General features: G+C 38.0%; 1 protein-coding gene, 2 long non-coding RNA genes and 1 pseudogene across 4 annotated transcripts; 2 read left to right on the forward strand and 2 right to left on the reverse strand.

The window, feature by feature from the left end:
• Positions 1-85,280: 85,280 nt before the first annotated feature.
• Positions 85,281-233,314, reverse strand: LRFN2 (leucine rich repeat and fibronectin type III domain containing 2). 2 transcript variants are annotated; one of them, XR_012478519.1, is made up of 4 exons: positions 232,574-233,314; positions 146,294-147,735; positions 141,526-141,653; positions 86,426-86,513 (listed from the first exon to the last, which is right to left on the reverse strand). XR_012478519.1 is itself a non-coding variant. In XM_074236863.1 (3 exons), exons 2-3 carry the CDS (start codon positions 147,709-147,711, stop codon positions 85,475-85,477), a joined length of 2,457 nt encoding a protein of 818 aa, XP_074092964.1. In that variant the 5' UTR covers positions 147,712-147,735; positions 232,574-233,314; the 3' UTR covers positions 85,281-85,474. The 2 variants fall into 2 exon arrangements, 1 of the variants encoding a protein (XP_074092964.1); XM_074236863.1 differs by lacking the exon at positions 141,526-141,653 and having other exon boundaries at positions 85,281-86,513.
• LOC141523582 (eIF5-mimic protein 2 pseudogene) lies at positions 100,136-101,938 on the reverse strand (annotated as a pseudogene).
• On the forward strand, positions 108,781-116,520 carry LOC141523583 (uncharacterized). The gene is made up of 3 exons (XR_012478520.1): positions 108,781-108,882; positions 113,844-113,964; positions 114,280-116,520. It is a non-coding gene; the product is annotated as an uncharacterized LOC141523583 (long non-coding RNA).
• LOC141523580 (uncharacterized) lies at positions 191,846-211,302 on the forward strand. The gene is made up of 3 exons (XR_012478518.1): positions 191,846-192,128; positions 209,808-209,962; positions 210,768-211,302. It is a non-coding gene; the product is annotated as an uncharacterized LOC141523580 (long non-coding RNA).
• Positions 233,315-288,358: the final 55,044 nt, after the last annotated feature.

Consider the following 288,358-nt stretch of genomic DNA (forward strand, 5'->3'; position numbering starts at 1 on the left):
ACAAAACCCTTCCAGGGCCTAATTCCATGATGGATCATATTTGCTCTCTAAGGACCAGCCTAGCTAAGTGTAGAAAGGTTCATTGAGAAATACTTAGTCATTAGGTAAGACTACAAACAGCTAGGTAGCACCAGAGTGCAGAGGGTCAAAACTGGAGCAATGAAAACTCATCATCCTGAGTTCAAATCTGGTCCCAGACTCTTAGTAGCTGTGTGATCCTGGTGAAGTTACTTGACCCTATTTGCCTCAGTTTTCTCATAAAACAAGTTGGAGAGGAAATGATAAACAACCCCTGTATTTTTGCTAAGAAAATCCCAAGATACTGGAGTGATTTGCTATTTCCTTCTCCAGTGAATCAAGAAAAATAAAAGTTAAGTGACTTGCTCAGGTTTATCCAGTTAGTAAGTGCCTAAGTTAGAATTTGAACTCAGGTCTTCTTGATTCTAGTTTGAACACAGGTCTTCCTGTTCAGATCCAGTGCTCTACTCAATTGAACCACTTAGCTACTTCCGATAATAACACCTGTTCCCCAGGGTTATTGTGAGGAGCAAATATCTCTAAACTGCTTTGCAAACCTTAAAATTCTGTGTAAATATTAGCTGTTATTAATTCTCAGTTAAAGTCTTTGAAGGGATTATTATGTGGGATATTTTCTCATTTGAAATAAAAACGATTGGGAATGGGATACAGTTAGATTTCCTGAGTTAGAGGCAGAGGGCAGCATGTCATGGTGATGAGGCTACCAACATTTTGATCTGTCTTGAGTCTCCTTGCTAAAACCTGGAATTCTAGTTAGAACTTAATTTCAGGCTCTGCTACCTCTGCCCCTGCCCAAGGTCCCTTTGACTTCTGATTACCCTTATCAGTGCCATTTGCCCAGGTCCATTGAAGACCTGACCTGTTTAAAAGCTATCTTTGCTCTTTACTTTTACTCCTTTTACTTGAGCCCCTCCCCCTAGTCTGCCAATTAGTTGTTCTGCCTGCCACTTTATCAAAGCTTAGCCTGCCTGGGGTTCCCTTTGACATCCAAAGTCCACCTCAACATACACATTTTTAACTTAATTACAAGTATTGCCCTTTCTATCTTTCCCTTGAAGGTGACATCTGTCTCCAGGACCATTTCCAGTATCCAGAGTACTTGACATATTTAATCATCTATTAAGAACAATTTTTGTCTTTCTTTTAAAGAATATATTTAAGACCTCTCTTTGCTGGATCATCTCCTAGCTTTAGGACCCATAGTACCATTGCAGTGTCCAATAAAGTCTGTGAGACAGCCTGCATTAGAATGTGCTTTCTCAGGCTGCATCAAAACTCTACAATGGTGGGCCACAAGAAAAAGAACATTAGATTTACAATAATAAGACCCGGATTCCATTCTCTCTTTCTATGTTTCCTAGCAATGTGACTTTGAGCAATTAATAGGACCATAGGACTTAAAATTGAAAGAGACATATTGTATTTTCCATTCCATTTTGCAGGTGAAAAAAAATTTAGGACCAAGGACTTAAGATCCAATTATGAGAAAACAGCCAGGTTGGATTTGAATTCAGATTCTCTAACTATTCTCATTTGCCTCTCAGAGCATGTATTTCTTTACCCATAAGCAGGTTATAAGAAAATTGCTTTATAAACCTTAAAGATGACCTTATTGGAATATTTTGAAAATTTATAATTCTTATCAGACTTCAAGCAGTAACAAAAGGCATAAAAATATCTATAGGGACAGACCAGAATCAAGAGTCAAAGGGGACCTGGTTTAAGAATAGAGTTTGGTCCAGGTGGAGAAAATATCATTTGTATAGTCAGGACAAGCTTAGAGTGAAGGACAAATAATTAAAAAATCAACAAGCATTTCTTAAGCACAATGTTTTAGATATCATACAAGAAGCTAGAGTACAAAAGTAAAAATGTAATAGGCCCTGGTTTTAAGGAGCATAAACTCCTTTCTTTCCTTGTGCTTCAGATAAAGTACAGGTGATTTCAGTAGCATTTAGAAGTCAGTTAGATTAAGGGGACACTATGTTGGGGAGGCCATTTGAAAACAAAAATGAAGAAATGGATGAAGGAAGACATAGGGAAGGTTTATGAACATTGTCTGATAAAATGAAATAGAGACCAAGAGAGAAACATAGCATCAGGTGCATTTTGAACTTGAGAGATGGAGAAACTTTTTGTTTCTGGTCTGGACTCTAATATCTTTGCTGCTTAAGAAAGAGTCAAGGGAGACCATGAAAGAATGGAATTTTGACAGCAGTTCTAGAGTCAAATGTCAATAATATTTCTTGACTAGGTGATAGAAGGATAGAATTAGGGAGTAACTATAGGGCGTTCCTTCAGTAATGGTAAAAGGTGGGATGGGTGATTGGGAGGATTAAAAATTACCAAAGATCCATTAACATAGTGTCACAATTTTGTTGAGGACTTGCCCTGGCTATAGGAATCTGAGTAGGAGTGAACAAAACTCAATGACTTAGCCCAGGCTGCTCCATATACCTAGAATGTATTCCATTCTTACTTTTGGCTTGTATAATCCCTTACTTTATTCTAGACTCAGTTCAAGAACTATTCTCTATCTAAAGCATTTCCCAATCCACCTCACCCCAAAAGTACCTTGAATTTATTGTTATATGATTATATATGGGCATATTCTCTTTCCCTATCAAAAATAAGCTCGAGAGCTCCTGTTTCTATAAAACTACTACAATACCTAGTACATTAAGCATTTCATAAATTCTTGTTTGTCAGTTGAATTATTGAAAGTTATGGCCCTTATTATTTTTCTTTTATGGTATCTTCATTTGCAAAACATCAAATTTAACTTTTCCCAAAGGTAAAATGGGGTGAGTTATGTATCATATGAGGAATGAAGGAAATTTTCGATGCTGGAAAGGGTACCCTAGTCTTATTTCTTTTCTCTTCCTATGGAACAAATCTTGCTAGTCTTTTCCATTCATCCACTCCCAGCTTCCTCATCTCAGATCTCCAATCTAAGTGACAATATGACATATAGTTGAAACAATATCAGCCTGAGGGTCAAGAGGCCTGGGTTGTACTCTTATCTCTTCCAGTAAGCATCTGAATGACTTTGTGCAAATTTCCTTTTTCTAAGTATTGGTTTATTCACATATAAAATAAGGACTATCTATGAAGCCCAATCACAGATTTTCAGATAGCACAAATTTAATAGCAATAGTATAACATTAAGACATTAAGCCAAATCTAATCAGAACAAATTTAATAGGATTAAATGCAAAGTCTTACACTTTGGTTTAAAAATCAACTTCCCAAGTATAAGATAGTCTGGCATGGTTGGGGAGCAGTTTGAAAAATATTGTGCATTTTAGTGAATTATAAACTCAATAAAGTATAATGAGAAAGACACAGCAGTCAAGAAATCTAATAAATTCTCTGACTCTATTATGAGATTTATAGTTTTCAGGATTAAGGATGAGATAATTTCATTATGTTATTCCCTGATCATATATCTAGTATTATATTCAGTTCTGTGTGTCACACATTAGGGAGAATATTGGTAAGTTATTATGTTTGACAAGCATCCAGAAAAGGCTGATTGCAATGGTGAAGAATCTTGAAATGATACCATATAAGGATAAGTTGTGGTAAAAGAGAAAACTCAGAGGATATGATCTCTTTCATCTATGTGAAGAATCATATGAAAGTGGGATTAAACTTATTTTGCTTAGCTCCAGAGAGAGAGAACAAAGAGTGTAAGGTGTAAAAAGTCTAACTTAAATTTCAATGTAAAGAAAAACAAAATACAATTTCCTAATGATTTGAGCTCCCTAACAGTAGAACAGGATGTCTAAGATTGCTCTTAGGAAACTTCTTTGAAAAAGATGAATTGAGCAGAACTTTGAATGTGGGATATAAACAAAATTTTGTGAAAAGGAAATCAGGGCAAAGAGCTTGTGGATTGATTCAGAGAGCGGAGGAGGTATATATCATGCATAGACAATTTGGGCTAGAAAGACACCAATCCTCAGGACACCAAGATTTAATATAAATCTTCATCACAAGCATCTTTAAAGATTGTGTTGTCAAATTATCTAATTTTCTAGAGAAAAAAACCATAGGTATAGAGAGAAAAAGGACATCTATCTCATAGCAAATCCAGGATTCAAAACTTTAATTTCAAATCTATACTTCTGACTTTGATAAGCAATAAGGGAATGCTGAAAAGCTAATCTGTTCAGAACAAATATAAATCATCTTAATTTAAGAGTTAATACAATCCATGAGGACTCATGTAAACCACATGCAAAGACTTCTATCACTAGGAATTTTTTTTTAAGTGAAAGCCAAATGACCACTTCTTAGAGATCACAGAATCTGGAAGTTGGAAGGAACTTCAAAGACCATATGCTTCAGCTTGTCTCTAAACAGGAATCTGCTCTACAGTAATACCACTAAATGATCATTCAGTCTTAATTGACGATCTCTGGGAAGGATTCTGTTATTTTCTAAAGTAGTTCATTTCATACTTCAATGGCCTTAGATTTTTTTTTGAGTTTTTCTTTGCATTGAGGCTTATTTCTCTATACCTTCCCAGTGTTATTCCAAGTATTGCCCTCTGAGGCTAAGGAAAATAAGCCATGGTGTCTCTGCAATCAGATTGAGCACTGATTCCTTGAAGACTGGGAATATGCACACACCATCAGAATAGGCATTCCTTGAATTCAGTCTCCATGATATATCTCCCTCTGCTTTATTTATTTAATCCCTGCTATGGGGGATCAAATGAACAAAATGTATAGGTTATCTATTCTGTACATTGGTAACCTTTCCATCCTCCTTAGTCTCTCTTCAAGCCAAAACAAAAACTACAGTCTCCTCATGGAGGACTTCTATCAATGGAGGACTGATGGTTATCAAGTTCAATATGAATATTTCTGGTTATAAGGAGTTCCTTGCACTTCAAGGTGTGGCATTTCACTTTTAAGCAACTCTAAATGTTAGGAAGTTGTCTCTTAAATGGAGCCCAAATTTCTGCCCTTTTAGTTTCCACCCCATGATTTGAATTTTACTCTTTGAAGCTATCTAGAACAAGTCTAATCTCTTTTCCAGATGACAATCCTACAGATATTGAAAGATAGTTATCATTTCCCTATAGGCAAAGAAAGAGTGTCGCATTAGAATCTATGAAATGTTGATGTAAGCTAGAAATTGAGAGGACACAGAGCAAGATGACAGCAGACAAATTGAATAAGAGGATAGGGAGCATGAAAAAAGAGGGAAATGAAGACATGGGAAAAGTGTGACCATAGGAACAAATGAAAAGTGAAGGAGTAAAGTACTGGGAGAAAAATGAATGATGTGGGATTTGGAGGAGGCAGTCAAAATGGTGGAGTAAAGGTAAGGACTTACCTGAGCTTTCCCTCAAACACTTTAAATAATAACTCTAAACAAAATTCTATATTAACAGAACTCACAAAAAGACTGAGTGAAATACTTTTCCAGCCCAAAACAACTTGGAAGATTGGCAGGAAGGGTCTCTTGCACCAGGATAAGAGAGAAGCACAGAGCAGTGCAGGTCAAACTGGAGTGAACTGGCCCAAGCAATCTAGGAATAGGAAGCTAAGTGACTGGGTCAGTGACAGCAGTGGTTGTTGCCAGACCTATCAGTCCAGAGACTGACAAAGACAACTTGGAAGATCAGCAGAAAAAGTCTGCCACACTGGGGTGAGAATGGAGTACAGTCCAGTGCAGGTCTTAGCACTGCAGACCTGACCACAGCAGACCAGGATCAGTCTTTGAGAGTCACTGAATCAGCAGGGGAAGCTGCATCAGAGCTTTTGGTCCACTAATGCTAAGGGGGGGGGCAGAAGAATCTTACAGGTATCTCTTTGTTATCACTGATGCAAGACCCTGTTGCTTTGCCCATATTCTGATCTGGATCTCAGTCCTGGGTCACAGTCCCACGAAGAGAAGGAGCAAGAGCACAATAGTCCTTGCTACCCAGAGATGTAGGGGTCATTCTCACAGTTCCAGAGCAGAAAGGAGTGCTTGTGGTTACCCACACACCAGAGCATAGGCCAGGAGAAACTTTTTCTTTGAACATCACTTTAGAAGAACTGAAAACTTGCAGGTCCATGGAAGTATCTTTGAAAACAGATGCCAAAAAAATCCAAAAGCTTGGGACTGTGTGTCTTCTACCCTGGAAGAAGAACCCTACCATAACAAAGAGTTAAACTTAATTCATAGTCTTGGGAAATGAGCAAATAACAGAAGGTAAAAATTGAACCATAGACAGTTTCTATGGTGATAGGGAAGATAAAAATATATGCTTAGAAGAAGATTACGAAGTCAAAGTTTCTATATCTGAAGTCTCTAAGAAAAATGGAAATTGGTCTCAGGCTATGGAAGAGCTCAACAAATTTTCAAAATTAAATAAAGAAGATAGAGGAAAATTTGAGTAAAGAGAGTAATGCTGTAAAATTATGAAAACTGAGTCATCAGCTTAGTAAAGGAGACAAAAAAAATTACTGAAGGAAATAGCATCTTAAAAGCCACACTGGCCCAAAATAGGAAAGAAGCATCACAAAACCAAAGAGGAGAAGAATAACTCAAAAAGTAGAATTGACAAAATGGATAAGGAGATACAAAAGCTCACTGAAGAAAATAATTCCTTAACATATAGAATTGAATAAAGGGAAGGTGATGACTTGCTGAAAAATCAAGAAACAATAAAATGAAACAAAAAAATGAAAAAACTAGAAGAAAATGTAAAAATTTTCATTGGAAAAACAATGAACTTGAGAAATAGATCCAGAAGAGATAATTTAAAAATTATTGGACTATCTGAATGCTATGATCAACAAAAGATCATAGACATCATCTACTCTAAAGTTCTAGAAGTAGAAAGTAGAAAGAATACACTGTTTGCCTCTGGAAAGAGATCCCAAAATGAAAACTGCCAGGAATATTATAGTCAAATTTTAGAGTACTCAGGTCAAGGAGAAAGTATTATAAGCAGGCAGACAGAAATTGCAAACAGAATAACACAATATTTAGCAGCCTCTACATTAAGGGATCAAAAAGTTTGGAATATGATATTCTGGAAGGCAAAAGAATTTGGATTACAATCAAGATTCAACTACCCAGCAAAACTGAGCATTCTCTTTTAGGGGAAAAGATGATATTCAATGAAATAGGAGACTTTCAATCAGCAATTAGAAAAAATAGATAGACAGACAGATAGATGATAGATAGATAGATAAGGCACATGGGGAAGTGAATATTAAAGAATAATATATTAAAAAGATGGATTTAAGGAGTGAGAGGAATATATTAGGAGAAATGGAAAGGGAGAGACAGACACATAAAAGATATAAGAAAAAGTTTTTGTAGTAGAGTGAGGAAAGGGGGGAGTTGAGGGGGCATGAGTGAGTCTTATTGTCTTTGAAACTGGCTGAGAAAGAGATTAACATTTATACTTAATTAGGCATAGAAATCTATCTTACCCTAGAGGAAAGTTGGAAGTGAAGAGGATAGGCAAAAGGCAAGAGGGAGGTGATAGAAGGGAGAGGGTAACCATATGCAAAGCACTTTTGCAGAGAGACAGTGAAATGATAGAGAGAATAGAATAAATGGGGCTGAGGGGAATAAGATGGAGGGAAATACAGTTAGCAATAATAATTGTGGGAAAACATTGAAACAAATTTCTCTGATAAATACCTCATTTCTGAAATATAGAGAACTGCATCAACTTTATTAAAAATAGAAACCATTCTCCATTTGATAAATGAGAAATATATGAACAGTTTTCAGATAAGGTAATCAATGCTTTCTATGGACTTGGGGGGCAGAGCCAAGATGACAGCATGAAGGCAGGAATTCCTGGAAAGTCATTCCCCCCAAAATTCCAAGTCATCAAATTATGACTCTAGCCAAAATTTAGAGGGGCAGAACCCATATAAAGACTGAGGGATACAATTTATCAGTCCAAGACAACTTAGAAGTTCTGTGGAGGGGGGCAGAGCCAAGATGGAAACAAGAAAGGATCAAGTCTTAGGCATTCTCTGATAAAACTTCTAAACTAAGGACTCTAACTAAACTTTTGAGAGACAGAACCCACAAAGGGACCCAGCAAGGCAGTTCTCCTACTCAAGGTAACCTGGAAAAGAGCAGAAAGGCTCTGCTCCCTGGAGTCAGAGGGGAGGCCCGCCAGAGGGGCAGCATGGTTTTTCAGCAGCCCAGATCTGGAAACAGAAGCAGGCAGAGCCAGTAAGCAGGAGCCCCCAGGGCATGAGCTCATTGAGCTGAGGGAGGGGAGTGAAGAGAGAGCCTGCAGAGCTCTGTCCTCTGCCTCTGGAACAGGACTCTGGGGCTCTGACCACATTCAGACCCTAATCGCAGTCTAGCCCCCCCAATAGAACATCAGGGCCCCCCCATCTCAGCCCCATGGCAGAGGGGAGCGCATATGGTCATTCACAGACCAGGAGGGAGGACAGAGCCTCACACACTGAGACCCTTGTGGGAGTGCCCAAAAAGCTCAGGAAGCACCCCAAAACCAGGCCCAAGCTGGGACAATGAGCAAGCAGAGAAATAAGAGGAACACCATTGAGAAATATTTTGCAAATGAGCCCAAGAAGGATCAAAATACTCAGTCTGAAGATGAGGAAGCACAAGCTCCTGCATCTAAAGACTCCAAGAAAAACAGAAATTGGGCTCAGGCTATGACAGAGCTCAAAAAAGACTTTGAAAATCAAATGAGGGAGTTAGAAGAAAAACTGGGAAAAGAAAGGAGAGAGATGCAGGAAAAACATGAAAATTAATTCAGCAGCTTAGTCAAGGAAATTCAAAAAAGTGCTGAAGAAAATAGAATGCTAAAAACCAGTTTAGGTCAAATGGATCAAACAGTTCAAAAATTTATTGAGGAGAAGAATGCTTTAAAAAGCAAAATTTGCCAGATAGAAAAAGAGATAAGAAAACTCTCTGAGGAGAACAAATCCTTTAAATCATTTACTTTTAAACAAGAATATTTTATTAATGTAAAAAAAACATTTGTACAAAATGAGAATAAAAAAAATTTAAAAAAAATTAAAAACGAACGCTATCATATTCTTAATTTTACAAATGAGAAAACCTGATGATGGCAGAGGAATCTTGGTGACACAGTAGCAAAATAAACTTATTGTCAAAAACTTTCAAACCTTATTCTAACTATATAATCAATAAACAATAAACTTTAAAGCTATATGTCAAAGAGATTATAAATAAATAATAAAATTTACAAATATATAAAAAAAAGTTCTGTGGAAAAGATCTGTTTCCTGGGACCTAGGGTTAGGAAAAAAGCTGCAGCCACAGCACAGCCCAGCCCAGGGATCACCAGGAACAGCTTGAAGGGGTAGTGAGAGAACTTTGCCATACAGGAATGAATGCAGAGAGCAGAACAGCTGTGCAGTGAGAACCTGCAGCTGGAATTGGGGAAGCCAGCCTGCACCTCCAGAATGTATCCCACAGACATTAAGTTGGTCAGTGGAGACTGCAGAAATCTCTCTGCTCTCTCTAAGGAAGGATTCTGCTGCTTGCCCACACTCAGATCCAGGCCTTCCATACTAGATGAGCAGGGATACTTCTCACAGCTCCAGGGCAGAAGGGAGGGCCTGTGGTCATCTACATATCAAAAGCACAGGCAAGAAAGCAGTCAGAGCCTCTCATAATATCTTGAAGGGATTAAGGTTTCAGTGGGGTGTCCCAAACTCCCCCAAAAGCCTTGGAAGTTCATCATAGGCTGAGGAAATGAGCAAACAAAAGAAAAAATGGGTGATAAAGGAAAGTACTGAGAGGAATCTAACCACAGAAACTTACTTTGGTCTCATGGAAGACTCAGAAGATGACAAACTCAAAGCTTCTGTATCCAAAGCCTCCAATAGAAATAGAAAATTATTTCAGGCTATGGATGAGCTCAAAAAAGACTTTGAAAAGCAATTAAGAGAGGTAGAGGGAAAAAACTATTAGGAGAAATTGAACCAAATCAGCTTGGTGAAAGAAATACAAAAAAATAATGAAGAAAAGATATGTTAAAAACTAGTTTTGGTCAAATGGAAAAGGAAGCACAAAAGGCAAATGAGAAGAAGAATGCCTTAAAAAGCAGAATTGGCCATCTGGAAAAGGAGTCTAAAAAAAGCTCTCTGAATGAAATAACTCTTTCAAATACAGAATGGAAATAAAGGAAACTGATGACTTCGCAAGAAATTAGGAAGAAATAAAACTATTCCAAAAAGCCAAAAATTAGAAGAAAATATGAAATATCTCATTAGAAAAACAAGCAACCTCAAAAACAGATCTAGAAGAGATAATTTAAAAAGCATTGGGCTACCTGAAAGTCATACCAGGAAAAGAGCCTAGGCTTCATTTTCAAGAAATACTACAGCAAAATTGCCCTAAGATCCTGGAAGCAGAAGGTAAAATAGAAATTGAGGGAATTTATCATTCACCTCCTAAAAGAGATCCCAAAAGAAAAACTTCCAGGAATATTATAGCCAAATTCCAAAACTCTGAAGTCAAAGAGAAAATCCGAAAAGTTGCCCAAAACAAGCAATTCAACTACTGTGGCTCTTTAGTCAGGATCTGGCAGCTAGTAGGGTTTGTAGGGCATAGAATATGATATTTTAGAAGGCAAAAGATTTTGATTTACAATTGAGAATCAACTACCCAGCAAAACTGAACATCCTCTTTCACAGGAAAAGTTGGACTTTCAATGAAACAGAGGACTTTCAGACTTTCCTATTGAGACAACCAGAGCTGAATAGAAAGTTTGATATTCAAGTACAGGACTCAGGTGAATCATAGAGGGGGTAGATGAGAAGGAGGAACTTAATGATGTTGAAATGTTTGTATTCCTATATGGAAAGAAGATACGGATAACTCATATGAACTTTCTCATTTATAAGAGCAGTTAGAAGGAGCATATATAGACAAGGTAAAGGAAGGCGCTTTATATAATGGTATAGTATAGTAAAAAATGGGTGATAAAGGAAAGTACTGAGAGGAAGAAAAAGGAGAGGAAAAAGGGGCTAAGATATTTCACATAAGAATCAAGAAAAAAGCTTTTGCAATGGAGCGGAAGGGGAAGGTGAGGGGGAATGAGTAAGCCTTCATTCTCATCAGAAATGGCTCAGAAAGGAAATAACATACACACTTATTAAAGTATAGAAATCTATCTTACCCTAGAGAAAAATGAGAAGAAAGGGATGAGATAAGGGGGGAAGGGGGAAGGGAAGGGGGGATAGGTGATAGAAGAGAGGGAAAATCGTGGGAAAGGGTACTCAGATACAACACACTTTTGACCAGGGGCAGGGTAAAATAAGAGAGAGAGAGAGAGAGAGAGAGAGAGAGAGAGAGAGAGAGAGAGAGAGAGAGAGAGAGAGAGAGAGAGTAGACTAAATGAGAGTGGGAAGGAATAGAGTGTCAGAAATACAGCTAGTAATAGCAACTGTAGGAAAATAATGAAGCAATTTCTTTGGTGATTTATGATAAAGAAGGCAACTCATCCCAGAGAGCCATTGGAATCTGAACACAGACTGACTGGAGTACATTTTTTTCCTTTCTCACTATTCTTGAGGTTTCTCATCTAATTTGGAGGGAAGGGGCTTTATGTTTACTCTCATAACACGATTATTGTACAAATATAAAATAAACCAATATTTCTAAAACAAATCTTAAATCACTATTGATTGGAGAAAAGCAAATTAGATCATGTTTGAGAAACTATATTACTCCTATTGAATTGACCAGTAGGGCAGAAAGAGAAAATGACAAATGTTGGAAGGAATGTACAGAAAATGAGATATTAATGCACTCTTGGAAGAGCAGTGAAATGATTCAAACATTCTGTAGAGTCATGTGGAATTGTATCCAAAGAGCTTTAAAATCATGCCAACTCTTTGACCTAGCAATGGCACTATTGAAACTATATTCCATAAGAGATGAAAAATAAAAAGAAAAATGATCTTTATTTATAAGAATATTTATAGCACCTTTTTTCTGGGGATAAGGAATTGGAAATTGTGGGGATGCCCATCAGGTAAGAATGACTGAACAAATTATGTTATATGATTATGATGTGATGCTATTCTTTTATAAGAAATGATGAACAGAAAGCTCTCAGTAAAACCTGGAAAGTCTTTCACGAGCAGATTCCATAGGAAATGTACTATATACAAAGTAACAGAAATATTGACATACCTTTTCTCAGCAATGCTGAGACAACTCTGAAGGACTTATGTTAAATGATACCATCCTCAAAGAAAGATGATGGTGTCTGAATATAAATTAATATATTCCTTTCATTTACTTTAACCTCTATCAAATAACTTGCTTTCTCAGTGAGGGGTACAGGGGTAGGAAGAAGAGACATACATTGTAATTCAAAGGTTTAAAAATTAATGTTAAAACTTATTTTTATATTTACCTGGAGAAAAACAAAATAAAATAAAATGCAAGAAAAAAATTAATGGTAAGACCCTGAGAGAGCAATTCACTTAAACTGACCCTGACCAGATATTTAGAGAAGAAAGTTAATTGGATATATTCTAAGGTATGAGAATTGGAAGGATAGAATAAGCAAGTTGGAGTATTGTGAGTAGAAAATGAGGCCATGACAGGAGGAGAAGTGGTTTGAATTTCCTGGAACAAAGGTCAGAAGGGGTCTTATGTCCTCTTGAACCTCAGAAACTTCGGTGACCTAGTATAACCAAGAGAAGGAAAAACAGAGTAGAGATGAGAATAAAATTCAAATACCTTTTTACCCACACCAAAGTAGACCCTATAACTATACTATCTACCTGTAATTTTCTGACTTTCTGCCTTCTAGAAAATATAATTTTAATAGTTTTTCTTTGATATATTTTGGGTTTTTAAAAATCTAATAGATTTCTTCTGCATTTCTCCCTCCCTCCCAGTGAGTCATCTTTTATAACAAAGAACTAGATAGAAAAGAAAAAAGCAAAAAGAAGGGGAAAAAAATCACCAATTAATGTGTTGATAAATACCTGATATTATTTGCATCATTCCTTATTTGTGGAACCACTCACTCTACAAAAGAGTTAGGGGGAGAGAGATATTTCCTCTCATATTTATTATTTGGAGTCATGTATGTTCTATGTAATTTCAAAATACATTTCTTCAATTGTTTATGGGAACTTCATCTGTTTTCAAGCCCCCTCGAAGTCCAGATCTTGCTCCCATCTTGCCCTATTTTTTGAAAAGAAGAATCAGCTTTCCAAGAACTAGAAGAGTTTTCTGATCCCTCAAATTATTAGAGCTCTCTAATGTTTCCCTTAAAGATAAAGGGGGCCATAACTGATCCCCAGAAGTCAAATCAAATTAGCATACTCCTAGAAGGTGATGCTGTCTTAAAGTTACCAGGTAAAATGACTACAACATCACTGGAAAGAACAGCCATAAACAGTGGAAGATGTATGTTGTGAAATTATAAAGCATGTGCTTGCCTTCAAATAAAAAACATGAGAGGAGGAAATATTCTCCTCCACTAAACTCTTTTGTAGATTAGGATCAGGAGGAGAGGTAAGGTGGTTCATGGAGATGAAATGATACAATGTTGTTGTTTTTTTAGGGTTTTTTCCAAGGCAATGGGGTTAAGTGGCTTGTCCAAGGTCATACAGCTAGGTAATTATTAAGTGTCTGAGGCTGGATTTTAATTCACGTACTCCTGATTCCAGGACCAGTGCTCTATCCACTGTGTCACCTAGCTGCCCCTACAATGTTGTTCTTGGTCAAACATTTTGAGTCATGAGGCCCCCTTTGGTATTTTCTTGGAAAAATATTTCAGGGTTTTGCCATTTTCTTGTCCAGTTCATTTTACAGATGAGGAAATTGAAGAACACCAGATTAAGCAAATCCAGCATCAGGCAGGAAATAAGTGTCTGAGGAAGATTTGAACTCATGAAGATGAGACTTCCTGATACACCCAACTGCCTTTATTCACTGTGCCACCTAACTGCCTCAAGTATTTATTAAGTACTTCATGTGCTTGGCATTGTACTAAGTGTTTTATAAAAGTTTTTATTTCATTTGATCCTTACAACAACCCTGGGAGATAAGTGCTGACATTATTCCTATTTTCCCTTGGGTCCACAGACTCTGGCTGTTTAATCATTGTACCTATGTACCTTCTGGCTTGGAGGAGAAGCTGTTCTTTTCCCAGCATATGCCTACACATCCATTGTCACTGGGATAAGGGTGGGGGGTAGGATGACATTTGTACATTCAAATCCCAAGGCTCTTTGTAAGAAATCACCTATTCAATCCTTGTCTCCATGGATCCCTATTATCCTGGAACATTCTGTCCTGCCTTTCTTTGCTTGTTCCACTATATACATACAGAAACTCTGAGGACAGGACCACACTAGATGAAATCATTTGGTAGGTTCTTTCCCATTTATTGATTTTATAAAAGCCTAAATCCATCCCTGGCTCCTGTGATTCACAGAGGATCTGGGATTATCATCCTGAAAGCATCCCCTTCTAGGATCATGATAATTTCATTTGACTTCTAAGGATCAGTCATTGTTCCCTATACCTTTATGGAAACTGCTACCCAGACTCCTGGCCCCCTGGAGATGCCTAGACCCTGCTCCCCTCCTGCCCTATTGAGTATCTCTTGAAGAAAAGTATCAGCTCACCAGAAACTTGGAGAGTTTCCTGTTTCCTCAGATCATTCTTGTTTGACTGTTCTTGTCTTAATTCCATCCCCTGCAATTGGAGCCTGAGTAATGAGTTATTTCACACCAAGATTGATCTTGGTATTAGTGCATTGTTTAGCTTGTGATTACAATAGCCAGTTCTAGTTACCACTTCCAAAATGTGAAGGGAAAATTAGTCTTAGGCACTGCTTTGTCAGTATTTCCCAAGTTGGGGCTCCATACCCAAGCTGAGGAGGGCAGAGATGGAAATTCTTGGTCTGAGGGAGTAGGTCTGAAGCAAAGGGGAGTAAAGAGAAGAAATAGTAGGAAAGGGTGACTTGGGGGGACTTATAGGGCTGAGATTGAAAAAAAATATCTTGTCAAGTCTGTAGAACTGAATAGAGGATAGTCAGAGCAAGGAAAGGGGTAGACCAAGGGCAAAAAGAAGGAAAGACTTATGGTCTGAAGAGGAAAAGACCAAAAATGGAATGACCATTGACAGTAGGAAAGCAGTTTTCAATAAATCTATTTTCAGAAATCAAGCCAGAACTCCTGGATGCTTCAATAAAACTTCTTCTTCCACATAATCATTGGCCTTGTATAAGCACATCTAAGCACCTGGAGATTAATTGAATAAATTGATGGATGGAAAAAAACATTTAAGTCCCAAGCAGTAGGCTAGGTAATGAGGATATAAATACTGACATGATTCAGTTCCTGCCCTCATGGAGCTTGCATTCTAATGAGGAGATAGAAGATTGCCTATAATTATGAACAAGGAAAGGAATTGTTATCAGGGAAGTCATAAGTAGTGAAAGGGGAAATAAGTGGTAGAAGATAACAAAAAGGAGACATGCTTCCTGACCTCACACATGCTCCAGTCTTATGGGAGAATGAGAGCACAAAGGCAAGTAATCCAGTTTAGAATACTATTGAGTAACATGCCAGATGGACTATTTGTCTAGATCTCCTCAAATGTAACTGGGTCACACAGGGTAAGCCTTGATTTATTTTACTCTTAAGGTAAACTTAATAGTGGAGTTCAAGCTTGTACACTGAAAATTGAGTTCACACTTATTAAAAGAAGAAAAAGAGGAAGTGCTATGAAGGAGTCAACTAACTAACCTTGGAACCATCAGCAGACAGTCATTGCATGGAGAATCACCGTCTCATTCACTGAGGACAGTTCACATAGAAAGCAAATGGTGGCCAAGAGAAACCTCAATGAATCCTTCCTTAGAAACAATACTGTGCCTCTCAGCAGTCCAGAGAGTCGGGACAACTGTATTAGACTGGCTATGGACTATTTTATCCCCATCCAGGAAGAAAAATAAAACAAAACAAAACACACAAGAAACCCCAACCCTTCTGAATCTGATGAACACTTTATAAAAATTATGTCATATATCTCTTTCCTGTAATGTACATTTCTAACCTGACTGTTCACACTGAGAGGAGGGGGTGGGGTGGGAAGGGACAGCAGAACGAAATTTTGTAACTTAAAAATATGCATGTGCATATTGATGAAAATAAATAAATGAATTTTTAAAAGAGAAATATTAAACATTTCTCTAATATTCATGTCTCATTTTTTTGATCAATGATATATGCTATTCATACCTGGGGAGACCTGAACTATTAAAAATGCTTCTGATTCAACTCAAAAAGAAGAAACAATACTGTGGGTCACAGAGTAAGTTCGCATCATAGACCATGCTCTTATCACAGATTTTCTCTGATCTGGAAAATATTACTGGGCATTTTGTAACTGTTATAAGTGAGTATTCCTAGAAGCATCCAACAGCAATGAGAGAAGAGAATAATGAATAAGACACAGGAAAGGAGGGTAAGAGGGGGAAAAAAGAATCACTGTCACAGAGAAGCTCATTGTTAGACAATGGCTTATAGCTGAGGACAGGAGATATGTCAGTGTGTGGTGAAGATATCTAAGGAAAACAGATATGATAACCATATGAAGAGGAAGAATCTTTAAATATGTGAAGAAAATCTTACCATAACATCTAAAAAGCAGGACTGGTGAGGGTGCCACAGACACCAGGCTTTGCAAACAATGACAGGCTTATAAAATAGCATTTGGCTTTGAAATCAGGAAGGTGACTTTGCCAAATTGTTTCAGGACCTAGTAGTGAACAGCACCAGGCTGTACAAATGAGAGCCAAATCACTATTCACCTTATAAATAGTACCAAACTGAAAAATACTCTTAAAACAATGACAGTTTTTTTTTTTTTGTTTGTTTAACCTTTGGGTTTTCCCATCTGCACGAGAAAAGCTATTGGCATAATGTGGTACAAAGAACTATTCAGAAAATTATAGAATTTAAGAGATAAGTAGAAAAGAAAAAGTAGGAGACTTTAGTTAAAATCCTGGCCCTGTATAATCTTGAACAAATCTCTTAGCCTTCTTAGGTCTCAATTTCTTCATCTGTAAGGGCAGAGGTTGTTTTTTTTTTGTTATCTTTCTTTGTATCTTCAGTGCTTACCACACTGAACCTGGCGGATAATTTTTGATTCTTACTCTACATCTATGATCCTAATATCGAGGCTTTGGGGCAGCTAGGTGGTGCAGTGGGTAAAGTGCTGTGCCTAAAGTCTAGAAGGGCCACTTTCCTGAATTCAAGAATGGCCTCAGACACTTCCTAGATATGTGACCATCCATATACCTGGTTTTTCTCAGGTCATCAACTGTAAAATGAACTGAAGAAAAAAAAAATCGCAAACCACTCCAGTATCTTTGCCACAAAAAAAAAAAATTGAAATGAGGTTATAAAGAATCAGACATGACTGAACACTAACAAAATATTTAGGGAGACTGTCTGTACTAATCCTAGAACCTGCAAAGGATCATTTAATCTAATTATTTTCTTATAGAATATATTTTTATTTCTTTCAATTATCAAAGATTTATTTTTTCTCCCTCCTACATCCCTCCATCTATGGATTTCTTTATTTTATTTTACTTTGTTTTCCATTGGAAGGAAGAAAGAAAGGAGAGAAAGAAGAAAGGAATAAGGGACCGAAGGAAGCGAGGAAGGAGGAAAGAATAAGCAAAGGAAGAAGGAAAGGCACAGAGAAAGGAAGGAGGGGAGGAAGGGTTGTTGTTATTCTCAAAGAAAACCAAAAACATTAGGGAAGTACTGTCTTGATTTACATGAATTGGATTTAGGTGAAGCAGCATTGTGCAAAGTAATCAACCTCACTCTCTTCTCCAGTCATCAGGGTCCAGTGGCAAGACATAGGTCAAAATGACTAGCAATAGCCCTGGATGCAGTGGGAGACATTGACCTTTTTAAGCTAAGATCTTTTTTTAAAATTTATTTTTATTAAAGATATTATTTGAGTTTTACAATTTTCCCCCCAATCTTGCTTCCCTCCCCCCTCCCCCCCCACAGAAAGCACTCTGTCAGTCTTTACTTTGTTTCCATGTTGTACCTTGATCCAAATTGGGTGTGATGAGAGAGAAATCATATCCTTAAAGAAGAGAAGTCTAAGAGGTAACAAGATCAGACAATAAGATATCTGTTTTTTTCTAAATTAAAGGGAATAGTCCTTGTACTTTGTTCAAACTCCACAGCTCCTTATCTGGATACAGATGGCGCTCTCCTTTGAAGAAAGCCCAATATTGTTCCCGATTGTTGCACTGATGGAATGAGCAAGTCCTTCAAGGTTGAACATCACTCCCATGTTGCTGTTACAGTGTACAGTGTTTTTCTGGTTCTGCTCATCTCACTCAGCATCAGTTCATGCAAATCCCTCCAGGCTTCCCTGAAGTCCCATCCCTTGGGTTTCTAATAGAACAATAGTGTTCCATGACATACATATACCACAGTTTGCTAAGCCATTCCCCAATTGAAGGACATTTACTTGATTTCGAATTCTTTGCCACCACAAACAGGGCTGCTATAAATATTTTTGTACAAGTAATGTTTTTACCCTTTTTCATCATCTCTTCAGGGTATAGACCCAGTAGTGGTATTGCTGGTTCAAAGGGTATGCACATTTTTGTTGCCCTTTGGGAATAGTTCCAAATAGCTCTCCAGAAGGGTTGGATGAGTTCACAGCTCCACCAACAGTGTAGTAGTGTCCCAGATTTCCCACAACCCTTCCAACAATGATCATTATCCTTCCTGGTCATATTAGCCAATCTGAGAGGTGTGAGGTGATACCTCAGAGATTAAACTAAGATCTTTACCGGGTCTCAGTTTGCCTGAGGTAATAATGCCCAGACAATTTTCATATAAAGACAGGCAAGGCAAAAATTGTGGCATAGGATAGCGAAATTTACCTTTATCAAAGAATCACTCTGGAAGAGGAAGACTCTCAGAGTTTCTGGTCAAAACAGAAACAATCAGAAAGGAGAGAAGGAAGGAAACAAGGAGGGAAGAAAGAAAAGAATGAAGCAAAGAAAGAGAGAAGGAGGGGAGGGAGGAAGGAAAGGAGGAAGTAGAAAAGGGAGAAAAAAGAGAAAGGAAGAAACAATGGAGAAAGGAGAGAGGAAGGTAAAGAGAAAAAGGAAGGAGGACGTTTGTATGGTTGATTATAAATGAGGAAACCAAAGCACTGAAAAGTTAAAGTGACTCCTTGTCAGTTTTTGAGAACTTTACATCTCTCCAGAGAAGGGAATTGGACATCAAACTCATCTGGTTAATAAACTAGCAAAGTTAACAGCCTTGGACAGAATGAGAGAGGGCTACTAATTCCTAATCTGTAAATTAAGCACGCAGCTGCTCTGAGGATTATGAGAGAGGAAGGAGGCACAGGGAGAGGAAGGTAATTGATTGATAGTATAGAAGCAAAAGAAATGAAAGAAGAAACTACATAGGCAAAGGATAGGGAAGGAGAGAAAAGGAAATAGATGGAGGACAAATACAGAAGTTATATGGAGAGGCAAAAGAGGGCAAATATAGGGAGGGGAGGAAAGGAAAGAGCATAGGAGAAAGGGGAGGTGGAAGGGAGACTGATATAAGGAGGTAAATGAAAAGATAAATGATAGCTATCTAAATAGTCAGTCTATAGAATATGTTAAGCACATACAATCTGTCAGGCATTTGCTGAAATATACAAACAAGACATTTCCTGTCCTCAAGGAACTTACATTCTAAAGGTGGAATATAAATATGCAAAGAAGAACTAGAGAGGAGGGTGGGGGTGGGGTAGGAGCACTGCAACATAGAGATGGCCAGAAAATGTGTGGAAACTTGAATCGGGCAAGATAAGGCAGGGCAGTCTCAGGGATAGAGATCAGCTTTCAGAACTGGAGAGAAGCAATAGGAACATTACTGAAAGGTAAAAGAAGTAGTGAATCTTATGAAAGAGAGATGGGAGACAGACAAAATGGGGATGAGGAAAGTGGGCTGTGGGGTGGATACTGAAAGAGAAGAAAAAGTGGCAGTGTAGAGATGAGGGAAAGAGTGGTTAGTTTGGAGTGAACAGAGTGAGGAATATGGGAGAGTAGAAGAGGTGGATGAGAGGTTGGCATAGCGATGGGGGAAAAGAGGGGGGAGTAGAGTGGGAAAGAAAGAAACAAAGAAGCCAGGGAGAGGAAGGGAGTGGTGCAGGGAAGGAGATGTCAAGTGGAGAGTTGACAAATTGTGGTGAGAAGTGCAGGAGGAAGGGAAGAGGGAGGTGCTGGGAGGAGAGAGAAAGAGGCAGATGGGAGGCAAAAACAAGAGAGGAAGGAAATCAGAATAGTGGGAGGAGAAGGTAAAGGATGGAGGAAGAGCCCGTTCCACTATAAGAGAATGCAGAGGTAGATGTATGCCTGTGAATGTTTGTGTGTAAGTTGGAGGCAGTGATAAATTTTAGGGAAGTAGAAACCCCTATTAGTAATTACAGTGCTTAAGTGAGAGGTAATTTGAGGGGCATTGCTGGGCAGTGGCAGGAGCACTTAATGAAACGAGAAGGAACCACAAATACCGACTCTGCAGAGGAAAGAGAAACTAAGTTCCCTTAAAGTGCCTGGGACCCATAACCTAGACTCTTTGGTCAGGAAGCAGACCCATTAGCTCCTGATCAGACTCCCTGGTTTCCTGCTTTAACCAGTTTAGAAGCACCTCCTCTCCTTTTCTATGCACCACTCATACCAGACAAGAAGGGTCCAGTATCCCACATTCATGCTAAATTTTTACAGACAGAGTATCTCTGTCTGCTCCCCTTTTCCCTCTCATTTTCTTTTTTTAACCTTTGCTTTAATTTTGGAAGGTGACCATTTTGTTTTAAGTGGCAAAGTTGCCGAGTTCTGTCCAGTCTCCTGTTCATGGAGTCATAGAACTTTGTTTCTAGTCTCAACTCTGTCCTTAATTTACTGGGTGACCTTGAGCAAGTCACTCCTCCTTGAAAGGCCTCAGTTTCCTCATTTGCAAAATAAGGAAATTAAGCTAGTTTGTCCCTAAGGGCCCTTTAAATTCTACCATTCTACCCTACCCTAGCCTATCCCAGCCTACCCTATCCTGTCCCGTCCTATCCTGTCCCTATTCTATGCCTGTTCTATTCTAGTCTAGTCTAGTCTATTTATTCTATTCTATTCCATTCCATTCCATTCTATTCTATGCCATTCTATTCTATCTATTCTATTCTTTCTTCTTTGGGTAGTTAATCGACATCCTCTTTTTCTCCTTACCTTCTTGTCTTCTTTCTTTTTTCATTCATCTAGTTTGTTCCTTTCTTCCCTTTTTCCTATTTCCCCTCATTCCTCTTCTCTCCCTTTCTTTTCTGTCCTCCATTATGTCCATCCTCCCTTCCTTCCTTTGTCATTCCTTCCTTCTTTCCTTCCTATCTTCTTTCTTCTTTTTAGAATTTGATAATTTATAATTTCATAGAATTTGAGCACTAGAATGGATATTAGAGGTCATCTAGTCCTAATCTTTCATTTTATACTTGGGAAAATTGAAGTCCAGAGATAGAAAGTGATTTATTCAAGCTACCAGAGAGACTTCATGGTAGAACCCAGGTATTTTAACTTCCCATAAAGTTCTCTTTTCATTACATTTCACTATCTTGCTTCTTCTTAATCATAAGAAGCCTACTGACTATATTTTATTCATTTTTTTATTCCTCCTGCACAATGTCTTACACAGAGAAGGTGTTCAGAATGTATGCAAGAAAGGTGGTAATACATTTTATCTTTCTGAAGCCAGAGTGGACCTGAGGGTTCCTACCAGGAAAATAGAGTAGCTTTGCAACAGGACAACCAAAGTAAACTGTTGGGGCAATTATGAAACCACCAAAAAATGCTGAGGAATGGGTAAAATTTTGTGAGCAGAAAGATAAGTGGCAAGATATTACCTTTCTCTTCAGCCTTTGTGTACCATTTTGTCGAAATGTGCATGTTTTTCTTCTTCCTTTTGCTCCAACAAGGATTTCTGGTTTGCCATTCCAGTTTGATGAAAGGATGCCATTTCATTTACTGGGCAATGATCAGTAGCAAATAGACTCAGGCTGTTCATCAGTTTATACTTTGACTTCTACATGTGGACCAGGAGCAATTCAAGTAGGAAAACAGAAATCTAGACAACAGAAGAGAATGAAACTGCTGTCGGGAACTTTGGACAGCAATGTTGCTATCTTATATATCACAGGGTCTGTGAGTTTCAATGGAACCCAGAGAAGGAGTGGTGAGTGGAGTATGAGCCAGATACTCTTCTCTTCCTTTTTAAACTCTGAAGTTCTAGATATGAAATGTCTTTCTCTGATCCTTCTTCATACTTGGAAAACTGGGAGGAAATCAGTTGGAAAGGTTTTGGCTTAAAAGAAGATTGGATGTAATACTCCATAAAAAGGACACAAGTGACAGTTCCTTTCACAACATTATTGTATAAGGAGTGTGTGTGTGCTGCATTTTTGCCTATGTAGGTTATAAATCTGCTAGATGTGCCTCCCAAGGAGGTATTAATAGATATTTCCAGGGTTTCCTCTATCAACCCTTCTTCCAGGGAGACTTTGATACCTGTCAGGAGAGAAAGCAGGAAGTTGGGGCCAGAAGCTGGCCACTATGATCTTCTCACAGAAAGGGTACAGCTTAGAATTACATTCATATGCCCTTATCTAAATATAGTTAGTCCAAGGAAAACAATTTTACATTCAGCTGAACTCCTAACTACCATCCCTTAAAAGGAATGTTGTACCCCAAATTATATATCCAAAGTTTGATTTGCTTCCTAAAAAGGACCAGTACTACAATGAACACAAATGAAGAATAGTTAAATGAATCCATTTATCTAAGCTAATAACAAACATAATTCAGAGAATATATATAGATGAAACTTTTCAGATTTCTTTCACCTAGTCAAAAAATATATCAATCTGGGGAGGAGAAGACCCTCAGGCTTTCTGGTCAAAACAGAAAATACCTGGCAAGATATCTGGTACTCATTGATTAGTCAACAATTGGCCCCAGGTCACACTCTACTTGGTCATTGACTAACTCAAAGTGAGCATTAACAGAATCTTCTGTATAGTCACATAAGGAGAGGTTATATTCCTGACTGATTTATTTAATTAAATGACCTCCTATTTTTCTGAGTTCTCCTGAGTTAACAAAACTCAGCCAAGAAAAAAATGTTCCAGATATTCAAAGGGGAAATTCCTCAAAGTCTCTCCTGAAGTAAGCTGGGTAAAGGGACATGATCAAGGTTCCTCTACATGTTAATTTCTTCTCAGAATCTTTCTATCCCTTCCAGATCTCTCTCTGAAGAGAATCTGTAATTATACATCTTTTTTTGAAGCTGGAAACAAGAACACTCAGAATTTTTCTTCAATCTTGAGTTCTGGTTTACTTCACCCTTCATATTGGCATGGAGAATTGAGTAATCAGTTCCACCAATGAGAATAGTATATGAAAATGAGCTTTGAGCTGGGGTTTACAATTATATTTAATAAAATTCACAAATTAAACATAAATAAAATACATAAACTAAAGAGGTCACTATTTGCCAGAGTTTTATAGACTATAGTCTCAACTTAGTTAACAGAGAGTAAGATATATAGTTAGGGTGGGGAGGGTGGAGGTGACAAAAAATGTTCTTTATTTTAATAATCATCAGCCATACTTCATATCTTATTACGCCTATATCAACACTGAACCCTGGTCAGTGAGGGTCTCCATTTTAACTAAGTATCTGATGCAGTATAGCTTAGTTAGTTAGTTAGTTAATTCAGGTACAATTGAAAAGTTCTTCCTATTGTTGCTCTGGTTGTCCTTTGTTCCTGAAGAGGACCATGTCATCAGGGAGGTGGTGCTGTGATGTGCAAGTGAGAGAGGGCTGTGCAAAGTCACTACTAGCCTTACCCTCTCTTCCAGAGCTATCTGGGTCCAGTGGCTGGACATGGATCAAATCATCCTGGAGATGGCCCAGGATGCAGTGAAAGATCTTGTTCTTTTTAAGTTAAGGTTTTTTAACAGGTCTGAGAAGAACTTCTGGTCTGCCATTCCATTTAGAGGGCAATGAACAGTGACAGATAGGCTCAGCCTTTTTTGTCAGACTTGTGTGAATCAGGAGCAAGCAAGCAGGAAAACAGAAATTTGACTGAGGCAATGACCATTCAGTAATTAAGACTAAATAAGAAAAAAATTAAGCAAGAAAGGCCTCTTTCACCTCATCAAAAATATATATCAATCTGAGAAGGGAAGACCTTCAGGCTTTCTGGTCAAAACAGAAAATACCTGGAAAGATATCTGGTACTCATTGTTTGGTCAACAATATGTCCCAGATCATGCTCTTCTTGGTCATTGACTAACTCAAAGTGAAGTAAACAGAATCTTCTATATAGTCGCATAAGCAGAGGTTATATTCCTGACTTATTTATTTAATTAAATGACCTATTTTACTGTAGGCTTACCAAAAGAAAGAGAATGAGATTGCATGCAAGACTTCAGGGATGATCTGAGATACTCATCAACCCTGCACCAAGTTTGTCCCAAATTTTTGGTCACAATTGTGTCTGGTTCTGTAAACTGACCAAGGATGAGTTGTCCTTGGGATAAGGGGAGAAGAATCAATCTACTTTTAGAAGCTCTCTCAGTTTGAGTTGGACATGAACTTTAAAATCCACAAGATGTAAAATTGAAACTTTAAACAGAGAAATGAATCAAACAACATAATTTCTTTTTTTAAGTTAACATCAATATTTATTGATATTGCTCTAAGATGCAGATTATACAGACCCACATGGGAAGGGGGTTGAGCTAAAGAGTTAGATTCTCCGAATGTAATTTCTTGAGTTCCTATCTACTATGTCCATCTTCCTGGGCTACAACCTATAGATCAAAAACATAGTCTTTGCTCTCAAGGAAATTTTGTAATTTAGTCATGTTTAGTCATTTTTGACACTTCATGATCTTATTTGAGATTTTCCTGGCAGAGATATTGGAATGGTTTGACATTTCCTTCACCAGTGCATTTTACAGATGAGGAAACTGAGGCAAAGAACATTAAGTGATTTGCCTAAAGTCAAAGAACTATTAAGTGTCCAGGGACAGATTTGAACTCATGGGTGGGGACAGGATAGGGAATGGACTTTTAGAAGGGTGTATAGACTAATAATTAGGACAGTGGGGAAGAAGATAAAGGAGAAACTCTTAGATGGGTGAGTAAAATAAGGAATGGGTAGGGAAGAAGAAAGATAATAGAGATAGGGTAAAAAGATTCTGAAAAGATAAATATTAAGTAAAAAATAAGATGGAGGGAAATTCGCAAATAGTTATTATAACTGAGTTTGAATGGGATGTTTATAGCAATTCTCTTTGTGGTGGCAAAGAACTGAAATTGACAGGGATTCTTATCAGTTAGGGAATGCCTGAAAAAATTATGGCATATGGTTGTATGGAATATTACTGTGCTATAAGAAATGATGAACTCATTCATCTTACAAAAAATTTAGAAAGACTTGAATGAAGTGATGAAGAATGAAATGAGCAGAACCAAGAGAATATTGTATACAGTAACAACAATAATATTATCTTTAAGAATAAAAACTTCATTGGAGTCTTGAAGGTCAACTTGGAAGATTGTTTCAAATATTGATCAAAAGCTGGAAGGTGTTGAGAAAAATTGCAAATGGCTGGAGAATGCAGAGAGAAAAATTGAAACTGAACTAAGAGACAGATCTACAATGAGCATTCTCTCTATTGGAAATGATCTTGATTCCTAATGCTTCACAAGTAGAAAGCAAAGTTTTCTATTTGAAAATGAAAGGAGACTACCACTATTATCTGACTGAAATTTGAAGTGAGCAAAAAATGAGATGCAGCCCACATAACCTATAAGATTGGGTATGGCATTGAAATTCTCATTGTTCTACTGTGAGATCCTGAACTCTCCAAAAAATCTACTCCCTTTCAAAGACAACTTTTGATGAAGCCATTGCTGAACTTAATACATTAAGTGAAGAATCATATAAAAATAGTACAATACTAGTGCAATTACTGAGAGATAGCTTGATATTATGGATATAAGACACCCAAGGAGATGCAACTGAAGCAGGAGAAGGAGGGAAGAAATAAATAGTCTTCCACTTATGTTTATCACATTTTAAAATTTACACTGTAGACCCCTTGTCATTCATGCTATCCCACAAATAATTTTTGTTTTCAATTTTTGACAAATTTATGTTACCTCCATTTGGATTTTTGTATTTCCTTTGTGGTTCTTATTCTTTATTAGGAGAGTAGGGCCAATTAGCATTTGGGAAGCTATTTATTTTCATCTGGAGTAGCCAATTTGGGCATATGGATTTTTTATATGTGTTTTATGTGTTTTGCACAGTACTTTTGGTACATTGTGATTTCACAAGACCAGTGTTAAAACAGCTTCCAAGTCTAAGCAAAACAACACAAAACAAAATAAAAACCTATCTACATATTGGTCTTTCATGTGGGGGCAATAAAAGGATAATTGGTTCCAGATGTAGGTATAGTTATTATTGCTATTTTAGGGTTGAAACACTCATGATTGTGGTAGAAACAGATGTCCTACAGATATTACATGTTATTCCATGTTTATCTGTGGAATACATGATCTCATCATGAACACCTTTATGATAACAGTTGCAAAAGTGTTTAAGACAACATTTTAATAAAGTCAAGTTATGCTGGAGAAGAACAGAAATGGTTTACATTCCATTATTTGTAAAGTTACCTGTTGTTCACTTTCATTATTTTTGCTACATTCATTTTATTTGTATTTAAATGATTTTGGCAATGTAAAAACAAATTCACAAGTAAGGATACAATAAAAATGAATAGCTTGATATTATAAAGTCTATATATCAAGCATACAATAAAACAAAAAATGTATTTAACATATTTTAAGTTTTTGCTTTTGTGATTTTTTTTTGATACTTGTCTAATATGCATGTGCTGTAAACATAGTTAACAGGGAAATAACATGAGATGGTAGCTAGCTTTGTTTAATGCATTTTGAAATTTTCATAAACAATCAAGCATACTTGCTATAAACATGTGTATTAAGTTGATGTAAGTGGAATAAAAGCTTTATGGATGAACAAAAAGAATGACTTTGAGCAATTAAGTCATTTTGACTATTTTAAATAAACAAATTAAAAATAAAGAACATATGAAGAAAAGAAGATTCCTTCCTGACTTTGCACCTGGCAGTCTGCAGGAATCAATAATTTTACCCACTAGCAGTCCTACATGGTCAAGGAATATTTTTGTAATTGAGATGGAGGTGTTTATATTGAACATTTGGGGAGGAAAGTTGGAGGGAGAGAAGCAGAAGAATTTATTAAGGTCAGTAGTTAGAAGAAGAAATGGTGTGCGTGGGGAGAGAGAGAGAGTTGTCTTTTAGTTAGGTAGTTAGGAATGTGTAGCAGAGAGGGACAAGGATTAAAGCCTGGTCTGGTAGTGGTCTACCTGGCCAGCTCTAAACAAAACTGAAAAGCAGATTGATTTTGACTTCAGTACTTCCCACTCTAATTTGTTCATAGCTGATTGATAATCTTCTGAAAGATAGCGAGTCAATGATCATACATGAAATGGCTCATAACTTAAGGCGAAAGGGACAGTATGGTCCACAGTTCTACAGTCAGAAGACTTAGGCTAAAATCCCATCTCCACTCCTTATAAACTACTTACAAGGCATGTCACTCCTCCATCCTGGGCTTCTCTTGTAAAGTGAACAGATTGGAGTAAAGAGTTTTTGTAAGATCCCTTGTAGATCTAATCTTAGGGATTTTTTTTTCCTTTTGTGATTCCTTAAGAAATTGATGGATTAAAAGTGTCTTGAAGACCTGAAGAACTGAAGTTTTAATGATGGCATTTGGAGCATGTACCAGATGCATATGTATATATACATATATGTGTGTGCTTGTGTATTTATATGAAAAAGGGATTTCATTTACACTGCCCCCTTCTCACATCATAGCTCATGTAAGGGGGCCCTCAATCGTGCCCTCTTCTGGATCCCTCTGCTTGGAGATTTCACAACATGTCACAAAGTAACTTCTCAGAATAGATACTTACCGATTTCCATTTATCTCACACCTTTCAACTAAATAGATCCGCCAGAACCAGACAGGTTTTCCTGCCTAATCGTGCTCAACGCATCTCTAACCAGACAGGGAGTGTGAATTTGGATTTGTCGCTCGACAGATACAGATGTCTGAGGCTCTCATCCATGAGACGGCATCATTCCCAGGGATCTAGGGGACTCTGGTGCCAAGTGCTGTCAATCAGAAGTAAGCTGCACATTTCAGATCTGAGACCAAAGCCCCTCTCTCCTCTGACACATTGGGGTCACTTGGTCAATCACTTTGGAAAATAATGTTTGTGAATATTTTCATAGAACTCACTTTCTGAGCTTCCTTCCCATGCTTCCCCAGAGCTAAGATAGGAAGAATACTTTATTTGTAGTTAGAGGCCTAGGTTCAAATTCTCACTTTGTTATTTAGTAGCTGTGGGACTGGGCAAGTATCTTTTACTGCTCTGAGCCCTGTTTTATTCATCTTAGACATTAGACTTTGTGGTGAAGAAGATATTTGTTTGGGGGCAGCTAGGTTGCTCAGTGGATAGAGCACCAGCCCTGGAGTCAGGATGACCTGAGTTCAAATTTGACCTTAGAGACTCAATAATTACCGAGTTGTGTGGCCTTGGGCAAGTCACTTAACCCCATCATCTTGCAAAAACCAAGGAAGAAGAAGAAGAAGAAATGTGTTCAGATACTAAATTTGATAGCTTTAAAAGTCTCATCTAACTTTAAATCTATGATCCAATGATCATTAACTACCCACTAGCATTCTTTTTACTTTTCCATCAGATCTCTAGGAACCTCATCATCCTGCAAGATCTCATCAGCTTTGGTACTCACACCTCACACCTTTGCTCCTAGAAGCCCTCCTTTTGGAGAGTAGAACCAAGAGCTCCTCTCAGAACCTCTCTCTAAGGAAGAAGCCCAGGATTTTCATATCTTTCTTTTCCATTCAGTTACATACATTTGGGTATATGGTGTGTTAAGGGTGGACTAGACTCTGATATGGGGACTTGCACTTTTGTTATCCACCTACCACTTGACTCACACCTTGGCTCCAAAAAACTGTAGTATATGCAGAGGACATGGCCTGGTAAAACCATTTTGACAGTAAGTTTAAAACCAGTTGATGAGTTAGGAGAATGTCTACCTCATCACTTGAAGGCTTCCCCTGGAGGAATGGGCAGTTGAGAACAATTTGTTCCAGTGGTAATGAAGGCAGCTGAAGCAGACTGTGTGGAGCACTTAGAGTTTAGTCAGACACTGAAGAAGTCAAAGTCATCCAGTGCATCCTGGACCATCACCCATCTTCCTAACTTTTGTCCTGATACTGGACTCTGAAGACTCTGGAATAGAGACTGACAACTCTTTGACTGCGCCTCACTTAAATCCAATTCACAGAAAAATCAAGATATCACTCTGTGATATCAATGATTCTCTTTGGAAAAAGGACAAACAGCAACAAAAATTTCTTTGAATTTTCCCAACCTATCATCACTAGTAAGGTGTCTTCCCTCCCCACCCCACCCCCGCTTTTCGAGTTTCAGATTAGAAACTCCTTGAGAACAAGGACTGTCTTTCTTGTTCAGATTTGTATCCCCAGTACCATGTGGCAATGTCTTACACATAGTAGATGCTTAATAAATATTTATTGATTGACTATTAAATGAAGGGACCAGATTAGGAGATCTCTTAAGGAATCTTTCTGTCTTTAAATCCAATGATTTCTTCCTGTATCATAATTCTCCTTGGTATTAATTGTCTTCTTCCTATCCTGTTGCTAATCGAACTTAACTTGAAAAAGATGTGGTTGGTCTGTGACAGGGATTAAATATTAGGTCCAAATTTTTGATTTTCCTAAAATAAAGCTTTGATGCCCTCTCACCTTCTGTCTTCTTCCTTGACACTCACCTCACACTTCTCTACATTCCTATAACTATTTTTCCCAGTCCTCCATCATTATTTCAGTGCACTGCCCTACCCTGAGCTTTCCTATTCTCCATGCTTAAGACATGGTGAATATCTAAGAAATATTTTTTTCATTACTTAATTAATTTTTTTCCATTTCCTTTAAAGAGTTCTTGCTAAATTATGATTAAAAAAGGAATTGAAAATCATGCTACTGTTTTTGGACAAGTCACTTGTCCCTGGGTTTCAATTTTTACTTTTACAAAATGAACAGGCCTACTAAAGTCTCTAAGGTCTCTTCCAAACCTGTCACTCTGCATTCCCTGAATAGAACAGTTCAATGGTTTAACCATTCCAGGTTGATAATTAATATTTGTCCTTTGTTCTCAAAGAAGACCATGACATCACAGAGATGATGCTAAAGCAAGAATGTGAATTGTATTTGAATGAGGATGTGCTGTTCTAAGCCACTAGCCTCACTTTTTCCTTCAGAGCCAACTGGGTCCAGTGTCCAGATATGAATCGGGATGTCCAGAGATGACCAGATATGAGACAATTAGGGTTAAGTGACTTGTTCAAAGTCACACAGCTAGTAAATGTTTGATGCCAGAATTGAACTCCTGACTTCAGGGTTGATGCTCTAACCACTGAACCATCTAACTGCCTAACTATTCTAGGACTTGCATTTTACAATTTCTTTTAAGCTTGGTTATAGTTGTAGTTGTGGAGGAAATATTGCAAAAGTAAGGATGGGAGAAAAGATTTTCATATCACAGGATATAAGGGGTGAGGGAACAGTTTTGTATTAATTACCTACTGGCACAGTGGGTAGAGCACTGATCTTGGGAGACTAAAGAATAGGAGTTCAAATCCACCTGCAAACCCTTGACATTTACTCACTGTGTGACCTTGTGCAAGAAACTTAAACCTGGTTGTCTCATATCCAGTGTCATCTGTTTCTGGTCATCCCGATTCATATCTGACCACTGGACCCAGATGGTTCTGGAGGATAAAGTGAGATTGGTGATTTAGCACCACTCAAATCCAATTCATGTGCTTGTCATGGCATCACTTCCATGTTGGCATGATCTTCAAGGAATGAAAGACAGACATCATCATCATCATCATCATCATCATCATCATCTGCTAGACACTATGCTTAGATGCTTTACAAATATTATCTCATTTGATCCTCACAACAATTCTGGGAAGTAGGTATTATTATTGTTATCACATCCATTTTACAAATGAGGAAACCAACATAGACAGAATTTAAGTGACTTGCTCAGACAGATATCAAATACCAGAAGCTGGATTTGAACAAAGGTCTTCCTCTCTCTAGCCCCAGCTCTCTAGAATGACTTCCCATTTAATCTTTAAGACCAGATTCATAGGGCAGCTATGTGGCACAGTGGATAGAACACTGGCCCTGGAGTCAGGAGTACCTGAGTTCAAATCTGACTTCAGACATTTAGTAATTACCTAGCTTTGTGGTCTTGGGCAAGCCACTTAACCCCACTTAACTAAAAAACAAAACAAAAACAAACCCCAGATTCACTCTAGTTCAAGGCATAAATATGTACTTTGTTCAAGGAATTAATACAGGACAAAATTTAAACATTAGTTAAAACTAAACTAGGAGCTTGGGTTCTCCTAAATGCTATTGTACTAACGCGATTTGCCTCACTTGCCTCAGTTTCTTCTTCTTCCTCTCCTCCCCCCAGTGGTCATCACACATGAACACTTCCTTTTTCTTACCAATAGGGGGAATCAATTGTGCAGTCAGTGAGAGGCTCAGGATACCACCACTTGTGGCCCATCCTCCTAATTTTCCATATTTAGAAAGTCTTAGTATTTAAATGTCAGCATATGATATCAGAACAACATGACACTTACAAGCTTAAACTGGAATCAGGGTGGGAAAGTGGGGAACCCAAAAAGTCAACCTGAGCCAGAGAAACTGCAAGTTTCATTTCCTTCAGAGATATTAATTCCTGAACTGCTCCTCACACAATGGAGATGTTACAGAAGGCTGGTGGTATAAGGAGTGTCTGGTCTCAAACAGGGTAAATGGTTTGTTCTGGCATCAAAGGATCAAAGAAATTTAGATTCACAAATTCAGAAATCATAAAGTTGAGCCTTTTCATTTAACATTCAAAGGAACTGAGGTCACAAGAAAGGGAAATGATTTACTTTATATGGGACTCACATGGTAGCAAGCAAGCAGCAGGGTTGGAATTCACTTTGGTAGATTTATATAATAAGCACAGCCTTGGAGGTAGTGAAAGGAACATTGTGTTTGGAGTTGGAGAACCTGAATGTGATATGGTTCTGACATTCTGGCTTTGTGATACGGAGCAAGTCACTTAAGTCCTGTCTGTCTCAGTTTCCCTATCTGTCAAATGAAAGTATTGGACTGAAAGACCTCTGAAATTTCTAAAAGCTCTAAATTGATAGTGTTACTGCTGAGTCCTATCTCTTAAAACCAATTCATGTACAAGTCAAGACATCACCTTGTTCTGTCATTGGTCCTCTTCGAGAGAATGAAGGATGAATAACAATAAATTGATTATTGTAAGATCTCAGGGCAGGAAGATACAATCATCCTTCTAATGCTAACTTTTCTGTACTAACTTCATACAAGTTGTCATCTAGCCGGTTCTCAAACTAGTAATAGACCACTGCTTTGAGAGGTAGCCTGTTCTATTGTTGGACAATTCTAATTTTCTTCCCTAGAATTTTTCTACTTAGAATGTGGTCTATAGTGAAGAGAAAAACAAAGAAGATTGTACACTGTCGGACAGAATATGAAGCTTTGTAAATTAAAAACAGTAATTTACTTTGGGGGAGGAGACCATGAGGACTTGGCTCTGGTCAAAGTTGTCATTTATACCTTTGTCCCTAATCAATTAATTATTCACCTGTCTACCTCAGTTCACCAATGTAGATAGCTTTTGTGGACAAATTTGGGTCAGGGAGTGACTTTGTTTTATCATTTAATCAAAAACTGGAAGGAAAACTCCTTTCTAGTATAAAGACATCAAGGTTCAGAGAGGTTAAATGACTTTGCCCAAGATGATACAACTAAATGATAAACTAGGGACATGAACCCAGAAATCTATGTTATACTGGACTTGGAGTGAAGACCTGAATTTAAATCCTGTCTCAAATTCTTACTAGCTATATGACACTTGTCAGATCATTCAACCTCTCATCCTCAGTTTCCCTATCTGTAAAGTGGAGATGATTAAAAGTATACACCTCAAAGAGTTCTCGTGAAGTTTAAATGAGAAAAAAATTATCAAGCGCTTTGTCAATCTGAAAACTCTACACAAATGCTAGTTCTTATTATTGTTCTAACTTGTAGTCATAATCATCCCATTGATGGACTCTGCTTCCTCTCAATCCTCAAGTCAATCTCAAACCCTCTAGAGAGGCTGAGAAGGTCCCACAATAAGACTAGAAAATGTTTTTTATCAAGTCTAGTTATTCTGTATCCTGTTTGTTTCAGCTTTCCTGAGTTAAGTTAGGAGTCACGCTTTTGGAAAGCAGGAGTATGGGAGATCCCTAAGGCTTCTTGGAGCCCTTGGGCTCCCTTGCCATTGATGTCTCCAGTCAGTTGTCCCTAAGGGAAGTCAGCTCCTTAGAGTTTTACTTCTGAAATTTTCTGTGAGAAAGATGTGCCTAATGGAGCATGAAATCTCCTGGTTTGAATTAAAGACACTGTAATAGAATTTAGGTTCTAGAAGATACTATTCATTTCTGTCCTTGTATCTCCCATACCTAGTACATGGTAGATATGGAATAAATGTGTGTTGATTCATTAATTAATTTCTTTTTCCATTTCTATCTATAGCTAAGGGAGAAGGGAAGAAGAGGTTATAGACTCTCTCCTTGATCTCAATACAAAGCTGTACTAAAACTAGCTTTGAGAAGAGACTTGTTTTATGATATAATCTCCCATAGTCTAAAGATAAGGGCATTTGTTACCATTAGGTAATCATATAGCTTATAATCCTTACATCCTCTTTTATATGTTCCTATAAACTAATAACCACCATTCAACTCTCCCATGTTCTGCCAATCTCCAAGTCTACTTTCTCTGAGTATGACTCCCCCAGATTGTCCAACAGCTGTTTGCTTTTGCTCTTGCCTTCTGGACAAATTTTTAAATCTTATCTGGTCTCATTCTGTAACCTCAGACTTTAATCCAAATCCCTGCTCCATCCCAACCCTTGCTCTAGCTTCATCCAGAATGTTAGTGTCTCTAGCCTAGTACTGGTACGTACTGAGAGAAGCAAGGTAGAAGAGGTATCCTGGGATAACAGAAATATTACTCTGTTGAGAGCCAGATGTCTTAGAATTTGAGTCATGGACTTTTTGCTATTTGTCTTTGTAATCCTAAATATATTCCTCACATAGAAAATGAAGCACATTGTTCTCTAAGACCCTTCCCAGTTCTGTGATTCAGTGTTCTCTTGTAACTCTCTTAGAAGTGTAATGACAGTTTGTGTGTGTCTATGGGGAGAACTGGTGAATGAGGGCAAAGACTTGGGATGATTAATGGGGACCATTCAACTGAGTCCCTAGGTAAGACTGTAGAGGCATGCATATGTCAGAGTACATGCTGACAGATGCTCTCCCACAAGTGCCTGGCTCAGCTTTGGTGGGTCAGTTCAGGATTTTAAGGAAACTATTCACACAATTCTCATTCTGGATAGTAGGGAAAAGTGATGGTCACTCAGGATAGGGTCTGTCTGACTTGCACTCTTTTCCCTCCCCCAGCCCTACTGAAGGGAAAAGGGGCATAGGGGAATGTTGAAAATTTGAGATTTGAGCTAGGAAATTGCTATCCTCTCAATTATTCCCTGGATCCAAATTTCCTCAGAGATCTCCCTTCCTCCTTTCAACCCTACCCTCCAATGGGCTCAGCTCCCCAAAGAACAGATAAAACCCTTGTGACCTTGAAACCACACATCCAGCTTAATCCGCATCAGCGTCAGATTGAAGGCTCTCTCTGTCACTTGGGGATATTTATAACCTGCCTGCTGGGCTCTGGGTACTGCAGCTGCGAAGAAAGTAGGCCACAGGAGCGTTGGGAGATAAAGGCCTTGCCACAAAGCCCAAGACAGTCCACTAGAGGAAGGCTATCTGGAGTCAGAAACCTATTCTGTGGCAAGAATTGAGAGGCAACATAGGGGGGAATCTTTGGGCTCAAAACTGGGAAAAAAGTCTCCCTTTTCTCTACCTCCCATACCAGCATAAATGGGATTTCTATGAAAAGCAACAAATCCTATAAAAAGAATTCCCCCCCTTTCTTCTGCCCATTCATTAGATCGGGTTTGTTGATTTTGGCATACACAGCAGGAGGTCATTTCTTTGAATGAGGAGTACTTTGCAATACAGTGGAAAGAGGTGGATATAATGTAGTAAAATATATAAGATATAATTTAGTAAAAAGATCATTAACCTTAGATATTCATTGAATTGGAATGGACTTCCAGTCCAACTGCATCCTTTTTCAGATGAGGAAACTGAGTTTCAGATGGGTTATCTTTGACCTGCCAAGGTCAAATCAGCATTTTAGGCAATATCTGAAGCATTTCCACTGACCTATTCCCCTGCCTGGAATGCTCTCCCTCCACATCCTGCCTCCTGGTTTCCCTGGTTTTCTTCAAGCCTAGGTAAAATCCGGCTTTCACCAATCCTCTTAAATCCTTTTACTTTTCCTCTGTTGATTATCTCCAAATTTTCCTGGATGTATCTTGTTTGTACAAAGTTGTCTCCCTCATTAGTTGGTGAGCTCCAAGAGGGAGCAGGGATTAACTCTGGACTATCTTTTTATAGCCTCACTGCTTAGCACAGGAACTGGCACATGGTAGGAATTTAATAAATATTTATTAATAAACTGCCTGGCTGACTCCTAGTCTAGTGATCAGTCCACTCAGTCACATTGCCTTTTATTTAAAAGGTCTGCTTTCAAATTCTGCCTCTGTGATTTACTGAGTGACCTTGGAAATCTGACAGCTTATCTGTGATTTGGTTTCCTTATTTAACAAAGAAGTTAGCTAGATGACCTTTCAAATCCTTTTTAGCCCTGTTCTTATGATCAGAGGATCAGAGTTCTGAATCTGACACCTACTCATTGTGTGACCTTGAAGAGAGGTCATTTTACCTCTCGAATGCTCAGTTTTTTAATCTGGAAAATAGGAATAATAATACTTAAATAATTTATCTTATCCTCCTTTCTCCAAACTCAAGTCCTTATTTTGGAATGAAAAGATTTCTGAGTTCTTCTGAGTGGAATACTGGACAATTGATCCCCAGGGAAGCAGGTTTTAATTATCTAAACACTAGCCTAGCTAAATTTTGAGCTGATGGATTTTTTTTTGTTTTTTTGCCATAGCAATTCATGAGGAATTATATACTAAGGCATATGACAGTGAGATCTACCTCAGTGGAAAGACTACCAAAAAGATCATGGGTGCTTGGAACATTAAAATACCAATCTAACTAGGTTATTGTGGTGACAAAATTGGATGTTATATATAAAAGCACTTTATAACATCTAAAATATATATGAATTATTGTTGTCCAACACTGGTTTTCCTAATATATTTGGCCTGGAATTCAGAGTCTATACAGAAAGCCCTCTAGACATACCCATTACTCAGCAATATGTATCCTCCACTACAACCTGACTGATCTCACTGTTCCCTGAACTCACCAAGCCAATACCCTTGATTTGAGCAATTTATCCTGAATGAAATCATCGTGAGTTGATATTGAAAGAGTGCTTTAAGGTTTACAAAGTTGTCTAAATGCATTGTTATCTTGAAATAATTATTTTGTGAGGTAATTACTATCTCATCCCCATTTTACAGGTGAAAAAATTGAAAGAGATTAAATGACTTGTCTGTGGTCACACCGATCAGGTCTTTCCTGATCATCAAAATCCATCAACATCAAGTCTGTCCACTACATCATACTGTCTCTCCATGTCCTCTGTCTTCTGGTATAGCAAGTCCAATTCATGCCATCCTTCAAAACATAGATCAAGTCCCCAACTCTCCCATATTTACCTTCCCTGACCACTTCAAAGGTGATATTATGTAGTGGTTAGGATCTAGAAGACATGGGATCAAATCCACTTTAGATAGTAGTCAAATTTAACCTCACTGTGCCTCAGTTTCCACATCAGCCAAATGAGGAGTTGAATGCAGTGAACTCTGAGGTCCCTTCTAGCTCTGTATCTCAGATTATATTAAGAGTAAATAGATCTTCACCAACTATGGTGATATTGGGAAGGCTTAGGTTAGTGGATCCTATGAATTCAGGAGTTCTGAGATATAGTAGGGTTAAAGCCAATTGGGTGTTCTCATTAAGTCTGTCATCAATTTGGTGAGCCCTAGACAAAGATGGGACTAGGCTGCCAAAGGAGGGCAAACCAGTTCACATCATCTGTTAACAACTAGTAGTGGGATCAGATTATTGAGTGACCACTGTACTTCCAGCTAGAAAGAAATAAGGTCTAATCTCAAAAGAAATTTAAAATTTTTTTTCAAAAATTCAATCTTATTTACATTGCACTTCTCAGTTGCAAAGAAAACCTATTTACAGCTATAAATTCATACTATTTTTCTTATCAAGTCCTCACAATGACCCTTCAAGGTAGATTCTGCATGTCTTTTTAATTCAATTTTATAGATGAGGATATTGAGACTGCACTAAAATTCTGTTCTGATGCTTCATCCTGGTAGGCAGCTGACCTGAGTGAGCTTCATAAAGACTTTCTCAGGGGAGAATAAATTTTGCTAAGTCCTAGCAGGCTGGAAAAATTTTGAACATGAAACTAAAAACTGACTTTTGGTTTGCTATCTGCAAAGCAGTGGCACAAATTCCATCAGCAGAGGAATACACAGGTTTTATTTCAAATTTGCAACTGCCAGTAACAAATTTGCATAGCTGCCACATAAATTGTGTGACTTTGGTCAAGTCATTTCGTTTCCCCTTGTCTGTATTCTCCTTCTCTGTAAATAAGACCAAATAAGCTCTCTTCCAATTCTAAATGCTGCAATTCTGTCCCATGACCCATCTATTTGCAAAATGAAAACCCAAACTGAAGAGTAAGTTCTGTGTTAAAGCCTGACTGATGGAATGACTGCCTTCCTGAACCCAGCTGCTGTTAACATACACCATTTCCAATGGGAGTTAAGCCCCTGGTTTCCTTTGATGTTCTGTCACCTCCCTTTGCTTCGTCTCCCTTCCTCCCTCTGCTCACACTCCCCTCCCACAGGCTTGTCTCTTCCCTTGGAAAGGGATGACTTATTTCTCCCATGTACCTGCCACTCTCTGGGCTCCTTCCCCTGTCTCTTTTTATTTTCCTCCCACATCACTTGTCTGTCCCTCAGAGGATTTTCTCTGTCTAAACCACTACCTCCCACCCTACCTTCAGAGGATTCAAAGGAAGGAGGACTTCAGACAGGATAACAACTCTTGATTTTTTTCTCTCCTCTTTCCCATGTTCTCTGGCTTCTTCTACTCTTTCCCATCCCTATTCCCCACTTTTTTTTTCTTGCCTGAAGCTAGGTCTGACAAGATTGGTGAAGGGGATGGGGGAGTTGGTGGGGTGGGAAGTCTAGAAATAGCCTTTGAAGTCAAATTGGATTTGGAGTCAAAATACTCCCTCATTCTAAGTTGAATTGTATTCATTCAATACTCCAGATCAATTCAGCAGTCCATTCAGCCTAGTCTCCTTTCTTCTATTCCTACCCCCTCCTACCAATTTCTTATCTCTCTTACCTCTTAAGAGTACAGTGGGGAAAATACTGCCATGACTGGCATAAGAAGACCTGACAATGAGTCCTATTTCCAACACTTACCACCTGTGTGAGCCACTAAGAACAGTGAAATGTTTAGTACCTCAGTTTCTATAAAATGCAGATAATAATATTCTTACCATACATCTCACAACAATGCTGGCCTTCTCCAGATCCCTAAACATGAAACTCCATCTGCTTATCTTTACCTTTGAACCAGTATCTGGAATACTCTGCCTCCCTCAAAATTTTAGCTTTTCTAATTTCCTTTAAGATTCATTTCAAATCTTATCTTCTATAGGAGAGCTTTCCTAGTTCTTTAAATTGCTAATTTCTTTTTATTTTCAAATTGCTTCACTAGATCCCTAATTCTTTATATGTTGTCTCTCTCATTCCTTAAGCACAGGGAAAGGTAATCAAGATGGTGAATTAGGGAATGAACTCTGCTGAACTCTCTCAATATTCCCCTCCAAACAACTTTAAAACAATACCTCAAATAAAATTTTGGAGCAGCAGAGCCAAAAAAAAAAAAAAAGTTAAGATGAGACATTTTTCTGACCTAAGGAAACTTAAAAGGTTGTCAGATGTCTGTGACATCAGAGTGGAGGCTTGTCCAGAGCCCATACAAACATTGGCAGCAACAGCTGAAACAATAGAAGCAGCTTTTGGAGCTCTTAGTCTAGAAATAGTATGGGAGGGTTTGGACAACTGGAAAGAAAGAAATAAATAGGACATTTTGTGGGCAGTAGGTACAGCTGACACTGATTGTCAACTCTAATGCCCATATATAGTTCTGAGTTGCATTTCAAGGGCACATAGAAATTCAGGCACATGGAGTCAGGGACCTTTTCTGGTTAAAGAAGGGAGACAGACCAGGAGAGTACTGTTGACACCTTTCCCAGAACCACTCCTCCTTGAAAAGCATAAAAAAACTTGAACACTACCAGAATTAGCTCTGAAGGTAAAGGCACAAAAAAAACCTGAAGACTACATTGCCTCCCCACCTTTGGAAGAGCAGAGTTCAGTTTTAAGATAAAGTTCAAAGATTACTTGACATAAAAAGCTAGTATGGTGGCAGAGAAAATCAAGAAATAAACTCAAAAGAAAACAACAATGTGCAAACAGCTACCATAAAAGCCTTAAAGAAAAATTCTTATTGGATCCAATCCAACTACTATTCCTGGAAAAGTTAAAAAAAGAGATAATGATCAAGGAAAAATTGGGAAAAGAAATGAGAATGATGCAAGAAAATTATGAAAAGTAAATTAGCAACTTGGTAAAAGAGCCACAAAAATATTGAAGAAAATAACATCTTAAAAAACAGAATGGAACAAACAGAAAAAGAGATGCAGAACTTCACTGAAGAAAATAATTTTGTTAAAAATTAGAATGGAATAAGTGGAAGTTTATGACTCCATGAGACATCAAGACATAATAAAAATAAATTCAAAAGAATGAAAAGAGAATAAAAACATGAAAATGTGAAATATCTTAAAAACAACTGACCTGCAAAATAAATCAAGGAGAGATCATCTAAAATTAATGACAGCTAAATGCTTTGTTCATAGAAAGAACCCAGACATCAAGTTTCAAGAGATTATTTTAAAAAATTACTCTAATTTCTTGGATGCAGAGGATAAAATGGAAATTCAAAAAAACTATCAATCACTCTCTGAAAGGAGAAATATTATATACAAATTCTAGAACTCCGAGGTCAAAGAGAAAATATTTCAAGCAGCCAGAAAGAAACAATTTCAAATATAATAGAGTCATAGTCAAGATCACACAAGATTGATCAACTTATACTTTAAAGAACAGAGGGTTTGGAATACCATATTTTAGAGGCAAAGGAGCAAGGATGACAGCCAAAAATAATCTGCCCAGCAAGATTGAACATAATCCTTCAATGGGAAAAACTTGTCATCTAATGAAATAGAAAACTTTTAGGTATTTCTGATGAAAAAATTAGTGCTTAATAGAAAATTTGACAGTCAAGAGAATCATGAAAAGATAAATATGAAGGAGTAATCCTAAGGGACTCTATAATAAAGTTAAACTGCTTACATTCCTATAAAGAAAGATGACACATAACTCTTAAGAACTTTATCATTATTAGGCAGTTAAAAAGAGTTTACATAAGCAAAGGGCATAGGTGTAAATTGATTAAGTTGGAATGATCTCTCAAAAAATGAATATGTGAGAAAGAGAGATGTACTGGGAAAAGTGGGAAGAGAGCTAGAATAGGGCAATTTTTCTAAAATAAAATAGGCATGCAAGGAATAGCTTTAACAGTGAAGGAGAAAATGGGGGAGACGATGTTTGAACCTCACTACTATCAGAATTGATTCAAAGAAGGAAGAACATGCACCCTCTGTTGTATATAGCAATTTAACTAATATAATAGGGAAAAGGGAAGGGAAGGGATAAGAAAAAGAGGAAAAGAGGATGACAAAAAGGAGGGCAGATTATTGTGAGGAGGGAGAGTTTAAAAAGATAGAGAAAGTAAAAAGAAAATGAGACAGAGGAAAATACATATTAGTCATAACTGAATGGGAATGGAATGAGCTCACCCATAAAACAGAAGCAAATGGATTAGAAACTAGAATTTACCAATACATTATTCATTAGATACTTGAAAGAGAAATACACACACTAAGTTAAAATAAAGGATTAGATCAGAATCTAATATGTTTCAACTGAAGTAAAAAAGGCAAGAGTAACAACCAAGGCAAAAGCAAAAATAGAACTAATTAATCAATGAAACTACATTATGCTAAAATATAGCATTGACAATTAAATAGTACCAAAAATTTTTACAAGTTTCTCTGATAAATGCTTCATTTCTCAAATCAAGTATAGAATTGAGTCAAAGTTATAAGAGTTAGAACCATTCCCCAATTGATAAATCATCAAAGTATATAAATTGGCAGTTTTCAGAGTGTGAAAGCAAAGCTACTATATTTAGGAAAAAAAGTTCTAAATCACTATTGATTAGAGGAAAGGCATATCAAAACATCTCTGAGGTCCCACTCCATTCTTATCAGAAATTACAAATTCCAAAGAAACTGAGGGAAAATTAGGTACACTAATGAACTGCTAGTTGAGTATTGAACTAGTCCAACCATTCTGGAGAACAATTAGAAACCATGTCCAAATAGTTAAAAAAAATAAACTATGAATACCCTTTGAGCCAGCATTGACACTACTAGGTCTATTATCCCAAAGAAATCAAAAAGACATATATGTATAAAATTATTTATAACAGCTCTTTTTGTGGTGACAAAGAACTGTAAATTGAGGGGATACTCATCTATTGAGGAATGCTGAACAAGTTGTATCTTATAATTGTGATAGAAGATTATGCTGTTATAAGAAATGATGATGGGGCTTTGGTTTTAGGGGGGGGAAAACCAATCACATGAAGACCCATATGAGCTGATGCAAAGTGAAATGAGAAGAGTTTAGGAGATCAGTGTGCCACAGTATCAGCATGATTGTAATAATGATGAAAGACTTGTCTACTCTGATCAATAGAATGATCTAAAACAATTCCAAAGGACTCGTGATGAAAAAAATACTATTCACCTGCAGAGAGACAATTAAAGAATTCAGTGCAAATTGAAATATAACTTTTTAACATTGTAAAAAAAGTTATTATGGAAATATTTTGCATGATTTCACATGTATAATTGATATCATATTTCTTGCCTTCTCAATGGGTGGTATAGGGAATTGGATGAAGAGAATTGCAACTCAAAATTTAAAAGGAAAAGAAAGTCAAAAAATAAATAACAAATTAATCTGTTAATAAAAACTAAAAGAAAAATAAATTGGACAACTTTTTTATTATCATCCAAGTCTTTAAGTGCTTAGCATTTAAACACAAAATAATTTTTGTTGATTGACTTAATTGATTTATTGTTGGGGAAAGTGCTTTGTAAATCTTAAAGGACTATAAAAAGCAAGACTTACTACTATTAATTTTTTCTAGAAACTCTAGTCTTAGATTTGAAGTGAGAAGACTGAATTTAAATCCCTACTCAACCACTTATAACTTATATTACAGGCAGTAAGGTGGTAATTAGGTGGTACACTAAGTAGAGTGCTAGGCATAGGTTCAAGAAGATTTGAGTCCACATCCAGACTCAGATACTTATTAACCATGGGATACTGGGTGGGTGACGTACCCTCTTTTGTATTTCAGTTTCTTCAGCTGTAAAAATGAGGTTGGTGATGATGATGATGATAATAACAACAATAATAATGATGATGATGATGATAATAATAATAATACTCTCCAGGATTGTTATCAGGATCAAATGAGATAATATTTAAAAAGTATTTAGCACACTGCCTGGCTGTCAGGAACCAGAATTCTGGAGACACACCCCAGGTCACCATGCCCCAGGTGCCGGAACATTGTGTGCAAACAAACAGACTGCACTAGTTCCAGGAAGGACCCTACCCTACAGAATAACAGGAAACTGCCACCCACAGAATGTTCCTTCTCACAGGAACTTCCTCATTCCTGCTCTTGAATATAAGCCTGCACTCAACTCAATAAACTCAGAACTTGCTTGCCACCATGTCGGTCTCACTCTTCTTATTTCTTACCCATTCCTATTCAGGCTGGGTCCTCCTCGACCCCCACTTAATTACTGACCCGCGGGTCGGATCAAGTGGCGCCCAACGTGGGGCTCGAGGTTAGGATCCCCCCGCCCGGCAGATTAAAAGTGAGCAGATCGTCCGGACCAGTTAATCGCTCCACGGAGAGCCCTTCAGAAACGTGAGTAGCCATCTGCCGCATTTTTCTCATGGGTACTAAGTTATCTAAAGAACAGGTCTTTATACAGGACCTTAAAAGCAATCTTAGAGAAAGGGGAGTTAAAGTCAAGAAGAAAGATCTTGTGAAATTTTTTCTCTTTGTTGATGAAGTCTGTCCATGGTTTCTTGTTAATGGCCCTGACATACACCCGGCCAAATGGCAGAAAGTAGGGAGAGACCTCAATAGAAAGCTACAGACAGAAGGACCTGATGCCGTTCCCCCTGCCGCTTTTTCCTATTGGGGGCTCATAAGAGACATAGTAGAAAGTGCTTCTGGAGACCCTGTCAAGCCCACCCCACTTTCAAAAGCCAAAGCCCAAAGTGAGGGAGGAGATGCCTTAAGCCCAGAGGAAGAAGCTGACCTTGAGGATGAGGCAGCCAGATACAATAACCTTGATTGGCCGCCTTTACTGGCACCCCCCCATACCTTACTGCACCCACCTTTTTACCCCCAGAACAAGAAACGGCCAGCTTTACTGAGGCAAAGAGATGACTAACCACACAGGTCAAAAACCTACGGGAAGTTTTAGAGCTCCAGACCCAGTACGCCCAACTTTCAGGAGAGATCGCGGCGCTACAAAAAACCTTACAAAAATCCCTCCAAATCACAGCCCCCATCTATGATAGACAGAGAAAAAATGTCAGAAACAAGACCAAGATAAAGACCCGACAAAATATGCAATTTACCTTCCCTATTTTTGCCCCCTCTACTGGAGGACAGAGAGGGGCCCCCAATTCCTCCCAAGCTGAGGGAGGAGATGAAATAGAGGTTGAGCTCAGTGGGGATGAAGAAGGGAGCGGCAGAGAAGAAGAGGAGGTTACAGAAACGGGGAGGGCAGGGCGAAAAGGAGGAAATGCAGAACAAAGAGGGGAAAACTATAGAAACACTGATTTTAAAACTATTAAAGACCTACATTCAGCTGTCAAGAATTATGGCCCCAATGCCCCCTTTATGCTCTCAGCCCTAGATTCCATTAGCCAAGGAGGCTACCTATTGCCATCAGAGTGGCTTAGAGTCGTCCAGGCGGTCCTTACCAGAGGACAATTTCTGACCTCGAAGGCTGACTTCCTTGATCGCTGCCAGACTCTCGCAACGGCAAATCTTAAGGCTCCATCCACCCACAAATGGTCCTATGAAAAATTGGCAGGACAAGGGGAATTTGCCAATGAGACTAAGCAGCGCTCTTTCCCATTAGGGCTTCTGGCACAGACGGCCAATGCGGCCACTGCCGCATGGAGAGCCTTGCCAGCTTCAGGCTCCCCCCTGGCGCCCCTTAATAAAATTATACAAGGGAACCAGGAGGATTTTTCCGAATATGTTAGTCGCTTTTTAGAGACTACAGAGAGGACCCTTGGTCAAGAGGCCGCTAGTGATCAATTGGTGAGAAGGCTAGCCTACGAAAACGCAAATTCCGCTTGCCGCTCCATTCTTCGCCGCCACTGGAGGGAAAAAACCTTAGATGAGATGATTAAACTCTGTCGGGATGTCGACTCAATTTCCTCAAAAATGTTTCGGGCAGTCCACCTGGCCATTGGGGCCGCTTTTCAGAACTCGGCCCAAGCCAGGACATGTTTTAGGTGCGGCCAGGAAGGACATTTCGCCCGACAATGCCCCAATACAGAGTTCTCCTCTAGGGAATCGGGCCACCGCTCTATCCTGCCCTTAACCCCCTGCCCCAGATGAAAGACAGGTAGACACTGGGCCAATACTTGCAGGTCGGCCACTGACATTAATGGTAAGTCCCTGATTCCGGTTCCGGGAAACAGCCGGCGGGGTCAGCCCCGGACCCCTCTGAACAACACTCAGCAGGCCACGGGGAACAGCCTGCCCAAAAACAGTTATGCAGAGCAACCACAGGGAGCGCAGGGGTGGACCTGTGTTCCGCCACCTCCACAACTTCAACTCCTGAAGAGGGCCCCACACCCATACCCACAGGCGTGTATGGCCCCCCCCCTCCCGGTTTCTTCTTTCTTATCATTGGCCGCGCCTCCTCTACTCTCCGGGGCTTGGTAATCCACCCCACCCTGGTAGACAATGATGACACGGGGGAAATTAGACTCATTGCCGCTGCCCCCCAACGGAGCGTCCACATACATTCTGGACGTTTGGCTCAGGCCTTACCGCTCCCCCTGCATACATCATATCCCGCTCTTCAGGATAAACGGGGCTCTTCCGCCCCGGGATCCTCTGACATCTATTGGGTTCAGGCCATTTCCCAAGAACGCCCTACGCTTACACTCAAAATCCAAGGGCGCACTTTGACGGGCATTCTAGATTCTGGGGCCGATTCCACTGTCTTGTCAGCGGAACACTGGCCTTCATCCTGGCCCCTCCAACCCACAATCACTCACCTACAGGGGATTGGTCAATCCAAAAACACCATGCAAAGTTCCCAATGGCTTGTTTGGGAGGACATGGAGGGCAATAAAGGAACAACGCGTCCTTTTGTAGTCCCCAACCTGCCTGTTAATTTATGGGGAAGGGATATCCTGGCTCAAATGGGAGTGATTATGTGCAGCCCCAATACCACTGTCACTAAGCAGATGCTTGCTCAAGGATTTCTCCCTAATCAAGGATTAGGAAGAAACAGCCAGGGCAGTCCTCAACCTATCCAGATGCACTTGAAGACTGGGCGCACAGGCCTTGGATTCCCGAGCCATTTTTCTTAAGGGCCGCTGGTCCCCCTGCCCTCCAGGCAGAAAAAATTTCTTGGGAAAATGACCAACCTGTCTGGATCGACCAGTGGCCCCTCCCCAAGGCTAAGTTAGACGCAGCCTTGGAACTGGTGCAGGACCAACTTACAGCTGGGCACATTGAACCCTCCTCTTCCCCTTGGAACACCCCAATCTTTGTCATTAAAAAAACGATCGGGGAAATGGAGGCTTCTTCAAGACCTAAGGGCGATAAATAAAACCATGATACCTATGGGTGCTCTACAACCAGGGCTCCCCTCCCCTATTGCCATCCCAGCGCACTTTTCTAGAATTGTCATAGATCTTAAAGATTGCTTCTTTTCCATTCCCCTTCATCCTGAAGATTCTAAACGCTTTGCATTTAGTGTCCCTATCACTAATTGTGTAGGTCCCTCTCCCCGATTTCAATGGAAAGTGCTTCCTCAAGGCATGGGAAATAGCCCTACCCTTTGCCAAAAATATGTTGCTCAGACCATAGACCCCTTTAGATTACAGTATCCCCACCTCTATATCATCCATTACATGGATGACATCCTGCTCGCCGGTCCTCAAGACACAGAACTCGGCAAAATCACAGGTGATATGGTTGCGGCTTTAGAGCAGAGAGGTCTCAAAATTTCCCCGGATAAAATTCAGGCAAAGCCACCCCAGCTTTTTTTGGGGTTTGAACTCCTCCCAAACAAGATAGTGACCCAGAAAACTCAAATTCGTTTAGACAACCTGCACACCCTTAATGATTTCCAGAAGCTTTTGGGAGATATTAATTGGCTAAGACACTATCTCAAACTTACTACTGGGGAATTGAAACCTCTTTTCGATATTTTGAAGGGGGATCCTAACCCGACCTCCCCCAGAACACTGACCCTTGAGGGACGGCAGGCATTAAGTCTAGTTGAAAAAGCCATCAGAAATCAAGAAATAGGATATTACAAACCACAAGAAGAGCTTTGGCTCCTTCTCTTCCCTACAAACCTCTCTCCCACTGGATTACTCTGGCAAAAATATCCCCTTTATTGGATACATAGTCCCGCTACGCCCAGTAAAATTCTTCCCACATACCCTCAATTGACAGCCACCTTAGGGAGGGCAGAACCACAGCAGTCAGACTCCTGGGAAGAGAACCTGACCACATTGTATGCCCATACACTACCTCCCAGGTACAGTGGCTCCTTCAAAATAATGATGATTGGACTATAGTTTGCGTCTCGTTTACGGGGACAATTGCTAACCACTACCCCCCAGACAAGCTTATTCAGTTTCTAAAACGCACACCTGTGGTCTTTCCACGAGTTACTAGTCAAACCCCCCTCAAGAGAGCCCATTTAATTTTCACGGACGGCTCCTCCTCAGGGAAAGCCGCTGTTAGTATTGATGGGCATGTTACCTCCTTCTTCCCAGGCCTTTCTGCACAACTAGTTGAACTCTCAGCCATTGCTTGGGTCTTTGAGAACGTCTCTAACCCTATGAATATTTATACAGATAGTGCTTATGTAGCTCACTCTATCCCCTTGTTGGAAACTGTCCCTTAACATTCGGCCCTCTACAAATGCTTCTCCCCTGTTTGCTAAACTACAAGTGCTCATTCTTGCTAGGGACCACCCCTTTTTTATAGAACACGTTCGGGCTCACTCCGATCTTCCAGGCCCGCTTGCTGAGGGAAATAGTCTAGTAGATCAAGAAACCAGGGAAGCTTTCCTGGCAGCCCCAATCACCCCGGTAGAGGCTGCCACCCAGGCCCATAAGCTACACCACCTTAATGCTCAAACCCTCCGCTTGAAATTCAGGATTACACGGGAACAAGCCAGACAAATAGTTAAGCAATGCCCCGGATGTCTTGTGCTTCTCCCAGAGCCCCATCTGGGGGTCAATCCCCGAGGTCTGATCCCTAGCGAACTTTGGCAGATGGATGTTACTTATGTCTACTCTTTGGCAATCTCAAATATGTCCACGTTACGGTAGACACATTTAGTGGCTTCATTTTTGCCTCCCCACAACCAGGTGAGGCTACAAGACATGTCATCAACCACGTCTTGGCCGCCCTGGTTACCCTGCCTTTACCGAAAATCATTAAGACGGATAATGGCCAGGATATTCTAGCTCCACCTTCAAGGATTTTTGCCATAGAATGGGAATAAAGCATATCACCGGAATTCCGTACAATCCCCAAGGACAAGGCATAGTCGAAAGAGCTCACCAAACACTCAAAAATATGTTGGCCAAATTACAAGGAGAAGCGAGCCTGCTTTACCCCAAACGCAACAATGCCCGGACATTGCTTAATCATGCTCTCTTTATTCTCAATTATTTGACCCTTGATAATGATAAACGATCTGCAGCGGATCGCCTCTGGCACTCCACCACCGCTCAGGCGTATGCACAAGCCATGTGGAAAGATCCTTTATTGAACAAATGGGAGGGACCCGACCCAGTCCTTATCTGGGGAAAAGGGCATGCTTGCATCTATGATTCCAAAGCACAGAATGCCAGATGGCTACCTGAACGGTTGGTTAAGATAATAAATCACACCACCGGCAGTGATTAAGTTCAGGGCCTTGACCTATCCTGAAACAGGGTCATCTTTTTCTCGCTTTTCAGAATATGACATCTACCCTGCTGATTCCCCTGCTTCTGTCCACCGGGGTCTGGGCCGGCTTTGACCCCCCACCTGGGAAGGATTTACTGCACACCCTATATGGGAGCCCCTGTGACTGTGTGTGGGGGGTACTGTTGTCGGTCGCACAACAGGTTGATTGCACCGACAAGGTAGCCTACCTCGCATATCGCGTAAACCTCCACAGGGGTCTCCAGACAATCATGGAAATGTGTAACAAAACCCCGAATAATCCCTCCAAATGGTGATCACCCCGGCCTCTGTCCCTCTGACTGCATTTATCTCCAGGCCTTACACTCCACGTGCTATTCCTCTACCCAGCAATGTACAGGACTAGAGCAGAAAGTCTATCTCACTACCATACAGGAAAAGGAGTACGCAGGAACCTTTGGAGGGGACGCTGTCCTCATCATTTCAGGTAAAACTAATAAGTATGCTCAGGCCTCCTGCAGCAGAGAGAACATTGGAAAGAAGGTCTGCTGGTCGCCCCATGCGCCCGTCCATATCTCTGACGGGGGTGGTCCCACTGATCAGATCCGGGAAGCTGAGGTAAGAGAACGCATAGATGACTTGATCAAATCCCTGTTACCCCCCCTTTAAAATACCACCCACTAGCACTACCTAAAGGACGGGGTGTAGAGCTTGATGTTCAGACCTCGGACATCCTCGAGGCTACCCACAAGGCGCTTAATACTACTGACCCTGATCTCGCTAGGGATTGCTGGTTATGCATGTCCCTGGGCATTTAACCGAATAACTTCTTTCATTAAAACGCAGATAGAGGCTGCTCTCAAGATGCCTGTCGCTATACATTATCACCGCCTCCAGGAGAACCCTAAGGAACCCGAGGAGGGCATGGTCGAAGGCCTGCAATTCTCCAGACTCAGACAACCAGAATCCTGGTGCCTGAGGCCGTGGAAGCGCCTACGGGCAAAATGTCGACCTAAGCTGTAAGAGAGCCAATGACGGGAATAGTGGGGCCCCCATGTGTCAGAAGTCCGGTGTGGCTGCAGTTGGACCCCATGACGGGAGTAGAGTGGGGCCGTTCTGAAGAAATCGGTTCAGTGTCCCCCCACTTAGGCTAAGACAGGGCCGCTGCCCAAATACACCCTGACCTGGGAAGCCGACCCCATAGCCTAAGACAGGCCTCTTACCAACCCTTTCTTTAAAAAGAGAAAAGGGGGACATGTCAGGAACCAGAATTCTGGAGACACACCCCAGGTCACCATGCCCCAGGTGCTGGAACATTGTGTGCAAACAAACAGACTGCACTAGTTCCAGGAAGGGCCCTACCCTACAGAATAACAGGAAACTGCCACCCACAGAATGTTCCTTCTCACAGGAACTTCCTCATTCCTGCTCTTGAATATAAGCCTGCACTCAACTCAATAAACTCAGACCTTGCTTGCCACCATCTCGGTCTCACTCTCCTTATTTCATACCCATTCCTATTCAGGCTGGGTCCTCCTCGACCCCCACTTAATTACTGACCCGCGGGTCGGGTCACCTGGCAAATAGTAAGCATTATATAAATGTTAATAAGCATTATCACCATCATCATCATCATCATTATATAAAAGAAATCAACCTCTCTGAACCTCATATTTTTCATTTATGAAATGAGGCGTGTGTATTTGTGTGGGGCCCTTTTAGCTCCAAATCCATGATCCTATTCCTTCTAATGTACTTAAATTTTAATAGTAACCTGTCTAGTATAATTATTTAATTGTTCTAGGTGTTTCTCCTTCCCAATTGGAACTTTTGGAGGCAGTAAGTATGGCACTTTCTTCTCTGTATTTCCCACAGTTCATCTGAACATTGAAATACACAAATGTATATAAATATATTAGCTACTATGTATAAATGACTATAACATAGTTCTTATCTTCTTGGACCTTAGATCTTAAATAGATGGAGAATATAGGTCTTCTAAATTCTTATGCCTTCTTCTCTGTGATGCTTTTCCTGTTCCATTTCACCTCATTTACTATCTTCACCCTCAGATCTCACTAAGCACTTTCTATTGCAGTTAGTAAATGGATTTATCTGCTATATAGTTTATATGTGCATGTCTCATCTTCCAATAAAATTATAAGTTTCACAAGAATAGGGACTGTATCTTACCTCAATGTTGTAGCTTCTCTTGTGTCTAACACAGTATTCTGCATTAAGCACTAAATAAATATCTTTCAAATTGAATTGAATGTATGCAAATTGTGCAAATAAATATAGTTTTTGATGGTTTTTAGCAAAATATTGTTCATTTTTTTATCTCAGCATCTTCCTCTTCCAAAAAGAAAGGATTGAACCACATGGACATCAATGGTTTTCCATCTGTAATTTCTATGTCCTTTGCAGTAATAAGTGGAATTTATTTGTAATAATAAAACGAAATAAAAATAAATACCTCTGACATCCTTGATATGGAAATTTCCAGGTGAGGAAACTCCTTCCACTTCAAATTTGCATGTTCTTTGAAATTTGCTGTCTTAGAGAATTGCCTAGAAAAATTCCTTTTATTATCTCTGATATTCTGTGATTCCGCCAAGTTGCCTTTTATTGGTTCCACATGTTCAACTTTATTTTTTTTTATTAAAGGTATTATTTGAGTTTTACAATTTTCTCCCAATCTTGCTTCCCTCCCCCCACCCCCACCCCACAGATAGCTGTCTTTACTTTGTTCCCATGATGTACCAAACTGGGTGTGATGAGAGAGAAATCATAAACTTAAAGAGAACAGAATTCTCAGAGGTAACAAGATCAAACAGTAAGATATCTGGTTTGTTTGTTTTTCCAAATTAAAGGGAATAGTCCTTGTACTTTGTTCAAACTCCACAGCTCCTTATCTGGATACAGATTGGTACTCTCCTTTGCAGACAGCCCAAAATTGTTCCCAATTGTTGCACTGATGGAATGAGCAAGTCCTTCAAGGTTGAACATCACTCCCATGTTGCTGTTAGGGTGTACAGTGTTTTTCTGGTTCTGCTCATCTCACTCAGCATCAGTTCATGTAAATCCCTCCAGGTTTCCCTGAAATCTTGTCCCTCCTGGTTTCTAACAGAACAATAGTGTTGCATGACATACATATACCACAGTTTGCTAAGCCATTCCCCAATTGAAGGACATTTACTTGATTTTGAATTCTTTGCCACCACAAACAGGGCTGCTATAAATATTTTTGTACAAGTAATGTTTTTACCCTTTTTCCTCATCTCTTCAGGGTAAAGACCCAGTAGTGGTACTGCTGGGTCAAAGGGTATGTTGTTGCCCTTTGGGCATAGTTCCAAATACCTCTCCAGAAGGGTTGGATGAGTTCACAGCTCCACCAACAGTGTAATAGTGTCCCAGATTTCCCACATCCCTTCCAACAATGATCATTATCCTTCCTGGTCATGCTGGCCAATCTGAGAGGTATCAGGTGGTACCTCAGAGAAGCTTCAATTTGCATTTCCCTAATAATTAATGATTTAGAGCATTTTTTCATATGTCTATGGATTGCTTTGATCTCCTCATCTGAACATTGCCTTTGCATATCCTTTGAACATTTGTCAATTGGGGAATGGCTTTTTGTTTTAAAAATATGACTCAGTTCTCTGTGTATTTTAGAAATGAGTCCTTTGTCAGAATCATTAATTGTAAAGATTGTTTACCAATTTACTACTTTTCTTTTGATCTTGATTACATTGGTTTTATCTGTGCAAAAGCTTTTTAATTTAATGTAATTGAAATCATCTAATTGGTTTTTAGTGATGTTATCCAACTCTTCCTTAGTCATAAACTGTTCCCCTTTCCATAGATCTGACAGGTAGACTAGTCCTTGATCTTCTAATTTGGTTATAGTATTGTTTTTTATGTCTATGTCCTGTAACCATTTGGATCTTATCTTGGTAAAGGGTGTGAGGTGTTGGTCTAATCTAAGTTTCTTCCATACTAACTTCCAATTTTCCCAGCAGTTTTTCTCAAAGAGGGAGTTTTTATCCCAGTGGCCGGACTCTTTGGGTTTATCAAACAGCAGATTACTATACTCCTCTCCTGCTTTTACACCTAGTCTATTCCACTGGCCCACCACTCTATTTCTTAGCCAATACCAAACAGTTTTGATGACTGATGCTTTATAATATAATTTTAGATTAGGCAGTGCTAAGCCACCTTCATTTGCATTTTTTTCATTAAGCTCCTGGCAATTCTTGACTTTTTATTTCTCCATATGAATTTACTTACAATTTTTTCTACCTCATTAAAGCAATTTTTTGGAATTTTGATTGGTAGGGCACTAAACAGATAGTTTAGTTTTGGTAGAAATGTCATTTTTATTATATTAGCTCTACCTATCCATGAGCAGTTGATATTTGCCCAGTTATTTAAATCTGATTTAATTTGTGTGAGACGTGTTTTATAAATGTTTTCAAAAAGATTCTGAGTCTGTTCTTGGCAAATAGACTCCCAAATATTTTACACTGTCTGAGGTTACTTTGAATGGGATTTCTCTTTCTAGCTCTTCCTGCTGTTTCTTGCTAGACATATATAGAAAAGTTGAGGATTTATGGGGGTTTATTTTATAACCTGCAACTTTGCTAAAATTGCTAATTGTTTCCAGTAGTTTTATAGATGATTTCTTGGGATTTTCTAGGTAGACCATCATGTCATCTGCGAAGAGTTAGAGTTTTGTCTCTTCCTTCCCAATTCTAATTCCTTCAATTTCTTTTTCTTCTCTAATTGCTGATGCTAACATTTCTAATACAATATTGAATAGTAGTGGTGATAATGAGCACCCTTGTTTGACCCCTGATCTTATTGGGAATGCCTCTAGCCTCTCCCCATTGAATATAATGCTTGTTGATGGTTTCAGATAGATACTGCTAATTATTTTAAGGAACAGTCCATTTATTCCTACACTCTCTAGTGTTTTTAATAGGAATGGATGCTGTATTTTGTCAAAAGCTTTATCAGCATCTATTGATATGATCATATGATTTCTGATAGGTTTGTTATTGATAAAATTGAGTATACTAACAGTTTTCCTAATATTGAACCAACCCTGCATTCCTGGAATAAATCCTACTTGATCATAATGTATTATCCTAGTGATGACTTGTTGTAGTCATTTTGCTAAGATTTTATTTAGGATTTTTGCATCTATATTCATCAGGGAAATAGGTCTATAATTTACTTTCTCTGTTTTAACTCTTCCTGGTTTAGGTAACAGTACCATATTGGTTTCATAGAAAGAGTTAGGCAGAGCTCCACCTTTCCCTATTTTTCCAAAGAGTTTATATAGGATTGGAACCAATTGTTCCTTGAATGTTTGGTAGAATTCACTTGTGAATCCATCAGGCCCTGGAGATTTTTTTTAGGGAATTCAATAATGGCTTGTTGAATTTCTTTTTCTGAGATAGTGTTGTTTAGGTATGTAATCTCTTCTTCATTTAACCTGGGCAACTTATATTTTTGTAAATATTCATCCATTTCACTTAGATTATCGAATTTATTGGCATAGAGTTGGGCAAAATAATTTCGAATTATTACTTTAATTTCCTCCTCATTGGTGGTGAGATCACCTTTTTCATTTATAATACTAGCAATTTGGTTTTCTTCTTTTTTTTAAGCAAATTGCCCAGAGGTTTATCAATTTTATTGGTTTTTTCATAATACCAACTTTTGGTTTTATTTATTAATTCAATAGTTTTTTTTTGCTTTTGATTTTATTAATTTCTCCTTTAATTTTTAAAATTTCTAATTTGGTATTTGATTGGGGATTTTTGATTTGTTCTTTCTCTATTTTTTTAGTTGCATGTTTAGTTCATTGATTTCCTCTTTCTCCAATTTATTGATATAAGCATTTAGAGCTATAATATATCCCCTGAGAGTTGCTTTGAATGAATCCCATAGGTTTGGGTATGTTGTTTCATTATTATCATTATCTAGGATAAAATAGTTAATTATTTCTATAATTTGTTTTTTGGCCCACTCATTTTTTAAAATGAGGTTATTCAGTTTCCAATTTGCTCTGGGTCTATATCTCCTTGGCCCAGTATTGCATATGACTTTTATTGCATTGTGATCTGAGAAAGATGTATTCACTATTTCTTCCTTTCTGCAGTTGATCATTAGGTTTTATGTCCTAGTACATGGTCAATTTTTGTATAAGTTCCATGTACTGCAGAGAAAAAGGTATATTCCTTCCTATACCCATTCAGTTTCCTCCATAAGTCTACCATATCTAATTTTTCTAACAATCTATTTACCTCCCTAATTTCTTTCTTGTTTGTTTTATGATTGATTTATCTAGATCTGATAGTGGGAGGTTGAGGTCTCCTACTAGTAGAGTTTTGCTGTCTATGTCTTCCTGTAATTCTTTCAGCTTCTCCTCTAAAAATTTGGGTGCTGTCCCACTGGGTGCATATACATTCAATATTGAAATGACTTTATTGTCTATGGTACCTTTTAGGAGGATAAAGTTTCCTTCCTTATCTCTTTTAATGCTATCTATTTTTGCTGCTGCTTGGTCTGAGATAAGGATTACTACCCCTGCTTTTTTTACTTCAGCTGAAGCAAAATATATTTTGCTCCAACCTTTTACCTTTACTCTATATGTATCTCTCTGCTTCAAATGAGTTTCTTGTAAGCAGCATATTGTAGAATTCTGGTTTTTAATCCACTCTGCTATTTGCTTATGGTTTAAGGGAGAGTTCATCCCATTCACATTCAAGGTTATGATTACTAATTCTTTATTGCCCTCTGTACTATCTTCCCTCTGTTTGTATTTTTCCCCTTTCCCCCCTTTATTTATATTTCCCAGTATTTTGTTTTTGAATACCACCCCCTTCGGTATGTTTGCCCTCCTATATCACCCCCTCCCCTTTCTTTCCCCTTTCCCTTTTTCCCTTTTCCCTTCCCTTCCTTTTGTTATTTCCCCTTATTTCCTCCATTCCCCTTCCCTTTCTCCATCCCCCCTCCCCTTTCCCCTTTTAATACTTGAAAGGTCAGATGTTTTATAAGTTAACTGAGTAGTGTAGGTTGACTTTAAGCCAAGTCTGATGAGAAGAAGATTCAGGTATTTCTCCTCTACTTCCTTCTTCCCCTCTATTACCATAGGTTTTTTGTACCTCTTAGTGTAATGAGATTTGTCCCATTCAATCCCCTCCCTCCTCCCATCTCTTTCCTGTCCCCCTTTTTAGGGAGGTAGTGTATTTTTTTAGATCATTCTATCTAGGTCATAGAAAATTCTGAGTGTTTGTCCCTTCTAGTTCAGTATATTCTATTGGATAAAGTCAAAATTCCTGAGAGTTATTAGAGTCTTTCTCCCAAGTGAGGTTAAAGCCAGTTACATCCCATTAGATAGCAGTCTGATGTATAGGTCATGGATGTCCACCATTTCTGGCTAGGTGTATTCTCTCTGTTAGAGTTACATTTCTCAGGATTTATGAGAGTCTCTTCTCCCCCTCCCCCCATGCTGCAATATAGCCAGTTTCAACTTACTGGATTCCATTTTTTTCCTTTTACCACCACCCCCTTTTTTTTACCTTTTCATGTGTCTCTTGAACCTCCTGTTTGATATCCAAATTTTCTGTTTAGCTCTGGTCTTTTCATCAGAAATGTTAGGAATTATTCCATTTTGTTAAAAGTCCATCTTTTTCCCCTGGAAGAGAAGGCTCAGCCTTGCAGGAAAGTAGATTCTTGGCTGCATTCCAAGCTCCCATGCTCTTCAAAATATCTCGTTCCAGGCCCTTCAATCCCTTAAAGTTGATGCAGCCAGGTCCTGCGTGATCCTTACTGTGGCTCCTTGATATTTAAATTGCTTCTTTCTGGCTGCTTGCGGGATTTTCTCTTTTATTTCATAGTTCTGCAGTTTGGCCACAATATTCCTTGGTGTTTTCATTTTAGGATCTTTTTCTGGTGGGGATCAATGTACTCTTTCAATAATTACTTTGCCCTCCGATTCCATGATATCAGGGCAGTTTTCCATCACTAGATCCTGTAATATTAAGTCCAGGCTTTTTTTTTCTCTTCAATGTTTTCAGGAAGTCCTATAATTTTCTGGTTGCCCCTCCTTGATCTATTCTCGAGGTCAGTAGTTTTGTTGATGAGGTATTTTACAATTGCTTTTATTTTTTCTGTTTTTTGATTTTGTTTAACTGACTTGCTGTCTCGTGGAGTCATTAGTTTCTGTAGACTCCATTCTTTTTTGGGGGGAGGAGTTTTCTTCATTAACCTTTTGCAACTCCTTTTCCAATTGGCCAATTCTACTTTTGAAAGAGCTTTCCATTTGACCAATTGAGGTTTTGAGAGAATTAATTTCTTTTTGCATTTGCTCATTTGAGGATCTGAGAGATTTATTCTCCTTTTGTGTTTGTCCAATTGTACTTTCTAAGGTTTTGTTTTCTTGTTGCAAGGTATTAATTGTCTCTCCCAAATTTTTAAGCTCCTTATTTCTTCAAGGAAGTCTTTCTGTGCTGGAGACCAGATTGTATTCTCCTCAGAGGTTCCAGATCTCTTTGAGTTGGGGTCTCTCCCTTCAGGAATTTTTCTATGGATACACCTTTCCGCTGACCCTTCTTCATTATGCTAAGACCTTGAGTTGGGGGGGGCTTGGTCACCTGGGCTTGGGATCCCTGAAAGCTTTACTGAGTGCAGTTTCTCTGGATGGCCACTAGGAGGTACTGGTTGCCCTCTCTGGAGTGTCTGTGACTTTGGTTGGGAGGCCTTCTCCCTTTGCCTGAAGGGAGGAGTTGGAACTATTGAATTCTTTTGCCTTCAAGCAGTGGGCTTTACCCTGGCCTGAGGTCATTCCTCAGCTGGGCTGGTTCTTCTGCTCACACACCTGGGCCTGAGGCAGAAGTAGTTTGCATTTGTTTGGGAGGAGGCCTCTGTGCAATGTAGGCATGGACTCAGAGTTTCTCAGACCTGAGGAGCCCAGGGATGGTGTCCGCAGCTCTCCTGAACCAGACCTCTCCCTGCAGCCCCATCCCCAAGCTCCAGGGAGACAGCACCAACACCAGCGCCTCTGCTTCCCTGCGGACCCAAGCCCCCTTCGTACAGCCCTACCACTGATCCAGCAGGTCAGGCTCTTGGGCCCTCAGACTCCTGGTTGCAATTCAGCTGTTAATCTGGCTGATCCCGGGCTGATCTTCCCTCAGAGCCCAGACTCACCTGCCGGTACTCAGCCAAGGCTGCTGCAGTAGACAAATCCTGAGGTAGATTTTCCTCTCCTGGCTTTTCTTTCTGGGTTTCCTGGTTTGGAATTCTTTTAGAAGGTTTGTTTCATGTGATAGATGGGAAAGAGATCAGGAGACTTTAGAACTGTGCCTGTCTTCTCTCCGCCATCTTGGCCGGAAGTTTCCTCTACATCTCAACTTTATTTTTGAAGCCACTAGGATCACAGAGGTTCATTCTCCAATAGGGCTGCAAGAGATCTGAGAAGTTTTCTAATTTAATGTCTACATTTTTCAGAGGAGGAAACTGAGATCCAGAAAGTACAATTAGATCTTCCAGATAGACAAATTAGACTTCTGCCTAAAGCAGAACATGGAAGTTGTATATATGGAGGGGAGAGGGGAAGACATTCTGAGACATATATTTAAATGTCAAATTTCACATTTCTTAGTCTAGAAAATGCCATGGAACAGAGGTGGTTTATTTAGTGGTAAATCAAATAGTTCTGTCATTTACTATCTTTAATTCAAATTAAATTAAGTTCAATAAATATTTATTGAGTTTCCACTCTGTACTGGACACTATGATAAGGACTGGGGACGCAAATAAAAAAAAGATTGTCCCTGCTTACAAGAAATTTATAATCTAATGGGAAAAGACAATACTTAAAAGGAAGTTAAAGCAAGGAGGCACTAGAAGGCATCAAATATGATAGCAGAATGTTCTGTGGAGGTGAAACCAAGTAGAATTGCTTACAGAAAATGGAGAGTTATCTGAAAAGTCTTGAACTGATTCTCTGAAGAAGGCATTTGGAGGAGTCTAATGCTCAACTTCTGAAGTGGAAATCAGAGGGAAAAGGCAACTGATGGAGTTGAAAACGTGTAGAACATCAAAAATTAATAAGCATTGAGATGAGATTTCAGGTGATTTGATTACCTGACTGAGACATAATGGTCTAAAGTTGGTTTCATATTCTAATTACTTTATATTCTTCCTTTATAAACATTCCCCAGTGATGGACCATAGATCTTTTGTCTGAGATCCAACTTTGTTGGTTTCATTTGTATCTGATTCTCCATGAATAATTAGCCATTTCCTTCTCCAGCTCATTTTACAAAGGAGAAAATTGAAACTTGCAAGTTAAAGTGACTTGCCCATGGTCAAACAGCTAATAAGTGTCTGAAGTCAGATTGGAATTCATGAAGATGTTTCTTCTTGTCTCCAGTCCAAGACTGGTATAATCCTTGCACTAAATATAGATATATATATCAGTCTGGTTTTAGAGTCAGGAAGGTTTAGTTTTAAGTTTTGCCTCTGAACAATATTTTCTAAATATAACCCTAGACAAGTCTACATACTTACTCAATACTTACTCATAAATAATACTCATTTTCATAATGTATACTACATACTTAACTATATATGTATTACTTCCCACCAATAAAATATAATACTCTTGAGAGAGTTCTTTCATTTTTGTCTTTATCATTTAGTAGAAAACTAGTCTCATAGTAAATGCTATAAATGCTTGTTAACAAAAACAATAATAAACTAAAATAGGGAGAGGGATAGGAACTGAATCTTTGATATTCTCAGTAGGGGAATTTCCCAAACGAGGAAAGTTCCTCTTTCAAAGCTAAATACCCATGCTTTGAAACTTATGGTACTTATAAAGTGTTCCTTAGACTATTAAGAGGTTAAGTGACTTGAGAAATAAAATAATAAAATAAAATAAAATAAAATTAGCATCTTGGATTAAATTATTCCCATAAGCTCTATGCTTCTACCTAAGAACCACATTGTAAACCTTCAATAATTGTTGAATTAAAATGATCTATAATTAACTAACCATGAACTCATAATGGAGTTTTTTTTTTTTAGGATTCTTGCAAGGCAAACGGGGTTAAGTGGCTTGCCCAAGGCCACACAGCTAGGTAATTATTTTAGTGTCTGAGACCGGATTTGAACCCAAGTACTCCTGACTCCAGGGCCGGTGCTTTATCCACTGCACCACCTAGCCGCCCCTCATAATGGAGTTCTACTAGAGGCATTTCCCTCCATCTCTTGAAAATCTAATTATTACCATGAACCTATCGGTTTTTCCTTATATGTCCTCATTCTTTCCCAGAATTTGTACAGTGTTTTATATAGGTTTTCTTCTAGCCTTTTCTTCAACTATTTCCCCCCTTTTTCCTCTTTTATCTGTATCCCTTTCTTATGGGGATATATGGATATGGGTCCCTTCAAAAATGTTTCTAATGGAGGAGGTTAGATGACACAGTGGATAGAGCACTGTCCCTGGAGTCAGGTGTACCTGAGTTCAAATCCGGTCTCAGACACTTAATAATTGTCTAGATGTATGACCTTGGGCAAGTCACTTAACCCCATTGTCTTGCCAAAAAAATAAAAATAAATAAAATAAAATAAAAATGTTTCTAAAGACATTCTCATGATAAACAGATGATGCTAGGGAAACACTCCTGCTATCTTTGACCATCCAAGGTGTTTAGATCTAGAAAATAGTTCTATATAATGCAAATCTGTAGAGTTTGGACCTGTCTAGTTTACCCTCTATGCCCCTCCTCATTCCTAAACATTTTATTCTGATCCAGTGTTCCATGGGACTATGGTAGTACAAGTTAAAGGCTACAAGGCCAATATGCTTTAGTGGAAACATCAGTGGTCTTAACAATTACAAAATCTGGATTAGAGTGTGTGCTCTTACAATTACTTAATGGGTGAATCTGAGAAAATTGTTTTGCTTCCTTAAGCCTCTGTTTCTCCATTTGTAAATTGAGGATAATAATAGGCTAACTACATCCCGGGGTGAGAAAAGGACATGGCAAATCTTACATAGATATAGAAATGTAAACTTTTAAGATGGTGAATCACAATTATCCAGTTCAAATTTTGTTCAAATTTTTTATTTTACAGAAAAGAAAACTGGCTAAATGAACTTACCCAAATCATAGAAAGACTGGGGATCCATCCTAAAGCAATGGGCTCTTTCTTATCCACATCAGGTCCTGAGAGGAGAATGTATGTGTGGAATAGATACTGTTCCTGGTGCTAACCCACCTTTCTAGACACTTACTAGAAAGAGCTTCAAAGGATGGGCTAAACACTTCAGAGGGTGCCTCAGAAAAATTATATGATATATTCATTAGTCTTGTTGCCTAGTGACATCACTTTTTGTACTATCCCCTCCTGCTACTGTTTTTTTACAAGATAGAATTCTTACTTGGATAGAATTTTTATTCTTTTTTTCCAGATAACACTAATCTCCCTGGATACTCTTGAAAATAGAAAACTCTTCCCTATGGAAACTCAATACGCACTTGGATTCCAGTATTAGACTCAACCCACTAGAAATACCTTCTACTCCTGCAATCTCTCCCTATAATTGGCTATTACTTCTTGACTTGGCCTACAATCTATCTAAAGTTGGTTCTTTCTCTGATTTTGGTTAAGTTGACTTAGGTAAAATTCTGGGCCTCAATTTTTCTTTGCCATAAAATATAAAGTTTGAACTAACTGATCTCTGAAGGTTCTTCCATCTCTAATATTTATTGTCATTTGGCTACCATTTCACTTTATTAATCCTGTCATCAGTTTGTTCTTAAAAGATGACTGAGGAAAATCCTTTTGGGTTTTGAAGAATACTTTTCCAGTTTCCCCAACATATAATGTATCTGTTTCAAAAATATGTTTCATTTTGTTTTGTTTTGCATATCCAGGTCTATTTATTTGGGAAAGTGTTATATGTATGCTTAACCCTGAGTAATAAGTATTTTATGCTTATTAAAAGGTTCTGTTGTTGATGAGCTTATTCTCATTAAGGTATATAACTAACAATGACTAACAATGACTTCATTTACATTTTGGCAAAAAAATGGGATTCTATATAAGCAACCATTTTTTTCTAAAAGTGAAAATACAGACACCATGAAAGGCCAATAAGAAAAAGACTTTTGGATTGTGAGGAGCCATATTCTTTTTTCTCCTCCCCATCAAGTGCCATATAAGTGGCTATGCCTCTGTGTCACTCTGATTCCACTCAGATCCTCTGTCAATTGGCATGGAAGATCTCCTTTTGGTGGATAGCATCAGTATCTGGGTTCAGAGTTGAGAGTAATTACAAATAATTGGAGGGGGAAAAATAGATTTATGATTCTCCACCTAAGGTCCTCCTTATCTTTACTTTCTATATCTATTCAATTTTTAAACTCTTGAATGACAGGAAATTTATCCTGAGTAGTTCTAGAAAGTAGAAGTTACTGAGTGGTAGATTCTGGCATAATATAAGGAGAATTTTAAAAAAGTAAAACTCTGAAAATGGAACAGGTAGTAATGAGTCTCTTTTTACTGAATGCGTACAAGAAGAGACTGAAGAAAACCATTTGTTCTAGTATGTTTCAGAATGTAATTCTTCTTCAAAAAGTGGTTAACTATGATGACCTTTGAGGTCCCTTTAATCTCTAAAAGTCAGTGACTTTAAGAATCTACAATTATCTCAATTTTTTTTCCTTGGAAACAAAGGATGAAGTTTCCTTAGTATCCCTGGAGCTCCCCACTTCCATCTTGACATGATTCCCCACCCAAGCTCATAACATTCTCTGCTAACCTGTAGCAGTCAGTACTGTGATTCATATTTCATCTTCACAGCCATCTCCATCTCTCCACCACTTTGTCCCATGGCCTGACTTGTTAAATAGTGTAGATGGTAATAAACTACATGATATAAAAATATTGTAGCCTAATTATTTCAGGGGAGAGTTTGGGAACCATTAATCAATTATAAAAAGGATGCCTTTCCAAAGGCAACTTGTATAGAATACATTATATATGTAAGGAGAGGGGGTGGTTGAGTAAAAGGGATCTCCTACGTCATAAATGGTTCAGATCAGTGAGATGATAAAATGAGACTCTGCAGGAGGAATCCAAAGGGTTTGGTGACTTTTATCGGGCTGGAACGTTGCAGCCTTGATTCAGAATGCTTAAGGACTGCTGTTAGTTTCCAAGTCCTTCCCCTTCATACAAAGCAGAAGAAAAACAAAGGTTGTTACCTGCTAATCCCTCAGATTAATAATTAATGATAGAATAGAGATTTCTTGTGGAATTCTAAATCAACTCACTACTATTCTCCTTCCTGTATCTATCCTTCCTTACCTCCACCCTAGTCGCCAGTCTCCTTTTGCTGAGTCATGATACAAGATGGAAAGATTGTTTTATTTTCCAAATAAAGAATTTCCCTTCCCTCACTTTCCTTGGCACTATCAAGTTCCCACCTGACTCTAGGGAGTGGGAAAATATGATGGACAAGAGGAATAATATATAAAATGTGTAATGAATTGTTGGATCTAGAACAGACTTCTTAAACTGAAAGTCTGAAAATTTCAATAGAAAAAAATAGTTTTATTTTCTTTCACTAGTCTTGAAATAAAATATTTCATTTCATTTAATTACTTAAAAACATGATTGTCAGAAGGATCCCATGGGTTTAACCAAACTGTTAAAGGGACATAAAATATAAGAAAGGTTTAAAAACTACTGACCTAGATGGATGAAGGTCTGAGCCTTCTACATCTCAGTCAGGCAGCTGTTTGTCCTCAAAATCACAATATTTAAGATTTGGAATGTCATTTAGTTGAACCTATATTTGAATTGAAATCCCCTTTATAACATCAGTAAGAAGTGACCATCCAAGCTCCACTCGAGCACCTGGAGGGTTGGAGGGGGTGGAGACCAATCAACTCCTCCGGCATCCATCTGATTCCACTTTTTGATAGCACTAATCAGGGGTATACTGAAGCCAGCTCTTACAGGCCCTCTAGAATCTACTGACAAAATGTCAGTGTGAGCATTTACACCTTGGAAATCAGCAAATAATACAAGTCAGGACTTGATTTAATATTTTGTTGATTTTCTTGACTTAAGAAAATGAGAGATAAAATGTTAATAAAATAGATTAAACTTAAAAGTATGATATTTGTGGGGTGGGAGGATAGTCTATTGTTAAACATTTATTAGAACATACCTGGTTCTAATTATATCTTTTTTCTTCTGTCAAAACTGTAATTGCCTCTTAGTAACTCTCACCTGTGGCTCCCAGTTTTGCCCTGTGTAATAGGTCTGAGAAAAATCTAGTTCCTCTTTCCAATACTTGAAGACAGTAATCATATCCCCCCCAACTCCCATTATTTTCTTTTTTCAGGCTATAAACATCCCCATTCCTTTAAACTTCACACAACATGGGTTTCCAACCCCTTCATAATCCTAGCAGTTCTTTTTTGACCTAGGTACTCTTTCCTAAAATGTGACATCTAGAACTAAGAAAATACTCTGTGATCTGATCAAAATCAGAGTAAGCAGGACCATTACTTTCCTTGTTGTGGCTGCTTTGCCTCTTGAAACAGCATAAGATAAAGGAAGAAAGGTGGGAAAGAAAGAAGGGAGAGAGGAAGGAATTAAGGGGAAAAGGGAGAGAGGAAGAAAGAACAGAAAGAATGGAGGAAGGAAGAAGGAAGGATGAAAGAAAGGGAGTGAAAAATAAATGAACTTATTAAGTTTCCATTACTTGCAAGGCATTGTACTAAGAACTTTATAAATGTTCTCTCAGTGACCCTACAACTGAGGAAACAGACAAACAGAGGATCACATATCTATTAAATATATGCTTAGGAAGAATTTGAACTCTGATCTTCCTGACTTCAGATCCAGTGACACCATTTGCTGCATCATCTTGCTGCCTCTAATAACATTATATTGGTTTGGTGGTGGTGGTGGTGGTTGTTTTCATAGTATTTTTGACTCAGTTTTAGTTAACAGGCCATCAAGCTCCTCTGATCTTTTTCATAGGAACTATTGTCTTGCCTCTCCCATTTTGTACTTGTGAAGTTGATTTTTGAGCCCAAATGTCGAATTTTGCATCTATCCCGATGAATAAATATAACTTTATTAGTTTGACTCATTTTTCTAGCTTGTGGTTCATTTATTCATTCCGTAAGTTTTTAGAATTTGCCTATAATGTGCTAGGTACTTTTCTGGGAATTAAATATTGAAATCCTGACTGACAGTCATTTATCTTGTTAGCTCTCCCTCATGGCTTTGATAATCTGACAAGTATACAAATCATTGATAAAAATATTATACTCCACTAAAATATAATAGAAGCTTCCTTTCTGGTTGGCACTGATCAAGGATCTAGTCAATCAATCAATTAGTTCCAAAGCCACCTAAATTGTATATTTGTGTAAACCATCTAACTGCAGTGATGATGAAAAACATTTGATCCTTAGCCATATGACAAATCTGTACAAAATACTAAAACACAGAGACAGTAACAATTATGACTGTGAGAGTTGGATTATAAGGAAAGTGAGTACCACAAAAATCAACATTTTAAAATTATATTCTAGAGAAAACTTTAAGAGTCCTTTGGACAGTAAGGAGATCAAATCAATCAATACTTAAATTAATTCAGACTACTCATTGGAAGGACAAGTACTGAAACCAAAGCTTAAATACTTTGGTCACATAATGAGAAGAAAGGACTCAATAGGAAAAAAAATGATGTCATGAAAGATTGCAAGAGAAGGGGATGGCAGAGGATAAGGTGGAAAGATAGTGTCATGGAAGGAATGAAATAAGTCTGGACAGACTTTGGGAGATAGTGAAGGATAGAAGGATCTAGTGTGCTGAATTCCATGCTTTCACAAAGAGTCAGATATGACTAAATGAAAGAAAAAAAGCAGCAACATACTATTTGTCCTAGAGACCTGAATTTATAGACAGATAGTTTTATATTCTTCAATGACCATGACCTCTGGAAAAAAATTTTCTTGGTTTTTTGTATTATTCCTCTTTTTCTCTAGCAACCTTTTATGTCAGATGATGAGAAAGAAATGGTTTAGTAGACTATGTCTGTATGAGAAGTGCACACACACACACACACACACACACATACACACATATGCATACACGGACACATGAATATATGTTATACTTTATAAGTTCTTCATATATAAAATTATATTTATAAAACAGATACATGCCTCAAAGGGTGGAACTCACAAAATATTTTAGTTGCAAGGCACCTTAGGAACTATATAACTTAACCTCATTTTAGAGATGCAGAAACTGAGGATCAAGAATGGAAAGGGTTTTTAGGCTTTTGTTTTTTTTTAAGAATCCCAAAGCTTATTCTCTCTGAAGGAACTCCTTGAAATTATATAAACTCCTTTGTCAATGAAAAAAAGTCTCAGTTTCCACACACACACACAAAAATGTATCCTTTCACAAAGTCTCAATGCCCATGTGTATTGGAAATGGAGATAATTACTCTGATCAGTGATAAAATACCCTGTAGAACTGGCTGGTAATATTGTCAGGATCAGGGAATTCTCTGATTCTAAATGAATTACAATTCACTTAGATTTTAAATGACTTGTCTTAAGTGACTATGGTTGGAAGCAACAGTATAATTGGAGCAACAAGATGATGATTACTGGACCTGGAGTAAGAAAGACTCATTTTCTTGAGTTCAAATCTGCCCTCAAGCATTATGTTATTCTGGGCAAGTAACATAACTGTTTGCCTCAGTTTCCTCTTCTGTAAAATGAGCTGTGGAAGGAAACGGCAAACCATTTCATTACCTTTACTAAGAAAACACAAAATGGAGTCACAAAGAGTTGGGCATGACAATTGAATAACAATATAGTTCATTAAGAAAGCATTGAAGGGGGTGGCTAGGTGGCGCAGTGGATAGAGCACTGGCCCTGGAGTCAGGAGTACCTGAGTTCAAATCTGACCTCAGACACTTAATGATGGCCTATCTGTGTGGTCTTGGGCAAAACACTTAACCCCATTGCCCTGAAAAATCAAAAAAAAAAAACCAAATAAGAGGGCATTGAAATTGGAGTTAATAGACCTAGCTATTACACTGTTCTGTCATTTGCTATCAGAACTTAAGTAGGTCATTTTTATCATCTTGCTACAATATACAATGAAGGCTTTGTACTATACAATCTATAAAGTCCCTTCCAGTTTTTATTACTATGATGATCCTATTTAACTACCAGTCTTCTTTTATATTCCAGCAGGTCATTTGGCAGCAATCATATTAGAACTCAAATGTCTTTAATTTTAGTCCAGGTTTCTTCTCATTTGATTTTCATGCCTGATTCCTTTCATATACCAGCACATAAATTGTGCACAAATGCATATGTGTATATGTGTGATCCTATTATTTATATATATATATAAATTATGTATTATTTACAATAGGAATATCATAGGATTTAGATAAAGAATGAATCTTAGAGATCATCTAAGCGAACTCCATTTTCAGATGAGGAAGCTAAAGGTTCAAAAAAGGGAAGTGATTTGACCAAAGACACAGACTTATGCAATAGACACATTTATACATATATACATGCATACATACACGTACATACATTGGGGTAGATGCATAATTTTACTACTATAGAGAATTTCCAGTGGAGAAATACCCTTCATTGAGGCAGATTCTCTCTCTCTCTCTCTGGATCTTTCTGTTTCTTCATCCATTCTTTCCTTCTTTTCATCAGTATAGAGCATGCTTTTATGTGGAAACTCCTTCCAATTTTTTGATAGTCATCAAGAAGACACAGAAAAATCCAGTGACTTGCTTGTGGTTCTAATCAATGTATATCAAAGGTAATACTTGAACCTAGGCCTTTGACTCTGAAACCTGGTCTTCTATCTATTACACCAAACTGCCTCTCTTATCATACAACACACCTATGATAAATGTTTTTTTATGGCTTATTTATATATCTATGTTGTATATAAATATATTATATATACTATATATGCATATACATGCTAGTTAACATTTATATAGAATTTAAGGTTTTTGGGGTTTTTTTTTAGATTTTTGCAAGGCAAATGGGGTTAAGTGACTTGCCCAAGGCCACACAGCTAGGTAATTATTAAGTGTTTGAGACTGGATTTGAACCCAGGTACTCCTGACTCCAGGGCTGGTGCATTATCCACTGCACCACCTAGCTGCCCCTAAGGTTTTTTAAAAAAAAATTCTTGAATTATCTCACATGCTAGACTTAAAATCTATAGCCTCACCCCAGAAATGAGTGTTTGGACCTTGGGTGAGATAAATGGGTCTTCTAAATTGGCTGATTCTAAAGACTAGGGTTCTCTTGGTGGACTAATTGGTAATTACCCAACTTGGTAGAAATGCAGTACAGAAAATAGAACCTTAATGCTGAAACTAAAAATCTCTAGTGCCAGGATCTGTTTCTTTGACAGGTTCTTTGTGTAGGTTGCCTGGAGAAATGAAAGATTTGATTTAAAAAAAAAAGACTTGAGTACCCAGCCCTTGCAGGACTCTCCAGAAGGTGGTTGGATTGATCTTATATTTTCTGGTTAGTGGCTTGCTTGGACTTACTAAATATAACTGTCCATCCCTAACAGGCTGCTTCAGTTCTGAGACTGGAAAAGGTAGGATGATTATCTGCTTTGGAGGTGGGGATTGGACCAAGAGATTCCTCTAGGAGTAATGGGGTAATTGTCTTTTGGGGTAGGGAGCAGGAGGGAGCAGAAGCAGGGGCTTAAGTCCTAATTTATTCTGTCTTCCTCCCTACTGGAATCTTTGGAATATGCCTGGTGGCTAGATACTAAACATTAATTTGAAGGTGACTTAGACCATGGGACAATTGGGGTGTAGAAGAAACAGTAATGAATCTAAAATCAGGAGACCTAAATTTGAATCCCTGCCAAGTTCAGTTTAATCACCTTCTCTGATTCTCAGTTTCTTCATCTGAAAAGTGGGCATGATCATGCTTGTACTCTTAACCTAACAGGATGAAGAAAACCTTAAAAATTTTTAAATGTTTGATTATTTTGTATAAACCTCTAATTATAAGAGGGAAGAAACTAATGCCCAGAGTGGGGTAAGAGACTTGGTTAAGTTAATGAAATGAACTAACAGAAGAACTGGACCTGGAAACCACAACTCCTGACTTACTGATGCCAGGCAGGGTGTCTTCCACATTGGTATGGGAGTATTCCATCTTGTGTATTGGGTAAAATAATGGGACACAAAAGCAACAGTAACTTGAAGAGGCCTTAGAGACTCTTTAGTCTGATCACTCCTTTGAATCCTTGCAGAAAATGAAGCCTAGAAAGGGAAGATTACTCATCCAAGGTCACACAGCTCAAAAGGGCAGAAACAGAATTTGAATGCAGGCTATCTCTAAATATAATGCTCTTTTGATTAAGCATGGGTTCAAGTACCTTGTGGTATATGTGCAAGTGTGTGTATGTGCATGTGTTCCCTTTTCCTTCTCTCCATGCCAGGGAAACTGGTATAAATTTTTCTGAGAAATGACTAGAATGTTATGGGCACTATCACTTCCTCCAGGAAGATCAGAAGAGTCACTCTCCATTTTCTATCCCATTTTCATGGTTTTTCTCATATGGAAGAACCTGATATGAGAAAAGCTAGCTCTCTATTCTTTTTTTCTTCTAGGGTGAATCTTTCTCTTCTCCTTTCCAAAGCAGTGCAAACAAGGGTGATGGGTTCAACATCCATGACTTCATAGATTGTTAAAGACATTGACTTTGGTAGCTTGACTCTGAATCCAGAGACACTTGAGCTCCCATGGTGGTACGAACACTGGATATGATCATGCTTTTCCTCACCATCATTGTCCTTGGCTTGAAAACACCTGTTGTGTTCTTGTTCCCTTGGACACTGAAAAGAACATTCCTCCATAGAATGAGAAAAACCTTCCAACAAGCCCAGACTTACATAATGTGCTTCTTCCTCCTCTCCATTCTAAAACATTTCTCCTTCCAGTGTCATCTCCTCCAAGCTGTCCCCCTGAATGCCCTTCCATTCAAATTTTCTAGAGCACTTCACATTTCTCCTTTGTCTCAATCACACTCAACTTTGCATCATATTTGATCATCCCTACCCCATAGTTGTTACAGTCCAGATTGTAAACTTCTGGAGGGTAGAGATTATTTTGTTCATTAATTCCATTTTTGTATCTCTGATATATGGTGCCTTGTCTTTAATATTGCAGGTAGGTAGAAGGTGATTTAGTAGATAGCATATAGAGATTTAGAATTTAATTGAGCTATTGAGATAAGTAGGTGATTTAATGGATAGAGTACAGGAGCTGAAGGCAGAAAACCTGAGTCCAAATCCTGCCTCAGGTACTTATTAGATGTGTGACCCGGAGTAAATCATTTAACCATTATTTGTCTTAGTTTCCTCATCTCTAAAATGAGTATTATAATAATAGCACCTACCTTGAAGGGTTGCTGTGAGGATCAAAAGAGATGGTATTTTTCTAGTACTTTGCATACATAGTAAGCACTCTAAACATGTTATTTATCATTATTGATGTGGTTGCCATTATTAGAGTCTAGAAAGTATAACTTCAAATCCTACCCCAATCACATTCTACCTGTATAACACTAAGCAAATCATTTAATCTCTCTTAGCATCAGCTACTTCTTATATAAAAATGAGAATAATATTCTCATAGGATTATTATGAGGATTAAATGAGATAACATATAAGTATAATATATATGTCACTTTGCCCATAGAAAGCACATGTAAATGTTGCTGTTGTGGTGATGGCTGTTGTTTTCGAAGAGATGACTGGGGGACAGTTCTTCCTTAACACCTGTCATATTGAACATGCTTAAGTGATTTCTGTATTCTGAACAATGAAGTCAGATCATTTCATGTTCCTGTTCAGTAAACTCATATGGCTCCCTATCACTCCTAGGATCAAAGATAAAATCCCTTATTTGACATTCAAAGGCCTTCCTAACCCAACCCCTTTCTACATTTCTAGTCTTCTTATACCTTATACTTTCCTCTTATTGACTCTGGCCTCCTTGCTTTTCTGTGAACAGAACCCTCCATCTGTAGACTCTGGTCATTTTCACTACTTGTCTCCTAGTCTGGAATGGTCTCCTTCCTTAACCCTACTTCTGGATTCCTCTGACTTCATTCAATTCCCAACTAAAAATCTCATATTCTCTAGGAAGCCCTTCTTGGTTGCTGTTAATTCTAGTACCTCCCCTTTATCCTATCTATCACTTATTTGTACAAAGTAGCTTACATGTTATCTCCTCCCTGAGACTATGGACTTCTTGAGAAGGGGGAGGATGTTTTACCTTTCTTTGCACCCCTAGAGTTTGGTGAAGTATCTGGTGTAAAGCTGTATTTAGCAAATGTTCATTGACTGATCGACTGAATAAGACTAAGAGTTGAGGACAAAGAATAATTCTGCTGCTGATATGACCCTGGACAAATCATTTAACTTCTTTTAGTCTTTTTTCTTATTTGTAAAATAAGGATAATAACAGCACTTACCTCATGAAGTTGTTGAATCAGATGAGATAATAAATGGAAAATGCTTTTAGAAAACATATATATATACATATATATGTATGTGGACACACATATGTGCATGCTATTGCTAATAATGATCTATATTTTCATCTCCATGTATGCTCCACTGCAGCTCAGAATTACTTTATGTAATCTTGGACAAATCACTTCATCTATCTGGATCTTGGTTCCCCTATCTGTGAAATGAGAGGACAGATGGCTGAATTGTATATCTATAAGCCAACAATGATCATAAAATATATACATATATATATATATATATATGTAGAGAGAGAGAGAGAGAGAGAGAGAGAGAGAGAGTGAAAATGGATCTTAGAAGTCATTTGGCCTAAATCCCTCACTTTAGAGATGAAAGAAGTTGAAGTTCAAAGAAAAATGAAATGATTGTTCAAAGGTGCACTGAAATGTGACTAAAATGAAGTTCAAACTTGAGTTTTCTACTTCTAGATCCAGTATTATTTAAGATGGATCAAATATTTACATTGTGCTTAACACAAGTGCCTGGAACAGAGTTATAATATAATAAATACTTGTTCCCTTTCCTCCTTCTCTGTCAACTCTAAGATCCCTTCCAGTCCTACTTCCTATAATCCCTCCATGAATTTTCATGATGTTCATAGGTTGCAATATTCCTTCCCCCTCCCCCCTCCCCCCCAAAAAGTCTCACTATCTGTTGGCTGCCTCTCTAAGTGATAATGAATCTTATAGAATTTCAGTAGACTGCTTCCAGTGACATTGGCCTCCTGGCTGTTCCAAGAATGAGACACTTCAATTCTTGACTCTAGGCATTTTTCTCTGTCTGTCCTCCATGCCTGGAATATTTTTCATCCTCAACCACACCTATTGCCTTCTTGGGCTTTCTTTAAGACTCAATTAAAATCTCCTCTTTTATATTAAAAGAGGTCTTTCCCAATTCCCCTTAAGTCAAACACTTTCACTCTGCTAATTATTTCCTATTTATTCTGAATGTAGCTTGCTTTGTATATATTTGTTTCCATATTGACCCCTAGAGGGCATGGATAACCTTTTTGCTTCTTTTTTGTATCACCAGAACTTAGCACAGTAGCTGGCTTCTATTAGGTATTTAATGAATATTTATTGATTGATGAGACCAAACAAATACTTGATCCACTGACAGAACTGGACCTCAGCAAAAGGGAGTCTTAGGGGCTGACAGTCCTCATTGATTAGATGGTAAGTGACACTCCCAAGAGATAGACATATGTGTGGCTATAGCCCTAAAGATGGAGAAGGAACCAGATCACTTCCATTTATCCAGCAAACCTGGGGACCCTGATATATACTCCTTCAAAGTATCAGACACAGAGTTGGGAACAGTGGACCACTCACTTCAAATTTGTAATTCACAATCCATTAATGCTAGATCACTGCTCAGTTTCTCTTATAAAAATGAAGAAATTTCACTATGTGATCTTTTAGTCTTTTCTAGTTGTGACATTTAATATTCTGGGTTCTATCAGTACATGCTCTAAAGACCTTTTCCTCTGCTGCCATTTTGTGTTTTATGTTCTATCTGTATATTTTTAAGTCTCTTCCAGCTATGACATTCTATGTTTTGTGTTCTAACTATATATTCTTAAGTCTCTTCCAACTCTGACATTCTATGATTCTGTCATTCCCCACCTGGCTTATTCCGTTCACTTGTCATCTCTGACTAATTTGAAGATCTGGCTGGAGTCCCTCTTTCCTTGTTTTTTGGTCACAGCCCACAGTGCTCTTAAAGCTCAGTAGCTATTAATCATTTCTAGGTGATTAGTCATAACTGTGCCATCTCACAGTCTGGCTGTCCTTCACAACAATTAACTTAAGACAATCCACATATAGACAGAGGGATGAACTAAATGATCATCTTGATTTCTTCTAGCCTTATTTTACATCCTATTCCCTTTCTTAACCAGCAGTGTGATGTTGGGTAAGTCATTTATTTTGCTTTGAGACTTGCCTGTAAAGTGAGGGAGTTGGAGTAGATTATCTGTAAGGTCCCTCACAGTTTTACAATTTATAACATATGACCCAAGCACAATTTGTCTAATTACATCATTATCATGAGATGCAGAGTGGATCATACATAAAACAGGCCTCAAAGTCATGATAATGTGAATTTAATTCTTGCCTTTGATGCACATTGATTGTGATGCTGGGTAGATCAATGTTCCAAATGTATCTCAAAAAGGTTTAAATTTCAGTGAGAGTACTGATCCAATGAGTTTCCTCACCTGTAAGATCCCTACACAAGTGAAATTATCAGACTCAAATCAAATCATCCTCATTGTCATCATCATCATCAATTTTTCTTCTCCAAGAAAAATAATATAGGAGAAAAGACATTGAATTGAGAATCCAAGGCAGAGATTCTGGTCCTACTTTTACCACTGAATCACAGTATGTCATTGACAAATCATTTCCTCCCTCTAGATACTAGTTTCCTTCCCAGAAACTTGAATCAGATTCAATCTTCTTTATGACTTGATCACAGAATCCAACCTGGTTAATTACAGAACAGTTGTGTGCCTCAGTAGATAGAGCAGTGGGCCTGAAATCAAGAACTCCTGAGTTCAAATACTGCCCCTAGATACTTATTACGTATGACCTGAAGCAAGTCACTTTACCACTGTTTGCCTCAGTTTCTTCATCTATAAAATAATAATAATAATAATAATAATAATACCTCCCAGGGTTGTTGTATCAAATAAGCTAATGAGTGCAAAGCACTTAGCACAGTGTCATATATATGTGTATATACACATATATGCACATATAATAAGTACTATATAAGTATTAGCTATAATGATGATGATGATGATAATTCCTCTCTGATATTTTCCCAGGAGAGGAGTATGTTGATAAAAAACTATTGCCATTAGCTTCTGCCCTACCAAAAATATCATCAACTTAGGAGGAGAAAGCCACTTTACTTCCCCATTAGTTCTATCAGTTGCCCACAGGCATTTCAAGTTCACTGATTAACTTGATCATTGGTAATCAACCCCCCATCCCTAAGTCTACTTTATGCCTTCTCCTCCCACAACACTTTCTTAATGCATAAAGACAAGATTATTGATTGATATTGATCTTAATCTAAATTCAAAAATAACCCTCTGTTCCAGGCACTTGTGTTAAGCACATTGTAAATATTTGATCCATCTTAAATAATACTGGATCTAGAAGGATGGAGGACAGTGAGAAAAAGAGATAAGAAACAAGGACTCTGCAGTTATGAATCTAGATGACTAGAAGGACTTTGCCAGAAGCATGATAGTTTCCCTCCAGGATTTGGGAAAAAGGCATATGGATTTCAGAAGATTTTTTTTTCAGAAATTGATTGAACTATATGATTGCAAATGTCTTTTTCAACTCTGATTCTCTTTCCTTATGGTTGGGGTTGATTAGTAGGCACAAGGACAAAAGCCACACAATTCATAAACACACATACACACACACCCCTTAGAAAGATGTTAGGGTGGAGAGGATCTGCATCTTAGAAGTCATCTGTTCCAATTTCCTATGAAATACAAGAGTCTCTGTATCATCCCATCTTGCTTCAGGACTTCCTTAGGTAGATAGCTCATTACTTTTTAAAAGGCAGCTTGATCTGTTGTTGAATAGCTCCACCCTTTAGACTATGTTTCATTACATTGTATAAAAATCGACTTCTCTGGAATTCCCACCAGTTACTGATCCTAGTACTTCCTTCTGGAACTGAACAGAAAATATCTATTACTTCTTCCACACAACAGCTTTTGCAAGATATTAAAGATAACTATTAGCCCACTCCCCTCCCTTAAAACTTTTATTCATTTTGTAGTCTAAACGACCCTAACTCATATAAGCTTCTAAGCTTCCACTTCTCTGTAAGATAAAACTTTTAAATTGCCAATGATCACAATCTCTGTCCATTCCAGTTCTGACATCCTGTCAAGTGTGTGACAAAAAAAGCTGCAGCATCCTAAGGGCAGTAAGATGTAGTAGGAAAAAAGCAGGGGTGGGGGGGAGGGGGAAGTGGAGGAATAGAATAGATCAAGTTTTTATTTATTCTTCCATAGATTGATGTGTGATTTTTGGGGGTGTCAGTTTATCTATCTGTTAAATGGGATAGTTGGACTAGATAATATCTTAGGTCTAGTCTAATATTTTAAATTTCAGTCTCTAAATATTTTCCTTTACTTAAATCTGATCAACTCTGTTCTCTGGACCTTTACTACAAAACTAGCTGGTTCAGAAGAGAGAACTGGTATCTTTACTCTTCACTAAATCTTATGAATTAAGTAATTTTAGGACTGCATGGTTGAATGTATTGTTGGGTTCTTTTTTTTCAGTCTTGAAGATAAACACTACTCATTTCAGAAAGCATCTAGTTTCCTTTTCTGTAAAGCATGGGGATTACATTGTATAATTTCTCAAGCCTTTATTCTTGAACTCACTCCAGATCTTCCTATGGACTTACATATATTCAGGGCTGTATTAGACAGCATACAAGATTTCATCATAGAATGTCTGACAGGAAGGAACTATAAATTCAGAAGATATGTTGAGCTACTCAGCTCCATTAAGTCAAAAGCTAGCAATAAGTTTACCAGAATGATTAAGAGTAATCAACAATAAATTAGATATTTGCTACTTTGGAGTCAGGAAGACCTGAGCTTAATTCCAACTCCAGACGCTTACTAGCTTTATAACTGTTTGTCTCAGTTTCCAGAACTGCAAAATGTTGTGAAGATCAAATGATTTATTTATAAAGTACTTAATATGGTGCCTGGAATATTTGTTTAGTCATTTTCAGTCATGTCTGATTCTTTGTGATCCCTTTTGGGGTTTTCTTGGGAAAAAAACTGGAGTGGTTTGCCATTTCCTTCTCCAGTGTATTTTAACAGATAAGGAAAATAAAGCAAATTGGATTTAATTACAGAACTAGTAAGTGCAATGAGTCTTCCTGACTTCAGACCTAGCACTCTTATCTATCTGCTGCACCACCTAGCTGCCCAAATTCAAAGTAAGTAGCCCTTAATAAATGTTTGTTGAATTGTACAAGGCCTTCTAGAATGCATATAAAGACTCAAAACATAGCCCAACCTATCTCTGACCCTTGGTAGGACTGTGGTCACTGAAAAGTAATTACAGCTTTGAAACTTTCAATCATCTGCTGCTTCCCTGCTGTGACTTCACCTACATCAGTCCAGATGTGGGCAGAATCCCACTGGATGACTGAAATGCCTAAAATTATTCTGAGAGAACCTGGGAAATTGGGAATGAAGGATTGAGTTATCATCTTCTCTTTCTGTTTCTCTTATTGTCTTTCTGCCTTCTCTTCCTACCCAAGCTTCCAGTCCAACTTTTCAATTCTTTTGTAAAGGTGATCTTCTGCTATTAGAATTTAATCTCCTTGAGGACAAGGAAGACATTTCTTTTACTTCTATATATGCCCAGCACTTTGCACATTGTTGATATATAAGTGCCTAATAAATATTTGCTGATTTGATTACTTGATTCCCTATTTGCATTTTCTTTGCTTTTTTCTATCTATTCTCTTTGCCTCTACCTTCTCTTTGTCTATTTTATCTTTTTGTTCTTCTTCATATTTTTGCCTACTCAGAGTTTATATCCTTTGTCAAAGGAATCACTTGATACAGTGTGGTAGACCTGGCTTTGAATCCTGGCTCTGACATTTACCACCTTGGAAAATTAGACTCACTGTTCTAAGCTTCAGAGTTCTGTGTGTGTGTGTGTATACATATATATGTAAAATGATGCTTTCATTATACAACCCCTCAAGTTCTTTCAACTCTAAAATCTTCTCTTATTCTCCATTTCTATTTCTCACTATTTCTTTTACTGGATTAATTCCTATCTCACTGTCTTTATCCTCTGACCCTATTATTTATCTCTCAGGGACCCTTCTCTATAATTGTTCTTGAATGGCTTCCCCTAGTGATGTTTACAAGCCTACATTATGACTAGGTCCTGCTGGTGCCCATTTTGAGGCTAGACAAAAAGTTCAGATGCTTGGTACAGTGCTTCTCATTAAATGTCCTATGGTATTAGATATTTGGAAAATCTCTCTGGGTAGCATCTTCCTCAAGGAGATTTTTCTTCTTGGTTTCCCTATTACTGAAGGACTTTTCCACCTTTTAACATTTTTAAATCACCCCATCTTCCCTGTCTTGGGCTAATACCTCCCATCTTTTTTTTTTAGGTTTTTGCAAGGCAAATGTGGTTAAGTGGCTTGCCCAAGGCCACACAGCTAGGTAATTATTAAGTGTCTGAGACCAGATTTGAACCCAGGTACTCCTGACTCCAAGGCCTGCGCTTTATCTACTATGCCACCTAGCCACCCCTAATACTTCCCATCTTGTTAAGGGGTGGGGGGTGTTCTTTCCTTGAGGAAAAAAATTAGGGATTTTTTTCTACCCTTAAGTTAGTTTGGTGTTATAAACTGCAAAAAGGATAGTGATGTAATGATAGTGAATCAGTTTTGGAATAAGGAAGACATGCATTCAGTGATTCAAGTAATTGCTTAAGACTAAAAGTTGCAGAATAGTTTGCCTTTTTTTGTTGTTTTTTTTGCAAGGCAATAGGGTTAAGTGACTTGCCTAAGGTCACACAGGAAGGCAATTATTACATGTCTGAGGTCACATTTGAACTCAGGTACTTCTGACTCCAGGGCTGATGCTCTGTCCACTGCACCATCTCGCTGCCCCACAGAATAGTTTCTGATCTGCGTTAGTAGAATTTCCTTAATAGAGTCAAGGCAATGAAAGTACAGGTCAAAATCTCCCCCTCCCCCAAAAAAGAACATAAAATTTAAAAAGGATTTTGGGAGGAATTAGAACATCTATTTAAATGGAGCCCATTGAGGTTAGCTACCTCTTAATATCTTAACAGGTTGTACGTTTGGACCTCTTCACCATACCCTAGAAAACTCTGTATCTTGAAAGATTATTTCAGTCCTAGAATTCATACCACTGAAGTATCTTCGGCCTCAACAGTCCCCTCCTTCAGGATTGGATAGTTCCTCCCAGAATCTCCATTTAAGGACAATACCCTTGTCACATTCTTCTGGAGACTTTCTCTAGCCTGCCCCTGAGATGGGTATATTTATCTTGTCCCTCTTCCATCTCCCCTTTCAATTTCTTTTCATTTGTTACTTTCTCTATTAGAATGTAAACTCTTTTGGGGCAAGGATTGTCTTTCTTTTTTGACTCATTTCTATGCACTTATTTAACAAAAATAATCACCTGCTTTAGTTCAGAGGTTTTCTTGGCAAAGATACTGGAGGGGTTGGCATTTTCTTCTCCAGTTCATTTTACTAACAAGGAAACTGAGGAAAACACTGTCTGGGGCCAGCTTTGAACTCAGGTTTTCCTGATTGAAGACTCAGGCAAACACCTTATCCACTGTGCCACCCACCTACTTTTAGCACATAGGTAATACTTAAAAATGCTTGTTGACTGATTAAGTGACTTTTCTCAGGAGCAAGATATAGTTCTAATCGTTTGGTGATTGGTAGGTGAGGTATTAGACCAACCATCATCTTGGAAGATTGAGGTTATCTGAATAGTGGAGGAGCTAATTCAGGCAAGATCTTTCCACTTCAGAGGAGGAAGTGAAGGGTATCGTTCCACTGACTTTGTCAGGGTTGTAGCAGGTGCCTACTAGACATTAATGGTAATTCTTCTCTAGCTTAGATGACAAGGGAGAGGCATAAGAAGTTGTTAGATGTTCATACTGAGGGCTTCTGACTATACACCCTCACTATCCTCAGTTTCTGTCTTACAAGAAGCACTTTATAAAGTGCTACTATGTCTCAGGCATTATACTAAGCAATTTAGAGACTTTATTTCATTTGTTATAACTAGTCTAGGAGGTTGCTATTAGTATTCTCATTTTACAGTTGAGTAAACCAAGGTAAACAATAGTTGAGTGATTTGTCCAGGGTCAGCAGCTATAAGTGCCTGAAACAGGATTTAACTTTAGGTCTTTCTGACTCTAGATCTACCTCTCTATCCACTGAGCTACCTAGTAGAGGAAAAGAAAGATGAGGAAGGTAGCAACTGGGTCTCTGTGGGATGAGGGCTGCTCCCCAAAAAGTCCAGGACTTTGTCTGTTCTAGGAAAACCAGGGACTCTAGGGAAGGGAGACTGAAAAGTGGGGGGGGTGAGCAAATTTTCTTTTGCCCAAGGCAACGAAAGACATGGAGCCACCAAGGGTAACATGGAGGAGGAAGGTTGTAGCAATGTTTCCAGAAACCAAGCTGCCTCTCTTTGAGAATGAAAATCATTTTAGGCATAAAAATCCTTTTTTCTCATTCTGATTCCAGGATAAGCCACCCCTTCTCTGCAAGAGTGATTTGAAGTTGGGAAGTAAATGGGGCAGTTGTTTGATATTGGTAAGAGCACTGGTTTGAGGTGTAAAGGGAAAAGAATCAAATCTTGATTCTCCTTCAAATTCTTGATTTTTCAATGTGACTCTAACATTTCAGAGCCATGATTTCCTCATCATTAAAATGATTGGGGATAGGGTGTGGTAGAGGGAAGACTAGATTGTTTCTAAGGTCCCTTCAAGCATGATGAAATAGGAGCCCTGTTGGAAGCATTGATCAGTTCAGAAATCTGGGAACTAATTATAACCACGTTAGCTGAGAAGCTGGAAGCTTGATTTTAAAAGTAAGAAGCAGTTTTAAAACCATGAAATGGAGAAAATTCATTTGTTGTTGTTGCTGCTGTTGTTTTATAATACTCCTCCTGGTTCTTTGCAGAAGCAGTTTGCCTGGAACTGATGTTGCTATGTAGATGGTAGAGACTTTAAGTGTTTCCTTGTAAGAAAGAAGGGCCTCTCCTCCTAGCCTTTGCTTCTTAGTAGAACTCCGTAATCCTGAATGACTGGTACTCATCCCCCATGTGTGATGTTGTAAACTGCTTATGTTGCCTTTGAGTATGTCTCTGCAGAGCTGTTGTCTGTAAACTGGCTTTTCCTTTGGAAAAAATGTTTTTGTTTGGCTTTGTTGCTTTTCATAGCAGCTGTTTGCAGAAGCCAGAGCCAAAATTCCAGTTCATGCAGGGATGACCAGAACCATACCTAACTGGCTGGGCATCACGGGCATAGATAGATAAAGGGTAACTTGGACCTGTGATCCCTAAAAGCTAGATCTGGAACTAGAGGACTTGAATTATAATTTTTCCTCTATTGTTTTGTACCCTGGATGTCTTTTGACCTTGAACAAACTGTTGCCTCTTTCTGGACTTCACATTCCTCCTCGATCAAAGAAAGGTTCAGCTAAATATAAGTACTGGAAAGGTCTAACTTGGTCATGTCTTTTTATCCCTAACACAGTAGTTGATACATAGTAGGCATATAATAGATTTTTCTTGAGAGTAATTGAACTGATCTCTAACATTCCTTTCACTTCTATATCTAGGGTCTTTTTTCCACCTCCACAGAAAATGGAAGACAAAAAAGTACAAAACAATTGTGTCACCTTGAAATTATATCACCTCTTAAGTTTGGGGATAGATAAAAATGAAAAGAGTCAGTCATTTAGAAATAATTTCTTAGTGGAAATTATGTCAAAGGAAAACAAAAGAACTCTACAGTACTTAAGAACCTCTACTATGAATTTACATCATCCTGTCTCAATCTTTCAGTCACTTGACTCAATCTTCAACTATACCCCCTAGACAATTAGGACAATTCTGTCCCCAGGCTGGGAGAGTAAGCAGACACCTAAATTCACAGCTCAGAAACATCAAGCCATCATTGTCGTTCATTGTTTCTGACCTGTATCTGCTCCTGGTGTCTTCCCTCATCCCTTGTCACCAAACTCCCTCATTGTAAATAGGAACTTCTTTTACTCCTTTACCCCAGCAATGGGGAAAGATTTAGAGAGAGAGGGGTACAATGCAAAAGGATCCTGCAAGGAATGCCCTCAGTCCTATCCTTTGAGGGACATGGCATAGCTGCATGCTAGCAGAGGACCATGAAGTCAACTAAGTGCTACTGGGGATGCCTTCCCTTCAACAGATGCTGACATCCTGGAACAAAATACTGGTCTACCTACCCTAGTCAGGGTTCTGTTCTCCTAAACCTATCAGTCCATCATTTTATTGTTATTCAGACCTATCCAACTCTTTGTGAACCCATTTAGAATTGTTTTTGGAAAAGATACATGTCATTTTCTTCTCCAGCTCATTTTACTGAGACAGTTTTAAGAGACTTGTCCAAGGTCACACAGCTATGAAATGTCTGAAAGGAAGATGAGTCTTCCTTACTCCAGGGGCTGTACTTCATCTATTGTTCCATCTAGCCTCTAACTTAAAAAATCAAACAATTATTAAGTATCAGTTCTGTGCTGTGTACTTTAATCTACTGACTATAGCCCTTCTTTTCCCTCATGTATCTTTCACTCTTTTTTAACACTAAACTGTTCCTACTGCTCCATGACATAGAGTATATTTGGTTGAACCCTCATTGCCTGCCCTTAGAGCCCCTTGTTGCCTAACTCTTGGAACATTTTCTAACTGGCCCTTTTCAATATACTCAGTGACCCACTTGTCAGCCTCCAACTTCTGCCTGCTACCTGCTGTCAGATGCCCCTGACCTTGCATAGCATTAACAAAATGAATATTGATTCTAAAGGCAGGGGACTTAGGGGTTCTTATTCCAGCTTGGTTATTTACTGTGTGACCTTGAACACTCTTTTTTGTGACCTCAATTTCTTCTCTACAATAAAGGGATTGGACAAGATGACATCCAAGGTCATTTTTAACCCTAAATCCTATAAGCCTGTGATTCTATTACTGGTATCTTTCTAGGTCACTTGCTCCCCTCAGACAGATTTGCTTAGGTGTGACCATATGTAACCATACCCAACTAAGCCATCCCATAACTACTCGGGTTCTCATACTAGTAAAAAAACACAATGTGAGTGGTGTCTCATAAAAAAAAATCTTTAACTAGGCATTATTAAATTAGAATGAAAAATTCTTGGCTTATACTTTGGTGAGTTTTGTTTGTGCTTTCTCTTAGTTTCCATATAAAGGTGAGAGTGAAGAAGTCAGGTGAACTAAAGGGAAAAGGGTTCCCCTTGGTCAGGATACCTTTTAGTGTTTGAGAGCCATAGACTGCAGATCCACCAAAATTGTGGAAGAACTTGAACTCATACAAGTGGAAAGCCCTGAAGAGAATGATATGAGAATGTATAGAACACTGATCACTCCAGATTCGAATTGTTCATTCATAAATTCTTCCTTAGGTCCCCTAATAGTTTATAGGTATTGGGCAGGAGGCTTTATGAAGAGGAGAATATCTAAACATAGCTGCCCAAAATGTTATTCTAAATCATTGCCTGTAGCATCATAGAACATTTAGAGGAGATTATGATGATCTCAGAAACAGGAGAAATATCCTTTTTTCTTCTCCCCCAAGAATTGTGGTTGCTATTTTCTATTTGTTTCACTGTACACTACTATAGATTTTGTATCAAAAAGAAAAGAATGTAATAATATGATCACAGGGATAATCATTTTTCCTAAACTCCAATTAAGAAACATAAAAATACATGAGCTAGTACATACCTATGCCAGACCACTCTGAACCTGGCAAGAGAATATATGGTGAGCTCACTGGGGGATGAACTCAGCCTTCTCTGGTCTCTTACCTTGTGCCCAAACCAATGAAAATAGGAAAAAGTACAATTTGGGGACAGCTTCTTCTATGCAACAGAAGAAATGTTTGAATAAGGGAGAGTAAATGGGAGAGGAAAAATATGAGCCCCAAACTTAGTCATAAATCACACAAAGCTGACGAAGTTTGAGTGATGAGGAGTTGACTCTAGAACTTCCACTATTTTGACACTGGGGAAGTTAATTGACCTATCAGAGGAAACTGGTTTTTGCTGGAGGTAACCATATAACAATTGGAGAAAGGAGGAGAGTGAGGAAAGATTAAGGGAAGGGAAAAAAGAGGAGAGAAGAAGGAAGAGGGAATTGGGATACTATTATAAATTCAGCAGGGGAATTTCATTTAGAAGCCAACATTGGATCCACATGGCAACTTTTCATAAATTTCCTCCATTCTCAGACCACCCAAGAAACCTAACCAACCCTCCATGGGTTTCACTAGGGTGACTGGAATATTTCATCATACCTCAGTAATAACTAATAACTTTTGTTAACAAAAAATAGCCTTTAGGTTTTCTGATGATCTCAGTTCAACCAATAGGAAGAAAGGAGGAAAATGAGGACTGCTGGAAGAAAGAATTATAGAGGGTAAAAAAAAAGAAAAGTGTTAAAGGTGGAAGAGACTGGAGAGAGGAGGAGAGAGGAAAGGGGAGGAGATGGAAAGGAAGATAGATAAGAGGTACATAAAAGAAAAGTCAAAAAAAGTGTAGAAAAGTCTTTCCCCCCCAAAGCTCAGTCATATTAAATCAGTTTCCTGAAGGTGTATCTTTCTCTGTCCCCCTTCTTTGTCTATGTGGATTGTCTATCACTTCCTAGGAATATGGGAAGAAAAACATGAATTTCATCAAGCCCCAGAATTTCTTTTCTTTTTTCCACCCTAAGTTCCTTAATAGAGGTCCTTTCTGGGAAAGACAGTGAGTAGAACCTAGTCTGCATTTCTCAGTGAGTTCCAGCCTAGGTCACCTAATACATAATCAAATGTTCAACTCTGCAAAAAAGTTCCAGCAAAATTTGGTGGGAGGATTAGGAAGGGCAGAAACAACCACAGAAACTTTCCTCTGAAGAATCGGGAAATCTGACTTCTAGATCTAACTTCCATTTTGTGATTTTTACCTGTGACTCCATTTCCCCAACTGATAGATTAATCTCTTAGGTGATTTATTAGGTCTCTTCCAGGATGGTTCTGTGATTCTAAAAAGGCTCAGATTTTCCCCAAAATTCTTTAATCATCCCCCATCCATGGTCTTTTATCTCAATACCCCCTCTCCAATCATTCTCAGATTATTTAGGTGTAATCCATATAGTTGTTTTGGGGACTCTGTCTCTTATTTTGGGGAGCTCTCTCTGCCCCACCTAATTGGAAAAAGGAAAAAACCTTAATCCCAAATGGAGTTATCTTCCCTCTATTCCCTAAAAAAAATCCCCAATTAACTGTGAAACTGGGTTTTACTTGATATGATATTTGAGAGTAGCGTGCCTGGAAAAAGTTGCTGAAGTTAGGTAGCAGGAGGTACCTCAGCACTTGGTGAGAGGAGGGGGAAGTTAGTGGGTTTATTTTAATTCCCTCTCCAAATCATGGAGCAACTTTCAGCCATCCTTCCTTTCTGGCCTTTCTGGGGCTCTCTGGTTTAGCCCCGTGGGCATAAACTTTCTTTTTATATGGTGATCTCTCCATTATCTGCATGGTTGGATCTTTAGGGGATAGCTTTGTTTTTAAAAAAAGTGACTTCACAAACAACAGTTTGTCCCACAACTTCCTATACTTGACATTTAGGATTGATTAGAAAGCTCTTCCTTCCTAATCACAGTGCATTCCTTGCTAGTACACCAGCAGAATAGTGGGGAAAGAAGGCCTGAATTTGAGATGGAGATGGTGGTGAGGGGAATAGGATAGCATGGGGATGATGGTCCCATGTGTAAACGCCGCCCTCGGATAACCCACAAAGTGCACGCAGATAATCGAGAGTTGACTTGAGATATATATATATATATATATATAAAAAAGGATTTCTTCCACCTTGTTACCAGCATCCACCGACTGGCGGAGTAGGGTGGCAGTTGGGGTTGGGGTGGGGTGGGGTGTTCTGAATTGACATAAGGGAGAGGAAGACGGGAGAGGGAGGTAGAAGGGGGTACGGGGCGCTCTCTGGCCGCCGCCGTCTACACCGTGCTCTCCATCACCCACTCGGAGCTGCCATAAGCGCCCCTGGGCCCCGCGAGGTCACTGTCTTCAAACTGCAGGAGCATGCCGTTGACCGAGAGGCTGCGCCTAGTCCAGATGTTCGTCACTCTCCGCGGGGGGCTGTGGCCTCCCCGGGCCGCGGCCCCCCCGGGCGCCCCGGAGCTTGCCCCCGCCGCCGCGAAGTCCCCCATGTCGAAGGAGTGGCTGCGCCGCGCCTTGCACTCCAGCGGCAGAGGCAGGAGGCTCCGGGCCCGCGCCGCCGGGGGCCCCAGAAGTGGCTCGCGGTCCGAGTGACGCCCCGTGGCCCCGGCCCCCGCCGGAGTCCTGGAATCCAGGGGCTCCTCCTTCCTCTGGCACTTGAGGTCCAGCGAGGCGAAAGCCCCCATGAGGCGGTCGAGGTTGGGCTTGGGGCGAGCGCCTGGCGGCGGGAGCCTCCAGGGACCCCGGCCCCCTGCTCCGTCCGTGCTACCCAAGGAACTGGAGGACGAGGAGGAGCCGCTGCTGCGCCCCAAGCCGCCGCCGCCGCTGCCTCTGGCCCCCAGCCCCCCAGCCCCGGACGTCCCGCTGCCGCTTCCAAAGCGCTCATTCCTCGTGGACGCCTTGGGGTGCACTTGCGGCAGCGCCCCGTTTTGTACCGCGTTGGGTGGCGGTGGCGGAGGCGCTGGTTGAGCCCCATTGGTCTGGGAGTAGACGTTGCTGACAGCCGCGGCATTCATCTTGCCAGGGCCCTGGTGATTGCACACCTTGTAGCGGACCATGAGGATGACGATGAAGACCAGCAGCGTGGCCACGATGATGCCCCCGATGACCAGGATCATTGTGCCTCCCAGGATCTGGCTGTGCATGGACTGGCACTGCGCATAGTCAGCCTTGGTGGAGAACTGGGCACAGCCCACGATGTTGGTGGCCGTGAGCGTGGTGGCCGTGTCATCCCACATCGCCAAAACGCACAGGTCGTAGCCGGTCCCCGATACCAGATTGTTCACAACGAAGGCCTTGTTGGACGCTGGGATCATCCTAGGGGTGCGTGGGGTGGGGGGAGACAGAGAGGGTAGGTTGGGTGAAGGCCAGAGACAAAGATAGTAAGGGAGAGAAAGAGAAGAGAGAAAGGGAGGGAGTGGGAGAGAAGCAGGAGGCAATCAGCGAGGTTCAGTGACAGAGAGAGAGACAAAGACAGAGCCAGAGCAGAAAGAGAAAATGAATGGAAAGAGCAAGAGACAGGAGAACAGAAGATGAGGGAGTGAGTGTAAGGACATAAGACCAGGGAGAAGGGCCAGAGATCAAGAATTGGGAAAGAGAGAACAAAAGACAGAAAGATATGATTACAAGAAAGAAAAAGCCACAGAGACGAACAGAGTGGGCAGAAGATACAGAAGGATAGAGAAAAAGTGACAGGAAGAGAGGAAACAGAAACAGGAAGGTAAAGAGGGAGAGGAGAGAGGCCACAAGACATATAGAAACGAAAACAGGAGGCAAGGAGAGAGACAGATAAATTAAAAAAAGAAAAAGGGAGAGACATAGAGAGGATGTAACAGAAAGGGAAAGGGGTGAGACAAAGAAGAGAGAGGTTAAAGAGGTATTCTAGTCCATACATGTTCCAACCCATTGTTCTTCCCCTCAGGGTGCTGGAGAAAAGCATCAATAAATGTGAAGCTTTCCCACTTATCTGAGACAAATCCTCTTTCACCCTGGATGAGAAGACAGAGGTAGGAAAGTTAAGCTCAGCTGATAAGAAAGGTTCTGCCTCTTGCAGACAGCTGCCCTCACTGTGGAAAGAAGGACAAGGAGTGAAGGTGGAGAGAGAAGCCCCCAGGGACCTGCAACTTCTAGCTTTAGTGTAAACTCAGTCTATCCATTGTTCACCCCCTAATCCTACATGCCATCTTGTAGAAGGGACACTGAAGAAAGATGGGTAGATCAGATATGTTTTAGCTTAATGTAGGGCTGCCCACTAGTCTGCATTTTTATTATTGTTTGTAATAATGATAGTTAGCATTTACATAGTACATTATAGTTTGCAACATGTTTTACACTATATCATTTTATCTGAATAATGGTCCTAGGAATTAGGTACTATCATTAACCCTATTTTTTTTATAGTTGAGGAAATTGAGTCTGATGGAGATTAAAATGACTTTCCCAGGGTCACCCAGCAAGTCACTATCTGAAGATGGATTTGAACTCAGGTTTTATCTGAAATCCAGGTCCAACATTCTGGCCACATACTACTTCACTGTTTAACTGTAGTATTACAGGGACTCAAGCTCCATCTCTGATCTCAGTGTCCCAAAGCAGGATTGTAGATTTATGGAGCTGAGATGGACCAAATAATCTTCCCATCACTTCCTCTGCCTCTAATTGATCAAGTTCCTCCAAGACTCCAATGTACTTTCCATCTGCTACAGTTGTACAGAAATTTATTAAGACCCTTCTATGCTACTGGTACCATGTTTGTCTCTGTAAGGGGATATCGGAAAAAACCTCCAAGTCCTTGGGCAGGAGATGCTTCTGTTCTTATCTCTCAAAGTGATGAAATGGTATCATGAATGAGCTGTTCAAGATGAATGTTACATATAGACTAGTTAGTCCCCCAGTTTTACAGATGTAGAAACTAAGTCATAGAAAAGTGAAGTGATCCCAAGTATCAGAGCCAAGATATATCCCACGTCTCTTGACCTATTAGTCAATCACTCTTCTTCCATCATCAAACTAACTGTTAATAGATAAACCTGATCCTCTAGCCTTTTAAATACTCAAAAGATCCTATTATCTCCTGAGAGATCCCTAATGCCTAGTTAGGCTCTTTAGGTGATCCTGATATCTGCTTACAGAAATGCAGGTGTTGCTTATCACTTTCCATGTTTTTGTTTTTTTCTCCTTAGGACTGGGTTTTCCCTATCTCACTCAAGCTGCTGGTGCATAAACCAGTCAACTATTAATTAAGGCAAGACCTTCTCTACTTTTGAACCAGGAGGTTTTCCCCCTCTATAGGTAACCTGGTGTTCTACTCACTACAATAATGCTGAACTTGATTTGGCCTCATGAGCTACTTAGCAGCTTGAAGCTTCTCTTGAACTAAAGAGCTCTGGAAACCTTCCTATTAACTGGGATTGCACTTGTGCTCCACTATACTAGTCCTTACCCAAGTCAATCCCTTTACTACAACTTTGGGATTATCTCAAAAGGTCCCACTCTTTTGTAATTGCTCCTAAATTCTGTCTAGGGAAACCTACTGAAAAACTCTACTCTCCCAGTGATGAAATCAGAGATGAGGACCAAATACTTATTGGTCCCTGTAAATGTCTCCATATCTAAAGCCTGAAGGGGGAAGTGAGAATGACTCTGTAAAGACAAAACGAGATCACATCCAGGGGCTGAGGAGCTCTGTTTTATGGGAAAGAAAAAAACCAAGTGTCTGCCACTTACAAGGGGCAGAGGGGAAAGAGCTCCATGGAATCCACAATGGTTCACAACTAGCTTCACTTCCTCTTCCTGTTGCATCCTGCACATCTAAGGTTCTTCTGACTTGATACCTCAGGCAACTCAAACCCAGCTGTAACCTTTGTGCTAAAGCTGTCTCTATTTCCCTCCCTTTGTTCAAAGAACATCTTTGACACTCACTGTGTGGACAACCTTGGACACAATCAATCTCTCCGAACTTGGAAACATAGAGGGAATAGGACAAGTGACTTGATGCTAAATCTATGATCACAACGCCTTGAGGATATAGAAACTAAAAATGTTATGACCTATCTTTCCTACCCCCACTTCTTGTACCTTATTTTAAGTTGTAGGACTTCTTTTATTTGAAGTCAGTTCAGGATAATCAAACTGAGCATTTCTAGCCTGTCTGGTTCTTGCTCAAAACCTCTTAGTCTCTATTGAAATTGTGTTCCAGAGTTGGGAATACCAACCTTCCACATCTGAATTTGACTATCTGGTGAATTTTATCATCAAAGCAGTGGCCAGCATATGGAAACATATCCCTTTCTGTGGTGCTCTAAGAAAAGAAAGGGCCCCATCAACTCTTGTCAACGCATTCTTCCTCCAAACACAGAATCAAACGGCATAATTGAGATATCAAATATGAAATTCTGAAGTCTGAAAAGTTCCACCTGGGAACTGGAGTAGAGGTTTGTAGTTGACAGGCAGCTATTGACAACCCATCAGTCTTGGCTGCTGCAGCCCAGAACTCTGAGCACAAATCTTGCTTACTTCTTCTCCTTCCCAGGCTAGGTCTGTGGCTAGAGGAGGGCACATAAGAGACTTGACCTCTGTGCTCCATGTTGCCTGTGAAGGAGAGGTTTGAGGTGGTTGAGAGAAGACAAAATGTGGGAAAATAAAGCGGAGTGATTGTGTAACTGACATGAGATAGTTTTGTCATTTTACTAAAAAGCCTGCATGATTGCTGCTGTTTTTTCAAGGGATCTGGCATAAAATGGCACTTAATAAATGCATGCTCATTCATTCATTAATTTATTCATCCATCCATTCACTCATCCATTCATTCCGATGTACAACATTTCTATCCATGGACTTGTGGGAGCATATGCTTAATAACCACATGTGTAGCTTATGGAAGATACCCTGGTTTCATTCACATGATAGATCTGTCATATGGTTAGTCTCTTGAGACCTTACGTGTGTTAGGAACCTTGTGGACTGGGTGTAGTATAGTGTACTACAGATTACAGATGCCGTAAGGTTTCCTAGAAGATCTACAATGATCACAGATATCTTCATTAAGGAAGTGGGATTTGAACAGAGTTCTACAGGATGGGTAAGTACAGTTGGGAGGGGATCCCAAGCAAAAGGAAACCATGGATCTAGGGGATAAAGGCACCAAGCTAAAGAGGCCAAGCCTGTAAGTTCAAGGTCTGTCTCCAATATTTAGAATGTGTGATGTTAAGTGACTTCTTAGACTCTGAATCTCAGTCCTTTATCTTTAAATGGGGGTAATAATACTTGCAACCTAGTGGTATAATGGATAAAACTGACCTTGAAAGGACCTAAGGAAGACTTAGGTCTTAGTACTTTCTGAATGATCTTAGTTTTGTCATCTATCCTTGAATACTGATAGAGGAAGTATTTTCACTTGGAATTGCCTACACAGGTGAAATAAGAAGTTGGGTTAAAATACCCCTCAAAACTAGCAGCTATTGCCTTACAGAATGTTTTCAAAGAAAGAGGTTTGTAAATCTTTTGGACAGAATCTGTGATTCTGAGATTTTGTCAGTAAAGGGCAGGTCTCCAAACTTTTTTTGATCACAAACCGTATTAGTAAAACTATAGAGAAATGCACCAATATACATGTCTTTACTTATTTGAACAATATTTATATGCATTATAAAACTTGTATATAAAGTAGAAATTAAAAAGATTGAGATCAAGCTATATTTATTCCTAGAATCAGTCTGGAGTCACTAGAGTTTATTGAGTAGAGGAGGAAAAAAACCACTTTGGCAGGTGTAAGGGAGGATTAGAATAAGGAAAAGCCTCGAGGTATAGAGACCTATTAAATAGTTCAGGTGAGAGGTGATGAGATCCTGCACTTGTAACTATATAAGTAGAGAGAAGGGAGCAAGTATGGGAGAAGTTATAGCAGAAACAAGATTTGGCAAGCATATGAGTATGTCAAATGCTTGAAGTTGAGGAATTGAAGATGAAACTGTTTGTAAACCAGTTGTACCTAAGGTAACACAGCTTGCGAATGTTATATTAATATTCAAGTCATACCTTCCACTTGGAAGTAGAAATAAGAAAAGCTGGAAGAAAAGTGAGAAGATAGGGTTTCAACCTAGCTGTACCTGCTCAATCAGTGGGACATATTCTGTATCATCAAAAACAAAATGGAATGAGCAGGTGAGGATGTGATGGGGCTCTTATCACTACTAACACTGAGAGCAGAGCCAACCAATGAATGTAAAACCAGCTAAGGGGTGTCGATTGCAAGTATAAAAATGACCTGGGGGACAGATGTGAGAATACTGGGTGAAGGTCTTTTTTTTTAATCTCATCTTGGTGCAATTGCTGATATAGACTCGTGAGTTTGGTTTATGTTATAATTGCCCTGAGGAGCCTTCCCTGGGACAGAAATGGATAGTTTGAGAACTTACATAGTCATTACAGCCAATGGAGTGGGAAAGTAATGTATGGGTAATGACTGAAGGTCTTTAGACATACTGTTATAGTACAAACAATTGACAGATCAGAAAGTTTGGGCTGGTTTATCTTCTTACCATCTGATTGGTTGATCATAGAACTCTTGAGGTCATGACATCTCTTGTCCAACTCCTACTCCCACTACCCCTTCAGCCCCCACTTTCAACCTTCCTTTTGCAGACAAGTTGTACAAAGTACCTCTATAACAATGTAGATAGATTACTTTCTCTGAAACTTATAGTCCTAGAGATTTATACAGGCTCACAGAGCCAATATATGTCAGAGGTGGGATTTGAACTCAGGACTTCTTGGGTGAAATTTTGACTAGAACACTGTGTTTAGAGTCAAAAAGTGTTGAGTTCAAATTCAGCTTCAGACACCTGTTGTATTATCCCAGGGAAGTCACTAAACCTCTGCTTGTCTCAATTTCCTCATTCAGAAAATGGGGATAATAATATGGAATTGTTGTAAGAATTAAATGAAATAATAATTGTAAAATGCTTAAGATAGCACATAATCACTATTATTATTTTTAAAATAATGCTTAATTTTTTAAAGGTTTTGAGGGACAAAAACCCAGGAAAGGGGGGGCAGCTAGGTTGTACAGTGGATAGAGTACCTCAGTCCTGGAGTCAGGAGGACCTGAGTTCAAATCTAACCTCAGACACTTATTAATTACCTAGCTGTGTGGCCTTGGGCCAATCACTTAACACCATTGCCTTGCAAAACCCTAAAAAAAAACCCAAAACAGGAAAGAGCTTAGGAGATGTAGTTAGCTTCATCTTGGGAAATCATTCCATCAACTGGAATCTTAATAGATTTCTCCTAATAAGTTACCTCAGGGAACCACATGGGAGATCAGGATGGGGGCTTACCTGGCCCACTTGAGGTACATCTATCTTAATCAGATTGGGAACTGCATATCACTCTAATTCTGCCTCTCTCTCACTCTCTCCAGCTCACCCAAGTTCAGGAAAGAGGCTAATAAGATCAAGACATAATTGTGCTGAATTGCTAATAGGAGGTGTGATTTGCTGCAGTCAATTCTCCATGGTGTGGCTGGGCATGCAAGTGATAAGGGATCAGGCCCTGAAAGGCAGAATTCAGATTCCAATGATAATTGGCCTATCAAAAGAGAACCTGGAAAAGGAGTTGCCATTCAGGAAACAATGGGGAAAAAACAAATTACATTGGTGGCCTTGTGTAAAGATTGTTATGTGTTTATATACATGGTTATCCTAGGCTGGGCTGTCCTTTTGTAAAGTGGTGACACTGGCAAGGGGTCATGTTTCCTTCTCAGTCACCTCCATTTTTCATTTACTGGGGGCTGCTAGAATTCTCATAATGATCAGTTCCTTACCTCACCAGACTTCCCTTTCTAGGAAAGGCCTGCGATCAAGTTATATATATAGGCCACAGTAAGATATAAATATCACATCTTTCATTACATCGGCTTGGCCATGTCATTTTCCTAGCTCAAGAGTCTTCAATTGGTTCCCTATTTGCCTAAAATGCAAATTTCTCTGTCTTGTATATGAGTCTCCAAAAGTTGGTTCCAACTTGCTTTTATCACCCATTTCATACTATTGCCTTGTACAAATATATATATATATATATATATATATATTTATATATGTATATATCCACTATATCCTTTCCCTCTAAAATATTACTTGTTCTGTGATCTCCCCTGACTTTTTCTCTTTCCTTAAATTTTCATGTGTCACCCACCATGTCCAGACTGCACCCAGTGCAGGCACCACATCTTAAATTAAGCTTTTTAGGATCTCCCTAGGTAAAAGTGTTCTCTCCCCACTCAAATTTTCCAATAGCACTTTTCCTGGGTAATTTTTTTTGCCCACTACTCTAGTTTATTTTGTACTTATATGCAGAAATACAATATCCCATTCTAGGTGACCATCAAATTAAATTTTTGAAAGGTCTTTGTTTCAGGGAAAAGTTTAGGAACATTATTAGGACTGTCATTGATATCATTGTGTCAAAATTAAACAAGATTACTTGAAAGACAGGCAATTTAGCTCACTCTTCTGTTGCAGAGTGACTCAGAGATATCTATTGATGAACTAACTCTATAATCAGTTCATTTAACTGCATATCCAAATCTGGATAATTGACATTCAGCTTCCACCCGGTTTTTACTATAAGGATAGTAAGGATTCCAGACAAATTCCTACTTAGATACCTTATTGTAAGTTGGAGGAGGATGTCTAGATTGTTGAAGAACCTAGTACCTTCTGGAAGTTTCTAAAATGCTAAAAGGACTTCAAATATGATTTGAAATAAATAAATATATATATAGATATAGATATAGATATAGATATAGATATAGATATAGATATAGATATAATATGTATGTATTTTCTGCTTTCTCAGTACCAATCTAGTAGAGAACAGTCAATACACTGACTACTTGGTGAAAAATTCTTTGGCAAATCATTAAACAAAGGAAAATATAATATGGTTCCTGGGTCTGTACCTCAGCAGTAATGGTGACAGTGTTAAAAAAGGGGGCAGAAGGTTCCAAGAATCAAAGTTATTAGACCATCTATAAACATTAACTTGACTGTTGACATTCTAAATGTCAGATCCTTGGCCAAAGACCAAGGGAACATATTACTGAAGGAAGTCAGTTGTGTCAGTTTTGACATGCTTTCTATAAATGAAACCAAGAGACAAAAGGGATTTACTGGTAAATAGAAGGATGGCTTATAGGCTCTTCTTGGTGGGAAAAAAAACAAAGATTGGGCATTTTTTTAGTCAGGTCTAACTCTATGACCCATTTTGATGGGTTTTCTTGGCAAAGAGACTAGAGAGTAGATTTCCATTTCCTTCTCCAACTCATTTTATAGTTGAGTAAAGTGAAACAAACAGGGTGAAGTGACTTGTCCAGGATTACACACTTGGACATTCAATCAATGAGGCCCAATTTAAACTCACAAAGTTGAGTTTTCCTGACTCAAGGTCTGGCACCTCCTAGCTACCCATTCATCAGAAACATCATTTCCTGGAACATTTGGTCATCTCATACTAAAGCACTCATGATAACTCTTTGCAAAAAGAAAATCATGAAGATAATTTCAGCTTTTGTTCCAAGACTTGTTACAGAGATTGAAGAAATAAAACAAATTTCTGTGAAGAACTTGATAAAACCTTCCACATCAAATCAATCTATACTTTAACACTTTTCAATGCAAAGGGGAGGACAACAAAAATGGTTAGGAAATATGATTCAAGAATGAGCAATAAGAGGTCAAAGATTTATTGAGTACACAGAAGACTCACTCATTATATATTATTAATATTTCCTGCAAAAATAATTGGAAGGCACAAGATATGGTACGTGCCAAATAAAATCATAGAAATTAAGCAATTATATTTTAATAGTCAGGATTTTTGCCTAAATCATTTATTTTTTAAAAGTCATTCATGAAAGTTATCTATATGTAGTCAAATCCCTAATTTGTTAAAGCAAAGATATGGTTTAATACATAGCTAGAAGAACAAATAAATATGAGGACAGATGTGATATATATTTAAAATAACTTCAACTTAACCTATTTAAATAAGATATTGATGCCTCCCTCAGATGGAAAATGGATGTAAGAAAAGACATTGACAACATTTTTGACAAGTTCATATAGAAATTTAATCAATGAAAATTATCATAATGAAACCAAAAAAAAAAAAGCTAAAAACCACCTTAGTCAACAAACTCGTGACCTATTTCCCAAGCAGAGATAAATATGGCAGTGAAGGAAACTGAAAAATTAAGAGTAAAATCTCCAGACAAAATATTAAGAAGTAGTAAGGGAAAAAAAAAAACAAATAAAGTTTGAGAAATCCAACCAGGTAAAGTCATCCAGGGGCCATTTAAGAATAATACTAGAAGAACAAAATTCAAATGAAAGATGGGAAAGCTCTTCAAATATTTGCCAATGAACTTTTCACCACCAAATACTGAAGTCAAAACACTCAGACTCAATGCTTATAGAGAAAACAAACATTCTAATGAAGAGAATAAAGAAGGGAAAGTAGGTAGACTCAACCAAATATTCAGAGGAGATCTTTTGTTATAGGTGTCACAATTTTGAGGACATTGACAGATTTTCAAAGTATCTGAAAGGAAAAAAAAATATTGGAGGAATGGGGAAAATATGTTGGATCTCATTATAATTCAAAAAAGTGACCATATGCCTATTCTATATGTCTAAAAGAAATGATTCTGAGAATTATGTGTACCTACCCTGAGGGCACTCTTGGTGAGTATTAAAAGGGAATAGGTGGGTTCTCATGAACAATATTCCATAATTGATCACATTTTTTTCCACATCACAAAATTAATTGATATAGATGAGTTAGGCATCCTGTGCACTCCCATAATAAATACCAGCTAGCAGAAAGGCTAAGACTGGTGAATCTCTTGAACTCAGGAGTTCTTGAGTTTAGTAGGCTAAGCTTTAGGTGTTTGCACTAAGCCAATGTGGCAAGCCCAGGGAGCAGAGGGCCACTAGCCTGTCTAAGGGAGGAGGAACCAACAGAATTGGAAATGGAGCAAGTCAATGTTTATGCACCAATCAGAGTGGAGTGGGCTTGTGAGTAGCCATTGCACTTTCCAATTTTAAGAAAGATATAGAGATACAAAATCCCACCTGTTTGTGAACTAGAAAAAAAGCATTTGGTTTCATAGAATAAACTATGCTCTTAAAGACTTTCCTCTAGCAGTACATTTGTCAGAATTATACAAAATTACTTGAGAGATATGAACAGCAGAGATAACCTTGTTCAATGACTTTCTGATCACTTTGAGAGGTAAAAACCAAGAAAAATAAGCTTGCCAAAGGCTGACCATTGATATGGAGAAGATACAGCATTGAATTCAAGCAAAATACATGTTACTGAATATATCAGGTCTAAGATTATTGCATTAGATAAGTAATCACTCTAAAGAGTTCAACCTAACAATACACATGGGAAGAAAAGAGTGAATAAAGAATACCTTTTATTATCCACAATACTGGGCATTTGGATAGACAACTTATAGAGCTTATGGATCAATATTCATCTTGGATAGAAGACAGGGCACAAAATTAAACTGGAAATGGTAAGAGAGCTGGCTCATCTTGGGGAAATTGTAAAGTTCTGCCTGAAACAAAGATGTACCTTTTTAAGATCAATATTCTCTCCCATGCTATTATATAGATGTAAGTCATAGAACACTACAGTAACCAAAGAATAGAAGTTGAGAATCTTTCAAAGGGAAGGGAAGGAAGAAAACAAGCAAGCAAACATTTATCAAGTGCTTACTGTATTCAAAACACTGTATAGAATGCATAGCAATTATCATTTCATTTGTTTTTCACAACAGCTATGGGAGGTAGGTACTTTTTAATCTGTTTTAAGGAAACCAGATAGGTGAATATGGAGGTATAGGCTGATATGAATGTGATTATGTTTTTAGACAGAATGAGACCACAGGGAAACAAAAAGAAAAGATAAAATATCAATGAGCAAAAGAGAAGGTCTTGGTGAGGCATACTTGGCTGCAACTTGTCACAAAGAAAGAATTATGCAGAAATAAAGGATGTTAACAAAGAAATGCATACTCGTAAATGAAGATAAACTGACCAAGAATGAGGAATAGCAAATTGACTAATAATGAGGAATAGCTGATAGATAATCATTTATGGGCTTCACTGGTATCTTTGAGATGGTAGGAGAACTTGAGGAATCATATTGGGTGATCTTAGAATAAACTAAGTAGTAGAGGAGGGACCTAACATAGATGGATTGAGATGCATAGTGATGTCAAGAATAACTGCATTGATGAAATCCCAGAACCATCCAAGAATCAAAATCTTAAAAAAAAGATATTATATTGGATTTTAGAGTTCATCCCTCCTTAGGCAGGCTAATAACCCTCTGCTCCTTGCTACATTGGTGCCAAACAGAGTAGACACCTGAAGGCTTAGCCTACTAAATTTCAGATCTCTAGAGCTCAAGAGATCCATCAGCCTTAGCCTCTCTGGTAGTTGGTATTTATTGTTAAGAGTGAACCATGGGGGCAGCTAGGTGGCACAGTGGATAAAGCACTGGCCCTGGAGTCAGGAGTACCTGGGTTCAAATTCTGTCTCAGACACTTAATAATTACCTAGTCGTATGGTCTTGGGCAAGCCACTTAACCCCATTTGCCTTGCAAAAAAAAAAACCTAAAAAAAAAAAAAGAGTGAACCATGGGGCAGCTAGGCAGCATAGTGGATAAAGATGAAAAATAAAATATTCCTGCCTTCAAGAAAATTAGTTTAATGATTCAGTTTTGAATGTGCTTATAGAGAAAGCAGAAGCTTCAATTTAAAGAACAAAGGGAAGCAGCCAGATTCAATCAAATCTTCAAGGATGAGGTCCTTGTTAGAGTTTATGCACAATTTTAAGGGCATTGACATATTTTCAAAGTATCTGAAGGAGGGGAAAAATATTAGAGGAATGGGAAAAATATGTTGGATCTCATTATTACTCAAAAAAGTAACCATGGATTTTATGCCTACTTTGTCTTCTATTCAAAATTATTATGAAAATGATATTAACCTTCATTGAAGGCATCCTTGATGACAGTATTATTATAATATTTCATAACTGACCACATTTTTTCCATCACACAGTTAACTGAGGTATATAGATGAACCAGGTTCACTTTTTTATTTTTTGGTTTTTGCAAGGCAATGAGGTTGTGACTTGTACAACGTCACACAGTTGAGTAATTTTAAGTGTCTGAGGATGGATTTGAACTCAGGTTCTCCTGACTCTGGAGCCAGTGCTCTATCCACTATGCTGCCCTATGGTTCAGTCTTACAATAAATAACAACTACCAGAGAGAGACTAAAGCTGATGGATCTCTTGAGCTCTGGAGATCTGAAATTTAGTAGGCTAAGCCTTCAGGTGTCTACACTGTTTGGCAACAATGCAGCAAGGAGCAGAGAGTTATTAGCCTGCCTAAGGAGGGGTGAACCAGTAGAGGTTGGAAGTGTAGCAGGTCAAAGTTTCTGCACCAGTCAGAGTGGGCCTGGCCTGAGGAGCCATTGTGCACTTTATGACTACAAATTACAAGGAAATGAATCACTGCAGTAGAAACCTATTAGATAGATGCATTACATCTTACATATGAAACTTAACATAAATTTCATTCACAAGACTATCAGTTATAATCCTCTTCCTTATAAGGCTATTATAGCTTCTAATTATATTACACTTCATTTCCTCAAAGCATATGTCTAATTTTAAATCCAAAGTCTTATCTCTTAAGGGCATATGCTAAGATAGGGCATTTTTTTTCTGAGGTCCTGCTGACACTATTTCTATCTTAGGTGAAGAGATAAGGACACTTTATTTCAAAATTTTGAAATTCCAATATTGTTTCCCTTCCATCAAATTTAGTCAAAAATGAGGCAACAATCACCTTTAATGGTTATGCTATGTTTGTAGAAAATTATCACCAAAAATAAAGTAAAAAGGGCAAGGGAATGTTTCTCTTTTAAATTTGTAACTCTGGGTTTAGGATATTTGTCATTTCCTGACATGTACTCCCTTTAATGATTCCTATTCTATGAATGAGGGTTCTCTGAAGTGCAAGATACCATAAATGACAGTCTATTTTAATAATACATTTGTAAATAGACCTGGAGATGTATGCATAACAGATGCTCACCTACTTTTATTTTGTTTTTCATTTTGTTTGTTTTACAAGGCAATGGGGTTACATGACTTGCCCAAGGTCACACAGCTAGGTTAATTCTTAAATGTCTGAGGTCAGCTTTGAACCCAAGCCCTCCTGACTCCAGGGCTGTGCTCACCTACTTTTACTGGTTAAAACAATGAATGAAGAAAAGTATGTAATGGAGAGAAAATTTTTTAAGTTACTTGGAAACTTTTTGCTTAAACTTTTAAAAAAATTTTTAATTTTTTACTTTAAGGCAATGGGGTTAAGAATAATTTGCCCAAGGTCACACAGCTAGGCAATTAAGTGCCTGAGGTCATATTTGAACTTAGGTCCTTCCCAACTCCAGGGCTGGTGCTCTATCCACTGCACTACCTTGCTGCCCCCTTACTTAAACTTTTAGTAATGCCAAAAAAAATAAAATAAGTGCTAACAGAAATAAACTTTAGTAATATCAACAAAAAAAGCAAACTAATTACTTTAAAATCAAAGTTCAGAACCTAACCTTTGAGGTCTTCTATAGAAGATTATTATCTGATGAGTTAGGCTCTGAACACCATTTAATGCTGCCTTTTCATTTCATACCAAATGATCACACAAGTCATTTGCCTTTTGACTTGGATACTTTTATAGTTTAATTTGAAAACAAAATTTCCAGAACAAATTGTTTTTAACCAAATCATGTCTTGTAAGCTGTATATTGAAAACCAAGGGATAAAATGAACTATTCATTGTGAAAGGCTTTAAATTACATTATTACAGTAGAAAACACAGGAGGTAGAAGATAACTGAAAAGACTAATACAACATTAGATTCAAATTTATAGCTCCTGTAGCTACTTAAAAATGTGGTTTTAAAGTCTAAACCCAACATTTTTCAGTAACCATAGAAAACAGTTAAAATAAATTTGCCATGAAAGCTTTATATCATGCTTGATACAAGGAGGTAGGAAGATGTAAGAACCAGGAGAGCACATGAGACATGACATTTTATTTACAACTCCTGTTTGCATTACTGAGCCTGTAGTTTTATAATGCAGGTGCCTTTTTCTGTTTCAAACTGATTCTTTTTCTGGATTCTTGAGCCACTTTACCATTTTTTTATTTGCTCAAGAAAGACAATTTCCCCCTTTGTAACATGTGCATCTTTATATGACTTCAAAATGGGCTCTTCACTCAGGGACTTCAGTTTTATAAAGAAAGTACCACGATTTTTTAGAAGGCTTTCTTGAAGTGAATGTTGTCATAACACTACTTCTAAATCTTCCATAACAGTCATTTCACTGGCCTTGAGTAGTAAAGGCAGCAAGTATAGGGCTATATTCCTTCAACCTTGCCAGCTTGATTGGATACCAGCTCCTCCTTTTTTGCTCTGTTACACAGTTCCATTGCACTTAGCCAGACTATGCCTATTATGATCTGTTCTGAGATTTTTGCTTTTCTCCATCTCTTCCTTGACATATAAAATTATATCCTTAAATGGATCATCATGTGACATTTGTTCTTGAAGTTCATTCTCTAATTCTTTCCCAGATACTATGGTTTTCTGGCTCTAGACATACTCAGAAAGTTCTTTTATACCATTTTGGTAAAGTATTTTGTAAAGTGCTCAATGTTGTGTTTGTTACAGGAAAAACTTCCATCAGTCTCTTGTCCATGCTGATTTTTTGAAGACTAGTAGCTACTTCATTAATATCTTTTTCATTTATCCATGATTTAAATAGCTTTTCAGCAAAAGTTACTGAAATGCTTTCTTTAACGAAATTCTCATTATAAAAACTGTTAAGATCAGATGCATTAAGTGTCCCATTGGACCAGAAGAATCCCAGTCAATATGACCAATTTGTTCCTTTCAGACTCTGATACACCCTTTAAGAGTAGCTGCAGCTTTTAAACTTCAGCCTCAAAACCCTTTTGAGAGCATTTGTACCACCTGATTAACTTTTTTTGAATGACCTAAACAAAGGCTTTCTTGGTCTCTAGGTTTTCTTGTCCTGAAAAAACAGACATCTGTACTCATCATGTCAACTGTCAGTATACCAATACAACATCTTGCCCATTTATTTGTGTTAAGTCATTTTTTCAGTTGTGTCTGGTTCTTTGTGACTCCATTTGAATGGTTTTCTTGGCAAGGATACCAGAGTGGTTTGCCATTTCTTTCTGTAGCTCATCTTACACATAAGGAAATTGAGGCAAATAAATTGACTTGTCAAAAAACCTTGTAATTTTGTGAAGTTAAATTTGAACTCAGGAAGATGAATTTTCCTGAGTCCAAGTCCTATATCCTAGCCATTCTATTCACTCAATTCACTCGTTGCTTTGAATATTTAATATATACTGAATTGAAGTGAAAGAATAACTTTCTAATAAGGATACTTGCTTTTTAAAAGAAACATCATGTAGAGTCAGTGCTTTAAATACGAATGACTACCTAATAGAATAATTTTGGAAAACAGGGCCAAAAGTAGGAGGGCAATTTGGGAGAAGCCACTTTTCCCAGAGTCCCTCTTGCCCTACGTTCTATCTGCCTTTCTTTGTTACCCCAGCATTTAGCATAGTGTTCAGAACACACATAGTAGGCATTTAACAAATGTTTATTGACTGACTTACAAAACAGGAGCATAAGGACATGTAAAGTGCATGAATATTAGACCTTATGTGGAAGAATAATTGTACTGCATTTTTAGGGTTGTGTGTAATTTTATCAATGTAGTTTTGTGAGTAGGGGATAGTGTGTGTGTATGTGTGTGTCTGTGTGTGTGTGTGTGTGTATTGTAGGATGTAAAATATAGATATAAATACAAGGTGGTGAAGGAGTCAGAATGCCAGACTTGGAGTTAGGAAGACTGATCTTCCTTAGTTCAAATCTGACCTCAGGCACATAATAGTTGTGTGACCCTGGGGGAAGTCACTTCACCGTATTTGTCTCAGTTTCCTTATCTGTAAAATGAACTGAGAAGAAAATGTCAAACCATTCTGGTATCTTTGCTGAAAAAATTCCAACTGGGGTCATGGAGAGTCAGACACGACTGAAATTAAAAAAACAACAACAAACAGTCCATACATACATGAAATGTATATATACATTTCATGTACAGGGGAAAAAATGTCAAGTAGAATAAACTTCTCTTCAGTGCCCTCAGTCTCTATTTTCTTAGCTTCTAGAAGCCTTCCTCTTCCTCCCACCTGTTTAGAACCTTCTTGCTCCAAGAGATCCCATATCCTGAAATTTGCTCTCAGGAGATAGTTGGTCATTACTTAAAAGTTCTAAACCTGGAAGGAACCTTATCTTATGGGACTACATTGTCCAGTCTCCTCATTCTACAGATGAGGAAACTGAGGCCAGTGGGCTAAGTGACTTGCCTAAAGTCCTACCTTTGCAAAGTATCAGAACCAAAGTTTTAACCCCACCGTCTTGACTCAAAGGTAGTTAAATCCATTGTCTCTCAGGTTGAAAGTAAAAGCCCATCAATGCCTCCTCTCAGACATAGTGGTAATAGAAACTGGATCATTAAACTTCTGATAAGAAGAAAGTTTTGCTCTTACATAAAGCATTGTAGTCATCCAGCAGTCTGAGATGGCAAGTATTATTTCTGAATCCCCTCATCCTTCTGAAATCTCAACACCTACTCCACCCCTACCCATAACTGGCCCTTGTGTGGAGGTTTGTATGTATTTGTCAGTGTGTAGGAGGTAAGAGTGTTGTGAATTCATTTGTGTGAGTATCTGTAGGGTTGTGGAGTGTATATATTGTGTCACTGTGTGTATAAGTGATATAGTGTCTTGTTTTCTACAAGTTTCCAGTAGAGAGAAAGAACTAACAAATCTCTTGTCTCTATGTTCTTGCTTCTCTGCAGTCATGAGAACCTACCCTTCCCATCAAGGCTGTGAAATCTATTCCCCTGTCTGTGATATTGATGAGTGTTTGAGTGTGCCAGCACTAGCCATGCTGAGACTTTCCAAGCTTTACCTCTCAGCTGGACTTTACTAGCTGCTCTTGTACAGTTATCAGGCTAATAGAGAAAACTCCTGGTTCACCAGTTGGCAGTTGGGGCTCAGAACCTGGTTAAAACAAATACCTCAAATACCTCGTCAGGCTGTATGTCACTCAATCTTCCCCTCCCCTTTCTTATCCCTTATCTTCCCAGTCAAATGAATTTGACTCCGAACAGAGCTGAGAGGGTTTTATAGGATGCTTCAGAGGACAAGGTTCCTGATCTATAGAAGCTCACAGAGCAACTAGTATGGAAAAGCATGATGAGTAATAAATCAGTTCACAAATACCCTTAAAAGCTATTTGTTCTTAGGGAAAGAAATAGTTTAAACCATCATTTAATTTGTTTTTCAGGGCAATCATATGATATTGGTAGGGGAGGCCATTAATTCTTTTCTACAGATGAGGCAAACTGAGACTCAGAGAGATGAGCTTATTTTCCCAAAGTCACCAGGAAATTATTGGTAGAGTTGTGACCCTAAATCACCATGTCTGACTCCCAGTAATGGTTCTTTCCAAGAGATAAGAAGATATATAATATATGTGTGTGTGTGTGTATATACACACACACACACACACACACACACACACACACACACACACATATATATATATCACAGCATCTAATTTTCTCCCAATACCAAAGCAGGGAAATTCTTAAAGTTGAATCAAACTTCTTTTTGGAAAAATTAAAGGACACTGGGGGTGTCCTTTACTTGTAGAGGAAGAACAGTGCTTATTATCCTAATTAAACTAAATAAAAATATGGGACTTATTTTAATTTTTTTAAATAAAGGGGGGTAAATCTAAAACTAGGAGCTAGCCAGATGACTCAGTGGATAAAGCACTAGGTCAATAAGTCCTGAATTTAAATTTGTCCTCAAACACTTATTAGTTGTGTGACTCTGGACAAGTCATTTATCTCCGCCTTAATTCACTAGAGAAGGAAATGGCAAACCACTCTAATATCTTTGCCAAGAAAACCCTATAGAAGTATTAGCTATAGTCCATGGGCTATATAACTGAACAAGAAAACAATAATAATCTGAAAATAAGATGCTTGTTACCACAGAACTTTCCCAAGGATATTAGACAATGCTGTATGCTTTCTGTTTGCTCTGGGTTGTGGAATTTCATCTCTAGGTCAAGTCAAGCATAGCCCACTTTCCATCTTTTCTCAGAACAATCATAGTCATAGATGTAATTTTCATTACTGGACTATTTTTGTACCACAATCTACTATCTTTTAACTGTATTAAAGAGTTACTTGTACTGTAAATGAATCCTTAAATATTGAGAGGTCTAATTTATTGGTATTTGCTTATTATACTAATAAATGGATCATGCTCAGATTTTTATCTTGACAAATTACAGCACTTCTCCCTCAATTTTCCTCAACAAGAGAAGGAACCTCTTTGGGTCTAAAAAGCTCCCTAAATAGTTGAGACTAGAGGCAGGATGAAGGGAAGAAAAACTGGGATAGAATGAAAGAGAGGGAAATGACTGTAAAAGGGAAAGGAGGAAGACAGAAGACAGATGAAGGAGCATATAAAAGAAAGGAATTTAAGGAAGAAATAAAAGAAATAAAAGGAAGGAGAGTAGGGAAAACAAAAAAAGATAGGATAGAAAAGAGAGAAAGGAAAAAGAAAAGAAAGAAATGTTCATGTTAGAGGTGGTGGAGGCTGAGGATATTACCTATATTTGTTTTAGTGGTTCTTCAATGCCAAAGTCATGGGCTGCTACAATCTGGCTTTTAACAATCACCTTTTCCAATTCCCTATTGTTTGCAGAGCAAGAGGAGCTGAGTAATTGGAGTTAGGAAGATTTTATTCTGTGCTTGTCAAAAAAGTAAGCTCTTCTGTCTTGCCTGGGGGAGGTCTGCTAAAAACCATAGATGACTGTGGTAGCCCAATGAGAATTCCAAGGCTTTTCAGACAAATTATTGATTACAGGACTATATTAGAGCACCATGGTATCCTGCCATTATTGCCTATTTGCTTTTCACTAATGGAAAACTTGTGGACTTCCTGAGGCTTTGTAACTATCCTCTCTTCGGTTTATGTCTTATATTCTAGCCTCCATGTAAGACACTGAGAGCAGCATGTTTTGAATATATATAAATAAATACATTTATATCATGGGAGTAAAACATCATAGTATTTAAATCAAGATTTGGTAGGAACATGAGACTTTATAAATTACAATTCCTTCATTTTACAATTAAAGAAACTGAGGCTCAGAGAGAGGAAATGAATTGTTCCTAGTTCTTGACACTAGTCAAAAACCTATGCAAAGTAGGTTTTCTGATTTCAGATTTTATGATCTTTCTACTATACTGACTCCAAATCCAGTGTTTTAGAGAAAAAAAGACTAAAAGAGCATGAGGATTGAGTTTGTCTTACCTAAAATTTCTGTTTCCTTCAGTTTCTACCACAATACACTGTAAATGAATGAATAAATAAAATCAATAAAACCAGCATTGTAATTGTTCTAAGTCTTTTACAAAAATCATTTCATTTGATTCTCACAACAACCTTGTGAAATAGATGGTATTATTAACCTAATTTCCAGTTGAGGAAAGTGAACAAGAAAGATGTTAAGCGACTTGTTCAGGGTCACACAATCAATTATTAATCACCTACTATGTATGATCTGGAGGTACAAAAAGAGAGAAAAGATAGTTCCTGCTTTCAAGGAGCTTACAATCTAATGGAGGAATTAGCAATTATCTGGAGTCAGCATTTGTACTCCAAACCCTAGCTCACTCTCCATTAGGCCACCACAGGCATGGAAAAGGTTGGAAATGCGGGAGCAAGGAAGGTTAGGGTTAAGACCTAAGATCTTTGAGCAGGATTTGAATTTAGAAATCACCTAATCCACTCTCCTATTTTAAAGAGGTAAATACTGAGGCTATAGCCTTAACTTTGAAGTCATATAGGGACAGAGTCAGGATTAGAATTTATGTCTTCAGATTCCTAGTCTTTTGCTCCTCTCTGTACAATTTGAGACCTTTGATGTTGCTGAGTTGTTTCAGACTCTTCATGATCCCATTTTGACATTTTCTTGGCAGATATTGGAGTGGTTTCTCATTCCCTTCTCCGGCTCATTTTACAGATAAGAAAAGTGAGGCCAACAGAGTAAAATGACTTGCCCAAAGTCATACAGTTAGTAAATGTCTTCCTGATTCCAAACTCAGCACTTTTCACCACACCACCTAGCCTATTTTGAAGCCTATGAATTGACAAAATAGGTTCAGAAACTAACAACAAACAAAGAGAGGAAATAAGGTGTAATAGAAAGCTTGTTGCATCAGGGGTGGGGGTGTTGGGATGGGGTAAAAGATCTGAGTTATAGTTACTGACCTACTTCTTATCCTGTGACCCTGAGCAAGTCTTTTCCCTTCCAAGATTGTTTCCTTTCAGTAAATGGAAAAAGTTGGAACCAAATGATTTCCAGTGCTTTTTATAGTTTTAACAGCCTAGGGCCCGACCAAAAATTCATGCCAGTAACCATAGACGATATTAGTCCCTCCATCCTTTATTAAGTCCTAGTCTCAATGCTTAGAAGAATGTTTGGCATGGAACAGCCTTAACTGAATAAAACATCAGTCTGTATTCTTGTGTCAGAAAAGGGAGGGGTTTAAAACTTTCTCTTGTTTTACATACATACATACATACACACATACACCCATATACACAGATATATACATACATATTTATAAATATATATATATATATATATATATCTACACACACACACACACACACACACACACACACACACACACACACACACACATGCATACTTCTTTGTGTCTAGTGGGAATTTTCTCCAGGGCAGTGTGGGAAGATGGTGGGGTGGGGGGGGGGGGGAGTGTAGAAGAGATCAAAAGAAAACTTGGAAGGAAGCACAGAAAAGCATATGTGTAGTATTTATTCCATAGTTGTTTTTTTTAAGTAAATGGTGTGAAATGAAAATTCATGATTTTATTTGGAATTCTCTTTTTATATTGTGCTGTGTACATGTGCTGTGAATTTTTTTTGTCATTTTGTATTTAAGTTCAAAATGAATAAATAATTAAAAATAAAATAAAACTTTCTCTTTAGGTCCTGACCCATACCCACCTTTCTCCATACTATCAACCCTTGCATTCATCCTTCTCATTATTTTCTACTTACAGCTATCAAATCCTTAATAAGGCTTCAAGGATATTTGACAGGTAGGAAATAAGACTAGGGCTACTTAGGGATCACTTCAGGATACCCATTTCTAAGACAGGGATGTTGATCATAAAAGGGAAAATGTAGTTGCATTCATGCAACTATGACAGGTAATTTATCAGTTGATGCATCAGCAATTTGACAGCAGGGAGCTAGTGAAGCCTGAGGTCATGTTGATGACTTGTTTTGATGCTTACTTTTTTTTTTTGTTTTTTGTTTTTCAAGGCAATGGGGGTTAAGTGGCTTGCCCAAGGCCACACAGCTAGGTAATTATTAAGTGTCTGAGGCTGGATTTGAACCCAGGTACTCCTGACTCCAGGGCTGGTGCTCTATCCACTGCGCCACCTAGCCGCCCTGTGATGCTTACTTTTTGCTTTAGCAGGTAAGGTTATTGTTGGATTCAATATGTTATGCTCCACAACTGAGATGATTTCAGAGAGCTCCTCATTTGCTGCCCTGAAATACCAATCCCTTATGCCCATTTATATGAATCAAAGTGTGTCTCCCTTTGAACCCACTCATTCAGGTTTGGGTCTGTACATTCCTATGAGGATGGGGATATCTTGTATGGATATTCATCACTCTCTGTGAGTAGTGTTAGGGACCTGGGAAACTGATCTGAGCCTAAGAAAATACAAGGGGAAGTTGATTAGGCCAAGTTGACCCAGTTCTGAGTAGCTCTGAGGCATCTTCTATTTTTACTCCTTATTTATGACAACAAGGGAAGAAGTAAGAAAACTCCCACTCCTCCCACAGCTCTCCTACTACCCAGTATCCTCTGAGAAAATGATCCAGATAAAATTCATTCACAGGAAGATGTTAAGGACTTAGTGGGTTACTTTGCTGTGATCTTCCCTTCCTTTTTTCTTTTTTTTTTTCTATCTTTCCTTCCTCCTTTTCTCCTTCCTTCCTTTCTTTCTTCCTCCTCCTTTTCTTCCTCTTCCCTCCCCTCCTCCTTCTTTCCTTCTTCTTCTTCTTCTTCTTCTTCTTCTTCTTCTTCTTCTTCTTCTTCTTCTTCTTCTCTATCTCTGACTGTCTCTTCCCCCCCCCCCCCAGCAGAAGCCTGACACCCTTCCCTCTCCTCCCATTTTAATACAGAAATTTTGATCTGTTCTACTTTTGTCTTGGGCCACTTTTCCCCTTCTCACACAATCTGGTGTCCTCCTTTCCTTAGGGACTCATCATATTGCTGCAGGACTTGGCATGGACATCAAGTTAACCTACTGCAGCTCAGAACTCTAGAACTCAGCAACTTCAGCTTTCCTGGTTGCAAAGACTACAGGTATGTACCACCATGCATTAATGATTTGACTCTTTAAAAGAATCAAATCATGAATTTGGAACTGGAAAGGGCTTCAAGGATCACTAAAGGTGAGGAACCTGAGGTTCAGAGGTATTAATTACCTTTTCCACTGTCACTCAATTAGGAAATATTGGAGCTGGGATTAAAACCCAAGTCTTCTGATTGGCACTTTACATTCACCCACATTGCAATATTCACCTCAGTGAGATGAGGGAAAGGGGACCTGGTGAAATTTCAGTAATCATTTGAAGAGATATTTTAGATCAGGTATTTAATTTAGAATTTATGGTACCCCAAAGAAGCTATGGATAGATTTCAGAGAATCTGTGAACCTGGATTGAAGTAGAATGATAACATCTTTATTTTCATTCATCTTTTCTTTTTTATATTCTTGTATATTTTATTTCAGATATTCTGAGAAAGACTTCATAGGCTTCATCAGAGACAGGAGAATCCACAAGGTTCATCCTGTTCAGAGATATGTTCTTGGACAGAATCCTAGTCAGAAAGGGAATAGATAAATAGTTTGGGAGAGTGCTCATAATCCTAGCACTGAAATATTGTATGGCAATGATGGGCAACTTCAGTTATCCAGACAACTGCCAAAAGCAGAGTCTTCCATATCTTCTTGACTTAGCTTGATGCAAATTTCATCCTTCAAAAGGTGATGAAAGCAGTTGGGGGAATGCTATTTTGCATATGATTAATAGTAAGAAGGGTAAAATTGGTTACTGAAGTGGAAATGACAGTAACATTATGGAGGGCATGACCATTCCCTCCAAAAATTTATGGGAAATTTTGTTATACTCTGTCTTAGTCAACAGTTAATAAACATTTGTTAATCCTTTACTTTTACCAGACACTAGGGATTTAATGAAAGGCAAAAGAGAGTCCATTACCTCAAGGAATTTACAATTTAATAGGGGGAGACAACATACAAAAGAAAGCTGCTAAGAGTAGGGGAAGGAGCTATGGTGGAGAAGTCAAAGAAATCCAAAGTCATTGAAACATTAAAATGAAAAGTTCTTGGGACCCTTCCAGATTCAGAACCCTTCAAGTACTAAGGAAAACAATTCTATTGAAGAAAGGGAAAACAATTGTCAATCAATAAACATTTATTAAATATCTAATATTTGCCTTGAACTAACTAAATGCTGGAAATACAAATGCAGATTAAAAGATAGTTGCATCCCTTCAGAAGATAATAATCTAATGAGGAAAGCCAGTACAGAAAAGGAAACTTGAAATGTGGGAACGGGGAGGAAGGTACCCATACTGGACCTGAACCTATCCTTAAATGAAAGTTTTGAAGTTCACTGCTCCATTTTCCAATTAGACAGGTCTTGAATGAACTATGATTATTAAAACTGATTGGATCTTGTAAGATCCTAAGAGACTAAAATAGATACATAGAGATCTTCCAAATAACTTAAAGATTTTTTAAACTTAAGTGTGAAAGATTAACAAAACAGAAAAAAACCCCAGCATGAAACAGAGGATGAATATAAAGGAGTCCTATATACAAACATAGTTTCAGGAATGACAAAAATCAGAATGAGTGGAGGCTATCAAGGGAAGTCATGGAAAAAATCCAAATTGAGGAAAAGATGATCAAAGAATGACTGATGTTCTTTTTTTGGAGTAGATGGTATCATAACAACTGATGGTATCATAACAACTGAGAGAAGGCAGAGTGGCTCAGTTTTTATTTTGCTTCTATTTTCTCTGCTGAGGAGAAAGATGAGCATATTGGAAGTGAGAAAATCAAATTAATTAACATGGTAATTGATGTCCAAGATATGTAAAAAGAAAAGAAGAGTGTACCTAGCTGCCCTGGCTAAATTCAAATCACTTTGCCCACATAAGCCACTCTCTGAAATAATTGGTTGATGTGATTAATGGAGTCATGGTCGATGATATCTGAAAGATAATGGACAGTGGGAGAGGTCTGCAGTACAGGAGAAAGGCAAACATTGTCCTTTTTTTTTTTAGAGAAGCTGAAAATTAGAGATGAGCTTGATTTACATTTGTGGGTAAAGTCTTGGCAGGAGGTCTCTAGGGGAGTGCCTCAACTATCTCTGCTTTATCTTATGCTTTTTCACGTTTTTATCAATTACTTGGTTAAAAGTATAGCTAATTTGTTTGTCAGATCTACAAATAGCATGAACTTGGGTGGGGAATTAACATACTGGATGACAGTAAAAATCTAAAAGATCCTTAGAGATTAAAGCACAGTGTCTGGCATATAATAAGTACTTAATGAATATTTGCTGATTGACTGAGATGAATAGGGAAGAAAATAAAATCTAACAATTAGGTACAAAAACAATTTCATAAGTATAGGATGGGTAGACATACTTAGATTGTATTTCATTTAAAAAAAGAAAATCTGGGATTTTTACTGGATTGCATGCTTAATATGAGTCACTAATATCCATAGGTATGCTGGTGAAGGTTTAACAAAAATGGCTCTCTGGGGGGGAGGTGTTTGTACATATGTGTGTATGTATATATATAATATATATATATATATACATATATATATATATGTATATATATATACCTACCTATAGATATATAACACATGTGTGTATATGTGTGCATGTATTTTATATGTACCTGTACATATATGTGCCTGTATAAGTATATATAACATTGAAGACATATTTTTAAGTTTAAGATACATTATTAATATTTTTCCAACACTTTCTTAAGGCTAGATATTTAACAAAATACTAGATAAAGCCCTGATTTGTAATGTTTGCTTATTTTCCAAGGTGTAAATACTCACACTGAAAAATTAACAGTTGGTATTCTCAAAGTGGTTCAATCCAGCATATTCCTAGATAGCATGAGCAAAAGTTAATTCAATCTTGGGCTGTATTGAGAGAGACACAATTTCCAGGGAACAAAAGGGAAGTCCCTTATGTATGCTGATCTGACCCAGACCTCATCTGAAGTATTATCTTCTGGGTTGTTCTTATTCAGTCATTTCAGTCATGATTCCGACTTTTTTGTGACCCCTTTTATGATTTTCTGCCATTTCCTTCTCCAACTCACTTTCCAATAAGGAAATTGAGGCAAATAGGATTAAGTGACTTGTCCAGGGTCACACAATTAGCAAATGGCTGAGGTTGGATTTGAACTGAATCCAGGTTTGGCACTCCATCCATTGTGCCAACTAGTGACCCATTATTTTCTGTACTTGACTCTAAAGTTTAGGGAGGTCATTGATAAACCGGATGGTATCCAAAGGGAGTCACACAGAGTGATAAAGGGCTTCAAGTCCACATCACATAAGTTAAAGACATTGGGGAAAGAGATGACTAGGTGGGGTGGAACATGATAGTTTTTTCTAAGTTTTTGGTAGGCTGTCATGGAGCAGAGACTGGACCTTGGTTTGGTCCATCAGGTAGAGGATTGAGGTTTTGTATAAGCAAAACAATTCTCTAACAACTACATCCATCCCAAGATATGGGCTGCCTCAGAATGCATGGTGCTTTCTCCTCCCCTGAAGTCTTCAGGTACAGCTAGATGACCCTTGTTAGGTACTTTCCAGTGGGGGATCCCCACACTCTGCAATTCTGTGATACTCCTTCCCTCTTAGTATTATGGTTGGGAGGTAGAGAATTCCAATGTCCAGGCCATGGAGTGAGAGCCTCTCTCCTTTCCTTTGCCCATTTCACTTTCTCTTTTGCAAGAATCTTTTTTAAGAATCTTTACAAGACAAATGACAAGAATGTTAGTTAACATCCAGCTGAGCAATCATGGAGATTATTGGAAATTATGCCAGAATGAGTCCAGCAACAGCAGGGAGCTCTTGTTAGCATCTCGGTAGAGTCAGCTTTAGTTGAGCAAAGAGGGCTATGCCTGCCCACAGGGACACAGACCTTTGGTCCTGCAGTCTCTATCAATTAATCAACATTTATTAGGTGCTTACCATGTGGCAAGCACTGACTAAGTGCTGCAATACAAAAAGAGGCAAAAATAGTCCCTGCCCTCATGGATCTTATAATCTAATGGAAGAGATCACAAATAATACACAAATCAAACTGTATGTAGGATAAATAGGAAATAATTAACTGAGAAGTTCTAGAATTAAGAAGGACCAGGGAAGACTTCCAAGTAAAAGATGGCATTTTAACGGAAGCCAGAGAGATCAGGAGGCCTGGGGAGTCAGAAGAGAGAACATTCTAGCTATAGGGCACAATCAGAGAAAATGCCTGAAGCCAAGAGATGCAGTGTTCTTGTTCATGGAGCAGTCAGCTATAGAGTCAGTAATTCGTCAAAGTGATGAATTTCCTTGGGATAAAAGAGTATGAGAAACTGGTCCTATTTTAATGGTGTGGAAAAAAATTTCTCTCCTCCTAATTCTTGGGTGCCAGGGCTTGTAGACATTTTGTGTGATCATCAGTTGTAGACTGACCTTAAGCTATGTCAGAAAAGGAAAAAAATAACAAACTCCCCAACAATAAACTCCCTCTTTCTTCTGATTTTTATGTGAAAACTACAGGTAAATCCAGCTTGAGAGGGATGTCTTTATCAAAGCTATTGGTATACCCTGCTACTTTGCCATCTCCATAGTACAATTGCCCTAGCTTTATATGGCAATAATATCTTCTGATTATCTAGGAATATGAATATTATTTGCTTTAGGCTCTTAAGTCCATGAAAGTTAGAGACAGCACATTTTATAGAATACAGTTCCAGATCAAGCACGTATATAAGCCTTTAGTTTAAAGTCTTTTGTATCATTTGAGATGGCCTTGAGTCTTTCCTGGCTCCTTCCACCCCAAGTCCAACTGCTAGTTCTCTACCTTCTCCAAATACCTACTTAAGGTGTTTGTTAGACTATGTGTGTTGTTGTTGTTTGTCTTTTGTTTTCAAAGGGTTGATGTCTTGATTTCAATGTGAATTGAATTTAAGTCTTTCTCTTCCAGAGTCATCAAAGTCTATTGGCAAGAACAAAGAAGACTCATTGACCCAGGATACACTAAATGACCTCTACACAGGATACAAGCTCATGGTTGAGATGAGTTCAGTCTTATAGCATAGAACCTGGTACATAGTGGGCACTTGTTTTTGATTGATTGACTAATGAAGTAGGGGAAGATTGAGGTGGGGGGTGATGAACAGGGTGAAGTTAAACTCTCTTGGATTATGTCAGATTCAAACTCTATTCCTCTGATCTTGATAACACTGAAGGTGCTTTTTAGTCACTTTGTATGTATGTATGTATGTATGTATGTATATGTGTATGTGTGGGATGGGGATGGGGGGGTGGGTATGGATATCCTGTCTCCACCACCAGTTGTCATAACTCAGATCAGTCTGGAAGCTCCTGGAGGGCATAAAATATATCTCTCATCATTATAGGTATTCATGAGGAGAGGATCTGAGCCCTTCCTATCAGCCTGGGACTCCCTGAGGAGGAATATAAGACTGTTCCAATTCTCTCACTTCTGGAACTTCACCAAAACATGGTCTATGTTCTCCATCACAATGGGGGCATCACTAAGTGATCAGAATTTGGTGCATAGTAGGTACACACTTTGTTCATGAAATGATAGATTGCCTGCCTTTTCCTTGGATAGCCTTTCCACTATGTTCACACTATGTGTTAAATTTAAAACTAACCATCCTTTATTAAAGATCCTCTGACTGAGTTTCAAATAGATCAGATTCCAAAAAAGAAAATTAAAAAGAGCTGCATATTCAATTTCCAGAGATGCTGACTTGGTCTTGGACTGCCATTCTTGCCCCCAAAGTAGCCACCTTCCCACCCCTATACACACGCACCTTTCTTCTTGGTGGACAGGAGGAAAACACTCAGCACTTCTCTGCTCTCTATATCTACTTATCATCTCTCTGACACTCTAAGGAAGCCAGACAGTCAGGGAAAGGAATTCATTAAGCATGAGAACAAAATGTATATCTGAAGCAAGTTTCTCAAGTCCAAAGGGGTGGGGATATTCTGTCCATAACAACAAACTTAGTGGGGGCATTGGAAGAGGATGGGGGAAGTAAAAGGAAAACCTCTAACTAAGAAGAGTTCCAATATCTGTTTTATATCACTCACATGACCATGGGCAAGTCACTGCCTTTTTTGAAGTGTCAGCTTCCCATTTCTAAAAAAAGAAGTAGTGTCAGCCACCAATGGTGTCAAACTCATGTACAAAAGGAGGCCACTCAGCTATATGTAAAGATCCCTGTGGGCTGCATATCAACTTAGAAAACCACATATTAATATGATCTGTGCTTTATTATATTTTTATTTATTTTGTTAAGTATTTCCCAGTTTCATTTTAACCTGATTTGGGGTCACTTGAGAATATTGTCTGCCACACACAGCCTGTGTGTTTGACATATTTAGTTTAGAAAGAAGTATTTGATATTGCATAGTACCTTAAAAATGGGAAAGGCTATATTACCAGGAACAAATCACTTAATATGTGTTCTAGACAGTACTTGTAAGTCTGCATCCTTCCTAAATCACCGAAAGAATAGGTCTACTCTTTGTCACCATTCTATCATATTTGAGACTTCCAACAACCCTGTGAGGAAGGTGCTACCTCCCTTGCCTACCTATTTAAGGATTTTACAGCTGAGGAACCTGAGATTTCAAGAGTTGAATGGCCAAGGTCACATAGCCTGACTCTATTCAGCATACCATTCATTAGCCCTATAAGTGACTATTAATATTCTTTGGAATTGCCACTCTGTGATTCAAGGATTCCGAGAATGTTGGGTAAAGACCATCTGTCTCAGAAGGCAACCAAGTAATGAGAAAAACAAAACAAAAAAAAAGGGCAGGAAAGGGTGACCAGGGCAATGAGATAATGAGATTATTTAGATCTGGTAGGACTCTGGGAAACAGGGTCTCTGGTTGCTTATTTTCAGAGCTTTGTTGAAAATCCTTAAAATGGGAGTCAAACAGGTAGAGGTTCCCTGTATATTTAAATTACTGAGCCAGCTAGGTGGTATAATGAATCAAGAGTTAGACGTGTAGTGAGGAAATCTAGGTTGTCCAATGGACAGAGTGTGGGCTTGAAATCAAGAAGGAATGAGTTCAAATTCTGCTTAAGACATTTGCTTAGCTGCATGGCTCTGAGCAAATCACTTTAAACTCTCAATGCCTCACTTTCTCATTCTGTAAAATGAGAGATTTGGATTTGCTGAACTCTAAAGTCCTGGAAGGAACTCTCAATATATGATGATCTGATTCTTACCTTAGACACTTAATAGATGAGCTATACAGTGTATTTTGCAACCCCCTAAAAAGTTGTATAAGTTTTAGTTATTAATAATATTAATTCCCAGCTATTCCCAACTATTATTCTCTACTCCTCAATCCTTCCCCCCACCTTGCCTCAGATCTCCCAGTTTGAGGAATGTGTGATTTCAGGGTTGACTCTGGTTGCTTGGGGAGATAGCAAGGAAGACAGGATACCACGTTCATTAAATGACTTTGCTGCTTATTTAGTTCTTTGATATTGGGGCCTAGTACTTGACTGTTGTGTTCTAATTGTGATTAGGAATAAATAATCTTTCCTTTCCACTACTATGCTCTCCCTATGTCTAGGAGCTGACTAGCCAGTCTCTAAGGAACAATTAGCAATGAAGAGATCCAGTTAAATGCATTTCAATGTCTCTGGGCTACAAATATGTGATCGTATTAGATCTTCTTAAATGTCAATGTCTGTCATTTCCTAGGAGCCAATTCAGCACTGTTCATCAATATGAATTGGTCTTAGATGGCATCAGCTAATTGGTCTGGCTCTTCTCTGATCACTGGGTACACCAGCTAGGAGACCACCATTGGATGTCAGAATGAAACCAGGTTCATTGAGATGAGGAAATCAAGCCCTTCCAAGTATTTGTGCTTTGTTTATTTTCTCTTTGAAGTCTCCTTTTGTGAAAGTCCATATCTGCGTCATCAGCAGAAAAGAAGAGCTTGGTGGGAAGCCTGGGAGGAAGCAGGAAGGACTTAATAGGGACAGATAACCTAAGAGATATCTTGAAATGGGATAAGGATGAATGGATATCAGTTGGATGTCCATGGATCATTTGGAGGATAATGGAAGGAATGCTGGGGTTAGAAGACCTGAGTTAGAATCTCAGTTCTGATGACAGTATGCTTGTGTGAGTCCAAGGAAGTCACTTATGTTACAGGATGATAGATAGAGAATTAGGTACTATAAGCTAGGTACTACACTAAGTTTATATCATATTTATTATTATATGTTATCTCATTTGATCCTTGTGAGATAGGTGTTATTGTCCCCAGGTTATGTATGAGGAAACTGAGACTGAGGGAGATTAAGTAACTTAGGGGACACACAACTAGTAAGTGGCTGAGGCTAGATATGAACCCAGGTCTTCCTGACTTCAGACCTGGCACTCTATCCACTGAACAACCACTTGGGGAAATAAGACTGCAAGGTCAGAGTCACCTGATACTCAGGGACTTAGATGGAAGGTATTTTCTTCAATTGGGGCATCAAAGACTAGAATAAGGACTAATGGGTACAAGGCAGTTGTAATATGTTCAGGAGCAGAAAAGGGAAACCCCCCCTCTTATTTTTTGTTGTTGTTGGGGTTTGGGGGGTAGGGCAGACCTATGATTTCATTGATATAGAATTTCATTGGTGTTCAGATGAGGAAACTGAATCACAGAGAAGTTTATTGACTTACCTAGAGTCTCCAGGTACAGAGGAGAGGAAAGTATCTGTGCCTGTTCTTTGACTTATTCTTATAAAGTTGCCTTAATGTACATGAGGACATGAGGGTGGGGAGGGAAGGAAGAGTGGGGAGATGCATCAAAGTGACATGCCCTGGGTCACATGAATAATCTGTATCAGAAATGGTATTTGAATTGACTATGAGACCAACTCTAGGCACTATGCTAGTGCATTTTATCCATAGATAAGAGTGAAAAGAAATTTCTAGGTGGCATAGAGAGGCTCCTACCAAATCTAGAAGAGATACTTAATACAATATAATAATAATAATAATAATAATAATAGTAATAATAATAATAATAATAATATCATCAACAACAATAACAATAGTTAGTATTTATATTGTACTTTAAGAGTGGCACAATTACTTTACATGTTAATTCATTTGATCCTCACAACAACTTGGTGAGGTAGGCAAAATTGTTATCCCCGTTTTACAGATGAGGAAACTGAGCCACAGAGAGGTTAAGCAACTTGCCTATGAGTAAGCATGTCTAAGTTTCAAATTCAGGTCTTCATTACTAAGTCCCATGTTGTATTTATTAATATTACTTAGCTATCTAGGTATCAAAATCTATTTATGTAGTACCTGAGTTTATTTATGTAGTACTTGAGATTATTTAAATAGTATTTAATCCAAACAGGTTTGGTATATATGGAGAAAGAAACTAAGGATTTGGACTACTGACAAACTGGGCCAGTCTAGATGATTCTCAGTTGTGGAATAAATATGCGTTCTTGCTTTAATGTGTTGGTCTTGTCATTTCACTGTTTGCCTCAGTTTCCTCATCGGTAATATGAACTGGAAAAAGAAATGGCAAGTCACTGTAGAAGTTTTGCCAAGGAAACCTCAAAATGACACTATGGAGAATCTGACATGACTGAAAAGACTGTACAATAACAACAACAATGGAAGTCTTACATTCTATCTTTCCTTACTTTCCTTGTGAAAGTTCCTTTTGAAAACTTGTTTTATAAACTTGTTTTATAGACTAGGTGTGAGCACTATAAGATAAAGGGCAGAAATAGGAACCAGTACCTAACCTATCTCTGTTTGGTACCCTTGCTGCATTAGGGGAAAAAGTGGGCAACTGGAAGCTTATGGTAGGTTAACTAAGGCTATGTTGTTTTGAAATCATAGGATAGAGGTGGTATCTAGTCCTGAAGTATTGAAAATGTATCCTGAAGGTTCTTGCATTCTGCAATACTTCTGAATGTGACCTGAACCAGATTAGAATGTAATTGAGAAATACCTAACAAAATAAATACAATAAAGCACAGACAATGTGAATATGTGGTTTTTCTAAGTCCATATGTGGCCTATAGGCATCCTTGGGTGTGATCTGGTGGCCCCCATTTCTATTTGAGTGTGACACCATTGATTTAGTCCAATAACTTCATTTTATAGATGAGCAAAAACTGAGCACATAGAAGGGACGTGACTTTCTCAAATCGTGAGTGTGGAGAGGAAACAAGTATCTAATGATGTTTTGTTTGTCTACTCATAAACCCAAAGCAAGGGGCACCATGTAACAAAGCCAAGGAATCTTCAGCATGATGTTTTTTCTTTGAAATTCAGTGTGTGGGATGAAGTCCTGGGCTCCTTGCCAGTCTTCCCCTTTCCAGTCTTATATCCCACCTCATGATAGCCACCAGATAATGGATTCCAGACTAACCCAGCAGACCCAGAACCCTAGTTACAGATCAGCTAAGTTCTGAGTAGTGGAGGAAGATGTATTGATTACCTTTCTCCACACTCCAATATTTCATGACTCCCATGGCTCTGACGGAATAACTATGACCTTCTATTTCCTACTTTGCTTAAGACTCAAGGTCAGTAGATGAGCTACGATCTATTGGCAGCTCCCTACTACCTTCAATGACTTGCAGAGCTGTGGAGGTCCCAGAGTTGTCAGTGATCCACACAGCTCCATTCTCTATTCCGATTTTCCTGCCCACTCCTTGACAACTCTGCCCCTGATCATTGATTCGATTCAGTCTCAGGCAACAGCACTAATGCCTAGTAGCATTAGGTGAAATGTTTGGTTATATCAAGAGACAGAACCATGAACTTATACCCATAGGTATATATCTCCAACTTCTATCTCCCTGTACAGGACATTGTCTGAAGCTTTCACTTCTGCAAAAAACACAAGTTATCACTTGGAAGACCAGTAGTGGGGTGATCAGCATTCCTTAACTCTAGCAACTCCAAGTATTTTCCTCTTATGGAAAGTAGTCTAAACAAGGTTGAAAAATGTTTGAAGGATTGCGTAAGCTCTTTGAATGGGACGTGCTGAAGAGGAAAGAAGAGTTATTCTGCCTGTTTATACTTTTAGATGTGAGTCCCTTGCATTTCTGATAGGATTAAAGAAATGATTTGGGCAGCTAGGTGATGCAGTGGATAGAATGCCAGGTCTAAAATCAGGAAGACTCATCTTCCAGAGTTCAAAACTAGCCTCAAATATTTACCAGCTATGTGACTCTAGGCAGTCATTTAGACCTGTTTGCCTCAGTCTCCTCATTTATAAAATGAATTGGAGAAGGAAATGGAAACCACTTCAGTGTCTTTACCATGAAAACTTTAAATAAGGTCATGGAAAGTCAGATATGAATGAAGGGATTGGACAACAACAGCTAAAATAAATGATTCATACAGCTAAGTGATACAATGGATAGAATGCCAGGTCTAGAGTTAGAAAGACTCATCTTCTGCAGTTCAAATTTGGCCTCAGATACTTATTAGCTGTGTGATCCTGGGCAACTTATTTATCCCTGTTTTCCTCAGGCTCCTCATCTGTAAAATGAGCTGGAGGAGGAAATGGCAAACTACTCCAGTATCCCTGCCAAGAAAATCCAAAATGTGGTCAGATATGCCTGAAGTGACTACAACAACCACCAAAATAAATGATTTACTAGCTAAATGCTTTCATGAGAACCAAAGGCCCTTTTCTTTTTGTGGATGCCTAAACATGAACCACATACTGATGTCCCCAAGAGAAGTCATGTATGCAGACATGAATTGGAGACATTCTTATAGATTCAACCCAGTCCATGTAAATATTTTATGGCAACAGATTACATTTATGAGAGAGAAAATGAGACCTGGAAGCATCCAAGAGGAGGGAAACCTAAATTTAAATCTTACCTTTGTCAGTAATTTATTGGATCATGCTTGAATAAGTCATTTTTCTTCTGACTCTGTCTTCCCACTTGTTAAAAGTTTGGAGAAGGGTGAAAGCATAAGAACGAATTTCTAAGATCCCTTCCATCTCTGTAATTCTAGGAACTCTATCTAAAATCAATGTAGCATTGCCAATTACCTGCTAAACTTCTCATCTATTAAGTCCCATCAGCATTTCAAAATAATCATGGCCAACTCATATTTTTCCTTAAATCCATGCCTCTCCCCAATTTCCCCATTTCTGCCAAAGGCATCACAATCCTTCTAATCACCTAGAGTCACAAACTCAGAGTCATACTTCATTCTGCACCTTTCTTCTCATCTCATGTCCAGTAGCACTCAAATTTTGGTGAGTCTGTCTCTACAGCTCTTGAACTTATCTGCTTCTCTCCATCACAGATACATATTCCTATTTCAGAATGTCATCACCTTCTTGCAGGAATATTGCAGTAAATTCCAAATTGATCTCCCTGCACTCAGCCATTGCTACCTCCCGTGAGTCCTCCACACACCTGCCAAACTGGCATTCTTAATACATAGCTCTGTGTCATTCTTTTGCTCAAAGAAATTCAGTTTCCCTGTGACTTCTAGCAAAAAATACAAACTAGTCTGGCAAAATAGCCCTTCCTAGCCTGGATTCAACCTATCTTTTTAAGATTGATTGCTGGGGTGGCTAGGTGGTACAGTGGATAGAGCACTGGCCTTGGAATCAGGAGGATCTGAGTTCAAATGCAACCTCAGAGACTTAATAATTACCTAGCTGTGTGGTCTTGGGCAAGTCCCTAACCCCATTGCCTTGCAATTAAAAAACCTAAAAAAAATAGTTGATTACACATTATTCCTTACACAATTTACATTGTAGCCAAATTTTCCTATTTGCTTTTTGTTGAATATGGCATTGTTTCCCAACTCTGGACACAGGCAGACATGTCTGGAATGGTATCCAACAATTGGGTTCTTCTTTTCCCTTCAAGGCTCAGCTCAAGTTATACATCCTACAAGCAGCATTTCCTTATCTTCTCAGTTGTTAGTACTTCATTACCACCCACATTAACTTATATTTTTCTTTGTGTTTATGTTGACATAGCTGTTTGTCTCAGTTTCTTCATCTGTAAAATGGGGATAATAATAGGCCTGAACTCCCAGCTGTCATGAAGGTAAAAAGAGACAATATTTAAACACACCAGGTAGTCACTTAATAAATACCTTAAATTGTTTTTGGCAGTATCAAAAAAAATGGAATCAAAGTAGATGCTCATTTGATTGCATAATGGCTAAAATTTGGTGATAGATGACAAATATGGGAATACTGAAAAGCATGGACTTAGATGATCTGATGTAAAGTAAGCAGAATCAAGAAAACAATATGTACGACTACAATAGTGTAAATGAAAAGAAAAGCAACTACTCAAAAGTTTGAAAAAAATGAATGTTGAAAAATTATAAAGAAAAAACCTGGCCCTAAAGAAAAGATGATAAGAAATCTCCCCTGACACTTTGCAGAGGTGTATGGGGTGAAGGTAGCATAGGATGGTAGAACAAGTACATAAATATATCGCATACGGTGTCAGAATTGTTTCATGTATTGTCCAGTTTTGCTGAATATTTTTTCTCTTCTTGTTTTTCTTCCTTTAATTTTTTTTTTCTAATGAAGGTTCTCTGATTGGGGAGATGGGGAATGATACCAAGGGAAATCTAGGCAGCATGAAAACGAAAACTATCAATAAACATCTATTTAAAATGCTTACTAAATTGAATTGGCAAGAACTTGGAGAGATCCTTATAGTTCTCCCTAGGGGATCCTTGCCTTCTGGGAGGAGCACAGTTAAATTATCCCAGGAGACTAAAAATGCCTCTGATTTTCAAAGATCTCTAGGAAAGATTTCATGGTTTCTCTCCATACCTAGTATCTCATATCTCTCATTGTCTAGAAGTAATTCCTCATAAGAAGTCTAAATCTCTTCTGGTTTAGTAGCAATCCATTTCTTGTTTGATAATTTTCCAACAGTAGCATTAGCTTCCTCAGTATCATTATCCTCAGACATATTTTTGTAATCCTTCAATGTTTACAACTTTCCTCCCAATAAGCATCTGAAGTTTGGTAATATATATATTATTATCTCAATCCTCCTCCTCATTTTCCACTTTATAGCTCAGGAAACTGAGGCCTAGAGAAGAAAGTTGATCATCAAAATTCCATAAAGATGCTAAATAACAACACCAACATACTTTTTTTTTAAATGATGATTTAAAGTTTTTAAATGATTTAGTAGGAATGTAACCCAAGATCCTGGAAGTTCAAACAGTGCTGGCCCACTATACCATACCTTTTCTCCTTTTTAAAGTTATTTTTGTCTTCACTTCTGAATTTCTACTTCCATCTGGGGCCCATCCTCCCAGTGGGAAGTCAAGAAAAATAAAACCTGTTACAAATATGCATTGTCAAGCAAAACAAATTCCCATATTAACCATGTCCAAAAAGAATGCTTAACTCTTCACTGAGTCCATTAGTTTTCAGTCTTCTAGAATTGTAGTTGTTTCCATTGTGTTTATCAGAATTCTCAAATCTTTCAAAGATTTCTATCTTTACAATACTATTATGTTTGTATCAATTGTTCCCCTGGTTCTGCTCACTTCACTTTACAGCAGTTCATATAAGTTGTTCCAGGTTTTTCTAGAATCATTCCCTTAAATATTTCTTGCAAGACAGTGACATCTCATTGCATATTTAGTAGTGGTAAGGATCACATGAATCATCCCTCAAATGAGTTTCTAGTTCTTTGCCATTAAAAAAAGGAGCTACTATAAATACTTTTATACACATGAGCCCCTTTCATCATTTTTTGATCTCTCTGGGATAAAGTCCTAGCAGTATCATATCCTTTCTTTAGGGTATAGAGGAGACTAAAAGAAAAAAAAAAAGACAGGAAGCCATGGTCCATATTTGTTAGTAGCACTGAGAGAAATGAAGAGGGTTGAGAAATGGGCCTTAATTGGAAACTAATGCAAAGTAACTCATACCATTATCCCTCAGTATCACTTCACTGTCACTATCCCTTAGTATTAGTCCTAAACCTTGAAGAAAAATATCTTATATTCATGATGCCAGCTTTTGCTTCATGCATTCCATGTCATTTCTTTCTCTTAGATGCCTTGAGAGATGGGTAGTATAAGAAGATTATTTTATAGGTAAATGGAGGTTCATAGTGATGCCTTGATTGACCCAAAATCATACTGAAAGTCAGTGACAGAACTGCAACCTAGGTCTTCAGACTATGGCTTGTGCAACCATCTAAGGCTTCTCTGATCATTCTTGCTCCACTTTGTGCATCCTGAAGAGCATTTCCCTGGACCCCTACAAATAGGGAATCAACCCCTAGTAGCTTTAGCTGGCATTCAGTTCAATTGAATTCCGTGTGTGTGTGTGTGTGTGTGTGTGTGTGTGTGTGTGTGATATGTATATGTAGATATGGAATATGCATATATATTACATGCATATACATATAAATATATATATATATATATATATATATATATATGCTATTCTCTTTCTGAACCTTTTCCTCATGAAGCTGTAAAAGAGGTTGGAGGCAGGGTGGGAATAGAGATGTAGTAAAATTGCAAGAATGGTAAAATTAGTCTTCTGCCTTTTGACAATTTCTTTCTGAGTTCTATTTCTCATCCATAGTGTCCATAGTTCAATCACACAATGGTCTCTGTTCTCCTTCAAGACCCCTTATGATCCAAAAATCTCCCATTTAGTCCCTAAACATACCCCATTTATTCCAGCATCTGCTTATGGTATTAACAACACACATATTTTATATAGCCTATAAGATTCTATTCACCATTTTCCTTACAACAATCCCATGAGGGAAGGAGCAATTCTAATATGTGGAATTTATATAGTACGTTTTCCTTTACAGAATACATTCTAGAGCCCAATGTAAGTAGTAAGAGTACTGTATTCAAAGCTAGAGGAGTACTAGTTTCAAATTCTGTCTCTTACACTTACAAGATGAATGCCCAAAGGCAGATAACTTAGATTGCCCAAACCTTAGTTTCCTCATCTGTTAAAAAGAGCAATAATAATTGGTGGTCTAGAGGATCAAATACAACCATACTTATGACCTTAAAGTGCTCTATCAGCTAACATCAAGACTCATAGCCTCATAACTGGAATAGACCTTAAAGTCCCCAAATTTTACTGCTAGGGAACTGCCCAAGAATTTAGGGAAGTTTTTCAGAGACATCCAAGTAAAAGAGGCAGAGCTGAGATTTAAATAGTATATTTAAATATTCAATATTTATATTCCCAGTCTACAGACAAAAGAAATGAGACTTGGGAGGTTAAGGAATTTCCAGAGATTTGCACAGAGAGAAAAGGGGCTGAAACAGGGAATACCCTAGTCAACTGACAAATAGATCAATACTTTTTCTACCATAGCAGAAAGTAATTTCAGACATATATGAACAGCCTTGAGTCTGGGGCACATTCTAGTCAGTCTGAGGTAGAGATAGGATCTTGTCCTCCATGCTTTTTTTATATCATTCCTTGGGGAAACAACTTGGCATAGAAAATATTGTGTTCATACTTATGAAGATCTGAATTTGAAATTTGAATTCTACCTCCAGACATTATACGACCCTGGGTAAATAAATCTCAGCTTTAGTTTCCTCATGTGTAAAATAGGGTTAATTACAGTCTCTAACATCATAGAGTAGTGGTGAGGATCACATGAATCAAAATATTTAAAATGATTTATAAATCCAAAAGCATCATGGGAAACCACAACCCATGAATTCAATTCCTGCTTCTGAGACATTCTGGCTAATGCCTGGAGTCCTAGGCAGGCTACTTATCCTTTGCTCTAGGAGAGATTTCAAAAACCATGAGCTAAGAGACAATTAGTCTGCTGTGTTAGTAGAGGGTATTTCAGAGATAAAGCTGATCTGTATTGGTAGAGGGAGTATCCTCTTCTAAGATTTTCCTAGACCAACAAAATCATATGTCCACAACAATCTTTATCTTGATTATTTTTGCATCCATTTTTCATTTTCAATTTCTCACTGAACCATGTAGCTGGTTCTACCCCAAATCTTGTATGTAAATGCCAATCAAGCTGATTCAGGGCATATTAGAGTCATCTAGCCCATGCAAGCCTACTTATAAGTGTAAATCAAACTGGTGTTTGGGGAAAGGAAAAAAGCCAGCCCTTGGCTTGGTTTCTCACACAGCACAGCTTGGCTTGATGGCGATTACATCTGGTGGGTTGTCCCTAGGATCTTAGCTTTGTGTCCAATGCCTCAGTGGTGTCCCCAATTCACCCCTACCTGCCTGCCCACACAAGTCCAGGGAGAATAAACACAAATTGCTGAAAACCATAAACATTTCATGCTCCCCTACCTACCTCCAATAACTCCTTATAAATCTTCACATCCATACATAAACAAAAATCCACTTAAGAGGAACTAAATAAAGTGATTTATTTTCAGAAATACTGTGGTACATGCATAATTAGTTAATTAAACAACAACATAAATCATTATATAATATCAGGGTAAGAAGTTGGGGACAAGATGGGAAGGTGAGTAATAACTATGCTGGTGAAAAGATGCTGCCTGTAGACCCAGCATTTTTCTTGAGAAAGGGAATTAAGAAATATTTTTCCACTTGTCTCTCATAGATGCCACCTGCATGATAACTAAGAAGGGTTTTTTTTTTTTACTAGACTTTGAGGACCTGAGAAAGTTATAATTGAAAAGGATCTTAGTAGCAATCAAATCTAACCTCATTTTACCAATGAGGAAACTGATGATTAGAGATGTCAAGTGACTTGTCCAAGCTCAAATGACATAGCCAGGGTCTGACTCCTAGGAAGAAATTTTCCAGGCATTTCACAGATGAAGCATCAGAAAACCCAACTCTTTAAATTAACTTTCTAAACCTATGTCACACTCCTACTCTAGAATCTCCATTAGCTCTCCATTACCCACAGACTCAAGTTTAAGTTCTTGTTTGACATTCAAGACTCCCCACAATCTAATCTTAAATTACCAGTCCATTCTCCACCAAATCCCTCTGGTGAACTCTGAATATTGTTATTCTGTTGTTTCAGTCATGTCCAATTCTTTGTGATCCCATGGACCTCTGTCTCCTCTGGGCAAAAATACTGGAGTGGTTTGTCTTTTCCTTAAGGGATTTGCCCAAGATCACATAGTTAGGAAATTTCTAAGTCTGGATCTGAATGCAGGTCTTCCTGACTCCAATCCCAGCACTCTATCTACTGGACCTCTTAGTTGTCCCCTGAACTCTGAATATATGGTCCTTAGTCCTATGGGATCTTTGTTCATACCACTTTTTAGAATGCCCTCACAGTCCAACCAATCTAATCCAAGTCACTGAATGCTTCTCAATTGCTTCTTTTAAGACATACTATGTGAGGGGCTGGGCATTCATATACAAATTAGAAAAAAATATTAGTCCTGCCCACAGGGAGTTTACATTCCACTTGGGTGATAACAGTATTTAAAAATGATGTTTATACATGATAATTTAGAGGCAGTAATGGATTGATTTAAGCATTAATAACTAAGGGAATGAGGGAAGTAATGAGCAATAAGCTTGCAAAGTTCAATTGGAACCAGATAATGAAGGAATTAAATGCCAGAACAGTTTATATTTTATCCTAGAGGCAATAGGAAGTCAGTGACAGCTGTATGGAAGATGAATTGGAAAAGCAAACTGAGATTCTTTATTAGGAAATTGCTTCAAGAATCCAGGGCAGAAGTAAGGAGGGTCTGAACTAAGAAGGTGGCTATGAGAGAGAAAAGAAAGGATGGATGTGAATTATGTTTTGAAGCTAGAATAAATGAGTCTTAGGAATTGATTGAGCATACCAGGGGGTGCTAGGGAGGGGGTAGGGTGGAGAGACAGGAAAGACTAGAGGATGATTTTTAAATCTATGAACGTGACTAAATGCATGGTGCTATCCTCAAAAGAAATACAGAATTATATATGAGAGGGGGAGCTCAGGGAGGAAGACAATTGGAAATATTAAATTGAAGATGCCTAGGGGATATATAGATATAAATAGCCAACAGGTGAAGGTATTTGGTGGTGTAGAAATTGAGCTATGGAAGCTAGGCACCAAAGTGGATCAACTGCTTGGTTTGGAGTCAAGAAGATTCCTCTTTCTGAGGACAAATTCCAACCTCAGATTCTCACTAGCTTTGTGATCCTTGGCAAGTCACTTAACCTTGTTTTCCTCAATTTCCTCTTCTATAAAATGAGCTGGAGAAGCAAATGGAAAACCATTATCTCTGCCAAGAAACATCAAATGGGGTATCAATCACAACTGAAAAGTGACTTATAACCACAGAAGTTGAGCCCCAATAGAGAGATGAAGCCTCTCAAGTCAAGAAGGTTTAGAACTTGATGAGTCCTTAGAGTTCATTTTGTCCAACCTCTTTATGCATAGTGAAGTCCAGAAAAAGAAAACTTGTCCAAGATTAATCAGGGAATTCAAAGGCATAGTTGTGATTCTAACCCAGGTCATGGGATTTCAAATCTGGTTCTACTACATCATAGATAGAGATGATAACAAAACCCACTGAAACTGAGAAAAACAGAGAGAAGAGGCCTAAAGGGATATTCATGGATGAGAACTAGGACATAGATTTTGAACTAACAAAGACTATAGAGAAGTCAGATAGGTATAGGAGACTAAAGAGACAAAACTCTGGGAGGAGAAAATCCCTAGTAGTTAGGGGATGGGGGTTAACAGCATCAGAAGCCATAGAGAGGTCAGAGAAAAGGTCATTGGATTTCCTTTTTCTCTTTAATTATGCCAAGTAGATTGTAAAAACTAGTCTCAGCACTAAGAAAACTTGGGTTTACTTTCTACCTTGGTCAAATAATGGCTGCATGATTAAGTCACTTATCCTCTCAGTTATCTAGGTCAGTAGTGTCAGACTCAAAGAGAAAAAACTGTATGACAGCATATTGATTTAGAAAGTCACAAATTAACATGAACTATGTTATATTGCAGGGCAGTTATGTGGCACAGCAGATAGAATGCTGGACCTGGAATCAGGAAGACTCATCTTCCTCAGTTCAAATCTAGCCTCAGATGCTTATTTAGCTATGTGACCCTGCAAATCATTTCACTCTGCTTGTCTCAGTTTCCTCATTTTAAAAATGATCTGGAGAAGTAAATGGCAACCATTCCAGTATCTCTGCCAAGAAAATCCCCAAAGGGGTCACAAAGTCAGTTACAATTAAAAAAATGACTAAGCAATAACAGAAATTAAACCAGAGAGATGAGACCTAGACATATAGATAGACAAGAATAATATGTCATATCGCTTTATGGATTTTGTTAGTTATTTCCCAATTATATTTTAATCTGGTTAGGTCCAACGTGACTACAGGAACTTTATTTTGATACTTCTGATCTAGGTAGCTCTCTAAGATTATAAAGTGAATTGGTAGAAAGAGTTTCCTAATATATCAATAAATATATCAAAGGGCTAGTCTCTTTGCATGTTTCTTTATTTCTTCAAGTCTATCTATTTTCAAAGCCCAATATAAATCACAAGTCCTCCTGGATGCCATCTTTGACTGCATCAGTCCACCCTCACCTTTCCTTCCTGAATGCAGCCCCTAGGATAACAGGATTAATTAACAGTTAAAAGTTAAGGCAAGAAGATTCCTTTCACATTTTACTTCTTGACTAATCAGTTACCTAGAAATTTTTCTTAGCTTGCAACTTTAATTATTAGTTCAATTAGGAGTTCAATTTAATTCAGCAATGATTAAGTTTCAAGTTATGTATCTGAAAGTGCACTGAACCTGGACTTCAGTTCAAATCATTCCTCTCACATATGCTAACTGTGTAAAGATCAGCATGTCATTAAATCTCAATTTCTTCATTTTTAAGATGAGATTAAATATATTTGCATTACCTAACTCTTGGGACTGTTGTGAAGAAAGTGCTATAAACCATAAAGTGTGATAAAACATGATTTGTCATTATTAGATGGAATCATTTAAGAACCAACTGGATCTTGAAGGGAAAAAAATTTGAGAGGTGAAAATATGATCAAAGTCAGGGAGGAGATGGAAGTACCTTTCAGGAATACTGGAAATGTACATGAATGAACAAATAGGAGAAGAGATTGGGGAATATCAAGTAATTCAATTTGGTTGAAGACTTGTAGATTGGAAGCAGCTTTGAAGAACCTTACTAGAAGATACCTTCTAACACTGAAAGTCAAGGGATTCCTAATTGGAATGTCTGGAAAATAATTTCATAATGTGCTTCCTATAGAGAAGCCATGGGAAATGGAAAATAAGTTGAATATAGATATAGAACACTTTAGTTTGAATTTCAGTTCAATCACTTAGTAGCTATCTGATTGGAATAAGAAATGAAATGTGAATTTTTGGGGTAGTTTTGCATAAGACACAGATGACACAGTTGCCAAGATCTTTAATTTTAGGCCCCTAACATTCCTCCAACCTTTATACTAACTTGACCATCATTCTAGTCCAGGTCCTAATTACCTCATTTGGACCACTGTAACAACTTCCTCACTGATCTTCCTGCCTCTTCTCTATCTACTGCCATCTCCAATCTACCTAGATACTTAAATAATATTCTTAAGGTATAATTATCACCCTTGCTCAAAAGCCTTCAATGCTTCCCTCTACGCTCTAGAATGAAATATAAACTGAATTGGACATTTCAGGTTCTTCAAATTCAAGGCAAGTCAAGTTACATAGCATTGTATTAGCTGTCTACTATGGGCCAAGAATTATGCACTATGTTTAAAGGAGAAAGCACTGGGAAATAAAAGGAAGAAAGAGAGGGGCAGGGAAGGAAGGAAAGAAGGAAGGAAGGAGGGAAGCAAATAAGGAAAGAAGGAAGGAATGGAGTGCTTGCCCTAAGAAAGCTCCTTGTCTAATGGGAAACATGGCATACACACAAAAAAAAGTAAAAAATCAGGTGTCGTCTCTGGTATGAAGAGAGGGTCAAAATTTTTTAAATAGGGGGGCAGAACCAAGCTGACAGTGTAAAGGTTGGGACTTGCCAGAGTTCTCCTGAAAACCACTCCAAACACCTTTAAAAAATGACTCCAATCAAATTCTAGAGTGGCAGAATGTACAAAAACTAATGAAACAATTTTCCATCCCAAAATAACTTGAATGATTTGAGAGAAGTGTCTCTTAAAAAGGGCCCACAGCACAGCTCCAGTCATGCAGAAATAGATCCTGGGGCACCTGGGTCTATGGCAGTGGTTTCTAGACCTCTCAGCCTTTGGATTGCCAAGGACAATTGGGAAGTTCAGCAGGAAAACTCTAAAACATCAGAGTGAGAGCAGAGCCCGGGCCAGCACAGTCCTCAGCACAGATCCAGTACAAAAGAATCAGGAATAGACCTAGGGAGCCATGAGGCAGCTACTTCCAGAGTGCTTAGTACATAAATAGTGAGGAGGTTGGGGGAGCAGAGGCACAATGCAGTTTATTTCCTAAAGTGGAGCTGGGACTATCCTCACCAATCCAGGGCAGAAAGGAGTGCTTGTGGTCACCCATAGACAAGAGCACAGGCCAGGAAAACAGACAGAGTCTCTCATAAGGCCTTGGAGGAATTGAGATCTTTAAGGTCCCTGGGTAGGGGGGTTCCCCTGAAAACAGCTGCAAAACCTTCAAAAAAAAACTTGGGACAGCCTGGAAGCAGAAACCAACCTTAACAGAGAGCCAAACTCAAGTCATAATTTGGGAAAATGAACAAATAATAGAAGAAAAAAAATGAACCATAGATAATTACTTTGGTCCTATGCAGGATCAAGATACACACTCAGAACATAACAAAATCAAAGCTCCCACATCCAAAGCCTCCAAGAAAAATATGAATTGGTCTTAGGCTATGGAAGAATTCAAAATAAGATACTGAAAATCAAGTAAGGGAGTTAGAGGAAAAATTGGGAATAGAAATGGGAGCAATGTGGGAAAATCATGAAAACCAAGTCAGCAGATTGATGAAGGAGATACAAAATGGAAAAAGTAGTCCAAAAGGCCAATTAGGAGAAGAATGCCTTAAAAAGCAGAATTGTCCAGATGTAAAGGAGATATAAAAGTTCTCTGAAGGAAATAATTCCTTCAAATGTAGAATGGAACTAAGGGAAACTGATGACTTTGTGACAAATCAAGAAACCATAAGACGAAACCAAAAGAATGAAAAACTAGAAGAAATATCTTATTGGAAAAAACAACTGACCTGGAAAACAGATTCAGGAAAGATAATTAAAAAATTATTGGATTGCCTGAAATTCATGACCAAAAAAACCCAGCCTAGATGTCAAATTTCAAGAAATTCTCCAAGAAATCTGCCCTTATATACTAGAAACAGAGAGTAAAATAGAAATAGAGAGAATTAACTGATCACTTCCTGAAAGAGATCCCAAAATGAAAACTTCCAGAAATATTATAGTCAAATTTCAGAACTCCCAAGGCAAGGATAAAATATGACAGGCATCCAGAAAGAAACAATTCAAATACCATAGAGCTATAGTCAGCATAACATAAGATTTAGCTGTTTCTACATTAAAGACTCATAGGGCTTGGAATATGACATTCCAGAAGGCAAAAGAGCCTGGATTACAACCCAGAATCAACTACTCAGCAAAATCAAACATCTTCTTTCAAGGGAAAAGATGGACATTCAATGAAATAGGAGACTTTCAAGCTTTCTGGATGAAACAACCAGACTGAACAGAAATTTGATCTTCAAGTATTGAACCCAAGTGAAACATTGAAAGAGTGGATGGGAAGGACAAATCATAAGGGATTTAATGATATTGAACTGCTTGTATTTCTACATGGGAAGATGATACTGATAAATCATAGAAATCTTCTTATCTATTAGGGCAGTTAGAAGAAGCATATCTAGACAATGCCCAGGTGAGTGTTGAATTTGAAGTTATAATGTATTAAAAGATGAAGTTAATGTGGTCAAAAGGAACATACAGGGAGGTAGGGAAAGGAGAGATAGAATGGGATAATTTCATGTAAAAGAGGCAAGAAAAAGTTTTTCCATAGGAGTAGAAGAAGGGGAAATTGAGGGAGAGTGAGTGAACTTTACTCTCATCAGACGTGGCTCATATCTCCTATGGGTATTCTATCTTACCCTAAGGAAAATAGGAGAGGAAAGGAATAGGAGAAAGGGGACAAGAGAAGGGAAGGGGGGAGTAGGTGAAAGAAGAGTGGAAGAGGGTATAGTCAAATTTCAGATGCAACAAACTTTTGAGGAGGGATAGGGTGAAAGGCAGGAGAGAAAAGAATAAATGTGGGTGGGGAATATGATGAGGGAAATATAGCTAGCAAGAGCAAATGCAGGGAAAAAATATTGAAGTAATTTCTCTGATGGACTTACAATAAAGATAGAATGGATAGTGTCTGAATTTAGACTGAAACATAACTTTCTTCCCTCACTTTATTTTTCTTGAGATGTTTTGCTTTGTGTATGTGGGGAGTTATGTTTACTTTTACAACATGATTATTGTACTAATGTTTTTTCATGGCTATAATTGTTAACTAACACCCAGTAACTTGCTTTCTCTATGGAGGGAATGCGGTGGGAGGGAGAGAGAATTTGGAGCTCAAGGTTTTGGAAGTAAATGTTGAAACTTGATTTTGCATGTAGCTGAGGGAAACAATTTTAAAAATAAAATAAATTTAAAAAGAATTTTAAAAATTTACATGAATTTTCCAGATCATTGAAAGTAATGTATCCTTAATGCTTGTGATATGAAAGGGATAACTGTATCTGTCATGAAACCACAAAGAAGGGAACAGAGAGAGAAAGAATCAGAGATCATAGAATCTTATAATTGGAAGTGACCTTAGAGATTACCTCTTTCACGTCCCTCATTTCAGAAAAGGAGTTTATTAAATCTTAGACTATTTGGGTTGGAATGGATCTTCTTCTATTATTTGTTTCTTCTTCCTTCCTTTTTTTCCCTTTCCATTCTTTCTTTCCCTTTCTGTCTTACTTTAATCCCTAATCCTTCCCTCTGTCCTTTCTTCCCTCCTTTTCTTCCTTCTTTTAAAATTTATTTTTTTTCTTTTCTTCTTCCTTCCTCTTTTTATTTCTTTTTTCCTATCTTCCTTATGTCCTTCCTTGCCTTTCTTTTTTCCATCTTTCCTTTCTTTTTTCTCATATTATTCCCATATTATTCTCACAGGTGTTTGATAGACTGATCCCTGCTATGATGTTAGCTGATATTGAATCAAGAAATCTGAGATCTAGTATGCTACTAACTTCCATTTATCACTTTGATCAAGTAATTTTTGTCCATCTGGGCCTACATTTCTTCTTCTCTAAAATGAAGAGCTTGAATTGATGATAATTCAAATATCCTTTGTCTGCAAAATTTCTTTGGATCCATTGTAAGGATTTAAGGTATCCATAAGATTTAGAGTTAGAAAACACCTGAGAGTCTATATTGCCTAATCCCATCTCTTTACAGATAAGGAAAAGATGCTAACCAAGAATACACAAGTAAGTGACAGAACTAGGCCTCCTGAATTCAAATTTCATTTAATGCTCTTAGAACATTCCCTGGAACATTTCCATTTCCATGGAGAACCCTAGAAGCCCCCAGTGGTCAGAGACTCTTTGAAAACCCCAAAGAAACAAATTGTTAATAGTGAAATTTCAGGTACTGTGACTCAATTCAGGTATTGTGACATAATTAGGAGAGAAATATTTTTGTAAAGAGGTTCTCCTTACAACAAATAATAGATATACCTTTCTATTCTTCCTGATAAGGCCAATGTTACCACTCACCATTCATCAGCCAGAAGAAGAGGGAACATCATTCAATCATATATGACCTCAGTATCACTAAGGATAGTTTCATTTCCTCTGCTTTTTCCCAAAAAATTCTAACTGGAGGAATTGTTGAAGATCAAAATAATTAGCAAGTGCAAAGATACTACAGAATGACTGAAGTCTTTTTCTTTTGAAAATATTCCCCTCCCCCTCCTATCCCCAGGAAGCAAGCACCAACCTCTCATTAATTTCAAAATGTGTTTGATTAATTTTGGGGTTTTGTTGTTATTATTTATTTTACACTGGGAAAGTACCAAAGGAGTGTTTTCTGGCAGGAGAAGATTAGAACCAAAGGAATCTTTGAAGGCAGGATGGGTTAGAACACAAGGAATGTTTGAAGACAAAGGTGGGACTGAATCCTAAGAAATTTTGCAGATAGAATATCCTTGGAACTCTAGGTGTGTTTACAAACTTGAGAGGTCAGTGACTGAGGGAAGGTGGTGGGGAAAAGCAAGGGTTTGGATTAGAATGATTATTCAGGTTTAGCATGATATAATGGAAAGGGGAAAAAGCTTCTTATCTTAGCTCTGCCATTAACTCATTGAATGGTTCTGGGCAAGTCTCTACTCCCCTGAACTCAGTTTTCTTCTCGATAAAATGAATGAGGAGGATTAGATGATCTCTAAGGTCCTTTAACCCAAATGGTTTATGATTTAATAGCCTCTTTCTCTGAAATGAGGGACATTAAATAGATAATCTCTAAGGGCCCTTGCAAGTATAAGATTCTATGATCTCTGATTCTTTCTCTCTCTGTTCCCTTCTTTGTGGTTCCATGACAGAAACAGTTATACCTTCCTACAGGAAAGAAAAGAACGGAAGAATTTTGTAGATAAAGATCTTAATATCCAGAAACCAGCCTCAGAAAGGGAGGGAGGAGATTACCAAATACAAATTCACTAATTTACCAATGTATTGATGAAAGACATTCCTTTATTCCCTCAGGTCAGGGTAGGGTTTTGAGATCCTCTGTGTGCTCATCTGTCCTCTTTGCTGGGAGCATGAAATAGTATTCTCATGGGAAGGCAGCTACATGACCTATTGCTGAGCCCTATTTGCAAAAAAAAAATCCTGGTTTTATGACTTGTTTTCTCTTTATGTTTTAGTGCTAAAGGAAAAGACTGAATCAAAGAGGGGGAGAAAGCTGTAAAATCTCCCTGAGATTCTCCCAAAAGGAGAATCGCTGCTCAGAATATACTAGCTTATAATCCACCTGTTTCATGCCCCAATGCCAGCTAGGAAGCTCATTAGTTATACTAATGGTATAATAGAATAGGGTCATGGAAAGAGCACTCATTCTAACTCTGTTAGCTAATTGTGTGATCTTAGGACAGTTATCCTACCTTTCTTAGCCTCAGTTTTCTAACCTATAAAATGGGCACAATATCTACTTTGAATGGTAAGTGATTATGGTGGGGGGGGCATAGAGTTCAACCTCTTCATTTTACAGATAAAGAAACCCCCTCCTAGAGAGGTCAAGTAATATGTTTTTGAAATAGAATTACATTCCAGATCTTCTTGACTATAGGATCATGGGCCAATGGACTCAAAGGGATATTAATGAAGATCATATTATGTTATAGGGGTGAAAGCCATACTTTGAAAAGCTTATATATGGGTGGTGTATGCCTATAATTGCAGCTGCTATGGCTCACTTGAATTTGGGTATTCTAAGTTATGGTTGAAGTAAAATCAACCAAGTATTGGCATCAAATGTGGCATCAATATTGTGATCCCTGATGGGATGGCTAGGTGGCACAGAGGATAGAGCACCGGCCCTAGAGTCAGAAATACCAGAGTTCAAATCTGACCTCAGACACTTAATAATTACCTAGCTGTGTGGCCTTGGGAAAGCCACTTAACCCTATTGCCTTGCCAAAAAAACCCTAAAAAAATTGTGATCCCTGGAGATAAGAAGTGGTAGAGAAAAGACTATTGAGCTAAGGAGGGTCAGACTGGCCCACGCAATAGTGAGCATCCATTGTATTACCATCCTAGGTGAGGTAAGGAGAACCAACCTCAAAGAAAAGAAACCTAAACCTAGATGCATATTTAATTGTAAGGTAGAATTACTACTATTGTTTTCAATAGAATGTTTATTTTGTGTATGTGGAAATGCCCATACATATCTGTGATTTCATCCATGTAGGGAATCTGCAGTGATAAAACTCCCTGCATGGAGGTGGATAAGTGTTTAGAGAACTATGGAGGTAATTGAGAGTTTAAGTGCTTTTTTTCTAGGGTAACATGCTCAACAAGTCTTAAGAGAGAGGACTTGAACCTAGAGCTTCTTGATTATGAAACCAATTCTGCATCTAATGAAGTAGAGCTGAAGGTTAACTAATCTCTTTGTGATGATGCCATTCTCAGCCTTCTGGAAACAGGACACCACAATTCCCTTCACTGACTTCACCTGTTGCAAATACTGAGTTCCAGCACCTAACAAGCTACCTTGTATCCAGTGGATATTTACTACTTTGGGGTTGAATTAAATTGTATTTTTGCTCTCTAAACACTTGCTCCAATACCCCACTTCCCCCAAAGAAAGCTAAAATTACCAAGATGCAAGGTCCCGGGGGCTGAGCTCTACCAGAAGGAAATAAGACATTGGCTAGGAGCAAATCTTCCCCATTTGCCCTTTTCCAGGGAGATTAAGAATAACAGTGACCTGATTTCCTGCCAAAATTGAAATGGGACATATTTCAGGGTCATTTCTCACAGAAACTGGAGTGGTGATCTGGTGTTACCTTCTAGCATGGGAGGCAGAGTCGGGGTGGATAAGCCAGCATCATCCCCGACCCTCCACTTCTTTCCCAGGATAATAGCCCAATAAACAATGTTGATGACAACAAAGGCTGAGCCCTGCTAATGCCAAAGTGCACTTTTTAAAATGAGCTTGCTGTTCGTTCTTCCTGCTCTCCTGGGGACTGTTCCAGTAACGTGCTTGGTGACAGATGTTCTTGATGGCTCTCACAGACAAGTGTTTGTGAACATCACTTGGGCTGATAATGACATGCCGGGCATTTCACTTGACTTTCTCTTTCACTGTGTATCAGGGATGGAGCCCCTCCTCCCTGGTCTCTCTGCCCCCCCCCCATCTTTCTGTCTCTGTCTCTCTCTCTGTCTCTCTCTCTCTGTCTCTCTCTCTCTCTGTCTCTCTGTCTCTCTCTGTCTCTCTCTCTGTCTCTCTGTCTCTCTGTCTCTCTCTCTCTCTCCTCTGCTCTGTCTCTCTCTGCCTCTCTATTTATCTCTGTCTCTGTTGCTGACTATCTCTGTCTCTCTCTAAAAGATTGGAGAGGGCTCCCTTCCCATCCAACCTAACACTACTTTCTTTCCAAATATTGTTGTCAACACAGCATGATCTTTAGCATCAAAGGTCCAAGCCCTAACACTTCCTTATTATGTGACCAACTCCCAATTACCTACTTTGTAGATTATCTTCAGCAAGTGTTCAGACACAGAACGAAATCTTTACTGCCCTACTTTAAACCACTCCCCTCAGTCCTACCCTTTCTGTTTACTGATCTGGCGAACCATGCTCATTATAATATCATTCAAAAACAAGGCATAACTATGGATAAATAAGGAGTTAAAGTTGCCAAAAGGCAAAAACAAAATAAGAAGGAAAAGAAATCATGTGATACAATTCCAAAGGCAAACATAAATGACTTATATTCTCTGTGATTTGAGTGGGAATTTTTTTGTGTCGCTCCTTTCCTTTTTTAGCTGAAAACATCAAAGGATCATAACATATTCAGATCATAGCTAAAGCAAGACCCAATTCTGGATTGGGAGAATGTTTCAGGGATGGCCAAGTCAATCAAAATTAATTGCCTATACTCTTCCCCCCCACATTGTGCCAAATGCTGCAGATACAAAGAAGGGCAAAAAAAAAAAATCCCTGCTCTCAGGAAATTTCCAGTCTAATGTAGGAGAGAATACCAAGAAGTATGTACAAACAAGTGATAAACAGGAAAAATTGGACATAGTCTCAGAGAGAAGGCAATAAGATAAAATAACTAGGGAAAAGACCTTTTGAAGAATAGATATCCAAGCCTGAGGAAATTCTCTGACTACTCACTACCTGGGTTATCATCAAGCAAATAACTAAGCAAATAACACTAAAATAACATTAAATGCCTTCTATTTGTTGAGAGTAGGGGATACAAGTACAAAAGAAAAACAATTCTTGTCCTCAAAGAACTCACAGCTTACTGGGAGAACACATGTTTAGAGGTGAAACTAAGACATGCAAAATAAATTTAAAATAAGGGCCTGAGCAAGGGTGGTGGTCATATAGATAGAAAGTATGAGAGATGTTGTGAAGATAGAACTGAACAGTCTTGGCAACAGACTAGTTCTGGTGTTAGAGAGAGGAAAATCTCAAATAAGGAAAGGCTGTGGAGTAATAGTGGGAGCAGCACAGTACCAGGCCTGGAGTAAAAAGACCCAAGTTCAAATCTGACTTCAGACAATACTACTCGCAAGTAAAACCCTGCCCATCACTTAACTGCTATTCTCAGTTTCTTCATCTATAGCATTGGGATAAAAATAACACCTATCTCCTAGTGTTTTTGTGGAGATCAAAGGAGATAATAATTATAAAACACTTAGTCCCTGGCTGGTATTTGTTGTATAAATATTGGTTGTTGTTATAGTGGTGGCATAGTGGGTCAAAAAGAGCTGAGTTTGAATCTTGCCTCAAATATTTACTATTGACCCTGAGTATGTCATTTAACCTCTATCTGCTCAGTTTTCTCTACTGTAAAATGAGTGTAATAATACTATCTACATCCCAGGACAATAACATTTGCAAAGTACTTTGTAAACCTTTAAGTATATATAAATGCTAGTTGTTAATAATAACAATATTATTATTATTAATGAGGGAGTCTGAAAATGGTGGTGAGGAGCAAGCAGCTTGCCTATTTTTCCAGACCTGGCAAGAAGAAAATCACGACGATTTACATAAAGGATCAGGGAAGGTAGCCAGGGATGCAGCTAGGATGTAGCTAAAAGGCACAATGAATAGAACACTGAACTAAACATCAGGAATATTTGAATATAAATCTGAACTCAGATACTTGCTTACTGTGTGTTACCATTGGAAAATCACTTTAACTTCCGTCAGCCTCATTTTCCTCATTTATTACATGATGATAACCATAGCACATGTTCTCTAGGATTGTTGGGAAGATCAAATGAGATATTTGCCAACTTTACAATGTATGTAAATGCCACCTTATTTTTATTATTATATAGTGCCTTATGGGAGAAGTCAGGTTTCTAGGAGTTTGAGAAAATAGATGGACACCTAGGTAAACTCAAGAATGACTATGGATGCTACAAAATCCCCAAAATATGTGGCAGTAGAGTGAAAATATTTGTAGTAATGGTGAAATTCTCTTGAAACCATAGAAAGGAGAGTAATGAATGAGTTATTAATAGTAATCTGTATTTCCATAGCCCTTCAAAGTTCACATAGCATTTTTCTCTCAATAGTTCTATGATATAGACAGGGCATTATTATCTGTGATTTTCAATGGCCCAGGGAACTCCCTCTACCAATGGTACCTTCTCTGCAATGAAAAACCTTGGAGATATGCTTAAAGCACTGAAGGATTAAATAACTTGCTCAGAGTCAAAAAGACAGGATGTGTCAAAGAAGATCAAATCTTCCTGGATTCAAAGCTATGTGTCTTCCATAGTCCCATGATATAGATGAGGCAATTGAGGTTAGAGAGCTCAAGTGATCAGTCCATAGAAACTTGTTGAGTAAATGTTGGAACTAGGATTTGAATCCATGTCTCTCCCCATCTCTTCATGCAACCTATTTTCCATAGCAAGGCACTGTCTCTCATAAACTCACAGAAGAATAACTTCTGTGGTTCGCATTGTTCTACCTCAGGCTGGAGCCTTGGAGTGATTCAGGAAAGCAACTGAGTTAAAGGATGGGGACTGGAGAAAAAATCATATAATTATAGAACTCAGAGATGGAAAGAGCCTTGAGAGGTCATGTAGTTCCATCTTTTACCCAGGGTAGGAATCCCCTTGGCAACATCTCTGACAAACGATCCAGTCTCTGTCTGCATATACCCAGTGACAGGGACCTACTCCCTGATGAATCAGCTACATGTTACATTGCTGAGGCACTCTGACTGTGAGAAAGAACAGTCTTTGGTGCAGGAAATGTCTGCTGCCCTGCTGCTCTGTTCCCTTTACTCATTAAATTACATAGAATCTACCACTTTTCCAATGTGTCAGATATGCATATATGTGTATATACCCATGTACACAATGCAACCATACATATCCATTACACACGTGTATGAATCTATACACAGATCCATGCCAGGTCATGTATGCATTGACATGTGTATATGCAGGAGAGCAAAACAAAAGTCACTAGATATATGTATATATTCACACATGGGTGTGTATATATACACACCCATGTGTATATACATGTGATTTTGGATTTATATGTATGTATATATGTATTAAGAGGGGGACACATTCTGGACTCATAAGATCTGGGGATGGATTCTGCCTTACTTTCTTTATGACCTAAGTAAGTCATTTAGCTTCTCTGGAATCTTGTCTGAAAATAAAAGGGTTGGACTAGATGGCCCTCAAAAATCCCTTTTGACTAGAAATCTATGAACCATCCCCTGCTACCCCCCATCACTCACCTCAAGTCTTCTCTTTTCTAGGTTAAAAAAAGTCTAATTAACAGGAAGATAATAAGTAAGTTTTAAGATTTTAAAGGTAGAAAGGGATTCCTTAATCTTTTCATACAAACCCTTCATCTTATGTGTTCCAGGATCACAGAGGGTCAAACTCTTCATAGAATCACAGGTTTAGAGCTGGAAGGGACTTTGGAGACCATCTAGTCCAACCCCCTCCTTTTACAGATAAGGAAACCGAGGCCTGGAAAGATAGATAAAGATATATAAATAAAGCATTGATTAAATACTATGTGCCAGGGACTTGCTAGATGCTGGGAATATAAATAAAAGCAGATAGTAAAAAAGTCCTGTCTTCAAAGAGTTTATTTTGTAATGGAGGAAAATAACACATAAAAAGGAGCTCCAGATAAAGGAAGAAATGCTGCCAGGAGAGAAGTGAGCATGCCTGGCCAGGGCATTTTCTCAAATGGAGATTCTGGGAAGGAACTTATCAATTAGAGGAAGGGGTCATGGAAGCATCTCCCAAGGGAAATGGTGACAGAAAAGCCCAGAAAGTCAGGAGCAGTTTCAAAAGAGAAGAGCATAAAGTGACTTGATCAGGATCACACAGCCAATATGTAATAGAAGCAGGATACATAGTGGCCCAATATCAGGCAGATAGTAAATGATAGAGGCAACAGTTGAACCCAGGTCTTCTGAGTTCAAAGATTCATTCTTTCCACTGCATAACACTGACTCCCTGAGGCTAAGGAGTCTGAATTTCAGAGATGTGTGATCATTTGCTCAAGCTTGCATGGATAATAAGTGCAATGATGGCTATCAAACCCAGATTTTCAGACCCCAAATCAGTGGTCCACCTTCTGTGTATGGTTTTATGTTTCTGCACCCTGATAATTGTCTTCTTCTGGACACTTTCTAGACAGTCAATTCTCTCTTAAAATATGCAACTCAGAACTGAACATGATATTGCAGATGTCATCTGATGACAGAAGAGCTAAATGGGATATCATCTCTTACTCTGGTTGTTCTATTTTTATTAATGAAGCTTTAGATAACATTAACTTTACTGGCTACCCATCATTGATTCATTTTGAGTTCACAGTCAATTAAAAATACCTAGTCTTATTCACTACTGTACTCAAGCCCCATCTGTGTAGCTAGCTAGGTAACACAAAATCGTGGAGACAAGAATTTCTAAGTGTAAATGCAGCCCCAGATATTTACTAGATGTAATCACTTAACCTCTATTTGCCTTGTTTTCCTTATAAGTAAAATGAGGATAAGAGTAACACCTACCCACTGAGGTTGTTGTGATATAATATTTGGAAACTGCTTAACAAACATTAAAGGATAAAAGAAATATATCAAATAAAGCACAATTAAATAGTTAAATAAAATTAATTATAGCTATTAATATTATTATTATCTTCATTCTTATGTAATTCTTTTTCCAAATGAAATGGAACACTTTACACAAATCTTTGTTGAAATTCATCTTGTTTGAATCATGAGATCATATATTAAGAATTGAAGCAGTTAGGCTTGTTTTTACAGATAAGAAAACTGAAGCTCAGAAAGGTTAGGTGCTTGCATAGGATTACATAGCTTCTATATGCCAGAGATAGGGTTTGAACCTACATTCTCCTGACTCCATGTCCACCAATCTATCCATTATACAATGGTAACTCCAAACTACATCATGCTTCCTACAATTCTACCTATCACTTAACCCTGATGAAATCTTCTTGGCTCTTGATTTTGTCAATGAGTATGCTAACCTTTCCTTTCAAACTGTGTCATCTCTGAATCTGATAAACATATTCTATCTTTATTTAACTGACAAAAAAAATTTTGGTAAAATCAAGGCCAAAGACAGCACATCCCATCAGATATTTCCTCTTAAAAATCATTTTAATTCACCTAAGTGCATTATTTTAATATTTGACCCATGTCCCTCCATATTATTGGATATTATGAGACTTTGTCAAATGCTTTGCTCAGTTTGGAATACACTCAGGCTATAATATTGCTTTGATCAAGAAATGAAAATTTATTTTTGTCATGTCTTATTCTGAGTGAATCCATTTTGACCCACATTGATCATCACGTTCTTTTCTAAATGGTTGCCAATCACCTGTATGTTAACATTTACCTATTTAATGAATGTTTATGTATTGATTGATTTCTCATCTTTCCTAAAGAATATTTAGTACCCATATCACTGTCAAAAAAGTATCTAAAGAGGCTGTATTGCAGGAATTATCCCAACTATTCTCCAATTTTTTTTAATATTAAATGCTGCATTTTATATACTTAAAAAGAAAAGCCAGCTGTACAAATAGAAATTTGAAGTTTCATGTTTCATGTTTCATGCTGCAGTTTTTTCTGCTCTACTATGTGTATAAAAATGCTCATTCTACTCAGTAATGAAATTCAGCATAAACAAACAAAATAAAGAGAAAATGAAAGGAAGAGAATGAAAGAAACAAAGAAAGGAAGATGGAAAGACAATAAATACCATCCTCTTCTTCTGCTCTACTATGTGTGTGAAAAATACTCATTCTCTTCAGTAATGAAGTTCAGCATAAAACAAAATATAAAGAGAGGCAGAAAGAAAGACAGAAAGAAGGAAAGGAAGATAGAAAGGAAGGAAGGAAAGAAGGGAGAGAGAAAATAAAGAAGGAAAAAGGGTGGAAGGAAAGGAGAGTGAAAAGGAAGAAAGAAGTAAAGAATGAAAGAATAGAAGAGAAAAAGAAGGAAGGATGAAGCAAGGGTAAAAAGAAAAAAGAAGAAAGGATGAAAGGAAGGAAACAAAGAAAGAAGGGAAGTAGGGCCTCACTAGATTAGGTAATCTCTAAAGTTCCTTCTAAATCCAAGTTCTAATATGCCAGTTTGGTCCATTCTGAATTTCTAGAAATCAGTCAATCAATAAATATTTGTAAACTGCCTACTGTATTCTAGGAATTGTTCACATATAAAAAAGTAAAAAGTCCTTACTTGCAATAAATTTACAACTTTAATAATCTATGACCTAAGTAAGGCCTGTACTTTCTATAACCACCATACCTCCTTCCCAATCTCCAGTCCATCTATTCTTACCTATTAGTTCATAGACCCTGAGTTCCAGCTCTATACCATTATATAGTTATATTTATATCTTTCTATATTTCTTTTCCCTATAGATGATATTGATGCATACATATATATGCATGCATATTTATATATACACATACATACATATATGTGTGTAGATATGTTACATATATACACAAACACATATATGCTTAAGTCATGCTTTTCACTGTAGTGAAATATCATTGTTTCCTGGTCAAGTCATCTCTTTAATCAGAGACTCATGATCAGATTCTTCCTTTTCATAAGAGAATAAGAGGAAAGAACACACTTTACTTCAATGACTAGGAAACTAGTTGGCAGGTAACTGAATATGGTGTGGGGGGAGGGGAGGGGCAAACAATGTAAGATCTGGGCAGCAAAGTCCTATCCTATAGTTGTAGCAAATATCTGTGTGTGTGTGTGTGTGTGTGTGTGTGTGTGTGTGTGTGTGTGTCTGTCTTTGTGTCTTTGTCTGTGTGTCTACATGTGTGCAGGATGTGCAGCAAATGGGAATAGGGATGAGGTAGCAAGGGTTGGTTTCTTCTCTCAAGGTCCATTATTGTTCATTTCTTTCAGTTCAGTTTCTTTGTGACCCCATTAGAGGTTTTCTTGACAAAGATCCTGGAGTGGTTGTCCATTTCCTTCTCTAGTTCATTTTTAGATGAAGAAACTGAGGCAAATGGGGTTAAGTGATTTGTCCAGGGTTACATATCTGAGACTGGATTTGAACTCAGAAAGATGAATCATTTTGACTCCAAAAACAGTACTCTATTCAATCTAACTGCTCTAGGTCAAGGTCCTCCTTACCTCCACAAAAAGAGGTATTAATTTGCTCACTTCAAATCCACTTCAAAGGGGTGAGGGGGAGAGTGAAGGAAATAGAAGGGAACAAGCAATTATTGAATGCCTATGTCCCAGGTATTTTATAAATACCTCATTTGATCCTGGAGAGGGAAGGGAGTTGTTGGAGGGGACTAGATTATATGACTGGATTTTTTTTGCTTTACTAAACATTAACTATGACTTAGGAATGTGCCTTCTACCTAAAATTATAAAGAGATTAGTAACTGTCTCTCTCTCTCTCTCTCTATATATATATATATATGTGTGTGTGTGTGTGTGTGTGTGTGTGTGTGTGTGTGTATAATTTTTTTCTTTTTATTGCAATCACTTTCCAATGACACCAGAACAAATCTAATCCCTTTTCTCTATGAGAGATAATCTTTCAGATATCTAAACATATTTGTCACACCCTGCTCCATGTCTTCTATGGGATGAGCCTCCCAAGTTCCTTGATTGATGCTTACATGGCAGGGTCTCCAACCCTTTCACCTTCTTGATTACCTACCTGCCTCTATACACAGATTACAGTCTGTCAATGTCTGTCCAAAAAATGGGAAGATTTGAGTTGAATACAGGGAGGAGATAGGAATTAGTAAGGGCCTGAAGTTTCCATTAACCTACTCAGCCTATTTCTTTTCTCACATAGTAATCTTTTCTTTTTCTTTCGACACAAATCACATCAACAACATGATGGGGCTACCTCTCCCTCCCACTTTTCCTTTGGTGCCCTTTGAAGATTTCTTTTGCTCTTGGAAGCTGCTTTTGGTTCCCTTTTCCATCTGATTTTAGTATAAAAACTGTGGATGAAGACAAGGGGAACAAATTATATGACTTGTCCTGGTACATAAACCTCCCATTAAATTCCTGCCTGGTCTTCCCCCTTTGCCCTTCCTCTTGCCATTCTCTTTCCAGCCCCTTGCTCACCTGTAGATTAAAACCTCGTCATCTGAGCAATTGTACTGCAGCTGATACATCTTCACTCGGGGAGCTGATTTACTCACTGACCACTTGACCAGAGCTGAAGTAGTGGTCACATCAGACACAAGCACAGCTCTCTCTGGTGGCCCCTTGGAGGCCTCCCCACCCCCTGCTCCTCCACCACCACCTCCAGTTCCGCCCCCTCTGCCAGCCTTGCTGGAACCAGTAATGTCAGAGAGGCGAGATTTGGGGGATGTGGTACGGCTGGTGCCATTGCTTAAGTGAGGCAACTGGACAATGGATACCTCCACAGTGGCTGTAGCCTCACCAGCTGCATTGGCAGCAATACAGGTGAAGGCACCATAATCCTGTGAGGTGGTAATGAGGATGTCCAGGGTACCATTGTCATAGGCAGCAGTTCGAGATGTGTTTCCAATGAGGCGGTCATCTGGGGCCACCCAATGAATTAGAGGACTGGGGTCTCCAATGGCCTTGCATTTGAGTGTAGCAGCTTGGCCTTCCAGTACCAACAGTTTGTGTGTGTGCTGTGTGATGAGGGGAGGTTCACACATAAACTCCTCTTCTCGCACATGCCAGAAATATCGGCCCTTCAGGCTGGCTGGAGAGCCACATGTCTCCAGGTCATCATCCCTATCTAGACGTCTCAGCCATAACAACTCACAGTTGCAGTGCAGTGGGTTACCCCCAAAACTGAGAGACAAGGGTGGAGTGAAAGGTGTGGCAGCCAGAATGGATGACTGGGAGCGGGCAAAGATGGCATCTGGAGGCAACTTCTGTAGTCGATTGGAGGTGAGATCCAGGCGAGCTAGCTTCTGGAGGTCAGCAAATGTGCCCTCAGCAATGTGATCCAGGAGGTTATGGTCCAGACTGAGCTGATGAAGGTTGACCATGCGTCGGACAGAGTCCCAGGGCAACCCACGAAGATTGTTGTAGGAGAGATCCAGATCCTCTAGGGTGAGCAAGAAGTCCTCAAAGGCGTCATCGGCGATGTTATCTAGCTGGTTATTGTTGACAATGAGGTGCTGGAGGTTGACCAGGCCACGGAGGGTATCCTCACTGATACTTGGCAAGCGGTTACTGTCCAAATGCAGTGACCGGAGACTCTCCAAGTCCAAGAAGGAGAAGGGCTGGATGTAGCTGATGGTGTTCCTAGACAGTGTCAGGTCCACCAGCCCTGTCATGTTGGCAAAGTCCTGGCGGCTTATGTGGATAATGAAGTTGCCACCCAGGCGCAACTCTACTGTCCGACGGTCAATGTCTGGTGGCACAAAAAGCAGCCCCTTGGAGGGACACAGTGTCCCTAGGGATTCAGAGAGATTCTGGCAGACGCAGTACTTGGGGCAGGCATCAACAACAGCAAAAGCCATGCCAAATGCCAGGAGGCTGCTGAGCAGGGTCTCCATGGTCCAGTCACTTGAGCAGGGTGCCTGGAAAGAAAAAAAAGTAATTAGAGCTAGTCGACTGCTTTCTTGACTCCACCCTTGGAACTTGGGAGTCTCATAATTCCTAAGAACATATTGAAATTTATTACACAGGTAGAATAGGAATGCTGGATATAGAGCCCTGGCCCTGGAGCAAGGAAAACCTAAATCAAAATCCATCCTCAGACATTTACTGGGTAATCCTAAGGAAGTCACTTATCCTCTGTCTATCTCAGTTTTCTCAATAAATAGGGATAATAATATTACCTACCTTCCAAAGTTGTGAGGATCAATTAGGTGGTTATAAATCATTTGGCATAGTGCCTGATACATAGTAGTCACTTCATAAATTTTGGTTTCTTCCTTTCTTCCTTCGTTACTTCCTTCTTTCCTTTCTTCCTTTTTTCCTTTCTCTCCATTTCATGTGGACTGGAGGTTACTCATTAAATTTTTGCATTGGAAAGAGCACTGGCTTTCAATGCAGAATACTTGGATTCAAATTTCATTTCAGTGACAAATAAACAAGTCATTTAATGTCCCTGAACCTCAGTTTCCTCATGTGTAAAACAAGGGGATCTGACTAGATGGTCTCTGAGATCACATCAAACTGTTCATCTATGATCTTATGGTCCTCCAGAAGACAGTTACCAGCACAGAAAATCTACAGTCACAGAATAGTCCAAAATTCATTTCTGTTTAGAGCTAGAATAGGCTTGACAGATTCTTTAAGGGGTTTTATGCATTTGTTTGCATTTAAAGAACAACAGAATTACCTTTCTAACAAGATTAGGCTCAGGCTGATATTAAAATGAGTTTGCATTCCCTTGGCTCACACTAATGACAGACAATGAGGAAAAGTGTCTCAGAAAAGAAAAGAGGTGGAGAAAGATAGCTTTGACAAAGCAGACAACCCAAATAAAGATAATGGAGAATGGGCTTTTGTGTACAAGGTTGCTAGTGCAGTGAATAGGTCAGTGGATTTGCAATCAGGAAAAACTGGGTTTGAATTCTGCCTAGGACACAGTCAGATGATGAGAAGCAAACCTCAGTTTTTTCATCTGAAAAATGGAGAATATACTACCAGCAACACCTGCCACCTTACAGGCTTTTTGAAGGGCTCAAGTGAAGAAAAGGCTACAAAATCCTTTGCAAACAATGAAGTAGGGTAGCTAGTGGATAGAGCACCAGGACTGGAGTTAGGAAGATGAGCTCAAAATTAACCTCAGATATTTACTAGTTGTGTGATACTGGGCTTATACTTATACCTATTTGCCTCAGTTCCTCATCTGTAAAATGGGCATACACTAGAAAAGGAAATGGCAAGCTCCTCTAGTATTTTTACCAAGAAAAAAAGTGGCTAGACCAGAGTTTATAAGGCCAGACATGACTAAACAACTGAACAATAACAGCAAATGTTAAATGTTAGCTATGCCAATTATCTGGTGATAAGACCCTCTGCCTTAATAAGGCTCATTTTCAGACATTGTACCTACAGTTCTTCATTGGGTCTGTATGTGATGTGAGCATGCTTCCTCTTTGATCGTCTCCTATTTATCCTGTATATATCTTGCTTGCACATATGATTTCCTCATTAGACTGTTAGCTCCTTGAACGTAGGTGTTTTTTCATCTTTCTTTGTATCATCCACACTTGGTACAGTTTCTGGGACATAGAATGTGCTTAATTAGTGCATGTTGACATGCATGACTTGATGTGTTTAGGTTGTTAAGATTTTCCAGGGCTTGGTCACATTGGTATATACTTCAAGACTTGGATCTTCTTGCCCCTTTTCATGATACCATAGAATCATCATACTTTACAAACTAAAGAAGCTTGAGAGATCATTTTAGTTCAGCTCTCTCCAAAGCATGAAACCACTCTACAATATCCTCAGGTGGTATTCTATCCAGCCTTCCCTTAAAAACTTTCTGTGACGGGGAACTCACTACCTTACAAGGCAGCTGATTTCACTTGAGACAATTCTAAATGTTAGGAAGCGTTCTTCCTGTTGAGCTTCTTGCCTATAACTTCATTCAAAACTCATCTAGATTCACTTCTGCCAAGGAGACTTCCCTGATTGACACCATCCTATCATAGACTTTCCCTTACTTTGAATCCGTCAGTAATTTATTCATGTGTATAGTTCATCACCTGCCCTATAGTTATACATGAGCATCATGGACAAATTTCAAAAATTTTACTTGATGTGAGTGCTAAGGTCATTGCTTATCAGAGTTGAGATGTTAGGGATAATCCTGGCAGTCAAACAGCACAATTAGAGAGGGCAGGGCCTGGAGTCAGGAAGATTTGAGTTCAAATCCAGTCTCAGACACTTAATAGATTTATGACTCTGGGTGAGTCACTTAACCTCTGTCTGTTGCAGTTTCTTCAACTTTTAAATGGGAAGAAATACCTCAGAGGGTTGTTGTGGGAACAAAATGGAATGTGACTTGCCCAGAGCCATACAATTGGAGCATATATGAGCACTATGCGTATAACCTTAATAAATATTTCTTCCTTTCCTCCCTCCCTTCCCTCCCTTCCCTCCTCTCTTTCCTTCCTTCCTTCCTTCCTCCCTCCCTCCCTCCCTCCCTCCCTCCCTTCCTTCCTTCCTTCCTTCCTTCCTTCCTTCCTTCCTTCCTTCCTTCCTTCCTGTTTGGAAAGAGCTCTCTCAGATCTTAAAATCAAATGAATTTGAGTCCTATCTCTTCCATTTGCCAGTCTGAGGTCCCTGTTATGATGCTTCTCTGAGCTCTGATTACTTCATCATTCAACTTAGACTAAAATTTAGAGATGGAAGGAATTGTAGACTACTGTCTCCTAAACATTTAAATAATGGGAAACACCAACAAACAAATGCCAAAACACTTTTAAGCTTAATTTGTTTTATTAACATTTTCTCCATCATATTCTTAAGTCTAGGGAAACAAAAAATCAAATCCTGATTTGTAGTAATTATCCATTTCTAAGGTATAAATATGCTCACACTGAAAATTTAACAATTGACTCTGAGAGTTAAAATAGCGCAATCTCATCTTTTGTATATAGCCAAGGAAAATAAGATCCAGAGAAGGGATTCTACCACCTAAGGTCAAAGATGGTACAATGGAGAGAGTGTGGGACCTGAAGTCAGGTAGACTCATCTTCCTGAGTTCAAATACTTTGTCAAATGTTTATTAGAGGTGTGACCCATAGCTAGTAACTTATCCTTTTTTAGTCTCAATTTCCTCATCTGTAAAATGAGTTGGAGAAGGTAAAAAAGATACTCCAATACTTCTGCCAAGAAGACACCAATTAGGGGCGGCTAGGTGGCATAGTGGATAAAGCACCTGCTTTGAAGTCAGGAGTACATGGGTTCAAATCCGGTCTCAGACACTTACTAATTACCTAGCTGTGTGGTCTTGGGCAAGCCACTTAACCCCATTTGCCTTGCAAAAATCTAAAAAAAAAAAAGACACCAATTGGGCCCAGGAAGAATCAGATACAACTGAGCCCCAACTACAACAACAAAAAGACAACACAACTAGTATGTAACAAGATCAAGGTCAGGTTTTAAATCTAGATCTGATGACTTTCCACTATTATTATCCTACTTCTGTTGTAATTACTGATAACTTTTCTAACTCCCAATCCCATTTTCAAATGAATAAATTGAGTTCTAAAGAAGAAAATTAAATACCTAACAAGTCTTTATGAAGTGCTTAATATAAATTAGATATCATGCTGAATACTGAAAATACAAATAAAATGAAAAAATAGTCAAAGTTTCCTAGAAGCTTACATTTTAATAGGGGAGAAAAGCCATATATAAATGGACACTTCCAAGATGCATATAAAGTAGATCCAAGTTAACTTTATAGAATAAGACATTAGCACCTGAGAAGACTGAAAGAGACCTCTTCCATAAGGTAGTGCTTGAGCTGAGTTTTAAAGGAAACCAGAGATTTTAAGAGATGTCAAAGAAGAGGGAAAACAGCTCCTGAGCACAAACTTATGCCTTACAGTATCAGTAAAAAGCAGATGAGGACTTGACCTTGGATCTTTGGATGCTAGATCCATAAGTAGTCTCCACATTTCCTCTTGTATGACAGAAGCTGCTGTTGTTGCTGCTGTCACTTCTGCCCAAGCCCTTTTCCCTGTCTCTCCCATTCTTGGCCTCCCTCCCAATCCTTTCCAGTTAGGGAGTAGAGGGGAACTGGTAACCCTGAAGGGCTTTGGGAAGTACACTCTGCATCCTGCAAAGACACCCATCACATTGTTCAAAACAGTTTTGTCCTTGTAAATTATGCTAAATAAACCACATTTAAAAAATAAGTTTATAGAGGATTAGCAAGTATCTAATGAATGCAAATCTGTGACATAATAGAGCTGGGTAAATATATTTTAAGTAATCAGCATGGAAGATTACTGACAGAGAGCTGACTATTGAATCTTAATTAAAATTGTATTCTGAGAACCGTCACTTAATACATTACCCTAACATTCAAAATGATAAACAAAAGGCAGCTTAAAAAATAATTTGGGTGGGGAAAGAAGGAGAGAGAAGAGATGGATACAAGTAATTAACCCAAATCCTGGGATGGCTCCCCTTTACTGAGGCAAGATTTGTCACAAACTAGAGATGGGGAAGGGGGGGGGAGAGGAAGGGAGGAAGGGAGGGAGAGAGAGAGAGAGAGAGAGAGAGAGAGAGAGAGAGAGAGAGAGAGAGAGAGAGAGAGAGACCCTAATCTTCTCCTGTCCTCTCTGAGTATCATCCAAATGAGGCCCTGGGGAGAAAAAAAAAGTGGAGGGAGAGATTTGAAAAGGGGAAGAGGGTAGGATTATAGATGAAGTTGTGATCATAGTAAAAAAAAAAACAGCATCAGACTCAAGAGAGGGAGACCCTGTAAAATGAGAATTGGTGTCAAATATCAAAATCAACTACAATGGAGGAAGTCATCTGAAGAAGAAGGGAAAGTTACTCTGGGTAGAATATGCAGGAGGGACAATGTGGGAGGGCAGCAGCCATGAAAAAAAAGAGAAAGAAACTGAAAAAAGAATTCATTTAGGACGAATGGAGTTTCCCTGGGGTCTCTGACTATTCTTTCATATCAGACTGGGAGCTCCCCAAGTGCAGATACCAATAATATTTCCTATTAGAGTGGTACCTCTCTGAGAGAAGGGACTGTGTCCCCTGTGTCCAGGAGCTCCTTAGGGCAGGGAAATAACATTCTGGGAACTCCCTCTTCTTCACCTGTATCTATAAAGAATAAATCAGTTTGTTTCTGCTAGCAAGTTAAGATTGAATTAAGCCCTTTGTTGTTTTAAATTGGACTCTCTATAATAATCATAATCATAATAGCATAATTCTGCAGCATTTCTTCTTAAACCTTAAAAATTTTTTAAAGTGTTTTCCACACAATAACTCCATTGAGGTTCATTAAAAGAAATTATGTCTTTAATTAATTGTGAGCCCTCCCCAGGGTAAGAGTTGGAAGAGAGATAGCGTCCTTGTATTTTGCCTTCCTGGGGGTAGTTCCAAATCAGCATGTAGCAGACTAATAGCTAAAAAGTGTCGAAATTTTCCTTCCTCCTCCAAATTTTCTTTAATCACTTTGTCTGGTCTTTTTTTGCCCTTGTCCCATTCTATCTTTATTGTTTATTTGTACGATTTTGAGAGTAACTTTCTGCTAGATAATCAGCTGCCTGAAGGTAAGGGTTTTTTTTTTTAACCTCTGTAAAAATTCCCTAGCACCCAGTCTCTTTTATAATTAATTGATCAATATTAATTGCTTAATTGATTGGGTATAATTTTGTGGTTATCATTTTTACCATTTTTCAGATGACAGAACTGATACTCCAAGGAGAAAATTACACATGGTAGTCATACTGCTACTTTCAAAGATGAGATTCAAATTCAAACCCAAGTTCATAACAACCACTAGCCTTTTCATAGTACCTTGTTGCCTCTTACACCTTTTTTTTTTTTTTTTTTTTGGTTACTGAGATAGTAACATTTGAAGGGAAAGAAGTGACTCTTCAGGTCCCTAGTTGCTGTAGCTTCTCTGTGAAGCTGCAGGGGACCAGCTTATGGTAATAAGTTAAGAAAAATATTGTGGTGAGCAGCGAGCAGTGAGAGAAGAAAGCCATTTCAGTGAAGCGGATGGTTTATTACAGAAAAGACCATTCCTTAAAAGCAAAGAGGAGAAAGAGGAAATGAGAGACAGGCAGAGATAGAAAGGGGAGGATGAAGGAGGAATGGATAGAAAGGACACAGAGGAGGAGAAAGGAGGAGAGGGTAATGGAGAAAGGAAAAGGGAAGGGAAGGAAAGAAAAGGAAGTAAGAGAAAGAAAATGGATGGACATAGAGCAAGGAAGCATAGAAAATGAAGAAAAGAAGAGGGGAAGGAAGGGTGAGGATACTGGGGAAGAGGGAAGAGAAAAAGGAAAGAAGAAAGGTTATTGAAGAACGGAGAAAAGATAAAGGAAAAGGGGAAGTTAAGGAAGAGGAGTTAAGGGGGAAGGGACAAGAATGTGAAAGGAGAATAAGAGAAAGAAAAAGAACTTCCTTGGGAACAGTACAAGCTAAGGTGGTTTTACATTTAGAGCCAGCCTTTCTCCATACCTCTGTACCTCTCTGCCCCTTCTCCATTGTCCTCTCACCCCAGCCTTTCACATCCCAGTCTGTACTATCACCACATTACTCCACACTGAAGAGACAACACTGAGCAGATGGCTGGCTAGATATTTCTGATATCTCACCACCCTGATTTCCATTTAAAAGATACCTTAGCAACCAAAGAAGGCACCACCCCCCTCTCAAGCCAGTAAATCAAACAAGATGCCTGATTCTGTTTAAGGAAAAAGGAAATGGTTTCTGCAGAGTGTTCCAGGTCTGGGGAGTGTGAATTAATAAGAAGAAAGGAGGGGGATTCAAATCTGCTTTACAAAGAGCCAACTCTGCAGGTGCATGGCATCAGGTACTCATTTGATACCTCCCTGAATGGAGATTTGGGTTTCCATAAATCACACTAACCTTTCCCATGGAGACAGGGTGTGATCTCTGTCTCTTCCAGGAGGCAGAGGCAAGAGATATTGGTTCTCCTGACCTCTGTGGCAGCGATGAAAAGGACACAGAATTGGTCACCCTGACATGTCAGGAAGCTCTCATCCCATCACTACCCTGTCATTCTAATCTGTTATTTCACAACAGACCTCCTTGGGGAAGATATGAGACTGGACCATAGCCTGGAGCTCTCATATTTTGAGAGCGACTGTAGAAAGAAGATGTAAGGATTAGCTCCCACCGACCTCTCTCAAAGCTTATATTGAGTTACCCTCTCTGCCCACCTATTGGAAACTTGAGAAAGAGTAAGAGATGGGGATCTCTGTTTTTAGTAAACTCCTAGTCTCATAAATGAAGCTGATAAAGTTTTTCTACCTTTGCAAAGCACTTTGAGAGGATTAATTTGTGATTTCCTTGGAGAAGGAACCTCCCTATGAAGAAACTCCATTCACCAATACAAAATGTGAAATTATTGTGCAAATTTTATAGTATTAGGAAGTTTACTGGTAGCATTGTTTTAGAGGTGGAAATTGAAACCAGGTTTTCAATGACTTCCAGAGCTCTTAACCATTCTACTTTCCTTAAAACACTTTATCTCCTTTCAGCTTCATAATAAGCATATAAGATAAATACAACCATCTAAAATAGATAACTACTAAAGCTAAAGTTAGATGGTACAATGGGTAGAGTGTTGGCCAGGGGGTGAAGAACTCATTTTCCTGAGTTCAAATCTAGCCTCACACACTAACTAGCTGTGTGATCCTGGGCAAGTCACTTACCTCTGCCTCAACTTCCCTCATCTGTTAAATAAGCTGGAAAAGGAAATGTCAAACAATTCCAATATTTTTACCAAAGAAAAAAGAAAAACCAAATGGGGTCATGAAAAATCAGACACAGTTGAAAAATGACTGAACAACAGAGAAAATAACAAAACTATGTTATGCTATTTTACAAATGAAACTGAGAATCAAATAAAATAGAAAGTCATACATCCTGATACAGAAAAATCAGCTTATAGGATAGAAGAGTCCAAGGTATGAGTTCTAGAAAATAGAGTTCTAGTTCTGGAACTTTTAGTCCTAGAGAACTAGTCCTGAATTGATTTTCAGTTTTCTCATTTGGAAATTGATGGGGTTGGATTATAAGATATTGAAGGTCCCTTCCAGGTTTCACATTCTATGAGGACAGTCAACCCATATCCTCCAGAAGCTCCAGGTCTGATAACTCCAGGATATCTACTTCACTCAGGAGACAAGAGAATTTCCTAAATAACAGTGGCAGCCTCCAATTTAAAGCCATAGTATCATGGGCTTCTCCACAAGTCCTAGGCATATCCCCTTAATCTAACACAATCCCTAGGCAGACACAGACAACAAGGAAAGGGAAGGGAATGATGACATAAACTATATCCGAAGATTCCAAAGAGTAGAAGGATAGGAGAAAAGATACATCCATCAATCATAATCCTAGTTACTATTATGAAAGATGGTAATTTGTTATCTAGAATATATATGTCTATGCTTTGATTGTAATAGTAATGTGAAAATATTGACTGATCCTGGGATCCTACTGAAATGCTTATGACTGTATAAAAATCAGACCCAATTCTGAAATTCAAGCACATTGGAATGATTCATTGACAGACTGCAAAGACTGATGAAGAAAAGTCGCCAAAGTGCAAAATCCAGGAGGGCTGAATTTACAGTCAGAAGTTAATGGGTTTGATTCAATGTGACCTTGGACAAGTTACTTCCTCACTCTGGGCCTCAGTTTCTGCTCTTGCAAATTATGGGGGGTTGGACTAGATGAACTCCAAGGTCATTTTCAACTCATAATCTATGAGCCTAAGGCAGAAAAGCTAAAATAATGTACATTAATGATATGAATGCAAAAAGAATCCTAATCAATGCATGAGCTATGCTGAGGGAAGCTGTCTCTTTTCCATCTTTGGTCTAGACTTGTGCCTGAAGGTGGAGGGGAGAGAGGCTCTATTGTTTGATAGATCCTTCGGATACATGAAGTGAAGTGTGTATGTAAGGGGGAGCATTCTGCTGGATATGGGCAAGTGGGTCTCTGGATGAACCATGACACAGGTGTGTGTCCTTGTGAATAAAGCATGGGGGGGGGAGCATGTGTTTCTGAATGCAGGTGTATTTTTGTTTCTCTTTGAATAGATGGGTATTTGCATTCAGTGGAATGAATGATGAATTTGAATTCGAGGGGCTTGGACAAATATGCCCACTCTTAAGCCATTTAACTTTACTGAATCTTACTTTCCTTCGTAATATAAGAAAAAAATGGACTAGACACCTCTAAAGTCAGTTCCAGCTCAAAATCTATAATCTTGAAATAATAATAATGCTACCTCATATTTATATGATGCCTTAGAAGCAGCAAAGGGGCAGCTAGGTGGCCCTGAAGTCAGGAGGGCCTGAGTTCAAATCTGGCCTCAGACACTGGCTGTGTGCCTGTGGGCAAGTCATGTAACCCCATTGCCTTGCAAGAAACTAAAAAAAAAGAAAAGAAAAGCAGCTAGGTAGTGAGGTAGATATAGCACTAGGCCTGAAGTCAGGAAGTTCTGAATTCAAATCTAGCCTTAGATACTTACTGGCTATATAACCCTGGTCAAGTTACTTAATTCTATTTACCTCAGTTTCCTCAACTGTAACATGAGCTGGAGAAGAAAATGTCAAACCACTCTAGTACCTTGACCAAGAAAACCCCAAAAGGGGTAATGAAGAGTTGGACTTGACTGAACAACAACTAAAAAAAATTTATAAAGACTTTCTTTTTGTTACTGAGTCTCCATATCTCTCCCAATCTGGAAGTGCTGTGGTCATTCATGTGCTCATCTCCACCACTGATCTGCCTAGAAGCTTTGACCTGTTTTGGTTCTTCTAGTGATGTTGCCAATATGGCCTTTAGACACCTAGTTTCCTTTAGTTTTACTGTATTTCAGAATTCCCCATCATAAGCCTCAGCCTCCTCAGTAACAGACTACAAACATGGGATCACCATATCAGCTTATAAACATCCTTAATAATAATCATAGCTAATACTTATATAGTGCCAGGCACTGTTAACTATTTTACAAAGTACTTGAGGCTCTTAAGCTACATCTGCTTCTCTGCCACAAAACAAGCTGACTCCTAGGTTAAGCTCATCATCTCTAATTTTATTACCATGCCACTAACTCACACCTTGACTGATATCACCTCCCTCAGCCTCTGATAGGAGGACTGGAGAGTCTGAGCTCCAAACTCCTCCCAATATCTTCCTTTATAAGGGCCAGAAAAAAATGGACTTTTTGTACTCACTTTTGCTGCTCTGCCTGGTTCCATCTACCCAAAACAAGATGGCCCCATGCCAGGAGTTCCTGGTGTCATTCCTGCTTATCTCTCCCTACCTACATGCCTCCTGCCTTCCTTCTTCCTTTTGTGTATAATTTTCTTTTTTTAGGCTGTAAGCTTTTTGAGGACAGGGATATTTTTGTTAATTAAACCCCTGAAGCTTAGTACAGAAGCTTAGTGAAAATTGTAGGCACTTAATAAATATTTATTGAATTGGATTAGACCACAAATAATATCTCATTTGATCCTTATAACAACCCTGGGAGGTAGGTGTTATTATTATCATTCTCATTTTATAGAAAAAATAAAACAGCTGAATCAACAAGTTCAGTGGCTTTTTATACAACTATTGTCTGAGGCCACATTTGAACCTGGGTCTTTCTGACTGAAGGCCTGCCACTCTAAATAGACAGCTTGGTTCAGATCTCAATTTCAGCTCATACATGTCTCACTTAGCTCTGGGAAAGGTTAGCTTCTTCAAATCTCAGTTTCTAAATTTGTAAAATGGTAGAAAGAATGTATAAAGAACTGGTCTTGAAGTCAGGAAGACCTATCACCTCTGATAACAAATGGTTCTATGATTCTGAGATCATCACTTAATTCCTCATTGTGACAGGCAGCCTTCTAAGACAGGGGTGGGAACATCAGGCTTGTGGACCATATAAGGCCCTCTGGTGCTTCCATAGCAACTGCAGGTGGGTCTTGAAATTCAATAAATCTAGGAGACTTTTAGGCATGATTAATTGTTTGACTAAATATAGCAGGGTAATTTTTAAGCTGATAATTCTGTATGGCCCACAAATGATACTATAAATATCCAAAAGGCCCTTGACAGAAAAAAAAAGTTCCCCACCCCTGCTCTAAGACTATATATGAGTAGCCTAATAGAAGTTGACCAGTAGCTCTCTTTTGGTGAAGGGAGTTTCCTTACAAGAAGTACCTTTTCCTTTCATCCAACCTATGATTTTATTGGCCTAAGGAACTCCCTATGAGGAATGACCTCTATGCCCATTCAATCCTTCTCCAAAATGTAGTCTCAGTTGCCTTGGGCAATTAAAGATTAAGAGATTTGTTCAAGACCAGTCTGTAACACAGGTCAAACCTGAACCACGTCCCTGTACCAAGGACACAAATGAGATACCAAAAAAAAAAAAAAAAAAAAAAAAGTTGATTCCATCTTTAAAAGTCTATTGTGAAGAAAATATGGTTATGATGCAGTGTTCCAGAAATCTTGATGCAATTTAAAGTTTTGATAGCTTAGTCTAAAAATAGATTGATTGATTGATTATTGGATTGATTTAGTAGCTGATTTGAATATCACAGCTCCTTTGTGAACAGGCATTTTTTCTTATTCTTTTAGAGATGAAATTAAGACCCACAGAGGTTCGTTAGAGACTTGTACTCAAGGTTTTTGCCAAGGTCACAGAGCTTGTGGGAAGTAGAATATCAGTTTATTCCTTCTGAATAGGTTGCCTCATAGAAGATGGGTATGATGAAGAAGTTTGTGAGAGAATGAGTGTATTTATAAAATAAAGGTGTGTGAGAGAAGGGAACTATTTGTGTGAATTGAAGATATGTTTGAGTGTGAATGGGATGTGAGGGTATGTTTGAATGAGGGTGTGTTTACATGAATTAGGGCTCCTGTCAATGAGATGTTGTAATGTGTATGAGAGAGAAGGGGTCACTGTTTGTTTGCTCAGGATTAGTGAATCAAAATACCATTTGCAGCCCTGTTTTCATATTCAAACACACTAATCTTCTTGCTTGTGATCCATCCCTGAACTATAGGCTATGACTAGATTCAGGTTGGGTATACTGAAAGCTCAGCCCAGAACCTCACAGCTTCCAGCTTACCATCTTCCCATTCTTGTCACCTAGAAGCCTCCCATCTAGACCCAATGGTAATAAAAGAGATCATTCTGAAAAGAACACTTTGCTTTGAAAGTCTCTTTATCTTCAAAGCCTGAGATTGTTCAGCTCCTTTTACTACCTCCCCTTTTCTCAAAGCCTCTTTTGCATATTACCAGCATTTCCTCTCTCAAACCATTATTTCCCCACTCTGGTCCACTGCCCACTTCCTATGCCATTCTCAAACACAATTTCATTCAAACACCCCCCTTACATAGGCCTTTCAAACTCATCCTTCCCCAGCTTCCTTCCCACACTCATTCCTTGTATTCAACCCCATTCACAAATACTATCCACCTCATTCCAACAATCTGCCTAATTTATTTGCTTATTGCCCCATACGTGTAACTTGTCTCCACTGACCCCTCCCATTGTTCCTACCCCCTCCCTCTCAACCATATACATATATACAACTTCATTCACAAAGGCAATTTGATTTGGACTGCTCTAGAAGAGGTGACATTTAAAATAAGCAGGATTATGGAGCCAGTTCATGAACTTTGGTCTTCCTTTTTCCTTTCTACCTAAACTGCCGCCCCATTTCTCCTCTCTTTCAACATTAAACCTTTTGAAAAAGCTGTCTATATAATCCTGTGCCTCTAAATTAACAAGCATTTTTGAAAGAACTTACTATGGTCCAGGTCCTGTGTTAAGTGCTAAGCAAACCAAAAAAAAAAAAAAAGAGAGGAGAAAAAAAAACAGTCCCTACTCTCAAGGAACTCATGGCGTAGTGGATAAAGCACCGGCCCTGGAGTCAGGAGTACCTGGGTTCAAATCCGGTCTCAGACACTTAATAATTACCTAGCTGTGTGGCCTTGGGCAAGCCACTTAACCCCGTTTGCCTTGCAAAAAAAACAAACAAACCTAAAAATAAAAAAAATTTAAAAAAAGGAACTCACAATCGGTATATTTTTGTTTCTGTTTTGCCATTTTCAGTCATGTCTGACTCTTTCTCACCCATTCCCTTTCAGAGATTTTGGGCAAAGATGTTAAATGATTTGCTTTTTCCTTCTCCATCTCATTTGACAGATGAAAAAACTGAGACAGAAAAGGTTAAATGACTTGTCCAGAGTAAACATTTAGTAAATGAGGCCAATTTCAAACTCAGGTCTTCCAGACTCTAGACTTGGCACTTTATCTACTGTGACACTTCCATATACATACATGTGCAATATAGCTAGATAGATAGATAGGTAGATAGATAGATAGATAGATAGATAGATAGATAGATATAGACATATATATGTATTAATATATACATCCATATATACATATTTGCATGTTGTATATATACATTATTGACTGCCCTTCTCACTAGATAACCTCTTGAATTCAGAGACACTGTTCTCCTGGTCCTTCTCCTCCTATCTTCCTTTTATCTTCTTTATAGATCTTTAATTGTGTCCTATCTCTCTTTTACTAGCTTCTGCCCTCTTAAGTGAGCAACTTCTATACTTGACTCTGTTGCCTCCTCAGCCTATGCTTCCTTCCTTGGCAATCTTCATGACACAATCAAAATTGCCCCATCTCTGCAGATTATTTTCACATTTGTATTTCAAATCTGATCTCTCTGCTTAGCTCTGAATCCAGAGGTTCATAGAACATCTAGAACTTGAAATTTCAAGGGCATCTTGACCATGCCTAGATAGAACTTATCATCATTTCTCCTTCTGATCTCACCATTTTTATCAGTGGCATGACTGAGGCACTTATATCCGATCAGTTTCCAGAATCCTATTGATTCCATTTCCCTCTTTCAAATCTATCTTCCCACAGCCATCACTCAGCTGCAGTCTCATTATCATCTGCTAAAGAAAGCTTCCTCACTTTCAATTTCTCTTTCTCCCATTCATTCATTATGCCTTTGCTAATCATTTCTCCTTTATTCACAGATCGAGTAAAATTATCATGTTCAGACTTCTTCTGTGGCTTCCTATTGTTAACTAAGTAAAGATTGTATTCCTTTGCCTGGTGATCAAGATCTTCTCATTCATAATCATACCAATCCCAAGCCTACTAGTTTCACCTCATACTTTTTCTCTCCATATACTCTAGTCATATCCTGGACAAATGACTTCATTGAACTCTTATCTATCTATCTATCTATCTATCTATCTATCTATCTAATTATTATTATATTGTTTTATTATGATGATAGAACACACACTGTTTTCCATGCCTAAAACATACTCTCTCTCCTGCTTTTTCATCCTGGAAATTCTAATCATTAGAGTCCAACTCAAATGGCACCTCTTCCAGGAAGCTACTTCATCATGTTGATAAAACATTCCCCTTCTCTGACCCTTGACCCTGATATTAATATAATACTTTGATTTGCTTTTCAGAATTGATGCATTCATCACACATATCCCAGTTATGTATGTGGCTGTCATTCCCATGTCAGATTTTAAGTTTAATGAAGGATCATTGGATTAGGAAACCATAAAACTAGAGATGAAAGGAAGCACAAAGACCATTCAATACAGCTTCCTCATTTTACAGGTCTCTAGGATGTGGTACTATGTCTTCTCTAAATCTTTATCTCTTCCAGCACCTCCATGATAAATGGATAATAATAAAAGTTACTCTTGAATGACTGGTCTGGTAGAGTCAAACAGAGAGTTCTTCTAGGACCTTCAAGACTGACCCCACTGGCCCTGGATCTAATTAATCACTTGTGGTTTCAGTAAAAGTAAGTTCCTTGAGAAATTCTCCAGATTCTACGTGTCCCTCTGTAGTTTGATTGTACCATCTGAGCCAAGATGCTCACTCCCCATTGTTCCAATTTTACCTTCATGTTCTAAGTCTTTTTACAAGTAGACTTCTGTTCAAGATATAAACTTTCCTAAGTATGCCATCCTGTATCTGTCATTTAAATTACAACCAATATAGCATGAGTGAAACATGGTGGGGGGAGAGGAGGGAAGGGGGGAGGGGGGGAGGAGGAGAGGAGGGAAGGGAGACTGAGATTGAGATGGAAAGAATGTAGATTTGAAGTCAAAGGATTGGGATTCCAATTCTTTTGCTCTTCACTATCTGTATAATTTTAGGGAAATCACTTAGTTTCCTTATCTTTCAAATAAAGGGAATAAACCAGATAATCTTTAAGATTCCTTCCAACTCTATTTTTGTGAAGCTGCAATCTGAATTTATGAATATTTTGCTGTTCAGTCCTTTCAGTTGTACCTTATTCCATTTGGGGTTTTTTGGCAGAGATGCAAGAATGGTTTTTCATGTTCTTCTCCAGCTTATTTTATAGATGAGAAAAGTGAGGTAAACAGAATGAAATGACTTTCCCAGGATCACACAGCTAGTAAGTGATTCAGATGAGTCTTGCACTTTATACACTGAGTCACCTAGCTGCCAATTCTGTAACCTAGACTCCTCAGAAAACCTAGGCCTGTAATTGGAACTCTGCTACTTATCATCTGTATGGCCCCCCTCCCCCCAGTTTCCTTATCTATAAAATGTGGTGATGAACTAAATGGTCTCTAAGGATCTTGTTTTAATGCTTAGAATTTCCCTATAAGTATTTTCTTTTGAGTTCATCCACCAATAATTATCATTGTTACAAGACCACTCCCATTTTCTTTTCTCAATTCCAATATTCACTGTACACAAATGAATAAACTGCATGCCCCTATCAAAGATTTGGGCAAACAGAAGGGAGCAGTGGTGTGGATAATTCAAAACAGTAGATAATCCAAAAAACATTTCAATTTTGGCTTGGGAATGCATTCGATGATTTACCTTCCTCATTATGTCTTTCTCAGGCTAAAAATGAAAATTGGCTTCCCTTCCTGAGCATATTTGAGCTGGATGGTGGACAAAACTAGGCCTAGCATTAGATATTCTTTGTGGGAAATCCACAGACAAAGCAGATACATATTTATAAAATAGTACCAAGGTCTCCCAACAGAACAAGAATTTTCTTTTGGTCAGAGAATGAGAGTTTTCATTGGAGTTAGAATGTTTCTTCCTCATTAGACTCATTTCTTCTTGAGAGTAAGGACTACAGCTCTGATCAGACTGGAGTTGGAGATTCCTTTAGTTGAAGAATTCCCTAAATTTGGGGATTGTATCTCACAGATAAGAAAGATAGATCCATCAGGATTTGGAATTTATCTCTATCAACTTGAGAGCTGCTATGATTTCTCATACTGGGTTTTTCTCTCCCTCATCTGACTGGGAATTTTCTCTTTGGATTCTAACTGACCATTAACAGTACCTGTCTTTTGTACCTCAAATTCAGGTCCTAATTCTACTTCCTTAAATTCAGCTCAGACTTTCTGAATACTTCCAAACCCCTCCAACTCTCCTCCCCTATTCTTTTGTCTTTGAGTTCAGTCTTTCATACTCTGACCCAGGCCCTGGGCCAGGTGGACCCTGACAACTACCACCAGCAAAAATGTTCTGTAAGATAGCTTAAGAACAGTATGAGGCTGAATGCTATTAAGGCCTGAAGACTCAAGGAAGGACATGTACTATTACAAGACCTTGTTGTTATTATTACCCTGCCCAGTTATTATGCATTTGGTAATAGACCAAGCATGGTGTATTTAATCTTGTGTTCCTAATAACACCTCTGATTATTAAAACGGAAAGAATTTAGAAAATCAAATTTGCTTCTTGACATGAAGCATATTCATTCAACTCAGTGGGGGTGGGGGTGGGGGCGGGAGTGTGGGCAGTTGGGGCAGAGGCAGCCTGAGCACTTCTATACCTGAAACTGTAGGTCCTGCTGGGCTTATGAATTGATCTGTTTCCCTTCTTATTTAAACAAACACACACACACACACACACACACACACACACACACACACACACACAATTGAGTCACTAGCCACAGCTTCCAAGGACCTTGCTTCTGAAGCTCACTACCTGTGATCTTAATCAAATTCACTTTGTCTTGCTTGGCCTCGATTACATGACCTCTGAGGTCTCTTTCAGCTTCAAATCTAAGATTCCTTAAGTCTCTTCATTTTCAAAATTAGCTTAAACTTTTCATTAAGGAGAGTCACATTCATTAGACTTTTCATTCCCTTAAGCAAGAGTCTGTTCCATTCTCTCAGATCCTGGTTTTCTCTGGATTTATTTACTGCATAATCTGATGTTATGCTTTTTTTAAAAAAATTTTCTTGATTTAGATAAACTTAAATGAAGATTGTTATCTTCCTACTTGTAAAGCTAGCTATCTTTATATCCTAGATTACAGAGACAGATAGGTGAAATGGAAAGATCTCCCTCACCCCTACACTCTTTCCCTGCCTTCTCTGAACAATCATAAGACCAAAGATTTGAAGCTGGAAAGGACCTTAAAGATTATCTAGTTCAACTCTGACACTTCACAGCTATGGAAATGGATCTGGAGAGAAATGACTTGCCCAAAGACATGTAGATAGGAAGTAGGATTTCTATTCAGGTGCCCAGGACTAAAACCAACATTCATTTCACTGTTCCAGCTTCACATCCTGGCTTTGTCATGTAACCTATGAGACTTTAGGAGAATCAGCCAATCTCCCTTGGGACTCAGTTTCCTTATTAGATAAATGAGGATTGTAGTACTGCTTCACAGACTAGTCAGGAGAATCAAATGAAACAAGAAAATATTTTGTAAACTGTTAATTTACATAATTTACATGAGCTATTATGGAAAGCAGCTTGGCAACCATCTTCTGGAAGATTAGGAGATCTGATTTCACATTCTAATTACCAGCTCTGGGCAAGTTACTTAACTTTCTGGAACTTCTGTCACCTCACCTGAGAAATGGAGCTAATTTGTATATGGCACATACCTGCTGAAAGGTTTGCTGAGGGGAAAGCATTCTTAACATGCTAAATATAGAATATTCCAAAAATATTTACTGCAAAACTGTGCTAAGATCTTTAGGGTACCCTGAAAATGTTATTTGTTATAATTTCTCAGTATCTCTTCCCCTAGTCCTCCCCACCATTCATGCAGAGAATGAACTTAGACCCATGTTGTGCTCTCCCTGAGGTCACTAGGAAGACTCTTTTCCTCAGGTCCATTTCTCGGATTATCCTTGGCAGAAAGGTGTTATTGTAGGAAGAGGGGGCAGATGCAAAGGGAGTGAGCCCCATCAGTTATTAGATGAAAACATAACATCTCTTACCCAACCACCTCCAAGAAAAGAAAATTAAAAAAAAAAAGATTATCACTAGAAACAACACCCTACAGACTCAAGTGATGTAAATATGAATTCAGTTGGGCTTTTCCAGCTTGGAATCCAAACTTTGCATGGACTGACAAGCTGATCAGATAAAAGCATCCTTTACTATCAGGATGGCACATTTAAATTTTTATTGCAAACACCAGGCTCCATTACCCAAGGCTTTTTGCTCTGAATTCCTAATATTGTCTTTCTACATGCTAGAGTGTTCATTCTCTAACTCCCCACTCTACTGATTTGGTATTCAAAGGTCCTCCAGATCGAACTGAGTTTTGGAAAGATCCCTTGTCTCTAATCCTCATTAGGAGCTCACTAGACTTCTCTATTCTCTTCTTTTTCCTCTTCATTCATTCATCCCTCTGGCTTTCCTTCCTCTTATTCTTCCTTATTTTCTACTTTTTTTTTCCTTTCTCTTCTTCTTTCTTCCATCCTCTATGTGGTAGATTCTGACTCAGTATCACATTTAAGACAGTCTGCCTCAGACATTTTTAATGGTTTCTCAATGACTACAGGATAAAGTCCGAATTCTTCAGTCTGGTTTTTAAGTTCATTCACAGTCTAAATGCATCCAGGCTTTCAAGTGTCACACAACAACAACAACTATCTTGATGAAGTTTTTCCTTTGTTCACAAAAAAAGACATCAGCATCAGGGAGGTGATGCCATTACAAGCCCATGAATTGGATTTGAGTGAGGGGGTACTGTGCTAATTACCAGCCTCATTTTCTCTCTAGAATCAGCTGGGTCCAGTGGCCAAATATGGATCAGGATGATTGGGGATGGCCCTGGACTTGAGGCAATCAGGATTAAGAAATTTGCCCAAGGTCAGACAGCTAGTAAGTGTCAAATGTCTGAAGTCACATTTGAACTCAGGTCTTCCTGACTTCACAGGTTGGTGCTCTATCCACTGCAACATCCAGCTGCCCAATAATAATAATATCAACAATAGTTAATGTTTATATAGCACTTTTCTTCCGCACAAATGCCAAATGTATTTACAATTATTATCTCACTTGATCCTCACAACAACCCAGGGAGGTAGGTGTTATTATTTATAGAAGATGAAACTGGGGCAAGCAGATCATAAGTGACTTGCCCAAGGTTATATAGGTAGAAATGTCTGAGGCCAAATTTGAAATCAGGTCTTTCTGACTCCAAGGCTGATGCTCTATCTAGTATAACACCTAGCCTAGGTACATCCCCCCTATCATTCTCTCATCAGTGTTGCACACTAGACCAGGACAATTTATTTGCTCATATAAATGTGAGTTAGTAGAATTACTGTTATTATTATTATTATTATTATTATTATTATTATTATTATTATTATTATTATTACTATAATCATCCAAATTAAATATTTTTTCTTTTAAGAATTATTTTCTTATTTATTTCATTAGATATTTCCCAATCACATGTAAAACAGTTAATAATCATTCAAACAATTTTTGAGTTCCAAATCCTCTCCTTTCCTCCTACATCTCCCCCATTCTTTAGAAGGCAGACAATTTGATTTTAATTGTACATATAAGGTCATACAAACATATTCTCATATTAGATATGTTGCAGAAGAAAAGCCTAAAACAATAAAAATATAGAAAGTAAGAAGAAGTATGGTTCAATATGCATTCAAAATTCATTGTTCTCATTTAGAAGGTGAATAGAATTTTTCATCAGGGATCCTTTGGAATTGTGTTAGATGTCTTGTTCAGAGGTCATTCACCATTAATTATCCTTATATGTGACTATGTTCTCCTTGCTCTGCCCACTTCACTTTGCATAAATTCATATGACTCTTCCCAGGATTTTCTGAAATCATCCTATTCATCATTTCTTATAGCACAATAGCATTCCATCACAATCATGTAATACAACTTGCTCATCCATTTCCCACATGATGGATATCCCCTCAATTTCCAATTATTAGTCAATTCATTGACATAAAAGAGCTGCTATAAAGATTGTTTTTCCTTTCCTTTATTCTCTTTAGGATATAGATCTAGTAGTGATTTTGCTAGGTCAAAGGCTATGCGATTTTATAATCCTTTGGGCATGGTTCCAAATTGTTCTCTAGAATAGTTGAACTAATTCACAACTCCATCTACAATGCATTACTGTTTCCACATTCCATAATTCCCTCCAGCATTTGTCATTTTCCTTTTCTGTCATGTTAGCCAATCTGCTATGTGTGAGATAATATTTAAAAATTGTTTTAATTTGTATTTCTTTAATTCAGTAGTGATTTAAAGCATTTTTGTGACTACTGTTAGCTTTGATTTTTTCCTCCTGAAAATACTTGTTTATATCCTTTGACCATTATCAATTGAGGAATGGTTCTTATTTCTATAAATTTAGATTATTTCCTTATAGTTTTGAGAGAGATGAAATCTTTATCATAGAAACTAGTTGCAAAATCCCCCTCCTTTCCAGCTTCACATTTTCTTCTAATTTTAGCTTCATGAGTTTCGTTTTGTGCAAAATTATTTTAATTTCATGTAACCCAAATTATCTATTTTACTTTCCATAATCCTCTCTATAAACTTTCCTTTATCCATATATCTGACAGGTACACATTTCCATGCTACCCTAATTTATTTATGATAGTACTCTTTATGTTAAATAATTTATCCTATTGCTTAAAGTATTTTCTTTTAGACTTGGGAGCTCTAAAATTTGATTATAATATTCCTCTGTGTTGGTCAGGAATTGAACCTGAATCAACTGCATGGAAGACAATTATGCTTACTACTATACCACCAAAGTCAGCTAGACAGTGCAGGGTCAAGAGGAGGGGAGTTAGAATCCAGCTTCAGACACTTGAAACTTACTAGCTATGTGACCTTGAGCAAGTCATGTAACCCTGATTGCCTTGTATCTAGGGCATCTCCAGTCATCTTGATTCACTGGCCCCAGATGGCCCTGGGGGAGAAAGTGAGGCCAGTGACTTAGCACAGCACCTCCTCACTCAAATCTATTTCATGTGAATGTCATATCATCACCTCCCCTGATGTCATGGTCTTCTTTGAGAACAAAAGACAAACATCATCATCATATCATCATCATCATCATCATCATCATCATCATCATCATCATATAATCATCGTCACCATCATCATCATCATCATCATATTCCTGGAAGCTTTCATTTTAGAATACCAGGCAGTGATCAGTGGATTCTTTCAATTTCTATTGAAATAGGACATTTTAGTTCTTTCTTTAATCATGGATTTCAGGTACTACAAAAATTCTCACATAATCTCTCTTCATTGCATTTTCCAGGTCAGTTATTTTTCAGTATTTCATTTTTTCTTCTATTTTTTTCAATTCCTTTGACTTTGTTTTATTTTCTTGAAAGTCATTAGCTTCCTCTTCCCCAACTCAGTTTTTTAAGGAATTACTTTTTGGTCAATTCTGCTTTTTCTTCAGTTATTTTCTTTCTTTCTTTTTTTGATTTGCATTTTTATTAAACTGTTGATTATCTTCATATTTTTCTTTGTTTTCATTTCTTGACATACTTTTTCTCTATGATTCTTATTTGATTTTGAAAATTACTTTTTAACTCTTGCAAGAATTCTAATAGTCAAGTCTAATTCTCATTTTTCATTGAAAGTTTTCTTGAAACTATTTTTTTACCTTATTATCTTTTGAATTTATATCTTTATCTTCCCTGTTACTATAGTAGGTTTTAATGGTTAGATTCTTTGTGTGTGTGTGTGTGTGTGTGTGTGTGTGTGTTTTCTCATTTCCCCATCTTATCTTTTGATTGGGAACTGTATGTTAATGTCAGATTTTGTTCCAATATTATTATTGTTTGGGGGGGGAGGCACTCTTTCTCAGTTTTCAGACTTTTCTGTACTGCTGTTTTCAGAACTAATTATTATAATTTGGACATTTTCTGTGCTTCCAAGGTGATGCAATCTGGGGAAGAGGTGTGGTCACTGCTCTTTTGACCTATACTGTGGTCCTTATTCAGGAACTATTCCTGATTCCTTAGAATTGCAAATGATACTGCTTCTCAGGGCTCCTACTCCCTAGGGTCTGGAAGCTGTAATGTTCCTCAGGGTCTGTGATCCCTTGGGGCCAGATATGATCTTGCCTCTTGATATTCCCTCTTAAATGAAAATGCTCTTCTTTGCCCTTAACCTATGACCCAGAATTAGGCATAGGCAATAAAGTTGCCAAACATTTGGTCCTGTTTCTAGTACTAACACAGGAATACCCTGTAATTTTTTTGCTAACCAGTTGTCAGATCTTTTTATATCTTTGACTTGAGAGCTTCCAAAGCTGTTTCTGTTTTGCCCCCACCACATAGTGCCACCATTGCTGTTTTTAACCATGTGGGCTCTGGATCAGTCTCTTTCCCTATGTCACAGATCTCTTTTTCTGACTTCCTTTGTTGTCTTTGACTGAAAGAATGTCTCACTCTGATATTTTGTTGGTTTTCCACTCCAGAATTCAATTTGAGGCATTATTTTGAGTTATTTGGAAGAAAATGTTGGGAGAGTTTGGCCAAATATTTTCCCCATTTTGCCATCTTGGTTCTGCTCCGGTTATTACTCCAACTAAAACATAAGGGCAGCAATTTCATTTTCTCAGGAAGGCTATTCTGGGGAGCCCTCCATCATCCCCTTGGTTTATAACTTTCTCTCTCAGTTCCCAAATAGTATCTTATTTTTTCTCTCAGTTCTCAAATAGTATTTTATTTTCTAACTCCCTAATTCCTTAAACTACAATACTGTCTATTATGCCTATGTATCATGCTATATCCCTCTGATGTAATGCATGTTTCTCAAGGGGACTCTGTTATCTAAACTGTATATCTCCCCCAGGACACAGAAGTAGATTGTTCACACAGTACATACTCAAATTTATGTTCTAGTTTACACTATGCTAGGTCAGGGAATCCTATCCCATCATTTCCTATTTCCTTATCCTTCACTAGACAAAACACAGGACATGTGAAAGATGCTTATATGGCTTATTCTGGTCACAAATTATCCTCATTGTCCCATGAACCCTTCAAGGTTGGAGGTATACACAATCATTCTGTTCTTCCATACCACCTGTTTGTATAACAATGAAAAAATTGAACGGGAAGAGAATCTGCAACTCCAAGGGCTTTTTGTAAACAATTGTGAAAAGGAACAGCTACTCTTGCTGGTTATGAGAAAACTCAAATAAGAACCACTTGCTTCCAAGGAGTTGTGGAGAATGAATTTGAGAAATAAATACTGCTGCTATCATTTTAGCTCCTTTGTGCACAAAAATGTATACCTATCAATTAGTTAAATCTCTACTTCCTTAGGGAGAAGAACTAGGGGAAATAAATCTGTTCTTCCCATTTCATGGGAAGAGACCCAAGAAGACATAAACCCCTTTGAGGTTACAAAATGAATCAATTTCAGTTAGAACCTAGAGATAAGAAGATAGGGTTATAGTGGTGATTTATAGTGGTGATTTCTTTGGTTATTAATATTCATTTATCTGAGGGCTCCCTATTGCTTGACTGAATCAAAATATTTTCTTTTGCTCCCAACATATCTTATCTTATTCCTGATTAGACTGGGCTGGACAACCATGTTGAGAGCTGGCCATCCTCAGACAACAGCTGGCAGCCCAGTCAAGTGGCACTAACCACCTGGCTGCTGTTGCCTGATGAAGAAGCCATATTGGGCCAGCACCTGGCAAGACTCTAGTCCCTTTTCCTCTCTTGCCTGGAGGGAGTTCATCAGTTCTGATGATTAGTTCTGCCCAATTTGTCCTTCCCGTCCTACTTTCTTATCACCTCCACCTCAATTCATCTTTCTGACTTTTTGTCCTTGCAGCATTGTCACTAGGAAGGTCAATGCTAATCTTAAATCCAGGAAGAGACTAAAAAATAGGCCTTCAAAGTCAGTGTTCCTGTTCACAGTCCATGGAAATTTAATAAGCAAGGAGATGCTTAATTACAAGACAAATCAAAGTTATTCATTGGTAATTCTCATTGACCAAAAAACAACAGGGATGCCATTGGCAACCTATGAAGTTGGGATTAAAAAAAATGAGAATGTGTGTGTGTGTGTATGTATATATCTATATCTATATCTATCTATCTATATACATCTATATGCATATACACATACATATATGTTTGTCATATAAATACATATGTGTGTGCACACATATCACATATATATCATGTGTGTTGAATATATACAAATACATACATCTATCCATATAAACAAAATACCACACACCTATGTGTATGTGTGTATATATATATATATATATACACACACACACACACACACACACACACACACACATGATTGATTTGCAAGTGGTGAAATCCTTTAATAAAAAAGTCCCCATTAAACTAGTTTTGCTCCATCCTAGGGAACAGAGGCAAAAAAGGAGATATTGTGATGCTTCTCTCCATGGTACTCATTGGCATAGGGAGAGTTCATACAATTTACAGTGAAGAGAAAGGCCAGGGAGGGGGAAGAAGGGTTTAGAGGGTCATAAGATTTAAAGCTGAGAGGACCAAAGAGACCATCTAGACCAATTCATTCATTTTCAGAAAGAGGGAATTGAGACCTTGAAAAGAGAAATGATCTGTCTAAAGTCACACAAGTGGAGTTTATAGAGAAGAGCAAATAGCCTACATTTTCATCCTAAAAATGGTAGAAAGAAGGTTTTGACAAAAATGTGAAGGTCAGCTCTTCTACACTATTCCACTTCTTTCTGGTGGTCCTTGTCCCTTAGGTGCCTAGTGCCCTTATGTTGACACCTGGGTGACCATTTCCTTCTCCACATTCACAAATGTTCTTCCTGGCAACTTCCCTGAGTTCTGTTAATCATTCCTTCTCCTTCCTGTCTACTCAGAATCTGTGGAAAGAATATTATTCTGTGGCATAAAGAAACTGGGTTTCAATACTGACCCTTCCAAAAGCTACCTATATGACCTTAATCAAGTTGTGTTATCTTTTGAGGCCTCAGTTTTCTTATCCATAAAATGAAGTTGCACTTGTCCATGATGCCACCTACTATTTATAGTATCTTCTAAGATTCACAAAGTGCATTACATATGTTACTTTCTTTGATACTTACAACCACCAAATGAAGGAAATATATGTATGACCTGCCCATGAGATTAAAAATCAGCAGGACAGCACTCTAACCACTTTGCAAACTCTACTTCTTCCTTAGATGCTATCAATACTCCTTCTAGGAGTATTAATGAAAACATTTCAGGTGGTAACCAGGTGTCTGAGGAGATATTTTGGAAATGATGGGTTTGCCTTTGTAATCATATTAGATAGATTGATTGTCAAAATAAGGATAAAGAACTCTCAGGTCCCATTTATTGTTCTGAACAAAGGAACTAGGTGCATGTCCATGAACTTAATGGACTACTTGAAGATCAATATGGTTAAGTCATAAACACCCCCAAGACACTGGGGTAGCCACAGACAGACAGTCCCTTCAACCTGTGACCCAGTACTTTAAGTCCTGGCATTTTATGAATAGGTTCAGGGATGATTCCTAAATTTATTCTCTGTCACTCATTTTGTTCCCATGCTCTGAGAAATCACAGAAAATAGTTTCAATATATTTCAAATCCATATCTCCATAGATTTGGGTAAAGGAATCCTCAAATCTCATCCAAGTACTCAAGGCAGCAATGTACACATTAGCTACAAAACACTCTACCCCATGGAAAATGTTAAAAATACAAAAAAGATTCACAATAGCCCATAAACAAATAGTGCATTTTTTTTTATCTCTCTGGTGATGCCTTTTTTTCCCCTGGGGTCTTCTGATACTCCGGATTCATAATGCCACCATGTGACTGAGGCTCCCCTTAGAAAGGAAGTAGAGAGGGGGTGGCTGGGTGGCATAATGGATAAAGCACCGGCCCTGGAGTCAGGAGTACCTGGGTTCAAATCCGGTCTCAGACACTTAATAATTACCTAGCTGTGTGGCCTTAGGCAAGCCACTTAACCCCAATTGCCTTGCAAAAACCTTTAAAATAAAATAAAATAAAAATAGAAAGGAAGTATAGGTTGATAGAGAAACAACCTTTTTATATTCTAGTGAATTCTGCTTTTCTCCGGGGAGGTTTCTAATCACATAGCACTATTCTGAGGGACTGAACTCCTCTGGAAGGGAAAAAAAAATGAGGTTTCTATAGAGATAATAGATCTGTGCTGTTTAAATAGTTAAGGACAACAGCAAAAGGCAAGGCTCATGTCTTTTGGTCCCTCATATGAAGACTTAAGTCCCTAGTTGCTCCTCTATCTTCAGGGACCATTTTTTTGATTTTCTGTTCCTTCCAATTGACTCATACTTAGTGATGCCCCTTTGTCTTACTAAGTGATTGGATTCAGTACCTCTTATAAAGAAGCTAGCAGTAGTAAGAAAATTCTTTTCTTTCTCTTCTCTTTAAGAAGTCAACACTTTCTAGGAAATCTTCCCTCTTATAGTGAGGAGACTGAAATTCTGGAACCCTCATCCTTTGACCATGTTGTTTTACTGTACACAGCTATCATCTCTTGACCTGAGAGACTGATACTGCATTTGCAATGTTGAGGTCATGAATTTAGGGGTACAGAACTCCTTTTTCAGGATGCCAACTCTCCATGTGAATGAGAGTGCAAGGAATTCTCATATGATCCTTCTTCAAGGGCTTGGTCTTGATTTGAGTTTGGCAGCTATCTAGCCTGATCTCTAAAAATAAAAGCAATCAAGGGCAAAATTTAAAATGCGAGGTCTCTGATAAGATTTTATTCTTATAATTCAACACAAAATAGATGTTCCTTATCTGCATAGTTTGAGCCAATTAGGTCATCTCCTTTCAGTGTTGATATTGACTTTGGCCATTTCCAATAGATAACTCTCAACCCCTTCAATGAGCTTTATAACAGACATAAAATAAGGACCTTCACCCTTCATAGGAAGATGCAATAAAAAATCTCCTATTTTTGATATCTTGTCAACTCTTTAAATGAATCAGGGAACCACCTATAGATAGGATGGCCTTCAGTTCTACAATAGAAATGTTGAGGTGGGGCTGTTAAATACAATAAGAATGTGTCTTGGAGTTTGCAGTCTTTTTAGTTTGTCTTTTTTTCTTAATTTATGAATTCTTGCAACTAATATTTCATTTTCTATATTCAGAAATTCTGTGTAGTTTTCTTTCATTATTTCTCCTTTGTGATATTAATTTTTTTTTGTTTTTCTCCTGTCATGTTCTTCTGAAAGATCTATGATTCTTAGGTTGTCTCTTTGCATTCATCCTATTTTCTTTTTTTAGAAAGATTTTATTTATTTTGAATTTAAAAATTTTTTCCCTCATTCTTGCTTCCCTCCCCCCACTCCCCACAGAAGACATTCTATTAGTTTTTACATTGTTTCCATGGTATACGTTAATCTCAGTTGAATATGATGAGAGAGAAATCATATCCTTAAGAAAGAAAAATAAAGTATAAGAGATAGCAAAATTACATAGTAAGATAACTTTTTTCTTCTAAATCAAAGGTAATAGTCTTGAGTCTTTGTTCAAACTCCACAATTCTTTCTCTAGATACTGATGGTATTCTCCATTGCAGATAGCCCAAAATTGTCCCTTGTTATTGTACTGATGGAATCAGCAAGTTCATCAAGGTTGATCATTACCCCCATGTTGCTGTTAGGGTGTACAATGTTTTTTTGGTTCTGCTCATCTCGCTCAGCATCAGTTCATGCTAATCCTTCCAGGCTTCCGTGAATTCCCATCCCTCCTGGTTTCGAATAGAACAATGACACATATACCACAGTTTGTTAAGCCATTACCCAATTGAAGGATATTCACTTAATTTCCAATTCTTTGCCACCACAAACAGGGCTTCTAGCATTCATCCTATTTTCAAGGTCAATATATTTAAACTGATTGCTGGATGAACACATTTTTCCTTTCTTTTCTAGACCATGAAGAATGCTTTCCTTGCTTCTCTATTATTTTATTCCCACTTTCATATATTTCCATTCACAATCTATTTTTCCTCTTTTGTCTTTTTTGGTGATAGTTGCCTTTTCAGGGTCCAGTGTTTCTATTCAACCCATTATTTTTGATGTGCAAGTCATATATTCTGCTTTCATAATTCTCATTTCTATTTTGAACTACTTAGGAATAGTGTCTCCTTACATTCCACAGAGTCCTTTGTATTATCAAGTGTTGGTTAATTTTCTCCATTTTATAGAATTTATTTAGAGATACTTGAATTCATTTGCTAGGAATAGAGATATAGAGACCATATTGCCTTCTGTTGTTGATTGTTCCCCTCTTGTTTTATCTACTTCTCTTCAAGTTCTTTGAATTTTTTTTCTTCCTGAAACTTTTGGTAATTTCATTATTTCTCCCTTTAAATTATTTTCCCTTATTTTTCATTTTCAGGCTCTCTCCCCTCTAATGATGATTTCCTGGACCACAAAGCATCTCAGTCTACTCACATCCTAAGCAATTTACAATTCATCAGTGTAGGTCTCTGTCCCAAGTGACAGAGGTTGGATAGTACTGGCTCCAGCTAGATGATGAATTCTTTCCCTAGGTTAAATATAGTGCTATTCAACCCCTCCCCACAGAGGATACTGTCTTAGTGTTCTTCTGACCCTCAGATATCTGGTACACACTAGAAGATTATGAATTTTCAGTGCTGATGTTATGAGATTGTCTGCTATGACAATGACCAAGTACTAACTTCTGCATAAATTTCTACAGTTTAGAGCTGAGATTGCTCAGACTGGAAAGAGGGAGGGGCAACCTGAGTGTATGAGTGGCTTTTGTTGCAAGCCTAGGTTTTGGGTTCTTGGGTCAGCCAGTATAGTTTTACTACTAGTAACATAGGAGGTGAAAGCAGAGTTTTGAGTGAGCTAAGGGTAAGTGTTAGATCATGTTTTCTTTCTTTTTCTTTCTTTCTGGATTCTGAATATCCTAGATCATGGAGACAGTTGAAATTGCTTTATCTTTGGTGCATAATTTCTATTTTAGAGAGATATGAGAAGTTGTGGGGATAAGAGAAAATGTCCTATTGCTTTTGTGATATGGAAGCCTCAGATATAGTTAAAACTTGTACTAACTACTACATCAGGATTCTTATGAATAAAAGAACTATGTAAAATTTACACAGAAATAGAAACTGTTAAATTCTGAGGTGCAGGAACTACTTTTAGTTTTTCTTTGTAGCTTTAGTGCTTTACATAGTGCCTGAGACATAGGTAATCGAGAGGGAAGGGAATGAGTGAGCATTTATATACTGCCTACTATGCCAGGCACTTTGAGGAGAATTTCTTAAAAATATTAATATTGTTTGATTCTCATATCAAATTTGCAAGGTAGTGCTACTATTATTCCTATTTTATAGAGGTGAACTGCCTGGCTCAAGGTCAAACACATAGCTAGTAGGCATCTAAGTGAAATTTGAACTCAGGTCTTCCTAGTTTTAAATCCAGTACTCTATCTACTATACCACTAGGTGCCTCATAGAAGTTGACACATCAAAAGAAGCTGACAAATATTAGTAGACCTAAGGCCCTCTGTGACTTTGCCAGATCATTTTTCCTCCAGCATATTGTTTTAGCAGTGGATAAGGAGATCTTAGAGTCATAAACAAGAAGAATAGAGGTTTGAGGAGCTTAGAGCAGACTTCCCTCTCCCTCCCCTTTGCTAAAGCTTTGCTTATTCAAACTACTAACCCCCTACAACTCCCTCTTGGCCTGAATTTCCCTTCCATAATGTTAATTCTTGAGAGAGTTGGGCTGCTCATTAGTGGTACTGGCCTGCTGGCTCATCAAAGTCATGTGTTGAGAGGGAGCTGGAGGCCAGGGAAGGCGTGTGACATTTCTTGGCATTTTCAACTCGGGAGAAATAAACAAATTGCATTGAAGTTGAATGTCAAAGGTCCCTGCACAAAAGTTGGGAGGAGCATCCCCTCTTGTTGGGGACATTTTCACAGGAGTTAGATGCTCAGAGGCTAAGCCTTTTATTTTACAGAGAAGGAAACTGAGGTCCAGAGAAGTAAATTAACTTGCTCAAGATCATATAAAACAGAGAACAAATTCAAACCCAGTTTATCTAACTGAAAATTGCATTAGAGCTTTCCTTTAAAAGAGCATCCTATTCCATATTTGTCCAGTTTATTCAGGTTCAAAAAAGCTGAGTTGTTTAGTTATATGTAGGTAGTCCCTTGAATTACGTGTGTGTGTGTGTGTGTGTGTGTGTGTGTGTGTGTGTGTGTGAAGAGAAAGACAGAGGCAGAAACAGAGACAGAGACAGAGACAAAGAGACAGAGAGAGACAACAAAGAAAGACAAAGAGATAAACTCACAGAGATGGAGAGATGCACAAAGACAGAGACAGACAAGAGAGACATATAGAGACAGAGAAAAAGGAAAGAGAGAGAAGAGGGAGAAAAGGGGGAAGGGAGAAAAAGAGAGGACTAGAGAGAGACAGAGAAACAGACAAAGAAAGAGAGCCAGACTGAGGTAGACAGAGAGAGAGAAAGAAAGACAGAGAAAGAGCTGGAGGAGGAGAGAAAGAGAGAATGAGAGTGACAGAGAGACAGAGACAGAGAGACAGAGACAGAGATGACAGAGACAGAGATGACAGAGACAGACAGAGAGACAGAGAGAGAGTGTGTGTGTGTGTGTGTGTGTGTGTGAGAGAGAGAGAGAGAGAGAGAGAGAGAGAGAAACAGAGAAACAGAGAGACAGAGATAGAGACAATTACTACCGCTGTACTCTTTTACCCATACCTGAGGCTGTTTTAGCCACCAAAACATTGTCCTGTCATCCCATATTCCCCAAATTTGCTTAAGGCTCTGAAGGACTGTGGGAACAAAAGGTGTAGACTGGATCAGGAAGTCTCCTGGGGGAATCAGTCTACTATATAGGTAAGCTGCATTATGAATCAAGCAGCCTGGGAACTTTACTATTTGTAAGCTTGTTTCTATCAGAAAATATGTTTTGAGTTCAAAACAACAGGTTGACAAGCAGATTTTTGTAATACAATTCATCTTTTAAAGCTAGGAACTGCCCCTGGGCTATCCATGTACTTGGCTATATCACATGCAAGTATTCTTGTCATGGTTGGAAGGAAGTGTTTATAAATTACTTGAATGTGACTGTCTTCAAGGAATATAACTTCATTTGGAGAATAGCACACAATTATAATTTTCACCTCCATTTCATTCTGATCAAGTCCCTTTTCAAAAAGAAATGGGAAAGGACTAGTTTTATGAAAGGATTTAAAAAAAAATCCACTGAAGAGCCAGAGGCTCTTCCTTTCTGAAGTTTACTAGCCAAGTTCCTTAAACTAAACCTTCCTGGGCCCCACTTTCCTCAATCATAAAATGAAGGTTCTGATTCTGAGATATATATATCTATGACCTTTGAGTATTCTTTATACTATTGTTTGTATTCAACAGAGCATCCGTAACCCAGGATTGTTAATGAATTTTTCTTGGGAATATTCTTCCTCTTTCCCCAGTAATTTGTAAGTTGATAGACAGAAGGATTGTTTTTGACTCCCCCTTAATTGTTAGTGTTCTTTTCCTTTCTGAAATTATTTTATCTAGCTTTATCTAAATCTGGAAACAAGTGGTCTAGATGGTAAATGGATTTAGAATTGTTTCCATGACTGGGATCAAAGAGCAGCTATGACTGATTTAATGGCAACTTAGGAAGAGGTCTCTAGTGAAGTGCCTCAAGGCTTTGTGCTGGCTGGGTCCTATGCTATTTAGCATTTTTATCAAAGGTTTAGATAGTCTCCTTATCAAAACTGCAGATGCAGAGTTAGGAGCTATAACTAATATACTGGAAAAGGACAAAAAGAATTTGACTGCCTAAAACTGAGGCCTGAATCTAATAAGATCCATTTAACAGAAAGTTTTGCAACTGGGGTCCAAAAATGGCTTCACAGATACAAGATTAGAAGGAATAATTTATCTAAAAAAAAAATCTAAGTTTTTAGTTCACTATGAGTCAACAGTATGAAACAGCATTTATTAATTACCTACTGCATACCACTTTACAAATATCATCTCATTTGCTCTTAACCACTACCCTGGGTGTAAAGGACTATCATTATCCCCATTTTACTGATGGAAAAACTGAGGCTAAGAGAGAGAAAGTGCCTGGGGTATTATAGCTGGTAACTAACTGAAACTCGGTTTGAACTCAGGTCTTTTGAATTCCAGATATAGCACTGCACCACAGTGGCTCTTCAGCTGTATTAAGCAAAGCTTCCAGGAATAATGAGATGATAGCCTCATTATACTCTTTCTGGTCAGGAATAACATAAAAAAGTTAGATAAAGTCCAAGAGGGTAATGAGAATTGTAAAGGACCTCAAGTCCATGTCATATTTAAAAAATGGGTAAAACATAGGGGGAAGATACAAGGAACTTGGAGAAAAGAAGCATCAGATATTTAAAAGGCATTATTATAGAAGACAATGGGACAGTTAGATGATTCAGTAGATAGAGCATCAGGCTTGGAGCCAGCAAGATCTGAGTTCGAATCTTAACTCAGACACATAGTGGCTCTGCTACCTTAGATGTCACTTAACCCCTATTTGCCTCAGTTCCTCATTGCAAAATGGGGGCATACTGGAAAAGGAAATGGCAAACTACTTCAGTAACTTTGCCAAGAAAACCTCATGTAGAGTCAGACACAACTGAATGACTGGATGAGAAAGCTTTAGATTGACCCCAGAGAACAGGAGCAATGAGTAGAAGTTAAAAAGTGGTAAATTGAGGAAGATTGTTATAAAAACTTGCTAATGAGAGCTGTGGGCTCCCCCTCATTGGAGTTCTTAGAGCAGAGCCTGGATAATACTGAGTTCAATGGGTATTCAATGGGGTTGGGTTACATGCCTTCTAGGGTAACTTTCAGCTTTGAAATTCTGGAATTTTGTGAGTATATACTATGTGTGCATTTATCTCTGCTGCATGTTTTATCCTTTTATGAAAATTTAAACCCTTAAATATGGAAACTATCTGGTGGTTTTTATTTATTTTTTCCGTTTTTGTAGAGAGACAGAAGATAATAGAAGCTAGAGAATCAGTCTGGAGACCCAATTCAAGTCCTGCTTTTTACATATACATTCTCTCTCCTTAGGCCAAATCCCATAGGCATATTGAGTGTTTCTAATTGGATAGTTTGCAGATATCTTAAACTTATCACATGGAAAGTAGATCTCATTATCTTTTGCCCTAAATGTCTTTATTTTGCCCTCAATGTCTTTATTCCCATTAAAGGATCATCCTTCCAATCAGTCATCTAGATTTTATGATAATAATTCCACATTTGACATCAGTTCACAAATCTTGTTTCTTCCTCCACAAAATCTATTTCCTTTTCTTGCACTCATATAGTCACAACCTTAATACAAGCCCTCATTTCACCAGACCTGAACTATTGCAATGCCTCTTAGCCTCAAATTGCTTTTCTCTCTAATTCATTGTCTACAGAACTGTTAAGTTTATTTTTCCTGTTATGTAGTTCAGACTATGCCACTCCTTTTCTCAAAAAAGCTAGAGGAACTCCCTATTGAGTCTTCAGGATCAAATATAAATGCTGGCATTTAAACCCCTTCACAACATGGCTCCAGTCTATCTTTCCAACATTATAGGACATTACCCTTCTTCACACACTTTAGTCATACTTTAATCTTCTCACAGTTCTTCCCACACTCCATCCTGCCTTATGTTTCTTAGAATCTCTAGGCTCCTTCAAGAATCACCTCAAATTCACCTTCTACATATATCCTTGTCACCACTGGGATTTTTGAGGTCCCCAGATAAGTATAAGAATTTGGGGGAAATTGAAAAGCAAAAGAATTTGCATGCTCTTTGTGATGTTAAAAACTTCTCAGGATTTTATTATAGCAAATTCTTACAACTACATAAGTTAAAACTCTTAGAAAAGCAGTAGCCAGTATAGCAGTATAGGCTAGGTGAAGTTTGAGAGTGAGAGAGAGAGAGAGAGAAAGGCTCTGGTCACATGATATGGGGGCCCATGGTGAAGCATCAGGGTCTAGCATGGGAGCACATGGCCTGAGAAGGAAAAAGAGATTCAGATATCCTGCAGGATCAGAAGGCAGAATCAAGAAGAAGAAGAAGATCCCAGAAGGACCAGAACTTTCTGCAAAATACCCTTCCGTGGTAGGTTGAGGAGTGGTGACCCTTGGGGAGTAGTCTTACATCTTGGACCAAGTATCTTCCAATGGTAAGTTATGTACTGGTCCTTTCTGTCCCAAGGTGTTTGACCTCTAAGTGCAACATGTCATTTCTGGTCATGGGAAGGTGAGATGAAAGAGAAATCCCTCCCTCCTTATGTAACCAGGTAGAGAACTGATACAAATTTTGCATTAAACAATGAAACAATAGGAGTCAATTTACATCTCAAAAGCAAAGACCCTCCACCCATTTAACAGCCTTTAAGATTATAGAATTACATTCAGAATTCTCTCTATCATCCTGATCTGTGATTTCTAGTGCCTCAGCCCACTCCCCTGTCTCTTTTTTGTCTCTATTTCTCTCTCTCTACATATATATATATATATATATATATATAACATGATATATGTATATTTATATATATATATATATATACCCACATAAGCACATACATATCCACATTTATATTTTAATGTGTATCAGTATTTATGCATTACATAGATATATATATATTACTCTATATGGATATATACATATATATTTTCAATAGAATCAAAACCCCTTGAGATAAGGACTTACACTTTTGTCTTTGTGTCTTTGTGTCACCTCTACTAGTGGAATGCCTTAGTAGGCCCTTAATAGATACCAACAGATGGGTTGATGTTGACTATATGATCTTAGGTAAGTTACTTAGCATTTCACTATCATGGCAACTCTTCTCTATGTTTTGGTCCAGGTAGGAATCAGAATTAGAAGAGGATACTTCCTTTCTGAGAATTGTCTATACAAACAAAATATAAATTTAACCCCTTTTCCCCCAAAAGACCCCCAAACCCCAGGGCCTATCTTGGTTCCTTTTTGCAGAGTGAGCACTTAGTAAATACTTAACAAATTGAACTGACTGTCTGTGACAATTTGCTGCAGGCTGGGCCATATATGCTCTATGCATCTCTGTTGAGTGCCAACTAGTTCCCTAGGAATTGAAACTGACCCTGTAGCATCTTCCATGCTAAAGGAACTAATAAGCAGAATGAAAGCAGTATTTATTACATGCCTACTAAGTCACACTCTGTACAAAGTGCTGGGGATACAAAGACCTAAGTGGAACAGTTCCGATTAAGATGCACTTTGATTTCTGGAGAGCAATTTAGAATTACACCCAAAGGTCAATAAAAATGTGCATACCCTTTGATCCAACAATACCACTACTGGGTCTATACCCTGAAGAGATGATGAAAAAGGGTAGAAACATCACTTGTACAAAAATATTCATAGCAGCCCTGTTTGTGGTGGCAACTAATTGGAGATCGAGTGACTGTCCATCACTTGGGGGATGGCTGAACAAATTGTGGTATGTATATGTTATGGAAAACTATTGTCCTATTAGAAACCAGGAGGGATGAAATTTCAGAGAAGCCTGGAAAGACTTGCAAGAACTGATACTGAGTGAGATGAGCAGAATCAGAAGAACACTACAATATACTCTAACAGCAACATGGGGGTGGTGATCAATCTTAATGGACTTGCTTATTCCATCAGTGCAATAATCAGGGACAATTTTAGGGTATCTGTGATGGAGAATACCATCTGTATCCAGAGAAAGAACTGTGGAGTTCAAAAAAGAGCAAAGACTATTACCTTCAATTTTTTTAAAACTTGTCTTATGTACTATATAATTTTGCTATCTCTAATATTTTTTCCTCAAGGATATGACTTTTCTCTCAATCCATTCAATTTTGATCATATATAGCATGGAAACTATGTAAAGACTATCAGATTGTCTTTTGTGGGGAGGAGGGAGGAAGGAAGGGAGAATGGGGGAAAAATTGTAAAATTCAAACCTTAAAAAAAAGTAAGGCAGAAACTATTTTATTTAATTGAAAATTGAGGTATAAGGTACATAATTGAAAAACAAATAAAATATTTATTAAAAAAGATGCATTTGGAGATGGAAAGAGGAGAAAGGAAGGGAAAGAGATCATGCACATAAATACAAGGTGAATCTCTTGGGTGGAAGGAACTAACAGCAGAAAGGTGGGGTGGGATGGGGTGGTAAGGGTTCTTGTTGCTCAAGAAAACTTTTGAAAGAAACAAAGGAATCCTAAGTTGTGGAGCTGAGCTACTTGTCTCACCTTGGGCTACTGGGCTCCCAGAGAAAAGAAGTACCTCCTCCCATTTCCCAGGTAATTCCTTGAAGGACCTATGAACAACCTTGCCTGGCAGCAACACCCATAATTCCTGGGCACATTTTATCCTCAAGTGTGTCTCTGATGCAGCTAAACTTGACAGGACCTCCAGATTAGCTTTAAAAAGTCATCTGCAGAAGTCAGGGTTGGGGGCAGGGGATGGGGAGAGAGAGGAAAAGGATTGACTCTTAGTGAGTTGGATGTAATGGTCTCCTTCCAACTCTTGAGATTGTATGACTGTTTGGATAGAGACAGGAAGAGGAAGGAAAGGAACACTATACAGGGACATGAAGTGAGGGGGCAGCAGGTGAGGTAGAGCTGAACCTCACCTCTGATAGCAGAGTTGAAGACAGACACTTGGCACAATCAGAGCTGAGGTTTAGCTCTGTCTCATTTGCTGCCCCCTCATCCCATGTCCCTGTAGATTACTCTGGGGGTCTGCAATCCTTCCTGGTCTGTCTTAACCTGTTGCAAATGTTCCTCCCATTTAATTAACATCTTCTAAGACTTGCCATGAAGCTTGTATTGGGAAGACCAGATACTTAAAATAATTCAGTAACATCTTATGGATCAAGGTTTCCTAGCAATGACTTGGCAAGAAATAGAGGGTTTGAGCTGCCCAAATGAAAGACTTGTTTTGTTTCACTTACACAATTGTTGGACACATGGTGCATTTTTCTTGAGTCTTATCATTCCCTCCTCACATCAAGCTTGTAAGCCCATTCTCCCAACACTCCTAAACTATCCCCACCCAAAGTTAGGCAATGGAACAGAATGCTTGGGAAAGAAGAGTAAGCTCTTGCTCACCAGACCACATATCCCCTCCTGAAGAAACTTTTAATTTGGAGGCAATATTGATGGACTGTAGTCACTGAGGGAGACCATGGAGTGCAAGGAGTTTATAGTCTTTAATCTGGGAGTATAAGGTATATAATTAACTATTAAACAAGGTAGACCATGATAAAAACAAAGACAAGATCTAGACAAAATGTTTCATAAAAATTTGAGGAGGCAGAGATCACTTCCACCCAATTGGAGGAAGTGGGTCAAGGGAAGGCTTCATGGAAGATGCTGAACATATCCTTGAAGGACGAGATGGAATCCAACAGGTTTGCCATTATTCACAGGAGTAATGAGATACATCTTCTTTGTGGGTTCAGATGTTAGCTCTGCCTCTTATTTCTTTGTACAACCTTGGGCAGCTCTTTCCTCTTCTAATCTCAGTTTTCTTTTTTGTAAAACAAGGCTTGACCAGATAATCCCCAAGTTTCTTTTTATTTCTAAAATCTTAAGAACTTTCTGGATCTTGAAATATCTTATTCAAATTCAAATGAGGTTATAATCTCTCCAGGACTATGATGACATTATCTATCATTCATTAAACCATTCTTTTTAATGGACAGGGAAAGGAAGGTAAAGAGAATGAAATCAGATAGGGTGTTGGTAGGAATCAAGGAATGAGTACCAAAGTTCCCTATTTCCTGGACTGACCCATGGCTACTTGGAAAGCAATTATAACCTCCACCATTTCAAGACTTAATGTCACCAAATAACAAAGTCACCATGTCAAGTGTGACAACATCAGAAGTAAATAGTGCTATTGTAAGCACCCACCCTAACAGGCTAATATTATGTTACTTGTCTATTCATGAAGCTATTTTTCTTTCTTTTTTCCTGTCCTTCACTCAAAAATCTATTTCTCCCTATAAGTCCTTTAAAAATTTGGAAGAGAAGACAACTAGGTCTTTGGGTCTAATCATCCAAAGGTAAGAGTAGCTTAGTAAGTAGTAAATATGAGTTGACCTTGGAGTCAGACCTGGTTCAAATTCTGCTTCTGGTATTTTATTGGCTATATGTCTATTATTATAAGTGAAATTTAACAAAAAAATATAAACTAAGTTATATTTCTCTAAGCAAGATGACATTTTATCAAAAGGAACATGCTTCCTGCCAAAAAAAGGGGGGGGGGGATGAATCTGTCTCTGGCTAAAGATTATGACCAAAAAGATAGCTTCTTTTTTGTATAGATTTTATGGAGAACAAAGCAAAGAACAGAATAGGAACTGAAGACAACATGATTGTTTACATAACCCAGGTATAGGAAACAATCTAATTTGTTGGAAGTTTGGTAACTGGGACCAGCAACAACTTTCTCCCTGTGACTAATTGCAAGATAGTGGCCCAGACTTTTTGGATAGAAGGGAGTTTGGTTGTACAAAAGATATTAAGTCTGACTGCCTTATTCCCCAAAGTTAACTGAATTTCTTGAGCCAAGAATAGAAGGGTAATTAGCAGGAGAGATGCATTTTTCTTTTTGTTTTTTTTTAGATTGATTTTTGCAAGAATGGGGTTAAGTGACTTGTCCAAGGTCACACAGGTAATTAATTATTAAGTGTCTGAGGTCAAATTTGAACTCAGGTCCTCCTGATTCCAGGGCTAGTGCTCAACCTACTTAACTGTCCTGAGAGATAATTTTTTAAATTTAATGCATTACAGGTCAGCTGAGTTCTAAACTAAGTTGGAAGACAGAGAACATAACTTAAGCAGTTACAGGAAAAATGAAATTAACTGCAAATAGGATCAACAGATAAATGATATAGAGCCAATCTTAATCATTTTTCTATGAACAAGTAATTTGATCTGTTTCCTCATTTGTATAATTAGGTTAATGATACCATATGAAACTGAAATGAAATAATATATGTAAATTAATGTTATTATTAAATCAAGTCTATCAACTTCCTTGTTATCCTGAGCAAGTCACATTGTTTCTATGCATTTCAGTTTCCTTAAAATAAGGAACTAGAAGACCTCTAAGGTGTCTTCCTGCTTTAAATCCTATGAACTTTATTTTTATTCCTCTTTTGTTTGGAAGTGAGTAAGGAGAACTTTTAGCCACTAAAGCAAGGTTGTCTAGAGGGACAGGGGAAAAAATACTGCATATAGAGCCCCAGGTACTGTGACTAAAATTCAACTTTACTATTTACTATCTGTGTGACCTTAGACAAATCTATTAGCTTCTGTGTACCTCAGTTTCCTCATTTATAAAATAAGAGGGGTGGACTAGATGATCGGTAAGGTCTGTTCCAACTCTAGATCTATGATCCTTCTAAGGTAGTCTGTGGTTTACTACTTTCTTTCGTAATTATTCCTTTTATCATTTCTTATTAAAGGATTTTCCCCTCCCTCTTTCAGACTGAAAAATGCAGTCATTTATGTGAAAAATTGGAGCTTTATTTTTGTAGGGAGAAGTGAAAGTGCTCTTTCCTCAAATTTCCTAGAGTAATTTGTATCTCGCTTGTGCCATCATTCTAATCTATCTTGGGTCATACTTGTATGCACATAACATCTAGTTACACACTTGTGTCACATCCTTGGACTGTAAGTTCCCTGATGGCAGGAAATGGACCATTTTTCATCTTCATATCCCCACTGGATGGCCCACTGCTTCACACACAGCAAGTGTTTAACGAATGTTTATTGAAATGGATTGGATCTAATTGAATAAGTTTGAAGCTCTGTATCGATTAGGTGGGCAATTTCTCATTTCTAGTGCTGTCTGGTTCTGTGAGCAGACTGCAACATATTACCAACAAGAAATTAGGAAGAAGAAGAGTAAAAGATGTCATCAAAGAAACAGATGTGCTAAAAAGAAGATGATCTGGGCATGGTACTGATGGCAAAGGATAATTGATGAACAGACAATTGGTTGCACTGACATCCCCATGATGTCAAGAAAAAAATGAGGAAGGCCTCCAACTTGTCAGGTGGGCCCTTGCATTGAACTAATGGGAGGACATGGGGCAGGAACAGATGTATTAAGGTCTCTATCATTGGGAGGAACATCTACACAGATGACATATATCATTTGAGTATTTTATTTGAGTATGACTGTACTACTGGTAGCCAGGGGAGAGTCACCATTTGACTGGGAGCTAATTTCCTTTTAGAGGTACACAATGTGAGTACTTTCCTACAAGTCAGTCAGTAATGAGAGCTGCCTCCCTTGCTATACACTAGGTAAACTGAACCTTGGCTACTAACACATTATGACAAATAGGTGCAAAAAGGTAATGAATGGTTTGAAGGGAATTCACTTGCTCAAAGCCAGTACATAGTGAATAGTATAGATAGGAATTTAAAACCAGATCCCCAGACTCCCAATAATACTTATAAAGTGTTATATAACAGATCCTCTTCCCCTCTTTCTTCAACTTTGACAGATGCTAATTAGGTATGCTGCTGAAATATGCCCATGACCTTGTCATGTCATGTCAAAGTCAGGAGGGGGAAGATAAAGAGATGGATGCACCTCAGATTTTGATTAGCTCTTTCCTTGATCAGTTTACATGTATGGTACATCATAAGAGGCAAGGCAAAGCAAGAAGTATTTATTAAGGATTGAGTATTACATGCATTCTACAGGTTCAAAGGTCACATCCCATACTATCTCCATCACTTTCTCACATTATCTTGGTCTCAAAAACAGATCACATGGTGTTTGTAAATCTAGGGTTGAGGATAGGAAGGGAGGATTAAGACCTGGCTTTGGGTAGCTTTATCCTATCTTTCTGAATTATGAGATTGGCTTCCTATTTCCACTATAAGTTCTGTGATCACAGATTTGGTCTTATTCTTTTATGTGATCTCAAAGCATATAGTAGGTATTTATTCATGTTTTTGAAATTAAATTAAATCCCTATTTTTGAAGCTAAGTGTTCAGGAAAAGAAACAGAGACTGGGATGCTGGATCCAATGAAATCTTACCAGATAAAGCAATTGTAAAGTTTTCATTGTGAGCAATTTTCATCACAGAATTTGCTACAAATCAGGGATTGATTTATTGTTTTGACTATCTAGACTTAAGAAAATGATGGATGAAATATTAATAAAACATATTAAACTTAGAAGTGTTTATATATTCAATTTTTCAAGAGTCAATTAGCAAACATTTACAGCACACTCCTAATAAGAGGTCCTTTTAAGTTTCCTACTCTCTGAACTGTAACAGTTGACTACCAGGGCTTCGTTCCAAAACAGAGGACAATGACAGAATCTATACTTTCACGGCAGCAAGAAATCACCTGGCTACCAAGAATAATTAGTTAAAATAGTAAACTAGTAGATGTCTTCCTACCCTCACCCCCTAGCCATGCCTCAATCCTTTCTTTTCTATGTGACCACCTCCATTCTTCCACCTTCTGTCTCTTCCTTGAAACTGAATTTTTATTAAACTTGAAAATGTATTATATGTTGCTTGAACTGGGAAGGTTTTGCAAAGCTTACCCTGGGTACCATCTTGCTAATTACAGCTCTGATTACAATCTACCCTAAGTGTTCTGCATTCATGTCCTAGACAATCTTAATGAGGATTGTTCTTCCCCAGTTATACAGATAGGAAAATAAGAACACACACGCAAATTTTTAACCATAAGATTATGTCTATTTCAATATTCAGATTAAGTTCTTTGGTCTATTGTATATGCTGAAATGATAAGAAAATAAAAAACAAACCAGACCATCCAGGGACTGCTCAATAGACAAGACAGTTGTTTCTAAGATGGTTTGGACTTTTCCAAGCAGGCAACTTTTCCCATTAAAACACATAGCACTTCCTTCTACCTGATCTGTAATAGAATAAAAACTAGACTCCAGTAGATTCTTTCCTTGGAGATCTGTCTTAAAGATTATTTGATTGTAATTTGATGCTTGTTAGTTTTATCATTCCCTGTCTAATGTTGACCAATTGACAGGCAAAAAACAATAAAAAAGCTAGAGAGTAAAGAACGCTCATCTTAGAATTGGAGGCCCTGGATTCAAATGCTGGCCTCTTGGTTTACTACTTCTTGGTGACCTTGGAAAAGCCAATTTATCTCTCTGAAAGTCTCACTTTTCTTATGAATAATATGAGCTTTGGACAGGCATGGAGATTTAGAAATTGAAGGGATCTTAGGCATCCCTTAATCCAAGCCTCTCCTTCTACAGATAAAGAAATTGAATCTCAGATAGATTGAGATTGACCCAGGCAGAATGGGGATTTGAATTCCTGACCTCTTCCTCCAAAGCCCATGTTCTTTCCCTTGTGATGGGTCAATTTCCTTCCTGGCTCAGACTCCTATGGTCCTCAGATAAATACAGTAGACCTCAGTATATCACTACCATCACTAGTACTAGTATCATCACTGTCAACAGTCACTTTCCCAACCATATTACCATCATTTTCACCTTCAGTGATAACAATGTCACTATTACTAACTTTGAATCACCCTTGTGACTAATGTTATCTTCACTAGCAAGGTAACTCTCAACATAATTATACTTGTCAGAACCATCAAATCATAGAATTGAAGAGACCCCAGAGGTCATCCTTTCTTATCCAAATACACTTATGAATTCCCACTTTAGAATGTGAAACATCTGAATTTAAATCCTACCACAGACACTTAATAGATGGTGACATTTGGAAAGCCACTTCACCTCTGTGAACCTCAGTTTCCATATCTATAAAATATGGAAAATATAAAATATGTAAAATATATATAATGGTAGCACCTACCTTATAGGGTTGATGTGAGGATCAAATGAGATAACATATATAAAATGATTTGGAAAACTTATGGACTATTAAAATGTCAATTAATTAGCTATTCAATTTTATAGTATGGCATTTGCTCCTAAGGACAACCTGGTGAGGCAGGTGCTATTGTCATATAGGTGATCTAAACAGTTTCTGCTCAAAGGCCTCCAAGGCAGGGAAACTCTCATTATTAGAAAGTGTTTCCTGAATCTAAATTGGCCTCTCTGTAACTTCCACCCATCCCTCTAGGTTCTACTTTCTGGGTTTAGTTTCTATAAGCAGCCCCTCCCTGTTTTTCCAGTTTTTCATGCACCATTGCTGGTATTATGAGTTGGAATTTAATTGGTGGGATCTTTGATTCAAAAACAACTTTTAAAAAAATTACAAAGTCACTTTTCCACAATAGAACAGGATCAGGAGATGGTCATTAATGGGGAATGACTAGGGGATTTACCAACACACTACCCAACTTGGCTTCTCATTTGCTGGGATCATGTTTTAGAGGCAAGAAAAAGTGAAAGTCACTTACTCATTGAATATCTTGACAGTAAACTGATCTGAAAGTTATGGATATGCCAGTCAATCAATGTATCCCTATCTTCTGTCCATCAGTCTATAAGACAGTTATGGTTTCGGAATCTTAACAGACATTCTGTGGGCATTAGATCTCAAATAACTTGGTTAAGTCTTATTTTTAGGAAATCATCTAAATACCTTCTAATTTGGGAAGTTAAGAACAAAACAGACAAATTGCTAGAATTTACTTCTACCTCAGATCACTTAAATAAGTATCCATTATGGGGACTTCTACCAAGATGGCAGAGAGAAGATAGGCACTGTGTTCAGTGCTTCTCCTTCCACTCAGAAACAACATAAAGAAGACTCTTAACAGAAATTCGATAGACAAAGTCCAGAAAGAGAAGCTAGGAGAAGAACACCTACCAAGAAGGTCTGTCTCAGGGGCAGTGGGTGAACTGGGAGCCAGAAATGAAGGACACATAACTTTTCTGTGACTCAGATAGAATGATTTAAAAATAATACCTTCTTAAAAAGGGGGACAGTAAGGAGATTGGAGTATGGAAGACACTGAATAGGGCAAATCTCATTACATAATGTAATTGAGGAGAAGAAGGGAGAATTCCACCTGAATCTTCATCTCATCAGACTTGGCTTAAAGTTAACTTTGACACACTCAGTTAAGTTAAGAAACTTACCTTACCTTTCAAGCATTAAAAGGGGAAAAGGGGAGGGGGGGAAAGGGGGAACTAATAGAAGAAATGGAAGAAGGGGAAAAGGGAAAGGGGAAAGAAAAGGGAGGGGGATTGATATAAGAGGACAAACACAATGAAGGTGGTGGATTCAGAAACAAAACACTGGGGAATGTGGATAATGTGAAAAAAGGGGAAAAGTACAAACAGAAGGAAATAGAATGGAGGGCAATAAAGAGTTAGTAATTATAACATTGAGTGTGAATGGGATGAACTCTCCTTTAAAACATAAGCTAATAGCAGAATGTATTAAAAACAAGAATCCTACAATATGCTGCTTACAAAGAAACTCATCTGAAGCAGAGAAAGTGGAAAATAGAGTAAAGGTAAAAGGTTGGAGCAAAACATGTTTTGCTTCAACTAAAGTGAAAAAAGTCAGGGGGTAGCAATCCTAATTTCAGATAAAGTAGCTGCAAAAATAGATAGCCTTAAAAGAGAAAAGGAAGGAAACTATATCCTCCTAAAAGGCACCATAGACAAAAAAAAGTAATTTGAATACTGAATATGTATGCAACCAATGGTACAGCATACAAAATCTTAGAGGAGACATTGAAAGAGCTACAGGAAGACATAAGACAGCAAACTCGACTAGTGGGAAACCTCAACCTCCCACTCTCAGATTTAGATAAATCTAATCATAAAATAACAAGAAGGAAGGTAAACAGATTGTAAGAAAACCTAGATATGATAGATCTATGGAAGAAATTGAATGGGGATAGAAAGGAATATGCCACAGTACACGGCACTTATACAAAATTGACCATGTACTAAGACATAAAAACCTAATGATCAATTGCAGAAAGGCAGAAATAGTGAGTACATCTTTCTCAGTTCATAATGCAATAAAAATAATATGCAATACTGGGCCAGGGAGATATAGACCCAGAACTAATTGGAAACTAAATAACCTTATTTTAAAGAATGAATGGATCAAGCAACAAATTATAGAAAGAATTAATTATTTCATCCTAGATAATGACAATAATGAAACAACATACCAAAACCTATGGGATACACTTAAGCCAGCTGTCAGGAGATACATTATATCTTCAAATGCTTACATGAATAAATGAGAGAAACAAGAAATCAAGGAACTAAATATGCAACTAAAAATTAGAGAAAGAACAAATTAACCCCCCAATTAAATACCAAATTAGAAATTCTAAAAATTAAGAGAAATTAATAAAATGGAAAGCAAAAAAACTATTGAACTAATAAATAAAAGCAAGAGCTGGTTTATGAAAAAACCAATAAAATTGATAAAACTCTGGTCAATTTCATTAAAATAAGAAAACCAAATTGCTAGTATCATGAATGAAAAAGGTGACCTTACCACAAATGAGGTAGAAATTAAAGTAACATTTTGAAATTATTTTCCCAACTCTATGTCAATAAATTTGATAATCTAAGTGAAATGGATGAATATTTACAAAAACATCAGTTTCCCAGATTAAATGAAGAGGAAATTAATTACCTAAATAACCCTATCTCAGAAAAAGAAATTCAACAAGCCATTATTGAATTCCCTAAGAAAAAATTTCTAGGGCCAGATGGAGTCACAAGTGAATTCTATAAAACATTTAAGGAACAATTGGTTCCAATTCTATATAAACTCTTTGGAAAAATAAGTGAAGATGGAACTCTGCCTAACCCTTTCTCTAAGACCAATATGGTGCTGATAGCTAAACCAGGAAGAGTTAAAACAGAGAAAGAAAATTATAGACCTATCTCCCTGATGAATATAGATGCAAAAATCTTAAATAAAATCTTAGCAAAATGATTACAAGTTATCACTAGGATAATGCATTATGATCAAGAAGGATTTATCCCAGGAATTCAGGGTTGGTTCAATATTAGGAAAACTGTTAGTATAATTAATTATATCAATAACAAACCTATTAGAAATCATGTGATCATATCAATAGATGCTGAAAAAGCCTTTGACAAAATACAGCACCCATTCATACTAAAAACACTAAAGAGTGTAGAAATAAATAGATTGTTCCTCAGAATAATAAACACTATCTGAAACCATCAATAAACATATGCAATGGGGATAGGCTAACACATTTCCAATAAAATCAGGGCTGAAACAAGGATGCCCATTATCACCACTACTATTCAATATTGTATTAGAAATGTTAGCTTCAGCAATAAGAGAAGAAAAAGAAATTGAAAGGATTAGAATTGGGAAGGAAGACACAAAATTCTCACTCTTTGCAGATGACATGATGGTATACCTAAAGAATCCCAAAACATCATCTAAAAAACTACTAGAAATAATTAGCAACTTTAGCAAAGTAGCAGGATTTAAATAAACCCTCATAAATACTCAACATTTCTATATATGTCTAGCAAGATACAGTAGAAAGAGCTAGAAAGAGAAATTCCATTTAAAGTAACCTCAGACAATATAAAAAACCTAGGAGACTACCTGCCAAGGCTGACTCAAAAACTATTTTTTAAATATTTAATATTTATTTAATTCTCATTTTGTACAAATAATATATTTATAGATTAATAAAATATTCTTGTTTAAGAGTAAACAAAATACCTCCTCCCCCCCAAAAAATATAGACTCTCTTGAGCAATAAACTAAAGGGGAGAGAAGAAAATTAAGATTAAAAATAAATAATAGTTGGGTGGCTAGGTGGCATAGTGGATAAAGCACCGGCCTTGGAGTCAGGAGTACCTGGGTTCAAATCCGGTCTCAGACACTTAATAATTACCTAGCTGTGTGGCCTTGGGCAAGCCACTTAACCCCATTTGCCTTGCAAAAAACCTAAATAAATAAATAAATAAATAAATAAATAAATAAATGATAGTAAAAGTTGTAGGTATGGCCAGGTGGCGCAATGGATGGAGCATCAGCCCTGGAGCCAGGAGCACCTGAGCCCATATCCGGCCCTATACACCCAACAATCACCCAGTCATGTGGCATGCAAGCCACTCCAACCCCACTGCCCAGAAAAAACCAAAAAAAAAAAAAGACCCAAAATAAAATAAAAATAGTAATAATAGTAGGGGTGGCTGGGTGGCAGACAGAGCATTGGCCCTTGAGCCAGGAGCACCCGGGTCCAAATATGGCCTCAGACACCCAACAATCATCATGCCCTGCGGCCCCAGGCAGGCCACCCAGCCCCATTTGCCCTGCATCCCCCCCCCAAAAAATAACAATAATAATAAATGTGCTTCAGACTTTGTTCCAACACCAACAACTCTGTCATGGGTGGATCACATTCTTTATGATAAGTCCATTGCAAAAGTTACTTCCATATTTTTCCACTGTTGCCATTGCTGATCGCAACTGCCTCCTTTCATATTTCTCCACTACCATGTACTATATTTTCTCTCTCCTTTCACTCTGACTCTGCTGTAGGGTAGCTGAGTGTTGCAGCAGACAGATCTCTGGTCCTGGGGCCAAGAGGCCCTGAGCCCCCCTACAACCCCTTAGGCCCAGCATCCACCTGGCCCTATGGTCCTGGACAGGCCATCCAATCCCAGCCCCTTGCTAGAAGTAAAAAAGAAAATGTGTTATATCTGACCACTCTTCCACCATGGCCCATCTTCTTACTCCAGATGCCTATACCCCATTGAGTATATGTGCTGTTTCCTCTCCTAGCCACCTCTGATGAGAGCAAAGATTCCCTCATTCCCCTTTGTCTTCCCCCCTTCCATATCATTGCAATAGCTCATTGTAATAAAGAAAAATCTTATTATATGAAAAATCTTGGCCTATTCCCCCCTCTCCTTTTTCTTTCTCCCATCACATTTCCCTTTTTTCTATTGACTCCATTTTTACACTGTATTTTATCTTCAAATTCAGCTTTCTCCCGTGCTTCAACTATAAAGCTCCTTCTGCCTGCTCTATTAACTGAGAAGGTTCATATGAGTATTATCAGTGTAATTTTTCTATGTAAGAATACATGCAGTTCATCATCATTATGTCCCTCATATTTTCACCTTCTCCTCCGATCTCTATGCTTCACCTGAGTCCTGTATTTAAAGATCAAAGCTTCTGTTCAGCTCTGGCCATTCCAACAGGAACATTTGAAATTCCCCTGGTTCATTGAAAGTCCATCTTTTTCCCTGGAAGAGGACATTCAGCCTTGCTGGGCAGTTGATTCTTGGTTGCATTCCAAGCTCTTTTGCCTTCCGGTATATTATATTCCAAGCCCTATGAGCTTTTAATGTAGTTGCTGCTAAGTCCTGTGTGATCCTGATTGCAGCTCCACGGTATTTGAATTGTGTCCTTCTGGCTGCTTGTAATATTTGCTCTTTGACTTGGGAGTTCTGGAATTTGGCTGTAATATTCCTAGGGGTTGGTTTGTTGGGGTCTCTTTCTTGGGGGCATCGGTGGATTCTCTCCATTTCTATTTTGCCCTCTGCTTCTAGGATATTAGGGCAATTTTTCTGTAGTAATTCTTTGAAAATGATGTCAAGGCTGTTTTCCTGATCATGACTTTCAGGTATCCCAATAATTTTTAAATTATCTTTCCTAAATGTGATTTCCATATCGGTTGTTTTTTCAATGAGATGTTTCACATTTTCTTCCAGTTTTTCATTTTTTTTTGGTTTTGAAGTAATGAGTCCTGATTTCTCATAAATTTATCAATATCCCTGAGTTTTATTCTTTGTCTGAAGGATTTGTTCTCCTCAGAGAGTTTTCTTATCTCTTTTTCCATCTGGCCAATTTTGCTTTTTAAAGTATTCTTCTCCTCAATAACTTTTTGAACTGTTTTATCCATTTGACCTAAGCTGGTTTTTAGCATGCTATTTTCTTCAATATTTTTTTGGATTTCCTTGACTAGGCTGCTGACTTCATTTTCATGTTTTTCCTGCATCTCTCTCATTTCTTTTCCCAGTTTTTCTTCTAACTCCCTCATTTGATTTTCAAAGTCTTTTTTGAGCTCTGTCATAGCCTGATCCCAATTTCTGTTTTTCTTGGAGTCTTTAGATGCAGGAGTTTGTGTTTCCTCATCTTCAGACTGAGTACACTGATCCTTCTTGCATAGATAATGTATTTCTCAATGGTTTTCCTATTTTTTTCCTCTACTTGCTCATTTTCCCAGCCTAAGCCTGTTTTGGGGGTGCTGGTCTCAGTGTGTGAGGCTCTGTCCTCCCTCCTGGTCTGTGAATGACCATATGTGCCCCCCCTCTGCTACAGGGCTGAGGTGGAGGGGGCCCCTGCTGTTCTATGTGGGGGCCTAGACTGCAATCAGGATCTGAATGTGGTCAGAACCCCAGAGTCCTGTTCCAGGGGCAGCTCTGCAGTCTCTCTCTCTCTTCACTCCCCTCCCTCAGCTCAATGAGCTCATGCCCTGGGGGTTCCTGCTAACTGGCTCCGCCTGCTTATGTTTCCTGGATCTGGAATGCAGTGGCCACACTGCTAGCTATGTACCCTGAAGGCTGGACTTCATGTGCTTGCTCTGGCAGAGGTCCCCCTGCTGTTCCCCCAATTTGTGTCCAGTGCTCCCCTGGGTGTAGCTCAAGAAATTCCCTGCTGCTGTGAGCTGCAGCTCCCAGCACCCTGGGGCTGCCGCAGGGAGGCTGAAGTTCTTTTGCTCTGGTGGGCCATCCCTCTGGTGACCCGCCCCTCCAACCCTGGGGAGCAGAGCCTTTCTGCTCTTTTCCAGGTTACCTTGAGTAGGAGAATGGCCTCACTGGGTCCCTCTGTGGGTTCTGTCTCTCGAAAATTTAGTTAAAGTCCTTAGTTTCGAAGCTTTATGAGAAAGTGCCTAAGATACAATCTGCTCTTGTTGCCATCTTAGCTCTGCCCCCCTTGCCATCTCAAAATCTTTTTGAAAACAATTACAAAACACTTCTCACACAAATAAAATCAGATTTAAATAGCTGGACAAACATCAACTGTTCATAGATAGGTTGAGTTAATATAATAAAAATGACAATTCTACCAAAACTAAACTGCTTGTTTAGTGCCCTACCAAACAAAATTCCAAAAAACTACTTTAATGAGTTAGAAAAAGTTGTGAGTAAATTTATATGAAGAAGTAAAAAGTCAAGAATTTCCAGGGATTCAATGAAAAAATGTAAAAGAAGTTGGCTTAGCCTTACCAGATCTAAAATTAAATTCTAAAGCATCAGTCATCAAAACTATTTGGTATTGGCTAAGAAATAGAGTGGTGGATAAGTGGAATAGACTAGGTGCAATAGCAGGAAATGATTATAGCAATATGCTGTTTGATAAACCCAAAGAGTCCAGATTTTGGGATAAAAACTCTCTCTTTGATAAAAATTGTTGGGGAAATTGAAAGTTAGTATGGCAGAAACTTGGATTAGACCAACACCTCACACCTGATACCAAGATAAGATCAAAATGGATACAGGATTTAGACAAAATACAATATTATAAGCAAACTAGAAGATCAAGGAGTAGATTACCTGTCAGATCTATGGAAAGGGAAGTAGTTTGTGACCAAGGAAGAGATAGAGAACATCATTAAAAACAAGCTAGATAATTTTGATTACATTAAATTTAAAAGCCTTTACACAGACAAAACCACTGTAACCAAGATCAAAAGAAATATAGTAAATTGGGAAACAATTTTTGCAATTAGTATTTCTAACAAAGACTCATTTCTAAAATATACAGATAACTGGGTCAAATTTTTTTAAAAAAAGCCATTCCCCAATTAGTCAAAGGGTATGCAAAGGCAAGTTATAGTTGAAGAAATCAAAGCACTCCATAGTCATATGAAAAATTGCTCTGAATCATTATTTATTAAAGAAATGAAAATTAAAGCATCTCTGAGATACCACCTCATACCTCTCAGACTGGCCAATGTGACCAGAAAGGGCAATGATCAATCTTGGAAGGGATGTGGGAAACCTGGGACACTAATACATTGTTGGTGGAGCTGTGAACTCATCCAACCTTTCTGGAGAGCAATTTTGAATTATGCCCAAAGGGCAACAAAGATGTGTATACCCTTTGATCCAGCAATACCACTACTGGGTCTATAGCCTGAAGAGATTATAAAAAGAGTAAAAGCATCGCTTGTACAAAAATATTTGTAGCAGCCCTGTTTGTGGTGGCAAAGAATTGGAAATTAAGTGAATGTCCTTCAGTTGGGAAATGGTTTAACAAACTGTGGCATATGTATGTTATGGAACACCATTGTTCTATTAGAAAACAGGAAGGATGGGAGTTCAGGGAAGCCTGGAAGGATTTGCATCAACTGATGCTGAGTAAGATGAGCAGAATCAGAAAAATATTGTACACCCTAACAGCAACACGGGGGGTGATGATCAACCTTGATGGACTTGATCATTCCATCAGTGTAACAACCAGGGACAATTTTGGGTTATCTGCAATGGAGAATACCATTGATATGCAGAGAAAGAATTGTGGAGTTTGAACAAAGACCAAAGACTATTACGTTCAAATTAGGAAAAAAAAACTTTTTTAATTATGTAATTTTGCTACCTCATTCTTTATTTTTCTTCCTTAAGGATATGATTTCTCTCTTATCACATTCGATTGAGATCAATGTACACCATGGAAACAATGTAAAGACTAACAGAATGCCTTCTGTGGGGGTTCAGAGGAGGGAAGCAAGAATGGGGGGGAGAATTGTAAAACTCAAAATAAACTGAAATTTTTATAACAAAAATCAATAAATCTATTCACCACTTCCACTTCAAAAAAAAAAAAAGTATCCAGTACAGGAACATTGAAAGCCCAAAGATTTTACTCAGGACCATTCTTTTTCCCTTCAAAATCAAAACATCATGTGCCTTTCCTCATCAGGAAAAGATGTGATCTCCCTATGTAAGAGATGAGAATATAACATCTAGACTCCCACAGGCCTCTCACAAATTTGGAATCTCTTGTCTCTTTTCTTGGATGCATGATGGCCTTCCTGGTATAAAATAATTATCAAAAGATAAACTCCTTCCAAAGGATTATAGATCTAAAGCTGGTAAGGACCTCCAGAAGTAATTTTGCCCAACAACTCATTTTAAATATGCAGAAATTGAGACCCAGGAGGCTGAGATTTGCCTAATATTATACAGTAAGTAGACCACAGAGGAGGGATTTGAACCAAATTCTCTTACTCTAAAGTCAATGATCTTTATATTGTATCATGCTTTGCAATTCCAATATCGAGATTTTTTAAAAAGATTCTACCTATGGGTCAGCCATCATGTTAAGTGGTGGGGATGCAAAAAAAAAGACAAGAGACAGTCCTTGCTCTCAGGAGCACATAGTATAATGTGAGAGATAATATACAAACATGTACACAGATAAATTGAGGGTAGTCTTAGTGAGGAAGATACTAAGATTAAGGAAGAATGGGAAGGGCTTTTTGCAGAGAGTAAGGTTTTAACTGACATTTGAAGGAAGCAAAGGAAGCCAGGACATGGAGATAGGAAGGGAGATCATTCTAGGGCATGGGAGACAGCCAGTGAAAATGCCTTGAGTCAAGAGATGAAGCTTCTTGATCAGAAAACAGCAAGGAGGTCAGTGCCACCAGATGGAATAGGACATGTTAGGGGAGGTCAAAAAACTTTATTATGGTCTGCTTACTTACAGGGATTTATCTACATACCTATGCATATATATATATATATATATATATATCTTTATAATATGTATACTTATAATATATGATAGTATAATAGACAATATATATCAATATATTATATGTGACATGTATTATATATTATGTTTGTTAGATGGCATGTATTAAATATATACATCATGTACTTTTTTTGGAAAGATTGCTTTTTAACCTGGGGTGGATGGAGTACTCATGATTTCATCAGAGTAAAGACTTTTCAATGTAAAAACTTTTTATTGATACAGAAAAATAAATCATCTCTAATTTTTAGTCATAGAATCAATCATACAATCAGAAATGTTGAGTCAGAAAGGATCCTAGATGCCATTTAGTTCAAATCCCTTACTTTACAGATGAGAGAACTGAGGCAAAAGGAGGTCAAGTGACTTGTCTCAGAGTTACAATCCCTATTATGTCCCTAGTTATCTAGGAACTAAACCTAGATTTTCCTGTCAATCTTCTAACCACTAAGCTTTCTAAGCATCACTGCCTCTCAGATACTTAGTAGCTGGATAATCATGAGCAAACCATACAATTGCTAAAAACCTCAGTTTCCCTATCTGTTAAATATGGATAATAGTACCACACAGGATTATTAAGAGGACAACATTTTGCAATCCATAAGGTGCTTTTTAAATGTGGCTGCCACTATTTATCTTAAGTGAACCCAGCAGATTCTGTGTCTGTTGTCCATAGGAGAGTTCCAGGAGTAACTCAATATCAGTTTAGCTGCAGGGTGAAGATTCTTTTCAGCTAAACACACTCAAAGGCAGTCTATGGCTTTGCCTTGTTCTTAATGAAAAAGTTTCCAGAGTTTAAGGTTATTGTGATGAACAATAGATCTCATGGTAGTGTGGAATGTGCAGGAGACTTGGCTCAAAGTGTAAATGACCCCAAAGGTATATGTGTATATTGATTTTTAAACAAAACTGAATCCTTGGTGTGAATTTGGTTGTTTGCCTCTTTCTTTAAATTTGTAGGGCAGCCTGGTATAGCAAAGAGAATATTAACCTTGCAATCAGGAATATACATTTTCAAATTCTGCCCATGACACTAGATCAATGCTATAGAATTCAAATCTATAGGGTTCAACACCACATCCAGCACCCCATTCTTCTCTTTACTATGCTACCTTTTCAGTTAATTTAAAAATAAGTAGTTTGAGGAAAAGTGTCTAAAAAAATCAAAGTAGAATAGATGCTCAGGAAAAAAAAAGATATTTGAGACTAAGAATGAGGGAAGTAAGTATGGGGAAGAGAGCAGATTGTTAAGAGAGCAGATTTTATAACGAACCCCAAAGTTAAGCCCAAAGAAACACCAGAAACAGTCTTGTCTCCTTTCCCCTTCCTTCTATTTCCTTTCCTCATAGGAGGTGAAGGAAGAGAAGAAAGGAAGAGGTCACATTTAAAGTGCACTTTATGGATTGCAAAGTCTTTTCCTCTTTATAATCCTGTTATACTATTATCCATATTTAATAGATAGGGAAACAGGTTTTAGCAATTGCATGGTTTGCTTATGATTATTCAGCTAAGTATCTTAGAGGCAGTGACATTTAGAACTGTTAGTGGTTAGAAGATTGACAGGAAAATCTAGGGATGTAACAGGTAGTCATTTGACCTCCCTTTGCCCTTTAAGATTTGAAAAGTAGTTTATATATATTGTTTCCTTTGGTATTCACAACAAGGTGAGTACAAATATTGGTAGCCCCATTTCACAGATTAGGAAATTGAGCCTCAGGGAGATTAAATGATTTGCATAAATAACAGCTCTCTAGGTAGTGTGGAAGTCAGAATTTGAACCCAAATCTCCCCTGTTCAAGTCTAGTTCTCTTTTCACTGTGATGAGGAAGGAGTGCCAAGGAATGAAAAAGGTCAAAGGCTGTATTACCAAATTCGAAGTTGCAGATGTTTCCTTCCTATTATTTAAGTAAGGTCATTCCAGGACAGAGAGGGAGGAATAAAATTATTCCTCCATGTAAAAGGAAAGAAAAAGGGTTGTTTCTGTGTAGTGGGGGTGCTGAAATTGCAAAAAAAAGTCAGAAACAAAAGAGAATACATAAAGCTCTAAGGAGGTAGCATATGAGACCAAGGCAAGCCGCTGGACCCTTCTTTGGGGGTATAATGCTTCCAGAATTTTGTCATAGTATGTTTCTTTGCCAGAGTGCCAGTCAGCAATAGGAAAGGTTTATGAGTTAGTCAGGACAGCACAATAATTTTATCAATGAAATCAAACATATGATCAATTTAGAGGGAATGGAAGGATCTGGTTTGCAGCTGGAGTTAGGGTGGTCACCCTGACACAGGTTCAGACTCCCCAGAGACTAAAGGATTGAGCCAACTTTCTGATGGTGATGCTGAGTATATGAGTCTATGACATCATAGCTAATTCATTTACATACTCTCCTCTGATTGATTGACAAAGTTAAAGTTGAGCAGAATCAAAAAACCCTACCCATGATATAATGAATTTGGGGCTGGGAGGGGCCAAGGTAAGAATTCTGCACACTTATAATCTAGAAGCATTCAGTGCCTGGGTTTACATGCACATCCCCAAGCCCCATCTTTTGTGAACTGTGTCTTCCCTAATATAGGAAATGCAAATCCTCATAATAAATGCCCAATTAAACCAATTATCTTTAATTATTTGGCTTGTGAAGCAACAGTGTTAACAATAGTCAAAGGCTCGATAAGGGAGCACTAGCGTTTAGTGGAACAACCTATTCCCAGAGTTGTGGGTAAAAATGAGGCAAAAGAGGCCACCTCATTCCAGCCAGCTAATGAGACCACTCCTCTGGACCTAGAGCAGAATGCTTAGGACTTATGTGATTTGTTTGAATCCTCTCAAAGGTTTAGGGACTCTGCTCAGATGGTTACTCCTTTAAACAATAGTCATTAAAGACTACATGAAAAATGTGTGAAAAAGGAGAAAGGAGAATCTGTTCCCTCTCTTTCTGCATTAACCAAATCCAAGAATAACCCAGACTATTCTAAGATATGTAGCACATTCCCAAGACCCTGAGAACAATCTATTAAAATTCTGTCCCAGAGGAGGCAAGTTCCTCATGCCAGTCAAACTTGGAAGGGCAGACCTTCCTGGAGTTGGGTAGGAGAGATGGAGTCCAGTATAGAACAGTCATGCTGTAAATTCAAGACTGGGGAGTCACAATAAATTTGTCTAATAATAAATCCATTTTTACTCTTCTTAAAAAATACATATAGCCTATGGGCTATTCTCTAAGCTTTCTTTTTTTCTAACCAGATGAGTCAGTCAGTGGTAGGTAGAGAGGTGGGGTATATGAGAAAAGTTGAACCACTGATTTTCTGTTGCTATAAATGCATCCTTCATTCATTTGGTTACACAATAAGTGTTTATCAATCACATAAGATCACAGAAATTTTTAGAGCTGGCAATTGATTTAGAAGATTTTGAAAGAGCACTGAATTGACTTGAGCTGTAGGACTAACTCTACCATTCACTAGCCATGTATCCTGGGTGAGCTGTTTCTTTTCTCTATGTCCAGTTCTTTGAGTATGGATTTTCATATTTTAATTTTTGCTACCTAGCATTTATATGGTACCTTAAGATTTACAAATCTCTTTACAAACAATAATTCATTTCAGCTTGATAATACCTATAAAAGATAGGTGTCAATTATGATCCCCAATTTTTAGATAAGAAAACTGAGGAAAGCAGAGGTTAAATGACTTGTCCAGGGTCATATATCCAGCAAGGACCTGAAGTCAGATCTGAAATGAGCTCTTTCTGCCTCCAGGTCCAAAGCTCTATCCACTGTGCCATCTAGCTTTGGTGTATTTATTATATAAATTAGCGCAGTCACAAACTATGAAATAATATATAAATTATTATTATTATTATTTTTGGCACGTACAAAATATTTAGAAAATGATTTTTGGATGATTGATGTAGTATCTACAAGATGGCAAGACATGAATGCTTGACGAGTTTACTAAGTAGTTGGGTTGACAAAATGCACAAACAAAAAACCCTCACACACTAAAAATTATAGAGAATAATGAATGATGCAATACACAAGCAAGTAGAAAATATGCTATCATGGTATCTAGTATTGATTGGAAGAGAACATTGCATAGAGAAAAAGAATACCAGACTGGGAGTCAAAGGTCATAGGTTTAAGATCCAGCTCTGACAGTCACCAATATGTGGAGTGACTACAGGTAGGTCATTCCTGCCCTCAAAGTAGCATAGGTAGTTGTAAGGATAAAATGATTAGATGTCTGTGGAAATGCTTTGCAACCACAGCTATATAAATGCCAGCTATTATTATTATTCATTGTTAGACTAAACTTGGGTTGCGGTTCTTAAACAGGCAGCAACAAATTCATTAATTAATGTCCTGTTGCAGTTTAGAAAGCTGATTTTGTTAGCTTAAGTAAGACCCCAGGCCTTGCTGAGAACGCTAATTTTGTTAAAATACTGACTTGAGCCTGGGGAAAATGCAAAACATATTCAATTCACACACGCTGGTGCAATTAAAATATTACATTAGCAGCTTGTTCTGTTAATGGGCACCATAAACTTTTAGGACTAAGATGAAATAATGAGCTGCTGGATCAATTTATCAATAAGCATTTATTAAGAATCTACTGTATACCAGGAATTGTTGTTAGCAGCTGGAGACACAAAGGAAAAAAATGAACCAGTCACCTCCCTGAGGAACTTTTATTCTATAGTAAGGACAACATACAAGCATTAAATATGTATGAAATATGTATAGACCCAATGAAAGCAAGGAAATTTGGGGGAGAAACAATAGCAATGAGGGGGATCACAGAAGTCCTTGTGGAAGAGGTGGGAATTGAGTTTCTTTGAAGGCAACTAGGAATTCTAAGGACAGGTAAAAATTAATACATTTCAGGTATAGGAGGGGAGATTTTATCAGATGAAGCAAACATGATTGAAGTTGTCTAAGTAAACCTAAATTGAGATCTCTTTAATGAATGTATCGGTAGTTGTTTTAAAACTACTGCCAATATCATCTAGAGCTTGATGTCTGATCTGATGACGAATACCTTATGATTAATTTGAGTGAGACAAGGATATTTTGGGGACAATTATTTTGACCTTGGTTTTCAAAGGAGTTGAGTATGTATGAATGGTGATGAAGGGAGTGGCAATGAGTTAACAGCAATAACAAGGGAAGAATAAGCATGGACAATCCATGTGAGATGAACAGATTGGCATAGTCATGGCAGTTAGAAAAGAAAGATGAAATTGGAAAAGGAGGATGAGGAATTTGATTGAAAGACAGATTTGTCACCACCAAACCTTGGCTGTTATACTTAAGAGCTCAGGTTGCTTGATAGCACAGCACAGCTTGCAAGACTTCCTTGGGGCTTTCTCCCAGAAAACTACAGGAGAAGACACAAGAATTCTCAAATCCTGAAGCTGCAATGTTCTGTTGTCTGATGTAATGAACTCTCATTTTCTCTCTCTTTCCTCTTTATTTCCATAGTAAGGACAACATACATGCATAAAAATGTATCTAAACAACTCCTCTTTATTTCCATAGTAAGGACAACATACATGCATAAAAATGCATCTAAACATGAGTTGTGAATTTCTGTTTTTCCCTCCTTTGGTATGTTCACAATACTAATAATGGGGAGACTGGTACACTCCTCAGGATTGTTGTCCACACCTATCACACCCCCTGCTCAGCTGCCTTATTTTTGTTGTGGGAATGCAGAATGAGGTTGAATTTCAACCTTCTTGCCACTGTATCTAGATGGCTCTAGAGTAGAAACTAAGGCTTGTGACTTTGCACAGCTTTCCCTCATTTAAATCCAATAGACTTGCAAGTCATGGCATCATTTCCCTGATGTCATGGTCCTGTTCCAGAATGAAGATTAAATAACAACAATTAGGGGTAGGACCTGATGAAAACAGAATTTAAAGATGAATCTAATAATATTATACAAAATGAAATAAAGGGAAGCATTTAGAGGCAGAAAGACCAGATAGGAGGATATTGTAGTAATTCAAGTGTGGACTGATGAGGACCTAGACCAAAGAAATAGCTACGAATAAAGAGAAACACTGGGAAGGAAAGATAGGACTTGGTAATTAGATATAAAAGAAGAGACCAAAAATATTCCAAATACTTGACAGTGTTTGATTTGGAGTCAGGAGTAGCTAAGTGATGTGGTAGATAGAGAACTGTATATGAAGTCAGGAAGATTCATCTTCCTGAGTTCAAATCTGACCTCAGACAATTACTAGTTGTGTCACCCTGGTTAAGTCACTTATCCCTGTTGGCCTCAGTTTCATCACCTGTAAAATGAACTGGGGAAGGAAATGAAACTGCAGTATATCTTCCAAAACATAGAACAAAACCCAAATGGGGTCACAAAATTATATACAACCAAAACAACTGAACAACAATAAAAATGAAGAACAATTTGGAATTAGAAAGGTTTGAGTTCTGTATTGCGTACTCCCTTACCAGTCCTGTGACCATTAACAAATCATCTTAACTTCTTTGAATCTGTTTCCTCATCTGGAAAATGGGAGAAAGTCATTAAAAGTCATTACTTATAGAACATGCACTAGAAGATTGCTGTGTAACTCCAATAACATGTCAATACATATTAAGAATTTTTACAAAACTTAAAACGCGATATGAATGTCTGCTATCCTTATGACAGGTTACTTTGGATTCTCCTAAACTCTTATAATGTCCAAACTAGAATGATTGCCATATTAGAAGTTAGGGGTTGGGGGTGCATGCATGCATGGAAGGAACAAAGAAAGGGATGACCATCATGCTTTCCTTTGACAAGCTCTACAAACCATGGATAAGGAAACATGGTGATGGCAATGAAATAGGAAATCTACTAGCCAAAGTCAAGGACCATCAGTAGGAAAATGGCTGGCTGTAGACCTCTGTTATAAAGGTTTCAGGTCAGGGTATTAGGTTAATCTCAGGAGTGGTCAGAAATGAGGAAATTGGTATGGGTAGTAGCTTCTTGAAAAAGGGAGGTGAAAGTAATGATGAGCTCAATTTTACATATAGATATAGAAAAAGAGGCACATTGGTATGATAGAGTACTTTTTTAGAGTTGGCGTCAGGATGCCCACAGCATCAGGAGGTCACAGGAGGTCATATGCCTCTGATATATACTAAGTGTGCAATAAACTTGGGCGACTCTATAATACTTCTGGACTTTGTTATAGACTATTGCTTATGGAGAGACTTTATAAATCCCCAAAATCACACATCTTTCATGCACTGACATACAGAGAACAAGAAGGGACTTTGGATCATTTATCCTAACTTTCTAATTTACAAAGATTGGGGCCAAGTCCCAGAAAATGAAAATTACTTGTTGAAAGAATACATAGGTGGTTAGTGACATAACTGTAAATATATAGAAGCCAACTCTCCTGGTATCTAGACTATTTTTAAATTTTCTATTATTATTATTATTATTATTATTATTATTATTATTATTATTATCCATGTATTTTTACACAATACCATTTTGCTTTCCCATTGAATTTGAAGTGGCAGTAATATATTGGAATAATGATATTTCCACAGTAAACAGCAGATGTCAATGGGGTTCTAAGACATCATCATGAACCATTTTCAATAGCAGTTTGGTAGTTTAACAGGTTTTAAGGAGAATGGACAGTTGTTTTTCATTTTTCTGAGTCTCAGGTGACCTCATCTGTAAAATGGGGATAGTAATACTTTGTTTTACCTGTGTTCCAAGGTTATATCTGAGGAAAGGGCCCTGTAATTTTTAAAGCACTATAGAAACTAGAATGATTATTGTTGCTGTCTTATCATCCCAGTGGCTTGTGTGAGACAGGCTTATGAAAGGCTATATTCTTCAAAAGCACTACTGACAGTCATTCTGTCTCAGCCAGAAGAGAAAACTGAGCCATCCTTAAATCCAGACAATCTAGAGTTTGTTAAGAGCATTAGATAATCAGTTAATTCCCAAATATCAGTATAAAAAAGCATTCTTTTTTTTTGGTTTCTGAATAATAGTAATTCACATTTATATTTTAAACTTGACTAAGTTCCACATTGATGTACATAGAAATCCTGTGAAATAAGTACTGTTATTATTTTCATTTTATAAGTAGAGAAAGAGAGTATTGGAGAGGTTTAGTGACTAGACTAGGATCATATAGATAATAAGTACATAAAAATGGATTTGAATGTTTTCTTGACTCTAAACCCATTGTTCTATCCATTCCATTATGCTTCTTTCCCCACACTTTATAGCTGTGTGATCTTGGACAAGTCATTTTACTTGTCTATGCCTCAGTTTCAACATCTAAAAAATGAGGACAAAAATATTTTTGATGCTACATTATAAACTTGAAGCATTTTATAAACCTGAAGTATGTAGAAATTGGAGTAGTGATGGTGAGGACAACACTGCTGATGATTTCTTGGGGAGTAGGAGAAGAGATGAATATTATATTTGGGTTAATTCTAGTTCCCTGAGTCCATACTAATCCAGTAATGTTGGCAAGTAGTTATGAAATCAATAACCTGAGATTACAAAATTTGTTCCCAGATAATTAATTGAAAGTTGCATATGCTTCCTTTCTAGGAGTGTCTCTATTCATCATTAATCCCTTGCTCAGTCAGTCTAGGACTTAGAACTTCAGATAGAATCACTGAATGTCAGTGCTGGAGGAAAACTTAAAAGTTAATCGATGTAGAGATTTAAGGGAGCTTAGAGGTCACTGAGTCTCACCCCCTTCTTTTTACAGGTGAAGAAAGTGAGGCCATAAGTGTCACAAGGTGCTTATCAAGTCATCAAGAAACCAACACCCATCTAATAAAGTTCTACTGAAGTTACCATTAAAATGAATAATACATTTTACTGGCAAGGAAATTCCATTTTAATAGAGGAGACAACAAGGAGGTATGCATACATATACAGATATACATACATATTCAATGCATATATCCACATAGGTATTTATATATGCTATTAATTTATTATATACATAAAAATTTGGATAAATTATAAATTATATAAATATTTTAGATATAGTAATGATAGTTGTCATTCATTTATCTCTTTAAGGTTTTCAAATTTTCCAAATTTGATCTGCTTTTATCTTCATGACAACCCTGAAAGATAGATGCTACTAATTATCCTTATTTTTTTTAACATGTGAAGAAGTTAGGATTGAGAGGATTAAATGATTTGCACAAGGTGACACAGCTAGTTAAGTATCTAAGGTTGAATTTGAACTCACATCTTCCTGACTCCAAGTACTCTATCAACTATGTCACCTAGTTACTCGTACTTTATAGAATACATAGAAAAGAAAGAATTAAAAAGATACTTAAATACCAAGCGATACAGTCCCTACTTGAAACTCCAGATCTCCAGACTCCTAGTCCTGTATATTTTTCCCATAATACTCTAATATTTCAAGACAGGCTTCAGGAGATAAGAGTAAAGGATTACCGAGCTTTGTGAACTATTAAATTGGGATTGAAAGTCTCTTTCTTTCTCTCAAAATCAGGAATAAGTGACTTGAGCAGGGTCACACAGTTTAGTGTATGATTTAAATTTCACTGATTCCAGGGCAGTACTCTATCCACTGTATCAGCTAGTTGCCCATAAATCCTTTAACAAAGGCACAACTTGTTCATTTGATTCCACAGGCCAAGTAACTCAACTCTATAAGCTCATTTCACTATTTTTATTCTTTCAGACTAAACCTTGTGGAAATGGAAGTGAACATTCAAGAGCAATGAACTTGTTCCATTGCTGTATGGCCCTCAAACAGATGCCATTTGTACCCAGATGCCATATATTCTTCATTCTGAGACATCTTCTCTACGGATGTCCAAAAGGTTGTCCAAAGCTAATGCATGAACTACAACCCAGAGACTTCTGGACAATTAGTCACTCACTAGAGGTCTTCCAGCAAATCCTGGATGACCATTTTTTCAGGGATGTTGTGGATAGGATCCTTCTGTAGGTGTTGGTAGGGCTACATAGCCTCCAAGGTCCCTTCCAAATCCTAGAACACTGTGATTCTGCCAGTCGTATGAGGGTAAAATGGCATTCACCCTCCTCTTCCCCACCCTATCCTCTTGTCTGCTCACAGCAACTTTTAATACTGACCCTGGGTAAAAATGTAGTCTTCAGAATTTCCCAAGTACTTCTTACATTCATCCATTGAATACTTTCCATAAATACCGGTATGTTTTCCTAATATTTGTGTAACTTTTTCCACAATAATAATGGCCACCATTTATACAGATATTTAAGATTTACAAAGTACTTTACTTTTTTTATCTCATTTAACCCTGCTCTCCCTGACACCCCTATGAGGTATGTCCATTACACAGGTGAGGAAACTGAGTAGGAGTATCCTAGTGAACATTTAATAACCAGGACTCTTAGAAAAAAACAATTTAGGAATGGCATTTTATCTGCATTATCACTTCCTCTGTTCTTCACCCTTCAAGTAGGGACCAATATTAATTTCCACTGGTAAGGAAAGAATCACAAACTAATGGGCTTTGGAACTGTAAATATCACATTTTTTCTATCACTTTAAATCTAGACAATAAATAAAATGATCATTTTATTTGCAATGTAACATACTGAAAAAATCCAAGTAATTGGATCCCATTCTGAAACTGAGAAGTTAAATAACTTGTCTAGTGTTTAAGATGGGATTCAAACTCAGGACTTCTTGACTAATACTCAAACACTCATGTCATACCATGCAATTTTCAAAGGTCCCTTCCAATTCCAAGAAAGTTTTTACTATTTTAGTAAGGTCCTCCTTAATGCTCTGCATTGTAAATCTAGTATTCTTTTTTCATGTCATACTTGTCTTCAAACACATACTATCCTTTCCAGAAACATTCATAGATCATACTAACCAACCAAACACATGGCCACCCATTACCTCATCCTTCTCCACATTTGTGCAAAAAAAAATCTAGCAACTTGAAGAGATGGGGGGGAGGGGATTAGGGACTAGAAGGAGTAGTATTTATCAGTATTTCTAAAAGTCTTGCTCTAGCTTGTAATCTCAAAATTCTAACCCTTATGTCTTCTTGGTCAGAACCTGGCACATAGGCTTTTCATAAAGGATCATTGTTCTCTTAGGCTCCTTAGTTTCTCTGCAGTGTTCCATCACTTCATTGCATGCTCACTTAGTCTTTTAGAACGAAAAACTGCTTCATCACAGTAGGAGGCAATTCATTGTACAATATACGGACAAGGTATTTAATAAGTATACTGCTTAGTCAATGAATCCAGTTCAACTTTACTTAATGAAGAAATCTGGTTGTTAACATATCCAGCCTCTCTCCCTCATTTTCTATTATTCTGGCTACTTCCAAAAAGCCACTTTATTCTTTATGCTGGCCCCTGGAGATACCTGGTCTTTTTTGCTAATATTTTTGTAGAAACTGATCTCCCCAAAGGCACTTGAACTGATTTGTTCCAGGAAATATCTTCCTTCCCTAGACTTTCTCTGCATGAAACAAAAGCTCACTGTGGTTATACCTCACTTTTTTTTTCTTTTAGGTTTTTGCAAGGCAAATGAGGTTAAGTGGCTTGCCCAAGGCCACACAGCTAGGTAATTATTGTCTGAGACTGGATTTGAACCCAGGTACTCCTGACTCCAAGGCCGATGCTTTATCCACTACGCCACCTAGCCGCCCCTATACCTCACTTTTAACCTAACTTTTCTCTGGATCTTCATCAAGGTCCTTGTGCTTTCTCAAACTCTCTTGCCTCTTAGGTTAACCCATATCTTAGTAAGTTTCCTTCTCATTAAATTTCAATTTCATGATGGTGTTTTTCCTCAACATTCCTCAGTTTCCTCCTCTATGAAGTAAGAGGTCAAAAGCAGTTAATCTCCAAAGTCTCTCTCAATACTAAAGCTTTACTTCTATGGAGAGCACAAAATCATTTGTCAAATCACTATTCCATTAACCTTCAGCTTCTTCATGTGTAATATGAGAATGATAATAACACCTACCTACTAGGGCTGTTGTGAAGATCAAATGAGATTACATGTAATATGTTCTGCATACTTTACTGGGAACCTATGTTCTATGTCAGACCCTTTTCTTTCTCTTAGTAGAAGACACACCCTTCCCTGAATCTCTTCCCCTTTTAGTTATTTATAACACATTCCAGTACTTTTCAAGCAATACTGCTCATTACCAAAACAAGCATCTCTAAAACCCATCTTAACATTCTCATCATAAGGTAACCTACTTTTTAAAATGTATGACCAAACCAGGGTATTGCAGCATGACTGGAATACGCACATAATTTTAACTCAAATACATACATAAATTGGAGGAGGGATGTCTTTCATCACTGAGGCTCATCCTAGACTGATTCAACCACAATCAAACCCTGCACTGGGAACTGAGATTTCTAAGGTCTTTAGGGAGCCTGAGGAGCCAAGAGGCACAAATCTATTGTGCCTTGAAAAGGCACTTTGGGAGGTGCTGCTCCGTTTGAGCAGACAGAGTCCCAGATATAGATGACAGGCTATTTCCATCTTTCTTACACAACTACTGGGTAAGGAAGCCCAAAGGACCTCAGGATACTTAGTGGACCTAGATGATGATCTGAGAGGGAGGACTGAGAGAAATGGAATGAAACAGGGAAGGAAAAACCAGTGCAGAAGAGTCAAACTAGACCACTCACCCAGAGAAAGGAGATTGTTATTGCTGGACAAAGCCAGGGAGAGAAAGCCCAAGGGCTAAGACTACCTTGATCATGGTGTGACTCTTCCACCTCTCCTTCCTGTGTAGTATTGGACCTGTAGAGAATGGGAATGTGCAGCTTGGAAAAGAGAAGCTAGGAAGGATCACCTTTAAGGTCCTAGAAGTTATACAAATTATAGAATGATGGGACATGCTGATCTATTCTCTAGTTGTTCAGTCATTTTTCAGTGATTCTTCATGACCCTATTTGGAGTTTTCTTGGAAAAGATCCTGAAGGGTTTGTTATTTCCTTCTCCAACTCATTTTACAGATGAGGAAACAGGATGATGGGTTTAGGGTATACATTATAATAATAATGATAAAAGCAAAATTATAGTAACTAGCATTGATATACTTGAGACTTGTTGATACATCTGATATATTGATACATTTGAATATGTTAATTTATTAGATCCTCACTACTATCCTGTGAGGCAGGTACTATTATTGCCCTCATTATACAGCTAAGGATAAGTGACCTCCTCAGGGTTACATGGTTAGTTAGCATCTGAGGCAGGACCCAAGTTCAGGTCTTGAAAGTCAAACACTTTAGTTTGTCATCTGATTGATTTATAAGCATCCAGGAAAACCAATATGAAGCAGTTTTTGCTTCAACCAGAGCTTACTGTGAAAGACTGTCTAGATTTTTACCTCGAGGGGTTATATTCATGGAAGTGATTGATTCTCTTTGGTTTAGGGATACTGAAGCCCTTGTTCTCCCTAGAACTTGAGGAGTACATCAGATGATCTCTTTAGATTTCATACCTTGGAATTTTTTGACCCTGATAGTAAATGATGAACACACCCTGGGGAATTACTCTTCTTCTATCCAAGTCCAGAATTTTTTATCTTCATGTTACCCCAATACCTCCATTTCCATGGGAATGGTATAGGGACACTGGTTGCATGAATAATAGAAATTCAGAGATATGAAAAATCCTTCCCCAAAACTTTCTCTTCCTCATAAATCTCCCACCAGAATTGCTTACTAGATGCTCTAAGAAGCCTGGGAACCTCTTCTTTTATTCCCCATCTAACCACTATCTGGCTAAAAGTTGCCTGGTAAGAAGTTGTCAAAGATTAGGCAGCAGAAGGAAGGAAGAGGGAAAGCAATGAGATTGGGACACTTCACAAATGGAAGAATCATGGTTTTGAATAATTAAGAATTTACTCAGAGTAGTCAACCATTGCTCTAAGGAAGTTGCTTACTATCTGATGAAGGAGATATAGTCCTTGCCTTAAGGAATCTCCCAGTCTTAAGGAGAAGGCATTTGCAACTTTCTAATAAGCATTAAAGTTCCAGAATAGTGTGGGCATCACCAAGGCTGAAGGCAGAAGGCAGAAGGCAGAAGGATTTTATATGAATGTAATTTGGTTTGATCAGAACAGAAAAACACTCCCTAGCTTTTTCTTTCCTATTTTATGCTTAAAGAGCAATCTCTTTCAGGAAGTAATACCATTTATTTTTTAACCCAAACAATCAAACTTGGTCAAAGATGTGAACTATCATCTACTTGATGCTGTTAGCCTCTTCCTTAGGATACTCCCTTTCCAATTATTTCTGCAAGAAGCTTTTCCATTCCCTTTCCTCCCCACCCAAGCAAGAAACATGGGACTCACGTTTGGAGGTGAACAGTGTAGTGTGGTGGAAAGTGTTTTTTTTTTAATAAAAAAAGTTTTGAAGATTTGGATGCTAATTCTTATGCTATCACTAAGTTGTATTAGTAACACAATAACACTCTTTGGGTCCCATATTCCTTATCTATATGGTAGGAGTATAGTCCAGGCAAGGGAATCTTCAGCTTTTATTGTATTATGGAACAGGTTGGTAGTCTGGTGAAGCCTATTGATCTTTATTCAGAATATAGTTAAATGCATAAAATAAAATACATAGGATTATAAAGGAAACCACGGATGTTAGGTGTCATAGTGCATTGAGTGCCAGCTCTGTAGTCAGGAAGATTCAGCTTCCTGAATTCAAATTTGACCTTGAACACTCACAGGCTGTGTGAACCTGGGCAAGTCACTTCACCATGATTACCTCAGCTTCCTCATCCATAAAATGTGCTGGAGAAGGAATGGCAAACCACTCAAGTATCTTTGACAAGAAAATTCCAAATGGGGGTCACAAAGATTTGGACACAACTGAATCAAATGAACAACAACTGAATGAATACTTAGGAAACCATTCATTCATTTATTCATTTATTCATTCAGTCATGTTGCCCTCTCCATTACAATGTGAACTCCTTGAGGCTTCTCTTTGAATTTCTAATGCTTAACACAGTGCTTGATAAAGTAGGTACTTAATTAAATGCTGGTAGATTGACTATATAAATGCTGGCTATTATATTCTAAGGTCCCTCCTAGCTCTAATATTCTATGTTATTTGTTCTTCTATTCTAAATACTAAGGGCCTTCTTAGTTCTGACTTTACATTCTATGATTTATGACAGAAGGCATCAGATTCCTTGCAGTCATAGATAGGAGGAGCAACTGTTTGGTTTGAAATGTTTCCAATTAGCAAACAATTAGGAAGCATGTCTTCTACCTGTTCCTAAGGGAATCCTGGATAGGGGCAGACACTTCCTTAGAAGCTCCAAGATGACAGAAGTCAGTTAGCCACCATGCTTTCCTTTCCTCTATAATTCCCTCTGTACTTCCATTTCTTTACTGATTCAAAATCCCTCACTCCCCAATACAGGAGGCCACTTCTCGGCCATCCCTGCATCTGCTGCTCTTCTCACTGGAGCTGCATCAACATATGTGCTTGTTCGGCTGGGGGCCAGAATCGTGATGAGGAAAGGAGAGCAGGGAGGAGGAGATCAGTGGAGGGGACAGATTGGGGAGGGCTGGGTTCACTGGTGAGGACTGTCTATAACCATCAAATGTTAGAGCAGGAAAATCCTTTAGAAACCATCAAATTCAACCTGCTTATTTTCTAGATGAGAAAATGGGGCTCCAGAGAGATTAGATCATCACATTCAGATTTAAGAGGAGAATTGTCAAATGTCAGGGTATAGAGGAAGATGACTAGGACTGTAACAAGTCTGGAAAGTGGGGTTACAAAAGATGAAGGGGCAGAATATAATCACTGCCTTCAACTATTGGAATAGAATTATTGTTCAGAGGAAAGAGCTGGAGAATCAATAACTAAAAGTTCTTGGCAGGGGGAAGGGCACAACATTAGGCAGAATTTTCTAACAAATAATACATTAAATAATTGGAAAAATTTCCTGAAAAAGCGATGAGATGCCAGTTATTTGAGTACTTTATAGTTTTCAAAGAAACCACATAGCCCTTTATCATATATGGGTATTGTAATTCCTGAACTAGGTAAGAGGTTCTGCTGAGATCTCTAATAAGGACACAGGAGGCACTTAAATGCTTTGTGAAGAGATATATAAGACCAAAAGTCATTTCTCATTAGATAGGTGGTCAAAAGAGATGGGTAAACAGCTTTTCAAATGAACTGCCTGGTCCTCAGGCTCTAGGCCACCCAGAACCTATCTGAGATGCTGGAATAAGGGAACATTTTCCACCACTGATACTAGGGACAATTTTCTTTTTTTCTCTTCTCTCTTCTTCTGTCCTTTCTTCCTTCCTAACTCTGACCTGCCCAGAATTCATCTGGGATACTTGACTACTCATACAGCTCAAGTTTGTCCTTCATTTTTGAAGAAACCTATGACATTTTAAAAGAAGATGCCATGACAAATCCATGGATTGCATTTGAGTGAGGGGATGCTATGCTAAGTTGTTAGTCTCACTTTCTCTTCGAGAGCTATCTGGGTCCATTGGCCAGATATAAATCAGGATGCTGGATGTGAGACAATCAGAGTTAAGTCACTAGCCCAAAGTCACACAGCTAGTAAGAGTTAAGTGTCTGAGGCCTAATTTAGAGTCCTGTCCTTCTGCCCTTTACAACTCATATGCATACTCTTTTGTGGTAGCAAAGAATTTGAAGCATAATAGATGATCACCTATTAGGGAATGACTAGATAGAAAGTGGCACATGAACATAATGGAGAATTACTGTAAGAAATAAATATGATGGATACAAAGATGGAAAAAAAACTATATGAACTGATGAAAAGTAAAGTAAGAAGAACCAAAAAAAATATAATTACAATGTAAATGGAAAGAAAATAATTGAAACAGAATGATTCAAAGTTATAATGACCAAGCTTGGCTCTAAAGAATACACATGAGATGATTGATACTTCTCTGTTTTCCTTAGCAGAAGTTGGATCCCATGCATAGGGGAGTTTTTGCTTAGTAGTTTCAGTTGTGTCTGATTCCTTATGACCCCATTTGGGGTTTTCTTGGGAAAGATACTGGAGTGGTTTGTCATTTCTTTCTATAGCTTATTTTAAAGATGAGGAAACTGAGTGACTTGCTTGGGGTTGCATAGCTAAAAGTGTCTGAGGCCAGATTTTAACTCAGTTCTTTTTGACTCCAGGGCTGGCACTCTATCCACTGCACCACCTAGCTGCCCATGTGTAGGAGAGTCTCTATATATAAAATATTGGATATTTTAAATATGTTTAAAACTTTTATGGGACTTTTCTTTTCTCAAGATCCCAGAGCTAGGTAGTGCCAGAGTTAGTTCTGGAGTCCAGTTCTACCTGTCCATAGTTCTTTTATAATACTACAAATGAGGGCTGCTAAGTGGCACAGTGGATAAAACACTGGCCCTGTAGTCAGGAGGATCTGAGTTCAAATTCAACCTCAGACACTTAACAATTACCTAGTCATATTATTTTGGACATGGCACTTAACTCCATTGCCTTACAAAAGCCAAAAACTAAAAACCAAAACCCAAAAAAAGATACCACAAATGTAAAATCAAGAGACTACAGATACAGAACTTAGAGGATGTAAGAGACTGTCTAGACCAATCTCACTTTAAAAATCAAGAAATTGTGGCCCTCCGCTCCTCCTCTGCCCTCTCTTTTTCTTCTTTTTCTCTATGTTGTTGAGACTGGAAGCCTTGAATTCTCCACTGGTCAGCAGAGGACATTTAGCCTGACTTCTTTTTTATCATGACTTATTCAACCCTCTTTAAATAGTCTTGAACCCCTATCCCTCAACTGGAGGGTTCACTACATTGATGCTCAACTTAGTGTAGACACCTGATTGATCTAGCACACTACAGCTCAGAATTCCTGAACCCACGTAGCAAAGATTATAGAAAAGCACCACTATGCCTGTTGCTAAACATTTTCAAAGATATCACTGAGGCACCAATCTGTTCATCTTCATGGGAGAAACTTGTTCAGAGCAGGACAATAAGGAAAGGTTTGTCAATGGATTCTGGACACCAGAGGATCATTTAGACCTAGAAAAGACCTTACAGATCAAATCTAACCTTCATTTTTACCAACTGGTAAACTAAAATCCAATAAATTAAATAAATTTCCTCTGGTCACACAACTACCAAGTTTCTGAAGCCAGATTTCAATTCAGGTCTTTCTGACTTTAGCACAACCCTCATATCTATTATACCACTTTGGCTTTACCAATAGATGACAATGATCATAAGCAAAATGAACTATCAAAGGCAAAAAGCCTGGATCCCATGCTCCTGGTTTGCCATAGCACATATCCCCAAAGTCCAAGTGGAGACTTCCAAAGAAACTTAAAGGAACTAATACATAGGGTTATTATGGTAATACGATTACGGTAAATGTAAGTTTGCATGCACATTAAGACAGAATGCAGAATCATTCTTATCCAAAGACAACTACAGTCAGATATGAATTCTGGTTTGCCACTTATTTTCCAAATAAATATTCTTGAAGTGTGATGATATCAAAGGACAGAGTGCTCAAAGGAATTTTATAGAATGTCAAGCTGAAATCCCCAATTTTACCAATATGGAAACTGAGCCCAGTGAAGGTCAAATATTGCCCAGCATTTCTCAGATATTAAGTGGTAAGGTAAAATTCAAAGCCACATTTTTTTTATTTCAATCAGTAATCATTCCCTTGTGTCAGACTGGTTCCTTCCAGGTCTAAAATGCTATGATTCTCTGAGTACAACCAAGACATCCTCATGAGTATACAGAGTCATAAAAACTAAACACTGGCTTATGTCCCCTGAGGCTCAAGGAAAGCAAGCTGCAAATCTAATAAAAATTAAGTATGAAAAATGGAATACTCACAGTCTCTTTTCCTTCCTTCCCACCTCTTTCTTTTCTTTGCCTGTTTCTCCCTTTTCTCCCACCTATTTCTTAGGAAAAAGGGAGCCATGAGCTGCCTGATCCTGAAGGTGAATAACACTTAATTTAGTATACATAAGTAGTAAGGTGATTTGCAAAAACAGTTACTTTTAACTGTTGACAGAATCAATAGAGTCCCACCTTTGACTGAAAACCAGGTCCTCTGACTGCAGAAACAGGTCTCTTTCCATTCAACTATATTGCCTTCCTTTTCTCTTTTCTTAGTCTCATTTTTCTAATTTGTAGTAATCATTCAAGTTCTGACTCAATTTCCTCAATATACTTTTCTCCCAGGATGGTTGTGAGATTTAAATCAGATAATATTTACAAAGTACTTAATACAATGCCTTGCAGAGAAGATGCTTCATAAATTTATCTTTCCTCTCTTTTTCCCTGCTTCAGTTATTCCCTTTCTCCTTTCCTTTCTTTTCTTTGCACCTCTTCCCTTTTCCTGCCTACCTCACCTTTTCTTCTTGTCTTTATCTTCTCTTTTCTGCCTCAGGTTTCCAGAGAACCTGCTAAGCTATTTATCAAAGCAATTGCCTGATTAAGTCAATTCAATGACAATGTCACGTTCATTGACAAAATCAACAATCTCCTCCTGTTTAGCATCCCACAGACAGACCAGCCCAGAAAGTTCAGAATGACTGAACTTTTCCCTTTTCATTCAGCTTTGTTAACATCATGAAGATCATAAGTGTCTGTAGGTGACCTGAGAGGAGAGGAAGAGGAGACAAAAGAACTGAAAGACATGGTATCAAGGGAACGAGATAAAGGAAGAATTAGGGTGGGAGAGTGATATAGAATTGTACACTTAGAGCTAGAAGGCACCTCAGAAGTTCTAAGATCTCTCATTTTGCAGATGAGGGAGCTAAGACCCAGAGAGGGGACATGACTTACCCAAATTCATAAGGGGTAGTGAGAGAGAGAGATAGAGATAGATAGATAGATAGATAGATAGATAGAGAGAGAGAGAGAGAGAGAGAGAGAGAGAGAGAGAGAGAGAGTCAATATTTCAATCTAGGTCCCCAGATTCCTAATTCCAAGAGCTAAGGGATAAAGGCAGTGAGATCAAAAGGACAGGTTGGGGATATGGTGACAAGCATCTAGAGAGGAAAAGAAGTTGTGGGACAGTTATGTCAAAGGGAGGAATTGGAATGAGGGTCAAAGATGAGAAGAGGAGGAAAAGAGAAGAAAAGAGTAGAAATAGGAGGGAGAATTTGTGGAGTAGGAGAAAGTGATACATAGAGGAGGAATTGGGGTATTTAGTACAGTCATACTAAGAAGAGATGGAGGATTAGGGAACAGATATTCAGAGAAAAATAAGGAAAAACTGGGGATCTGGGAGTGGGGCAAGGCAGTGCCTGGGAAAATCTGTAAGCCAATAAAAAAATCATGACAAGGGATGGCAGGGGAAATCATGACAAGGGTAGGAGGGAAAGTCTAATGACATTTGAAAATCTTTTGCAAGATGAGGCTATGGCTCTTTTTACATTTTTTCATATAGCACAACTCTGCTAAGAACCAGAGATATCCTTCCAGTCAGTCTGGAAGGGGAAAGCTAGGATGAGATGATGCATTCATGCAGGGCCCCTCCTTCTGGTGCCAGTGTTATTACAAATCACTTTAAAAGCTGCATCCTGTGGTTCTGGGGAACTCATCAGCAGCTCTGAATGTGGCGTTGCTTGTCACAACAAAATCATTCTCTCCCCCTCAGTCTCTCCCCCTGTCTGTGGTGGCTTCACCCATCACCCAGGTATCCTGGCACTCTGACAGGCAGGAGCAATTCCATTTCCTCAAACAGGCTTTTCATTTGCTCAGAACTTTTTTCAAGCATCTTTCCCTTTGGCCTACAATCTCTCTCCTTTCAACCTAGCATTTCTCTCTCACGGTTACTTTTCTGGCTATATCCGCAAATGGCTTTTTAAAGCACCTGTGTCCATAGCTGTTCTGGGAGTTAAATTTCTTCCCTTTTCCTGTCAAGCCTTAGAATGGTACGATTTAGAGCTGAAAGGGACCTTAGAGACCATCTAGGCTAACCTTATTTTACAAATTTGGTAACTCAGGTCAAAAAGACTTGCCCAAGATTGGCACACAACTCTATGTAATCTATGTGTATATATTACATACATATATACACATACATATATCCCTATAAGCATATGAAGGAAGGAAACAAACATTTATTAATCATCTACTTATTAGATGTTTCAAAAACTGTAGAATATTATTTCATTTGCTCCTCATGGCAATCCTGGGAGGTAGGTCCTTATTATTGACCTCTTCCCCCTTTTGCAATTGAGGAAACTGAGGCATAAAGAGGTTAAATGACTTACCCAGGGTCACACAGCTAACACTTATCTGATGACAGGATTTTAACTCAAGTCTCTGACTTCAGATTCAGTCCTCTAGCCACCAAGCCACCTATTTCTAAAAGGATAGGGATAGAACCTTTGATTCTCAATATAAGGAACCACTTATTGTATAGTTGATATAGAAAGAGGTGTGGAAATTCCCTCTACTAATGTAGATTGATACCTTCCCGGCAACTAGCATTTTTAGAGAAATTTATATAGCAGCTCTGTAGGTTAAATGATTTAACCAATGTCACATATTCATTTTGTTTCAGGGGTTAAATTTGAACTCAGATCATCTTGGTTTCAAGGTCAGCAGGCTATTTAATAGGCTATGTCACCTCTCTAAAAACACTGCAGAATGGTAATATTTATATAATGCTTTAAGGTTCACAAAATATACTACTTATATTATTCCCTTCTAATTCTTTCATGTAAGAACCTTTCTAATACTATGTTTATTTCTCTATATAGATACTTATATGTATGCATGTACAGACTTTTGAATCTAGACACAGTATTGAAAGGGTTGTCTGTCAATTAGAAAAAAAATTCAACTTGTTGGTGCTTGGTCACAGAGGTCCCATCTAGAAACAATGATTGTTAGTTGCAAAGAGACAAAATAGCCTTGATGTCAGGAAATGCTTCCTTCATTCTAATTATCTCCTCCCTACTCCACCCCATTCCATTCAGTCTCCTCTGTGCTTCATACTCTTCAAAACCCTGATTAAAACTTTCCTCCTCAAGGAAGTCTTTCCTAATTGCCTCCCTGGACCTCAATCTTTCCCTCCCTCCTCCTCTGAACCCAATTCATTCATCTCAGGTCCTCTTAAAACTCACAGAGGCATTTTGCCCTGTTTTCATTTGCACTTTAGGCTGGTTTCTTTGTAGGCAGTTCTTCAGATCTGAACCTGATCTCATCTCCCCTCCGAAATCTATTCTCTGTGACCTCTCTTTGGATTGATGGCATCGTCATTCTCCCAATTACTCAAGCTCAAAACCTCTGAGCCATCTTTGACCCCTCTCAATTCTTCATACTCTACATCCTATCTGTCTTCAAGTCTCATCATTTTCTCTTTGCAGTGTCTCTTACAGCTATTCTTTCCTTTCCATTCGCTACCACTCTGTTATACTATTATTTAAAAAAATAAATTAAATATTGTCAAAGTAAGTTCTGATGATGCCTTTCATTTTTTTTTTCCCTGAGAGAATCCCAGAGAGACTTTTGGTACCCCTAATAAATACTACTATATGATCTTGGGCAAAGCACTTAGCTTCTTGAATTTCTGGGCCACTCTCTAAGACCCAAATATAGTAGCCTGCATTGGTAAAAGGAATTTCCTTACCTGGCAGTGTCTTATGCCAGGGGTCAATAACTATGTGTCAAATCATGAACTATGTTTTTTAAAATATTTTGAAATATAATAAATTTTGTTTATAAATATAAAAATCATCCTTCATTCCTAGGCATACAAAAAATTTTGCAGATTCCTATGCCTGCCCTAAACTAATGAAATTATAGATCCAGCTCCAATTCCTGTTTCTGGATATCTCCAGATCTAGCAGTGGATTGTCTCTTTTTTTTTTAGCTTTAGTAAGATTTAATTTTTTCTTTTTAAGAAGATTTATTTATTTTCATCCATATGTACATGCATATTTCCAAGTTACAAAATTTCCCTCCACCTTCCCTTTCCACCCCCCCTCTCCTTAGCAGGGAACACTCAGGTTAGCATTTTGCATATATATTTTGATAAACCTGTTTACAAATTAGTAATTTTTGGCATGAGGAATTAGGATTAAGGGAAAGAGATACATAAGAAATAATTTTTATAATTTGTTCATCAGATTCAGAAGGGATTTTTTTTCTGTGTTTTTTTTTGTTTGTTTTTCTTCCTCTGGATGGGCTCTCTCTCTCTCTCTCTCTCTCTCTCTCTCTCTCTCTCTCTCTCTCTCTTTAACAAAGAAAACCAGGTAAGCAAAAACAATTTGAAAGAGTGATATATAAATAATATTCTGTTCCCATAAACCCTCATCTCTTTGCTGTGAAGAGAGAAATCTGTTTCATTATCTTCTTTCTAGGATCAAATTTATCATTACACTAACTGAGAATTCGGCTTTTTTTTAAATTAGTGATTTTATTTACATTTTGTACTCATGTATATTATTCAACTGGCTTACTTTATTTTGGTCTGTATTAGTTCATAAAGATTTCCTTCTCATTTTTAACCTCTTAATTCTTTATACTAATCATTTTTTACTGAACTGAATTTATTTTTTTAAATATTCATCCATATCCATATGTATATTTTTAAGTTACAAAGTTTCCTTCTACCCTCCCTTCTCACCACCTCCCCTTATCAGTGAAACGTCAGGTTAATATTATACATATATATTTTCGATAATCATGTTTATAGATTAGTCATTTTTGGTATGAGATGTCTAGATTCATTCTCCCCCACCCCCCTTTATTCAGTCTTTCTCAGATCAGTTTTTTATACAGTGGTATCACCATCTCTCTCCACTGTCCACTCCCTCAGTAACTCCCCATTGCACTCCCCTCCCCCTCCAAGCAGGTAGGAATTCAGATTCTTTCACCTGTCAATGCATACCACTTCTCAACATACACCTTATAGTCCAGACAAAGAAGATTAATAATAGGGTCTCATTCATTCTTTCCCATTGATGTTTATTGAGATAGTGTCCTAAGTGGGATGTCTGAAGTGTGCAGGAGAGGGAGATAGAGAATCTGAGGCATCTGCTGGGGAAGTTGGCTTGTGTCATTATGACATAGGATCCTGGCTCAGTCAGGTGCAAAGAGAGAGAGAATAAAGTGGCAGTGGGAGAAGTAGAACCGCTCCTGGGTTGATGGTAATTAGGACTCATAGAGCTTCAAGGGATCACAGAATCACAGTTTTAGAGCAGGAAAGGATTTTAGACATCATCTAGTTTATTTCCCTCAATTTACAAATGAGGAAACTAAGGCAGCACCCAGAAGTCAGAAAGGCTTGAGTTTAAATTTCATCTCAGACACTTGCTAGCTGTGTAATTCTGGACAAGTTATTTTACCTCTGTCTGTATCAGTTTTGTTTTTTTTATCAGTAAACGGAGATCATCAGAGCACTGACCTTCCAGGGTTGTTGTAAAGATCAAATATTTTTAAAGTAATTAATCACAGTGCTTTGCATATAGATGTTGAATAGCTGCTTTTTCCTTGCCTTTCTTCCTTCTTTCCTTCTTTCTTCCTAGTTACATAACAAAATCGCTCTGCTAGTAAATGGTATACTTGGGTCCTCTGACTTGAATTCAGGGATCTTTCCATTGTACTAGGCTGACCTCTGGGTGGTAGATATGGAAGATTACTATGATAAGAAAGCATATCTAACTTTCTCCTTCCCACTCCGAGTTAACCTAAGCTAGTTACAGTTCTACTATTCATCTTTCAATCATATAAAACCTTAAGTGACTTCCCCCTGTCCCAGCCAAGCTGAAAGGGATGGATCTTTCTTGCCTAAATGGCACTTTGTATCTTGAACTCTTCATGAAACGTACTGTTGTAATTATGTGTATACATATGTCACTCCCACTCCTCAACTAAACTCCCTGGGAGCAGAGCTCATGTCTATCTCTTTTCTATATCTCCCACAGTGCATCACACAGTGCTAGTTTCATAATAGTTTCTTAATGTTTGTTGGATGAATGAATATGATGTCTGAAGAAGAGATAGAAGAACCCATTTGAGATTATATTCACCTTTTTGGATTGTGGGTATTACACTAATGTGCAAGGTCAGGATCATAATAGAAATGATTAATTCCTTTTCTCTGTACTTATCCCCTTTGATCTTTCTGTTGAATTAGGCACTTTTTTAATTAAAAAGTTTTTAGTATTATCTTTTGTTTTAACATAATCTTCATTTCCCTATCCATATTCAAATCTATTCCCCTTCACTACACAGAACATTGTCCTTTGTATCAAAGCACAAGAGAAAAAAAATTGAAAGGAAGTTCAGCAAAATCTACCAACAACAACTAACGAAACATTATCCAGTTCTGATAGTATATGCAATGTTCTTCGCCCACTATTGCTGCATAGATGCAAAAGACATTCATCATTTTTAGTGCTTATTTGACATTTAGTTTTTGTGACTCTGGGATGTCCTTCATCTCAGAATGCTTCTTATTCTCTTTTACTGGTCCCTTCCCTTTCCTAGTCTTGTGTTTCCTTTCTCCTTTCTTTCCTTTCCCTTGGCAACTTCATCAACTCTATTGACCTCATGGATCACCTTTGTATGGATGATACTTAGTAAATGACAACCTCTTCCCCTAGTTCCAACTCCTCAACTCTAGTTGCCCACTGACCTCCACATAAATCTGAGATTTGCATAGCAAACACAAGATATGTAAAACAGAAATAATTTTCTTATTCCCCAAACTTTCCCCTCTTCCCAAATTAAAAATTTATTAGCAGGACATCACCATCCTTTCAATGACACAGATTTATCTCTTACAGTCATTTTTGATTTCTTCCTCTCCCTAACTTTTCACATTCAATCACCAAATTCTGTTAATTTTATTTCTGGAATATTTCTCAACTCTATCCATTCCTCTCCCCAGTCAACACTTCTACTCTTGTTTAATAAGTTTGTCTCTCTACCTTTAACCTCTCATCTTTACCATAAATCCCCCACAAAGCTGCCCAGACAATCTTCCTATGGAAAGGTCTGACCAGATCATTCACCTGTTCATCATCCTCAGGATAAATTACAAACAATATCCTTAGTCTGGCTTTCAACAATAACTCCAACCTACATTTTCAAACTTATTTCCCACCATTTCTCCTTAAATACATTATTCCAGTAAATTTAGATGACTTAGATATTCTGGGGATTGTCTTTCTCTCTCCTGCCTCTATTCCTTGAATGTGCCCTTCCATATCCTTCAAGGCATAATTCAGGTGCCAACTTCTTCCATGAAACTTTCCCTGATCTCTTCTACCTTCTAAGCTCAAAAGGAGGTCACCTTCTCCATATTCAGTATATTGTTTTCTTAAGATCTTTCCTTTGCACTAATCATATTCTGTCTTGTTTTAAGTTATTCTTGTACATGTCAGATCTCTGTATGAGATTGCAAATTCCTTGAAGGAAGGAATGTATAATTTTTCATCAATGTGTCTCCAACATTATACAGAGTATTCTTTCTTTTCCTCCTCCTCCTCCTCCTCCTCCTCCTCCTCCTTCCTTTGCTTCTTTTTAGTCTGGAGCCTTGATTGGTATATGCAGCAAAAAAATTACCACTCACCTTACAGATTAGGGACTGTTCTTTAATTTATAGCCTTAGAAAGTTGACAAGGGTGGGGCAGAGCCAAGATGGTGGAGTGAAGGCAGGAAATTCCAGGAGCTGTCTCCCCAGACCACTCCAAATGCCTTTAAATAATGACACTAACCCAAATTCCAGAGTTGTGGAACCCACAAAATGACTGAATGAAACAATTTTCTAGTCTAAAACAATTTGGAAGATTTACAGGAAAGATCTGTTACACTGGGGTTAGAAAGGGCCAACGTGTAACCCAGACCTTGATGGTCACATCAGAGCAAGTGTCATCCAGGAAAAGCCTGTGGGGCACCTGGGTCCCTGGGGTGCCTGAGTCCATGGGAGTAGAGTGATTTACAGACCTCTCTGTCCAGGGATTGCCAAGGACAACTTGGAAAATCAGCGGGAAAATTCTGCTACACCAGAGTGAGCACAGTGCCCAGACCAGCACAGATCTCAGCACAGACCTGGTCCCAGGAACCAAGAGAAGACTTGGGAGCCACCTGGCAGGGAATCACCTGGCAGCTGCTTCCAGAGTACTCAACTCATGGATGGTAAGGGGAAAGAGACTGCAGAGGTCTCTTTGCTATCTCTGAGGCAGGATTCTGTTGATTTGTCCATACTCAGTTCCAGGTCACAATCTGGCCTTAGTCTCAGGAAGAGGAACTTTACTGCCCTAGAGGAGAAGGGACCCTTCTCACAATTCCAGGGTAGAAGGGGAATGCTTGTGGTCATCCACAGACCAGAGCACAGGCCAGGAGAGTAGTCAAAGTCTTTTGTAAGACCTTGAATGAATTGAGGTCCCTTGGGTGGAAGTTGTCTCTGAAAAAAAAAAGCTCCTAAAACCTTCAAAAGCTTGGGAAAATACTTCTTCTACCCTGGAAGAAGTGATAAATCAAGTCATAGATTGTATAAATGAACAAAAAAACAGAAAAAAAAAGAATCTGACCATAGACAATTACTTTGATCCCATGAAGGATCAAAATACATAGAAGATGACAAAGTCAAAGCTTTTGTATCCAAAGCCTCCAAGAAAAATATGAATTAGTCTCAGGCTATGGAAGAACTCAAAAATATTTTGAAAATCAAGTAAGGGAAGTAGAAGGAATAAATGGGAAAAGAAATGAGAGCAATAAAAAACCATGAAAACCAAGTCAACAGCTTGGTGAAGGAGACATCAAAAAATACTGAAAAAAAATCTTAAAAAACAGTTTGAGTCAAAAGAAAAAATCAATCCAAAAAGTCAATGAGGGGAACTGACCAGATGGAAAAGGAGATAAAAAAGCTCTCTGAAGAAAATAATTCCTTCAAATGTAAAATGTAGATAAGGGAAGTTGATGACTTCAAGAGAAATCAAAAACAATAAAACAAAACCAAAGAATGTGAACTATCTCATTGGAAAAACAATTGACCTGGAAACAGTTCCAGGAGAGATAATTTTCAAATTATTGGACTACCAGAAAGTCATGACCAGGAAAAGACCCTAGACTTCATTTTTGAAGAAATTCTCCAGGAAAATTGCCCTGATATTCCATAAGCAAAGGGTAAAATACAAATTGATGGAATTCACCAATTACCTCCTGAAAGACATCCCAAATAAAAACTCCCAGGAGTATTATAGCCAAATTCCAGAACTCCCAAGTCAAAGAGAAAGTATTACAAGCAGCCAAGCAACAATTCAAATATCATGAAGCCATAGCTAGGATTACACAGGATTTAGCAGTGTCTACATTAAGGGTTCATAGGTCTTAGAATGTAATATTCCACAAGGTAAAAGAGCTTGGATTATAATCAAGAATCAACTACCCAGCAAAACTGAACATCCTCTTTCAGGAGAAAAAAATGAATATTTAATGAAATAGGGGACTTTCAAACTTTCCTGATGAAATGGCCAGAGCTGAACAGAAAGGTTGATTCACCTCAATTACAAGACTCAGGTGAAGCACTGAGAGGGTGGGCAGGAAGGACAAATTATGAGGGATTTGATGATGTTGAACTGCTTGTATTACTACTTGGGAAGATGATACTGATAATTCATATTAATCCTTTCATTTATTAGGGCAGTTAGAAGGAGCATGTATAGTTAAGACACAGAAGGTACCCAAGAATATATTAGAAAATATAGTAAATGACTAAAATATCTCCAAGGACTGGAATCACAACTATAACTAGGAATTTTGCCTTCAACAAGTACTAGAAATTATTCCCTTGGGCAAGGGACATCAAAGCAACTTTTGAAAATAAATCCAATAGAAGCAGGAGACTAAAACCAAAAGGATAAAAGAGCAAGAACTATCCAAGGAAGAGCTAGGAAATAACATCCTAGAGTTTTCCAATTTTAATAAGCCATTGCTAATTAGGTGCTAAGTTCAGTTGCTTCTGAAGCTTCTGAAGTAAAAGTGATTTCAATGCCTTCTAAATTTTAGCATGTTGATGCAAAGTGCCAGTTGCCTCACCGTAGTTATATTTCTGGTTGTAATGGAAGTAAAAAACTGACAAGATAGAATTTAACAGGAATAAATGTAAAGTACTAATATTTGTGTTAACCTGTCTATAAATAAGATATGTGCAAAAGGCAAACATTACTAGATCTGAAGTTACAGAGTCATAGCATTTACAGCTAAAAGGTGCATCAGAAGCCATCTATTCTAATCCCCTCCTTTGACAGATGAGAAAGTGAGGACCAGAGAGATTAACAATCATGAACTCTGTTCCTGGTTCCTCCAACTTTAATGAGTGAATTTTCTCCTTATCTTGCCTTAAACTAGGCCTCTACACAACTTCCTGGTCATCATGCAACTTATGCTCTGGTCATCATATTGGTCTTCTCACAAATGAAAACTCTGAACTTTCTCCTTCATCCCCCAGTTCTAATAGGTAAACATGTTCTCTCCCTACCCCACCTTACATCTCTCATTTATGTATTATTTTTCCCCATTAGAACTAAAGCTCCTTGAAACTGGGGACTTACTTGTTTATGTAGCTCACTTAATGGGCTAATATAGAACATCTAATGAAAAGGCATAAAGCAGAGTAATAGAGTATTGAATGTCAGGAATAGCAAGAAAGTCAGTGAGTATGGATTCAAGAGTATTTGGAGGGGAGTAAAAAGTGAAAACAGATGATTCAGTGGATAAGACAGTGGGTTTGAAGTTAGGAAGGCTAAACTTCTTGAGTTCAAATCTGACCTCAGACTGTTACAAGCTATGTGACCCTGAGCAAGTCTCTAAACTCTTTTTGCCTCAGTTTTATCATCTGTAAAATGAATTGAAGAAGGAAATGATGAAACACTCTAGCATCTTTGTCAAGAAAACTCTAAATGGAGTCATGAAGAGTCAGCCATGACCTAAATGACTGAGCAACAGCAAATAGGACCTAAGTAGCACCTCTAACGTGAACCCAAGACCTCATATGCCACTCCTCATACATTTTCTACAATATTATTCTGACTTTCATATTGTCATATGATATAACTTTGAGTCCTTACCTTACTCTTTTGTCTATGACTTTGGATAAGTCTTTGGACCTTTCCAAACTTTACTCTTTCCATCTGTAAATTGAAGAAGCTGTAATGAAGGGTCTCTAAGGTCTCAGTTTATCATTTAGTATACCTTTTAACTGAACCCTATGGAAGCTCAATATAAGTCAGAACTATGATATAGAAGCCAAAAAAAGCTAAATCTTAGATTGCATTAACAGAAACATAATGTCCAAAGCAAGGGAAATTATAGTCCTTTTATGTTTTGCACTGGTCAGAACACATCTGGAATATTGTTCTCAGTTTTCATTTTAGAAGGGATATTGACAAACTGGATTGCATCCAGAGGAGGGAAACCAAATGATGAGAACAATATAAATTTTGCTATATGAAGTAACTGGGGAGTGTTTATTAAGTCTGGAAAAGAGAAGATTTAAAGAGGGATGGGGTAGAAGAATAACATCAAATATTGGAAATGCTGTCATGAGGCAGAGAAGGGATCATACTCAATTTATTCATCTCTAGAGGACAGATGTAAAGGGTTTAAGGTACAGGGAGTGGTCAGCTGTGGTCACAACTTAAGGGAAAGCTTGGTAAGAATAGGAGCTGTCCAAAATTGGAATGGTGATGTCTCAGAAAGAGTGAACTTATCAATTTTTAGAATTATCAGGGAAGTTCTAGATAATCACCTTTCAGGGATGTTGTGGAGAAGACTCCTGTTCAGTTAAGAGTTGGAATAGATCAAATAACAGGCCAGCAGATTTGGCCAACAGCATGAACTCTGTGCTGTTTGATAAACTTTAACAAAGCAGAAACTGAATGATAATCCTGTTCCACTCATCAAAAACACTTCCAAGAACATGTGCAGAGAGCATAAAGGAAGTGTATCTTATAGAGGACACACAACAATGAGAATATGGAAAGGGAGACACCAAAGGTTGGTAAGAATTACTTCAGGATTGGAAGGTCAAGTCCTAACTCCCCTTGCTCATTCCTCCAACACAAATATTTTCTTATTTCCCTGCATAGAATCTCTCCTATCCAAAGCTCCTTTCATATGTATAAATAATGACACTACTGATAATTGCTGGCAAAAAGGTAGCACTTAAAGTTTTCAAAATTCTTTATAAATATTCTCATTTAATCCTTACACCAACCCCAAGAGTATTCCCATTTTACAGAAAAAGAAATTGAGGCAGCAGAGGTTAAGTGACTTGACCTACAGTTAGTGAGTATCTGAGGTTGCATTTGATCCCAGATACTCAAATATTTAACATTTTTTCTGATATGATACTTAGCTGCCTCATTTGAGTCTTAAGACAACAATCTTTTGACTTACAATGGGGAATAGTAACCCCATCTTACAGATGGACAGACTGAGGTTCAAAGAGGATTAATGACTTACCCAAGTTCACATGGCAATTCAGTGGTAGAGCTGGGATTGGAACCCAGGTCTTCTGAATCCTAGGCTGTGGCTCTTTGGACTACATCATGTGGGCCTCAACTCAGAAGGGCAGTCTACAATGAAAAAAAAAGAATCCAAACTAACTATTCTACTATCTAACCCATTTCTCTCAACTTCATCCACAAGAATAGCAGAGGACATACTTTTTTCAAAAGCTTTTTCAAAGTCAATTAAGCTACATTTATAACATTCTTTTATAGATGTGACAGTACCCTTGTCAAAAAACGTAAGACTTTTCTATCATGACATGTTCTAAATGAGTCTGTGCTGGTTGGTTGTGATTGCAACCTCATTTTCTGACTGTTCATTGACCGTCATGTATGTGTTACAGAAATACACTAGAAATAAGTCTGGTCCATAGTTTCTATATGCTATCTCTCCCCCTTTTTTGAAGATGGAGAAAATATTTCTATTTTTCTGTCTTGTCTCCAGTTCTTCTGTCATTCACTATGTTCTTTCAAAGATCACTTATTTGATTCTGTCATTACATCCACAATTTCTTTTGCTACCCTGCAATGTAATTCATGTAGGCTTAATGACCTGCCTTATTTTCCTTGAATTCCAACTCCAGATGAACCAGTTGTATTCTGTCTTTGTTTCTCAAATGCCTCATAGATTTTTATTGTGCATCTTTCAAATGCTTTTACCATGTGATGGTCTATATTTGTGTCTTACCCCCCTACTAGACTGGAAGCTCCATGAAGTTAGGAGGTGTGTCATCTTAATTTGGTATCTCTTTTAGTAGCTAGCACAGAACGTTATATAAAGTATGAATGAATTAAAATCTCATTTGTCTACTGCCACAGTTGGCACTTAAAAATGTTTGTTGAATGAATGAAATAGATATTAGACTAAATTAAGCACTATAGTCTTTTTTTAAAAAAAAATTTCATTTATTTAAGGTAATGGGGTTAAGTGACTTGCCCAAGGTCACACAGCTAGGCAATTATTTAGTGTCTGAGGTCACATTTGAACCAGGTCTTCTTGACTTCAGGACTGGTACTCTATCCATTGTGCCACCTAGCTGCCCCCAATACTATAGTCTTTTATAGAATGTGCAGGAATTGTTTTTATTATAGTAATTGTCTTTAAAAGAAAACTCATTTTACTGCTCATATGGTTGGGTTTATGTGTGTGGGTGTGCTGGGAAGTACCCCCTTGCTACTTATCTTATTTAGCAGGCAAGAATTGTCTCCTCCCTATCTCTATATTGGTCTAAGAGTTAATTTGTGGAGAAGAAATTGAGGAAGGGGAGAATCTATTAGCATTATAAATATTATATATTCTAAGATTTTTAGAACAAATTTAGAACATATTTATAGTCTGAATTTTGGTTGTTCAGGAACAGCAGTGTGGTATAGAAAGTGACTTTTAGTAGCTGTCTGACCATAGGGAAATCATTTGATCTGCCCTTAACCTCAGTTTCCTCCCTGATAAAATGAGGATGATAATACATATAGTGCAGAATTTGTAGGATTGTGGTGAGACTAAAATGAGACAAGTTTGCAAAATGGTTTGCAAATTTTAAGTACTACATCAGTATCAGCTATTTTTATTATCTCCCATTCATCAATTCACAGTCTTCAGTGTTGTGCCAGGCAAATTACTTTGTAACCTAGAAATATTTATGCCAATGAGCTGAATAGTGCTCCCCTGCCTGTGTCCCCATATGTGTATCCCTCAACTGATTAAATTAATTCGCCTAAAACACAAGTTCAGGTGAAATAATATGACAGACTTTACTCTTCCAGATTTTGCCATCTACTTATTTTTTCTTGTTTAGATTCTAGACCTATGGTTTCATCAATATGTATAACTCCCCCCCCCCCCCCCATGCACTGAGATACTAATTGCCTTTCCCAACTAGTTATTACCAAAGCCAAGAGTTAAACCTAGGTTTTCCTAACTCCTAGGTTTGTATTCTATTGGGCCAGATTACCTCTCTTTAAATTTTTTGGAGAAGGCATGAACTCAGAAATAACTTGATTACAAGGCAAAGTGAAATAAGTGAAAAGGTATGTACCAAGAAAATTCCTTGAGACATGTAATGAGGATAAATACTTCTACCTCAGGGGAAAGGAAAAGTTTCAGGAAGGAGATAGCACTTAAATTGGAATTGGAAAAAAGGGAGAGTGTTATGAACCGTGTTGTGGGAAGAGATTTTAAGGGACAAAGTTCACTTTTCAGCCAAAAACTCTGGAGTGTCATTGCACTCCATTAGTGCCATTACAAAGTGCCATTGCTGGCAAAGAATTGGAAATTGAGGGTACAGCCATCAATTGAACAAGCTATGGTATATGAATGTTGGAATTACTATTGTTCTATAAGAAAATATGAATGGTTGAACTCTAAAGAAGCATGGGATGAATTACAAGAACTGATGCTGAGTCAAGGGAGCAGAAGAGATCACTGTACGCATTGTGAGTTGATCAACCTTGATGGATGCAGCTCCTCTCGGCAATTCAGAGAGCTAGGACAAACCTAGGAGACTGGTTATGGACAATGTTATCCCTATCCAGAGGAAGAAAAACAAAACAAAACCAAAAAACCATACAGAATCTGAATGACTATATTCACTTTTTAAAAATTTCTCTTATGTATTTCTTTCCTAAATCATAGTTTACTTTCTTTTCCCTTAATCCTAACTCCTTATACCAAAAATGATTAATCTGTAAAAATGTAAAAATGAGTATGTGTATATATATATATATATATATATATATATATATATATATATTTAATATTCACCTGACTGTTCACTGCTGAAGGAAGGGGAGTGGGAAGGGAGGGTGGAAGGAAACTATGTAACTTAAAAATATGCATATGCATATAGATGAATGTTGAAAAACTTTCATAACATGAAATTGGAAAAAATAAAATATCAATTAAAAAAAAGTGCCACTGCAGCAAACTATGGTTTGCTCACTCAGTAAACAGTTTTGTTCAAGAGAGACTGGGATATCATCTATATATTAATGTCAGACTTTTTCAATGTACTAGTTAGCTTTTCTAATTTTTTTCTTCTTTCTTATAGGGGATGAATCACTAGGAGGAAGAGGGGCATAATACAGTAAGAAATACCAGGGATTAAAAACAAATATCAATAATATTTATTTTTTAAATAAAAGGATTAGCATTTTTAAATAAAAAGGACTTCAAACACAAGTACTTTAAGGGAAATTCCAGATTCATACAAACATGCAAATCCCTATGGATCTATACCTACAAAATAAGGCTAGAAGGATAAATAGCTTGATCTTATATTTTTTCTTATAAATTAACATCGTATTTAACTCTCAATTAGTTGAGTACTGATGTACCCAATTTCAGGGTTATTCAGATCCTTAACTTTTGTCCTGTTAACTTTACCAATTTCTTCATGAAGGAGGATCCCTTAAGATCCCAGATTTAGAGCTGGAAGGAACCCTAGCTGTCATTTAATCCAAAATCCTCTTTTTTTTTCACATATGAGGAAATTGAGGGGGGAGAAGTTATAACTTGCCCAGAGTCACATAGATAATAAATAAATGGCAGATCTGAGAATCAAATCCAGATTCTCTAACTCCAAGGTCAGTATTCATTCATTTGACTGAACCAGGTTGCTTGTCCCCAAAGAAAGGCATGGGTAATTCAACACAAGCGATTTTTGTTTAATTATTGGAGAGGTTAGGAGAGGGTGGGACATAAAGAGAATGCTGCTCCAACTTAGGAAGCGCAATTATATTTGGTAAAGAGGAGAATCCTGGAAATTCAGCAGCTAGAGCCGAATTTAACCTGGAGAGCTCCTCTTCAGAAGGAATCACCTGAAAATTGAAATTTCCCAGGCTCCCATCATCCTCTCCCGCCGCCTCGGATGAAGTAGGAGTGACTTCTCTGAATTCCCCACCCCCATCCCCTTCCTGAGGCTCCTTCCAAGTAGCCTTCTTCCCACAGTAACAGTCAATTTGTTCAAAGAATAGACCTACGCATTTCCTAAGTTGGAGTACTGTTCTCTTCATGGCCCTCCTTTCTTTCAAAGGCATCTCCCCCTCCTCCCTTTCTCAATAATTCAAAAAGAAGATGTTGCGTGGTGAGTTGCCTGTGTCCCTCTTTGGGGACAAACAGTTCATCTCCAACCTCAGGAAGGAGAAATGTTTAATTTATCAGACAATACCACAAGATGTTGTTTACACGCACTCAGGATGTAACACAGACGCAGCAAACCGTGAACATCTTAAACCTGTTTGCGGCTCCTTCTCGGTGTGATAATTAAAGAGACAGTTTGTGTCGCACGTGTGAGTCGCAGCCACGAGGAGGGAGGGAGGAAAAGAAGGAGGGAGAAGGGGGTATAAGGACCCAGTGGTGGGAGGGAGGAGAAGCCTGAGCTCTTGGCTTGCTCAGATCCCTCTCACCCTTTCTCACAGTCCTCCGCCCTACTTTTCCTTCGCACTGCCCAGCCAGAAATCTTGCTGACAGACTGGAGGGTGGGCAGAGGGGCCCAGAGACAAAACAGAAAATGAGAAGGTGGTGCTGGGGCCAACTGTGGGCAAAGCTATGAAATAGGAGAAATTTGTGACACCCTGGCCCACCACCCACTCATGAGCCTCTTTCTACAAATCCCTGGCTCTTCATCACCTGACTTCTAATTCTGAGTTATTGTTGTTGTTTTTGGAGGATCTCTCATTTAGAAGGTTATCTCGGAATCATAATATCATTTTGAGTTGGAAGGGATTTCAGAGGTAATCTAGTCTCAATCTTCCTCACTTTACAGTTGAGGTTACTGAGGCCCAGAGGGGTTAAGTAAATTTTCCAAGGTCATACTGGCACTACATATTCAGAATGCAGGATGGTATAACAGAATAATACATAAATACTTTTCCTTGGAGTTAGAAAATCAACAAAATTGCTTGACTATGTGTGATTATTAGAGAAATAGTTTAATTTCTCTGTATCTCAGTTTCTTCTTCTGTAAAATGAACTAATATTTGAATTATCTATCCTATGGAGATTCTGTGAGAAAAATGTTTTGTAGTTCTCATAGTTGTGAGAAAGCAAATGGGAGTAAAATATAGTTGAGTCATTTTTTCCTATATGGGTGTTAGCCACTAACAGCTGAAGGAGGGAGACCCTGATCTCCATTAGGAGCTTTTGCATGTTATTGGGGAACTCCTGTAAACAAACAAAAACTTAAGGTTCTAAAGGAACAAATTTTTGAAGGTGAAAGTTCTGTCAGTAAGATCAATAATCTGGGACAAAGTTCCCTGTCTTGTCTGCCTCACTTTATTCACAATGGCTACTGGCTTATAAGTGAAAGGATTTCCAAATAGGTGGAAAAGCATAAAAATATCTAAGTCTTATTGTTTTCTGATTGCCTGAGTGCAAATAAACCCCTTGAGAGAACTTGGCTCCCAAAGCTAGAAGATACATTGTTCTAGTGGCTTCTTCCTCAGGGTTTCAGGTACACTTCTCCTTAGCTTCTTAGGAAACTGAGATTTCCTTCTAGCATCTCTTTCACTTCTAGCAAACCTTATCTATGTCTCAGCATCCTGAGAAATAACAACGGCTTGTGGGTCTTGCCTGAATTCAGTGAGGAAGTAGCACAAGGAATAAAATTCCAAGTTTGACCATGTCATTTCTCTGCTCAAGATCGTTGGAGGATTCCCTATGGTCTGTACACTCCTCATACTGACATGTGAGTCTTATCACAATCTGGCTCCAACCAATCCTCTTACCCTGATTTCATTTAACTTTTCTTCTCACACTCTTGGCTCTAGTCAATCTGAACAGCTAGTGGTACTGAAGTTCAGCTTCCACCTCCTTTCTCCATGCATTTTTTACACAAGTCATTCCCCATGCACTCTGTTAATTTATTCTTCTCAGAATTTTTATTTTCCTTCCAGGCTCAGTTTGGTTATCTCATGTGAGACATACCATGATCTCCCCAGATATTATTAATCTCTGTTTCTCTATATTTTTCTATTTTTGTCTGTCTTTTTCTGTCTCTGTGTTTGTTTCTGTCTGTATCTATGTTTGTGTCTCTCTGTCTTTGTCTTCCTGTCTTTGACTCCCTGTGTCCATCTCTGTCTCTGTCTTTTTCTGTCTGTCTCTGCGTATCCTTTAAATCCAAATCACTATGGCTCTTGATGTTTGTCCTTTGGTCCCAAGAAGGCCATGAGATCAGAGAGGTGATGCCATGACAAACAAGTGAATTTAATTTTAATGAGGGGGTGCTTTTCAAAGTCACCAGCTTCACTTTCTTTGCCAGGTATTAAGGGAATGGAGTGCTGAACATTTTCAATTTCTAATTAAAAAATTCTACTGCTCAATCTGAGCTTTGACCCAGGACAGATACAGTTCCAAAGCCTTGGAGGGTGGAGGTGATGGGTACTTACACAAGGATACCTTCTGACTTTTAACTGACTCTGGAGCCACCAGAAACCAAACAATGAGCAAGCCTCATGTGATCATTATTTGGGTTTTGATGTCTTAGAGTCAGTGCAAACCAATCCAGATTGATTCTTTTGTGAAATCAAATTAGGACATCTTTTGCCCCAATTACCTAGCCATTAACCACTGAATGGGTGTTGACTTAAACAATCTAAGACCTGGGAAAAAACTCAGCTTAAAAAGGTTAATGTCTCCCACTTTATTAGGGGCTATCACCAGTTGGCAGAGAGAGTGAGGCTGGTGACTTTGCAGAACTTTCTCACTTAAATCCAAATCATTTGCAAGTCAAGACAGATTCCTGATGTCATTGGTCTTCTTCAAGAAAGAAGGATGAACAACAATTCTGTTTCTCTCTGAACAACAACTTTGTGTGTGTGTTTTTGTCTCTGACTTTGTCTCTATGTCTGTGTCTGCCCCTGTCTCCATATCTGTCTTTGTTTGTCTTTAATTTACTTATTTGTTTACATATGAGAAATAATTTGTATAGTAAACAAAAAGTGAAACTGAGTGGATCCAGAAGACAACCTGCTTCTAATACATCCTGCCTGTGTGATCCTGGGCAATCTCTTGATGTTCCCCATAATTTTTCCCATAACTTTCTAAGAGTGTTAAGTACAGGACTCTTGCTGAACTAGTTGAAGAGGGTAAGTTTCCACACCAACAATTCCCTACACTAATGAAATCATGAGTTCAAAAACCCTCCCCCCCATAAATACATTTATTTGAATTTAATCTCCTTTTAGCTACAGGCTATTTTATTTTCCACCTATGTATTATAGTCTAATGTATGTATTTACTAGACACTTAATTTTTGTTGAATTGAATTGAAATTTCAAGCTGAAGAATGAATATCTTGAAATCTGAAGAATTTTTTAAAATTTTATTTATTCATCTATCTATTTATTTGTTTATTTATTTTTAGTTTTTGCAAGGCAATGGGGTTAAGTGGCTTGCCCAAGGCCACACAGCTATGTAATTATTAAGTGTCTGAGGTTGGATTTGAACTCAGGGACTCCTGACTCCAGGGCAGGTGCTCTATCTACTGCACCACCTAGCCACCCCGAGATCTGAAGAATTTAAATAATTTTTCCCAAGGTAAAGATTATCAGACTGCCTTCTATGGGGGTGGGGTGGGGGAGGGAGGCAAGATTGGGGGGAAAATCAAATTCAAAACCAATAAAAAATAATTTTTCCAATACCATTTTCCTAGGACTTAAACCTATTGTGTTTGGACTTTAAGTCCCAGTATCTTTACATCATCATACCACACTGCTTTTATGGAAATTGGGGAGAGTTTTTCTGTCTGTATTATTTTATGGCATGTTAAAGTTATAAAGAAATTTAAGGATGATGCAGGATGGCCTCCCTCACTATATAGATGAGAAATCAGAGGGAAAAAATTACTTGCCCAATATCATAAACAAGCACACAATCAGATATTGGCAAAGATGAGATGAGACTTAGTTCTTCTTATTCTTGTTGCTGTGGTTATCCTCCTGCTTCAGCTTTTCCTTCTCCTCATTGTCCTCTTCCTCTTCTCCTTCCTTTCCCTCCTTGTTGTCTCCTCTTCCTTGTCCTCCTTCTCCTCCTTTTTCTCCTCCTCTACCTTCTCCTCTTTTACCTTCTCCTTTTCTTCCTCCTCCTTCTCTTTCTTTTTTCCTTTCCTCTTCTGCTCCTCTGCTTCTTCCTCCTCCAGAACTCTTCTTCCTATTTATCTCTCCCCTCAGTGCATTATAATCTATACTGCTGTATCTGAAGACAGAGGACATGAGTTCAATGTCTGCTTATGTCAAACAGCTAGGTGACCTGAGTTCAATCCAACCTCAGGTACTAGAAGCTCTGTGACCTTGGCCAAGTCACTTAATTTCTGTCAGTATCAATTTCTTCAATTGTAAAGTGGACATAATAATAGTACCTAAATCTCAGAATTATTGTAAAGTGTTTAGCAAAGTGCCCACCACATAAAAAGTTCTATATAAATACTTGTTTCTATCTCTTCCATCTTTTTCCATTGAAAAAGTCAATTTAACTCTCTGGTCCTTAGTTCATTCTTTTTTTGTGAAAGAAATGAACAAGATGCTCTGGAGGTCCTTTCCAAACTTAAAATGTAAAATTAGAAGATATAGTTTGAGAAAGAGTGAGTTGAACTTTTTTAACTCCTCTCATGTCTAACAAGTGTCCACATAAAAGAAAGTTAATATAATGTTTTTTGAATGAATGAAGAAACAGAACCTGTCTCTTGCTTGCAGTACTTTCTTCCCTGCCCCTCTTCCATGCAAATCCCCCATAAAGCCTTCTGATTTTCCCCTAAAACTACAACTCTAATGCAAAGTAAAGCAATCAGATCTGGAGGTGGGGGATGGTGGAATCCTACTACAATTTAAATGGAAAAAACAGCAACAATTCAATAGATTTTAAGTGCTGAAAAAAAAGGCAAAGATCAAATATAAAGATACATGAGAATATATCTTCCTCCACCCAGGCTTCTTCATGGAAATAGGGGACCATGGGAATAGAACACTGGCTAAAATACTGGGTTTATTTTTTCTTTTAGCTTTACTAAACTTTTTTGTTTAATTTTTTTTTTTTTATATTAAGTGACTCCTTGGGAGGGAATGAGGGGAAAATTAAGTGGAAAATATAAAGTATAAAAAAATCAGGAAAGAAAAAAAACTCCAGATGCCCTATGCTTTTCTCTTTTCTCCCTTCTGCCAACAAACTTTCTCTTGGGAAAGGATACAGCACCAATCATTGATAACAGTTTAAATTTTAGTGTATTGACCCTGAAGTCAGGAGGACTGACCTCAGATATTTGATGTTTACTATCTACGTGACCTTGGGCAAGTCACTTAATCCTGATTGCCTCACATCCAGGGTTATCTCCAGTCCTCTTGATTCATATCTGCCTGTTGAAATCAGTATAGCAGCCCCTCACTCAAATCCAGTTCACATGGTATGTCATGGCATCAGCTCCTTGATGTAATGAACTTCCAGAACAAAGAACAAACATCAACATCCCCTTGGGGAAATGTTTCACTTTCCATTTAAAATCTTTACTGATCTACCCTACTTGCTAGTACTGCCCTCCCCCATTTCTCTCATTCCTCATTCAATCTATTTTGTATGCAACTACATATGGACCTGCAGTCTTCAAAACTGCAGAACATAAACTCCTTGAGGGCAGGGACTGTTTCCTCTTTGTCTTTGTATTCTCATAACAATTGTGTCTGGAATGTAATAAGTTCTTAACAAATACTTATTCCTCTCTAAAACTCCCTCATAGAATGATACCTTTGTCCTAAATTTAGAGAATTTCAATCCTCAGTAAGCAGGAAGGAGAGATATTTCTGGAAGAGGTGTCTCTTTTTGTCTCTATAAATGAATAAATTAATGAGTGTAACATTTATTAGGTGTTTACTATGTGCAAATTGCTGTGCTAAGTGCTGTGGCTAAAAAAGTCAAAACAGAAGTAAGATACAATCTGCTTTCCAGGAGCTCACATTCTGATGATGAGACAAAACTGGGAATATTTTAGCTGCAGATCAGATTAAAAAGTCCCATGATCCTTAGGGTATAGTAGAAAAGTAGATGTTTTTGATATTATTATTATTTAATATCATTATTCCCAGCATTCCTTGGGATCAGGGTTTGAGGAGAGATGTCTGTTAAAGATAGTGGAAGTGGTGCTATCTGCCCAGCACCTGAATCTCCAGTCTTTCCCCCAGTGCCATGCTGTTTCAGCTAGGTTGACTTATTTGTCCCATGTGCGGCAGTTTGTTGTCAGTTGGTGGGGATGACTGGCCTCCTCTCCACAGGAGTTGCTTCACTAGGTGATGGTTTTGTATGCTTGACTGAAGGGGTGGGGGCTGAGGGTGCTCGTGGAAGAATACTGACCTTCTCAGGGTTCTTTTGCCTACCTGTCTATTGATGGCAGGTGATTGGCAGCTGTAATGAAATAATAATCATAATCCTTGGGTTATATATCCCCAGAAAGCTAAGTCTCATTGTAGATTGCAATATATCCCCAGAAAGCTAAGTCTATTCATTTTCAACCCTTTCTGATTTACATGACTGACCTCTCAGGAAAATTTCTCTGTCCTTTCCTTGTTGGTAGACACACCTGGAGGAAAATGATCACTGAGGTCTCCCAACTAGACAAAAGGTCTATGTGGTAGAGGGGTGAATGTTGCTCCTGAATTTTGGCTAGAGTCTCTATGAAAAACCCTGGGATCTGGCAGGGAATGAACTGTTTCTCTCTTTAGCTGTGGGGCCCCCTCATTATTTAATCACATCCTCCCAGTTCACAGCAGGGCTTCTGCTGAAGACAGCCGGCCTGCCTGCCTGCCTGCTGCACCCCAGGCTTTGCCCAACATCCCAGTTTCTCCTCCTGGCAATAGGAAAAAGAAAAGACAAAAAGAAGAAAATAACCCAAGCAACCCTAAACTTATTTATTTATTTATTTTTTCCCCAAAGATGTTGATGATCAGTGGTTGCTAGGGTAACACTTGACAATTTCCTCTGAAGTTGGACTGAAATATTTCCAGTGGTCTCAGCAGACTATACCCCTCCTTCCCCCTCAAAGTCCAACTGTCCCTCCTTATTGCCTCCCTCTCCTCTCCAAACATTAGCTGCTTTTTTTTCCTTCCCTTGGCTGGATTCATTCCTGTTGGCAGCTACTTAGGTGTTCCAACTGAAGGTGAATGGGGAGCAGCTCAGCCCTTCATAGAAAATTTCAGGGGAAGGGAAAAAACAAAAAAAAAGGCATCATGCAGTCAAGTAAGTGACACTAATAAGATTCCTTATTGGCATCAGGTTTACCAGGGAAGTTTGAATGAGACTGGAGTGAAACTGGGTGGCAAGTTCTCATTCCTTCCCTTTCCTTTCTTACCTCCTGTTTCCCACTCAATCTATCTCCTTCCTTTCTATACATGGGGGAACTTACTCCTGCCCCCAGCCTTGGAAGGAGTTTGAATCCTGTGATAAAGGGATCAGTGTCTCCTCCTTGGGGACTAATGCACTGACCAAGCCCCAAACCCCCAATGAGTTCCCTTTTAGATAGGCAGATATGACTCTTGGTGAATAAACTTAGCTCTCTAGCAAAGAGGATCAGAACTCATCTGTATCTATTAAGGTTCCTTTGAGATCCACAGAGTTTGAACTAAAAGTCAACAATCCTGGATGACCAATGATTAAAGGCCTCAGAAACCCAGAAGTCAAAGTAAGGGGTAAGCAGAAGAAATTGGAAGCTCTATATGGTATTGCAATGTTCTTTTTGAATTCTGACCTCTGCTTCTAACCTGTCAGGTATGCCTATGCTTTTTCCCCAAACAGTATCTTGAATTGCCCAGGTCCCAGCCTGCTTGGCATGGTGCCTATTGTCTAGTACCTTGTCTGACTCTAGTAATATTCTCTCTTCTGGGTTTCTATTTACATAATTCTGTCCAGAGCAGCTTTTCTTTTCCCATATCCATTCTTTCCTCTCTTCTCTACCTTCATTCTTTCCTCTCCTCTCCTTTATCTCACTCCTACCCTCCCTTCTCTCTTCCTTCTATTTCTCTTGCCTCCATTTTCTCTTTTCTTTTCATCTCTTTCCAAGCCTCTTTCTCCTCCATCTCTCTCTCTCTTTTCCTCTTCTATTTCATTATTCTTCTCTTTTTGCCTCTTACCTTTCTCTTGATTTTTCTCTCCTCCTCCCTCTTCTCTCCTCAATCTTTTATACTTCAATCTTTTCTTCTGCATCTCCCCTTCTTTTCTCATTTTCCTTCTCTCTTTCACTTCTCCCTGTTTGTCTGCTTCTAAATTTTTCTACAATTATGTATTTTAGTTTCTTCTTCCTCAGTTCCTCCTCTCCCAATGATTCCTCTGATACTTCCCACCCCTGTGAATTGTTTTGCTTCCTAAATAGGATATCCAACCAAACTAAGCATTCAGATGAGATAGATAACAAACCAAAAAACTCTGCTATTAGAAAAATAGAACTCATGGTCCCTCCATATTTTCTATCCTTAAGGGTTTCTGCTATTTTAGTGGGGGGGGGACTTAGGGGTGGTGATAAATGTATTACCTAAGGGAAGAGAACAGTAAAAAACTATAAGATAGAGAGCAGCCAAGAATGGTAAGAAGGAGCAGGGTACTACTAGTCATTAGGCAGTAGGAATCAGAGGATCTGGCAATTCAAAGATTGCAGTGATTTACTTTGGTGAAGAAATGGGATTGGTAAACTTCTGAAGAGAAATTGGCAATAGGATAATATTAATATTGAAGAATGCATGCTTCAGTATGCATATATAGATGAAGTTTCAGGGACTAGTCAGGTGTTGATGGGCATTGCAAAAGGTTCAACATAATTATGAGTCATTAGTGTATTTTCTGTTCCATGGCTGCTGGTTTTTCTTTTATTTGTGGCCAAAATCTATTTTTTTGGAGTGGGAATACTAGTTAAAAAAACTCCCTCCATCAATTTAGATTGTAACTAGCCTTGGAGAATCAGCTGAGGAAGTAAAAAGACTAAGTGATTTAACCAGCTTCACCAAGCTAAGATGTCTCAGAAGTAGGGCATTAATTTTCCCGACTCTGAGGTTTGTTCTCTGTCCCTACACCATGCTACCTCCCTTTGTATTATTTACAAAGTTTTAAAAAACAATAGAGTTATTAATATTCTTCAATTAAAATTATCCTCAGAATTCTCTTAATGGCAGACAGCCAGATCTGGGTTCTTGAACACTGGGTCAGCATAGCACAAACTCTATAGGTTCTACAAAACGAGAAAGGCTTCAAAGGTTGATGGTGGCCTGTATGTCTATTGTTCAAGATCCAACCTAAGTTGGGAGAAGTTCATCATCTGGTTAGCCAAAGAGTGATGAAATTTTCTATAATTACATCAGTCAAAGACTACTGAGTCAAAAAAGGGTTGTGATCCATGTTAGTGAGGAAAGCATCTATACTGACAAAATCACAGGTCTCTGAAATATTGAAATTGCATCATTTCTCTTTTTAGGGTAGGGGTTAGCTTAGGGAGAGTGTATCTGTGATTTCATTGTTATGGGGAACTCCTAGTGAACATATACTTTCTATCAAGGCAGATCAGCATCTAATTAGCAGCTTGGAATAGTTCTAGAAAATTACCTGTGCCATTGAAAAGTTAAATGGCTTGTCCAGAGTCATGTAGACAGAATATATTAGAGACATGACATGAAGCCTGGTGCTCTTGAATTTGAGGGTAACTTTCTATCTATTATACTACTCAGCTATGTGACCCTGGGCAAATTACTTACCCTCTGAGTACTTTAATCTACCAAAGCCAGCAACTTTGCCAAGAGACTTCATGAATAGTATGGTCCAATGGATCAAAAAGAATTGGATCTGACTGAACAACAAAGCATTGTACCTCCTGATCGTTATAAAAAAAAGTCATACTGGTTTGTGAGCAAAGTAATTGCAATTAATCAACAAAATTATGTCTGTTAATTACCAAAATACTGCTTCATCCAACTAAAGAAGGCTGGTATCCTTGGGTAAGTCAATTCAATATCCTAAGTCAGGGGTGGGGAACTTTTTTCCTTCCAATGGCTATTTGCCTATTCATAACATCATTCATGAGTCATACAAAATTATCAACTTAAAAATTAGTCTGCTATATTTGTTCAAACAATTAACCCCTAAAAAGATCCTAGATTTATTAAATTTCAAGGCCCACCTGCAGTTGCCTTGGCAGCACTAGGTCAAATGGTTTCTTAGGCCTTATATGTCCTGAGGACCTCAGTTCCCCTTCTCTGTGAAATAAGAGGTTTAGAATGGGCAATTTAGTTAGTTTCTGCTTCCATTAATGTTGATATTCTATGCTCTGTGTGATTCTAAGTTTTACTGAATTCCCTCGTGTCTGGAAGTCTCTGATCATTCACACCAGAGTAGTTCATTCCCATCCAGAAAACTCCTTGGCTCTATGTGAAACCATTTCTGTTTTATGCTTAGCTACTCTAATCCTGGATCAGTCAGAGGTCTTCCTGAGTTTCTTTGTACCTCTGAGATAAACAATAGTAGTCTGGTTCCTCAATTTCTATCATGGCTTAGACCTAATGATACTCCAGATCAGCCTTGATCTTTTAAGGAGGCAATATAATACACTGGGTTTGGAACAAGTGGTTCTTAGATAAAAACCAGTTCTACCTCCAAGACTTATTGAACTTCTCTGGGTCTCAGTTTTCTCATCTATAAAGATTAGTACATTTCACTAGTGTTCTAAGATCCCTCAAGGTCTATGAGATGCCTTACTTCTCCAGAAACTTTTCTTTTAATTTATATTTCTCCTTGAACTAGAGCTGAACAACCTCGCAGCTGTTTGCTCATCCATTACCACTTAAATGTTTCATACTTAGCTCTATTCATTAGCAGAAACAAGCTCAATCCTCTCATAGAGATGGACAAAAGTTAACATCTGGTCCATATTCCAGGAAATACAGATACTTCCCTTAGTAGGTAGGGGTGGGATATGTGTTCTTTACAATTATCTCTTGAGAAGAGATTGGTTTCAACCTCATATTCAATTGAGTAGCCATTGATTCATTCAATAGGTATTTGTTGATCATTAACTGAGTTAGGAGTTATGGAAGGAAAATATGATTAAAACAGGAACCTTGACTTCAAGGAGATTGCAATCTACAAGGAAAGAAAAATCTCAAATTAAATTTGATTTTTTAAAAAAGTTAATGAATATATATTTTGAGTAGAATGTTATTAGAGCTGGTGTTAAGAAGCCTAATCTGATTTAAGTATGTCAAATGGATGAGATTTGGAGAGAGACTAGAAATGAAGAGATCAGTTAGGAAGTTATTGGAGAACATACAGGTCAGAGAAAATGAAAGTATGGAATAAGGTGGATTAAAAAAAACACCAAAGAAAGAAAATTACTTCATAGACATCAGTATGCCAAATCCATTGATATCTCTGAACCTGGAAAATACAATCAGATTTTATATAAAGGAGATATGCCTGGGTTTGAGCATGTCAACCCTCAAAAACTTTGACTGACTCCCTAGTACCTCTAGGATACAATAAAATGCATAAGTTAGCATTTAAGGCTATCTGTAGCCAATCTATCTTTTGAGGATTATTTTACATTATTCCCATCTCCCCCCATCATGTTTCATCTTAGACTATGTGCTGTTTTCTATATATTTCATCTCCAACTCCAAGTTCTTACATAGACTGTCCCCCAAATTTGTAACACTTTCCCTTTTCACCTTCACTCGTTAAATTCCCAGCTCCCTTTAAAATTCAGTTCAGTTCTACCTTCTTCATCAGTTTTTCTTTTTCCTTAATTGGTAACACTCCTCCTTAAAATAAAATAAATATATTGTGTTTGCTTTCGATATATTTTGCATTTACTTATCTGTGTATGTGTTTTTTTCACACTTTTATACATTAGTTCCCCAAGAAGGCAAGCTCCCTGATTGCCAGGACTATATTTCAACTTTTTCATTGTAGTCTTCCCCACTGATTGATCCAGTATATATAGCCTTAGTAAACAGTGAGTACTTAATCCATGCTTATTGATTAGAATTGAAGGGGAGACTTGGGGAAGCCATGGTTGACTGTTCAAATCCTATTAAAGAAGATATGGAAATCATGGTGAATAAAGCATAGCCAACCAAAGTTTCACAGTTTTGACCATTTGCTCTATTTTCTATCATGTCCTGCTCTATTCAGACCTGTCCCGAGGCACTTTGTTCAACAAAAACCTTAAAAGTGCTATCTCCTTCTATAGAACCTGAGGGAAGAGATTTTTTTTTCTTTTGCATCCCCAGCCTTCAGCACAGTGACAGGAACCTAGTAGACATTTAATAAATGCTATTGATTGACTGGTCTCCTCTTGGGTAAATGCTCCTGTAAGAGGAACCAGCATTACCTAGGTTGGGACCTTCCACTATGAGAATGGTGAGTCTACTGCCTCAAAGCAATATATCCAATGAGATAATATATGTTAAACCATAAAATGCCATATAAATGTCTACTGTTATTATTGTTACTATTATTCTTTATAACTACTTATCCAGGATGCTGTGTGTGGCCCTCTATAGAATCAGAAGGATGAACTAGTTAAGCTTTCAAGGTCACTTTCATTCTGAAATCTATGAATTCCTGGACTACTTCCTCTGGATTTTGCACTCAGAAGGCAGGCAGAGAGAGGAAAAGCCCAGGGCCCTCCAGTCATTAGTGGACTTGTCTTTGATTAAATCTTGGGATTAATTTTTCCCAGTGACACAGTGGCTGGCCTGGAAGCCATAATCCCTTCAGTAGTTCAACATGTTTATGAGGGTGAAAGGATGCTTAATGCAGCAGTTAAAATGCTAAGCTGAGTAATCAGTTCATTAGGAATTTACTCAATATGTTTACTGTCTGCAGCTGGGCCCTACTCCCCTGGACAGAGATAAATCAGCAGACAGTGCAGCTCAGTGACAAGATAAACTCTTCCAACATCGACAGACAAGACTCAGAATTTCCCTGGCATGTGGAGGAAATTCCCAGCACAGAAGTTTATCTCTGCCTGTGATCCTGAGAAGATCTGGAACCCTTGGCCAGTGCTTGTCAAGCATACCACCATCTTCCCCCCCCACCCCCACTCCAAGCAGTCTGCTCCATGGGCACTATGTCCAAGGGCTCAGGCTCCATGATGCATGACCCTCTCCAGATATGGAGAAATCACCATGACTGGATGCTATCCACCCGAGAGTTTTGAAGGAACTCAAGGGTGAAATTGGGAAACAGTTGGGCCAAGACATGTAGCAGTTCATTCCAAATGGCCACTATGCTGGAGAGCTAGCAAGTTATCAATGTGACTCACATCTCTAAGAAAAATAGCGGGAGGGGTCCTGGCAAATACAAACTAATGAGTTTCACTTTCCATACTGTGTGAGTTGGTGGAATCTATAATAAAGAGTTGGATCACTGAGCACTTAAGCAAATATAACCTACTGAGGGAAAGGCACCCTGGGTTCTGTAAGGAGAAATCATGTCTGACTAGTCTATTAGAGTTCTTTGAGGCAGGAAATAGCAGTGTGGATAAAAGAGAACTAGTGGATGTAATTGATTTAGGATTTCAGAAGTTCTTTGACAAGGTTCCTTACCCTCTCCCCTCCAAAAAAATCACCTTGGGCCACCATGCAGGATTTTTTATTTTTGAGTGTAAGGTAGGGATGATTGATCTCTAACATTCAACCAACTTGCCTTCTTTGGGAGCGGGGAGGCAGAGGTGAAACCAACACATACATAAATTGTATTACTACTCTGAATGGAGAAAAATAATATGTAAAGTTGCTTTGATACAGGAACTATTTCATTTCATATTTTTATAAAGTAACTGGAAAAAAACTGAACAGGGACTTCTCCAGGTTCACAGACAGCACTCAACTTTTTGGAATAGTGACATGTCAAACCTAGTCTGCAAGATCTCACAAGATGAGTGGTAGATGAGCTTCAGTACAAGCAAGTATAAGGTAAGAAGTTTAAACACAAATAATCTGTTTATTGAAAACAGAGTTCTGTTCTCTCCATTATGATTCAGAAACAATGAATCTTAAAGTTATTGTAGTGTTGAAGACCATTGAAGACCATGGCTCAATGTACACATTCCTTGACTCTGATCCTTTTTCAACTTAGTCTTCTCTCTTTCCTCTTTTCCATTTTTAAAATTCTAGGAAGTATGGTTAACATTTACTACCTTCACTTCCTAGCCACCCACTCCATCCTCCTCCCATTGCAACATGGTTTTCAACCACCACCACTCTACAGAAACTACTTTCTCAAAGGTCACCAATCACCTCCAAATTTCCAGATCCAAAAGTCTCTTTTTGGTTTTCATTTTCCTTGATCTCTTTGAAGCATTTAGCATTGATCATCACTTCTTTTTTCTTTATATTTTCTCCTCCCTTGGCTTTCATTGCTCTCTTAGTTCATAGGCTCATAGATCTAGAACAGAATTCTTTTTAAAAAAATATTTTCATCATTGTATTTCAATAAAAATCATTTTCCTTATGTAATTCTACAAATTATGTTTTATATATTAAGAACATTACCTGAGGAGTCCATCGGCTTTACCAGAGTATAAAAGAGGTCTATGGCACAAACACACACACACACACACACACACACACACACAAACACATATTTACAACGCCTTATCTTGTGCTAGAAAAATCCTTAAAAGCCAAATATATCAACATCTTCATTTTACAGGTGGAGAACTGAGGCTGATGGGTTAATTGATATGCCTAGGATCACCCCGCTTGCAAATATTAGATATAGAATTTACAGCCAGGGCTTCCTGACTTCAAGTTCAGCACACTATTTGCTATGTCATGCTTCCTACCATGTATCTCTCAGAATACCTCCTTTTGGGGATTCTTTATCAGTCCTTCTCCTTCCTCTAATTCAAGTGTCACTTCCTTTCTCTCCCTTGAATGTCACTCACTCCCATGACTTCAATTATTACCTCTAAATGGATTCCTTCCAAATCCACATATCCTTTTTCTTGGTTTTCGCCATATGCTAACTCCAAATCTCCAACTAGATGTCATACTAACCACTTCAAACCAATACATCATAACCATAATTCATCGTATTCCTCACCAACTGACCCATTTCTATTTCTGCACATTGTATCTAGATATCTATGCACAAAACCACAGAATCTTCTTTGACTCTTCCCTTTCTCTCAGCTCGTTCAGCCACCCCCATATCCATTTACTTCTCAAATGCTACTAACATAGTTATCTCTGAAATATCTACCACATCTGTCCCCTCCTTTCTGGTGCAGAAGAGCTGCAGACACCATCCCTGGGCTCCTTGGGTTTGAGGAACTCTGAGTCCATGCCTCCATTGCAGCTGAGGCCTGTTCCCAGGACAAACACAATCACAGACTACTTCTGCCTCAGGCACAGGTGTATGAGCAGAAGAGACAGTCCAGCTGACAATAGGGAGAGGAATGACCTCACCCCAGGGTAAAGCCCACCATTGATTGAAGGCAAAAGGATTCAATAGCTCCAACCCCTCCCTTCAAACTAAGGGAGAAAGCCTGAATCAAGGTCTCAGACACTCCAGAGAAAGCAACCAGCCCCTCCTACTGGCCAGCCAGAGAAATTGCACTCAGTGAGTAAAACCTCTCAGGATTCCAACACCAAACCCCTGTGAACCAGTCCCTCCCCAACTCAAGGTCTTAACAAAATGAAGAAAGGTTAGCGAAAAGGTGGATCCACAGAAAAATTCTTGGAAGTAAAAGACCCTAACTCAGAGAGTCCTAGAACCTCTGAGGAGAATATGATCTGTTCTTCAGCACAAAAAGACTTCCTTGAAGAAATAAGGAAGGAGTTTAAAAATCAACTGGAAAATTTGGGAGAGACAATTAATGCCTTTCAACAAAAAACGAATTCTTAGAAAATACAACTGGACAAATACAAAATGGGAATAAATCTCTCAGATCCTCAATTTGACAAATACAAAATGAAAATAAATCTCTCAGATCATCAATTGGATAAATACAAAATGAGAATAATTCTCTTACATCCTCAATTGGGCAAATGCAAAAAGAAAATAATTCTCTCAAAGCCTCAATTGGTCAAATGGAAAGCTCTTTCAAAAGTAGAATTGGCCAATTGGAAAAAGAGTTGCAAAAGGTTAATGAAGAAAATTCCTCCCTAAAAAAAAAAAGAATGGAGTCTGCAAAAACTAATGACTTCATGAAACAGCAAGAACAAAATAAACAAAATAAAACAAACAAAATAAAAAAAATAGAAAAAATAGAAGAAAATGTAAAATACCTCATCAGCAAAACCACTGACCTCGAGAATATGTTGAGGAGGAGCAGCCTGAGAATTATTGGACTTCCCGTAAACATTGAAGAGGAAAAAAATAAGCCTGGACTTAATATTACAGGGTCTAGTGATGGAAAATTGCCCCGATGTCATGAAACCAGAGGACAAAGTAATTATTGAAAGACTACATTGATCCCCTCCAGAAAAAGATCCTAAAATGAAAATACCAAGTTATGTTATAGCTGAATTCCAGAACTATCAGATAAAAGAGAAAATCCTGCAAGCAGCCAAAAAGAAACAATTTAAATACCAAGGAGTCACAGTAAGAATTACGCAGGACCTGGCTGCATCAACATTAAGGGATCAAAGGGCCTGGAAGGAGATATTTTGAAGAGTAAGGGAGCTTGGAATGCAGCCAAGAATCCAGTATCCTGCAAAGCTGAGCCTTCTCTTCCAGGGGAAAAAGATGGACATTTAACAAAATGGAAGAAGTCCAAAAATTCCTGATGAAAAGACCAGAGCTAAATAGAAAATTTGGACATCAAACAGGAGGTTCAAGAGACACATGAAAAGGTTAAAAAAAGGGAGGGGCGGTAAAAGAAAAAAACTGCTATCCAATAAGTTGAAACTGGCTATATCCCAGCATGGGGGAAAAGATTTTCATGACTCTTGAGAATTGTAAATTATAACTCTAACAGAGAGAATATAGCTACCCCAAAGTGATGGATATTCATGACCTATCCATGAGACTACTATCCAATGGGATGAAACTGGCTATAACCCCACTTGGGAGAAAGACTCTAATAACTTTCAAGAACTTTAACTCTTTTAGAATGTACTTAGCTAGAAGTGATGGTTACTCAGAATTTTCTGTGACTCGGATAGAATGATTTTAGAAACACTACCTCCTTAAAAAGGGAGACAGGAAGGAGATGGGAGGAGGGAGGGGATTGAATGGAGGAAATCTCATTACACTAAGAGGTACAAAATACCTATGGTAATAGAGGAGAAGAAAGGAGGAGATGAGAAACATCTTAATCTTCTTCTCATCAGACTTGGCTTAAAGTCAACTTACACACATATTCAGTTAACTTAAAAAAACAACTACCCTTTCAAGTATTAAAAGGGGAAAAGGGGAAGGGGGAACAAGAAAGGGAGGGGGAGGGGGAGGGGGAACTAAAAAAAGGAAGGGAAGGGAAAAGGGAAAAAGGAAAAGGGTAAAGAAAGGGGAGGAGTGATATAGGAGGGCAAACACACTGAAGGGGGTGGTATTCAGAAACAAAATACTGGGGAATATGGACAAAGGGGTGAAAGGGGGAAAAATACAAACAGAGGGAAGATGGCATGGGGGGCAATAAAGAATTAGTAATCATAACTTTGAATGTGAATGGGATGAACTCTCCCTTAAAACATAAGTGAATAGCAGAGTGGATTAAAAACCAGAATCCTACAATATGCTGCTTACAAAGAAACTCATTTGAAGCAGAGAAAATGGAATATAGAGTAAAGGTTAAAGGTTGGAGCAAAATATATTTTGTTTCAACTGAAGTAAAAAAAGCAGGGGTAGCAGTCCTTATCTCAGAAAAGCAGCAGCAAAAATAGATAGCATTAAAAGAGATGAGGAAGGAAACTTTATCCTCCTAAAAGGTACCATAGACAATAAAGTTACTTAAATACTGAATATATATGCACCCAATGGGATAGCATCCAAATTCTTAGAGGAGAAGCTGAAAGAACTACAGAAAGACATAGACAGAAAAACTTCACTAGTGGGAGACCTCAACCTCCTGCTCTCAGATCTAGATAAATCAAATCATAAAATAAACAAGAAAGAAGTTAAGAAAGTAAATAGATTGTAAGAAAAACTAGACATGGTAGACTTATGGAGGAAATTGAATGGGGATAGAAAGGAATATACCTTTTTCTCTGCCGTACATGGAACTTAAATGAAAATTGACCATGTACTAGGACATAGAGACCTAATGATCAACTGCAGAAAGGCAGAAATAGTAAATACATCTTTCTCAGATCACAATGCAATAAAACTTACAAGCAATATTGGGCCAAGGAGGTATAGACCCAGAACCAATTGGAAACTGAATAACCTCATTTTAAATAATGAGCGGACCAAAAAACAAATTACAGAAAAATTAATCATTTTATCTTAGATAATGACAATAATGAAACAACACACCAAAACCTATGGGATTCACTCAGAGCAACTCTCAGGGGTTATATTATATCTTTAAATGCTTACATGAATAAATTAGAGAAAGAGGAAATCAATGAACTAAATATGTAACTAAAAAATTAGAGAAAGAACTAATTAAAAATCCCCAATACAAAACCAAATTAAAAATTCTAAAATTAAAGGAGAAATTAATAAAATTGAAAGCAAAATACTATTGAATTAATAAATAAAACCAAAAGCTGGTTTTATGTAAAAACCCAATAAAATTGATAAACCTCTAGTCAATTTGATTAAAAAAAACAAAGAAGAAAAACAAATTGCTACTATCATAAATGAAAAAGGTGAACTCACCACCAATGAGGAGGAAATTAAAGTAACAATTAGAAATTATTTTGCCCAACTCTATGCCAATAAATTTGATGATCTAAGTGAAAATAGATGAATATTTACAAAAATATAAGTTGCCCAGTTTAAATGAAGAGGAGATTAAATACCTAAACAACCCTATCTCAGAAAAAGAAATTCAACAAGCCATTATTGAACTCCCTAAGAAAAAATCTCCAGGGCCTGAAGGATTCATAAGTGAATTCTACCAAACATTTAAGGAACAATTGGTTCCAATTCTATATAAAATCTTCAGTAAAATAGGGAAAGATGGAACTCTGCCTAATTCTTTCTATGAAACCAATATGGTGCTGATACCTAAACCAGTAAGAGTTAAAACAGAGAAAGAAAATTATAGATCTATCTCCCTAATGAATATAGATGCAAAAATCTTAAATAAAATCTTAGCAAAATGATTACAACAAGTTATCACTGGGATAATACATTATGATCAAGTAGGATTTATCCCAGGAATGCAGGGTTGGTTCAATATTAGAAAAACTCTTAGTATACTTAATTATATCAATGGCAAATCTATCAGAAATTATATGGTCATATCAATAGATGTTGAAAAAGTTTTAGACAAAATACAGCACCCATTCCTATTAAAAATACTAGAGAGTGTAAGAATAAATGGACTGTTTCTTTGAATAATTAGCAATATCTATCTGAAACCATCAACAAGTTTTATATTTAATGGGGAGAGGCTAGAGGCATTCCTAATAAGATCAGGGGTGAAACAAGGATTCCTATTATCACCACTACTATTCAATATTGTATTAGAAATGTTAGCTTCAGCAATTAGAGAAGAAAAAGAAATTGAAGGAATTAGAATTGGGAAGGAAGAGACAAAATTCTCACTCTTTGAATATGACATGATGGTCTACCTAGAGAATACCAATAAATCATCCAAAAAACTACTGGAAACAATTAGCAATTTTAGCAAAATTGCAGGTTATAAGATAAGCCCTCATAAATCCTCAACGTTTCTATATATGACAAGCAAGACACAGCAGGAAGAGCTAGAAAGAGAAATCCCATTCAAAGTAACCTCAGACAATATAAAATACCTGGGAGTCTATTTGCCAAGACAGACTCAGAAACTTTTTGAAAACAATTATAAAACACTTCTCACACAAATTAAATCAGATTTTAATAACTGGGCAAATATCAACTGCTCATGAATAGGTAGAGCTAATATAATAAAAATGACAATTCTACCAAAACTAAACTACCTGTTTAGTGCCCTACCAATCAAAATTCCAAAAAATTACTTTAATGGGTTAAAAAAAAGTTGTAAGTAAATTCATATGGATAAATAGTCAAGAATTTCCAGGAATTTAATGAAAAAAAGTGCAAAAGAAGGGGGCTTAGCCCTACCTAATCTAAAATTATATTATAAAGCATCAGTCATCAAAACTGTTTGGTATTGGCTAAGAAACAGAATGGTGGACCAGTGGAATAGACTACTTGAATTAGCAGGAAATTATACTAATCTGCTGATCGATAAACCAAAGAATCCAGCTATTGGGATAAAAACTCTCTCTTTGATAAAAACTGCTGGGGAAAATTGGACGTTAGTATGGAACAACCTTACATTAGACCAACACCTAACGCCCTTTACCAAGATAAGATCCAAATGGCTACAGGATTTAGACATAAAAAACATTATTATAAGATAATTAGAAGATCAAGGACTAGTTTACCTGTCAGATCTATGGAAAGGGGAGCAGTTTATGACTAAGGAAGAGATGGAGAACATCACCAAAAACCAACTAGATGATTTCAATTACATTAAATTAAAAAGCTTTTACACAGATAAAACCACTGTGACCAAGATCAAAAGAAATGTAGTAAGTTTGGAAACAATCTTTACAACTAATGATTCTGACAAAGGATTCATTTCTAATATATACAGAGAACTGAGTCATGTTTTTAAAACAAAAAGCCATTCCCTAATTGACAAAATGGTCAAAGGACATGCAAAGGCAATTTACAGATGAGGAGATCAAAGCAATCCATAGTCATATGAAAAATTGCTCTAAATCATTAATTATTAGAGAAATACAAATTAAAGCTTCTCTGAGGTACCAACTCACACCTCTCAAACTGGCCAATATGACCAGAAAGGATAATAATAATTGTTGGAAGGGTTGTGGGAAATCTGGGACACTATTCCACTGTTGGTGGAGCTGCAAACTCATCCAACCTTTCTGGAGAGAAACTGGGAACTCTGTCCAAAGGGAAACAAAAATGAGCATACCCTTTGACCCAGCAATAGCACTACTGGGTCTATACCCTGAAGAGATGATGAAAAAGGGTAAAAACAGCACTTGTACAAAAATATTCATAGCAGCCCTGTTTGTGGTGGCAAAGAACTGGAAATCAAGTAAATGTCCTTCAATTGGGGAATGGCTTAGCAAACTGTGGTATATGTATGACATGGAACACTATTGTTCTATTAGAAACCAGGAGGGAAGGGAATTAAGAGAAGCCTAGAGGGATTTGCATGAAATGATGCTGAGTGAGATGAGCAGAACCAGAAAAACACTGTACACCCTAACAGCAACATGGGGGTGATCTTCAATCTTGAAGGACTTGCTCATTCCATCAGTGCAACAATTGGGGACAATTTTGGTCTGTCTGCAATGGAGAGTGCCATCTGTATCCAGATAAAGAACCGTGGAGTTTGAACAAAGTTCAAGGACTATTCCCTTTAATTTAGAAAAAAAAACAGATTTCTTATTGTCTGATCTTGTTATCTCTTAGACTTTTTGTCTCTTCCTTAAGGATATGATTTCTCTCTCATCACACTCAATGTGGATCAATGTACAATATGGAAACAAAGTAAAGACTGACAGATTGCTTTCTGTGGGGGGGGGGGGAGTAAGATTGAGGGAAAAATGGTTAAACTCAAATGATATCTTTAATAAGAGAAAAAGAGTGAATGGAGTGTTCCTTCAGATTTTGGAGTTTTTTTAGTTTGCTTATTTTTGTTTGTTTTTCTTCCTCTGGATGAGGATAGCATTGTCCAAAGCCATTCTGCTCGGTTTGTCCTAGTTCTCTGAACTATCGAGAGGAGCTGCATCCATCAAGGCAGATCAACTCACAATATTGTTGTTAATGTTGCACTGAATTCTGATGGAAGCCAGGGATTCTAAAACTGTGGAGGAAAGGCACTCCATTATTGGGGGACATCATGGAAGTTGAAGATTACATGCAAAAATGGGCAAGTGGGCTGATCTATTTGAGTCTGAGACTATGTGGAAGAAGTCAGCATTTAAGAGACTGGTTAGGAAGAAAGGTTATGAAGTGTCTTAAATGTCAAACAAAGGACATTATGCTCCATTCTGCCTAGCCATTGCAAGAATAGTTTTATTGTTTCTACTACTCCCCTCCCACCCCTGCTGCTACCCTTCCCATTCATCTTTCACATGGCTTCCACACTTGCTTTCCTTATGTCTAGTTGGCTTTCTGGCTGAGTCATGGAACACCAAAGTCTCTAATGAATTAAAGTTGTGGGTCAATGAAAGGGCAATGGAGAGAGGTACATGATGGGCCTGAATAGGTTGCAACAGATTTCAAGTGAAGAATTATTGAAGGGAATTGTCATAAGGGATGTCATTAAAGAAATGTATGACTGGAAAAGGAGGTGGGCTGGTCATGGAGTAAGAGCAAGGTATGAGCTGATGAAGAACCCATTTGCTTTATTGGGATCCATGAAATTTTAAGAGACTTAGATGAAGGTTCCTTGGACAATGGGAGAACTCACTGTGGAGAATTTATAGGAAATGGACAAGAGTCACTGAGTGACACCACATAGATGGGCTAAAATTTCCATCACTGGAGGAAGTAACTATGTTGATGAGATCACAAATTCCACTGAAGTGGACCTAGCTCTGTGTGTAGCTAGGTGTCATAGGAAATAAGAATATTAGATTTGGAGTCAGAAAAATGTGGATTCAAATTCTATCTCTTACACTTCCTGGCTGTTTGACTCCTGAGTATCATGATTATAGCACCTGACTCACAGATTCTTGTGAGGATCAAATGAGACAGCTAGGTAAAGCACTTGGGAAATCTTAAAGTTCTATGTGACTGTTAGCTATTTTTACTATGCCATTTCTCTGCAATGGTTCCCCAATGCCTAAGGAATAAGTTTCAGTCCTCCACAACTTCTAGTCCTTTTTGATCTTAATCTCATAACATTCATCTAAAAATTATCTAGGTTTAATCTAAATTGTATAGTCTGCTTCTGTGTCTTTGTATAAGCTATTTTCTATGTCTGGAGCACCCATCACCCTCCCCCCCACACACACATACACCATTCATTCACTATGCATCTTTAAAGTTCAAAACAGGAAGTGTCCTCTAGTCTTTTGACTTTGTCTCTGACACCAGAAAATAACTATCATCTATCCTTACTTTTTTATTCCAAATAAACAACCTCAGTTACCTCAAATGTTCCTATAACCATTAAAGCACCTTTTTTACTCCTTTTCTTGGTACTTGTATCCCTTACTTCTGGCATGCCTGGCAGTAGAATCTTAAAACGACTGGATGATTGATTTATTGATGTTGTGCAAGAAGTAATATGTGGGGGAGTAGACAATATTTGTGATCTTACACAAGTGTGTGCTGGTAATGGGGGGGGTGCATGCATATGCTGGGGACAGGAGCAGCTCACAGCTTCAGCATGGTGGGCAAAATTTCCAGCCCAAGTGGTGAGACTAGCTGTTAGTTACTGCTACCTTATTCATAATCTATGGGAGACTAGGACATGAAGTGTAAGAGGGAACAACAGTTGGATGGAAGGAGCAGGATTATTCCTGCAAAGAAAGACATTGGTATGGTGGATGCTGAATTCAACTTAGACCTGAATTCAGAAAATGATTTAGACTATTAAAGTCTTTTTATCTCGCTCCCTCTCTCTCTTCCTGAAATTATCCAAGTTTAGTGGCAAGATAAGATCAGGATGACTGGTGATGACCTGGGATACAGTGGATGACTTTGGCATCTTCAGTGTCTGATCAAGCTTTAAGCACTCCACAGCCTCTATGTCAGCTGCGCTTATGGCCACTAGAAGAAGTTGCATTCATCCACCCATTCTGCTTGGGGAAATCTTCACATGCTTAAAATAGACATCCTTCTAACTCCTCAATGGGTTTGAGGTCTGTCAATTACCTTTAACCTAGTTTAGCTAGTCTGCCAACATAGTTTTACTGGGATGAGGATGCCATTCAAACTACAGCTTCTTAGAACCATAAATGAAAGGAAGTGAAAGTAGATATAAAAAATAGGTGAACAACACTGAAAAGGACAACCAGCAGATCCTCACACCAAAGGAGCTAGTCCTCTGAGCAAGATTCAATATTATTTCTAGGACTACTGACTTGTGATGACATGTACAATATTAAAGTTTTCTAGACAGTGATGGAAGATTTTTGCAGGAGGGCTGCAGTCAGTTTGAAGCAAGAGGAAGTGGATTAACTTGTCAAATTACAGACGGGGAAACAGATACAGAGAGAAGTGACATGCCAAGACTATATGATAAGTTTGAAGCAGAGGTAGATTTAGAGGAGCCCAAGTCTCCTAGCTTGCCATCAAGTGCTTTTTCTGTTGACACCAAGCTAATAGATTTAGGAGAGCAGAGTAAATATAAAGACAGAGGGATGTATGTGTGCCTTTGTATGTATATGTGTATGTGGGTCAACATATTGGACCTATCCTTAAATTCCCAGGTGTGGATGGGAAGGATGTCTCATATATTCAGATGAAATTGACCAATATAAGGTTGGGCAGGTTAGAGAGAAAGGATCCTCTATTGTTGACAAATGATTGCTAAAGAGAAAGGAAAAATCAATAGTGGGAGGGAAAGAAAGGAAGGAGATTGCTAAAGTGATTTTTGAAATTCCAGTTATGTCTATAAGTAGTTATGGATCCTATGAGATAGCCCATGGACTTGAAGGAACCAAGACATGGACAACTGAGCTTTCAAAGAGGAGATATCAGCCATGTTTACAGCAGATATGATCTAATAAAAGACCAGTAGAGAGAACCTAAACCCAAAATGAGAAACTCAGAGGCAATGGACTCTTTAGCAAGAGAGAAGGGACTCCTTAGGTCAAAAATTAGGATCAAATATCAACTGGGGTTTGGGATTTGCTTTCTTTGTACCCCCTAGCAATGAACCTCTGCCTGGCACATAGTAAGCTCTTAATAAATGCTTGTTGATTGACTAAATCTTCTGTTTTATACTTGCTCTTGAAATCTCTCTTCCCTTCTGCATCTTTCTACCACTACCACTAGACTTGGACCTCCATTTTCTTTCCCTAGAGTGCCTCCTCCCTAGACCATAAAAGAACTAGAGTTAAAAGACATCTAGTACAACCTCTCATTTCATCAGTGAGGCAACTAAACCCTAGGGAAGTTAAACATATTGTTCAATGTCACAGAGGTACTAAGTGGTTAGAATTGAGCCTAAGAACTCTGAATCCAGGGCCTAACTCTTTCCCTGATACTACATAGTCTCCCCTCTTAAATAATCTCATCCTATTCTAGGATTTTAGGAAAGATGAAAGATTATTTTTAAAGGTCTTTCATCTGACAGTAGGGTTAAGCACCAGAAAGAGTCTATTTTTTGCACTTAATAGTACTTTATTTCTTACAATTACATGAAAAGTTAGCTTTGAACATTTATTTTTGTATGATTTTGAGTTCTAAATTCCCCCCTCCTCAAGACAACAATAGTGATTTTGTAGATACAATTATCTTAAACATATTTCCACATTAGTCATGTTATGAACAGATAATCAAAACAAAAGGGAAAAGCCATGAGAAAGAAAAAAACAATGAAAAGTGGAAATAGTTGCATTCAGACTCCATAATTCTTTCTCAGGATGTGGATAGCATTCTATCACAAGTCTTTTGGAATTTTCTTGAATCACTGTATTGCTGAGAAGAGCTAAGCCTATCACAGTTGATTATCACACAATATTGCTGTTACTGTGTAACTTTATTCACTTCACTCAGAATCAATTCATGTAAGTCATTCCAGGATTTTCTGAAATTTGCCTGCTCATCATTTCTTATAGAATCATAGTATTCCATTATATTCATATACCACCACTTGTTCCGTCATTCCCCAGTTCCAGTTTTCTGCCACCACAAAAAGAACTGCTGTAAATATTTTGTACTTGTGAGTTCTTTTCCCTTTTTTAATGATTTCTTTGGGATACAGACCTAGTAGAGTTATTTCTGAATCAAAGGGTTTACACAGTTTGATTGCCCTTTGAACATAGTTCCAAATTGCTCTACAGAATGATTGGATCAATTCCACCAACATCTTTTCCAACATTTATCATTTCCCTTCTCTGTTACATTAGTCAATCTGATAGGGCTTTGATAGTATCTCAGGGTTGTGTTAATTTCCATTTCTCTAATCAATATGATTTAGAACATTTTTTCATATGACTATAGCTTTAATTTCTTCACCTGAAAATTGCTTGCTCATATCCTTTGATCATTTATCAATTAGGGAATTACCGTGAATAATGTTCTCCTGGTTTTAATCAGTTTCCTCAAATATCAGTTGTATTCTTATAAATTTAATTCAATTCTCTATATACTTTAGAAAAGAGACCTTTATCAGAAATGTTGGTTGTAAAAATTGTTTCCCAACTTTCTGATTTCCTTCTAATCTTGGTTGCATTGGTTTTGTTTGTGCAAAAATCTTTTAATTTAATGAAATCAAATTTGTCTACTTTGCTTTTCACAATGTTCTCTATCTCCTATTTCTTCATAAATTCTTCCCTTATCCATAGATCTGACAGGTAAATTATTCCTTCCTTTCCTAATTTGCTTCTGGTATCACCCTTTATGTTTAAATCATGTACATAATTTTGACCTTATCCTGGGAGAGGGTGTGAGGCCTATCTCTAGTTCCTGTTGTATTATTTTTCAGTTTTCTCAGCAGCTTTTGACAAATAATGAGTTCTAGACAAATAATGAGTCCTAGAATATTTAGTATTGTCAAGCAATAGTTATTATAGTCATTTACTATAGTGCCTTGTATACCTAACCTTTGTCATTGATCCTCTACTCTATTTATTAGACAGCACCAAAAAGTTTTGATGATTACTGCTTTATATTATGGTTTTGGATCTGGTATGACTAGGCCATCTTCCTTTGCATTTTTTTCATTTCTTCTTTTGATCTTTTTGATCTTTTGGTCTTCTAGATGAATTTTGTTATTTTTTTCTAGCTCTATAAAATAATTTTTCATAGTTTGATTGGTATGGCACTGAAAAAGCAAATTAATTTTGGTAGAACTGTTGTTTTTATTAGCTCTGCCTACCCATGAGCAAATTGATATTTTTCCAATTATTTAGATCTGACTTTATTTGTGAGAAAAGTATATTGTACTTTTGTTCATATAATTATATTTGTAATATGCAATTGTGTTTATCAGTTACTAAGTTTGTCTTGGTAGATAGAGTCATAAATATTTTATATTGTCTCCAGTTGTTTTAAAAGGAATTCTTCTTTCAACCTCTTGCTACTGGTTTTTGTTGGTAATATATAGAAATGTTGATTATGTGGTTTTTATATGCTGCAATTTTGCTGAAGTTGTTAATTATTTCAAGTAGTTTTTTAGTTGATCTTCCAGAATTCTATCATATCATCAGCAAAGAGTTGATAGTTTTGGTTCCTTATTGCCTATTCTAATTCCTTCAATTTCTTTGTCTTCTCTTATTCCTAAAGCTAACATTTTAAATAGTGATAATATGCATCCTTGCATTATCCATGATTTTATTGGGAATGCTTCTAGCTCATTCCTATTACATATAATGCTTACTGATGGTTTTAGAAAGATACTGCATGCCATTTTAAGGAAAGCTACATCTATCTCTATGCTTTTTTAGAGTTTTTAATAGAAATCAGTGCTGTATTTTGTCAAAAATTTTTGCCTCATCTATTGAGATAATCATATGATTTCTATTAGTGTTCTTATCAATGTGGTTGGTTTTGCTGATAGTTTTCCTAATATGGAATTATTTCTATCTTCCTAGTATAAATCCCATTTGATAATAGTGTATTATCCTCTTGATAAATTTCTAATAATCTATTTAAGATTTTTGCATCAGTATTCATTAAGGTAATTGGTCTTTAATTTTCTTTCTCTATTTTGGCTCTTCCTGGTTTATCAGAACCAATTTGTCTCATAAAAGAAATCTCCTTTTTTTGCCTATTTTTCTAAATAGTTTACGTGATTTGGAAGAATTCACTTGCAAATCCATCTAGCCCTGGAGATTTTTTCTTAGGGAGTTCATTGATGGTTTGCTCAATTTCTTTTTCTCAAAAGGGGTTATTTAAGTACTTTATTTCTTCTTCTGTTAAACTGGGCAATTTATATTTCTTTGTAAATATTTATGCATTTCACTTAGATTGTCAGATTTATTGGCATATAGTTGGGTAAAATAACTCTTAATTATTGCTTTAATTTTCTTTTCATTGGTGGTGAATTCACTCCAGAATAGGTCTTTAAAGATCACTGATTACAGTCCTTTAATTTGACACATGCAAAATAAGGACTGGACAGGGGAACAGAATTTTTCAAGATCACACAAGTAATAAGTAGCAGAGCCTGGATTCCCATGCCTCCAAAATCTTCTCTTTACATTTAAAGCTCATGAAATGAAATAAAAATACCATTAAAATAGTTTCACTGTTGAATTATAGAGTATATGAATCTTTATTTTTCTAAGATACCCTTAATTAGACCATAGAGGTCAGCTCAACTTTTGGTTAAATAATTTCCTCTGGCAGCATCCAAGTAACCACATTAGCTTTTCTGAGGAACAAAACCTGGAAACTTGTCCCCTAGGTTTGCCAACTACCCAATGCCTGGCTATTCTTCCTAATCCAAGATGATGCCCCCTTCCCATGCTTCTGGAGTCTGAAGCACTTCCAGATGCCAGGACACCATCCTATTTGCAAGGTCCCACTTATTGATTAATGGATTGGTTATGTCATAACTTCTGCAACTGTCCTTAGGGAAATAGAATACTTTTCCATTCATATAACTTAGGATCATAGAGTCAGGATTAAAATGGGTTTTAGGAGTCTGCTAATTCAACGCTTTCATTTTAGAGATGACAAAAGGGAGGCCCAGGAAGGTGAAGGGACTTGCCCAAAGTCACACAGTACATGTCAAGAGGCAAGATTTGAACTCAGGTTGTATGACTCTAGGTGGTGCAGAGATTAGAATACTGGATCAGAAGACTAGCTGCATGACCCTGGCTTCTTGGTAGCAGACAAATTTCAAAGGGGAGAGAGAGAGAAAGGAGGGTTATCAAAATAAATTATAAAAGAAGAAATAAGGATCAGGTAATTTAGTTATCTGGAACAAATAGCACAAAATGTGCCTTGAATTGAATTTAGTGGGGTAAGATTCAGATCCAGAAACACTAGAAAAATACATTGTTTTGTACCCTACTACACTATGAGAGCAATGATGGGAGGCTGTCACTTGAGGAGAAGAGAGGAGAAAGGAAAAGTGGGTTGAGTCAAAGAGGGACACACAGTCCCTAGCTCAGGATGAACTTAATAAATATTTGTTAATTGATGGTTAGTATCAATAAAGGTGTAACAATGAGTTAACTCAAATTCCTATTACCATGGATATCTCTGACATGAACTCATCTGAAATGCTCACATTCCTTTCACATTACCACCAAATGTTTTCCTTGCTTTGCTTCCCAATCTGTTTTTGAAAGTATGTATATGTGTGTTTTTCTTTGTGTTTGTGTATTTGTGTGTATGCTTGTGTCTCTGTGTGTGTGTGTGTGTATGTGTGTGTGTGTGATCTTCTACTTTGGGCTGGGGCTCTTTGAGGGTAGAGGTTATTTTTTCTTCCTCTGAATAACCCTCCTCTATCTCAGTCTAAGAGCCACTCTCCATTGTGTTCATTAAAGCTTCCTAACTTTGACAATTGTGAGACTTCATCAACCAACCTCACAGCTGAAGAGTATTCTCCTAAGGGAATAGGGATGAGTCTTTGATCGGAGACCAAAAACTTGGGAGAAGGTGTTACCCTGGGAGAACTGTGTGTTTATCAGGAGGCCAGTTTCTCTGAAATAATGTTTTGTTCCATGGGGGATTTGCTTCCCTAGGAAAAGGGATGTATGAGTTTCTAGGGATATTCAGAATCCAGATCATGGGAGAACATAGAGTCAGGGGTGGGGATATAGTGTCCTCAGGTATAGAGGTTGAGAATAATGAGAACTTAGGAAAGGTCCCAGGTGGGTGCACAATTTGGGGAGTGAAATAACTCTTTACTAAACAGTGCTGCTTTATATCAATATCTTTTCCCCAAAATTATCACCAATTTTCCCAGTGTAACAATTTGTTAGCTATTTCATTATCCTTAGATGAAAAGTGCTTATAAAGTATGTTGAGTGTATTATAAAAGAAGAAAATTTTAATCTCTTGAATATTAAAGAAACGATACCACATTACCATTTACATATTTGTGTTTAAATTCTTTGTTACAGAAACTATGAAGTGTTAGCCTCTTGAGGGCAGGGATTTTTTTTGCCACTTTTTTGTAATCTCAGCACTTAGGACAGTGCTTAGAACAAAGCAGCTGCTTAATAAATATTTATTGATTATTTTCCAACTTGGCTGAAATATGTCCAAAAATGTAAAGGTTAAAGGTCACAGATGGCATATCTCTGCCCTCAGAGAGGAATTCCCCTTCTGTTTCTTTCACCAATTCTTGATCTCCCCAACTGCAAGTGCCCTGCTTCCCAAACTACATTGTATTTGGCTGCTTTCCAAGAATCCTCTTTATATTTATTCTGTATTTACACCCTTGTGGTTTCTCCCATTAGAGTGTAAGTTTTTTTAAGATTAAGGATTACTTCAGTCTTTGTCTTTGGGTTCCAGAAGCTTCCATGGTGGTGCAGAGAAGGCATTCCAAAAATGTTTGTTGATTAGTTGATTTCATTCAGAGCCCTCTCTCCCTCCCTCTATCCCCCCAAAGCAGGAAACAAAGTTATCCCCAACTATCTGACTCAAAGGAGAGGTTATTAGTGCATTAGATTCTCTCCTGATGTTCTGATCCTGTCTGTACCTTGTTTCCAATTCCTTCCTGGAGAACTATTCTCCATTCAACAATTTTCCCTTCACTTACATTTCATCTCTTCCATCATATCCCTGCCAAGGAAATTTTCCTCAATCAGTTTTTCCCAGTTTAAATCCCTGTGCCAGCTTATGCTCCATTTCTCAATCTATTCCTCATCACTTCCTCTTTTCATGCTACTTGCTCTATCCCACACCCTCTACCCCAAACCTTCTGCCCCACCCTCCCTGTGAATAAGGAGGTTGGATACCAAGGAGTCAGGAAGCAGCTGGTATGAGGAGAGGAATGTTCCACCTCTCAAAGGAAGAACAGCTTGGGGACCCAGTCCTGCCTGAATGGTTTGCAGCAATTGGCCAACCTGCTCCATTCTCCCAAAGGAGGAGGGGGAAGAGCAGGAGGTGAGAGCAAGGAAGACAGAGCCAAAATGGAGACAAGTCATAAAGTCACTGGATTGGAAAATGAGAAAGCAGGATAAATAGGCTTTTTGGAGGGAAATAGGTCTTCCCTGCTCTTTGAGCATGAATAAACAAGGAGTGCTCCTGTCAACATCCAACTCTCACTTGGGGAAAGGGCTTCGTAAGTCTCCCTCTTAGTCAGCTTGAAGCAGGGAGGGATGCAAATGATCCTGAAATGCTCTTTACACCCCTGACTTCACTTTCTACCTTTACACTACTGCTCTGCTTTCTCTGACTTCTCCACTTCCTCCACCCCCTCAGTAGCCAAACTAACAGAAGATCCAAGAGTCAGAGTAGAAAGGAAAGTTAAGGGTAGTTTGGTGGTGCAGTGAATAGAAAAACAGCCCTGGACTCAGAAGGACTGAGTTCAAATCTGACCTCAGACACTTAATAATTAACTAGCTGTGTAACCTTGGGCAAGTCACTTAACCTTATAGCCTTGCAAAAACAAAAACAAAAAACACAACGAAGAAAACTTAAAGGCTTCTGGGTCTCACCCTTCATTTTTCAGATGGTAACTGAAGCACAGAGTAGTCAAGGGATTTGCCCAGTATCACACAACTCAAACATGTGGCATTTGAATCTAAGAATTCCTTCTTGCTACTACCATATCTTCTACACCATGTGACCTTTCCAGTAATTTTCAGTTTCATATATTGCTTCAAAATGCCCCTTTTGCCTTTCTGCTATCCTCCCTTTTCTTCTCTACCTATCCCAATTTTACTTTGCCAGTTATTCAGGACATAATGCCTTAAATCTCATGTTCCACATGAATAACTCATACTCTTATCTTTCCCTTTGAGAATTCAAGGACAGGGAATAGAGTAGCAATAAGATTTTGGAGGTTTTGGACTCTGAAGAGCTGTGTTTGAATCTTAACTGTGATTTCCCTTCTCTGGGTTCCAGTATCCTCAATGTAAAATGAGGGACTAGACTAAATAATTTATATGGTCCCTTTCTGTGCTAAAATCCTATTTTTCATATATTACTAATTTTATTTTTTGTATGGAGAAGAGTATTTTATAATTGTTAAAAAAAAAAACAAACCAAAAGCTATGTGTCTTATCTCCCCAGCAAGATTGTTAGTTCCCTGTATGTGGGGATTACATTTCCTCCTTTTTCACCCATAATATGCAGCATCTCACTGATATTCATTAACTGTTATTTATTTGAGTCTCTTTGTTCATGATTCAACTGTCGGTGTTAATATTGAATGCCATATCCAGTTGTCAACAAGCATTTCTAATTTCTACCCCATTCAAAAGACAAGGAAAATAAGGTTCAGAGGAATTGCCCAAGAAATATGGTTAGAAATTGATGGAGGCAGGAAAAAATTTGTGTGAACTGATATAAAGTCAAATGAGCAGGACCAGGAGAACATTATACACAGTAACAGCAACATTGTGTCATGATCTACTATGATTGACGTAACTCTTCTTAGCATAATAATGGTCTATGACTATTGCAAAGATGGAAAAAGTCATCCACATCCAGAGAAAGAACCAATGGACTCTGAGTACTGATCAAAGCATACTTTTATCACTTTCTTTCTTTTTTCCAATTTTTTTTCCTTTTGGACTGTTTCTTCTTTCACAACTTTGCTAGGTGCTGGGGATACAGGTACAAAGAATGAAAAACACTTCCTACTTTCAAGGGGGATGATTACTCTTTGATGAAATAAAGCAATGGGATTATAGGGTCATAGATTTAGCACTTGAAGGAACATCAGGGATTATCTAGTCCAACTCCTCCATTTTACAACTGAGGAAACTGAGACTTATGTCCTTTGACATTTTTATCATCCTTGTCTTTGATACTCTCTTTTCTCTAGACTTTTAGGGTATCACTCTCTCCTGCTTTTCTACTTATATGGCTGCTCCTTTCCTTTGCTAGGTTCACATGTAGGAACTCCCTCTAATTTAGGTATCCCTAAGGCCTCTGTCCTGAGTCCTCTTCTCTTCTTCCTTTATACCACTTCAATTGATGATCTCATCAGCCCCCATGGATTTAATGCTGATGATTCTCCAATCAACCATCTCTATGCTGATGACTCTCAAATCAATCAATCTTGCCCCAAGTTTTATCTCTAGTTCCCTTTCAGATATCTTTAATGTCTTAAACTCATCTTAAACATGTCCAAAATTGAACTCATTATCTTTCCTCCTAAACCTTTTCTACATTTAAAATTCCATATACTGCTGAGGGTATCACCATACTCTCATTATCATCATACTCTATTGCCAAGCATGGCAATTTGTGAATTTGTAATCTCTTGGATATACCCCCTTCTCTCTTTTGATACTGACATCACTCTAGTGCAGACCCTCAATACCTCACCTCTTGATTACTACAATAGTCTACTGGTGGGTTTGCCTGCCTCAAAACTATTCCCACTCCAATCCATCTTCCATTGAGCCATTAATGTGATTTTCTTAGTATGAGCCCAAATATGTCACTCCTCTACTCAGTCCATTCTGATGGCTCCTTATCACCTCCAGGATCAAATACAAAATCTCCTGGCATGCAAAGTCCTTTATAACCTACTCCCCTCCATCTCTAGGCTCCTTACACCTCACAAGCCCTCATGTATGTTTTGACTCAGTGACACTGGCCTCCAAAAACAAGCCATCTCTTATTTGCTTGCATTTTCTCTGGCTGTTCCCTGGACCTGGAATGCTTTTTCCCCCGACCCTGCCTACTGTCTTCCCTGTGTTTCAATAAGTCCCAATTAAAAATTTCACTCTCTAACGAAAACTTTTTCCAACTTTTACTAATTTTAGTGTCTTTCCTCTATTAATTATTTCTTATTTATCTTCTGAAAGACTGGTTTGTACATATTTGTTTGCTTATCTCCCTCCCTTAGATTATAAACACCTTAAGGACAGGAACTATCTTTTTTCTATTTTGATATCCTAAGCGCTTACAGTATAGTGTCTAACACACCATTGGCATTAATTAAACACTATTACGATCCTATAAAATTCCAAAGAACTCAAACAATGATAAATGCTATCTATTTCCAGAGAAAGAACAGATGGAATCTGAATGCAGATCAGAGCATGCTATTTTCACTTTCTCTCTCTGTGTGTCTGTTGTGTGTGTGTCTGTGTGTGTGTTTTCCTTTGAAAACACCTCTTTCACAACATGACTAATATAGATATGTTTCACATAATTGCACATATATATATATATGTATATATATATATATATATATATATATATATATATATATCCTATATCAAATTGTTTAATGTCTTAGGAAGAGAGAAAATTAGGACTTAATTTTTTTAAATAATATTAAAATTGCCTTTATAGGTCATTGGGCAAAACAAAATATCATTAAATAATAAATGTTTATGAACTGACTCTTTAGAGAGATTAAGGTCCCCTAAGTCTCACAGGAAGATTAAAAATCTGAACTCAAGACTTCTAACTTCAAACCTATTACTATGAAAGTCTTTTACAAAAATAAGGCAATATCGTTTTCTTCTGCCAAACATGAATTTTAGAATTACAGACCATTGATGGACCAAATTGAAAAGAACAAAACAAAATAAAATCCTGAGTCCAACCAAGAGAATGAATGGTAGAAAGAAAGCTTAATTTGGAATCTGGAGACCTGGGTGTGAAGTCCAGCTCTGCTACTTCCTACCAGTGTGGCCTACCAATGCAACAGGATCATCTTTACTTTTGGGGTCTCATTTTCTTTATCTGTAAAATGAAGGGGTTGGGATGAGATACTATAACTATACAAAGTCTTTTATAATGCTTTATTTTAGGTTTTTGCAAGGCAAATGGGGTTAAGTAGCTTGCCCAAGGCCACACAGCTAGGTAATTATTAAGTGTCTGAGACTGGATTTGAACCCAGGTACTCTTGACTCCAAGGCTGGTACTTTACCCACTGCTCCACCTAGCCTCCTCTATAATGCTTTTTAAAAATTTTTATTTATTTAAGGTAATGGGACTAAGTGACTTGCCCAAGGTCACACAACTGGGCAATTATTAAGTGTCTGAGGTCACATTTGAACTCAGGTATTCCTGACTCCAGGGGTGCTGCTCTATCCACTATGCCACCTGGCTGCCCCATCCTTTATAATTCTTGATCCTATGAATCTTCTCATTTTAAGGACTCAGAAAAGAACCTATGATTAAATCAACAAACATTTATTAAATACTTATGTACCAGGCACTTTGCCCTAGGCTGAGAATAAAATTATGAGCAAGAAGAAAGTCTCTTCCCTCAAACATCTTATATTCTAATAAGGGAGGACAATATTCAGAATGGAACTTCAGGGAAAATGGTGAAAAGTTCACCAAGGGTAGATTTGGTAGAGAAATCTGGAGAATCTTGGATACTTTCTCAAAATGGAGACTGAGAGAAACTCATACCTGGAGGAGGAGACTCAACAGATAAAGATTAATAAATGTCTACTGTTGGATTCTGGGGAATGATGAAGAATCATTCTTATCACATTACAGTGTCAAGAGCCAAGCCCGGAGAATAATGAAAAGGAAATATGAGGAAACTGAGGCATAGAGGCAGTGACTTGTCCAGTGTCATGGAGAAAGTAATTGACAGAGTCAAAATCATTCCCCATCTATCCCATTATTCTTTTTATTACACTGCTATGTATTATAACCTAATCCCAATCTTTAATCAAATCCAGTTGGGTATGGAGAACAAGAGACAGAAACCAGGTAAAGAGTTCAGACTATTTGGGGGAACATAACAGTTCATATTATATAGCTCTTTTATGATTTATTGAGTACTTTCTTTATAAACGCTCTGGGAATTAGCTGTGGTTATTGGCCATTCTTTAGTCATATCAGTCTTTTCATGACCCTTTTGGGTGTTTTCTTGCCATTTCCTTCTCCAACTCATTTTACAGTTGCGGAAACTGAGGCAAACAAGGTTAAATGACTTGTCTGGAATCATACAGCTGGTAGGTGTCCAGGGCTGGATTTGAACACATGTCTTCCTGACTCCAACTTCCTCTATCCACTGTACCACCTAGCTTCCAAGGGCTTAATAGTGAAGTATTATTATACCTGTTTTGCAGTTGAGGAAGCGGAGGCCCTAGGAGATTACTATCTTCCCTAGGGTCACACACAGCTAGTTACTGCCAGAGTTGGGAATCTGGGTCTTTTTGCTTTGGAGTCCAGGTTCTCTCCCCTCTATTTCGAAATCTCATCTAATGTTGATGAGTGAGTGGACAGTAAGCTGTTGCTGGAGTCTGTGGGGAGTCTTTGTGAGCTCTGCTAAGGAAGAGCCAGAAGGGAATAGCAACTTCATTAAGTTATGAATGTTCCCTAGAACATTGAATGGTGAAATGTAAATCATTTTTTAAGCTGATAATGAGGAGGGTGGCTGGTGAAAAGGGGCAAAAGGTTACCCTGAAAGCAATAATGAAAAGACACATTTTCTCTTTTCATTATATCTATGTTCAGGTAAAGAGTCTACTCCTGGGACCTATCTTCCTGCCATTTCCTCTGAATGATTTGAGGTTTAGGAAAAAAACAATCAAGCAAAAAAACAATCAAGCTGTGAAAAAAAGAATTGTCTCTCTCTCTTTTATTTTTTTTTAGGTTTTTACAAGGCAAACAGGGTGAAGTGGCTTGCCCAAGGCCACACAGCTAGGTAATTATTATGCGTCTGAGACCGGATTTGAACCCAGGTACTCCTGAATCCAATTGCCGGTGCTTTATCCACTAGGCCACCTAGCCGCCCCAAGAATTGTCTCTTGACTGGATATTGATAGGTCATCCACTATGCCTCCTCTCCCCCCGCCCCCGCCCAATTCCAGATTCTTCCTACACCCCTATCTAATTCTTCCTTTCATTCTTCCCTCCTAATACAATTCCTTTTAACCTCTTAGTTCCAGATCTGTTTTCACCTCTAGTCTCTAGTTATGTTGGTTCCCTCCTCCTCTCCAACCCCATTTTCTACCCATCACTTCATTTTCCAAGATTATCCCTTAGACCTTTCACTTTCTCCCAAGAGATCTGCTCACACTCAGAGATTCATGCCCTCCGCCCTTCTCTCTTTCCATGGAATGAGAAATAGGAGGACTTACGCTGCCCTAAGCCCAAGATAGTAAGGTCAGACTGATTAATAAAAAGAAAAAAAGTGCCCACTGCTGCTTCAGCTAGGTCAAGAGAAGAACTTTGGAGGAAAACAAACATCTTGACAGAGCTCTGTGGAGGCTGGGGAGGAAATAAGCCCAATTTATCCACATTTGCCTCTCCAGATTGGAGTACAAATGGGGAGATGGAAGAATTAACCTTTTCAAAAATGTAATTTCATAAAATCATCACACTTGGAGCAGACTCACTTATTATAATCATTATTTATGGCCTTCTCCAAGCCTCAGGCCACCAGGATGGAGAGGTAGAAAGGAAGGCAGTTTGGTGAGTGCCTTGCGGCTAAGACCTGGATTGAACATCTGCACTCCTGGGTTCTGTTAATGACTTTTCCTCAGCCCTCCCTGATCTCAGGCTGGGAACAATCTGGGTCTTTCCTTGGGACATTGACTCTCCTCTGACTCCAAACGTGAAAATATTTTACAGTTAAATCTCTTTTGGTTTCAAATTAGGGATACTTTAGTTCTCATAGGGTCAATTGATGTAGCACTTTGACCTTGACCAAGGGAAGCAGGTGTGGTATAGATGAATGGAATGAAACTTAAAAAGAAATGAGGGCGGCTAGGTAGCGCAGTGGATAGAGCACTGGCCTTGGAGTCAGGAGAACCTGAGTTCAAATCCGGCCTCATACACTTAATGATTACCCAGCTGTGTGGCCTTGGGCAAGCCACTTAACCCCATTGCCTTGAAAAATCTAAAAAAAAATGAGGACATTAAGACATATATAAGTATTCCTGTGGGCTCCATACTGACTTAAAAAACCTCATATTAACATTATCCATGTCCCCTTTTATTTTTATTTGCTTCATCAAACAATTCCTAATTACATTTTAATCTGGTTCAGGTCACATTTGGGAGTACTGGAGAGGCACTCAAATGTCCCCTAAACTTAACAGGTCTTAGGTGCAAATGTAGCCTTCAGCTCTGTGGGGTAGGGGAAATTACTTAACTTCTCTGAGACTGACTTCCTTTACATGAAAAATATAGTCACGCTGGTGCTACTTATCTCACAGTACTGTGATGGGGACATCATTTTTCAAATTTTAAGGGGCTGTAGAAATGCCAATATTTTTCATCTCTCTTAATCCCTGACTGGTGCCCCAAGGTTGAGATCTCCTTTGAATTCTCTCTGTCAAATCTCTTATATTCCCTTAACTCCTTAATCCTCATCCTCAGACAGAATCTCAACCGACAAGTAGGATCCTGATGTCAAATTACCTCATATCTATTGTGAGGTGTGTATGTATACATTGTTTCCCTCAACTGCAGTATGGGCTTCTCCAAGGCAGGGTTTGTCTAATTTAACAGTGTTTGGAAAATAGAAAGAGATTAATAAATGTCTACTGCTGGATTCTGGGGAAGACCAATGGGACCTTGTTCCAGATGTCCCACCATAGGAAATCCTGGCTTGGCTCAAGAAATAATGACAGTGCCAAGAATCAGGAGTGGGGTGAGGTTGTAGAATGCCAAAGCTGACTTGCCTTCCTCATAAACTGAGTGGGCATGTTCCTTAGAAAACTAGGTCACTGATTCAAAATAATAAGGGTTGAGGTCATGATTTTGCCTCTTAAGTGACTCTAGCCAAGTCACTTAGCCTCTAATAGTTCCAGGCAAAACTCTAAGACTATAAATTGTATTGGTAGAAAGAATTTCCTTACTCTAGAATTCCCTAAACCAGGGAAATCTCATGCTCAATCCTTATCCTATACTTATGCCAAAGAGGCAGAGAGTAGGGTTCCTAAATTACTCTAATGACTTTCTGGGGCAGAGCCCCTATTACGTTGGAGTATATTGGGTACTTAGAAGATGTGTTGAGAATCCTTGGGGAAAGACAATCTGTTTGATCAGAATCCTGGGAAAAGTGCTCTCCAGACACACCTCCTCCCTATCCCCAGTTCATCTTCCCAGAGAGAAGGAGCTCCCACTGGGGCACCCAAATTGTTGCTAATCTGCAGTTCATTGAGGGGCCTCATTTGCTCCAGCTGCTTCCTTAATAATCATAGCTCCCATTTCCACAGAGCCTTAAGATTCACAAATCATTTCCTTTACAATAACCCTGTATGGTAAACAGTGAAAGTATTATTATCTTATTATCAGTGTATCAAAAAAACATTTATTAAATGCTTTCTATATGACAGACACTGAGTTAAGACCAAGGGACACCAAGAGAGGCAAAATATAGCCCCTGCCTCTGATGAGCTTAGATTCTAATGAAAGAGAAAGCATTTAAATAGGCATATAAAAAGTATATATATATATTATATATATATACATATATGCATATATAAATATATGTAAATATACATATAAGTATATACATTATATAAATATTAAAAGACATAAATGCATTTGAAAAGGCAGATATATATTTGTATATGCCTGAATCTATTAGAGGCATACATGTATATATATGAAAACTATAAATATGCATATATGAATTATATATACACATATATGCATGTTTGCATGCATTTATAACATTTTAAAAGTACAAGAAACATCATTCCTAAGGAATTAATCTTCTTATTAATAATTCTAGTAGTTTATTAATAAAAGAGTCAGTGGTACTCTCAAATGTCAAAGATCCATCATGATAGTGGGCTCATGGTTTTTATGTTCTTGGAAGAGTGGGTGTTCCTGAGGGTGGCAATCAACTCTGATTGATTAACAAGTAATGAGAGAGGTGGCAACTCGATGGTGAAGTGGATAGAGCACCAGCCCTTGGAGTCAGGAGGATGTAAGTTCAAATCTGTTCTCAAACACTTAATAATTACCTAGCCATGGGATTTGGGCAGTTACTTAACCCCAAAGCTTTGCAAAAGCAAAACAAAATAAAACAAAACAAAAATCCCATCAAGTAATGAGAAAGAATGAATATTATAATGAGAGGTGGACCTAGTCTAATGAGGTGTTAAGTGAATTAATTGACATGATCTGAAATGACAGGATCAAATGCCCTTTCCTTCCAGATTGCCTTCAATCCCAGGAAATCTAAACAAAGAAACTATATAACCAGTCCAAACCTGAGCAGAAGACTTTGGACTTGCAGTTTTACCTTAGATTAATATCCTTAGAAGGTTGGGTAGGGTAATTATACCTAGATTGAGGAGAATGTTAATCCTATATGCTATCATTAGTTCTGTTCTTCAGAGGCTGAACTTCAAAATGAGGACTTTAGCAAAAGGCGGGGGCCTCTTGATCTCCCCAAGTGGGTCTGTAGCAGCCAGAGAAAGCTATTTTATGGTTTCAGCTTTTTTTATCTGGAAAATAACCAGGTTTAATCACATTTTTCCTAAAGTTTCTTCTAGGTCTAAGAAGATGATGCACTTGATCTAAAATTTCACTTGGAGTGAAGGACCTGAGTTCAAATACTGTCTCAGACAGTTTGTATGTGACTCTGAGCAAGTCACTTAGACACTCAGTCTCAGATTCCTCACCTGTAAAATGAAGGAATTAGATCTCAAAGATGCTCTCTAGTTCAAAAATTATAATTAATAAATGAAATCTAGGATCGATGAATAAGACTTGGAAATATTTCCTGCTTTTAATAGTTAGCATTTCAAATATAGCACTGAGGTTTGCAAAGTGTTTTACAATTATTCTTTTATTTTATTCATTTAATCCATGTATTATTCATTTTATGCATGTTAACCCTTGAGATAGATACTATTATTATCCTTATTAGCAGGTGAGAAAACTGAAGCAATAAGAGGTTGAATGACTTAACCAGGGTCACACAAAAGGTATCTGACTCAAGTTACCTCAATTTGTCTCCTCTTCCTCTTCTCAGGTCTTCCTTCAGTTCCCCCTTGTCTACTCTCTATAAGGGAAGCTAAGTGGTACACTGGATAGAGCCTTGGATTCAGGAGGAGGAGAGATCAAATCCAGCCTCAGACATTTGTCATTTGCTAACTGTGTGATCTTGGGCAAGTCATTTAGCCCTGATTTCCTCACATCCAAGGCCATCTCCAGTCATTCTGATTCCTCTCTGGCCACTGGACCCAGATGGCTCTGGAGAAGAAAGTGAGACTGGTGATTTACTATAGCATCCTCCTTACTTAAATCCAACTCATGAACTTGATGTGGCATCACCTCCCTGATGTCATGGTCTTCTTCAAAAATGAAGTATGAGCATTATCATTATTATTGTCTACTCTCCATCATCTATTCCTTTCTTCATCCCTCTCTCCACTCTCCCTACCTCCTTTCTTCCTTCCTCTCTTCAGTTTTTTTTTCTGTAGCTTTTCTCCCCTCCCCTTCCTCTTCTTTCCCTTTTGTTTTAACCCCTTTTGTCCTGGTTCCTCCCCCTTCTGCTCTTTCTTTAGTTTAGCAGAGGAAAAGCATTAAACCTGCCACGTTAAATCAGATCAACTCGTGCAACAATTTAAAAGAAGACAGATCTGGGGAATGTGTGTGGTTTTTAAATAGAGAGTCAGTGGAGCCAGTTACTTCACTCAGAATAAAAACAATTGATTATCTTTAAAGCCATTTATTGAGGGCTTAACAGCCTTGAAACAATCCATAGCTCAGGTTTCCAGGTGTTCAGCCTTCCCCTGCCTCCAGCTTGAGCCTATTGTAAGTTGCTGGTTCTGAGAGAACCAACTGGGCATCTGGGGAAGTAAGGCCCTCCCCTTTCCCTTCACTATCATTCATCCAGCTTCTGGACATGAGAAGGCTTCCATGGTCCCCAGTACAACAGTTCTGTTCTAAGCAAACTCAGACTGAAAAACTGAATTTACAAACTGGATCCATCAGAGACTGGTTATATTCTCTTTACAAAAGAATTCAAGATAGAACCAAAGGAATCACTGCAGGGCTTCTATATGAGGCTACTCCCTGTAGTGCACTAAAAATCAGACTTGATTGACAAAAACTCAATTCTTTCTTTGCTTTTCAGTCTGCCTACAAGCATTTATTAAACACTAACTAAACCTGGGTCTCACATTCCTCATCTGTAAAATGAGGAGGTTGGTTCAGATGGGCTCCGAGGTCCCTTCCAGATCTGGATCAAAGTCACAAGAGCCATGCCCCCTTTTTGTGAAGCTTGATTAGACTATACAAGTCATTCCTCTTTCCAATTTTCATCCTGAACCTGCTGTCTGTCCCTCCATCATTTGTTGCTGTTCCTTCAACCTACCTTCACATCCTTTCCAATGAAGGCCTCATGCCCAATTCTGACCTAGCTTCTTCTAACTTTGGATCCCAGAAATGGATATGCTCAATCAAAGGCATACATACATACAAATACATACACACACAGACAGTTAGATGGCACCAAGTTGGAGCACCAGTATTTACTAATCATGATCCTGGGCAAATTACTGAATCCTGTTTGCCTCAGTTTCTTAATCCATAAAATAAATTATGACCTGGAAGAAATGGAAATGCCAAAAGTACACACACACACACACACACAATGACACAAAATATGTACCAGCTCATAGTCACAGCAACTTTAACTTAAGTGCTTTAAGAGTTACAAAATGTTTAATATCTTTTATCTCACTTGTTCTTACCATATTATGAGGGAAACAGAGGTAGAGAGGTGCTGGGGCTGACTGGTGAGAGCTGAATGTTTAATTTTCAGTGTGAGCATTTTACCTCAGTCTCAGTTTCTATAATCATGAAAATGAAGATGATATAGTGATAGATCTAAACTGGCCTATCATAATGTGGGTGGTAAATATCATAAATAATATTTGAACCCAGTCCCTGTGATTACAGTCACCATTCTTTCCCACCTACTTCTATAATTATTGAGAAGGAAATATTGTGTAAACCCTATAATATCAAAGAAATGGGAATTGTTTTGCCAAATCACTGGAGCATAGATTTAGTAATAGAATGTTACTTAGTGGTCATTGAGTCCAGACCCCTCATTTCCCTCATTTTAGAAATGAGGAAATTGAGGTCTTGCCTTTAGGGTCATCTCTAGAATCTGATCCTAGGTATGACAGCATGATGTAATGAATAGAATGGATACACTTGAATTCAGAAAGATCTAGGTTGACATTCTACCTGATATATCATATGTGTGATATATCTGAAACTCATTCAATTTCCTCATTTACAAAATGAAAACTTTGTACTTGATGGACTCTGATGCCCATTCTAGCTCTATGTCTCCAAATCCAAAGTTCTTTTTCATTCCATGAGTCTACATTTGAGATCCTGTTAAGATGTAGGGTTGAGGAGTACCCAGGATAGATCAGGTAGACAGCCACAAGAAAATAAACTGTTTTTTCAATTTTTAGGCTTTTGCAAGGCAATGGGGTTAAGTGGCTTGCCCAAGGCCACACAGCTAGGTAATTATTAAGTGTCTGAGGCCAGATTTGAACTCAGGTACTCCTGACTCCAGGGTCGGTGCTCTATCCACTGCGCCACCTAGCCTCCCCGAGAATAAACTTTTAATAAATGAATCTTGGGTTAACAGTTCCCTGACTGAGCCATGGAAATCTGAGTCAGCAGAGGTATTGGTGTGAGAAAAGAGAGGAAAACGAGTAGGTCCTGTATTATTTATGAAGTTACTCATCTGATATTACTGCCAAACTTCACCATGCTCTGCCTGTCCTTCTCTATCTCTACACACATAGATGCACAAGCATTTCCAATATATTCTGCTCAATGCAAGTACCAGTTCTTTATACATAAATACAGCAAGTGCACAGGGGTGTTAGGTTTTACCCACAGAAATGAATATGCTCAAATGTACACACACATACACACACACACACACACACACACACACCCCACACACTGATACCCACACCAAAACAAGACTTACATATGCATCAATACACAGACTACCCTCAAAGGATACACAGCATTAGGTCTTAGAGACAAACATTCACACATTGCTAAAAATAACTGGCATAGATTTAGTTAAAGGTTGCAAAGAACTTTATATCCATCACCTCATCCGATCTTCACAAAAGTAAATGAGGACAACATGTATAGCTAGGGGTCATACTGAGATTGGCTACTGATAGCTGAATATTAAATTTTCAGAAATCCTATGAGGCTACAAATTAGCCTAGCAAGAAAGTGATGGAGAAATTGTTGATATTGTAGGTTAAATTTTAAAATGTGTCAAGGGTTCAATTTTCTCCCCACTCTAGCTCAGAGATAGTTGTTAAACATTTATCAGTTAAACATTTATCAAACATATATCAAAGATATTCTGATTCATATTGTTGTTCAGTTGTTCAGTCATGTCTGAAACTATATGGTCTTTGTTCATGGGGTTTTCTTGGCAAGAGTACTGGAATAGTTTGTTATTTCCTTCTCTAGTGTGTCCCATTTTACAGATGAGACTACTAGAGGTTAAATGACTTGCCTTGGGTCACACAGACAGTAAATGTTTGAGGCTGAATTTTAAGCCTGACTCCAGGTCCAGTGTTCTATCCACTGTACCAGTTAGCTGTCTTATATTATACCAATAAATAAAATGAGGCTCAGAGAAGTAACATGATCACACAGCTAAAGTTGAAATTGAAAAGTTCAAACCTCAAAAACTCCAATTTTTTTCAGTGCTCCATTAACCATGATACCCTGTCATAAAATAGCCAGATATATACATACATACATACATATATATATATATATATATATATATATGAACCAAGATACATGTAAGCATATATGTGCTTCCCAACAGAGTTGGGACTGGCATGGGAAGCATTAATGTTTATGTCTACTTTCAGGATCAATTTTGGTGCAATCTACTCTAGTGCAGTGTGGAACATTAGAATTCATTCTGAAGTTGGGTGAAAATGAAACTTTTGCATCACAGAAGATACAGGTGATGGTAGAGGAGGTTCAAGGTCCAGAATATGGATACTCATGTGAGCATCAATAGACTTTCTATCACTAGCCACCAGTGGCCTAAGGAAGACATCAAGCTTCTTCACCATTCCTTTAAGTAAGCCCTAATTAAAGCTTGGATTAAGGGGAAAAATACACTTAGAATCATACTCACAAAAATACACATTCACAGAGTGAACACAAAGATACACACATGTATAGATACACAGATATAGTGACCCTTTATTTTCAATACAAATCCTTTGTTCAAACCTCCTTATTAATCCAGGAAAAATTTGTTAGATTTGAATGAGTTGAGTTGCGTAAATTCCAAAATCTGATCTATAAATTTCTTAATTCTCTCCCAGGTGTACATTCTTTTAATATCAATGTGAATTTCTACCCATTCTTAAATCTCTCTATCATGTCGTTGGAGTAATTAAAGGACCCTATTGACTTATGGGATCAATTTGCTAAATCTTATGCTCCAGGCTTCCCAGCAGTTCTGAGTTTCTTCTCCATGTAAGCTGAATTCAAGCATAGATTCTGTAGGCCAGAAATTTTTGCTGAGACATTACAACAGAGCCCAATCATTCCAGATAGATATATCTAAATCTCATCTTTGTGTATGTGCATGCACATATGTATATTTATGTAATATATATGTACCTATAAACACACACACACACACACACACACACACACACACACACACACACACATATATATATATATATATATATATATATATATTTGCTTTTGCATTAAAAAGTCGGAAACAACTTAACTATAAAAATATGCTTGGGACAGAATGTTGGCTTCCAGAGTTGCTGCCCAGGAGAACATTTTTTTCTATTCTATGGTTTCAGGGTAAAGAACAGGAGCTCAGCTATTTTTATTTTCCAAAGGGGGAGAGAAAATACAGTTGAACTGGATTTAGAGTTTAGTGGAGTTCCTTTGTGGGTTACTTCCCGTTTAAGCAGAGGCAACCTCAAGGGCACTAGAGACATAGAAAGTCAGGCTGTGGGTCCTCTGCTTAATCCTGATCCTCTTTCTCCTCTTTGGGTGAGATGAACAAGCAACTTTTATTTCCATTCATCTGACACTTCAAAGTACTTTTTCACATTATTATCCCAAATTTAAAGAGGAAGAAACTATGATTTTTACTTCTGTTTTTCTATTCTGCAACACTTGGCACACTGTCAGGCCCAGGAATGAATGAATGAATGAATGAGTGAGTGAGTGAATGAGTGAATGAATGAATTAAAAATAATTTATCAAGTCCAATACACTATGTTCAATATTGAGAATGGAGCATAAACAAGCAAACAAATAAAGCATAAATTTAAAAAGATAGTCCTTGCTATCATGTGCTGAATAAGAAGGACAGAAATCATCATTTAAAAAAATATCTCATTTAATCCTCACAAAAAATTTGGGAAATAGATGATATTATTACCCACATTTTACTGATATAGTAACTGAGACTGGAAAAGGTTAAATGTCTTGTCCAAGTTAATACAACTAATAAATATCTGTAGCTATAGTAGGAAGAGTAGCAAATATGAAATTAGAGGACACAGGTTCAAATATTGGCTTTGCTATTTTATACAATTTACATCTTCTGAGTCAAATTTTTAAAACTAAGTGTTATTCCCCAGTTCATAAATATCAAAGGATATGAACAGGCAGTGTTCTGAAGAAGAAATTAAAGCTATCAATAGTCACACTCAAAAATGCTTTCAATCACTATGGATTAGAGAAATGCAAATTAAAACAATTCTGAGATACTGCTCATAAAGTAGACCTTTCAGATTTGCTAACATGATAGGAAAGGAAAATGATAAATCCTGGAAGGAATATGGAAGAATTGGAATACTAATGCACTGTTAGTGTTGTTGTTCAACCATTCTGTAGAACAATTTGGAACTTCACCTAAAAGACTATTAAAAACAATGAATATCCTTTTGTCTCTGCTATATCATTACTAAATTACTAAAGAAGTTAAAGAAAATGTTAAAGAACCTATATGTACAAAAAATATTGATAGCAGCTGTTTTTGTGTTGGTTAAGAACTGGAAATTGGAGGAATGCCCATCAATTAGGACATGGCTGATAAAGGTCCATTGAGTAAAACTAATCACTCTTTTTTTTTTAAGGCAATGGGGTTAAGAATGACTTGCCCAAGATTACACAGCTAGGCAATCATTAAATGTTTGAGACCGCATTTGAACTCCGGTCCTCTTGACTCCAGTGCCAGTGCTCTATCTACATGTGGTAAAAGATTGTGATGGAACACATTTTTCTATAAGAAACATCAAGTATGGGTTCAAAGTCATATCCTTAATAAAAAGCTCTGCCTGTTCATTTCCCTGCTCAAGGACATCCACTGTCTCCTTACTGCCATTAGGATCAAGTGTAAAATATCCTAACATTTAAAGACCTTACAATCTTGCCTCCAGTCTGTCTTTCCTGGCTAGGGTTTTTAATGTATCACTGCATCATGTACTCTATGGTCCAGCCATTGGCCTTCTTAACAATCCTCATGCATGACATGACATCTCCCTTTTCTATAATTTTGCACAAACTGAACCCCAAGTCTACAATGATCCTATTTGGCTCCAACTCTCTAAGTTTTGAGCATCCTTCAAAGCTCAACTCATAAGCCATCTCCTACATCAGTCCTTTAATTTCCCATCTGCTAGTGCCTTCTCTCCAAATTACTTGAAATTTATCTTATATGAATTTTTCACATATTATACATGTTCTCTTCCTCAGATAATTATTTCTAGTTTTCATTTTATTTCAGTTTTACTTTGTTTCCCTAGCACCTAGCAAACCTCCTGGAAAACAGGAGGTAAATAAATGCTTTGCTGATTTATTGATTCACATAGTTAGAAAAGGGTATAAGACCTCAAAGGAAGGAGACATTTTTGAAGGTTGCAGGGCCAGGGATGGCTTCATGGAAGAAGTATGGTTTGAATTATTTATTCAAATATCAATGAAGGATGACTCAGATTTGGCTAGGGAGTAAGGAAGGAGGGAAGTCATTTAGGGCAGGAACCTCAGTGGGCACAGGTGGGGATCAAGATGTCTTGAAGTTAATGACCTGTTAGAGATAATCATAGGAAGCCTTTTGTATTTCTATGAGCAAGGAGACAGCAGTCCATTCCATCCAAAGAAAAAACTTGGCTCCTCCTTTCCCTGGTAAGGTGGGCAGTACTTGCTTGCTCTCATTTTTTAATATTCACCCCTATGTTCATGGAATTAGAAGGGGAGAGTTTCAGAAGGACAGCTAAGAAGGGAAGCCTAGAACTGAGAATTAATTTAGATGATTTGGGAAGGTGGCCAAGAATCCAGATTCTGGAAATGTTTGGAAGGGGAGCTAAGAACTGGTTAGAATCATTTCTGAAGGAAAACAAACAAACAAACAAGCAAACTACTTTATCTATCCTGTGTGGCCTTATCCAACTTGAAGCCAGGTGTGGTGAATAGATCTCTGACTAGAATCAAGAAACCCTGAATTTAAATCTAGTCTTAGATACTTAATAGCTGTGTGACCTTGAACAATTCAAGTAAGCTCAGTCTGCTTCAATTTCCTCAACTGATAAATGGGAATATTAATAGCACTGGTTTTCCAAGGTTGTATGAAAGACAATACTTGTAAAGTACTTAGCATTGTTCCTAGCAGAAAGAAGGCACTTAACAAGTGCTTTTCTTTTTAGGGTTTTTTTTTTTTTTTTGTTGCAAGGCAATGGGGTTAAATGGCTTGCCCAAGGCTACACAGCTAGGTAATTAATAAGTGTCTGAGACCAAATTTGAACTCAGGTCTTCTTGACTCCAGGGCCAGTGCTAACAAGTCCTTCTTTAAAAAAAATTAATTGCCAATAGTCTCATCAATGTTGTCCCCACTTTCTATAATTCATTATTCTAAAGTACTTTGAGATTTATAAGTCATCTTCCTCAAGACAATACTGGGAGGTAGATATAACAAATATCAATATCCCTACTTTGAATATTAAGAAATAAAGTTGGGCAGCTAGGTGATGCAGTGGATAGGACACCAGCCCTGGAATCAGGAGGACCTGAGTTCAAATCCAACCTCAGACACTTAATAATTACCTATGTGACCTTGAACAAGTCATTTAACCCCATTGCCTTAAATTTAAAAAAAATGAACTAAGTCTCAGACAGGTTAATTAATTTGCCCAAATTCATACAGGCAGTGAAGCATCCAAGTCAGAATTTGAAGCCAGGTCTCTCTTCACTCCAGTAGTCTTTGCATTGTATTGTTGCAAATACACTTAAGAATTCTGAGTTGGGGAGGGGGGCACAGATAGGTGGTAAAGTGGATAGAGTTCAAATCTGACCTCAGACACTTAATAATTACCTAGCTGTGTGACCCTGGACAAGTCACTTAATCCCACTGTCTTGCAAAAACCAAAAAGAAAAATAAAGAATTTTGGATTGAAAAAGTATTACCCTTACAAAAAAAAAATTGAAGGGGCGGCTAAGTGGCATAGTGGACAAAGCACCAGCCCTGGAGTCAGGAGTACCTGGGTTCAAATCCGGTCTCAAACACCTAATAATTACCTAGCTGTGTGGCTTTGGGCAAGCCACTGAACCCCATTTGCCTTATACTGTTGACCATAGCTTTGGGGTAGGGAAGTAGAAATTAGAGAGGAGCCATATTTTCCTGAGACCGTACCTAAGAGCAAGCTTCCTTCTTGCTTCCTCCCACTTGTACAAGTGTCTTGAAATCATGACTTGGAGGTTAAGGAACCAATATCTGGGAAACAGGATGGAGGAAAGAGTTGAAGACAGTCTGGGAGTAAGAATGCAGAAGGCCGAGTAGAATGCCAGGGATTAGGAGGCATGGTCTTCAAATTAAGGGACTGAGGAGAGAAGGCTGAGACCTAGGATGCAAGGGTCCTCCTTAGGATAAATGTATATTAATTTAAAAATCCTCTTCCAGTCCTTGCTCCTGGTGTGACTACAAAGTAATATAACTGGTATGGGTCTCTTTGATTTTTAGTTGTCCCCATGTGAATATTCTAATCAATCAACCAGCCAAACAATTGACAAGCATGTATTAAATGTCTTCTATGTACCAGACTTTATGGTAGGTGCTGGGGATACAAAGACCAAAGAAATGGACCATGACTTCAATTACCTTATATTCTATTTCATTGGGGAACATATACATTCTCCAAATATAAGTATGTACAAAATCTGCATGAAATAAACACAAAACAATTTTTTCTGGGGGGGGGCATTCAGAATGATAAATTAGCAGTTGGGAATATCAAGAAAGATTTGATGTAGAAGGTAGCTAATGAGTTGAGCTTTGAAGACAACTAGGGATTCTAAGAGGAAAGGAGTGGGAGTGATGGAGAGCTTTCAATCAGTGCAAAGGCATGGAGATGAGAGATAGGAAGTCACATACAAGACAAGGCTAATTTTCCTGAACCATGCAAGGTATGAAGGAGAGTATTATAAATTAAGACTGCAAGGGTAGGCAGGTTGAAGCCAGGTTGTGAAAGGCTTTAAATGCCAAACAGAGGAGTTTGTTTTTAAAATTACAGGCATCAGAGAGTCAATGAAATTTATTGAGGAAAGGATTGGCATGCTCAAACTTTTCCCTACTGGGTTGAAACAAAAGTAATTTTTTACTACTGGGTCTATACCCTGAAGAGATTATAAAAAAAAAGGTAAAAACATCACTTGTACAAAATATTCATAGCAGCCCTGTTTGTGGTGGCAAAGAATTGGAAATTAAGTAGATGTCCTTCAATTGGGGAATGGCTTAACAGACTGTGGCATATGTTTGTCATAGAACACTACTGTTCTATTAGAAACCAGGAAGGGATGGGAATTCAGGGAAGCCTGGAAGGATTTGCATGAACTGATGCTGAGTGAGATGAGCAGAACCAGAAAATCTTTGTACTCCCTAACAGCAACATGGGTGGGATGATCAATCTTAATGGACTTGTTCATTCTTTCAGTGCAACAACCAGGGACAATTTTGGGCTGCCTGCAATGGAGAATATCATCTGTATCCAGAGAAAGAATTGTGGAGTTTGAACAAAGACCAAAGACTATTACTTTCAATTTAGAAAAAAAAACCCATTATCTTATTATGTAATTTTGCAATCTCTTATACTTTATTTTTCTTCCTTAAGGATATTATTTCTCTCTCATCAATTCAACTGAGATCAATGTATACCATGGAAACAATGATATACTAACAGAATGCCTTCTGTGGGGGGTGGGGGAAGGGAAGCAAGAATGAGGGGGAAAATTGTAAAACTCAAAATTAATAAAACCTTTCTAAAGAAAAAAGAGTAATTTTTTTTGTTGATGAAAGGTAAATCT

Source organism: Macrotis lagotis, chromosome 5 (assembly GCF_037893015.1).
Source record: "Macrotis lagotis isolate mMagLag1 chromosome 5, bilby.v1.9.chrom.fasta, whole genome shotgun sequence".
Classification (NCBI taxonomy): Eukaryota; Metazoa; Chordata; class Mammalia; order Peramelemorphia; family Peramelidae; genus Macrotis; species Macrotis lagotis.

What these genes read in the sequence shown, in the direction of transcription:
- LRFN2 (XM_074236863.1), bottom strand. Translation starts at nt 147,711, where the DNA reads ATGGAGACCCTGCTCAGCAGCCTCCTGGCATTTGGCATGGCTTTTGCT. An exon ending in GACGAGGTTTTAATCTACAG is followed by an intron (nt 86,514 to 146,293) that starts GTGAGCAAGGGG and finishes ACGCACCCCTAG; the next exon opens with GATGATCCCAGCGTCCAACA.